Source organism: Xiphophorus maculatus, chromosome 21, assembly GCF_002775205.1.
Source record: "Xiphophorus maculatus strain JP 163 A chromosome 21, X_maculatus-5.0-male, whole genome shotgun sequence".
Taxonomy (NCBI): Eukaryota; Metazoa; Chordata; class Actinopteri; order Cyprinodontiformes; family Poeciliidae; genus Xiphophorus; species Xiphophorus maculatus.
In genome coordinates, this window is record NC_036463.1 from 2617713 (window position 1) to 2901194 (window position 283482).

Consider the following 283482-nt stretch of genomic DNA (forward strand, 5'->3'; position numbering starts at 1 on the left):
TTTAAGTGTTATTTTATCAAACTAATCAAAAGTATTTCATTCTGAATAATGTCAAATTACATCAATATGAAAAGAAGTTTAATATTTAAAAGTGAACTATAATGCAAAGTTCTCACTTTGCACATTTTTGTCCTTCTATTTGGGTTCCTCCTGCTTCTAAAAACAGCACAAGCATTAAAAAAAAACAAAAAAAAACCGTCACAAATCAGCAGACCCTGCCCGTTACCTAGCAACCCAAACCAAGCTCAGCCCATTACCTAGCAACCCAATCTGAGTTCCACTATCAGCCGGTTTTAATGCTGTACAATGGCTGCTGGAAAAGACAAATGTTTTGTTGTTAACTTATCGCCTGAAATCACTTGCTGTATTCTTCTTGGTGGTGCAGGAGGCTCTACTTCTGCTTTTCAAAGATGTACGGCTCTATAATTCCATGTCTGTTAAGTGACATGATGCCCTAAAACAGCTCATTCTGATTAAAATCTCATTATATAAGAATTATTTTGTGCATAAAATGTAATGATAGACCTATCCTAATCTGTTCAAGGAAGCATAAATGGTTACCTTCAATTTCAAGAAGCACTCACCACATGCAGAGAAAGATATGAATGTTATATTAACATTTTAACAGTTTTTAATGGGTAACTTGATCAATACTTTCTGCCTCAACCAGCTGTTTGGAGTACATTTGTTATGTTGATGACGCCAAAAATCTAAATAAGTTCAGCACCTCTGCTCTAAGGTCTCATACAGGGATTTCTAAATGTGATTTTCTTTCAATATTAGTAACTGTGAAGATGATTTTATGTTTTTTTTGGGATATAAATCTGGAAACTGTTTTGACTGCATTGCAAGAGTTTATCCAATTTAAAGATTTCTGTGAAGCTGCAGTGTTTTTGTACTGCACAGATCCCTGAACAGCATAGATGTCGCAACTAGGAAATGGTTGTTGTTATCTTTCCGAAAGAGATCTCTGTGTCATATCAGTAGAAATGTATTTCCAGGCACCATAGAGATGCAAACTGGGAGACTAAGAATATCAGCTCTCCAGTTTTGGAAACTTTAATAGCTGACAGGCTTAAATAAGCTTACTCCTGAGGTGAATTTAAAATTCTGGCATATCTGTAGCAGCGACTTCCGCAGACAAGCAGATTTATCTCCTTTCTGCTGTATTTGCTGTGACCACATCATGGCACTGTAAGCGATAAGGAGCATGGTGAAAGAGTGAGAGGGATTTATCTGCAGCAGTGCTGAGTGGGGAGCTGATAACAGGGCTAACCCAGATGACTTGTTTTGACAGAAAAAGGCAGGAAGAGGAAAAAAAGAAGAAAAACTGTGTTAACAGCATTATGTAAAACAGGGAGGAGACACGTTCTAATCACGACGACGACCCGAAAAAATGTCTTCTGGAGAAGGAGTGATGAGGAAGTTAAGAGTTGTAAAAAATCAGCTGAAATTAAGAAGGCTTGAGGGATTTATCTGCGTTTCCAGTAAAGGGGAAGACAGGTTGGTTCAGATCACAACCACATAATGATAAGAATAAAAAAAGAGAAATAAAGAAAGAAAGTATTAACATTTATGCTTACAGCTTCATTTGGATTGACTTAGAAACATGGGGAAACATCTCAATGAGCAAGATGAATGTCTTAAGTTAGAACTAAAGGTGACTAGAATAGTTTAGGATGTATTTATAGACGATATAAAACATTTTAATTACATTTTTTGCATAAAATCCTTTCAGATAATGAGAGTCAGAATGAGCTGTTTTAAAAACTACTGTCACTTAAATCCAAATAAGCCTCTGCTGGCCACGCCCCCAAACTCAACGTTTACACTCACATGTGAAAATGGCTGCAAACCAATGTGCAATTGTACAACCGTACATCTTTGAAAAGTAAAAGTGGAACCTCCTACACAATCAACAAGAATCCAAAAAGTGGTTTATGGATCGTACAACAAAACACTTATGTTTTCTAGCAGCCATTGTACAGTGCATACAGTGATAAAAGCTGCTGGTTGCTAAGTGATGTGCTAAGCTGGGGTGGCTAGGCAACAGGCCAGTGCCTGCTAATTTGTAACTTATTCTGGAGATTTTTGAAACGGCTCATTTTACAGCCATCAAAAAACAAAGTTATTGTCATAAAACAGCTGGTTTAAGCTAGTAGTAGCTACCAATAAACTCTTAACTTGTTAGCTAGCTTTGGTGCTAGCTGGTGAGTTAGCTTTGACACTAGTAAACTAGCTAAAAAATACTAATTCCACCGGCAGATTATTTCACTTATTACAAGACATTTTTCTCATAAGTGAAATAATCTGCCAATAGAATTAGAATTGTTTAACCAATATTTAGTAATTGTTGATCTAAAACAAGCAGCTATATGTTGATGAAAAGTTATTTGTAAGTTAGCTAAGATCGGTAAGATTTTGTGTTTTTGTAGGGCAGGTCTTGCATTTTATTCATAATGGTTTCAGAAAGTCTTAAATTTGATTTGGTGAAACCTGAAGAAATCCTGGTGAAGATCAATTTACACAATTTTGGAAACGTTCAACGTCGGAGATTGAGATATTTTTACATTTAAATTTATTAAGGTGAGGCTTTCAAACCTGTTTAGCCACTAAGCATGGCGGTGGCCGCGTCAACTTTAGTCAGAGGCTTCCTTTGAGGTGATGTATTACAGACTGCTGCAGGAGATCCTTCCTGCCATTGTAGGAAATTTCACATTTAATTTCCCTCTGGATTATTAAAGAATTTTTAACATTTTAATTAAACATTTGAGTGTGTATTGATTAGGAGAAATCTGTTTGATTAAGTGTTGATTTCCCCTTTTACGAATACAAAACAAGACCAGTTAGTTTCAAATTATCACACATTTACTTTCAGATTGAAAAGCCATCAGTGTCTTTATTTAACAACACAAAATAGCAGCTTTTCACAAAACAAGCCTTGCATTTTAAGCATAAAAAGAAGTACTGCTAAGATAATTATTATTCATTCGCCTTATAGAGCTGCCCAGCTGGAGTTTTAAAAACAGAAAGTTCTCACATCCCACTGTGAATATGTAAAGCGAAGCTGCTCACTTTGAGACAACTTTAAGAGAAAGAGATTGTCTCTTTGAGAAATTTCTGCTGAAAACTAAATGAAATTGCTGTTTATCCTTCACTTTATTTTCTGCTGTTTTGCAACTAATCTAATGAAGACGCTGTTACTCTGCGCGCGAGAAGAAATCTGTGTTCTCCTGTGCAGCAGGAGGCTCGTATCTCGCAGGCTTACCCTTTCATAATGAAAGGTGTGGAGACATCTGTTTCTGGAGGCAGTAATTACGTTATTGTATAAGATAAACAAAACAACTTATAATGAGAAACCACATAAATTCACAGAGAAGCAGACAAAAAAACTCACACACCTTTGATCACTGGAAATGGATGCAAATTTACCTTCACTGCGTCTGCAAAACGCCCCGAATCTGGAATGATGCTAATTATCTCTGCACAGAAAACGCCTGCTGAACGCAGGACTGAAACCAAGACGGAGCGGAGAGAGTGTGTGTCCAGACTGTGGAGAGCGGCATGAACATCTGGCCGAAACTTGACCTCAGCGGATAAAAGGTTTGGCTCGATACTCGCTTCTTTTCTGCGCCAAGAAACAGAGGAAATAAAATTATTAGGACGAATCATAAGATTTATCTGTAAATGCTGCTGAAACAAGCTGTAGTATTTAATTAGAGGAAAACTGTTGATGCATATTTAACAGTCCTGTAGAGGTTTAAGTGTAATATTATTAATAATATATTTGTTTATAAACAAAAATACACAATTAATTAATTAAAAGGCACTTAAATTCAAGATAAAGTCGTAGAAAGGATTTTTTGTAATTGTCGCAGCCTAATTACTGATTCTGTTGTGAATTTTTTAAGCTTTATTTTTTGGACATTTCTACACATAATCTTTTCTTTCCTTCACTGCAAAAATACAAAATCTTACCAGGATTTTGTATTTGGTGCTATTTTTATTTGTGCTAGAAACTAAACCAACTAATTTTGGTTTAGTTTCTAGCACAAATAAAAACTGGTTTTCAGTAAATAAATTTTTTATATTGCTGAAAAAGTACTAGTTTTATTGGCAGATAAATTAACTTATAACATTGGGAAAATGTCTTGTTATAAGTAAAACAAGCTGCCTGTGCAACTATAACTTTTTCGCCACAATTAAATATTTACATAAAACAACTATTATATCTTGCCAAAAAGGTTATTTTAAGTTAGTTTTGTCTTATCTAAAGTTTACTAAGATATTTGCACTAGAAACTAGACCATAAATACTTGGTAAAAGTTTGTGTTTTTGCAGTGTTTTATTTTTCTCGTTAAGTTATAACCTGTCCTTACCTGCATGTCTCCTTCCTTCCTGACTCTTTTCATTCTGTGAATAATTTTTTTCACAGAAATCGTGTGGAGAGCAACACTGAGCACAACTTCTGCAGCAAAATTAAAGAGGATGTGGTTTATTCCTGGCATTAACTAACCTGCAAGGGATGTAAAATACGGAAAACAACATTAGAATAGAATAGAATTCAACTTTATTGTCATTGCACTGTCACAAGTACAAGCAACGAGATGTAGTTTGCATCTATCCAGAAGTGCTCTACGAGATATAAATATAAATATTTATTTACAGATGCACAAGACTATGTATGTATGGACTATAAGGGGTTATAGCAAGAAATATAGATATTGTGTATAAATATAAATATGGGAGCTATATGCACAGATTATACAGAATATACAAGAATGTTAGGGAATGGATTATAGATAAATAATGGTAGATAAAATTTACAGGTTGTATGTGTGTGTGAAGAAAACAGTCCGTGATGTGTGTGTGTGTGTGTGAGGATAGTCCATGTGTTATTGTTGTATGAGAGGACAGGGGAGTACAGTCCTTATAGTTTATGTTTTATGTCAGGAGGCGTTCAAAAGCGTGACAGCTGTGGGAAAGAAGCTGTTCCGGTGCCTGGTGGTTCAGGTCCGTAGGCTTCTGTAACGCCTCCCAGAGGGCAGGAGGGAAAAGAGTGTGTGTGCTGGGTGAGTGGAGTCCTTTGTGATTTTCCCGGCCCTTTTCAAACACCGCTTCCTGTAGATGTCCTTGATGGCAGGGAGCGGTGCCCCGGCGATATACTGGGCAGTTTTCACCACCCTCTGCAGCGCCTGCCGGTCAGAGACAGAGCAGTTCCCGTACCAAACTGTCTGTGCATCCCCTGACCTGAAGGCGATGTTGCAGGCCTTCAGCAGGAGGCGAACGTCTCGGTTCATCCAGGGTTTCTGGTTGGGGTACATGGTAATGCGTTTGCAGGTGGTGACACGTTCTATGGTGGTGGAAATATGGTTCAGTACAGATGAGGCGTACTGATCCAAGTGTGTATGGTGGAAAATAGTCCAATCTGTATTCCTGAACCGGTCCTGGAGCACAGCCTCTGAGCCCTCTGGCCACACCTTTACTGTCCTCACGGTAGGTTTCACAAGTTGGATGAGTGGTAAGTACCGAGGTGTGAGGAACAGGGAGAGATGGCCTGATTGTCCGATGTTGGGGAGGGGTCTCACATTGTAGGCTCCAGCCAGATTGGAGTAGACATGGTCCAGGGTCTTGTCTCCTCTGGTGTGGCAGGAGACATGTTGGTGGAATCTGGGAAGAACTGTCTTCAAGTTGGAGTGATTGAAATCACCTGCAACAATAAATGCAGCCTCGGGGTATTTGGTTTGGTGTTTGCTAATAGCCGCATAGAGTTCTTTCATGGCTAGCTAGGCATTAGCATCCGGGGGGGTGTACACGGCAGTGAGGATGATCGAGGTGAATTCCCTTGGGAGGTAATAAGGTCTGCATTTGACCATTAAAAACTCCACATTCTGTGAGCAGTGGCTCTCGGTAGTAGCAGAGTCTGTGCACCAAGCTTTGTTAATATAAATGCACAAACCTCCGCCTCTGGTCTTGCCGGAGTCATCTGCTGTCCTGTCGGCTCGGTGTGTGTGGCGTCCACTTAGCTGGATAGCATTGTCCGGGCAGCTGTTGTTTAGCCATGTTTCGGTGAAAAACATGACATTTGAGTCCATAATCCGTCTGTCACTCGTGATGGATAGTCGTAACTCGTCCATTTTATTTGCCAGAGAACGGACATTGGCGAGGAAAATGCTGGGTAAAGGGAGATGATGTGGTGTTAGCTTTAGCCTAGCTCGCACCCCTCCACGCTTACCCCGCCTTTGTTTACGTTCTCGTCGCGGCCTGCGTACCCTTCCACCCGGCCGGGAGAAGTGAGCAGCCTCCGGTGTTCTGGAGATCTCTGGGATGAGTCGGAGATCGGCGATCATAGAGTCAAAATTGTAGCTCCAAAGGTCCAGAAGTTCGTGTCTGCTGTAGTGCAGCAACGCTGTGCAATTCCGAAAAAAAGTCCTGTCATGAATAGATAAAAAACCACTAAAGAGCAGATTCTGGAGAGACGCTGAGCCTCGCGTTGTTCACGCGCCGCCATCTTGGTCATCAATCATGTTAGCATTCTTGCTAACAAGCTTAATGTAATAACATGGATTAGCTAGTCATCTGTTAGCTAACATTATCTGCATGGAGCAGCGTTACTCGGTTTACTCGGTTTGATTGGAAGAAAACTGGGAAGTATTTTGCCTTTTGGTTCTGGCTGAATATGAGCCTCCACTTTCAGATCCACAGGTCTAATCGGCACCGCCATGTTTACACTCCTGGTGCATTTAAAGACGACTCGGTAAATCACGTTACCACATCTTAATAAATAATCGAGCAAAGTAAAAGATATTTTTATGGATAATGAAGAAACACATCAAAACCTCTCCATACTGCTCACTACAGCGGCATATTAGGACAATTTTAGATATAAAAAAGGAGCAAATTTCCTCCAAAAATCTGATAAATGTGGAGATTAATCTCAGAAATTTTCTATAGAAAACGCAAAAACGCTTCCCTTTACCATATATGGAAAATATGTCACGGAACTACAAGGCCTCTGTTGTTAGCTCGGTGAGTGATGACGACGTATACTAAAAAAAACAAGCAGTAAATTTCAGCCACCAAAAAAAAAACATCTCTAAAATTTTCTAGAACAAAATGTGAAATTTCTGAGTTTGAAAAGTCAAACATTTGCTAAAAATGAGAAAATTTCAGAAATTATTAGATGAATCTTAAAAGATTTAGAGAAAAAAAACTTACATTTCTGAAATTTTCTTACATTTTGAGATGAATTTCAGCAATCTTTTTGACAAAAACTTTGAAATTTCTAAGTTTGAAAAGACAAAAACTTCATAGGAAAAATTTTAATTTTGAGATAAATCAGAAATGTTGGAAAAAACTTGGAACTTTCTGAGTTTGAAAAGTAAAAAAAAAATGCCTTAAAAAAAAAAACTCAGAAATTTAGAGATTAATCTTAGAAATTTTCAAAGAAAAAAAATTGGTGGAAATTTTTAAGTTTCAAAAGTAAAACATTTTCAATTTTTGGACATTTTATGTGTTTCAAAGGTCGAAAATTTTTGATACTTTTGACTCAGGAATTTCCCCATATTTTTCCTCGACAACTTCTGAGATTAATCTAAAAAAATTTGACTGTTCAAACTAACTTAGAAATGTCCCAGTTTTGTGTCAAATTCGTCAAAAAAATGTATGAAAATGTAATACATTTTTTATTTTCTTGCAAATTTATGAGATTCGTCTCAAAATTTGAGTTTTATTCTAGCAAATGTTCTATTTTCCAAACTAAAAGAAAATCAAAAATTATTCTAAAAACTTCTGAAGTTTTTTTTCTAGAAAATTGCAAATACTGAGGCATGTCTTTCTCCATTAATAACAAACACATGGGCAGATGTTAACTCCATTTCCAAATATCATTATTTCTTCTTCTGAGGTAGAGCTGCATAGAAGGACAGATTGCCTTCTGCCGCCATTGAACCTTTGACCTTTTTGTTTTTATATGGGCCCAAAAAGCACCAGGCCAACCTGACAGCCTTGAATGTTCCTTGGCTGGTAAGGCTTGTGTGGTGACATTCAACCGTCTCCCAGGAGGGGGTTTTCTTGGCGCCGACTCTGCGTTTTACAAGGTCCCCCAGTCTCAGGCAGTCCACAAGCAGGTGGGGATAATAATTAAGTATGATTACAAGACATTAATCCATCCAAAGAGTGACAGCCACAGCTGCAGCAGCATTATACAGGCCCGGCAGGTGACTCCCAGCAGGCTCTGCAGCAAAAGCAGGCATCCTTTCAGCAGCATTTATATTTCAGTGTTTTGATACGGCACAGACTTCAAAAATGATGCAGCACCATGAAGGTAAAGCTAAAGCAGCCTAATGGTTAAGATGCCAAATGTATTGCATTTATTCAATCTTTTTTTTCTACCACAAACATTTTCTTTCTTTTATAAAAAGATGTACTTTTACGCTTTCATTTTATCTTAAATGGAAGTTGTAAACAGCCCAAATAAATCACACATCTTTTAGAAATGAGATCTGTTTTCTGGCCCTGGTTAAAAATTGCTTAGTTTTCTGCAGAAATATGTTTTGTTTTTTTCTGTGAAAAGACTAACAACTAAAAAAAGCACTACATGAAGTCCAGCTAGTTCAGACTTCCACTTTTTAAAACATTAACTTGATGTACAACACATCTGCTATTCTTAGTGAAACAAAGTTTGGATTATAAATCATCTCTGTCCTTTTTTCCTTTCAAGATGTTTTAATACATTTTGTTGACACAAAAAGCACAAAAGCCACAACAGCAACAACAACAGGTTAGCAACTAAACAGGTTCAGACTAATTAGCCAACAACTACCTAGCTTACTCGCTAATGAAGCTAACTTCTCAGTTCAGGCTATTTGCTGCTCAAGCTAACAGCTACACAGTCTATTACATACAAAAGTTATTTCCAATTAGGCTACTCATAGAAACAGCTGGTCAGTTTAAAGGCTTGTCAAACTGTAAGCTACATGGCATAATAGCAACCTAGGCTAAAGCATTCTTAAGCAAGCATTCTGTGCTACTTTAATGTTTTTTAATGCTTTTTGTTGACTACACAGGGGTCAACAAAGTGCAAAAGCCACAACACAAGAACAATAGGTTAGCAGCCAAACAGGTTCACACTAATTAGCAGCTAAGCAAGCCAACAACTAGCTTAAGAGCTAATTCAGCTGACTTCTTAGTTCAGGCTAACAGTTGCTCAAGCTAACAGTTACCCAACTAACTGCTTACTCAAGCTATCCCCAGTTAGGCTACTCATACTAACAGTAAGTCAGTTTAAATGTTATTTAAATTGTGAACTACATAGCATCTTTGCACTTTGTTGACTTTAGAATGGTCAAAACAGTGCAAACGTAACAACAACAGATTAACAACTAAACAGGGCAACACTAAATAGCCAACAACTACCGTAGTTAGCTTACTGATTAATGTAGCAGACTTCTCAGTTCAGGCTAATGGTTGCTCAAGCTCACACTAATTAGCAACTATACAAGCCAAGAACTAGCTAGCTTACTGGCTAATGAAGCTAACCGCTTAGTTTAAGCTAATGGTTGCTCAAGCTAAAGCTACCCATGCTAATACATACTCTAGCTATGCCAAGTTAGGCTACTCATGCTATCAGCTAGTCAGTTTGGCTGTTACTTGAGCTAACAGCTACGCAGCAAAATAACGCTGAGCCTTGTCAAGTCAATAAATAAGAACACAGCTCTTTAAGGAATAGAGAAATTTCTTCCTACAGCAGTCCTAAAATGCAAAAAATATAAAATTTTTCAGAGTTGCCCTTATTCAGCAAATATAAAACTTGCTTTTGAAAAATTAATACGCTTATTGTTTGGCAAATCATCCAATTTGGGCCTTTTTAAAGTCATATGTAAACGTCACCATAAGAAGAATTAGCTGAACTCTGGTTTAAAACACTACTTTTGCTATGAAGGATAAAAAAGGCAAGTTTGCTATTGGGTAATTAGTAGGATAAGGTCCATCTATATCCATTGGCAGCGGCTGACAGCTGGAAGCTGTTAGGCATGTGAAAATGGATTTCTTCTCACTGTGAAGCTAATTATGGACATACTAGCTTAGTGGGAGATCTCGGGTTTGGGTCTGCAGCACACCCCACGGCGTGTGCATAGCTAACAGACACATCAGCAACAGGTCAGCCCAGATCATGGCTCGGAAATTTAAACCGACCAGGAACTTTACACATTAAACAAAGCTAATGAAAGAAGTTTGAGAGTGCCTTGCATAGGTATTCCTAAACTTTGTTCTTTTTCAAATGTAAATAGATCAACACAAATTGAAGTTAGTGTTTCACCAACTCAAATTTAAGACTTTTTAAAATCATAATAAATTAAATTTAAGACCTCTATCTCCACAGAACAAATGTCGTCCAGCCAACTGAAAATAAATTTGCACTTCTCCATGACACGGGAGTAGCTAGCTACTTAGCTAGTTAACTAGCTAGCGAGCTAGGTAGTCGTTCCCTTGCATAGCTAATTAGTGTGGGCTCGTTTAGTTTCTTACCTATTGCTGTTGTATTGTGGCTTTTGCACTTTGGGTCAACAAAAGCTAAAGCCACACAGAAGGCTTGCTTGAGAATGCTAGTTGTTGACTTGCATAGTCGCTAATTAGTGTGAGCCTATTGTTGTTGTTGTGGCTTTTACACCACAAAAAGTATTTAAATATTATTAAAGCAAAATAATGAATGCTCGAGAATGTTTTAGCCTGGTTTGCTATGAAGCTGTGTAGATTACAGTTAGAAGAGCCTTTAAACTGACTAGCTGTTAATATGAGTAGCCTAACTAGCCATAATGTTAAATCTCTCTGTTCTCGGGCGTATTGTGGCCTTTAAGGTTTTGCAGTTTTCTTTCTACTTTTAGCAGCTCCTGAACATTTCTCTACGTCATATTACACATGGGAGGATGAATCCATCATTATTTCACCCTTTAAGCTTTTTAAAAGTCTTCCTCTGCTGAATAGCACATCTCTAACTGGCTGTAGCACATAATTCAACCCAGTTGAAGTGAAAAGGGTCTTAGAAATGCTTTTCGCTCTGCTTCTAAACCAAGGCTAAATTGGACGATAAAAAGCTGCCTACGCTTTTAATGTTTCGGTCAGTTTTGATATTGCAACTTCATTATAAATCGCAGACTTTTTAAAATTAACTGAATTGTTCATTTGAACTGCAGATGAATGGAGGTATTCAGGGTTGTCCTTCACAGCCTGAAAAAACTGCCTTTATTTATCCAAGGCTGAGTTTTGCTGCTGAACACACCTGGCCCTGATTTGCCCATTCATCTTCATAAAAACTGCTTTTTTGTCAAATTTGAACCTTCCTCTCGCTCTATTTTTTGTAACACAGTGCAGATTTTCTGTTGGTCTGGCCTTGAGATGCAAAAAGAGAGAAAAAGTTAAATTGCAATCCACTGCTTCTTAATTTTAAAAAAGAACATACCATTATTAATAATAAATCGCATAAAGAAATGCAGCACCAAAAGAAACAATTTCATGGTGGTCTGGGAAATAATGGCACTTAATAAGAGCAAAATGATTGCAATTTTTCTGTCTGATTAATTCAGCTGTGATAATTACTTTTTTTTAATTTTTACACCAGAGAAATGATAATTATTTTTACTTATTGAGTCATTATGAGAACTTGCGAGGAGAAAAACTTGTGAAATCAAAAGCAATGTGACACCCATGAAGAAATGTGAGATGTTTACATTCCAGAACACCTGCAGGAAGTCATTTGTAATCCTCATTATTGAGCAAATGTGAAGAAAAATTTCATTTTATTGAGCAAAAACCACAAGTATAAAGGAAGAATGTCTAATAAAGACAGAAAATATAAAAGCGGCACGAGTTCTTAATATTAAAGGAACAAAAAAAGCAAAAATATTTCCCAAAAGACACCATATTTTGAAATAATTCACTCCTACTTTAAAAAATAAAATTAATCTAACAATCAGGAAGCAGAAATGTTTCTTCCCTCTTTTCTTATTCAACAGATTTTGTGAGTTTGCTTCTCTTGGGTTTTACCGCACAATTGCAAGCTGTCAAGGAGTGTAAAATGTCCTCTTAGGAGCAATCAAAAACAAATATAGGCCTCAAATAAAACTCATTTCACACATGCAGGTTGTGCTTGGTGGAGACTTTCGGTCTGATTGAGTGACAATTTAAACCCAGCTAATTTACCAGCATGAATGTTTTCAACAGCGTTATAAAAAGATTCATGTTGGCCTCTTTCTTTCGACATGGAAAAAGCCGTCTGGTGAAAAACTGAGGTTCACAAAGCAATGTTTGGAAATGAAGTTCAACAAAACCGCTAGCTGGGCAGCTCACCCTTCGGCCATTTTGTAAGTTAGCCTCTTTTTTTTGGTTGGTTTGTCTTCAAATTTTGGGAAGAAGAATGCCAGGACAACGTTTTGGGCTTTCCAATAATTTGATTCAATGCCGTAATACATAGTTCTCATGTGACATCACACTTCTGAGAACTGTAGCTGACGGCCATCTTGGAAGGCAAAATTGATTTTTCATTTATAAGAACTTTTTTTTTTTAAATGAGATAAATCTTTTGAACAATCATAACATAAGGAAACATATCCACCATAAGTATTGCTGCCTTTACCTTTTGTACCTTCACCCACCGTTCTGATCAGTCTGCATTTTGAAAATAGCCCTCACTTGTAGAGCACCTTTCTCTCCTTATCTTTCCTCTACAAACTGCTTTTTCGCAGCATTTTTTTTTTTGTGTGTTCACCCAAAAATCTTGCTTTCTACATATGCAGCATTTTTATTCTTAGTTGACAGGACTGAAGGGTGAACCACCCATTCTCCTACCGGAGGATCAAAGCCTCTACAACAAGCCTCAGCTGCCCACAGTTGCTCAACAACGACAAGTAGAGAAAAATAACATATTTATGTCTATAAATATGCCACTCTGTTTAGGTTTGAGCATCGGAGGAGAGACGTCCCGGATTCCTCTACGCCGAGGCAGGATAACGATCCAAAGTGCACTATTAAAGGATTCTTGCAGCATTGTTATCCCGTAAGAGATTAGATTGTCGACAGATGTGCAAAAAATAAAAATAAAAGTTGAATCTTGTCACTGCTACCGACTCCTTACCAGGTATTTGCTTAGTCCGCTTTAATCAAACTCTAGCTTGATTTTCTAGAAAGTCCGGTGTTTGTTTAGTTTTTAAAGCAAATATCTTAGTACATTTGAAATGAGACAAAACTGACTTTAAAGGAGTTAAACTGATAGTCTTTTTATTTAATTTTTACATTTTAGTGAAAATATTTTAGGTAGCTAACCAAAAATGCAACGTCCAAATAAAGTGCCTGGGTCCCATAAACCTTCCTCTATATTAATCTGTATTATAATACCTGCAATTTATAGCAGCTGCCAATGATTCTTGCAGCTACACTGTAAAAATACAAAATCTTACCAAGTGTTTTGATCTAGTTTCCACTGTAAATGTCTTTGTACATTTCAAATAAGACAAAAATAACCAACTTACAGGTAACTTTTCAGCAAGATGTAGGAGCTTGTTTTAAGTCAATAATTGATCAATATTTATTAAAAAACTACTAGTTTCCCTGGCAGATTTCACTTATAGCAAGACATTTTTCCCATGTTATAGTGAAATAATCTGTATGAAGGTTTTTTAGGGCCATTAGAAATATATATAAAAAGGAAGACTAAATATCCATCAAAAGAACTCAGACATTTAGATTAATCTCTGAAATTGTCTGGAAAAAATGAGAAATTTCTGAGTTTGAAAAGTCAAACATTTGCCAGCAAAAAATTCTGAAATTCTTAGATTGATTACGGAAAGTTTCTAGAAAAAACTGAACATTTTCTGAACTCAAAAAGACAAACATTTTCAACTTTGAAACTGAAAAAATTTCCAAAACATAAAACATTTTCCACTTCACAAGCACACAAAGAGTATTTTCTACAAAAGATGCAAAATTGATCTAAAAAATTCTGAGTTTTTTTCTCACAAATTTTCTGCATTTCAAGCTCAGAAATTACCACAATTTTAAAAATAAAATTTCTGATATTATTCTCAAACTTTCTGAGTTTTTTTTCTTGCAAATTTTATACTTTGAGCTCAGAAAATTTCCCATTTGTTTAGATAAAATATGTAAAATTAATCTCAACATTTCTGAGTTTGTTTCTTGTAAATTTTACACTTTAAATGTAGAAAATTCTGAGTTTTTTCTTAAATAAAATTTGAGGTTAATCTAAAAATTTCTGAGTTTTTGGCAGAAATATATTTTCAACTTTGCAAACTCAGAAATTTCCAAGTTTTTTTTTAAATTTGTGAGATTTATCTCAAAATTTCTGATTTTTTTTGCAAAAAATGTACTCCTTTTTTTGTACAATCGTACTCCAGTTGGAACTAGTACTTTTTCACCAATACCAAGAAATTTAAAAAAATCTAAACCAAGCTATTTTTGCTTAAAAGTTACTTGTGAGTTAGTTTTGCCTTATTTCAAATGAACTAAAATATTTCCACAAGAAACTAAACAAAAATACTTAGACAGATGTGACAATGACAATAAAGATCTATCTATCTATCTATCTATCTATCTATCTATCTATCTATCTATCTATCTATCTATCTATCTATCTATCTATCTATCTATCTATCTATCTATCTATCTATCTATCTATCTATCTATCTATCTATCTATCTATCTATCTATCTATCTATCTATCTATCTATCTATCTATCTATCTATCTATCTATCTATCTATCTACTTAAGACCTTGTGTTTTTGCAGTAAATTACTACATTTCATGAAAATGTTTAACCTGAAGCCAGCGTTACATTCCCCTTCACATCAACTCTGATTCAGCTACGATGAGCCACTGAGGCTAACATAAAATAAAAAAATAATACATAATGAGTGACAAATTACATTTGCTGCACGAGGCACAGAAAGCGAGAGGCCCACTATACGGAGGTAAATGTTGGCCGGCTGTATCCGGTAATAAATTGACTGCCACTCCAATCAAAGGAACAACATCGGGATGCCCCGCTGCATCAGGACGTTCCCTTTAATTAGGTCGAATCCTTCCAACTGTGGCGCAACGTCACGGTACAGAAACGTCTGGAACCAGCATGGACTCCAACTTTTCATTCATTAGCAAAAAATCAGGTCGGGTTGTGAATCTGCAGGAGATCCAAGGTGAAAGATATGAAATAATACCCAAACATAGCTCTGTTGTTTTCTTAAGCTACTTCAAAGACATTCAGTGTTTCCATTAAAGCAACAAAGGAAATAGTGAATCATTAGTTGCAGGAAAAAAACAATATTCGACTAAAAAATCTAATAAAAACATGTTGATAATTTGAAAAGATTGAATTAGTTCCTGGTTGGACAGATGTTGATGAGGTATGCATTAACTTTGCAAACAGAAATGAAACGGATCAAATTTATAATAAACAGCTTTATGCCCTTCAGCTGCAAAACAAGAAAACATCAATAAATAATTCTGAAATATTTAAAATGTTACTCCATCCTTCTGTTCCCCTGTAATTTTAAACCACAACAGTTTTATTAGGAGCCGTTTATTAGAGTTTTGCCATGATAACACCTGTTTAACATGCTCAAATATGTAAAAAAAAAAAAAAAAAAAGAAGTAGATTTCCTTTTGTGTTACACTGCACTATTATCACCAAGTAAAACAATGAGTTTAATGAATAATTAATGGCTTAATTTAGTTTATTTAATTTAGTTTAATACCCAGTGTGATAGTATAATTGGTCTTGTGCTTCAGTATTAAGGAATTGCTAACTTAAAACAAGTTAAGTCCTATATTTTTCTGAAAAGTTAATTTTTAGTTATTTTTAATCTATTTTCATGTGAAGGTATTTGCACTAAAAACTAGACAAACATACTTGGTAAGACTCTGTGTGTTTGCAGTGTAAAATCAATCCAACTCACTTTATGATACAGCTAGCATCAGTTAATTTAGTAAGTAGTTCTGAACACTGCAAAAACACAAAATCTTACTGAGTAGGGTTGGTAGGAGGTTGTGTTTTGGCAGTGTATACTTGACTTAAATAAACAAACACATACAGCAGTAAAACTAGCTGACCAAATGAGCTGGAGCTCAGCTTGGATTGCTAAGTAATGGGCGGAACTCTGCTGGGGTTGCCAGGTAACGGATAGAACTCTGCTGGGGTTGCTAGGTAACAGTCAGTGCTTGCTGATTTGTTATGTTACAGTCCGGAAGTTTTTGAAACAGCCCATTTTCCAGACACCAAAAGACATTAATTTATTGAGAAAAATGGCTGGTTGGTTGTTTTTAGAATTAATAAAAACCAGAATGGAAATACAAAAGACATACAAAACCTGAATTTTCCTTAACGTGTCTTGTTTAAAATATTCTTTCAGAGTCTGAGCCGGAGCTCTGGTGAAGAAAAATGGATTCAACTTGTGTTTGACATACAGCAGGAAAAGACTCAGCCTCTTCGGTGAGATTAAACAGCTTGAGCGATGATTTGTTGCAGACTGGTTGGATGGAGCGGATCGTGGAAGAGCGCTCTGCAGGTGGGTTGTCTGATCCTGCCCTGGAGACGGGTTGTAAGTGGCGGGTGGAGACGCTGCGCCTGCAACACAAGATAGGGAGACAATGAAGGAAAACAAAACTATTTAAAAGACAGGTAGATGATATGAGGTGGCGTGAGTGTTTAAATTATCCTGCTGCTTAAAGTACTTTCTGCACAAAATAACCAATTTTAGCAGCAGAGACAGAAAAACGGGGATTTCTATTTTTATTTCAGGATGTCTCCATGTATTAAACTCTTCATGTGAATCTTTTCTGACTGACAGGGTTTGAAAAAAACATGTTTGCGTGCTTCCATTAAAAACTTGGACTCATTATCTTAATTGCAATCTCGGTCTTTAATTAACAACACACACACACATACACACACAGAGTTATTCAGGTGTGATCAATGGCCTCCATAATCTCCCAGCATAAAATGAAAAGAAAATAATATCAGTGTTTTACCATCTTTAATTAGAATGTAATGTCAAAATTAATAACAATCAAGTCAATTAGCATTCAGAGTTGGCTGATGCGCTGATTCTGGTCTTTAATATTACTGCAATTCCTGGTTAATTGTCGTCATTATGGGAGCATTCAGTGGCGCTTCCGAGGAAATTAATGGAGTGAGCGGAGCTGACGGGAAAAGCTGCGGAAAACTGTAGAGCTGAGATAAATAAAGATGCAGCAGAAGAAGAAGGCGTATCACCTCAGCAGGATCGCTGATTTTACTGCGTCTAAATTAGATCGCTCTCCCAGAAACACAAAACCCAACCTGTCAGAGGAACCACTCTCCTATCAGGAGGCGGGAGGGGTTTTATTGTCTTACAGACACCAAACCTGCTACCACGACGACTTAGAGCTATTATAGGGAGAAATTTAAGGAAAGGAGGAATGAATGTCCGCTAAAAAAAATCTGAAAGTTTGAGATTAATCTCAGAAATTAATCCAGAGCTCTAAAAAGTTGTTAGGACAAAAAAATCAGAAATTTTCTGGAAAATACAAGAAAATTTCTGAGTTTGGAAAGTTGAAAATTTAGTAGAAAAATCTCAGATTTGTGAGATTAAACTAGAAGATTTTCTAGAAATTTTGAGCTCCAAAATTTGACGGCTTGAGCTCAAAAGTAAAACTGTGCAAGAAAACTTTTACTTTTGGAGCTCAGAAATTTGCACAAAAAGAAATTGCCAAAAAATTTAGAAATTTGTGAGCTTCAAATGTCAAAAATGTTCAACTTTTGGAAGTTTTCTGTAAAGTACTATTTCCACCAGCCAATGTTGTATTAAGGCCATTGGAGACAGAAAATAAAGTAATTTTCCCCCAAATTTTGAGATTAATTTCAGAATTTTTTTTACCAAAATCAATTTGGACATTTCTGAGTTTGAAAAGTCAAATGTTTTCTAGAAAAAAAACCTCTAGACTAATCTCAGAATTTATTTTAAGTCAAAAATTTGCTGGAAACACTTCAGAAGTTTTGAGTTCAATCAGATCTTTTTGACCTTTGAAATTTCAAAAATATTTCCTAGAAAACTTCTCAGATTGATCTCAAAATTTTAGATTTTTAAAAAAATGTTTTTAACTTTTCAAACTCAGAAAGTTCAAAACTTTTTTCCCTCTGCTTAATCTCCAAATTTGAGTTGTTTGGTGGAAATGTCCTCCTTTCCTATTATAACAATGTTATATGTGCCGTTATAATCATAAGACGAACATGTTGTAGTTATTCAGTCAATCACTGTTGTATTCAGTTGTTCATGAGGTCACGCTGGAATTTATCAATAATTTTCCAGACTCAATTTGGGTTTTGCAAATTGAATAAAAGTTATTTTGATCTGTAAATGCTCTTAAGCGCATGTCCCCCACTGACGACACTTAAAAAAATATTTTAAAAAATATTTTCCACCAAATTTCTTTGTCAGAGATTCAGTTCCTCCAGGTAAGAGGCATTTTGTTTGGGACAAATAATATATTTGTTTAGTGTAGTTCATTCTGTGCGGTGTCTTGTGGGAATAATAACTGTTTTGAAAATACTTTTAATGCTCTGGCACTAAAATAACAGAAAATAGTCAGAACCAGCGCCTGTTTAACCAGCAACAATACTATTTTCAACAACTTCGTTAGCAATGTTTCAACATAAGAGCTGCTAAATATCTGCTAACACAGTCCTACGGCTCTTTAACGAAGCTTAACTGCTAAGTAACAAATTGGAAGATCTCTTAATGCTCAAAATACATGTATTAAGCACAGAAAAAGAAACCTTCATACCTTTTCCAGCGGAATCCAAGAGGCCTTCCGTTAGCATGGGAAAACAATTCGCCCGCCATAATGTTACCTTTTCTGTTTAAACACCGAACTGACTCTCAAATATCAAACTATGAGCTTAATATGCTAAAAATTAAATCTAATTATTCACAATTACAGTCATAACAACACATTTAATGCAAATAAAATCAAAATGTCCAAACCGGAAGTTACCTGGTGTTTTGAAGCGGCTCTGCCGGCTTTTCAAAATAAAAGCTACCGGTGCTCATTTAATTTCCTACCATAATAAACTTCAAGTTTCACATGGCTACATTTGCACTAGAAACTATACTTAAATAATTGGTAAGATTTACTTTTTTGCAATGTAACACACCTGTCAAAACAACTGTTTTTGTAGTTTTCAGGAGATTTTCTCTATTACAAACCATAAAAGCAAGAACGTTATGTTTTCTCCACTTGAGAAATGAGTTTAGGTTGTCATTTGATTATTATTTTTTTTATTTAGTCCAATCTTTCCCCATGATTTGTCTGCTTTGAAAAGTGAATGATCTACAATGAGGTAATTTCCAGAAGAAACGCAGTGAAAAAAGACCTCATGTAGGAGAGGACGTTTGAAACTAAAGCTGTTGGTTTGAGTCCGCTCTTTCTACTTCCAGCTCGGAGAAACACATTAAGCAGGACTGGAAACGTAGGATCATCAATTAATGATTTCCTGGGCTGCGGTTTTCCTGCCCTGAGCCTGGTTCTGTAATCAGTGAGTGAATAACTTTGTACAGGACGGCTGCTAATGAGGGCCAATAAAGATGTTGGCCACAGGCTTCAGAGGATGAACTTGGATCCTATTTAAGAGTTTGCCCTTTGGGATGAGATGACCCACTAGAGACCGCCGGGCCGTTGAGATGTTTACCTTGAGATTCCTCACTAAATATTAGATCTTAATTATCTTTGCAGCCATTTGGGATACGCCGGTATATCCAGGAGCGAGTTTTCTCCTTCCGCTGCAAAAACACAAAGTATTACCAAGTATTTTTGGTCTAGTTTCTAGTACAAAAAGCTTTGGATGCTTGAAGTAAGACAAAACTAACTTTTCAAAATGATATAGGAGCTTGTTTTAAACCTATAATTCCTAAATATTGACACCCAGCCTTTGTCAGTTGCCTTTTTGGTTTGCCACTTAAACTATTCTCAATAAAGTTTAACAATTCAATAAAAATACCATCAGTTTATCTTGTCTTATTTCAAGTGTACTGAAAACTAGACAAAAGTACTTGGTAAGATTTTGTGTTTTTTCAGTGTACAGTTAAAGTAAATTCAAATAAAACACGGGCTTTCCAGAGATAAAGTACTTGCACTGCAAAAACACAAAATCTTAGTGTTTTTGTCTAGTTTCTAGTGCAAATATCTTACTATATCTGAATCTATTTCTATTTGTGATAGACACTAGACCAAAAATACGTTTGTCTGTTTGCAGTGTGGTGCGATTTCTTTCTTTGCCAAACAGTTTGTAAAAGTTTGGGACAACTCAAAGGGTCCAGAGGTGATACATGAGCGCACAGCTACGTCGTTAAACCCCATTACTCCTGACCTGAGGAGGGAAGTTGGGATTATCTCAATGCTATTGTCTTACATTTGGAGAAGAGCCGAGGGTTTAATCAAATCGTGGAGCAATCAATGCAGCGGCTCCAGCGGACACTTCCCGCTGCCCTTGGAACCCAAGGAGTATTCAGAGACGCCACCAGCGGCTAAAAGAGTCGCTTCGGATACATCATCACGGAGAATGAGATTAACCTCCCCTCCCCCGCCCACCGGGATATCTAATGTCACCGAGCTTATCTTCTAAGCGCTCAATCAACCTCCAAGAGTCTGGAGAAAAAAAACCACCACCACCTCGCGGCCATTTTGTTTCTCTTTCAACTCCCACGACATGGTGGCGACTCGTGTTTGTTCGCTTTTCAACTTTTCATGGAGACGATCCAGAGAGCCAACCTGCTGTGCTGGTGGGAGTGTTTCTGTGGGACAAGAGAGGAAGAAAAGTGGGGATAAAGACGCATTTTATGGCTGAAATTTTGGGACACAAACCCCTGCGGCCATGACTGGACTCTGTCCCAGATACCCTTATTTATTATTGAAATGTTTTACTCTTTTTCTCCTTAGTCCATTTGTTCATCTCAACAACATTTAAAGAGACACATCCGAGCTTCTTATAGCATAAAAATATATATTTTTCCACACAACAATAACAAACTTTATTGTATTCATTTTAATAGCACTTATATTATAGGGCAACACAGGGATTCAGACTTGAAGTAAAATTACGCTTTTTAAATATTTTACCCCCCAAAATTTGTGTTTAACCCCCTTTTCTCTTATAACACTAAATGTAATGCAGTCCAACCAACTGCCTTCAGAATAATTACTAAAAAGTCAATAACTACAAATTTATTGTTCACAAATGAAAAGAATATGGTGATGTTTGTAAAATTACAGTGAAAAATTAACACCCTGTCATAAAAAATTTCATAGTTTCACCTTCTCTTAACTGTTACCGTTTCAAACTAAATGTTTAACTAGCAAACTAAATATTTAGCATATATTTAGCTAGTAAACTGAATATTTAGTATGTAATCTAAATATTTAGCTCCATATTTAGTTAGCAGAGGAATAAAAGTATTTCTAAAATCTTTCAGAAAATCGTAAAAGAGCATCGAATTGTATCGTTTGCCAAATATTGTGATACATATCGTATTGTGATCAGAATACCGTATATTGTATCATATTGGGAGATTATTGTATCGCTACAGCCCTACTAAATATTTAGCTCCATGTTAGGCTAGCAAGCTAAATATTATTGTCATTCAATATAATCATAATTACAGCGTTTAACAGCAGGGGTATTTAAACATCTTCTTTATGATTTTTATCTTGTTTTTATGTCTTTTTTGAATACTTTATATGTGTGTTGAAGATTCATTTCTTTCAGAAAAATTAAATGTTCTATTCTAGTTTGAAGCTAAATATTTTTGTTAGCAAGCTAAATTGTTAGTTTAGAAATGAACAATCTAACTTTAAGTTAAACATTTAGCTTAGAACTCGTATGAAAATTCACTTGCCGACAACCAGAAGTAGATTATCAAAATAAAAGCTGGGGTTTCATTTTACAACATTGTCTTCAGACAGTGGTTTAACCAGAGCAGCTGGAATACAGACTGCTACTGGAGATCCTTCCTGGCACAACTCTTCAAAGAAACTTATAAAATGTGCTACGTTTAATGTCTAGTATTTTTTTAATTTGAACTGAACTGTATTATAATCTCAGAATGGTTGTAAAAACATATTAATACAAATGTATTAATTGCATGAAAATGTTCTGCATTGTTCTGCCACTCATTTTCTCTCCATGTGTGTGTGTGTGTGTGTGTGTGTTAAATTGAGCCCCTGAGCAGAAAGTGGACTCTGACTTCTTTTACTGGAAACCAAATTGGACGAAAACCTTAGCTGAATGCAGAAAATACATTTACATTAATGTGACCTCCTTTTTCATTTCGGCCAAGCCTGGTTTTACAGAGAAAATTACAGCCAGCCCATCATCTGAGGTAAATGATATATGTGAATGCATATTTTAAATATATTAATCCAAAAGCAATTTTCAGGTTGGCTCCCTGTCAGGTCGGCAGTCATCTTTTCTTTTCTTTTTTTTCCGCCCCTTCCAGCTCAGGCATTGTTTCGCTAATCTAAAAAGATGAGTATTAAGGTTATTTTGTCAGTGCAGCTTTCCATGTCAGAATATCCTGGAGCTGTAATCGTCCAGTGCAGAAAAGTTTATTCTATTTCCTCTAATTACCCAAAGAAATGTTCATATTTCAATGGACAGGAGGCCTAAACAGCTTTGTTTACAAATACGCAGACAGAATAGAAGAAATTTGGAAAATGCAATGTTTTCTCCTTTACAGATTTATTCTTTAGTCACATTTAAAGGGGACCTATTATGAAAAAAATGCACATATTTGTACGTCCATCTGCTTAAAACGAAACAGCCCAAAAATGTGTAAAGTTTAAATCCTTAAATTTGTTGTGAAATTAATCAAATATGGTTAATTTAGGTTATAACCATAGAGTTTAATCATAAATAAATCAAGTGATGCCCAGTGATTAATTAGATTTTTGTTTTATTTGTATTGATTTCTGCATCCCGAGTAACTTTTTGTTGTGTTGGTTCATAAATTTTCCAGAAGAGTCCATGAATATTTGCACTCTGGCTGCAGAAAAGCTTGTGGTATTTGTCAAATCTACATTCCAAAAAAGAGCTGAATGGAAACTCTCACTTACACACAATTGCCTTATTAATTCATTATGTGCTAACTGCTTACTTTGATAAATAATAGAAAGACTTCCAGCCTTGTAGGTGTCAGTCATCCTTGTTTTTTGTGCTAAATTGTGTTTGAAATGTAAATTCTGACAAATTCACCTTCAGTAATGTTTGAAAGCATAAACTATTGCGCATGTTTGATTATCTTTGCTTTTAATCTCTATGAATGAGCAACTTCTCCTTTTGTTTCATGAGACTCCTATGGGAATTTTGACTTTCTGACCGAACACAGATCTCTGCTTTGAAGATAATGAGAGGAATCTTGAAATCGGCTTTGTTTAATTGATAGTCAGTGTTAAAAACACACCCTAACAATCCGTGGTTCGGTCCGACTAAAAGCAGATCTTCCCTCTGAAATTTGGTACAGAGGTTTTCTGTTTTCACAACTTTGTGTGTGAAAAAATATGTTTTTAATGCAAAACCAGATATAATGTTAGATTTAATAAAACCTATTATGCTTCCTTTAAAAGCTTAAAAATGTTAGAATAGGTCTATATAATAAAAAAACATATTCATTACATTTTTGCACAAAATCATTCTTAGTTAATAAGATTTTAATCTGTTTTTTTATGTCTCTGAAAAGCAGAAGTGGAGCCTCCTGTACAACCAAGAAGAATGCAGTAAGTGGTTTCTGGATGGTAAGTCAGAACAAAACACTTGTCTTTTCCAGTAGCCATTATACAGCAAATACAGTGGCAATACCAGCTGATAAAACGTACTAAAGCTCTGCTTGGATTGCTAGGTAACGGCACAGAACTCTACTGGCGTTTCTAGGTAACGGCTGATTCATGTCGTTATATTCCAAAGGTTTTTAAAACGGCTCTTTTTCCCAACACCAAAAAGCATGAACATATTACCAAAAATCATGGAGTGGATTTTTTTAAGCGCTTGGCTTGTTTTTAAACGCAGTAAAGACTCAAATGGAAGTAAGAAATGTGAAGTTTACATCACAGGTTTCCTTTAAGAAGTTCCAATTTTTTCCTGACACTTCGCCTTCTTCACATCATCACAACAATGCCTCTCATTTTGCTGTTTACAATCGTTCTCAGGACCATTGGAGTGAGAAGTAGTTTGTATAAGAAGCTCAGCAGACTCACAGTTCGACTAGGTGTTTGCTAATTGCTGCTGCCGCTAGTCTAGAGGAGCTGACTAGCACCTTGTGAGGTCAATGCTCAGCTAAAGACTTCAAAGTTCATATTCAGCATAAAATTTGTGCCAAAAATGAGAATGCAGCAGCTGGTTTGTATAGAAACATGTAAAACTGGGTCAGTTTCATTGACTCCATCTTTAAATGAAACGTTTGTTGCAGCAGAAGTTGAAATTTGGACGTAGGAAGTGGCGAGTTGGGGGATGGGACCCACTTTTTTCCCCCTGGAAAGTCTCTTTCTCTGCATTGCTGCTCTGCCGACCCACACAGCAGTACAGATATCCTCCTTTTGAGGTGTGGAAAATCACCTACAGAAGGAGAAGAAGCCGACTGAGAAAAGCCTGACACAAAGGGATGAATTACAACACTATCCTGTGATGCAGTGAACAACCGATTGATTGATGGCTCTCAGCTTTGTGCTAAAGTGACCAAAGGTGTATTTTTTATTCCAAACAGCCCAACATTGCCTCTGCTTTTTGCCGCAACAATAAAATTCAGATTTTATTGCTCCTTCTGAGAAGATTACAACTCTTCTGCTCCTGTTTTAAACTAATATTCAGTGGTTTCAGGCATTATGTGGAAGAACCGTACGGCCATTTTGTTTTATTTGAGCTGATTACATGAAGTGTGTTATCTCTTTTTCTGTATCTGCTAGTTTTGAGCAGAAGCAGCAAAGATTAACAGTGCGTCTTCATGAACAGTTAACCTAAAAAAAATAATAAAAACCTCCACACATATATTGGTGCTTCAGAAAACGTTAAACGTTGTGAATCCTGCTGCTCATCTGTTAAAATTTATCAGAAAGGATCAGAACGATGCATCTTAAAAGCTTGACTGTTTTAAAAAGTAAGATAGAAGCCCTACAGGAAGGAGTGAGGGTGTTCAACGTGGGGTGCATGGGCCATTTGTGGCTCATGGACTGATTTTTTTTGCTGCTATTATCTAGTAAGAAAAAACTATTACTTTTAAATTGAAATTTACTTACAAGACATCCAACACAAAGTGATAAAATGGGTCCCTTCTGTCGTCATGGCAGCTAGGACCACATCTACTCATTGGTGCACCAAGTTGAAGATTTGGGTGCAATTAAAAGCTTTGATGGGCTGAAATGATTAATCGTGTTTTAGGTCTCTGTAGGTCCTAAAATAATAACTTCATTATAACTCCACATATTGATTTGTATTGATTTGTCATAATCATTGTTCAGTGTTTAAAGTGTCCTGGTTACATTGTAATGTAGAGTAATGCATCACCTGCATACTTACAGCTAATCTTGTTGCTTGTTGTAACCTGAATAGGAGAGGCCCAAGGATTGATCCTTGTGGTTCCACACATGTAACATTTGTCCACTCCAGTGAAATGTTACCAATTGACACACACAAACAAAATTGGAGTCCAAAACTCTTAGAAATTACTTTGTAACTGTAGAGGTCAATGGCTTTGGGCCTTTTGTCTGTTGTTTAATCTGTTTAGATCAGGGCATGAAGTTTTACCTTTTGGGATTCAATTAGCAAGCTATAGGGAGTTGCAAACGTATTCATACCCATTGAGCTTTTCCATATTTAGTCACATTACAACCACAAAAATAAAAATACACCATTGGGCTTTTATGTGAAAGACCAACACAAGGTGGTTCCATAAAGTATTGATTCAGGGGGGCTGAATACTTTTTCACAGCGCATTTTCACATTTATTATATGTAAATAATGTTTAGAATCATCTTCACATTGCGTATCACTTTGTGTTGGTGTATGAATGCTTCTGCAAGTCACCGTGTTACGCCAAAGATTCAAAGTCTAAAGAATTTTTGTAAGAATTTGGTAATTGTCTAAGACATCATTTTAATATTAAATTTTTTTTTTTACAGTCTTAGATATTTTTCGCTTTTGTTTTTTACCTAATTTCTAAGTGTTTCACATCAGAACGACGTAAAGAGTTAATCATCCGTGCATGAAACGGTGATTTGGCTTGTTGTGGATTCACTGTAATCCTTCCAGTAGCTGTTAGCGCTCTGATTCTCGGTTTATTCTCTCTTGTTTTGTGCAGAGGGGTCATCAGAGACGGAGCCGTCTCTCTCCTCACATCAGATCTCTGTCATAACACGTCTCTGGCATTCGACACTGCAGCAGAACTCACAGATGAAACACTCCTTTGATCAGAGAGCCCTTTGAGTGCGCTCTTTAAACCTCCACTGCCACATTCAGGAGGCATTAGCAGCAATGCCACAACACCGCCATTGTGCCTGGGCCTCTTGCACAACAAAACTCACAGAGACGATCCAGGAAAAAAGAAAAAAAAAACAAAAAACACCCGAGCCGGGCCATCAAACCGCATCAGCGGCGCATCAAGATTAAATCGTTTTATATTACATCGGACGTGCGAGTAATGCTGCCGTGTCAAACGTCAGGCTTGCAGTTCAGTAACGCTTCTTCAGCTTGATCCTGCCATTTGCATTTTTAAAGACAGTTCCTCTAATGAACATGAAGTTGCTTTTAATCACAGTTACCATCTTCTTAAGGAGAAATTGTTGATGTGACAACCCAGCTTTCTGCAGGAGAAACCTCAGCTGAAAACGCCTCAAAAGCAAATATAAGCTCTATTTATTTTAACACAAAAAATAAAGTTTTCGCCAATTTGATACCACATACAAATCATGGGAAAATGGGCTTGACACACAGGATAACCAGCTATATGGAGTTAATTTCCTGCCAAAACATTTGACACAAATAAAAATGGTTTATCTGCTTATTTTAAGTGGATATATGCAAATTCAGGAGATTTTAAAGTGAAGTCTATGCGTATCACATAGACTAATCCTCTGCAGACTCTACCTACCATTAGTGATTTGCTTTATGGTGGAAGCTGGGAGATAATTGTTTTTTGGAAAGAAAGTCATGCCCAAATAAGTAACTTCAGGTTCAAGAACAAGCCCCTGAAAACTGTAACTTATGAAATTTCAAGCCACTTTAGAAAAAAGAAACCAAGCCCAAAGCTGTTTATAATAAGTGGACTTGGCAATATTACCTCTTGTCACTTTAAATCTAAATAAGCTGTTGATGCCATGCCCACCAACTCAATGTTTACACTAGCATCTGAATATGGCTGCAAACAGATGCGCAATTATACAACCATACATCTTTGAAAAGCAGAAGTGGAGCCTCCTGCACAACCAACAAGAATTCAGCAAGTGGTTTCTGGATGGTAAGTCAACAACAAAACTCTCGTCTTTTCCAGCAGCCATCATACAGCGCACACAGCAGTAAAACCAGCTGAACAAACATGCTGGTTGTAGGTGACAACACACCTGGTTTTGTTGAACCAGGTGTGTTTTATAGAGATTAAGAATCTCTTTTCAAGAGATATATGGCCAAGACTGGCAGCAATTACAAATCAAAGCAATAGTAATGCTGTGTCGTTGCTGTTGCTAGGTAACGGAACAACTCATTCTCAAGACACCAAAAAAAACAGTAACTTATTTCTAAATAATGGCTGGATTTTTTTTAAGCACTTGGGCAGATTTTAGAAGCAGTAAAAAAATATGAATTTCAGGAAACAGAGAAAAATTCATTAAAAACAAAAATATAATTGGTCTCCTTTTGGATCAGAAAATATTTCAATAATTCTTATAGTTGGAGGCAGTCTGAGCCATAAAATACTACCTTTTAATACAGAATACGTTTTGGGACTTAACTGCGGACTTTGTTCTGAAATGTTTGTTCTGAAAATCACAAAAGCTCCAGTTGTCTCAAGCTGGACTCTGATCAAGACAACGAGTTCACTGAACTGCAGTGACACCCGGAGTCACCAGATCTCAATCCAACAGAGGACCTTTCACATGTGGAGCAGCCAAAAGATGCTTTCATGTCAAAATGGACCAAAATGTCCACGGCACCAAGAATTTAGTCGGTTCTGAGGGCCAACGAGGAACCGTTCAAGTGTACCTAGTTACACACAGAGCCTATAAAAAGTATTTTTCCCTGTGGATATGGTACCATTTAATGTTTTTACAAGCAGAATTTGGCTTTTTTGAGACAACAAATTGCAAAGAAAATGGTTAATATCTCATATTTTTATCTTAGTGCATTTAAAATAAGACAAAACTAACTTACAGTAACTTTTCAGCAAGATATAGGAGTTTTAAGTCAATAATTCCTTAATATTGATGAAAAAAATGCTAGTTTCACTGGAGGTTTATTTAAGATATAATAAGGCATTTTCCCCTCTTATAAGGCCAATAATCTTCCCGTGGAACTGGTATTTTTAATTTAGTTTTGTCTTATTTAAAGTGTACTAAGATAAACTAAATACTTGGTAATATTTTGTGTTTTGCAGTGTAACTGATTCCCACCAACCTGACAGAACTGGAAAATTTTCACAGCAAATCTTTGAATATCTGTGTCTTTGTATACTAATGTACATAAAATTGTTTGCTCTTTGCAGCTTTGTTGCTTTTATTGTTTCTGTTTCAGTCATAAGATGAGCTTCAGAGTATTTGCTGCCTTCACTTGTTAGAATAAATATTATAGAAGTTTATATTGAATGGATTTGAAGAGAACTATGAACTTCCTGATGTCCTTTTCATTTCTTCCTTTTTCTTCAAGCGTAATTACAGATAAGGGACCAAATACAAGGCGTTCAGCCCTTTAGATGCCTTAGATTCAGTCTAAGTGCATCTTTCTAACAAGTATCTTCTAAAGAAAGAATGACGTTTTTACATTTATTGTTAACTTCGCCAATGAAAAGGAAGAGCTCGACATTTTTCTGCTGCATTTAAACGATCCAGGTTTTTTTTTTCTATATGCGAAGCATAGAAGAAGAAAAAAAGTGTCTTCTAAATGTAATTTTTTTTTTTACCTGGAAAACGTCCAGAGGAAAAAATCCAAGGGGAGAATCAGTGGTCAACAACTCCACAGATTCTTAGACCAGGAATTTTACAGTGTGAGAATTCAAAATGTTTACATTTTTGCAAACAATGGATGAAGTTAATTTCTATTACGGTGGATTAGGGGCATTGTAGAAAGAAAAGAAGGAGCAAATTTTAGCCAGAAATCTCAGAAATTTTCAAGAAACAACCAGGATGTTCTCTGAGCTTGAAAAGTTGTAAATGTGTGAGAAAAAAACTAAAATATTTTGACATTATTTTCACATATCTTTAAGAAAAAAATGTCGGAACTTGAGCTTTTGTCTCACAAATTTATAACTTTTCGAGCTCAGAGAATTTCCCAATTTTTTTACAAAATGTTTTGGTTTTTGGCAGAAATGTACTCCTTGATTTTGTTTTTCAACCTACAATGGCACCAAATGGAGTGGCATCAGATTATAGTAGTTACGTTTTTTTTTTTGTCTTTAGAAAAAAACCACGAGCCATTTCTCCAGCTAGCGTTAGCCTAGCGCAACTGTTTTGGTTGTATTTACCCAGAATTCCCTGTAAAAAATATAGCAGGTTTTCTGAAAAAAAGGAAGAATAAAAACAGACCCTAATCAAACTCTGGTCTGCCTACAAACCTCAGTCTTGGTTTGGTAGAAGTAAAGTCTGGCCCTATGTTAATGCGTATGTGAATGTGAAGTGGACTACAGCGCAGTGCATTCTGGGTAAATACAACCAAAACAACTGCAACATGTTAATGCTAGCAGAAGTGGTTCGTGGTCGCTACTCCATTTGTGTTTTTATTTTTCCTGAAGAAGAAAGTTGCGCTCAGTGACTTCTTCAGTGGTTTCTGTGTCGTTTCCTTCAGAGGTTTTTGGTACAGCGCCCCCACAGGCGAGGAGAGGTAATAATTAAAAAACAAGTTTTTTAATTATTACACATCGTTTGAGTCAGTACAGTGTGAAAGAGAACCGCAGCAGCTGAAAATGTAACAGATGGTGCAACTTTGGTCCCCAATCAAACCGAATCTACCAGACTGTCAGGTGTGAAAGGTCAGAGTTCATGACTGAACAGCCTTCATTAGGCTGTTTCAAGTTCTGAGCTACAGTGGAACAGAAAGAAGAAATAATTTAGATCATCTTATATCACCATATATTCTAAATAGTGGTTAGTTAAAACTTAATGTTACTTTCCATAGATAAATGTTTCCTCTTTGTCCCTCAGTTTGATTACATTCACATATTGTTATAGCTGGTCAACATGAAAGACTTTAACGAAAAAGTTTGAACCCCGACTCGTTATTAGAAAGATCATAATGGCCTGTTGGAGCCACACAAATCCGTCTGTACTCATGGCAAACATCACCTGCACAGCAAAGATTATTAAAAGTCTAATTATGCATATCAAACACCACAGACGGGACAATTAGAGTGGAGGGCTTCAGGCTGCCTGGCACAGATGGTTTGTCCATATAAAGAAACTACAGACTAGTGCAGCTCAGTCATGTTGGATTTTATTCTAGTTGCAGGTCCCCACAGAGAGAAACAAATCAGTTTGAATGGCAAAAGACTTTTTTTTTGTTCCTTCAGAGGAAAAGAAAGTTTTAGTTCGGCATGCAGGCACACAGATGGCTTCAATCATGTTTTTATATTTTCAGAAATGTTACAGGTTGGCTGTAGGCATGTTTGCACAATAAAACACCCAGAAGAAGAAAAAAGCAACATGATGCACTTTAGAACAATAAAAGGAAAAGATTAGAAAGCCTAATAGATAAGTAACAATGAACATTTTTGATTATTTTAGTAACTGATTATTCTTGATGGCAAATCGGATAAAAAATTTGCTACATTCTGCAGATTTTTCATTTATCTACTTAAGTTTATTCTATACCATATCAATAATACTTAAAAAGACAACTTAACAAACAATTAAATCCATTTCTAAATAAGTAAATAAAAATGTCATAACCTAAAGTGCAACAGCTCAGCAGGGTTTCCTAAAGTGTGGCCCGGGGGCCATTTGTGGCCCTTAGAATAAGATTTGTGGCCGCTGACTGCGTTTGAAAAATGGTGCAAATTTGTCCCTCTGACTTTCAGAGTTGGATACTTTTTGTAATTGTTCTAGGAGACAGAAAATGCCATTAAACAAATAATTATGTCTTTCTTTGTTGCTTTTGTTTTTATTTAATAGAAATTCATACCACAAATACAGCGACGTTTTACTACAAATCACTCGTTGGTTTAACACACAGAAGGTTTTTAAAAGCAAATCCTCTGTTTTTGTTGCTGGAAATGAAGAAACATTTCATTGACCAATAAAATGGAAAATAATTGGCACCAAAAAAGTTAAATAACTGTAAACATTAAGGCAAAATTCACACTGATGTTGGTTTTATTAAAATATGTTTTATTGTTATGCAGGTCAAGGAGAGAAAAAGCAGAATTATATTAGTTTTGCATTTTTAGTTGGAGAGAAAAAGCAACTTTTAACCTTTGGTGAAAAACTTTTGGACGCCTCTGTTTTATTTTAATTAATAATTGGAAAGCAAAATGTGCTTAATATGAGTTGTTTTAATGTTGACATAATTTGAACCAGGTAAAGCTAGAATTGCTATTTGAGAAGTGAAAAGTTTTTTTTTTGTTTGTTTATCTTAAATGCAAAATTAACATATTTTGGGTACAGTTTTTGATTAATTACTTCTCTGAATATGTTTTCTTTTTCAACAAATGGCCTTTTTTGAGTCCATGTACGCGATTAATCGATTATTGAATTAGTTGACGATAACTTCAACAAGCGATTAATCACGATTAATCTGTTTAATCGTTTATTAATTGATAAACAAGTAATACATTCTTTAAGAAATTAATAAAGTATTCACTACTTTATGATTTGTTTTTGTTTTTTTATAAATAGACAAATTTATTCTTTCAAATCAACAAATTTAAAGGTAAATTTGGATTTAAGCGACCTCAGATTCTGCAGCAGATCCAGATCTCTGCAGTAATACAATTACTGTGAGGTGACATGACTGAATCAGTTGACATTTAGGTAATATTAAACTGGGGTTTAGTCACTCCTGCTGTAAACTTTAAATGTCAAACAGAGCAGGAGATACATGTTCACCAGTGGCTTGCGTCACTTCAGCTTTAGTTAGCGTTTTCATTGGCAGAAATTAAAGTAATGCAAAGATTATTACAAGCAGACGTTGCAGCGTTAGGGAGTAATTTAGCTAACGTTGCTAACACGTTTAGATGGTGAGCAGAAGAGAAACCTCGGTGGGCAAAAACATTTTAAAATATATACAAAAACATCACAGACTTTCTGACTTGTTTTACAAGCTATGTGTCAAACTCGAGGCCCGTGGGCAAAATCCGGCCCGCCATAGCTTTTTATGTGGCCCTCTAAACACTAAATGTGCTTAAATATTATGTTTTCAATCAAATCAATGCAGTTTTGATCTGTTTACTGCCAAATTATATCAGTCAGTCCCTCCAGTTTCTTGAGAATTATCATGGGAATTCACACAAAATCAACAAATCCCCACACTTTTTTGTGCTAATACATCATTGGGAGTTTATTGCAGATTTTTCTCAAAAATTGTCAAAAACTTTCTTACATGTACTAAATAGCTGCCTCAGCTGTAATGGATGTCCGATTATAATCCATGATTTATTCAGCAGTAATAAAACGTCACATTTACTGTCATAAATAAGCACAAATATTTCTAAATTTGTACCACAAACACTTTGATTTTTATTGCAAAAAATCACAAAAAGTATCAGAAGATCCTGCAGGGACTGAAAAGATGTTCAATAATATTTAATTTTAAGACTTCATTGATATTTTAACAGTTTCAACAGGTTATATCAATACATTCTGGCACAACCGGCCCTTTAAGAGCATTTATAATCTTAATTTGGCCCAAAACAAAAATGAGTTTGATATCGCTGCTATAGCATAAAACAATATGGCTATCGGTGCTACAACTAATCCAAATAGGAGAAAATATTGTCCTATAATTTCAAATAAGTTAGAAGGTAATTAATTAGAAGGTAAAAAAAAATCTTTCTTAAGTTTAACTTTTATTTTTTTATTTTGAAAAATAAATAAATTTACTTATTGCGTTACATATTTAGTCATTCTTTTCAAAGTACTAATAGACATTTTTTCATAGTAATAATAAATATTTTTATTTAGCATTTAATTTAAGTGTATTCGTATATTTTGTCCACTAAACATGTTTTATTTCTTTATTTTCTTGTCTAAAAGAAAATCAGGTAAATCATCACATTTTTATCTTTTCATCCTTATTGTTGTTGTGAATTACATGGATTTTTTTTTGTCTTCAACCTAAAACGGGAAACAATCTGCTGCCTCCGTCGCCTTTTCACTCCGAAAAGAATTTAAAATGTGTTTAGTTTGCAAAAACATCCAAAATGTTTTAATTTGAAAAAAAGAAGAGAGGAGTTCAGATCTTTTTTATTATTATTTTAATTCACTTTGAATTTCAGGGCTGCTTTATGTCTAGCATGTCATCAAAGTCTAACTTTCTTTGGTATAGACCTGTGGCAGGTAGACAGGACAAGCAGGACAGACGGATCAATGGGCGAACAGAGCCAGAGTCCACAGTGAGCAGCATGTTTTGACACTTTGTGTCCTGTTCTGGGCTGCAGGCTGTCAGGTGCTGCAGGAAACGACGCAGACCCTAACTCTGGTTCCTGCTGTCATTTCCTCCAGGCCACAGCTTCTCTTCACCTTCATCAGTTTGCTCTTCCAGCTGCTGGTGCAAAGGTTTCCTGTATCAAGTTTAAAGCTAATCTGGTTTCATTTGATGCGTTCGTTCTTCCAGTTTGGAAAGTAAAACTGAGCCTCAGTGGCGCCACCAAGGGGAGGTAATGAACATTTAAAATGACCAAACCCTTAACTTTTATTATTTCCTCCTCTTTCCATCCATAGGTCAGTACAACTGATGGCAACACAGCACACAGCCAACTAAACAGTTTTTAATGATAATTTTGTAAATGTACAAACAGGAGCGAAACATTTTATTGGGGAAGCTCTGCTTCCATGATAAATGTGCTCAAAACTTTGTAGATGTTTTGCTAATATTTAAAAAACATAATTTAAAAAAATAAATCCAACTAAAATCACGCAGTAAGTCATTAAAAACCATCATCGTCCTACCACTTCCTGCCGTCTTCTTTTTTGTCATTTCCACCAGCAGTAACATCCATTTGTTGATCACATGACTTGAAAAAATCGGCATGTTTCCATTAAATGAATTTATTTAGTAGATACAATTTGTGCAATTATATTCATGAATCCAAGATTTCCCCTTTGGAGACTCTGAGATTTTGTTTGGAATAGAGAGAAAAAGTCATTTTACTTGGGATTGTTTCGCCCACAGGACCAAATGTAGGAGGTCAGCGACTTTCTTTAAACAGACACTTTTTCTAAAACTAAATTGAATAATCAATAATCACCAAAAGACTTTCCCAGCTTGTGTAAGTTTGTAAATCTCCTTCCCAGATATTCAATGAGCTCCTTGAATTTTAACAGTGTTCCAGGTTTCGGTCCATCCAATGAGTGCTATCAAAACAAATCCTGTTTATGCTGACAAAGAGAAAGCACCAGCTGCAATCAACTAAGAAATGTTGGCCTAATCAAACTTTCAAATCCATTAAATATCTGGTTTTATATATTTCAGACTCTGTAAAATTGTGTAAATATCTTAGTCCACTTGAAATAAGACAAAATAACTTAAAAGTAACTTTTCACCAAGACATTAGAGGTTGTTATAAGTCAATAATTCCTTAATATTGATGAAAAAATACTATTTCCACTCGCAGATTTACAGCCCTGTATTTGGGCTGCTGTAGGTTAAAAAAAAAAAGGAGTAGCACATTTCTGTCAAAAAGCTGAGAAATTTTGACATTAATCGCAGAAATGTTCTAGAAAAAACTTGGAAATTTCAGATCTCAAAAAACTGAAAATTTGCAAGAAAAACATTTCATTTATAGCTTGGGAAAATGTCTCGTAATAAGTGAAATATTTAATCAATATTAAGTAATTATCAATTTAAAACAAACTCCATTGTTTTGCTGAAAAGTTACTTGTAAGACAGTTTTGTCTTATTTCACTAATTTGTTAAAACTAGAAACTAAACGAAACATACTTGATTTTGTGTTTTTGCAGTGTATTTTCAAACACAACAGTCACTTACTCAGTAGTCAAATTACAATACAATCTGTGTCTCTGATTGCAAAAAGTGAGCAGAGCATCATATTCTCATCATGTGGAGTAATAAGTGAAAAGACACACATCACTATTATTCATGCATTTAAAAAAACACATGAAGAAGTTCTGCAAACACCAACAGGCAGCGTGACTCCAGAGATGCACAGGAAGGACAGGCAGGAGGATTTACAGCAGAGACTCAGTGATCTGCTCAGGATGGGGGTTAGCTGAGATCAAGCTGCCTGCACAACACTGCCCCCTGGTGGCGGATCAACAAAGCCAAGCTGCCTCAGATGTCCTTTAATATCTAGAAAATTAACAGTTCTCATGGTTCTTCTCCAAACATTGACAGATTTTTCACGATGAAGCTGTAAGTCTTCAATCATTCTGATCCAATATTGATGTCTGCATTAAAATAAATCATTTTTACCTTGTTCTCACTGTGGATTTCAACTCTCATCTCCCCTTTGTTATGTAGAGATTTAAAAACCGCATGATTTGGGACTATAAATACATGAGACTGTATCAATGAATAACACAAAGCGCGACACGCTCTGTAATGTGTGAGTCTAACTGCTGACTGAGACTTCCTGGTGATGCTTTTCTTACTGGAGCTCACCTGAGGCTGGGAGCGACGGCTCATTGAAAAATTGTCAAAGAAAAGCAGAGCAGGTCACGTTTATTGGCACCGCATGGAAAACCTCTTTGCAGCAGTTTAATTTCACACTGAAAAACCTGGAAAAGTCCTACCTATAATCGAGTACATTTATTCAAAAAAGGGGAAAAATTCTGTGTTTAAAAAATGGGGGACCAAAATTGACTATGAAATGGAAAGAAAAGTCCAAAAACTGACATTTTATTTAAAAAAAATGAAAACTGGGATACTTAAAGTCAAAATTAAAGATGAAAAAAATCATTACAAAAGTAAGCGAGCACCATTCTCAACAAGGCAGTTCAAAGTGCTATACATCATAATAATACAAAATTAAAAGTCACCAATTGTGAAACCAGTAACAAGCATTACATTTTGTCAAGTGCCATCATCAAAATCACCAGTAAACATCAAATATATTGGACAATTTCCCATTTATTATGGTTTAAAAGCAACTCTAAACAGCTGGGTTTACTGACATGATTTAAAGAAACTTAGTGTTTCGGCTGTTTTGCAGTTTTCTGGAAGTTTGTCCCAGATTTATGATGCATAAAAGCTGAATGCTGCTACACCAAAACTCCCAGGCCTTTTCCAGTTGGTGAACTTTTCACTTTCATGGCTGAAAATCCAACTCTGACTAAACTCTAATCCTAATCACAAACTACCTTAAATTGTTAAATGACAGGTTGTTTACTGCTCTGTGTCCGGCTGTATCTGGGACCTCGGACAGGATGTCCTCTGCCCATTTATGCTCTGGCAAACCGGACGTTGAGTCATTCACAAACAGAAAATGTTTCAGACTGCGGGGCCTCAGGTGCTGTTGGGAATCTGCAGCGGCTGGGAGAAATAGGCCACTGTGTCACATCGTCTCAAACTGTTTTCTGGAATATGACGAATTCTCGTCAACAGGTCTGAATGTGATAGAGATAATGGGGGACCTATTATACAAAAATCACATTTTGCATATTTTTGTACTTTCATTTGCGTCTCAAATGCTTCTAAAAGCATTAAAAAACCACCTAGCCATAATGTTTTTGGTTTCAACAAGAAGTACACTGTTACCTCGCAACCCAAGCTAATTTTCCCCTTGTATGCGCTGTACAATGGCTGCTGGAAAAGACAAGCATTTTGATGTTGACTTACCATCCGCAAACCACTTAATGCATTCTTGTTGGTTGTGAAAGAGGCTCCACTTCTGCTTTTCAAACATGTTCATTTGCATAATTGTGCCTCGTTTTGCAGCCATTTTCATTTGTAAACGTTGAGTTTGGGTTGGCATGGGCAGCAGCAGATTAGTTGGATTTAAAGGGACAAGACGTCCTAAAACAGCTCATTCTGACTAAAATCTCACTTTCTAAGAATAATTTTGTGCAAAAATATCCTAGTCTGTTTAAGGAAGCATAACAGGATGCCCAACCCAGAACTAGCTAGATCTAAAAATGTTTGAGGTAAGAGGTTGCTTTAACCAGACCTTGCATTGACAAGGACATTTAAAGAAAGTCTTGTCTAAGGTGTTTGTGTGCTCTACTCTGTTATAAATTTCTCTTTTTGGCGTTTGGAGGCGTTAATAAAATGTCCGCTGCTCCCACCATTTCCTGTTACCATTCTGTCTCTCCCATTTCAGCCTCCCTGTCTCCATTGCACGATAACAAGGCTCGGTCTGCTGCGATTCCTCCTGAGAGTCCACCACTGCCATCATATTCAAATGGACAAAGGTGTGTTGATGAGAAGAAGAAGAATAAGAAGAAGGAAAAGAAGAAGAAGAAGAAGAGAGCTGCCTTTGTCTCCAGGGGAAACTGGGATGCCAACAGTTAGGCGCCCTGCAGACAGAGGAATTAGATCAGTAAGAAACCCAACCCAGCCCCCTGCACGCCGATTGTTCCCCTCCTCCTCTTCGCTTTGTGCCCTTATCGTCGGAGAGAGGCTCTGAGACAGGCTGACACCACCTCCGAACGTTTTAAAAGGTAATTGAGCCTCGCAGCCCACGCCGCTAATTTGTGTGAGACTGCCCGGTATAGCCGGCAGAGTGACAAAAACAGAGAGAAGGACTGTTGGGGAGAATGAGTTCCTCAGACACAATATGTTAATTGGCTCTCTACAAGTGACAGCCGTAGTATTAAAAAAAACGAGAAAAGGGGGAAAAGCAGAGGGTGTTCGAAGGATCTCGCCGGAAAGGGCACGGTCAGAAAATATGAAAAGGGTTCGTCTCTGCAAGACAGAAAATAGCGCCGATTTCAAAGATCAGCACAAGTTGCTTCACAAAGAAGTGAAAAAAAAAAAATAAGGGATTTAACAGTGGAATGAAAGGCTAAGGGATAAGAGATAGTGTTTATGGTTTTGGAGGGAAACTTTAACCTGGAAGATGGCCGCCAGACTCAAGGAAAGACCTTTAAGAGGAAGGGATCTTGCTCTGACCCTGCTTTAAAGTCAAGAACTTTATTCCTTCAAATGCCAGCGCTGCTGGGACTGAACTGTTTGTCTAGAGCCTGAGTTATGAGGAAGACGCCCCCATGAATCAACCCCGGTACCTTTGTGGCCTTCGGCCCGGTAATATCCATATCTCCTCACTTCCCTGTGATCAATAATGAGATAACGCTCTTGGAATATTTGTTGAGGTCACGCCAAAGAGAAGCTGAACACATAACTACACGTAGATTTATTTTTTTTTGAAAACAGTAAAGAAACATCTGATTAAAAGGTTTTGATGATAGTAAATAGATGGTCAATTTTGTCACGTTTATCAATCAACTGGTTGATTTTTCTGTCTGTGGAACCATTTCTGATCTTATTGAAATATGTTTTGGGTCATAAAGGGGAAAAATAATGTAAAATCAAATTTTTTTAGCTTTACATCATGTTATAACATTACTCTGTGTTGCTTTGACTCTTTCATGCATGTTTTAGAAAGCCTTTAATCTCCATGGCAACCATTCAGTTGTGCAAAACGCCAGGGTGGGCCTAGCCCCGCCTTCGAGGATAAAGCTCCTCCTCACAGCTGCATTTTCCAACCTTCTACCTCGAAGAGCATCCCTGCCCCACGCAGCTCCTTCAGACTAGCCGTCAGCAATTAGCAAACTCCTGTTGAGCTCATAATAGGAGCTACTTTGAAATGCTGACAAAAATGTTGTGAAAGGTTGTGATGACTTCCTGAAGGCGGAGCTTCAGAAAGGGCAGCAGAGACCCAATTTTACAGCGTTAAATGAGGTCAATTTTCTTTTAAATCATATTTGATATTTATAGCATTTTTATAACAAATGAAGTCAATTTAATAATTTCAGCCCTACATAACATGAGTTAGAACGCTCTTCTCTGGATATTCATTCTTAGCTTTTCCTTTCTGGACTTTGTGTTGATAAAAAGCTCAATCTTAGCTTCATCTGACCAAAACATTTAAGTGTCAGTAGAGATTTGCAAACGCCACATGTTTCAGACAGAAAATGTTTTCCAGGTAACGAACTGGTACATGGATAGTATCTTAGTGTGTTTTCACACCTGGTAGTCTGGTAGACTTGCACCATGTTGCAACATTTGTTACATTTTCAGCTGCTGTAGTTTGCTTTCACACTGGAGTCAACGATACAAAAACCACCAAAGACAATGAGTGCAACTTCCTCCTTCACAAAATGTAAACAAAAATGGAGTAGCGTCAAGCTTTAGCGGTTGGAGGATTCCTCTTTTCTTTTTTGTACAAAGCACAAGTCATTTCTCCAGCTAGCGCTAGCCTGGCGCTTTTATTTTGGTTGTATTTACCCAGAATGCCCTGTGCTGTAGTCCACTTCCTGCCTTTGGAGCAGTTTCCGGTCCACATGGCGTTCACATATGCATTCAAACCGCACCAGAGTTCACTTCAACCTAACAGAAACCAAGATTTGTAGGTAGACCAGAGTTTGATTTGGCTCTCTTCCTTTCACAACTTTGCTATATTGAGTCAAATTTAATAAATTATATAAAAGTTGATTTGGATGCAGCAAAATAAAAGTCTGTGACAGACATAGTTCTACTTATTATAAAAGCTTGGATATAAAAAGATTAATATTTTGTGTCGGAAGTAGCATTTTCCATTGTAAGTAAATTATGTAGAAAAATAAGAAGCTTGAGAAATGAATTTGTGTCCATAGCATGACGTTGCCACCACCATGCTTCTCTATGAGTAAATATAATAAGATGCTTTCACCCTATTTCAAGTCTTTCCCATAATCATGGCTTTTGTTTTGTGAAAAGAAATTATGTCACTACAGTTAATGGCAGCAGAAACATTTTTAAAAAAAAATGCATATTTATGCTCCTTTGTGTCGTTTATCATCAGCTTCTGTCACGCAGCGAGACAAAAGACACAACACGCATCCGGGGCTGAGCTTCCTGCGTCTCTGCCTTGCTGCCATCGATGATTCACGCCCCACCAGGGGGAAAACAGAGGGTTACTAACTAGGTCCTCCAAAGGCACCAGATGTCAGTGATTAATCTTGATGAAGTTGGGACTTCGCGTCTCCCAAGCTGTCTCCAAACCTGCTGCTTAATGACCCCTTGCCTCTGTTTTATCAGCCCATTTTTTAAGCCTTTATATCATCCTCAGCACGGATGGTTTCGTATGCAGATGTGTGGCGGCTGGAGAGGAGGCAATTGGAAAGCAACTCATTGTCTGCAGCATCACACACACTCACACACACACACGCACGCACGCCGTGCAGAAAAGTTTGCCACTGGAAGAGAGATCTGAGGAACAAAAGAAAAGCTTTTTTTCTCTTTCTGGGATGCATTTATATTTAGTTAGGGTTTTTTTTGCCCCTTGCAGGAGGTGCAGATTTTCATTTTTGTGAAAGCTTTATGTGGCGAAAGAAAGAGAGAATAGCAGTCATTTGTTATAAAAAAAAACCCAGAAAAAAACCTACCAACAGTAAATACAAGTCATCATTCATTCCTGAAAGCCTGACTGATATAATAGAAGACAATGTAATTTAGAAATATGAAAGAAACATCAGCCTAATCATGAAATACTAACTCGGGAGTTGGGATGATTGATGTTTAGGTGAGTGGCGGAGTTCACTCAGAACAAAGGGTTGGAAGAACCCAAGATAAAACTGTTTCAAGTATTTTTTGGTGTCGGACGTAAAATAAATCTAATATCAACCAGTAAAACAATTGTGTTTCTGTAAGAAAGTCATTTAGAACCATAGAAAAACTAAATAAAATAGTGTAGTTGTTATAGAAAATGTTCATATTTTCAGTACACGTTAATGGATGTGATCAATCTAAAAAGTTTATTGAGTTAATATTACATAATGAAGACACAAACTGGAAACTATGTCAGGAGTATTGCCTTACTATGCAAAATAAGATGTTTATTCAATTTTTATGCATTATATGCTTTAAACAATGCACTTATTCAACATTACTTGTCATCCTGGGTAAACAACTGTAGAATCAACATTTAAGTAGAAAAACCAACTACATCGATACTTTAATTAGACAAATGGGAGGATTAAAATTAGCTGAATTAGTTAATTTTGAGCAAAATGCAGAGCAAAAAAATAATATTCTCCAATAATATCCGGGAATTCTCTTAAAAAATGGGAAGTTAAGAAAAACTTTAGCTTAAAACAACCAAGTATAGAAACTACATTAAACTGCTGTGGAATAAAACATAGCGCACTTTGAAAGGGGATTAAAACAAAGTGTGATTAAAATCTATAAAACGATTTGAATATTTTAAATCTGAAACCTTCATGACTGTTAAATTTACTCCTCCCGTTCCAGTAGGGGGCTTCACAGGTAACTTCATACGGAGTTAAAGTGACTTGCCGGCGGAACAGGAAGTGACTACACGACGAACCGGAAGTGGTTTTATATCGACTGTCTGCTCTTTAGCAAGCTAAATTACCTTTAAAGATTCTTCTTTACGATTTTTGGAAACGGACCAACGCGGTGAGTTGATGTTTGAATGTTTAAACTTTTGAGAAATATATTTTTTGTTCTGCATGTGGATTTTGGCAAATTAGCTTTAAGCTAATGGTTATAGAAGCTAATTAGCTCAATGCTAGCTCTTGTTTATTGTGGTGTTTAATGCTGTAGTGTTTTCATGGAGTAAACTATATGCTAAATGACTCGGTTAAATCAGGCATAATTGGTGATGATATGCTAATATGGTTTACTTTAAAGGTTTAAATCTGTTTTAAATGTTGTGTTTATTTGAATATTATACAAAAGTAAACATTGAAATTTTGTTTTTACTTTGTTTACGATAAGAACGACTAACTTATGTTCTTTGTCACAATTATGGAGATTTACTTGATTTTAGAAAACCTTTTATGCCATTTTGTTTAGATTTATTTGTTGATTCTCAGCATTTTGTTAATATTTCTTGTATTAAAGAGTATAAATAGTTTAATTGTAATGAAGTTGTAAGAGTAGACACTTACACTTGATCTAAGTAACATTTATGAGTTTTATTTGACTTTATTTGAGTCTACTTGAATGCAAACAGATTGTTGTTTGTAACGTTTTAGATCGAGTGGACTATGGCACTCTGACAACAACTCTTATAGCTACACTGCTGGACAGGATACAGAAAAAGAAAGAAAAGAATACAATAGAAAAGAGCAGGAGTATTTGACAAGTAGTTTTGCTGAAAGTGCACTTTTTTCATCTGCAGTCAGAGGACAGGAAACATCTGGCTCTAGAGAAGTCAAATAACATAAAACCTTTCACTAAAATGGAAAAATAAAGTTACCTGTGCTAGAAATCTAAAATAGTTTGTTATTTTTTTGGTGTTATATCCTTACTTTTTTCAAAGTCTGATCTTAAAATATTTAAAAAGAGAATATTTTCACCTTCATCTTTTGCACATTCCGGTTTGATTCCTCGCACCCAAAACGTGACAGATCGAGTTCTGCAAAGATTACTGCAACAGGGCTATCAGAGAGCCCATTTTCTGCCGGGTTTCATGCACTGATGGATAAGTTGTTATGTGATCTCTGAATTACTCACTCAGAAGATCATGTAACAACCTCCTTGACAATATGAGATATTTTCCTGGCTGCAGTGGAGGGTGAAAAACATCTTGTAGTTACACAGCCAACTAACCTGTAATGCTGTTAAGAAAACAGAGCTGCAGAACAAATCTTTGCATATGTAAACCTACCACCACTCCTGGCTGAATAAACTGACATTTATAATTCATGACGACAATGTGCTGAGAATCATGTTTCAGATTTTAAGGGTTTTTTTCATGCGTTCACTCATGACAACACCTTTTCTCTGTTGTTGTATTATGTATTGCTTATATTTGGGTTTATTTTCTAGCTTTACCATGTTTGCCCCAGTCTTTGTCTCCATAACAATCCCATGATTACATTTTAAAAAAAGAAAGAAAGCAAAAGTCAAAGCCTGGATCTTAATAACATCCTTCAAAAATCAATTTCAATTTCTCATTTTCGTCAGCATGACGGCCGAACATGAATCGATCATGTTGAACTGACATTTTTCCCTAAAATACCAGCCGATACCAAATGAGAACGACACAGAACCTTCTTAAATGAATTGCATCTTGATACTACTGGCAGTAAGGGAGGAAAATAATAAAACTGGAGGTTTTCTCTTCTTTGTTCCCCAGCTTTCCCAAATTAACTTTGACTTAAAGGTGACCTTGAACAGGTTAGGATAGGTCTATGAATTGTACAAAACATGTTTATTATAAGTTTTGCTCAATTTTATTCTTAGATAATGAGATTTTAGTCTAATCAGTACAAATGGCTAACAAAAGATGCAAAATTATTCAACCGTACGTCTTTGAAAAGCGGAAGTAGAGCCTCCTGCACAACCAACAAGAATTCAGCATGTGGTATCTGGAGGGTAAGTCAACAACAAAACACCCACCTTTTCCAGCAACCATCGTAAAACCCAAACATACTGGAACTTTACTTGGGTTGCTAGGTAACGGGCGGAACTGTGCTTGGGTTGCTGGGTAACGGGCAGAACTGTGCTTGGGTTGCTAGGTAAATGTGCAGTGCGCTCTGAATGTGACTCAGCAACTGTGATCTTTTGAAATGGCTGGCTCATTATCAAGCCACCAAAAAAATATCAATTTATTTCCAAAAAAACCAGCTGGCTGTTTTTAGAAGCAGTTGGGACCCAAATGGCAGTACACAAATGTGCAAAATGTGAATTTTACATAATAGTTCTCCTTTAAATTACATAAACTATCATGTTGGACAAAAAATAAACATACTTTAAGAGATTTGCCCCCTAAAATAAGTCTTGCAAGCAAGATGTGGTTGCCCTGCAGATCTTGTTACACCCCTGCTGACTATTCTGTACCTATATCAGTAAATTAGCTTCTAAATGCTAATTTGCTTGAGAATTGGATAATTGTTCTAAAACAGAGAGAAATTGGATGAATTTTTAACCTTACAACAGAAGCAACACCGTCTCTTTTCACATAGCTTTTTAGAAACCTTGTTAATGAATACAACCACCAGCCTGCTGACTGCATTTCATGTTTTTCCTCTGTGATAAAAATCAAGCCTGGGATAATCACAGCATGAAATTCAACATGTTTAAACACTAACATTGCATGGTCTTGATGAGGTTGTGAATACTGGTTCCTGTTGTCAAAGCTTTGCTCTCTGTGGGATTAATTTAAAACTAAAAAGGGAGGAAAACTTATTTATAGACAAGAGAATTTTTCATGTTCAGATGAAGCAATATAACCTAAAAAACACTTCTTAGTTTGCTGAAGCTTTGCTAAATAACCTTTCTTTTATAGTTTAAATTCTTTTTATTATTATCTTTAAAAACATGGTTAAAAAAATTAAGACAACAGATACAAACCAGCATCATTTCGATCAAAATATAACACATGGCTGCTGCAGATGTGACCTGCATACAATACAGAACATCTTACAAAAATAATTATAGTTTAAAATGCTACAGGGTAGAAAAAAGCAAACCAAAGATGCTGCAGAAATTATAAGAAAGAATTTAGACAAACAAGATTTGGACAGGGCTGCACAGATTGTAGATACCTTACAGTGAGAAAGCTTGATTCCAGACATTTGGTGTTATAAATTGCCTAGGATTATTTATTGTTTTTGTCCAATGCTGAACTTTTACATCAGGCACCTTGTTGGGCAACTGAGGGGTCCTTAGGAATATATGTATTGAGCTGTTGATAAGTGTCTGTGTTAGTGACAAAAGTGAGTTATAACGATGCGTTAACGCTAATTATCACTTCAATATGCAAATGAGAGGCCGTATTTTGGCGCTAACGTTAGCTAATGCTATGTTGTGTCTTGTTTAATGTTTCTAATTTGAGATCTAATGTGACCAAGTATTTGATGTTAATGGGCTAGCCTTCCAACTGTCGTTTTTAATTTGAAGCCAAGTTTAAATTAGCATTAGCTTATAAATGTAGTGCTATATTATTGGTTTATTTCTGCTACTAGTATGTTTACCTGAGAGCTACAAGTGAGCTAACATGTTTCTCGTTTTAACAAATGGCAAAAGTGTAATTTATTATCTTTTTCACTGTGAAAGGTAGAAAATGGAGATTAGTCCGTTTTAATCAAATTCTAGTTAGCTTGTCTAGAAAGTCCAGTTCATTTGGGGAGGTGTGAACGCGCAATCAAACTCTGATAAGAACCAAACAAAAACAAAAAAAACTGCACTTTTTTGTGACAGTGAAGACTGAATTGAAAGTTCTCCAAGTCTGCTATTTTGGGCCAGACTAATTTGAAATCTTCAAAAATTACATAATATATGTATATCTTTATGTTTTGTATTATTTTTTTAATATTAATTAAACATGTTTCTTTATTTCAATGGAGACAAAACTATGAGGACTTATCAGGGATTGACTAAGAGAATCTTGTTCTTTGAAATTACGAGAGTAACGTTGAAAAATGACCAGAATAAAGTAGAAATTTTATGACAAGTCCTGCAGGGAAAAGCCTTAGTCTTACTACTGCATTAAAATGAGGAATGTTGAGCATCTTGTGAAGTTATGCTTTGGTATCTGTTTTAAAAATAAGAAAATACTTAACCTTTTAATAGCATCAGATTATTATCAGTAGCAGGACTTTGTGCTATTTCAAAGACTCTATCAAAGCTTTTTTCTCTTTAAAATGACTTTTTTCTCATAATATTCCATGTTTTTTCTGCTAATATGATTATATTCTTATAATGTTAAGACTTTATTTTCACTATTAAAATATAATTCTCTTAATCCGGTTCTAGTACTCAGTTGCACAAACCAATGGTTTGAAAAGCTGCTTCATATATATATATATATATATATATATATATAATATATATATATATATATATATATATAATATATATATATATAAAGAAACCTTACACTTATAAGATCTGTTCTCAATACTTCGGACACCCATTGATTTTATTCTTCACTTTTCTGCTTGAACACGTCAACTTCACACACAGCTGAGTGGTTTCTTTCAAATTCAGCTGTATGAAATTCAGGAATATAGTTATCTTGCAGTCTTGGACCGATTCTGAAACGCTTTCTCAAAGATCTTTTTACCTCCGTCTATAATCAACTATTGATTACCGGGTCTAAAAAAAACCCCACACCCCTCTGCCATACCACCCTTTCCATCACTGCTCTCCACTTCACCCTTGTTTCTCAGTGAAAACCATCACATTTTCACAATGGGAGACGTGTAATCTGCAGCATGAGACATGGTGGCACAGAAGTTTGTAGAGCCAAGACAGCTGCTCGCTTCTCACAGCTGTAATTGGTAGACCAATGCTGCACCATTTGACAGATTGTGGAAGATAGTTTCCCCAGACATTCTGTAGAGATGTACAACTAGGGCCTGGCTGGATGTGACGTGAACACATTTTACATCACCAAATATAACATCTCAAGAAAGTCTACAGGTGGCAGCTCCTTCCAACTGAGAGCTTCAATTCTTTATAACGAATCAGTGCTGTGGGCCACTCGCAGCAAAGACGAAGCAAATTTTTAGACTTTATAGCTATCTTCCGGAGCCACTTGGGGGGCCACAAGCTAAGGTAAAGTATAGCTGACATGAAACACAAGTCTTGTCTATGTATTAGCAGAACAACTTTGTACGGTTTTGAGAACATTTCTTTTGCACATTTTTGTTCTTAAATCCGGGTCTCAACTGCTTCTAAAAAAGCCCAAGCTCTTAAAAAAGAAACTCCTACAGGTTTTTTGGCAATAAGTTGGTGTTTTTTGATTAAATTGCATTCCACAGGCACTGTACCGTTCCCTAACAACCCCAGCGAAGCCCAGCCCGGTTACCTAGTAACCCAAGCAGAGCTCCAACACTTTTGGTCAACTGGTTTTACCACTGTATGCACCGTACAAGTGTTTTGTTGTTGACTTACCATGCAGAAACCACTTTCAACATCCTATTTGGTTGTGCGGGAGGCTCCACTTCTGCTTTTCACAGATGTACAATTGTATAATTGCGCATCTTTTTGCAGCCATTTTCAAGTACGAATGTAAACGTTGAGTTGGGGTTACGTGGCAAGTGACAAAAAGCCCTAAAACAGTTCAAAACTAATATCGTAATGAGCCTGTCTTGTATAGACCATAAATGTAACCTATTTAAGGAAGCATAATAGATCAACCTTTAAAGAAAGTATATTACAGAATGTACCCACAAGCTGACTTTATTTAACTAAACTTACACAGAAAAAAACAGCATTTTATAAAACTAAAATTTGGAACTTTAGCACTATGTCACAATTTAAGTTGTTTACAGTGTTAGACTTTCCACCATTTTGAAAAGACTGCAAATCAATAAATCGATAGTCAAACCTTGAGGTCCAAAACGTTTGATTGATTCTGGCGGAAGAGCACAAGCAGCATCAACCTGCAAAGAACAAAAATACAGAGATATTTGGGAGAAATTAGTAATTGATTAGTAATTTCCATTTTGATTTTAAACCTAACCATGTTTTTTTGTTTCTAATTGATTATTATGTACAGCTTTCAGTTGGCCTGAAGCTTGTGGCTTTAATGTGAGCAAATGCGGAGTATATCAGGGTGCATGATTAATTTTGAAAGTAAAACAAGCAGGATCCACTTAGTTTTCTCTAAGGATTACATTACTTTTAATGTGGCTGAGTAAAAGCCAAGTTGAAGGCTGACAAATGATATTAGCTCAGTGTATGAATACTTTATAGTACTCAGATTAGATCTCAACCAGACAGTTGCATGACTAAAAGAGCAGAAATGTCACATTTTTCATTTTAAAAAGAATAAAGGTAGTTGATCTTTCAGAATGTGGACATAATATTTCATTTTCTTCATTTTTAAGGCTGATTCCAGGTTTAAAATTTAAGGCAGCAGGGTAAAGTCAAAAGGTTTTTAGGGAGAAATTTGACAGGGGGATAGACAGGCACTGAAGTATACACAAAAAGGAAACTAGCCTGCATCTGTTATCTTATACATTACACTAATTATATTTGTCTAACTGTAGCGCTAACATGTAGCACTAATCTGACGCCACTCCATTTTTGTTTCCATTTCAGAGATTTTTGTGTCATTTTCTCCAGTGGATCTTGGTACAGCGCCACCACAGGTGAGGAGGGGAACAGGTTTTAGTTTGAAACCGCACCAGCTGAACATTTGTTTGAAAATGTAACTAGTTTTTAGCTTGAAAAATTTAGCTTGAGTTATTGTTAGCATAACTAACTCTATTTTAGTAGTTAAGTTATTTATCCACTAATTTGAGTAACTGTTAACAGTATCCAGCAGCTACTTGTGCTAATAATTATTCAAGCTAACAGATTAAATGTTAGCTTTTTAAAAGCTCCTGGACTGATTAGGAGCTATTCAAAAGCTGACATTTCATCTGTTAGCCTGAACAGTTGTTAGCACAAGTAGCCGTTGACTTCAGTACCTTTAAGTAAGCATAGATGCTCAATTGAGTGGCTGTTAGTAAACTTTAGTTTGATTAGCTGTTAGCACGAATATCTGTTTTTAGTGGTTAATTAATTTATCTTAGTTTGTTTAAAGTAGAATAACATTTAGTCCTATTAGATGAAACCTTTCATACTTGTTAGCTTGAGTAGTTGTTATCACAATTAGCTACTTGCTAGCATTAAGCAATTATAGCATTAATGTAGCATTAAGCATATATAAATGCTCAATTGAGTGGCTGTTAGCTTGAAAAAGTTTAGCTTGAGTAGCTAAAATGTTTCTAAATCGCTTCAGTGGGTAATTAAGTTGTCTGCTAGTTTGAGTAACTGCTAATAATAGTAGCTTTTAAATAGCTCTTAGTCGGATTTTTTTTTTCTTTTTGTATTTTATTGTAATCTTAAAAATAGTGGGAGATTTAAACAGTATAACAAAAAAAATACAGATTAAAAATACAGTTAAACCGCATTCTGCTAGACTGCTATTTCCAGAAAAATGCTTTTGAATAGTTTTTGGCTTGTGTAGCTTTGAGTATGAGTAACTTAACCTAACCTTGGTGTACTGGTTTCAGTTTGGAGACGACAGTAAAGTGGACAGCATTGAGTGCTAAGCAAGTAAAAACCCGAAACACTACGTTAGCAAGCCTACAATCACATAAGGTTCCTGACATGTTTATATTTTAAAACTTTTACCGTTGTACCTCAGAGGTTTTTCAGAAATCTCCAAAACGGAGTTTCTTTAAGTGCTTTTTAAAACTCTCAGAACTTCGACGGTAAAAACTGTAATTTAGCTTTGCAGAACCTATGCTACTCACTCAACGTTGACACCTTGGAAGAAAGACGTACTAAAGTCTGGAATATACATCATAACAGAAGAATTGCAGGCATACGGAGAGATGCATCTGCAGTGTTTTGGGAGGCAAAATAACTGGGTTTGTCAGTGCAGTCTGGTGGATTGGAAGTGTGTCTACATGGATGTAAAAGCCTGAGCTAAAAGCAGGGAAAAAACCACTATGTAGTCAAAGTTTTAGATTTGGTCAGAAGTTTACATATGTGTTAGTTTTAGGCTATAAATGTGTCATTTGAATATTGATTAATGATGCTTTGAATCAAGAATTTGGTCAAGTATTTTCCATTTATTTAGGATTTTCATACGTTTTCTTAGGAAACTGCATGATTGTGACTTTGTGTCACAGCAATTACAGCCCCCCAAACACAAATAATGCTGCTGGAAAACACTGCCATTTGTAATTTGCTTCTTTTAGACACCAGTTGAATAAATAAATATGATTTGTATCACTAAACTGTAGATGGTAACTGTATTTTCAAATTTATTGGTATTCATTGATGCTTTGATTGAACAAACAGTGCAGAAAATAGTAAAACTTTATTAATTGGAATTTATCGTGAACACTATAAATCAAAAGCACAAATATAAACATACAGAACTTAAGTGAAATTAGGTGAAAGGTCACTGAGCTTTAAACTTCACCACCAGTTACTTCCTGACAGATTATTTCACTTATTACAAGACATTTTTTTCCCATAAGTTAAATAATCTGCCAGTGGAAATAGAACTTTTTATCAATATTTAGGAATTAATGGCTTAAAACAAGCTCTTATTTCTTGCTGAAAAGTTACTTGTAAGTTAGTTTTGTCTTATTTCAAGTCTACTAAGATATTTGTAGTAGAAACCAAACAAATCTCCTTCAGACTAGCAACAGCAGCAATTAGCAAACTGTGAGTCCATTGTGTTTATATTAATTACTTCTTATTCCAATGCTATAAAGAACGTTGTTGTGATGAATTCATGAAGGCAGAGTTTCGGAAGGAACAGGAGCTTCTTAAAGGGACAGACTCCCAATTTCAAGGTGTTAAGTTGCGAAGTCAAATTTCCTTTGATATACTTTCAAAGTGTTAATATTGATGAAGAGTCAGAAATTACAATATTACAAAAATAAGATTTACACATTGACATTAAGTGATTAGCAAAAGGTACAAACTCAAATGATTATGCAGTGAATTTATGGAAGTTTCAACATCTCAGTTAAAAATCAGCTCAAACTTACATTTCTAAATTGCTTTTGATTCATCAGATTTAAATGGATTCAGCCATGCTATTTCCTACTATACAACTCAAAAAATATCCCGTTTTATCACTGTTTCCTGTTTCAGCAGGCTTCAAAATAAAAGATTCTTGCCTAAACATGTTTCTTGCAACTCCTAATTGTAAAAACTTCCTGTAAAGGTAACAACACTGGGTTTTTTAACGTATTAAACATACTCAGGGCAGAACGTACCTAATTTTTATAACAACTGAAAGGCACATAGTTATTTTATTGTGCTATAAAATGTCTGTATGTTCCTGGAAAATATATAATACTGCCCATTAAAGTTTGTTTCAAGAGTCTGTTGAACTCCAGCAAACTTCGTCTGCAGAGAATAAGGAGAGTGAAGAGACTTACCTGTACAGACAATGAGATTATCCAAACACAATTAAACTCCGGGGCCTCGTCTTGCAAGGTGTGAACCCATTTCCTTTTCATCCTTAACTTCCATCCTTTACCTCCGCGCCTCATTGTTGTGTGATTAACTCCTGAGCACCAACCGGGGAGTCTATAGTCTCATTACCCGGATCTCTGGTCGGGACAAAACATTTGCTAATCGCCAATCACAAGCAGGAGCATGCCTCTCGAATCTCTGCCAGCTCTATAATGTGAGAGTTGGCGCCGCCACCTCCTTGAGAGAGAGCCGCTGTCTTTCTGCAACACTTCATTCGCTCAAATGCATTTAGCTTCTGCCGCCACGGTGTTTCACCACGCAAAGCCTCCAACATGGAAAGTTCACTTCATCCCCAGAATGGGATTTACTTTGGGAGCTAGACGGATGTCAGCGACACAAGCAGCATGCTGTAATTTAATTTCAGCAGCTGCATACTGGCAGCGGCGACAAAGGAGTTTTAGGGACCTTGTAGGTAGAAAAAAGAAGAAAATTTGAGACATTTGCCTCCAGAAAGTTTTTTCTAGAAAATTTTGGAGTTTTGGAGCTCAGAGATTTTCAGGTATGTTTTTTTTAGATAATTTTAGGGTAAATTTTAGACTTTTGAAGCTCCAGAAAAAAAAAAATTGTATTTTTTTCTAGAAATATTACTTTCTGACTTTCAAGGTTTCCAAGTCTGACAATATCATCTGAGTTCTTTTTCTACCAAATGTTCGACTTTTCAAACCTGAAAATTTCTAAGTTTTTTCTCAAAGATTTCTGAGATTAATCTCAAAATTTCTGAGATTTTTCTAACAAATTTTGGACTCTTGGAGTTTTGTAATTTCCAAGTGTTTTTTTCTAGATAATTTTAGGGTTTTTTTGTCTTGCAAATTTTTGACTTTTGAAGCTCCATAAAAAACAGATTTCAAAAGTTTAAAAAAATTTTTTTCTAGATTAATTATATTAATCTTAAAAGTTCAAAGTTTTTCCTAGCAAATCTTTAAGTTTTCAAACTCAGAAATTTCCAAATTCTTTTGTAGAAAATATCTAAGATAAATTTAAACATTTTTGAATTTTGGAGCTCAAGAATTTCCATGTTTTCTTTTCTAGATAATTTGAGTTTTTTCATGCCCTGTTTTTGACTTTTGGAGCTCCATGTTTTTCCTAGAAATATCAGTTTCTGAGTTTCAAAAGTCCACATTTTTGGAAATTCCTCAGTTTTTTTTAGTGAATGTTCAAATTTCAAACTTGGAAATTTCCAAGTTTTTCTCAAAGATTTCTAGAAAGATTTCTAGAGTTTTTTGTAGAACATTTTTGACTTGTGGAGCTCATTTCCAAATTTTCAAATTTTTTCTACATAATTTTTATCTTGCAAACTTTTGACTTTTGTAACTCCTTAAAAAAATTCTAGAAATATCAATATCTGAGTTTCAAAATTCCTTTTTTTTTAAAAAATTTCCAACTTTTTCCAGACAGTTCTTTTTAGATTAGTCTAAAAATGTTTTTGTTTTTTGGCAGAAATGTACTCCTTTATTCTTCAGTGGCCCTAATACAGCGTCGTATGTGGCTGTATTTGAACAGATAGCTGTACTGTGTCGTTTTGGTTTTAGGACAGCTATCTTCCCTCACTATTTGGATATTAAAATTGTACATGTGCAGAGACTGCAGTTGGCATGAAGGCATCAAAGCAAGAGAAAGTGCTTTAGGCTTTCAGGTGGGTTTTGAATGGTTTCTCCTAACTGTGAGTATGATCTTAGCTGCAAAGTTCCTCTGGATTCCAACTGAAACCTGAGACCCAGGGATGTTCTTTTTTTTGTTTTGTGTCTAAACTGAACTAAACTCCAGCCACAGCAGTGTCGGTGTCTGCTCGGCTAGCTCCTGCTGATAATGAACTACTGTTACTGCAGGCGCAGAGCGGGAAGACAGCTGAACTGCACCAGGCTCGGTGAGAGCTGAAAGGCCTGCTGAGAACAATGGCTGACATCAGGAGAAACATGCAGGATCACCACCTGAACTTCTTAAGGAAGGTAAACAAGTTCAGGTTTATTCACAGCTTTCTTTACCTGCTAGCTAAGGTTTGTTAGAGGATAATCTTACCAAGTAATCTTGGTCTCAAGGGTGTAAATCCCATCTCATTATTGGGGGGGACCATAAGCAGGAAAATTTCCGAAGACCAATTTTTGGGGGTCGGCAAAGTTACAGTGAAATGTAACGTAAAATGTGGTTTAAAAAGTTTTTAAACTTAAATGTTACTTAGATATGAGTTTTGTTCAGTCTCTGCTCTAATCTCTGCTGCACCTTTACAAAAATGTAAGGTTCTAAATAAAAAAGCTTTAATGAGTAACTGCTCTTAATAAAATTCCTCTTAAACAATGATTTATTGAAATGGCTCCCAATGCAACTTATGGGATGTATAAATTATTATTTAAGTTGCTTTATTTTTAAGCCTTTTTTAGTTTTGTCATGTCCTGGATGACTGAGAACCAACAAGTAAATGGAAATAAATATCTGGGAAGTATCATAACTTAAATGTAACACTTAAAGCACCAGGGTTTAGATAGAAAAATATTCAGATTTTATTTTGTGGTTTTAGAGGCTCTATGTTGAAGACAGTGAGAAATAAAGGCATAACTTTTAGTTTTATCTATCTGTTCTCGGCTCCCACACACAGTGCTGGTCCACTTGCTCAGCCTCTCTCTCCCGTTTCAAACTCTTCTAATTTCACTAAAAGTTAAAGAGTTAAATATGTATGAGATGTTTGCTACCTTTGACAAAAAAGCTTAAGTCTATGAAAGCAGTGTAGCAGTTTTGCTAATGAGTCAGCTTATCGGGATTCAGCCAAAGTAATGAAAAAACGAACTGCAGTCAGATTTTTATTGTTAATGTGTTTCTTCTTATTGAGCAATGAAAGTAAATAAAAGGTGTTACATGTCTTTTGTTTTAAGTATTTACTTACTGGAGGGTTTTTATGTTTGTGCTTCAGAGCCACAGCTAACAGCTAGCTCTTCACTTCAGCGCTGCTGAATGGTAATTAAGTGGCAATTCTAGACTTTTCCAAGATTTGGGGAGGCTCAGACCCCCTGAGCCCCCCGGGATTTACGCCTATGCTTGGTCTAGTTACTGGTACAAATATCTTGGTATGCTTGAAATAAGACAAAACTAACTCAAAAGTAACTTTTCAGCAAGAAATAGAAGCTTGTTTTAAGTCAACAATTCCCTAATATTGATGGAAAAAGTAGCAGATTATTTCCTTTATAAGAAGACGGTTCCAAAGTGCTAGTGGAACTAGAACTTTTTCACCAATATTAAGGAATTACTGACTCTAAATAAGCCCCTATATTTTGCTGAGAAGTTAGTTTTTTCTTATTTTCATTATACTCAGATATTTTTCTCGAGAAACTAGAAAAATATTTAGTAAGACTTTGTAATAAAGCACTATTTAAAGGGAAATAAACAAACTTTCCAACAATAAAAAAATTGTTCAGGACAAGAAAGAATTAATTGATGATACACAAATAACCTTTAAGTTATTACTTAAAAATTTTAGGCCAAAATAAAGTAAATTCAGTTCATTTTAGATGTACTTTTTAACTTTTTCATTACCAATATTCAGAATAACTTCATATCGTAGAAGATTGGACTGAAGTCATGAATGTCTTTGTACCTAAACAAGTGAATTAGTTATTTTGGTAACTTTCTCTACCATCACTGCATATTAAAGAAATGGATCGTCCCATTGAGTGATTAATAATTTTCAGTGTCTTAGATGATCCCGGTCTGCTCAGCGTGTGTTGCAACACATTCCTGAATGTATTTGTTAATCCAAAATAGCAGCATAACGAGTCTTTTAAACGACATCAATTCAGCCTGAGCATTTTTAATTATGATACGTAATAAAAATCATAATTGATGAATTGACTCGTGGCTGGGTAATGAATTGCTTTCCATGCACGTTTTATGCCAATTCTGCCCTGACTTTGAATAAACCCTAATTATCAACATTAGTGAATGTCAATGCCTTAATATTTAATAAATCCTGGATAATCCCATAGCAATCAATTTAGATCAAAATCGCTCTCCACCAAAAGGTAGAAAGGCTCTGCAACTCATCCACTGTTCGCCATAATGATGCCTATTTATATGCAGGAGCTTTTTCAAACTGCACGATGGATAATTACTTTATTTACTTCTAATCATGTCAATGAACCATTGTGCAAGGGTTAGATTGCCAGAGCTCGTTATAATTAATATTTTTTTCTTTTCAGTATTATATTAGGGGATTTGGAGGAGCAAAAGGCCTGGTTTGAATGGGATTTGGTCAGTATATGCCACAGCATGAGATGGAAATAATAATAGTTTCATATAGCTCAGTGTGACATAATCATGAAAACTGCTATTCATCTGTTTGTCCCCCATTTATGGCTGTAGGTGGCTTTAAATAGATTTGTTGAGCCCCTCTGCATTCTGCTGAAACGGAAAAACCGAACAAATCTTGTTGTGTTCAACAGCCTGAATACTAATCTGGAACTAATGTATGAGAACAATGCAATATTTACATTCATTTCATGCAAAGTCAATATTTATGCAGCTAATGTTTAGTTCAGTAATTACGGACCTTAATTTAATTTATTCCCAGTAATTCGGTCTGCTATTATCATTTGTTTGTGCCGAGATTACACCCCGGACCATTCGACTTTTCACTGCTTCAAAGGGGAACAGAAGTAGGTTCATGGTTTTGAGCAAAACTAAAAGAAACTATAATACTAATAGTTTTTTTCAGTGAAACTATTAGGATTCCCTTTAATCTAATAGGTTTAAAGGGTACCTATTATTCAAAATTCACATTTTGCACATTTTTGTACTTCCATTAAGGTTTCTACTGCTTCTAAAAACAGCCCAAGCACTTAGAAAAAATCATCGGGCTGTTGTTTATCAATAAGTTAATGTTTTATGGTGTCTGTAAAATGTAACCTCACAAGCCAGCAGGCACTGTGCCATTACCTAGCAACCACAGCAGAGTTCCACCCGTTACCTAGCAACCCAATATGAGTTCCAGCACGCCCGGTCAACTGGTTTTAATCTAAATGTAGAAAAAGTAACAGATCAATTGAGAAGATGCAAAGCTGGAAGAAAACCAAATCTAGAAAGTCTCTGTGAGGTTTTCAGGGTTCCTTATTCTTCCAGACTCACTTATATGACATTTGTTTTAGGTTTTATTACATTCTGGTCATTTTTGTTTAAATCAAAATTCATTTTTTACACATTTTCATACTTCTATTTGGGTCTCAACTGCTTCTATAAACAGCCAAAGTCCTTAAAGAAACACCTGCCCTTTTTTGGCAATAAGTTAATTTATTTTGGTGTCTTGGAAAACCTCTGGATTAAGTCTTAATTAACAGACACTGTGATGTAACCTAGCAACCCAAGCTGAGCTCCCGCAAGTTTGGTCAGCTGGTTTTACCGCTGTATGCGGTGCACTGCTGGAAAACACAAGTGTTTTTTGTTGGATGACTTTAGACCAATCAGAAACCCCTGCTGCATTCTTGTTGGTTGTGCAGGAGGCTCCCCTTCTGCTTCTCAAACATGTACAGGTGTATCATTGTGCGTCTGTTTGCAGCCATTTTTATGTGCGAGTGTAAATGTTGAGTTGGGGGGGATACGGACAAAAGCAACTTATTTGAATTTAAAGAGACAACAGCTAATTCGGGAAGGGGCTTATAATACTCAAAATCTCATTATCTGAGACTGAATTTGTGCAGAAAACGTAAAGAACATTCATAATATGTACGGTCTCATTGAAATCAAATCATTCAATACATTTTTTTGGTATGTTCAGGGTGTTTTGCATGTTTGCTACATGGCTTGTAGAGCTTTTTATGTCTTTATCACATAAAATACATATAATTTTGAGGCTATAATGAGAAAAAAGTTAAAAAGCTCCATGGCACTGTACTTCTGTGGGCGGCCCACTGTCTTATTAGTGAAAAGAAAGCTCGTCTGCTTTTGAGGAAACTGTCTTCCACTCCCTGAGCTCCACAAAGCAACCAAAGGAGCAACGGAAAGAGGTGAAATATAAGCAATATATGCACGGTTCAGGAAAATATATGCATCCTCTAAAACCATAAGGCAGCAGATTTATTCCGGATTTTGCAAAAACAGAAACGCAAGCAGATTCACGTCTAACTTTTGCACTGGTACTCTAATAAATGGAATACTAACCCAAAACCAATTAAGCTTTTCACCATGACCGTCTCCTCTCTCTGGGGGATTTTGTGCAGCAATAAGTTTTTAATTGCTGTGGCCCCAGTCTTTTTTATCTCTCTTTTCATCTCTGTATTGCAACGTTAACGTTAATTTGCTAGACTCGCAGTCGAAGAATCAGCGACTTTAATGAGGGGTTAAAATAATCAGATGCTCACCTTGGTCACCACTGAGAATACGAAACATTTGAAAAGTATCCCATTAAATACAAGTTGTTTTTTTTTTTTTAGAAATAAAGACAAAGTTGTGTTTCTTTTGATGGGGGCTTAATGAAAATGTTTCCTTCTAAACGGACTGTGAAATCAGAGTTTAAAGGGCTCAGAATGATGTAAAGCAGCTGATATTAAAACCCAGCGGAGCCATTATTTGAGGGTACCTAGATAAAAAATGTCTCTGATTCCAGAGCAAGTGGGATCCTCGGCTATCAGATACAATAAAAGAAGACAGTAGGAAGAGCCGGTTAAGCTCCGTGTCACAATCCTTCCCATCTCCAAACCCAAAGTGAGGTTTCTCCGCACTCTCCCTGAATTTTTCCCTTCAGAAATTACCATTTACCAATTACACTGTGTCAGGAGTGATTCATATCTCTTTAATGAGAAATGACAGTAGATAGAGGAGAGCCACCTCTGGTTTGATTTCACTCCCAGTGGGACGGGATGAGCTGTTGACAGAAGCGGACGGTAGACAGAAAGGGTGGGAGAAGAAGCCGTCAGTTGGGTCGTCGATCCGATGGGGAAACCGCAGGAAGGAGGAGAAAACCTCTCAATCACAGACCTGCTGTCCCAAAATGAACCTGGGCTCAGTGGTTATTATATACTTGAAGGGATTCATTTTGAGATGTTGCTGGTTTCTTTTGCACATCTTAGATTCTCTGATTTCAGTTTTATAGGCTTTAGAAATGTCTGTTGTTCACTTAAGTGTTAAAGGTGACCAATTATGCTTCACTGAATAGGTTAGGATATATCTGTATATTACTTTTTTTTTTGCGCAAAATTATTCTGAGCTGAGATTTTAGTTAGAATGAGCTGTTTTGAAAAGCAAAAGAGGAGGCTCCTGCACAATCTACAAGAATGCAGCAAATGGTTTCTGGACAGTAAGTCAACAACAAAAGCAGTTGTAGGATTTCTCTTTTGTCTTTGGTGAAAGATTACGAGCCATTTCTCCTAGCGCTGGACTCTTGTATTAGTTTTGGTTGTATTTACCCAGGATGCCCTGCGCTGTAGTCCACTTCCTGCTTTTGGAGCGGTCCGCAGTCCGTTTGGTGTTCACATATACATTCAAACCGCACCAGAGTTCACTTCAACCAAACCAGAGTTAACTTTTTTGATTCACGCCTCCCCAAACGAACTGGATTAAAGTGGACTATACAGGGCCGGTGAGATTAAACCCTTATGATGCTTTAAGCTTTGTTTCTTTACCACTAGACTGGCAGTTTCTACAGAGAGATGTCAAACAGTTAAGAAACATCTCTAAAGCCTGTCATTTACCTTCTTCTTGATGTTTCAGCGGCTCAGGATTGCCACATTCACCTTTAGAAACAGACCTGTGAGTAATGTTGCGATCAAATTAGGTAATAAGTAGTTGACCACCTGCCGTGACTGCTGGAGGAAAAAAGTCCTGTGGATGGAGAAAATAATTTTACACCTAATCAGCACGTTAGCAATCACACCTAAAGCCCCAGATCTTTAGGTCTGGTGCAAAGCACCGTTGAGTGTTGTGATGTGCTGGGTAGCAGAAAAGGTTTCTCTCTGATTTTTTACGTGGTTGATTTGTTCATAAACTGACCATCAACCTGTTCTGGTTTTCTGGCACAGTCAGAGGTGAGGGCACGAGGGAGGGGAGAGGTTTATAAACAGAGGCATTCACATCATAAAAGGACTTTCTGCGGCAGCGTTGGCCTCTGCACACCTCTGCATGAACTCCTCAGCTACCCTATACTTGCATGCTTGTGTGAGTCCGTGTGTAAATTTAAACCAATTGTCCAAAGGCCGACTCCTGCCGCGTGGTCTTGCCTTGACTCTTGATTGCTACAATCAGTTTTTTTCTTCTTCTGAGGTTAGACGGACACACAGCTTGTGCTCTTACATGAAATACACTCTCCTTCAGTGCCGTTATGTGAAGAATACGTTAGGAAACCAAGAGATATTTGAAGACCACAGTTGATTATCATCTTGGAACATAATCACAAACGTCTGAGCCAGAGGCAAAGATAAATAGCATCGACGTGTGAGTACTATCAGAGCTGTTTAGTTCTAGATTCTTTCAACAAATTTTTTTCCTTGAACAAGAAAAAGCAAAGCAGAAGCTGTGAAAGAAACAAGCTAAGCCCAGACCCATCATCCTTTCACCCTGTTTCACAATATTTTCTGTGATGTTAGACAAACCAAAGCTGTGATTTCAAATACACAAATATCAAGATTTTCTAATGGAAAAATACTTTAGCTTTACATAAAATCATTCTTACGTTCTGCGTTGGTGTTGTTGACTGCATTCAGGGTGAATTCACACCAGTCCGGTTTGTTCGGCAAGGTGAGAGTGTGGGGGACATACTAAAAAAAACTCTACAGTCATAAAATTATGAAAATAGTCAAAATATTATGAGAATAAAGTTGTAAGATTATGACTTTATTCTAGTCTTACACAATTTCACAATTGGTGTGTTTCCATTAAATCATAGACGCAATTAAAGTTACACATGGATTTCTTTGTTCACGCCATAAAGTCATTAAACAACATGTTATCCCATCATCCTCTGACCACTTCCTGTCATCTTCTTTATAGTTTCCATCAGTAGTAGCATCCAGTTGTTGATCACGTGACTTGTGATGCGAGAAAGTGTCTCCGTCGCAGCTTATGAAATACACCAGTTTCAACTCGGTCCAAAAGCCACTAGCACTAAAACTCAAATTTATTCAAAATGTACTTGTTTCCATTAATCAAATTTATTTTTCTAATTTCAATTTGCTCAATTTTCTGGTCAATGGAAACACAACTAATGAATTCCCCATAAACGAGTCCAGTGACCAAAACAGTTCAGTTTTGGGAGTTAAATACAATATGAATATAGTTTGGAAAAGGTCATACTGGTAATTGTTAGGGTTTCTGTTGGGTCTAGGCATAAATGCAGCTGCTAAGATGAATTTAAATAAATACAAAATTCAAACTTTTGGGTTTTTGTATAAAACACATGACAAATCTGAATTTAAACCATCGTTGCTCCAAAATGTAGCTGCTTCTGGTCACCCTTAAAAGCAAACAGGAATTTAAAACTGATACTGTTATTGTTAATTCCTGATTTCCTTATTATTAACTGTGTCTAAAAGGCTTGAAATACCTTAAACTTTCCAACCCAGATTCATCGAGCAGAATCCGCTTTTAATTTTGGATGAAAAGGAGAGTTAAAACTTTGTGTTTGACAGAAATTTTCATGAGTTGTAAAACTATTCTTGTTATCTGCTGAGAGAAAAGGGGCTAAAACACTTTCACAGCATCCAGGATGTCATTTTCAGCTAATTATCAGAATAAATCAGTTTCTACTGGAAGACAAACTGATTTCTGCCTTTATACTGGCTGATTACTTACATTACGTTGCTCACCATGACAGCAGTGACACGTTTCTTTTTTCCCTCCTTTTATTTCCGTGCAGCAAAATGAACACTGCGCATTAGGCAGAGGCTATCCTCCATGCATCACAATTTCACAAACCTCTCTAAAGTGACGCTGCTTTGCATTCTGCACTGTTTCTAGGAAATTATTCTCACTGGGAAATACATCAACACCATCTCCGCTTCTGGAAAAGCTGACAAAAAGCACTTAAAATTGCTTAATTGTGTCGCCGCAATTAGTTTCCACAACAATAAGAGGTTTTTAAATATAAATACAAGTATTATGCAGATCAGAATGAAGGAAGGTATAGAGTTGAACTTTGTGTGCGAGGCTGCAGACGTCCAATTTAACTGAAAGGTGTTGAATAAGAAATCAGCGGCTCTGCAGATCCCTGGAGTTTTGGGTGGAACATTGAAGCATATTCAGTGCGTTCTCAAAAATACTTTATTGAGCCCAAAGGGAAAGTAATTTAAATTCATTTTATAGATTCAAAATTATCTTGGAAATTTACAAGTTTTAATTATTTGCCAGGCTTAGGATCATGAATGGACACTTAAACTTATTTTTGCATAATGGACCTTCAGAGTAACATAAAGGCAGCTACAAAGTCAGCTTTCTGTCAATTGGAGAACATTTCTAGGATTAAAAGACCAATATCCCAGCGAGATCTAAAGAAACTCATCCCGGTTTTTATCTTTAGTTGCTGCTGCTGGCGTCCTGACTAAAACCAAGAAGAGGAAATACTTTTGTTAGTTTATTAACAAAACAGAGGTCACTGAACAGAATCAAATACACTAAAGATCTGCTGTTGTTGTATCAACCTTCCAGATTCTTGTCTCCTCTGCATCAGAACCAGAACCAAACATTCAGCTTCTATGCACCACAAATCTGGAACAAATGTCCAGAAAACTGCAAAACAACCAAAACATTGAGTTCCTTTAAATCACAACTAAAACCCACCTGTTTAGAGTTGTTTTAACGCATAATAACTGGAACGTTGATTAACATATTTGATGCATATTGATTATTTTGATTACCACATTCATCAAAAGCCAAACCAATTGGTTTCACAATTGGTAACTATACAATGTTTTTATGTTTTCACAAGACAAAGCACTTTGATCTGTCTTGTTGCTAAACTTTTTTACACAAATAAACTTAGATTGATTGATAATGTTCATTGAATTTTATGTAGAGGTCCAAAACCAAATCAACGCCACATTTATAAGATTTTCATTTGTGCTTCAATTGTGTTGGTCGATCAGGTAAATTTAATAAAACACGTCGAGTTTTGTGGCTCTAGCTTGACAACATGGACAACCACATAGGGTGCGAATACTTTTGCCCAACCCAATCAAACATTGTTATGTGAAACGACTCATATCTGCAGTTAAGCATGGAGGTGGAGGGGTGATGTTGTGGGATGCTGGCTCATTTCAGCTGATAATTTCTCTGCGTTTTGTCATTATGTTTGGTTTTCCCTCCCATCCAGTCGGTAGCTTTACCGTCAAGTCGGCTAACATGATTAGGTAATGAAGCTAACAGCAGCTGGTCCCAGTGGTCTCATAAATAATACATGTGAAAATGCAGAACACCCTGTATCTCTGAGAAGGAGAGATCAGACAGCTATTCAATATTTTCTATTATTAAATCCACTTATATCACAGCAGACTGCAAACACAATTCAAATTCTGACCATTCATGAGTTTGCTCCAGGCAAAAAAGAAGAGAGAGATGAAGAGAAATTGAGAGCAGCCTTATGAGAGTTTTTGTTGTTTTTCTAATAGATCATTTTTAGCATTTAAATGAAACTGTGGGGAAGAAGCTGAAGTCTGGGAAGAAAATGTTGCAAACTGGGGAAAAGGTGGTCGTCACTTTGGATTTTACTTCATGTTGACGGCGATTTTCTGTGAAATGTAGAGAAAATGAACCAAGATGAGTGGAAAAAAAACCAAAAAACAAAAACAAAGGAGGAATAGATAAAGTCTCTGATGGTATCACGGCTCCAACACATTCCTCATGTTGAGCTTCAACAGTTTTCACACTCAGTGTCTTCTGTCTAAATTAGCAAACTTCGCAACAGGAAGAAGCTTTAAAGCAGAATCAGGTTTTAAACATCAGAGAATCTTTCCAAGGAGCAAATTATTAACCTTCAATTCCAAAAATTTTAATGGCAAAATAGTTCGGGGGGAAAAAAAACGTCAAATCATCTATTTTAATTTTTCTACAAGCTATGAAAGGGACACAGACGATGCTCGGATTAGATGAGAAAATAAATTAGTTTGAGATTCACTTTCCAGCTGGACAAAATCCCAAAACATACAGGACAAAATCAAATTAAATGGTTTAGATCAGTGGTATTCAAACGTTTTGGGACAAAATTGCCTGTAAAAAATACTCACAGGTCAAGAAATGAAGCTTAAATGTTTGCTTTTTACCTGCTTGACTATAAACTAAGCATGTAATATTTTAATTAAACAATAATTTGTCAGATTGTTATGTAGGAAAGATAAATAAATAAAGATAAAATAAATAATTTCAGGACAGGTTTGCCTTTGAAAAAGAAAGGCATTGGTTTTGGGCTTGATTTAAGCAATATAAACAATATTTGGGTCACTCTGTCCTTGAAAATACTTGCTGTATTTAGCCAAATATTCTTCGTAGTAGAAATAACCAAACAGATGTAGTCCTATTCTCTCCATTCAGGCATATTTTTGATTAATCCCAATTCAGTATTTGTGAATTTTTCTGTGAAACGTAGATCCAAATTATTAATAGTGGAAAATATGCCTGGTCACGGATTTCTTTCATAAAGCATTTAAAAAATACTGGAAAGAAAATAAGGCTGAAATACCAAAGCTACTTGACAAAAGCGGCCAATTTATATTCTTTGGCGTTGATTGGTTGATCCCCCATGAGTGAAAATGAGGAAGACTGCAAAAGTTAGCTTCTGCTTGTAAATATTAAAAGGGACATATTATTCAAAATTCACATTTAGCATTTTTTTCACTTATATTTGGGCATGAAGTGCTTCAAAAAGAGGCCCAAGCACTTAACAAACCCCTACTGTTTGGGGAATAAGTTGATGCCATCACCCAGCAACCCCAGCCTAGCCCAGCCCCGTTACCTAGCAACCCAATCTCAGCTCCAAGCACATTTGGTCAGCTGGTTTCACCTCTTGAGACGATAAGTGTTTTTGTTGTTGGTTTACCATCCAGAAACCATTTGCGTCATTCTCGTTGGTTGCGCAGGAGGCTCCACTTCTGCTTTTCAAAGGTGTACGTTTGTATATTTGTACATCTGTTTGCTGCCATTTTCACGAACGAGTGTAAACATTGAGTTTGGAGGGCGTGGCCAGCAAAACTGAGCAGACTAAAATCTCATTATGTAAGGATGATTTGTGCAAAAACTGTGATGGACATGTTTTGTCTAGGACATACATTTATCCTAATCTGTTGAAGGAAGCATAATAAGTCACCTTTCAGGTAAATTTGGTGTTTGAACTGTTAAAATAGTCAATTTTAAACATTTTTAGTTGAATTTTGGGTAACAGATGGCAGCTGTCGAATAGAAGAGGTTCACTACATGAAATTTTAAAATTTTTTGATTAAAAAACAAAGCACCATTTAGTACGTTTAAGTTTCTAACGAAAGAAGAAAGGGAAGAAAAGACTATTAGTTTTAATGTTTCGATACATGAAGTTTTAGATGTTTTTTTTTACTCTGACTGTTTCTGCAGGTTTACAGTCGTCATTCATCGGCTGTCACAGAAATCCTGTTTTTCTGTTATTTTCAGAGCCATTGTTCCAGTGTTGGCTTTTGTCAGGGCCACTCCGGATAAAAGAGAGAAACAACATGGTGTTCCAGTTCATAGCAATGACAGCGCACACGTTTTGTTCCCTTCAAAATATTATTCATCCACAGCGTTTTGTATTTCCACGGCCCCCTGTCACACAGACGCAGCTTTTGCTCCAAATACATTCTTATTTACTTTTTGTGCAGCTGGAGTCTGAATTATTTTTCATTAAAGTAAAAAATAAAGGGAATACCAGTGTTTTTCTCCTGATAAAACTGGTTTAAATTTGAAAGATTTATTTATTTTTCAATAAAAAAAGGAATAAATTCCCACCTTTTATCCCGCAGTGGGTTATTTCTCTCTGCTCTAAGCCCTTTGCCTCGACCCGCCTCGTCTTGTTAGACTTCAATTAGCGGTTTTCTTCATTTCCCAGGAGGACTTTTGACAGATCCCAGAGAAAGGCGCTGAACTTGTTGCTTTCAATGAAACAAGACTGAATGGGACCATGAATGGCCGGGAAAACTAATCACTCCAGCATTTAGGTGTTTACTCTATGCAGGGATGGAAATACAAGCAGCAATGAGTCAAAGTAAGGGCGAGGCTGCAGAGGACTAGAGCGAATGGTAAAAGGAATATAATTTACCTATAACCTTTGTTAATGAAACTTTGCAACACAGATCCATCCATTCAGCTGATCCTTTCAATTGAAAAATAAATATAAATCAATGTACAGACGCTTAGAAAATGTGAATATGAACAGAGCTAGCACACAATATCCTAAACTCATGAAAAATGCATCTAATTGTTTCTGTACATCAGATAAAAAGGTACAATGTGCTTAAAATGCCATTAAAGCACCAGTATGTATGTAAGTTTTTAAAATATTTGTTGAGACAGATAGTCTGTGGTAACTAGAAGCAGCCAATCAGAGGCAGGAGGCGAGGCTTAGTGCTGTCACTCACCCTACCGGTTAGCGTAGCCACCAATGATGGCAAATAAACCATTTTCCTGTAACGGTGAATGGTTCACAAGTTTGATTGACAGCGTTAAGCCCTGCCTCCTTACCCTGATTAGTTGTTTTTGGGCAGGAACACTGGGTTCCTTTAAATTGAGGCTAAAAACCGACCTGTTTAGAGTTGTTTGTAAGTCCTATTGACCATTGAGCTCCTTTGACATCTCCAAGTACTAATTAGAAACAACCAATCAGAGCCAGGAGGCGGGTCTTAGTGCTGTCACTCACCCTCGCCTTGCTCCCTGCTGTGCTGTAACAAGCATAGCTTGTTGTTAACGCTCAGGCTAGTTGGTCTAATGGCAGATAAACAGTTTTCCTGTTATTTTTCCGCTATTAGCACATTTAGTAGCACGTTCATAAGGTTGATTGACAGCGCTAAGACACTCCTCCTTTCTCTGATTGGTTGTTTTTGGTGCATTTCTTTAGAGGGCAATAGTAGCTCAGGGAGGAGGTGGAGTAGATACCTTTTTACAGAGATTATCCGTCTCATAATATTCTTTATAAAACTTACAACAGTAAGAAAATGACCAATTTTTCCAAAATGTTTCCAATTTGTTTCAGAATTACTTTAATAATCATAGAGGGAAATTACATGTTGTTAAAACTCATATGTAAAGATCTTTAAAGCGTTGTGAAGGAAGAATTAAAAACATCCAAAATATTACTTTTTGTAATTTGATGTCCCAAAAAGTTTGGAAACTACTTTCTGAAATAAACCTTATGCTGTAAATATTCAGCTACTGCACTGAAAAGATAATTAGTAAGTACTGAGTAATATCATGTTTAAGGATTATTTGAACGTTTAAAACAGTAACTTACCTTTTCTACTAAACACGGTGGCTTTTAAATGGTGTACACTACAGATCACACCATTTAAAATACTAAAATACTGCATATTTTGGTATTGATCCGATACAAAATAAATTAAAGGCTTGTATCGCCGAGGCCAATACCGATACCGATACGTTTTACTTCAGTTAGGTATATCATTAAAAATTGCGTTGTTTTTATTTGAATTATTTTTTTAAAATGAATGAGAAAATTTGAACAGAGTTTAAAGTTGCTTTAAACTACAAAATACTTTAATAACATCTTAACATGATTGAGAGAAAAAAAACTAATTAGGATTTTTTGCTAAATAAATAAAGTTTTAAAAATAAATATTTGAGGACAAATAGGTTAGTTTTGTTTGTGTTCAGTTAGAATTTTAGTTGACCTCAGTTAAATTGGGCCCAAATTTGTTATTTGTCCTTTTTGACTTATTCTTGCATTAAATCTTTATGTTTTGTTCACTATTTTTGGAAGTATTAAATTGAACTTTTTCTATTTTGAACACTTTTTTGTTCTCGTTTGAGTCTGGTCCTCCACACAAGTCAAGTTGAAATTTCAAGAAGGAATCAGATTTTATTTATTTATTTAATTCATTTACAGTTTAAAATAAACAAAAGTTTTGAATAAAAAGAAGAAGCTTGAAGAAATAAAATCTTAGTCTACCCCTTCTGTCAAAGTCAATACCAACTTGGTATTGATAATTATTCATATTTTGGATTGATTCTAGTTGATTAATAAACGTTTTCTCACTCCACATCCATGTCTTTCTTCCAAATATTCAGATTTCAGCTTCAGGATGCCAATTATAAACAATAATTCCAGTTTTTTCATTTCTTTCCTTTGCAAAATCAATATTGGTTTGACTGTAAAGTCGGAGATGAGCGATCCTGTTGGGATCTGAAGTTTCTCATGCTGTTCATTTTGCATCTGTTCCCCCAAACCCTTGGAAGGAAAACCCTGACATTTGTCTTTTCTTTATTACAACCAGTCTGTTGTTGTTGTTTTCATAAGAAGAGGAAAGCCAGGGATTGTTGGATCTACCATGGTTTCATGTACTTTCTCTTTAATTAATCAATCTGCGTCTAAATGAATCTCAAACACAAAGTACTGACCTGCGAACCAAACAGACCGTTCGTTTCCCAGCCGGTTTGATAATCGACACGTTGGAGAAAACGCCAGAAATGTGACTTTGAAAAGACAGAAAGCAAAGCCAAAAGGGAGATGTTAAAAAAACAAAAAACCAACCTCAACAGTACAACACATAACAAGCAAAACGCCCTGGAAGTCCTTTGCTGTCAGGCAGCGCCAACAACTAGCATCCAAAACACAGAATGAACATTTCAGGTACTGTAATACAAAAAAAAAATAACAAAAAAACAAGCAGGATATATTGAAACTGACAAGCTGTCTGGCAGCTACTTTCAAATTTGTTTCCATGACAGGCATTTATTTCAAATACATCATACGCTGTTGCCTCCGTCAGCTTCACATCTCCCACCGAGGAAAGGAAAGAAAAGGAAAGGAAACATTAATGTTACGTCTAAAAGAAAAGTTAAATTACAGAAAATTACCTGATTTAACACAGACTCAATACGACTCGTTTCCTCTTGCGAATTTCCTTTAATAAAAAAAAAGATACTAAGAATATCTTCCACTGTTATGCAGCTGCAAAGATCAAAGCAATAAAGTATTGTTTGAAGCATCCTAACAGAAAATCATTTGCATTTTAAAGCTGTCTTACACAATAAAGTGTGATGTAAAATATTGGGATAAATCACTTTCATATTTCAGTGAAGGTCATTTCAATTCCTTTGAAAGTGGAACAATACAGAAAAAACCTTTTTATAATTCAGAACCTGAAGGAGTTTTTTTGGGGGGGATAAGATGTTTTTTAAAGAAAGTTTTAGGAATGTAAAACCAGAAGTCAATAGAGTTGACATTGTCAAGAAAATCCGAGCTCATCCCACTTCCCCATGCTGGAGATTTTAGTTTAACAGTAATAATAAATAAAGTTATCTTTAAAATGAATCACTCAAGTGACATCTAGGCCCAACAGTAGACTTAAGTGTCAATAAAATAAATCTGGTTGTGTGTGTTGTTTTTGTCTCATGCAAACTTTGCTTTAATTCTACTTTTTTCTATCTAATCATAAGAAATCATAGTCAGTCAGAAAGAGTCATTAAACAGGAAAAGCAGGTTTCCTGGAAAAAGAGGAAGTAAGTTCCAGCCTGCAGATTTATAAAAAATAGCTGAGACTATTTCTTATTTTAAATCATGAAAGTTTTAAAGAATGAAATCTAAAACATTTTGGGTAATTTGATAAGATTCAAAGTAAAATACTTATATTAATATTGGTTTACTTGTAATAATATTTAGACGAACATTTGTGGGAACAGTTACAAGAAAAACAAGTAACTGTAACTTTGGCATCAAATAATTAGAATCATGTATTATTCTTGGTTTCTTTTCAGAAAAACATCTGTAATAACTCACATTAGGATTATAATAAGTATAATTAATAAGTTATGGTTATAAAATCATAAATGAATGATAAATCAGAGAAGCTGAAGAAAATAAATGTGATATAAGTTATGGTTATAAAATTATAAATGAATGCTAAATCAGAGAAGCTAAAGAAAATAAATGTGATATAAATGTGATTTTGACATTGAACTTGAAATGGTGTAAAAGGTGTAACTGCAATTAAACATCACTGATATGTTGGAGGTAGAGAGTAGGTGAAAGGTGAAAGGCAAGGAACTAACAGGAGAGCAGAGATGATCAACGCCTTATTTAGAGAGTAGGTGAAAGGTTGTGCAGGCAATGGACAGGAGGTTGAGCAACCCTGAGACATTAGCACAGACATCAGGACATAATGTCTGTAAGACAGTGATGGATATGAGATCATCTGTCTAAGCAGTCAGAAACCCTATAAAAGGTGAGTACAAAAGAGGAACCGTTCGTTGGATCCTCCGGGCAGCTTCGAGCCAAGATCGAGATGGACAAAGAACTCTGCAGCTGAAGAAGAGCCGGGGCCACGGAGCCGAAGACTGTCCGGCCATGGGGACCAACCCGTCAGCCCTACAACCTGTGGCTTCAAATCGCACTTCTCTCATCGGCTGGGTTCAGACCCCAAAGACAAAGATGAAGACAAAGGCAAAGACAAAGAAGAAGAACTGGTGCCTTCCTTCCTGCCAGCACCAAGTCCTGTGTGACCTCACCATCCATGCGGAGAAGAAGCTCATCAGACCTACAGAGATTCCTGCCTTCGCCGATCAACATCTTCCTCCTGCTGCAACACCTTCTTCATCATCAGACCTGCGGAGATCCTGGCCTTCATCGATCGGCGTCTTCCTCCTGCTGCAGCACCTTCTTCGTCGTCGTGCCAGGTCTGGGGTTTGAGGCGCCAGGCTCCGTCCGTCTCTCTCAAAGGTTCCCTTTTTTAGTTCTCAGTGTCAGCAGTAGGGAAAGATAGACTAGATGACTGGTTTTACTTATTTGATTATTTCTGCTACTGAATTAAGCTGTACTGACCCTTGCAAAAATGCCTTACTAATAAAATATTTAGCATAAAGAAAATCTAAAAGATGTTGTGGACATTCAGTTAATGAGTCACCTTAAAGTTCTTTGATGGTTGTAAAATAGCTGTGATGTTTGATTCTGGAGAGGAAGAGGTGGAAAATGTTTTATAGGTTGCTGGTAGCCCAAATGTAAAACAACATCCTTGGGACTCGCCCGAGTCACTAAAACCTACCTGGTTCAATAACAAATGCAAGTTGTAAAATAGAGAACGAGCGACCGTTAACAGGTGTGCTCTGTGAAACTAGTTGGCTGTAGGCTGCTCAGTCTGGCTAATTCACAGGGGGAAGAAGGGTGGGACACCTGGATGTTGGCCGTCAGAAACCAGGCGAATCGTTTCTCGAAACCAGCTTAAACAGAGTTTACTTCAGTTCTGGACAGGGTAAATCCCAGCAGATTTAGGAAACTCAATTAACCCGTTAGAAGGAGAGCTGGTAGCACATCTCCCCTCTCAGAAGAGGAAGCAGAGAGTGAGAGAGTAGAGACAGAAAGGAGGGGGGGGGGGTGTTGCGCAACAACAACATATAATTGTACTGAAGAAAGAATTGAAATACGTCAATGTATTTTTACTCTGGTAAACGTAAAAAAGTATTTGATTAAAAAGCTGAGTAAGCAAAACACCTGAAAATATTAAATAATGTTAAAGTTATGGTATTTTAAACACTGAATATTAGAAATGTCCAGAGAAGCACTTTTTCTAAACAATGTTTTTCAATAAAAAAACCTATAAAACTCGTTGCGCCTGGCTGAAAAACGCATCATATCGGTAAATATTGATAATTATTGATCAGTTTTGAATACCTGAAATATTGGCAATCTGGTGGTGACATTTGGTGTTTTATTCAGTTTTCACTCGACAACGTTGTTTAATTCTAAGTAGTTATGAGGTAAAGTGGCAAAACTCCAAACTGTGGAAGTCACTCTATAGGTTGTTGCTAGGTAACCACAGAGTGAGTGAGTTGCTAGGTAACCATAGAGTGAGTGAGTTAGTTGATTCTACCAACTTAGCTTAGCTGAACATGAAAAGTGGAGCAGCTAAAGTCTTTCCTCAGCCTGTATTAAATCAGATATATTTTCTTTTGATATATCTTCACTGTTTTTTTTATAGCATCAATAAATATCAATAAATAATGAAATCTTGTTACTGTGAGCAGATTAGTGACACTAATCACACTTCTTGTGACCTAAATAAGTAAATTATAATTTGCCATTTGGATACAGTTATATAGTTACTTAAAAAAGAAGTAATAAATAGTACTTATTGTCATTTTTATCAAATAATGGCATGATGAATCAAAATGAACTCAATAAGGATTTCTCGTTTTTCTCTTTTTACAAAAACTGGATGATGAAAGTCTTCAGTTTGGTGTTTTGGTCTCGACTAGCCCTTTTTTGAAGCACAATTTTACTTACAGAGACTTAATAATTAATTTTATTTGATGTTTTTGTTGTTGTGTTTATTTATTTTGGACATTTGAAATGTCCTCCGGCTCCTGTGTTGAATGTTCACCAGAATTTAAAGTTTATAGATCTTTGAGAATGTTTTCTTGCATTATTATGGCAATGTTACCATTATATTAACTTAAAAATACTCTCAAAACAACAATATTATCATTTATTGTGATCAATTCTACTACAAAATATTGTAATAAAACTTTATGTCCATACTGTGTTAATATTAGTAGTTATTCTTGAAATCTCCCATCGTATTCATCCTTTTTTTCTAATTGCAGAACATTGTTTACATAAAAGACAGATGCATGAACCCAAATTTAACACTTAATTAGTTCACGCCGCTGAGGCAAAAAGTCAGCTGCTGTGCTCCCAGGAGAACCGACCGGCTGACATTATGGGCACAACAAATTACTATCACATCTTGCACCTGGCAAGACATCTTCACACCTGGACATAGGTGGCCTTCTTGACACTAATAGGAGACCTGGAGGGAAGGAGAAGGTAAAATCCAGCTGAAAACTGGCCAGTGACAGACAGCTGAGCCCTGTTTGGCAGCGATCCCCTCTCTGAGATGCTGAAAAAACTCCACAGATGGTTCTACAAGGCCCGTGGTGCGAGGTAAACAAAGTGCGGTGAATGTTGCTAACCTGACCCCGGCGGTGCGCGAAGGCAGCCTGTCAACAAAATGACATCATATCAGGTCGAGACGTTCGACTTGGTTTTTTTTCCCCTTTAATCATCTCTTCTGATTGGTCGTTAGCTCTGAAAACAAAATTTTATCTTATTAAAATGCAACATTTCCAATTTAGCATCCAAAGTGGTTCTTTCTAATTTGTATTTTTGAGTTGTTTTGCACTAAATAGCCACAGCTTGATGGACCGATACATAAAACGATGTCAATCAAAGATTCAGGACACTAACAGGTACCGACTGCGTCAGCCATGTTTTATTCATGCCGTTTTGAATTTTTCATTTTCTCTCGTCCAAATAAGTATCACCACAGAGTATGGCACCAAAAACCAGTTGGTATGTCGTTAGATTGTACCAGTTTGTATAATTGAATTCATAAGAATAATTAAAGCATCTGTTTACAAAAGCTTACATAATAATAAACCTTGTTTTATGCTCAAAGGATCACCTGGAAGTGCATTTAAAAAGGCTCAGAAACAGCAGCTGCTGGTCTTCAAGCACAACAAGTAAAATAAACAGATCACTCTCAATAATGAATATCATAATTTAGATAGAAATTATTTCAATTCTCATTTAATATTGGATGTGAATCCAAAATACTGCTCTTGGTTTACATAAAATCATAACACCCACTGTTGCCGCTCTGGTTTGGAATAATTTTCCATTTTTTTAAACAACAACAAAACATCTGGGGTCAGACTTCTTGGTAGATGATGAGATCCCAGGAGGGACAGTTCCAGTGGCTGGAGCCCCGATGTCGAAGAGGCCGGTTGAACATGCAGCCTGTATGGAAACCTTAGGCAAAAAATGTAAAAGAAAATCCCCAATAACATCCAACTGTTTCACCACACCAAAATAAAAATGTAAAAAACGTATAACATGAATGTAGGATTTTATGTTGTCCCATTGTTTTTAATAATAATAACCATAATTTTAGTCATTTAAATGATTTTTCCAATATGTATATTCATTTTGACACAAAGTTGAGTGTTAAAATCATGGTAATCAGCCCTTAATCTTAATTTATGATGAATTATTTTAAAGTAAATTTCATCACAGGACTTGGCAACACTGGCAGGAAAAAAAACAATAACATACTCTTACCATGTGAGACCTTTGAAAGTTCAACTAACCTTTAAAATCAAAGGTTGATTGTGCAATTATTAATATCGGGTAATATTTCCCTTCTACCATCAAATCTGAAATCCTCTGCAAGACTTTGAGATTGAGAAAGCATCATTCTGCCCAATTTAAGTCACGACCAGTTTCATTTAATTTAGTCTCAACAGTGGAAAAGTTAATGCTTTTTGCTATTCTTTAGTCATTAAACTTTCTTTTGAGCTCAAATGCAATGCAAAAACAGACAACTCCAACAAATCAAGAGCTAGAAACACTTTGAAATACAGAATATAGTAGATGCTTAAAGACAATAACTTTAAAGGAGAACCACTGACACATTGGCTGGATCTGCCAAAGTTAACAGAGCCATAAAGCAAGTAAACAATTTATTATTCATGATTTGGGAGAAAAAATGTAAGCATTTCATTCTTATTTAATTTGCCCGAAGTAAATATTTCATAGCGACAGCAGCACCTTATCGGTAAACATAGTACTGAGGTGATAATTTGTGAGTCAAAGAATATATTTTTTTATTTTTGAAAAATTCACATCTGGAAACAAAGGTGATTTTTAATTTTTATAAGTTCTTTGAAAACCTGTAATGATAGAATCGCTCGCAATGCAGGTTGCTTTGTGTTTTGCAAAGATGTATGAGCTTGGTGCTATGAGCTGTGAAGTCATGCATTTACAACAACAACATGAAAACTGTCAGTTACACAGCTTTTACATCAGATACGCAGCCGTGATCTCTGAGGAACATTTCTTAGAGCTGCAGCATCTTCAGAGAGAAAACCAAAAGGTCAGAATTTAACCTTGCAGTTAAAATGCAGTACATCCTACATGTCTGTGTGTTGATTTTATCATCTCACTGTGAACCGTTTTCCGTCATAAACTCAGCGTAATTATGTGAGCCAATGAAACGTGATTAAAGGAGTCATTTATCAAATTGGTTGCTATCATGGATAATTGTGTGCTTTGAGTAAATGTGATTAAATGCTAATGTGACATTCGTAAAAAACATTTTATTTTTAACCAATTTCTCATGATGAGAAAATTTTCAAATTTTAAACAAAGATAATACTTCAGTGTTTGCAATTCATAAGCTACAAAAAGTTGACACAGACCTTGTAGATAATTGTGTTAAATTCTGGTCCAATTCCTTGAATCTGAGTTTAATATTGGGAAGCAATAATCAATATGTCCAACAGTTCCTGGATGGTAAATGAAACCACCCAGTTTTTTTTTTTTTTTTTCCCGCAATAAGTTAATGATTTTTGCTGTCTGGAAAAAGATCCCTCTCAAAAACCTACTGAATATTGCGTCACACTACGCCGTTACCTAGCAACCCCGGTTGAGTCCAGCCCATTAGCTAGCAACCCAAGATTAGCTCCGGCACGTTTGGTCAGCTGGTTTTATGCGTTGTACAATGGATGCTGGAAGAGACAAATGTTTTGTTGTTGACTTACCATTCAGAAATCATTTGCTGCATTCTTGCTGGTTGTGCAGGAGACTCCACTTCTGCTTCGAAGATGTACAGCTGTACAATCGCGCATGTGTTTGCTGCCATTTTGGTGTGCAAATGTAAACATTGAGTTGAGGGGTACGGCCAGCAGCGGCTTATTTGGATTTAAAGTGACAGGGCGCCCTAAAACAGCTCAGTGTTATTATCTAAGAGTGAGTTTGTGCAAAAACATTTAATGAATATGTTTTGCATAGCCCATAGATTTTGGGATGGGTCCTACCTTGATATGGAGTAAATTCATTTCAACAAGTTGTATCCGGGACCAAATCTTGGAAGACTTGGGATTAATCAGTTTATCAAACCAACTAGGTGAAAGCATCAAACTCTCACGAGGGCAACAATTTGCAGTATAGACAAAGATGTGGCCTGATGGCCATAAGGCAGAAAATATGATTTGCCAGCTACCAATTAGACGACGTGCAAAGTGTGGAAGAAGAAGAGAGCAAGCACTGGCTTTTACCTTCTCTTTTTCTTTGGCTGTTGGAAACATGTTTGAGGATTTACCTAAAAAAATCACAGAGTATCCCTATGATCTTTGATTTAGTGATGAATAGACTTGATAGAGCGGTCACCACTGCAAATTTGTTGGTTGAGTCTTGGCGATAAGGTCGGACTCAACCCAAAAGGGATCAGGAAACCCTTTCCAACGGGAACCAGTAGCTACATGGAGGTTCACGATGGTGTTGATTGCTTTTCAACCTTGTTGCCAAGCAAATTCCCTCCAGCTTGTCCTCCAGATTTTCTTCATCTTAGACCTTTTAAAATGATTCATTGAACGTTCTCCAAAATTCACGAGGCACTTTTTTACTAAACTTGATTGAACAGCCAAAACCAACGAGATTTTCTAGTTTGGTGGTTTACCCAGGTCACTGATAATCAGCTAAAGAATTCCAGAAACTTGACTTGTGCGAATTACTCAACAGGTTGTTGCTAGGTAACCAAAGAGTGAGTGAGTTGCTAGGTAACCAAAGAATTCCAGAAACTTGACAATAAGGAACTTTTTAACGGCTGTATTATTTTAGATGTTTCTTTGGCAATGTCTAAAAGTAAAAAAGTCAAATTCCAGCAAAAAATAGACGTAAAGAGTAAAACATCCTAACAGAAGAAAGTTTCATTTTAAGATGTCTCACACAATAAAGTGTGATGTAAAATATTGGGCTAAATCACTTTCATATTCCAGTGAAGGTCATTTCAATTTCTTTGAAAGTGGAACAATGCAGAAAACACATTGGATATTTCAGAACCTGAAAGCTTTTTGTGGGGGAATAAGATGTTTTTAAAAGAAAGTTTTAGAAAATTAAAACCAGAAGTGGGTAGAGTTGACAAATAATTGTAATCAACTACTTCAACATATTTTTACTCTTGTAAACATAAAAAAGTACTTGATTAAAAGGCTACTTAAGCAGTTAAGGAGTTTTGAGGCACGCTGGTGGCGAAACTTGAAACTGCGCAAATTACTCAGCAGGTTGTTGCTAGGTTACCAAAGAGTAAGTGAGTTGCTAGGTAACCAAAGAATTCCAGAAACTTGGCATTCAGGAACTTTCTAAAGCCAGTGTTATTTCAGATGTTTCCTCCTCAATGTCTAAAGATAAAAAAGTCAAATGGCAGCGAAGAATAGGCATAAAAATGAGTAGAAAATACTGAAATGTTAATGCTAGCGGACCTAAAACACATGTGTGATGGTATTCAGTGAAATGACCAGAAAGGTATTTTCCAGGTTTACTGTCTTGAATTCAAGTGGAACAGAACATCTTGAATTTGCTTTCTGTTCTACCACTGTGGTTGGGGTCAGGACCTCGTAGTTGCCCTCCAGCAGCCAACATACTGCATTCAGGGCCTTATTTAACTGCTTCTGCGGTGAATTTTTCCTGCACAGCTAAAGCCAAGCCCTCACAAATCCTGTCCATTGTGGTACATTGTACCATGTTCACTGTGCTTCAAGCTACTGCAAACCCATTCTCAGTATGAAATACATGTCCCACTTATGGAAGTCTCTGTGCCAGATCCACTGCCTTCTGCCTCATGCATTTTGTCTCTTGTAAGAAGCGCTCTATCTCTGAGATTCAGTTAATCCCGTGATCCATCCGCATCACGACTGCCTCCATGTGTTGACTCGTCCACATGTCCTGTGAGGTCCGGAGCCAAGTGTAAATGGACCCTCTTCATCAGTGCAGTTAAGAGATAGTAAAGCACATATTTCCATCCTCTTGTGTAAAGCGAAGGTTTGAGTTTCCAATATTTCCTAGAGGCAATCCTCTGAAAACTTTCTGTCTGCTCTTTTTACTTTGCTGCAACCGTATAGACCACTCAAAATATTACTCACCTTTTCTGAGAAGTTGATTGATGTGGAAATCCACATAAAAATTTAACTGAGTTGAGAAAACATTTTATTGAAGTTGTGCTTGGCATTTTTAGTAATTCCTCAGTCCAATGGTGACTTATGTACGTAGGTTGAAATAATCTATAACGTACTCTTCCATTTTTGTTTGAAACATTTATCTTAGACACATCTAATATGGAACCTTAAAAACTTTCCATGACTCTCTTATTTTTTTCTATTCAGACTTTCTTATCTTTAAAGTACCCTTGAACAATAATACTTCAAGTTTTCTAATGGTCTTTCAAGGTTATTTGGTCTTTGGTTATTTGGTGGTATAAGTGTTTTACCATTTTCATAGTTTTTATAATTTGTTTATGAAGACGATTATACCATCTCTTAAATAGGACCAGGATTAAGTTGAACCAGAAGCCAGTCATAGAAAATTTGTTTAATATTTTGGATTTAATCTATAAAAACAACATCTAGCTAAAGAGAGTGTCAAACATTAAACAGTTTTGTATTCAAAAACATAATTTCTAAAGAGCTAAGTAAGAATTTGGGGTCTATAGTAATAAATTAAAGGATAACAATCTCTTAGGTCTTGTGTTGGGTCTTTGCTGGATTTTTTTAAAAAAAGGATAACTGCCAGGCTAACAGCATACACACACCATGATTAGCTAAAAATAGCTAATCTAAAAGCTACCTAGGCTGTTTACAATGCTAATAGCCACTCATGCTAAAAGCTACTTTGTCTAGCTACTACATAAGCTGAAGTGCATTTAGGATAATTGCTTTCTCAAGCTAAAAAGTCATTCAGCTAACTGAAACTCCAGCTATTTACTACTTTAGGTAACAGCTACTTTTAGCCCCAAAGCTTATTGAAGCTAACGGGTAACTGAGCTTCAGTTTAATTCAAAAACTTTATTAATCCAAAAAAAAAAAAAAGGAAATCAAAGCTACCTAGGCAAACTTCTACTCAGACTAACGGACCCTGAAATGTAAGCCTGCTTATGCTAAAAGTTACTTAGGCTAATTTCTACTCAAGATAACGACAATGTAAAGTAGTAGCAACTTAAGCTAACATGTGTATAGGTTAACTAACTGCTACCCACTGCAACAACTATTTAACCTAAAAACAACTTAAACTAACAGATAATCAAGCTTAAAGCTAGTTAGGCTAATTGCTACTGCAAGCTAACAGTCCCTCAAACTAAAAGCTTTGCAGGATTTGTTTGCACAGAAGACAAATGCAACCAAAATCCAAATTCTTTGCTCATATGAGACCCACATCTGACTTTTTTATAGCAGTATGAACAGCCCATTGTGTTCTTTTCAACCAAGGATCTATGTGTGGTACTAGAGTGGATACTTATTCGATCATTTTCAAAGCGTCTACAATAAAAACAATCATGTTACATTTTAGCTGACTTTTACGTCATTGATGTGAGACAATAGTTCTGCACTAGAACATAAACAGATGCTGTAAATCTGTACATAAACAGTAGCTGAAGCAATCAGCGCTTTCTTTTTTCTTAGCTTTGCCTTGTTATGAACTTGTGACAATGTTATCGACTCCTATTGCTCAACAATTGTAAATTGTTTTGCTGCTGAGTGACGTCTATGGATTGGGTCATAAACCATTAACATAGAAGTCTGATTGTGTCACATTTAGTAAGTAGCATGAATGACCATGCCAAAAAGTTTTCAGCAAAAAATCGGACCTAAGTGTGAATGTAGCCTTAGGCTAACTACTACACAAGCTAACACAAACTCAAAAGTTTACACACTGGTTTTAATTTCCCTTTTACAAGGTAAGAAGACTAATGTTTATATACTTTATAGGTAAGTATGATTAGAAAGGTATGAAATATTGCATTATGGAGAAGATACGAGTCTAACCGATAGTAACCATGGAGACAATGCTGCGCCGTCATGTAGCCTAGCATGTATGGAAAAAACTGGTTAGCGTCTTGTCTTTTGTATGTTTATAAGGCTTCTCTGTTTATGACATGGAGACATAAATCATGTGGTGTGAATTCAGGTAAAGTGGGTAATCTGATCAACACGTCAGGAGGAAGGAGATATGGGTCGGTTTCTAAGCTAGCTGTTTCCAACTTTTGTAAATACCGCCGTCAATGAGCCCTGACCAGGTGTTTTACATTCACAGACAAATTAGCTCGACTCGAACAGGAAGAAGCCACGAATAAACTGGAAATAACAAATTTGGAAAACAATTTCCGTCGCTGAGTTCAACACTCCCACCCCTCACTTCCAACGTCCAACATGGCAACTCGAATGATTTAGTGACGTAGTTGCAAACGGTCAATATTAGTTAGTTTCTGTAGCAGTTTTATTGAATTTCACATAATCTCTGTTAGTATTCAGGTAATCGCCCAAATAGCAATTTGTACGCTTTTTGGAATTGGATGGGCAGAAGGTCGCTTTTTCAAAAGTGACCTGTCTTAACTAAATATATTTTGTAAAACTCACTGTTTGTCCTTCCTTTTTCGACAGCAAACATTCACTCAGTAATGGGCAGTTCACTGGACTGAAGGCATGTTACTGTGAATGACAAGTAGAGAAAATTCCCCTGATACCTTTTCTTAAAATCGAGTGTCTCACATACTTAAAAGACTATTAAAGCCTTAATGAAGTGTTCAGTGTTGGGTGATTGAGCGTGGATAGTCAAATGGAGTGATTATCATTCAGTTTGCATGGCTACATTTACACAATAACCTTAATAAACACCTGATGCTGCTGTTATTTATTTATTTGTTTAAATTAAATGTCTCCCGAAAGGAATTAAACGGGGATAGATGCAGACCTCTCATTTCCATAATCTAATGCTATGTTTATGAGCTGGCGGGGCGCAATTTGAATAAGAATGAATCCTGATATAGATTCGGCGTCTGACAGTGAGGGAGAGCGCTTCCTCAAGGTTCCTCAGTGGCAGTTTCAGCACACAAGCAAGGCTTCACCTGAATCTAAGCAACCAAACCTAAAACCGTCACATCGACGAAACAAAAAACCAAAAAACTCACAATGATTAAAATATTGAGTGACATAAAATAGGATCAATCCAATGCAAGACTGAATATTATTACTGCTGCATCTTTTGGTTCCATCGTCACCGACATGGATTTACACTTGTATTTCTATTTCTATTCACCTTATTAAGTTTAATGTTGGACAGAGTAACTAGTTACATTTACTTGCGTAACATTTTCAAAAAATAAATGTACTTTTAGGAGTATTTTTACTGCGCTGTACTTTTTACTTTTACTTGAGTAATTTTATCATGAAGTATTTCTACTCTTACTTGAGTAAAATTTCTGGATTTTCTACCCACTGATTGAAAAACAAACATGTTTTAACCAAAAATCCACCAGACTCAGACAAACACCTGCAGTTTTTGATAAAGTTTCTTAAGTTTTAATTGAAAGAAACTGATCTCAATTTCAGCAACTTTCAAGTGGTCAAAACTCTGTAAAAATATGAAAACATAGATCCATCCTGCCTTGAGCTGACTATCTGTACTAGCTAGTGCTAACACTGTAGAACAGCTAGCAATGAAAGAAAACTAGGATAACAGCTTGCAAAAAAAGAGAAAAAAGACTAATGGGAATGTTTGTGACCCACATATTGCTTATTAGACCAGCCACTAAAAAGAGAAGATAAGATTTAACAAGAATATTAGCTAAAACTGATTCTCTATATGTTGTTTTTGTGCGCACTAGCGTTAGCACAACAGAACATTTAGCTGCTACATGAAGTTAAAAAAGTATCAGGTACAGTTGGTGATTCATAAGTTGTTTTAATTGGTTTTTAATATTGGTGGTGTTGAGGATGTTGCTTTTATTTTGATGATAAATGGCCATCATAGTAAAGGTTCAGCAAACAAATAATAAAAACATGTTTTCAGTGTGTTTTTGTTTGTTTGTTTGCTTTTTTGCTGATGTTTTGTATAATTCTGCTAACGTATTTCACAGAGTTGGTAAACCTACACTGCATATCATATTCCAAAATAAAATCAAAACAGAAATTGACAAAATAACTCTACATCACATGTGTCAAACTCGAGGCCCGTGGGCCAACTCCGGCCCGCTGTGGGTTTTTATGTGGCCCTCTCGATTCTAGATTAAACACTAAGTGTCCTTAAATATTATGTTATAAATCAAATTAATGCAGTTTTATCTGTTTACTGCCAAATTATATCAATCAGTCCCTCCAGTTTCTTTAGAATTATTGTGGAAATTCACTCAAAATCAACAAATCCCCACACTTTTTTCCGCTAATAATTGGGAGTTTATTGCAGATTTTTCTCAAAAATTGTCAAACTTTCTTACTTGTACTAAACAGCTGCCTCAACCCTAATTGATGTCAGATTATAGTCCATGATCTGTACAGTGAGTAATAAAAAGTCAAATTTACCGTCATAAATAAGTGCAAATTTTCCAAATTACTACAACAAACACTTTTTATTACAAACAAAATGCAAACAAAAATCATAAAGTCCTTGAGGGACTGAAAAGATGTTCAATAATATTATTAAATTTTTTAGAATTGATTGATTTTTTAACAGTTTGTGAATGGGTTTTATCAATACATTCTGCCACAACCGGCACTTTAAGAGCTTTTATGTTCTTGATTTGGCCCAAAACGAAAATGAGTTTGACATCCCTGCTCTACAGAAGGTGAGGAAGAATGGAATGCAAGGATTTTAAAGAAATGTATTTTCATTTACAAACTGAAACATTTTCTATAAGAAAGGAAAAATGCTTGAAGATTGAACTTTCCTGTGATTCACTGAAAGAGTATTTATTTGTATGATCACCGTTCCTGAGAACTGCGTCACGGCTGTTGCATGGAGTTGGTATTTTTTGGTTTTAAAACAGATTTCTTTATTTTTTCAAGAATTGATTTTGTGTGCGCCGCTTCTTGGACTGGAAAAAGAAAGCATAAAAACAGCTAGGAATCAACATAAAAACGATCAACAATATCTTTTGATAGCTTGCCTTTTCATAGATGTCTTCTAATTGTTACAGTTCTGACCAGTAGATCTGCAGACCTTCATCTTCATCTGACCATTGGCTCAGCTTTTGTTTTCTATTTTTTACACCTTTGTAGCTTTAATTTGAACCACTTCAGTCAATTTCTCTTGAGCTGACTACCATTTTCTGCACTTTTGTGTACATCCCTATTCTCTTTAGAATTTACTTTTTACTGCTGTTCATCTGAACAATGTCTGAATAATCCATTTTATTCAGACAGTAAGAGGAAATCAGCAGCATGAGAGTCGTGACTGTTTCTTCTGTTGGATTTCTCTTACTCTATTATGCCTTACAGTAAATTATCTGCCATTTACAAATATAATTTTTACCAACACTATTGATTGATCTGGCTGTTGGTGTAATTTTTTTCACAGGATCTGTTTATATATCCAAAATTAAGATAAATGAAATGTGTGAGGTTACAATAGAACATGCATTCTAATGAAAAACTTCTAAAAATTGTATTAATATGAGATAGTGATTACTAAGTTGGTACATAGGTAAACATTTATTCTGTTACCAGTGTTGATCATTGGTATCAATACAAGAAAATTAAAGTTGTAGCAATTTTCCTAAATCTTTAACTAGCCATATGCTTTTCTTTTAAAACCAAATTAGCTTCTCCAAGTCAAACAACTTCATGTGAAAATAGCTGCAAACAGATGCACAATAACACAAATCTACATCTTTGAAAACCAGCAGTGGAGCCTCCTGCACAACCAACAAGAGTGCAGGAAGTGATTTCTGGTTGATAAGTCAACAACAAAACTTTTTTTTCCAGCAGCCATTGTACAGTGCATAAAACCAGCTGACCAAATGGGGCGGAACTCCAGTGGGGTTGCTAGGTAACGACACAGTGCCTGTCGAATGTGACTTAACATTCCAGAGGTTTTTGAAACGGCTCATTTTCCAGACACCAAAAGTCATGAACTTATTACCAAAATATGGCTGGGGTGGGTATTTTTTAGCGCTTGGACTGCTTTTAGAAGCAGTAAAGTCTCAAATTTAAATACGAAAACATTGTAAATGTGAATTTAATTGTTAAAATTGTTAAATAGTCTTATGTAAGTTGTAAACCAAGTTACATTGTAGACCACATAGTTGCATTTTTAGTTCTAATGGAACTAAGAAGTAGCCACAAATAGATCTTTGCTAATAATAATCTTTGGACAGTTCAGTGAAAACACGTCTCAGCTTTCAAAGCGTTTTTCCTCGTCTCTTTTTATTGGGACTCCAAGTCTCTGTGTCCCACTTATGGCCCTTTATACGGTGCCATGCGTGTCTCTGGGGCCGCACCAAACAGGAAACCGAGATCTTTACGAGACGGTGGAGACATGCTCAGCATAAGAGATAAAACGGCAGAAGAATAGACGCCAGGGCCCAACAGGACTCCCACACCAAGCCTTCCTGTAAACTATTTTTGTCCTGTCTTCCCTCTCTGCGGTTTATGTATGCGTATACTTGTCTCGGTGTGGACCCCTGAAATGCTCAGCCTCATAATTGCTGCTGTTATCTGTGACTGAACTCAATTTGCGACAAATAATTTTGAGGAACTTTGTGAAAATGACGGAACATCAAAGTGCGGCACGTCAGGAAATACCAAAGAATTTAATTCAGGGTTCATTAATGAACAAGCAAATTATTTCTTACTGTGCACCATGTTGGAAGTCGATTTCATGTAATCACTTCACTCCCTCCATTTAAAATGTGTTTGTTCAACCTTTCTATGATGGTAGAAGAAGACATTTTATTTCAGGAGGTCAGATCAGAGCATGAACTAATGAGAAACTTAAAAAGTTGTTTTCATTTTATTAATTATTTTGCCATTATTGCTGATTCTGGACTTAGAAATTTGAAAAGATTGCAAAATGGCACATTTTTTATGGGCAACTTTACATGAGAATTGGCTGTCAGAAGTCTTTAAACATTTGTTTTTCAAATAATTAGTGAATATTCTTTATTTTCATGCTAATATTTATTTAATAATCCACATGGGTTTGGAAGAAATACATTTTATAGACTTTTCCCCACATTTTCCTCATAATTTAGACCTTTTTCTCATTAAGTTTTTTATTTTTACCATTTTAAATGTCTAACATTAAGGTTAACCATAGTATCGAACTATTCAATGAATATTTTCCCCTCATTATTTAAATGTTTTCCCCCACTATTTTAAGTTTTTAATATTAAAGTAGCATTTTTCAATGAATATTTTTGAGACAAAAATATTTATCTTTATTGTTTAAATAACTGTAGGCAATATTCTTTAGATTCAGGCTAATACTGATTAATATTAGAATTTTTGTTAATTTATTCAGTAATCTAGATGTGGAAAATGAGTAAACCCAAAAAGCAGTGTTTAAATGATGATTGCATTCATTAAGAGGGATAAAAAAGCTTTTCGAACCAACCTGGCCCGATGTGGAAACTAATTACTCTCCAAACCTAATAATTGACTGTCACCTTTGGCGTCACCAGCTTCCATTAAGCATTTGGCTGGAAAGAGTGTTTAACATCACTGAGGAGGAGGAAATTTGGTGAATGGTTTCAACTTATTTTATGCATTTGTGGCCACACGAAGAGCTTTTACGAAGCTTTTTCACACAGCTACTCAGTATTTGGTGAAGTACTTTCTCTAATGTTCTCTACTGGAAGACCGGAATACTTTGACAAGGCCACTCCAAAAATGTTTTTGTTTTTTACAGTTTTAAGAGGAATACTGGCTGATGTGCAATGGATTATTGCATAAGGTTGAGCTGATGGCCAGATATTAACCTTCAGTTAGGCAAACTCTGGTAACTATATATATAAATATATATATTTATATATAAGTCATGAAATTACGAGAAGGTCATAATATTACAAGTATAAAGCTGTACGAGAATGAAGACAAAATAATATGAGAAGAATAAAGTCATAATATTCAGATTTTTATTTCTATATTATTTCAACTTTATTCTCATAATTTTAGGACCTTATATTTATTTTAATTTCTTAGCGTAACTCTAATACTCCATCGTAGCCTACAAACTTTGATCTAGGTTCAGTTGAAGTGAACTCTGGTGCGGTACGGATGCATATGTGAACGCCAAGCGGACCGGAGACCGCTCCAAAACCAGGAAGTGGACTACAGTGCAGGGCATTCTGGGTAAATACAACGAAAACAAAGGTGCTAGCCTGCCCCTAGCAGGAAAAATGGCTGTTCGTCTTTTACCAAAGACAAAAGGGAAATACTACAAATGGTATCCTACTAACTTTCCCATTTTATCCATTTTTGCCCAGCCTTTTTCTTGTATTTAATCCACCAAGTTTATTTGTATCACATATTTCTGCAAAAAGGCAGTGGAAGGTACTTTACGTCATAAAAACACAAAAATAGAAACATTATTAAGCCATGAATTGAGAAAGCAGTAACAAATATTACATTTTGTCAAGTGCCATGATCAAAATCATCAATACACATCAAATAAGTTGATCAATGTTTTATTCATAATGATTCAAAATCCAATCTAACCAAGTCGGTTTTTAGCCTTGACTTGAAGGACCTCATTGTTTCAGCTTTTTTGCAGTTTTCGGGACGTTTATTCCAGATTGTTGCATAATTCGCCACCTGATTATTTCATTATCTTGCTAATAAAGCAACAAACAGCTTCTGATGCTCAACAAGTTTAAAATCATTCCATAAACGGCAGCATCCATTACATCTTCCACAACTAAAAATGATCATTGGTTTCTAATTCAATTTGCAGTTGTTATATTGTATTTTTTTCTCATATTCAGAAGTAATTATTATGTTTTGACTTGGAATTTGCATTAAAAAAGTGAACACATGTCTAAATAAGTAAATTTTGTTTAAAACCCCCGAGAAATCTGTGATCGTTTGAATGCAGGAAAACATTTTGGACCGTGTTGCGTTTCTATTTTGCCGTACAACTTCTGCTGATTTAGAAAACGACCACATACAGTATTATATTAGTTACAGATGAGCGAGGAAGCTCCCCTAATGCTGTTATGATCACTCCGAAGCGAGTACCACAACATTCAAGCGGGCCAAAAAACTGACGCTCTGCCAATTGGCAAACGGTTAGAGGTCAAGTGAGAAATTACAAGCGTTTGCATTGCAGGTGCTGGAAAAGCAGACAGCAGCAGGTGGTCTCATCACGTTGTTGTGCTCTACTGTTGCTTGTAGCAAGTCATGTGGAAAAGTGGAGAGGAGCACTTAGGGTTGTCTCTGCCTGATTAATAAGGACACAGAGAGGCAAATATGTGCACACAGTCACCGGGTAATGAGCCGCAAATGTGATTAGGTCTTTACGCCACACCTGCTTCCAATTGAGCTTAGAGCTCAGCAACCCTATGGAAAAACCACAGCACACACACACACACACACACACACACACTCCCAGTGATAAACAACAAAATATACTCATAAGGAAATACTCAAAAATACTGAAAAATACTCATAAGGATGGCAATACATTGAGATTTTCTGCTTCTGTTTTTGTTTCTGCCAGGGAGGAAGGAGGATGTCAATAATATGCTTGTTATTGAAAGGCAGGAAGTGAGGAAAGGGGAAAAGGATGAAAAGGTAAGAATGTATCAATGGGAAAAGAAAGGTACACCTTTCTAAATTCAATGCTGCACCTGGTTTCATGAAACAAACCCACTGAGCTCCTGGCAGGGCCCTGCCTGCCTGCTGGTGATGAATATTACAAAAAAGCATAAAAAAAGATTTCTGATAACCTCTTCTGATGAAGGCTTGCAATTCCAATGCAACAGCCCATCGCTATTAATTTAGTTATTCTAGGAATATGATATCTAGACTTTTAAATGTGGAAAAGAGAATAGATTAATTGAAAAGACACAAGGCTATTAGAAAGCCAAAGCTCTGTGAAAGTTTCAGGGTTCCATATTTTTTCAAACTCACTTTTATTTTATTTTTTCTAAGCTTTTGTTACATTCTGAGGATCAGTGATGTCAGTAACGCGTTACTGACGTCAGACCACTTTTTTCAGTAACGAGTAATCTAACGCGTTGCTATTTCATATCCAGTAGTCAGACTACAGTTACTTATCAAAATCATTTTGCGTTACTATTTTCTTTTGGAATTTAATTTTATTTCCTCTACGCGTCTTGTCGAGTGATTGCCGTTTTTATGCAACAGAAATGTAAACAATGGAGGGAAGAAGGAGATGCGCATTTTGTTGGTAGAAAAACAGGAATTACTTTGAGTTTCTGTCGCCTATTATTATAAGCGGCTGTGGGCTTTTATTTTTTTTTTTTAAAGTCGCTAGCAAATGTAATGAGTCGCGTGTTGCGCTTTTTGGGCTCGTTTTTGAACGTGAAGTTGCTCATTTGGGCTTGGAAATAAACAGCAATAAACCCCAGAATGTGTCTGACCTCCAGTTAGTTTTAGTCAGGCTCTCCCTGTCCATCATTTCCCAGATGATCCGTCCCGCTGTGTCTTTGTTAATGTCAAGTTAATATATTACCTGTCAATTACGTCGAGCTATCCAGAACATTGGAAACATCGAGACTAATATAATAACGAACAGCGCAATAAACGTGAAAACAACCACGAATGAACGAGTCCGTAAAGTTGTGCAACTAAACGCCATTATAATTATTAATATTAAGATAAGTGTCACAAATCTTTGCAGGAGCCATCTGAATTGTGGAGCCGCAGGAGGAGCTCTGTGGTCTGACACCAAACGCAGGGCCGTAACGCACAACCTGGAGGCTGAGGGGGTCCGGGGGGTTAAAATCCTTCTTAGAGTTTTCCAGACAATAGTGGAGCACACAAAAACATGCACAAATTACTAACGTTTTTTTTTTTTGTACTGTAACCATTAAAAAAATCTCCCCTTCAGTTCAACCTTATAAGTGGAGACACATTGTTGATGTTACCATTATAAAATAGCTTACAATTAAGTTTTGGCAAAGATCAATGTAATTTTCACAGCGTTGTTGTTAGCAGCTGCTGAAAGTAACTAAAAAAGTTACTTTTACTGTAACTTAGTAACTTTCCAAAACAAGTAGTCAGTAATCTAACGGAGTTACTTTTTCAAGGAGTAATCAGTAATCTGATTAAAGTTACTTTTCCAAAGTAACTATGCCATCACTGCTGAAGATTTTAAAAGGGGAGCTATTATACTAAACTTTTTATATTTTCATTTGGGTCTCAACTGCTTCTAACAACAGCCCAAGCTTTTAGGCAATACGTTTATGTTTTTAGGTGTCACGAAAACCTACCGATTGTTAAGTCATAATCTGCAGTCACTGTGCTGTTACCTAACAACCCCAGCTGAGCTCCAGCATTTTGGTCAGCTGGTTTTTGTTTTGTTGTTGATTTACCATCCAGAAACCACTTGCTGCATTCTTGTTGATTGTGCAGGAGGCTCCACTTCTGCTTTTCAAAGATGTACATCTGTATAATTGCGGATCCGTTTGCAGCCATTTTCACGTGCGAGTGTAAATGTTGAGTTGGGCAGCTTAGATTTGTACCTCTTGATTTTTATAGTTTGTCATGTGTACAGCTGTTTGTAAACCATATTTTTATTTTAATAAGCTTTATAGATTGTTACGTTGTTACCTAACAACGGCAGCGAAACCCAGCCCCGTTACCCAGCAACCCAAGTGGAGCTCCAGCAGGTTTGGTCAGCTGGTTGTACAATGGCTGCTGGAAAAGAAAGGTGTTTTGTTGCTGATTTACCATCCAGAAACCACTTGCTGCATTCCTGCTGGTTGTGCAGGAGGCTCCACTATTGCTTTTCAATGGTGTAAATTATATAATTACGCATGATGATGATCTGTTTGCAATCATTTTTACGTGTGCCTGAGCTCTAATTAGGCAGAACGACAACTGCTAGCAGAAACATTGAGTGCCAACAATAGTTGACTTCCTTAAAAACTTGCTAGCAGTAGCATTAGTTAAAATGCTAACAATCATTAGCAACAGAACTTGTTATTAGTGGCAATAGCTGCTGGCAACAAAAACTCAAACAACTACTAAATGCTACCAAAACAAACATCCGCAAATAGAATGCTAGTATTTTAAGCTAGCAACCATAAGATTTAAAACATATTCATCTAAAAACATTAACAATATTTTGTCCAACAAAACAACTTGGAAGTGGTTTGTAATAGCAAACCCATGGAAACCTGTATATGACATAAACTATATCAATCAAAAATAATGGGGCAGAAATTGGAACTCAGCATGTAAAGGATGCGAAGTAACTTATTGGTTATATCCATAACCACAAAAGCCTAATGCATCAATTATGAAGAAAAGGTGAGGTTTAGAAAGCTTATTTAAAGGATTTTAACATGAGGTTGGCTGGATTCATTCATAATACTTAATATAAGTAATGCAAAATACTGGTTTATAATTTCAGGATGGTACAAAACAGAAAATGTTATATTTTTGGGGTCTGAATCTACATTAAAATGCTGTATAGACAATAAAAACATGACAAAAAGTTTGGTAGTAACCATTTACCGTTATTTAAGTGTTAAGATGGACCATCAGGATAGTGGAAAAAACATGTAATGTGTCATGAAGCTAATAACTGCTTTGCTTTCTTATCATTTTTCTAAATGTTACATTATAACCTTTCTCTCTGACGTCGGAACGTTTTCTTTGACTTCACCTGTCTCTAGCGTCTATTCAGACGGGACGAGGACTCACTTCGAGGACAACATATTCAGTCGCTCTCCAGCAGAGACTCACATTTTGAGGAGGCGAATTGCAAATAAAAAGAGACTGGACATGAATATAAATGCTCTCTCCATTTTTCTAGCACAGTTTTTTTTGTGATTGGACAATTTTGCACCTTTTTCCCCCCCTTTTTGTTAGTTTGTTTTGGTTGATATTAAGTATTCACCTAAGGTTCTACGCTTGTTCCAAGTTTCAATAATAAGTTTTGGAGGGTTTTGTTTTTAGAACAACACGCGCTTCGACTTCTCCCTTCGCGCAATCAAATCTGAATTCCACTTGGCCACAAAAAACAGGTCATTACAGACAATTATATCAGCAGGATCGCAAAGTTTACAGCATTTCTTCAGCCAGCTATAATGGCCGTCTCAGCTGCGGCCGGCCAACAATCCCGTCTACTTTCTCTCCTGTTGCTTAGCTTTAACCTCGTTGCAGCGCTGCAAATGCAAATTAAAAGGTAATGTCCTCTCTGCTGGGCAATCAAGGCTTTTCATGACTAAACAACTTCTGCTCCATGCAACCAAAAGGAACTTATTTTTCAGTCCCAGTTGGACACAAAGACAGCGATTCAGTACAACTGCTATGTGCGGAGCTGAATCTTTAAGTATCTGGAGTTCAACCTCATATATATTTCATGTCATCTACCACTTGCCAATGTCAGGACTCAATAATAGATGAGAGGTTTCAGAGTTATTATACACTTCATATCTGCTAACATGTCTCTTTCTACTTTACCTAAACAGCTACCCTTCAGTGTTCGCTTTGTTTTTTAATTCTGCTGGTTTAAGTTTTGGGGGGAAACACAGAAACAGTGTGTTAATGAAGCAGCTTTAATGTTTTTGATGTTGAGCCAACAAACACGCCTGTATTGAGTTGTAGTTGTGCTCACACCTAGGGCGGGTTCATCGAACCAGCTGAACCTGGAGCTCCAGGAGTCTAGCAAAGATTTTTCAGTTGTTGTTTGAGAGAAAAAAGGAGAAAATTACAGATGTTCTCTGCTCTGGTTTAATTATATGATAATTTGATGATAGTTTTGCTGCTTTATATAACACGACTGAACAGGAAATTAACAGCCAGATGGAGAACAGGCAGAACTTATGTTCAAATCATAAAAGAAACCAAGGACTAAACATAACCATGTCGATCCATATGGAGGTATATGTGTTGTGTAGTTATGTTATTTGTCAGGATTTCCATATGGACAGCGACTCTGTGCTGATGAAATTAGGCATCTTGACAGTTTATTGGTGATACGTTTGTGTAAGTGTAGTCAAGCGACAGCAAAATATAAAACGTTAGCTGTGTGGTGGAGAAAATAAAGAAGAAAAGGAAAGGAGGGTTGGTAGCCAGTTACTATAAAGACAGAACAAAACCCAGAAGTACACTGGCAGCAAAGAGACACTGTAAGACATAGAAGTGCAGAACTAGAGGTAATTTCTGTTGAAGGAAAAGTAGACAATCAAATCACAAGAACTGGGCCAAAGGTAGTTATTTTTAGAAATAAAAACAAAGCGTGAAGCTTTATCAAAAACTACATTCATTAAGAGCCACAGCTAATGACATACCACATAACATACCAGCTTTATCTGCAAAACTTGTCAAAATAAAACTAAAGTTCACGAACAGCTGTACATAAACACATGACATAAAGTATTAAAATCAAGTGTGTTAAAAATTGAAACTGCTGCTGGCCACGCCCACAAATCAGCGTTTATAGTCAAAAATTAATGGTGCAAACAGATGCACAATTACACATCCGTGCATATTTGAAAAGCAGAAGTGGAGCCTTCTGCACAACCAGCAATAATGCATTAAGTGGCTTTTGGATGGCAAGTCAACAACAAAACACTATTCTTTGCCAGCAGCCATTGTACAGCGCATAAAACCAGCTGACCCAACGTGCTGGATTTCTGTTGGGTTGCTGGGTAACGGGCTGCTCTCACCTGGGGTTGCTAGGTAACGGCGAAGTGCCCAAATGTGACTTAAAAATTGGGAGGTCTTCGAAACGGCTAATTTTCCAGACACCAAATTTATTGTGTACTGGGTGTTTTTAGAAGCGGTAGAAACCCAAATGTAAGTACAAAAGCATTCAAAATATGAGTTTTGAATGCTTTAACGGCAGAAATGTTCAGATAAAAGTTCCATCTAATTCAACAAGAGCAGTATACTTTCTATAAAAGTTAACAACAATGTACAATTATAATAAGATATTCCTGATATTCCTCTGGGCAGAACCATTATGGTCAGACAGGAAAAACAACCGAATGATGTGAATGTACAGTTAAACACACAAGTTCTTAGTCAGTGGTCCTTTCTATTTAAAGGTGTAAAGTTGTCAGGTTCACATCACTGAACAAATGAAGATGCCAAATGATGAGACAGTGTGGATAAAAAGTTGTTAGTGATTAATTTTGACCTTACAAAAATGGAAAATTAAGCTAAAATGTAGCTTATTATTTGCTAAACAAAATTTTTGTCCATTTTTAACACTAACTTTATCTGATTAATGCTACAGTAGTAGCATAAAATATGATCTCTTCTTGCTCTAAAAACAACAGAAAACTGCCTCAGTACAGTGATCCTTTGAAGAAAAGCAAATGAAATAGCTTGATTAATTATGCTTGAAGGATTTAAACGGGCTTGTAGAAACCGTGAAGCTGCTGGGACAAAGAAAGAAACGACTTACAGTGACATCACCTCCGTCGCGCCTGCAGCCTTCTAGAGAGACAGCGGTTTGTGTCCATGCGCGACTGGCAGCTGCTGTGCAGAAATTGGCCACCACTGGAGCCAAAAGCAACCCAAATAAAGGAAACCTGGGCGCTCCAGCAACATCTGATACTTCCTGCTTTTAATTCCAGCAATGATTTCTGGAAGAGATGCAGCTAATCCGTGAAATAGCAATAAGGAGAGTATTTGTTGGACGTTTCTGTTTAATGCAGCTTTGTTTCACACAAACCAAACTGCAAGCTAATCAGCGGTTAGCCCAGCAGGACGGTTGAAGTCAGCGGGTTTTCTCACATGGCATGCAGAATAATAGAGACTGCAGAGTTTCCAGCTTACCTGCAAACCACCGGTGTCTGCCAGGGTGACAGATGGTTTACTCAAGGTTATTCAAAACTCCACTCCTGACTTCTCCACTTCACAAAACATGATTTGCTGTAACTATTCAAGGTTGACAGGTGTAAATATAATATGATGAGAAGCTGTATATTAAAAAAATCTGTTTAAATTAGAAGATGAACACACTGAAATGATATAAGAAGTATCTTTTATGCTTATAGTCCTAAATAAAGGCTGCCATTAGACGTCTCTTAGGAGGCAAATGTGACCCAAATCCGCTTATTTTGGCCAAATGCAAGACACAACTTTCTGTTTTTTCTACCAGCCTGTAAACCAACCCCTCATTTTAGGAAATAAAATGGTTTTTAAAAAAAAAAAGAATTGAATTTTATGTTTCTTTCTTGCAAGGTATTGAGTGGTTAAACTGAAAATCAGCAAAATGAGACATTTTTAATCCAGTTAATTGATTAGTCATCAGAATAAATGTTAGAATATTTGATTACTAAAATAATTGTTATTTCATGCCTTCGTTTAAATTAGTTTCTACTGATTCTGTAATGCTCAACCTATATTTGGGGTCTCTAATTTCTTCTATTTTAATCAGTAATATATATTCCTCTAAGCAGATTTGGACAATAGATTCACCATTTATGTTATCTTATAAAATACCATTAAAATCCCTTAGAAGTTTTGTTTCTAATCTGATTTAACTTAAAAATACACAGACAGAAAACATGAATGTTTCAAAATTACTAACGCAGATCGATTCATCCGTCTGAAATCTGAAGCTGTGACATTTTAAACAACTCAATTAAAAAGTTGCTCACACTGTAGCTGCGGTCAGAAGTGACTCATCTACAGATGCTCTGCACGAAAACCTCATTCCATCGTAATCACCAGCTATGATTGATGCTGACTGACTTCTCCTTAAAAATCCAGGCAAATCAGCAATAAGAAACCAGATGCTTATTCACAGAATCTCAATAAATGATTAAGCCAGATATGCCGCTCATCGACGCCTCACCCTGTAATGTCGGTTTTTATGGGCGTCAGTGAAAGAGGCTCTAATATCCCACACATGAGTAGTGTAACCATTACATGAACATAAAGGCCAACAAATCAGGATGTAAATCAGAACGTATAGCAGAGTGTTGGCAGTGCAACGTGGATTAAATCAGATCTTCCTCTGGCTTAAAGAGGGAGCTGGGACTCCATATTTAAACAGAACGTGTTAGGAATATGCTTAAAGATGAAAAATTATTACTTTACAAGCTCAGATTGTACATTTGGACAATCTGGGACACATTGAAAATCATTTTTTAAAAAGCACAAAAAGGCCATCTTGTAGAGCAGCAGCCAACTGAAGTCTTCATTTTAATTCTGACATTATGTTTAGCCATCTTTGAGTAATTATTGTCCTTAAATGTAACAGATTGTCAAACAAGTTTTTATATTAATTAACACTGACGAGTACAAAAGGCAGTTTTTCAAACAATGTTTTCATTCATGTTGGAAAACAGCTATCCAAACCATGAATGAACTGTTTAAAGGTGACCTATTATGCTTCCTTGAACAGGTTAGGATAGGTCTGTGGTCTATACAAAACATGTTCATTAAATTTTTTGCACAAAATCATTCTTAAATATTAAGATTTCAGGCAGAATGAGATGTTTTAGGGCATCTTGCCACTTTAAATCTAAGTAAGCTGCTGCTGGCCATGCCCCGTAAACTCAATGTTTACACTCACACTTGAAAATGGCTGCAAACAGATTTAAACAACCGAACGTGTGAAAAGCAGAAGTGGAGCTTTCTGCACAATGAGCAAGAAAACAGCAAGTGGTTTCTGAATTGTAAGTGAAAATCAAACTAGTTGTCTTTTTCAAGCAGCCACTGTACAGCACATACAGTGGTAAAACATTTATTTATTTACTTATTTATTTTAGCGTTATTGTTAGCCTTGGAATTAAATTTAGCTCAATGCACATTTTAAATGTTCAGTTCAATCACAGTAAATGTCTAAATGTTTAAAACCAGCTGACAGAATGTAATGGAACTCGGCTTTGGGTTGCTAGGTAACTGGGCCGGGCTTGGCTGGGGTTGCTAGGTAACGGGGCTGGGCTTGGCTGGGGTTGCTAGGTAACGGCGCAGTGCCTGTGGAATGTAACTATTGAATTGTATCATTTCCCAGACACTTAAACATTAACTTATTGGGTGTTTTTTAAGCGCTTCGATTATTTCTAGAAGCATTTAAGACCCAAATGGAAGTATAAAAACATCGCCTATAAGTTGAACTTCTAGTTCACCAAATAAAAAGTGTCTCTAAAATGTCCTAAAAACACATCATACTAATGTGCATTTCTAACAGTTTAAGTTAAAAAAAGAAAAATTATGTCTAGATAAATGTGTTTTATGTGACAGTTTTATCTCCTCAGCTACATTTCTGTGTCATGTAGATGATAATTTAATTAGGATGGGATGTTACTTTAGGTATTTTAGGGAAACTCAACAATATATGACATTCTTACAGAACAATTCCAGTTTAGACGAAAGACAGATCCATGGGCGGAGGGAACAGACAGTGACCTCTTTCTGCATCGGTTTACCCTTCGTCTTCAGCCTGCAGTTACTCCCTGGAGGTAAAGCAGTTTCTCAGGGAAAGAGCCAAAGTCCTGAGTTATCGTGCCTTTGGATCATGGATGAAGGCGCCGATTGATTCGTTATCCTTGTGCATGAGTCCCCTGAGGTTGAGATGGATACTTGTCTGAGCATCGGCAGTTTAATAGGCAAACATTCAAGGTCACAAGCAGCAATAAGAGAGCGAAAAGTGCTGCAGTTTAGCTTGATTAGCAGCTGAAATTAAGCAGAATATACATTTATTGTATATACAGTATATATACAATATATATAAGTGCAATATATATACGTATATATACAGTATATATAAGTGCAAATGTTTTTAGTTGATTTTACTGACCAAGTTTCTGCACAAAAACAAAGAATTTGATTTTCACTCACTGTAAAAACACAAAATCTTACAAAGTATTATTATTAGCTTTTAGTGCATATATCTCAGTACACTTGATAAAAGACTAAATTAATTTATAAGTAACTTCCCAGTGAGATGTAGGAGCTTGTTTTAAGTCAGTAATTCCTTAATTTTGATTTTAAAAAGTACGAGTCCCACTAGTATTTTGGTCTAGTTTCTAGTGTAAATATTTTAGTACATTTAAATACGACAAACCTAATTCACAAGTAACTTTTCAGTGAGTTTTAGGAACCATTATGTATATATAAAGTGGAGGAGCAAATGTTTGCAACAAAACTTGGAAATTTCCAACAGTCCAAAATTTGTGAGGAAAACTTGGAAATATTCTAGAATTTTCTAGAGTTTGAAAAGTCAAAATTTTCCAGTAAAAAACTCAGAAATTTTAAATTTAATCTCAGGAATTAAAAAAAAAAGGCCATGTTCTCCACATTTGTTATGAAAGAAATCATCTGCCAGTTGAAGTAGAACTTTTTCATCAATATTGAGGAATTATCTACTTAAAACAAGATCCTACATGTTGCTGAAAAGTCACTTTAAAGTTAGTTTTGTCTTATTTTAAATGTACAAAGATATTTCACTAGAAACTAGACCAGATAATTAGTAAGATTTAGTGTTTCTGCAGTGCACAAACACAAATATTTGGAAAGATTTAGAAGAAATTTGACGTCAGTGGTTCCAATCTTTCAAAATGTGAAACAAATCGAAGCGGTATGATCACTTCTGAGGAGCGTCTGTCCCCCACAGCTTAACCCGGTAATTTTCACGTCGAGCCGAATGTCCTTTCATGCTCTTGATCAAAATTCGTTTCCAAAAGCTCTCCGCGGTTTGAGTTTCAGCCCCCGTGCCAAACGAACGGCGGGCTGGATGGATGGGGGTAGATCCATTTTCTAGTTCAAGGGGGTTCAAATACGGAGAGGAAACGAGAGGCTTATCTGATCAGAAGTGAGGCCTTTGAAGAGAACTGCTGACATGATCATTAAATTGTAGCACACTGAGGCAGTAATGTAGTACAGTTCTGCTGCTTTTGTTCACCTATTGGTAGCATAACAGATGAGGAGAGCCCTGCCGGTTAACATGCTCCGCTTGCAGTTTTTGGTTATTTAAAGCCTTGTGATCAGTGTGTTCTCTGGATGGATTTGATGGAAAATTCATGCCATGAATACTTAACATCCTCCAAAGCCCTGCTGCGGCAAAATATCTTAGTCCGAGTTAACGCGGCTTCCTGTCAAAATGACCGCTTTCTGTTCCCCCGTCTGGAGACCGCTGCTGCTGCTTACTGGAGGATCAGGACGTTTAAGGGGAAAAGAGACCCTACAGGAATCAATGCGTTATCGACTGCCATCTCACGCCGATTTACAGAAATTTGTTTAGATGCTTGCATTTAATCAGGGTGTTTGGTTATTTCTCTCACTAACAACTTCCTGGGAAACTTGGCAACATTAAGCCGTACACAGCGTCGTCTCTCCTGTGATTTCCAGTTTAAGGAGCAACACTCTGAAAACTGCTGATTCAGTTGAATCTAACGTTAGAGGGATGTGAGAATGAGATGTTGTACTTCCATTACACCTTTTTTTCACAAAATCATTCTTAGATATTGAAATTTTACTTAGAATGGGCTGTTTTAGGGCTTTAAATCAAAATAATCTGCTGCTCGCCACGCCCCCCAACTCAACATGTGAAAATAGCAGCAAACATGCACAATTATACAACCGTATAAAAGCATTAGTAGAGCCTCCTGCACAACTAACTAACAAGAATGCAACAGGTGGTTTCTGGATGGTAAGTCAACAACAAAACACTTGTCTTTTTCAGCAGCCATTGTAAATCAATCAACCAATCAAGCTTATTTGTATACTAAATTTTAGCAACAAGGCAGTTCAAAGTGCTTTATATCATAAAAACATAAAAATAAAAAGTCGGTAATTGAGAAATCAGTAACAAACATTACATTATGTTGAGTGTATCATCAAAATCATCGACACACATCAAATTTGTTGGACAATGTTCCATTTATTATGGTTCAGAGGCAGCTATATACAGGTGTGTTTGTTGTCTTCATTTAAAGGAACTCAGTGTTTCGGCTGTTTTGCAGTTTTCTGGATGTTTATTCCAGATTTGTGACGCATAGAAGCTGAATTCTGCTGTAAAAACCAACTTGAGCTCAGCTGGGGTTGCTAGGTAACGGAATGTGACTGAACATCCGGGAAGTTTTTGTAAACCACGAATGGAACTTTGGTAATTTTTCTTCTACTGAACAATAAACCAAACAAAACCAGAGAATCTGGACTGAATAATTATTGGACAGTTCAATCAAAACACATCTCAGCTTTCAAAAAGTGCTGGAACTCTGCTACAGTTGCTAGGTAACGGGCAGAGCTCGGCTGGGGTTGCTAGGTAACAGGATGTGACTTAACATTTGGGAAGTTTTCGAAATGGCTCATTTTCCATTGAACCCCAACTTTAACTTACTTAAAAAAACAACAGGGTGTTTTTTTAGACTGTTTCAGAAGCAGTTGAGACCCAAACAGAAGTAGAAAATGTGCAAAAAGTGAATTTTAATTTAAGTTTTTAGGTTTCTATTGCTCAGACTTTAGTTTAATTACATAAAATTTCAATAAAATGAAACAGGTCATGAATATTTTCCACTGCAGAGACGCCAAATAATACGTTTTTTGTTCAAACATTAAAAAAGATTTATTTTAAGGTTTTTCCTGGTGTGGAGCTGAAATTCTGTTTGACATTAATTTCATATCAAAGCCAGGCTTTAACAGCTCAGATATATCTTACAGATACAAAGTAAAACAAGCCCTCAAACAGCTCTAGAAACCATCAGTTTCATTCACATTTTAGTGTTGCAGGAGAGCCGAATTGGTTTTCATTAAATCTCCCTGTCAGCAGAAAATGTGTTTGATGTCTACAAGTGCAGCCTGAATAATTCACCGAGCTAGAACAGAAAAATAAATCATGGTCACTGGAATGCTACCAGAGGTAGTCGGTGCTGTTTTTATGAGATCTTATTCCTGGTGGCAGGAGAACACGCTTTCTTTTTTTTCTGTTTGTTATTCAGGAGTCGGTCCAGATGAAAGTCGGAGCTTAAAAAGCCAAAACCAACTTCTTCTCAAACATGCAGCTGAATACGTGTGTGAGCGCTCACACGATATAAATAAATAAATTCAAAAAACTCTCCCTCAATACTTCAAAAGACCCATCTGATACAATAAAGAAGAAGACGGAGGAGAAAAATGTAATCGGCAGCACCAGATTGGGTCCAAAAGAATTCCTGATCTGTTTTTTGTCCTGGACTGCATTACATTTTGTCATCTGGACAAAGTTGTCAATCAAGCCGGCAAACCTATTTTACGTCGTCAATAGGACAGAGGAGAGAGTGTTCATTGCTTCAATAGAGGGCCACAGATTAAAGTAGGCCAAGCAGAGAGGAGGTAATTTTCTGGGCTGATGTATTGACACTAAGACTCGATCATCTCCTGCATTGTGTCTCAGATCTGCTCCGAGACGGACAGACCGTGGAGAGAATTACTGCCGCCGCGCGCCATATGGCCTCAGCGCCTCGTTTTGGAAAAGAAAATTTGATTTTACTTCCACGTGTTTTTGCAGAATGCTGCAAAAACATTGAACATTACCAAGTATTTTTGGTTTGGTTTCTATCACAAATATCTTAGGACACTTAAAATACTAACTTACGAGTAACTTTTCAGCAAAATGTTAGAGTTTGTTTTCATTCTAATTCCTTAATATTGATAAAAAAATGCAGTTTATTTCACTTTTCACTTTTACTTCTAACAAGATATTCTTCCCATATTATAAGTAAAATAATTATCAGAGGAATTAGTACTTATTTGTAAATATTAAGGAATAATCCATTTTTAAAAAGTTCCTTTATCTTGTTGAAGTTACTTTTAAGTTAATTTTGTCATATTTCAAGTGAAGATATTTGCACTAGAAACTAAACCACAAATGCTTGCTACGATTTTGTGTTTTTGCAGTTTGTCACGACTGATATTAAAGATTTATATATGTTGCAAAAATGCTGCCTTGTGTAAAAATGTTTGAAATTATTCAGGACTTTTCATCTGACTGAAGTGTTGAAGCCAATCATCCCCACGTCAAACATGACGCCAAAAGCTCGGCCATAAATAGTCAAAAAATGATGCGGCTTTTAGCCGGTGGCAACGCAAATGTCAAAACATTAGCACCAGCCTGAAATCTGCAGAAACACTTAGCCGATTGCAGAGAAAAGAGTCGCGATTAACCAGCTGCGATCAAAGAAACGTTCTGCCTAAACCCGGGTTTCATTCTTCCAGCCTGAACAAGTCTGCGCCGAGTGTCGGTGGTCTCGAACAAAGATCTATCACTCGGCGAGCGCGAGTGCACTGACAGCATCGTGTTTCTGTGAGATGAGAGCAAATGAGTTTACAGTACACTCTGACAGACTTCAGCCTGCACACTGTCTGCAGGAGATGCCTTTATTCCTTTGTTTCGGAGCAGCAAGTCGAGAAACATGTCAACTTGTCTGCTAAAAATAAAACAACCCATGATTAGCGCTGAGGGGATTTAAATGGTATATGCATCTTCTAAATAGTCTGCACATTAAAAGAGAGATTTATCCTCACGAGTGAATAAATATCAAATATCTCATCTCTTTTCTGCGTGACCTTTTATTATATAACGAGTCGCAGCAATTACAGCATCAATCTGGCATTCAGTCTCATCCAATAGCGCCATCCAAATGTGTCGATAATAATTTATTTGCAGAGGTTAATGGAAGACGGGCTTTGACAGTGCCAATAAGACGTAAAGCTAAGGCAGTCCAGCTCGCAAAATGATGTTCTGCGTGGAGGTTCAGTCAGGAGTGTGAGGATAATATCAGTATAATGAGTTTTCTGCCGGTTTATTCAAATGGTTGTACTGCAAAAACACAAAACCTTACCAAGTATTTTCTACTGAAAATATCTTAGCACACATAAAATAAGACAAAACAAACCTGCAAGTAAGTTTTCAGCAAGATATAAGCTTGTTCTAAGTCAATAATTCTGTTTGAAAAGTCAAAAGTTTTCAGTTTTTGAAATTCAAGTTTCCTAGTTTTCTAGATTAATGTCCTGGGATTTTTACTAGAAATGTTTTCACACTGGAAAATTCTTGAAAATTTCATATTTTTCTCCCACAATTTTCTGACTTTTGGAGTTCAGAAATTTTCTACTTTTTTCTAGAAAATTTCTCAGATTAGTCTTTTTTTGGCAAAAATTTTCTCCGCCTTTATTTTATATCTGGAATGGCCTTAAAACAAATTCCTATAATGCATTGAAAAGTTACTTTAAGTTAGTTTGATTTTGTTGAAGTGTACCAAAATATTTACACTAGATACTAGACCAAAAATACTTAGGGGCTTCAGTTATATTTGAACTTTGACTTAAATGATTAATCAAATTAATTGTGATTAATCGATTATTGAAATAACATCCAACTAATATAGTAAATGATTAATCGTTAACAGGAGTCCATTTGCTTGAAAAACACCATATTCAGAGAAGTAATTAAGACAAAACTGTACCAAAAAATATTATTTTTTTCATTATGAGAAGCATTTTCTAAAAAATTATGTATTATTACATTTTACAATATAAAATGTCATTTTCTTTAAAAAAGTAAAATTATTTACTTATTTGCATCTTTTAATGAATTTCTAATATTGTGTATAAAAGACTTAAGTGAAAAAAAGAAAAATATGCAGAATGAGACAATTTGTTATTCGATTAATCATCAGAATAATCAATCAAATAATCGATTGTTAACAAAATTGTTAGTCGCAACCCAACTTTCTTTATGATTTTCATCTCTCCAACTGATGCTACTAAAAGTATAAGTAACTAAAATGGATGAATATTGTCATGGTGACAGGTTGTTTTTTAGTCATTAGTTTAAATATTCTTCACATGTTCGTTTTCAGGAAAAGTTGCGAGCATTTGAGGGATAACTGTGTTTCCTGAAGGAGAATCTGATTTAGTTTCTCCTCTCCGTTCAGAAATTTGGCGATCCAATCCTCAGAGATCCGGCTCAGAGAACAGAAGCTGTTTGCTATTCCAGCAGGGGATTAAGGTGAGGGGATACTCATCTTAAAGGATTGAATTAGGTCAGGGTAGTGAGTTCTCCGAAGAAAAACCTACTCTGGGCTTTAGTCAGCGACTGTCCTCTAAAATAACAAAAAGTTGAAGAAGGAAAGATCTGCAGTGACCATGTGACGTGTTGCACCACATAAGTAAACTCAGTTTTTCTCATGAATATCTCTTGACTCTCACAGATTGTCCCTTCATGCCTGTAAAACCCTGGATCTGTGCTTTTAAACAAGCAGTTTTATGGAGCTTTAAATGCTGCTGGTGCGTTCCCCCCCCCCTCCTGTACCCATTTCCAGCAGAACATATTGGCTGGGAACAGAAACACCGTGATTCAGCTGCTGACATTTTAACCATAATTGGAAAGAAACTGCAGTAACATATGGAAAGAGACGACAACTTGTTCCTGCAACATGTTGCACAAACTTTACATGGATTCCTTCGTTTCACACCTGCAATAAATCACACAGAAAGCAGGACTGGAGACACTTTAGGGGAGAAAACTAAGGATGTGCGATATTATCAAGGAGTTATATTTTAACATATTGATGCAATTTTAACAGACGTTTATTTCCATTTCTGTTTGCGTAGCAGGAAAGTGTGCTGGTATAGTTATCAATGTAATGTTTGAAATAGAAGAAGTTTGTGGTAAGTGGTTCTCATGTGCTCTCTTGTGGTTAAAGTTGTCTGTGCAAGAGGAAGAAATTAAAGTCAAAATTTTGAGAAAAAAAAAGTTAAAATCCTGAGATTAAAGTCAGACGTCTGACAATAGTCACAATTTTCAGAAGAAGGTAAAAAATTCAGAGATTAAATTAAAAATTCTAAGAAAAGTAAAAATTCTGAGAAAAAATAGTCAAAATCTTGTGGTTAAAGTCATAAATCTGAGAAATAATGGTCACAATTTTCAGATTGAAGTCAATTCTAAGAATATTCACAATTTTGAGAAAAAAGTAAAAAATTCTGAGATAAAAGTAAAAATTCTGAGAAAAAAGTCAAAATCTTGAGAAAAATTTGTCAAAATATTTAGAAAAAAAGTTAGACTGAGGAAAAAGTTATTTTTTTCTTTCAGTGACCATAATCCTCTTCAGTAAGTCAAATGTTGCTACTGGTGGAAAAGATGAAGAAGACGACAGGAAGTGTTAGGAGTAGGATGACGCTGCATGTTTTTAAAACTTATTCACCTGTGAATTTTGTTGTGTTTCTTATTTAATGGAAACAAATTGTTGTTTCTTTTATTTAACTGAATTTTGAAAACATTTTCTGTACATTTGTATTGAAAACGCAGCTAGTGTCAACCGTGTGAGTGTAGGAAAATGACATCTTTAAGCTAAACAAACAAATTAAGCCTAATTTAAATTGACACTAAATGTCATTTATTTCCATTGTTCTTATAGAAGTCAACATTATTAAGTGATAATCAAGACATTCCTTTTTAACTGAGCACTTTTTATCTATGTGGAGCGTTTCCTCACATGCCGGCACATTAATCCACGCGCCCTGAATCCTTCACCGCGCACGCCTGACGCTTCACCACTCCAGCGCCGATCCATTACAACTCCAGTCCAACACCACCGAAAACCACTTTCTCCTGGTTTTATCGAGGTTATACGTGTCCAGATACGGCAGCCATTAAATTAATTAAAAATAAAAAACAAAAAGAGTGCCGACATAACGTAGATGGATGAGGCTGCGGCTGAGATATTTACAGGTAACTTAATTACATTCACAAAATAACACATCTAGGTCACAAAGAGGGGAATTCTAAATAGGCAATTAAGGCGGTGGTAAGAGCCTTAATAAGGCAAGCAAAGTACATAAAATGAGGGGAAGTAAGTGAGTGTCAGAGCAAACGACTTTGCCTAACATTATTCATCATGGGACTAAGTGGTAAGATGGCTTCTAAATTCAAGCAGCATTAATCCCTGATAGCGGGGCTCAAACCAGCCAGTATCAATAACGGCAATAATAACTCATCCATCTGGACGCCATCCAGACCCCGACTGCTTAATTAGGCCTCCCTCATGAATATGCCTTCTGGACTTTAGCAGGCAGAGAAGAAGAACATGGCGGAGAACAATGGAGGCGACACGCTGTCCAACTGTACGGCAAGCCAGTTTAGCATTTAATCTGTTTCACTGCGCTTATATTCCAGAAGTCTGAAATTGGTTTATAACTAGATGCATTAGTAAGCTAAGATATCTCTAATTAGTATAAATGATGTCACACTTATTGGGGCCATTCAATATTAAGGACGTATTGACTTTAAACAAGTTCCTATGTCTTGCTGAAGAGATACTTGAGATTTTGTCTTATTTTAAGTGCACTAAGATATTTACACTAGAAACTAGACCAAACTACTTAGTAAGATTTTATGGTTTTGCAGTGTAGGCCTCTGGAAGACCTTGATCTGCAACAAACTTCTAGAAAACAACAAAACACCCGAAAAGCTTTAGTTCCTCTACACTTAGGCTAAAATCCAACCTGTTTAGATTTGCTTTAGAAAGACAATAAATTAAACATTGACCAACATATTTGATGTGTATTGATGATTTTGATGATGACAGTCATCAAAATGTGATGTTTGTTGCTGGTTTTCTCAATCATTGACATTACGGTGTATTTTATAACTTTGTATTTTTCTCTTTTAAAGTTTAAAGCACTTTAAACTGCCCTGTTTCTGAAAAAAAATTGACTTCACTTGACTTTACTGATGTTCTATAAATGAGATGCTTTTTTAGGGCGTCTTGTCGTTTTAAATCTAAATAATCTGCTGCTGGCCACGCCCTCCAACTCAATGTTTACACTCACACGTAAAAATGGCTGCACACAGATGCGCGATTATACAACTGTACATCTTTGAAAAGCATCAGTGGAGCCTCCTGCACAACAAACAAGAATGCAGCAAGTGGTTTCTGGATTGTAAGTCAACAACAAAACACTTGTCTCTTCCAGCAGCCATTGTACATCACATACAGTAACAATGATCCATTTCTAAACAGTAAAAGTTGCATATAAAGAAAGGAAAAAATTGAGTGTGGAGAATGTAGGTGCTTTAAAACAGGAGATAAAATAACCAGAGGCTGACTCCAACTGCAACCAAGGTGCCATTTTTCTCACAACAAGTTTAACGCTGAAAGGAAATTTCCCATGGTTTCATGTTCCACACCAAAACGGCACCTGACTTGGGCAAATCGTGAGTGAAATGGATTACGCCTCGTAAATGAGCCCGGCTTTGGGGGGTTGCTCTGCGAAATGTAAATGAGAGGAGGATGTGTGGTGACCTTTCTGATGGAAGGATGTGGAGGGTAAAGCGACTTAATCAAACGTGGAACCCTTCGTGCCACGCCGCGATTCGCCCGGCGCTCGGAGTGAGCGCTGAACCAGACTGGAAAACTTGATCAATTATTAGAATGGGCTGTAATTTTATGTGTGATGAGACGAAGAGGGACGCCTCTTAGCGGTTTCGCTCTCTCTCTCTTACACACACTCGGAGGTAACGACCTTTGGCTTTTTCCAGCGTTTGGAGATCGGTTCAAGATGCCGGCGGCCGAGTCAAACTGAACCCAACCTTGACGACGCCGCCAAGCAGAGCGCATCAGCTCCACCTGTTCCTCAGCATCATGTGCAATTAGGGATCAGAGATCTCGGATAGCAGAAAATACAGAGCCTTGCAGGAATCTTCTCACTTTTTCACATTTTATCAACCAGAAGTTGTGTCTGACTGCGGGGAGGAAGTAATGTGGTTCACGGCTTTCAAAAGATATTTCAGAAATACAGTATAGATATGAGAAGTGTCGCATCCAAACAGAAACTCCTTTTAGTTTTAAATACAAATGTGTAACAATTTATTCTGAGTAGGAATCCAGGTGTTGCAGTTAGTGAACAACCTGCAAAAACACAAAATCTTACCAAATGTTTTTGGTTTAGTTTCTAGAGTAAATATATTAGTTTCACTGAAATAAGACATAAATAATTAATTTGTCAGCAAACCTCAGGAACTTGTTTTAAGTAAATAATTCCTTAAAACTGAGAAAGAAGTCCTAGATTAAATGGCAGATTATTTCACTTATAACAAGGCAAAAATGTCTTGTTATAGATGGATTAAGGACATCTTTTCCCAATGTTAAGAAATTATTTACTTAAAACAAGCTGCTATATCTTGCTGAAAAGTTGCTTGTAATTTAGTTTTGTCTTATTTCAAGTGTGCTAAGATATTTGCACTTGAAATTGTAATATTTTGTATTTTTGCTGTGTTGTTCTTGGTGCAGCGCCCCCACAGGCGAGGAGAGGAACAGATTTTTCAAATGGTTTCTAACATTTGACACAAAATGTAACAAATGTTGTGGTTTTGGTCTCCAATCGAACTGAATCTACCGCGCTACCAGGTGTGAAAACTCCTTTAATGTGATGAAATGTAAAGTGGTGTGAACACTTTTGCGAGGCTCTATGTGCATGAGTGAATATGGATCGGCAGCGGCGCCGTGTCCCATGCTTTCTCAGCCAGGCAATGAAACATGAGCGCCACAGTAGGGAAAACAATCAATCGTCTTGTCATGCCCGAACACATCCCTGCATCCGTCATGTTTTATGAAGCACACAAGGTCGTACAGTTGTGAAGAAATCTTTTAACTGGCAAAACCTTTTGCAGACTGCGAGCTCATAAAAAGCTCCTGTGCATGCATGTATGTGTGAGCGATTCTTTGAGGATAAATGGGCCTTTGCGTGGCGGGTCGTACCTTTTATGGCGCCGTAGAAGGAGCCTTTTCATTTTGCTCTGAGAGCAAAAAGCCTGGGGGAAATCAAAGTAAGCATTTCCCCCTTATTCTAAAGCGCCACCTTTAATAGGTACAAAGCCAGCCAAGCGTTCAGCCCTGTCCTCTGGACTGTGAACACATCATGGCTGGAACTGCCAATCGATTCCACGCCGTGACACAAGAATTAACCAAGAATTTTTACTTAAAAAGTGAAGACTTTATTTGCAACCAGACGTTTGAGCTGTAGCTTCTGTCGGAGACGGATGGCTCATGAGTCATTACATGCATCAGCCGGAGAGTGAGTAAAACCTAGCGGAGCAGCTAAGCAGCATCTTGATTTACTGCGCTACCTTTAAGGCCAGGTTTAAAAAATGAACAGACCCGTTCGCCACACTCATTGCACCGCCTTGTCCTGGGGGAACAGAGCATGGTGTGTTGCTTTGTAAAGCAGCACATTAATAAGGGAAGAGCTTGTTCTGCCACGTCGTTTAAGTGTTTCCAGAGGTCACGCACCGTGTCCCGCGTGCTCTTTGGGGTTGGAGGTACGGAGACGTCCCATTTCTTAATGGATACTCCACACATCAGGATTCCCTGGAGGAGGCTGCACACGTTTCTCCTCCCAGTAAAAGAGAACTTGTCTTAAGATGTTTTACATTTGTTCATAACTGGTTCCTCTAGATTCCAAGTACATAATAATAACTCAAAGCAACTTCTTGCAGCAGATTTTATATTAACTGGTTATTATAAACCCCTGAGAAAGAGTTCAGGACTATTTTGTTCTCTGTCTTGTCCTCATTTTGTTAAAAATTCACCTTTTGCACATTTCCTTTACTTCCATTTGAGTTTCTACTGCTTCTAAAATAGCCAACACATTTTTTTGGTAATAAGTTAATGCTTTTTTGTGTTTCGAAAACAGGCCGTTTCAAAAACCTGAGCTCCAGCACATTTGGTCAGCTGGTTTTACCACTGTATGTGCTGTACAATGGCTGCTGGAACAGACAAGAGTTTTGTTGGTTGTGCAGAAGGCTCCATTGCTGCTTTTCAAAGACGTACGTGAGTTTGCAAGTTTGGGGACTGTGGCCAGCAACAGCTTATTTGGATTTAAAGTGGCAGAGGCCTTAAAACATCTTATTCTGACTAAAATCTCATGATCTAAGATTGATTTTGTGCAAAAAATTTATTGAAAATGTTTTGTATAGACCAAAGATCAATCCTACTCTATTAAAGGAAGCATAACAGGTCACTTTTAAAGTATTTTGTAGATACAACTATGCTTCCTAATTCTGTCCCAGGTTTTAAAGGAGATAACAAAGTCAGAGGTGTGATGTTATATCAAACCTAATTGATAAAAAATTTCAGTATTGGTATTGGATCGATATCAAAATATGTAGACTCAACCTCCTCTACCGTGCTGGAGTGCAGGGTGGATCAATACTGAAGAAAAAATCGTTGTCACTCAGTGGACGTCCACCAGAAAGTCCGCTCAAAGGTAAATGTTTACAACCGCGTGGCATTCTGGGTAAATACAACCTAAACAAACGCACTAGTTTAGCGCTAGCAGAAGAAATCTGACACTACTCCATTTTTGCTTCTGTTTCTTGAAGAAGGAAGTTGCACCTCAAGAGGTTTTCATGTCATTTCCTTCAGTGGTTCTTACTGCAGCGCCCCCACAGGCGAGGAGGGGAACAGGTGCAGTGCAAAAGAAAACCACAGCAGCTGAAAATGTAACAAATGTTGCAACTTTGGTCTACTGGACTATCAGGTGTTTTATCACCCTAAAACTCTTCATGCTGCTTGGACATGAACTCAACTGAAAACTGACTTCCTTCAATCTAAAAATCATCTGTATTGATGGAAAACAGCTGTATGTCTGATGATGCACCTGTGTTTTAGCAGTGACTTGGATCCCCATGCAGCAAAAAAAAAGGGGGACAAAGCCTTTGTATTCCCTCTGAAGTGGGATCAGAGAAACTACTACATAAATTAATGAATAAACACCACATGCAGAGAGATCTAGAGCAACCCCTTCATCATACTGATGCAACAGCGAGGCAACCCCCAGAGTTGTGTGGCTTCTAGTTGTTGTGACGTTTGAAACATTTATTGAGCTAATTCAGGTGTAGAGAAGTGACGGCCGAGGCAATTTGAGCCCTGACTTCCCCCTCCCCTCACCCAGGTGGTGATTGATTGTTTATTTTTGGGACGGGAGGTGGGGTTGAGCTCACACTGACAAATTGGACTTGAGGTGTTTATTTTAGCAATGCAAGTTTATGATGACATACATGTCTAATTAGGAGCAACATTAACAAGAGAATATAGGAAGGGGCAAAGTTGCTGAGATTACACTAACGAATAAACTGTATTACAGGCAACATCCAGACCACTTCTAATGTAGTGAATATAGAATTTTCAGCTTTTTGACATTTAAAAACGGTGAAGTTTAATGTATTTTACTGAAATTTTAATGGGTACACCTAGGGCTGTCACAATTTATAATCTTTCTCTTTTTCTACTAAAAACTGAATGACAAAAGTCTTCAGTTTGGTGTTTTGGTCTCAACTAGCCCTTTTTTTAAAGGACAATTTTGTTTACAGATACATCATAAGTAATTATGTTGTTTCGTTTATTTAGAATGTCCAGTGCTTGCATTATTATGCCATTACTTTGATATTAGAATAAAATGGTCTCAAAATAACAATATGGTCGTTTGTTGCAAAAACTTCTGGGACAATTTATCGTTCAGCAAAATTTATAATCATGACAAGACCAGAAGCTCCAACGCAAAGCGTCCACTTGAGTCAACATGTTGTGTGTTTTGTGTTTCCAGGGGCAAGAAACTGGCATTTTTAGCAGCTTTTCTTTGCAAAACAGCTAAAGATGCATTTGCAAGGTCAGACATTGATGCTGGACACCAATTCTCTGCTCTGATTGCTTCCATATACTGTATGTCCAGTTGGGTTGAGGTCAGGACTTCATGTAAGGCAATCAAGTTCGTTGCTCATGTGTTTATGGATTTTGTTATACTGGAGCAGGAAGTGGCTGTCAATCACCTGATTGCTGTTTGCTTCTGGGGATGCAGAGTATTTTACAGCAGTATTTTAAAGTCTATTCTCAGAGGTACAGGGAGCCAGTGTAGGAGCTTCAGATCTGATGTGATGTGCTCTAACTTCCTGGTTTTAGTCGGAACGCCAGCAGCAGCAGCAGTGTTCTGTTGCAGTAATCAATGCAACTAAAGATAAACACATGGATGAGTTTCTCCAGATCTTGCTGAGTCATTAGTCCTGTAATGCTGGAAATGTTCTTCAGGTCGAAGGCCGACTTTGTAATTGTCTTTATGTGTCTGAAGGTTCAGGTCAGGTCAGATTTCAGCCTGATCTCTAGTTTCCAGTTCCCAGTAACTGAAGCTGTGTGTTGACTCTCGATTGTTGGGTTCAAAGATAATAACTTCAGTTTTGGTTCCGTTCAGCTGGAGAAAAGTCTCTAAACTGTTCCCACAAAGTTGGAAGTTAGAGTTCTCAAACATAGTCATAATGTTCTTATATTATCCATAAGTTAGATAGGAACGAGGCGAGAGCTAGTACCAAGATTGAGGCTTGTTTATTGTTGTCATAGCAACTGCCTACCAAGATGGCTGTCGGCTACAAAGTTCCCAGAAGTGTGAAGTCACATGGGAACAATGTACTTGTGGTAACAAAAGGTTTGTCACAGAACCATAAAGCTCTGCAAGCCATTTGCCAATTTTCTTCCCGCTAGCGCTAGACTCTGTTTGTTTTGGTTGTATTTACCCAGAATGCTTTGCGCTAAAGTTCGCTTCCAGCTTTTATGCATTTCAGTTCAGTTCAACCAAACCGAGACCTAGGGTTTTAGATTAACCAGAGTTTGCATTTTTTAGTCTGCTTCAGAGTCTGATTCTGCATTCAGCCTCCCAAAACAAACCGGATTATTTTGACAAACGGACTGGAGTTGGATTAAATCAGATTAAACAGGACTGTGTTTCATGATCTGTGTGTTTATAAAGCACCAAAAATGACTCTTCCTAATAATAATTCCTAATGAATTATTAATTTGCAGCCAATTAATCCATGCATTCACCAACCAAAATCATAAAATAAACACTAAACAAGAATAGCTAAGTATATTTTCGTTTCATCTGACCGGGTAATGTGATCCATTTAATACTGAAAATACAACAAAATACCAGCCGTCTTGTTCTACTTTCCAACATTATCGAGCCGTTTCAGTTGGTCCCAAATGAAATGACCCTCATCAGAGCTCCACATGCTGCAGATTTGTTCACGTTTTATCTTCATAAATCCGAAAACAGGATGTGACTGGGAGAGAAAAGTGTTTCAATGCAAACACAAAGACAAACGCTCCTGACTCAGGTTTGAAGTTTGTAAATCAGATGAGGAAATATACTAGAGAGTGATGAATATTTCATTGTCAGGCGCGAATAGAGAGAGAGAGAGAGAGAAAGAAAGAGCGCTCGAGTAATAATAACAATAATAATAACACTAAAAAACAGCTAATGTTGAGGTTGTTATTTATTTAATTGGAGTTGCGCTCTGTGGGAATCCTGCCTGGTCTACCTGGAGGGAATTTCCGGCTTCTGGCACATTTTTTATCGGATAGCTGTCAATACGAAACCTTTCTGCCATCCAGCAGTTTACCTCCAGTGATCTCTGAAGGATTCATCAACAGTCAATCAAAGGGAGTTTATGCACAGCCCTGATTTTGTTTCCTCTTCCCAGCAAACACAATTTGAATACCCGAGGCATCAACACAGCGAAACGCTATTATGCATTCATGTTGCCCTTTCTTTCTCTAACATGAAGGAGTTGTGCTTCCTCTGTCAGTCAGTCAGGGACATTCGCAGATGCTTGTATATCCCAGGATCTTTGACTGCATGGCAGGAAATGTTTAAAAACGGAAATAAACTCAGGATTAAAAGAGTTTCTGCGTCTTTCACCATCACAGAATGATTTTAAATTACAGCTAAAACAGATATTTACATACACTGTGTAAAAAGATACAAATATTCATTTTCTGACTGCCTGAAGTTAAATAAAACCAAACATTTCTTGTTTTAGCTTAGTTAGAATTAACTAAATTATTTCTCTTTACAAAATGACAAAAAACTTGGCAAGAACATTTTCTAGAAAATTAAGACAGTTATCCTTAAAACTGACTGAATGTATGTAAACTTTTGAATTTGAGAAAAAAGACATTACTAGAATAAAGCCATGTGAGAATAAAGTTGTAGTATTATGATTTTATTCTCAAAATATTATGACAAATACTTTTGTTATTATTTGAACTTTATTCACATAATTGTATTTTTTTCATCATTGTTGTTTAAACTAAATTATTAGCTAGCTGAACATGAAATTACAGGGTTTCCCCCAGTGCATTATAAGCCTGGCGGGCCAACAGGCTTTATTGTGTTCCCACCAGGCTAAGCATTGCTTATTCGTCTTAAAATGTTTGAATTTTTTAAGACTTAATAGTTGCTGTTCAGGTATTAATTTTTCAATCTTTCCTGTCAACTTTTAAAAAAAATTAAACTCAAAAACACGACTGGATGAATGACTTCTGAGCGCCCCATCCACCGGGTTTAGCAGGCTTCCTGGGGGAAACCTTGACTTATTTCTTATATCTTTGTTGCTTTTATGTTTATACATTTTCATGTTTTTCATTTGTTCAAAGCAGTATACTGTTGCATGTTGTTAATATGCTAACTTTATGCAAAATTATGTTTTTTTTGTTCACAACAGTAAAATAATTTTGATAATTCATCCTGATGTTTAACTTTTTGAGATCTACTTCATATCGTCCACTCAAGTAATTTCTTTGAACTCATGATTTAGTTTATATTTAATTATATTTTTAATTTGTATTGCTTTTATCCTGTGAATTGATTTAAGTCAGTAGTTGCGTAATTTGACATTTTGTAAATAAATTTGCTTAATAAAATCACACATTTTTCATTTGTTGATTAGTTTGATGATGAAGTAGATTTTTTTTTAAATTTAAATTGGTTTATTTTGCGAAACGGCAATCGAAACACTTTTCGTTACTACTGACAGAAACAACAAAGAAGACGACAGGAAGTACTAGGAGATTAAAGGTGCAGCACTTCTATTGATGACTTATAACGTGAACAAATTTATTCAGGTGTGATTTTATTTATGTTTTTATTCAATGGAAACACTGCAAGTGAGAAAATGTTTTTTACATTAGCTGAATATTGACAAAGTTTTGGACACATTTGGAATGAAAAATCCTGAAAAAGGTTTTTTTTGTTTGGTAGCTGTGACAAAAACTACAAAAAACTTTATCCAACATGGATTTATTTCCATAAGACGTGAGAAATTTTTTTTTGACAGATTGGTTTGTGAAGATTACAAAATTTCTACTTAAGCCTAAAACTTGCCTTTAGATTTATTACCTTTTCCCGTTTTGGACGTTTCACTTCAGGTGCACTTTTCTGTGACCTTACAAGACATTTCCAGATGATAGATTTTGGCGGTAAGAGTCATTTCAGTATTACTGTTTGTTACTAAGAGCATCTGAGTCAGCAGGGCATAGCTTCAAAGGCTTAATGGGGCAAAATAAATTGCCACACCGAGGGAAAGATACGGCACTAATCACGCCATTAACATTGAGCGTCGGCCCAAAGTGGCCGTGTTTGTTTGAAGTGTCCAGAAATGAACTCAGGTCAAATCAAATTAGGGACGCTGGGACCACATAAGAAGAGACAAACATGGCTTCCTTACATTTTTTATACTTTTTTTGTGTCCTCAACTTTTCGTATTGTATTAAAAAGTGGATTTATTTTGCATCCTTAAGCAAATCTTACTGTGTCTTGTTGATGCATTTGAATATCAAAGGCACTCAGCTGCAAGGGGTAAAATGAGATGTTTTTGCAGATATAGATAGATTATTCTGACGATTAATCAATTAAATCATATAAAAAATTTGACACATTCTATAGACTTTTCATTTAACAACTTAAGCCATTTTTATGCTTTATTGAAAATACAATAAAATATTGAAAGAAGCAATTAGTTAATCTTTTAACATTTAAATTTTATAGCCTAAAATGCAATAATGTAGCATTTCTTCAGTGTACAATTGATTATTTGTTGCAAATTTGTAACCAAAAAAGTACTGTTTACTAATCTGGTGATTATTTTCTTGGATTAATAAAGGTAAAGTGAAAGGTGATAAATATGAGTTTTCTTTGTTTTGTTTTATATAATTGGAACCAGGTGAAGCTTAAAGTCCTCAGTCACTTGAGGACTTTAAGGTCGAACATATTTACGTCTTAAGTGCAAAATGTTATATTATTTGTACAGTTTTTGCTTAATTACTGCTCTGAATATATTGTTCTTTCAGTAAATTGCCCTTTTCTTTGGTCTCCGGTTAACAATTAATCAATTAGCTAATGATTATTTCAACAATCGATTATTCACGATTAATCACTTGCTTTGTCTTAATCTTGTGACAGTATTATCATATGCTTTGTGATGTCTGCCTTCTTCTGTGGTTGCGAGCTGTTTACACACAAATAGAGCTGAAACAATCAGATTAATCAAATTAATTAATTATTGAAATAATCATCAACTAATGTAGTAATCGATTAACTGGGATATACAGAATCAAAAAAGGCCATTTCGCTTTTTAGATAAAAACAGCTTTGCCACCTTTACAGGTTAGTTTTTAAAACAAATCTAATCAATTAATCATCAGTATAATTGATTAATCGATTGCTAAAATAATCCTTCACCTTAATAATTAGTAAGTAAAATGAACAATCATACAAAAACAAAATTGAATTTTATCAAAAAATCAAATGTCAAATCAATGATTTTAAGTTCTTTTGTGATTTATTTTATTAAATATTTGCATGTTTAATTTGTTGCTGAGGAGGAAAAATGTAAAATGTTCCTACTGGGTACAACCAATCATCTTATTGTTTGTCTTCCCGGGGAAAACGATGAAAAAAAAACTCATCCATCCTGTGATGACGATATGGATTGTTACCTTTTACTCTTTGAACCATTTTTCTGTTGTTGGGCTTCAATAACTTCGGCGTTTATGTTTCAGAAGATGATTGAATGCAGTTATTTTGTCTTTTCCCACTGACTTTTATCTTCCGTGTTTTTACGGCTGGTTTTATTGCAAAGTTTAGTCAAGTTTTTGACCTGTGGATGTTCTTATAGGAGTAACATTTACAAACTGTGGCTTGGTGGCCCGACTTTGGACATCCTTGCCTTTGCAAACACTTTCTTGGCTCTCCTGGACAATCATGGATGCCTCTATCAAGGTCTACTGAAACTTTACAGCAACATGCCTTTAAAATCCAGAAGAGAAGATTTTTTTTTGTAATTATTGCTTCTCAGTATGAAGAAATTGGGTTAGCTTCATGTTCCTTTATATCTAAAAGGAAAATAACATTGCTTGCATTCTCGTGGGTTTGTACTATATTAAAACACCATTCAGAATCGAAGGATTTTTAGAGAAAAGATCTTTGGCGTAGTACAGAAAATAAAAAGACCTTGGATCAGGTGTAGAAGCTTGACAGCTTGCTTCTCAGGGAGAAACCTTGACAATGTCTTTACAGCCTTCAAGCCTCGAATCTCTTTAAATATAATGGCTACAAGAGCCTCTTACAACTCTTTTGAATCCAAGGGGGAGTGTTGGGCGTCCTTAGAGCTGAAATGTGTCATCTACACATGAGAACTACCTTGGAAATTCACCTTGACTTGAACAAGTTCAAGAAGCAAGGTAAAGAGAAGCTGAACACACCCAGTTGAAGGTTTGTTACTGTAAAACACAGTACTGAAAAAAATTTAACAAAAAAATGCATACGACGGACATACTGCTCTTGATTGTGGCTGAAGCAAACCTACAAACACAGATAATACAAACAGTTGGAATGTTTTCTATGATGTGTGCTGAAGAGAATATTGATTAATTTATAGATTATTCTGACACATTCTGCAGATTTTTTTTATTTTTAAATCCAAGGATTTGCAAAGGGCTGCAACTAACAATAATTTTAGTATTCGATTAATCAGTTATTCTGACGATCAATCAATGCAATTTTGCAGGTTTTCCATTTAACCATTTCAGCCTTTCTTATACAATATATAAAAAACATTAAAAGATGCAAATAAACAACTAATTCAATTCCTTTTTATATGAGGAAATAATAACATTGTATTCCGTTTGTGTACACTTGATCATTTGTAGCAAAAGATATTAAAATAATTGTCAACTATTCACGATTAATCATTAACTGTTATCACAAACGCTTGATGCCAGTTGTTGCTGTAAATCAGGGGTCCCCAAACTGTCTCCTGTGAGGGCCACATAACTTGTCCCTTCTCTGATGGGGGGCCGGGGTCAGTTTGTAACAGAAAAAGTGTGACGATTGTAAGAGTGCTAAACATAAAAATGTATTGTTTTTCAGAAAGCACAATCAAATAACCTTTTCTGGATTCTTCAGAGAACAAAAGTCAGGAAATAACACTATTTATGAAATAAATAATAACCAAATAACACTGGGTTCTCCACATAAAAAAAAGGGTTAGGGTCAATTATATGCATGTATAAAATAGTTACTAACTAGTAGTTAATAATAAATAAAGTTCATTACTAAGGAACATTTATTTTATTGCAAAAGTCCAACTTATCAAATAAAAATGCACATATATGAAAATACTCTGGTATTGTTCAGGGGGCCGGACCAAATGTGGAGGCGGGCCGCATCTGGCCCGCGGGCCGTAGTTTGGGGACCACTGGAGTAAAGGATTAAAAAACCAGTTATCAGGTTTTACCTATACACTGTAAAAAAAAACAACTTACCAAGTATTTTTGGTCTAGTTTCTAGTTCAGATATCTTAATACACTGGAAATAAGACAAAAGTCACTTAAAAGTAACTTTTCTGCAATATATAGGAGATTGTTCAATTCATTATTATTGATGAAAAAGTACCGGTTCCTCTGGCAGATTATTTATAACAAGACAAAAGGTATTTTTATAAGCAAAACTATCACCTTTTTCATCAATTAAAGCAAACTTTAACTTAAAGCAAACTCCTACATTTTGCTGAAAAGATTCTTTAAGTTAATTTTGTCTTATTTTCAGTGTTTGTAATAGAAATCAGACAAAAATTACTTGGTGATATTTTGTATTTTTCCAGGTTTGTTTGCTTCCCCCCTTTAATAAATCAAGTTATTAGTGAAAAACTGGATCCCATGCATACTCAGGTTACCTTTGTCTGTTTGTTTAATGTATTTAAGGGTTAAGATGCATTTCCCTCTTAAGTCACTAAAAACAATATTTGCTCCTGCACTGTAAACTGGAACCAGTTTCCCTTCCCATTTCCAAAAGTGTATTGTAACTAGCGGACTTTATGCTCAGTGATCTTTCCGATCAGATGGTAATTTTAGAAGCTGCAATCATATTTAATTTCACACGGGCATGGCTTCCTGTCATTGCGTTTTGATTCTGGCGAAACATAAGCATAACCAGACTCCATAACTCTGGTTTTTACAGTCCCTCTCCCGAAACCGATAAAAGTTTATTCTGGTTCTGTAACTTGATTGCTGGGTGTACAAACCATTAAAGCATGCAGGCAGGCTGAGGATGTGTTCTGTGTGACGAAGATGAATTGCCTCCAGCTTATCAACATGAGCTGGCATATGGTGCGAAGACATGGCTTGATGGGGTGTCCATCAATCTGCCTGTGATTTAAATGCGCTCATATGATTTTTCTTTCACCCTGTGGTGAAGAGTATTCCCATGATGTCTCTTAAATAAGCATCATTTCAGAGGCAGGATGTTTTGAGGTATATAAGCGCCTGTAAGGTATACCGGTACATTTTGAGACATATTCATTGTGGTATTATTAGGACCTTTAAAGCTTTCTTGTTCTGTGCTCATTAAATCTGTGACCTTTCCCTTGTACCAGAAAGAAGTTTTGTGAATGGATAAAGCTGTAATATAATCACTTTAGATATAAGGAGATGGTGAAAAGAGGGAAAGAGGAAACATGATTTATCGGCTGGAATTTAAGTTTTGATCAGGGATATAATGCCAAGAATTTCCTAGGGATATTGTCTCAGTAGTCTAATATACAACCTTTCCTATACAATGTCATTATAACTACCTTAGAGGTTTGAGAACATCAGCTGGTTTTCTAGAATATCCAAGTATATGAATAAAAAAACAGAAATAGGGAAGGAGTGACAGGACATGCAGTAGCTAAAAGATCCACTGTATGCCGGCTTGCTTCTTGGACGTAACTTTACCAAGACTGAAATCCAACTTTCCACTAAACAATTTTAACCTCTCATTAATTGTAGCTAAGCCAAGGCTAGCTGGAGTAGCATTTAGCTTAAATATCAATGAAGTTGGATTGATTAGCTGCTAACGTGGGCAGCAGTTAGACTAAGTAGTTGTTAGCATGAAATGTAGTCAGCATAAGTAGCCTTTAGCATTGGTAAAACTTAGCAAATAGCCTTAGTAGTTTTTAGCTTAAGAAGGAGTAAATCAGAACAGCACTTATTCTAAGAAATGTTTTGCTCAAATGGCTAAAAATTCAGCTACCATTGTGTTGAATAGCTGCTAGAGTGGGCAGCAGTTAGACTAAGTAGCTTTTAGCAGTTGCCATACCTAGCCTTTTAGCATTGGTAGAACTTAGCAGTTAGACTTAAATTAGAACAGCATATTAGCCTAAAATATGTTTAGTTTAAATAGCGTTGGCTTGAGTAGAGGCAACAGTTGAACTAAGTAACTTTTAGCATGAATTGATGTTAGCATAAGGTCACCTTCCTAAAATGACGACCTGTTATTTTGTGTAAAACAAAAAATAAAACTCCCTTTTGGCAAATAAAAAGACGGTGATGATAAATAGCCATTAAACTAAGTTCTACCAACGTTGCCTAGGTTGGTAGAAATTAGCGAGTACTACTTCTAGCTTAGGTAGTACTAGCTTAAGTAGTAAGATAGTAGTAGTATCAGCTAAAGTATTACTTAAACTAGTACATTAGAACCACATTAGCCTAAAGAATGTTTAGCTTAAATAGCAATGAAGTATAATTGACATGATGCCGGCTCTGCCCCCATCTGATGTAGAGCAATCCTCCCCCAATCATTCCAGGGCACCTGTCAGCAACTGACCAATCAGCGTTTCAAGTACAGTACTCTGACAATATTGACAGTATCTATCATAGAAAACATGCTGCAGTCAGAGATTTTGAGGAAAATAATAGATAATCACTGTCCAAGTTGTAAGTGGTTAATATGCAATCCCGACAGCCGTTACCCAGAACATGCAGAGGGTGAAATACAATTTATTACATTTCCAAAATCAAAAAGGAGTCTGGAATAACACAAGAAATGAATCATTCACTGCAGCCCACCTCATGTCCAGTTGAATGAAACTGATGGACGGGAACTACCACGTTACTCAGCACTACGAAGGTAACTGGTAGTAAACATCCCAGTTTTTGTAAGTACTATACTTACTGATAGCTTTGTGCTATCGACTCGGGGCTCAACTTTTACATTCAGATGTGAAAATGGCCTCACGCAGATGTGCAATTATACAACCGTACATCTCTGAAAAGCAGAAATTGAGCCTCCTGCACAACCAACAAGAATTCAAAGTGGTTTCTGGATGGTAAAGTCAAGAATAAAACCCTTTTTGTTTCCAGCAGCCATTGTAAAACTAGGTAACGATGCAGTGCCACTCGTTTTTGAATTACCAATCAGAAAGTTTTTGAAAACATTAACTTATTGTTTTTAAGCACTTGGGTTGTTTTTAGAAGCAGTAGGAACCCAAATGGACTTTGCATGATATCATGAACTTTGCATGATAGGTCCACTATGTCAGAGTTTTGATGCCTTGAAATTAACCTCCGTCTCTTTAAGAAGCTCCTGCTCTTCCTGATATTCCGTCATCACAGCAGTGGAGTGCTGTTATGCCGTTTACAAACTTTCTTAGAATTAGTCTGCATGATAAACTCCAGAGATACGCAGTTCCAACAGCTAATTGCTGCTGCCGCTAGTCTGAAGGAACTGAGCGGAAATAATTGGTGAAACCAAACGTTTACTCATCCCTGAATGGTTGCCAAAGGAGACTAAATGATTTCTCAAGACATACCAAACTCCAGGTGTGTTTTTGATAAAAGAGTAACATTATAACATGATATAAATCTCAAAAATGTTTTACTTACACAAACATAAAACCTGCAGATTTCAGAAATAACACCGTAACATTGACCGGAGAGCTTTCCAGTGAGAGGAAAAAGAAATCAAATCAAAATCAACACAATGTTGTGACCGTGATAGGCTAACACTGCAGATTTTTTATTTTACCTCTTTTGTTCATTGATGTCAAATTAAATGGAAAAAAAATTCACAAAAAAAGGGGCAGGTTTAGCTGCTAGCACCCCAAGGTCAGGGTTGGATGTTTGCTGCCCTTGGTAACCTTTGACCTCTTTTTGTTTGTCAAAAGATATCTGCGATCAATGCTTTGGCTCAAGTATAGTCTTCGCGCATTGTGATCTTAATCGGTGCCAGTTTGACACAGAAATGTATTAAATAAATGCTTTTTCATAAGAAATAAAAGCTGAACTTCATGTAGGGTTTAAATTGATGTGTGTAATTTCTGCCAGCCTCGTCGCAAGAAATAAAAATAAAGAGATTTAAAGCTCTGAAGCTGTCCGACGGAAAATCATTTGGCTTCTGTTCTTTTGCCGTCATCTTAAAATATCGTCTCGGAGGTTCAGTTGTGATTAATTCACGTTGGCCTTAATGTCTCTGCCCCCTTCACACAGCCACCCTCGACTCATTTAATGCGGCGTTTAGCAAGAACAACACTAAAAGGCATCATGAACATGTCAGTAAAATCGATGTGGCTGATTAAGTTGATCGCTTGAATTAGAGATCCGGGCATCGACGCAAAAGGAGTTATAAACATGCAAAAACAGGTGATAAAACAAATTTAATGAGCTGGATCTGCAGCTAAACGATGGGCTATTTCAGGTTCATACTTTTTAATTTTGACGCCGCAGTGTTTTAGTAGTGGCGTTGAAAGCTGTGCTGTAAATTTGGGTTCAATTGAATTTAGGTGTGCGATGTGAGATAATGAAACGTGTGTTTGGTAATGGATGTTATCTAAGACGCTGTTGTGCAATTAGATGTGATAGCTGCTATGCTTCTGTCGTTAATTTTGATTAATAAAATCTCCCTGCTGTGAATTATCTCCTAAAGATTTAGACTCAGTTTCACAGACTTTTAAAAAACAAGAGATGACATTAAAGAAAGGGAAATTTTACATGATGTCACAGCTAATTAGAATTATTTATCCAGATAATCAGCTTGTGAGACTCTGTTAAATCAACAAAATCAAATGTTTCAAGCTGCTTTTATACATTAGGATTCTGGTCACTTATTGACTGTCGAGTTTAATCTGAATATTTTTGAAAACAGAAATGATGAAAAATTGCCAGTCATTATTTTACTTTAAATTCATTAAAGAGGAATGATAAAAGAAATCAGAGGAAAATGTGAGTAATGAAGCAGATTAGCACAGCTTTAGGTACGTTTACACCACGTGTGTCAAACTCAAGGCCCGTGGGCCAAATCCGGCCCGCCGTTGCTTTTTATGTGGCCCTCTAGATTCTAGACTAAACACTAAATGTGCTTAAATATTATGTTATCAATCAAATCAATGCAGTTTTTATCTGTTTACTGCCAAGTTATATCAATCAGTCCCTCCAGTTTCTTGAGAATTATCGTAAAAATTCACACAAAATCAACAATTGTGCACTTTGTTGCACAAATACATAATTGGGAATTCATTGCAGATTTTTCTCAAAATTAGTCAAAACTTTCTTACTTATTTTACGTTTTTGTATAAATTTTTTATATTTCAACAAATGTCCTATAATCTATTGTCTTTTTGCAAAGGCTTTGTTTTCTTATTTTATAACTTTAACATAAATTTTTTTTATAAAAAGGTATTTATTAGGGTTGTCATGGTAACAAATTTTGCTGGACACTAAGTAGTTCCAGAAGTTATTGCGATAAATAATTATTCACAGAATTATTCTGAGACCTTTTTTAAGTAAAATAAACTTATGTCTAACAGAACTCAAAAAAGTGTTATGTTGTTTACTTTAGGTAAGATGATGACGACAGCTGCTCTACAGACCCCAGTCTGACAGAATCCAAAGTCTCCTGTTGGAGTTTGTTGGTTTTCTGATGAAGACGAAGGCTGGCGTTGTGTACAACAGTCTAAAAAATCAATCTACTGGGACTCACTTTAGGGAGCACCAATCTAAGCAGCAATTACGTTTCCACAAAACATACAAGGCAAAACGAATTAGTAGTGACATGTTGGGCGAGTAAAAGACGTAAATCAGTCGCTTTATCCCACTGCGTGGATACGAGAGGTTTTATTTGTTCAAACACAAGACGCATCAAATTAAATGTCCAGCATTTGATTAAGACGGAAATGATACATTTCTCTTTTTCGCCGCCATGTTGATGATCGTAGCTGAAAGGAAAGTTTTATTTCAACAGTCAAACAAAAGAACCAATGGAGGCCAAACTGTGTTTCTGAAAAAAAGCTGGTAAGATACACAAGATTGGGGTTTATGACTCAGAGGCCGGTAATAAACCAAGGCCTGGGGTTGTACACTTATTGAACCGTGGCAGTTTATCGATCGTTTGCCTGTTTGTGCTCTACAGTTTGACACAAATTCAGAGTTAGTAATGTTGATGGAGAGGGGAGACGCTTATTGGGTTAAAAGCCTCATGCCGATTTCTTCACTTTAGGCTGTTTGGTCAACAAACAGAGGCTGTGATTCCAAGGCTCTGCAAATGGATGTATAGATCAATTTTTAAAATAATCGATTAATCAGTTATTTTGGCGATTAATCGGTTAGTTAGATAAAAATCCTACAGATCTACAGATTATTCATTTTAACCTCTTGAGCCTTTTTATACAATATTAGAAATACATTAAAAGATGGAAATAAAAAATGAAATTCCTTTTTTTAAAAGTCAAAATTGGCAATTTCTTCACTTTAGGCTGTGCAGTCAAGGCATTGTAAATGATGTAAAGATTAATAAGTCATTTTAGTAATCAATTAATCTATTATTCTGAGCTATTCTATCTGATCTGATTCTATTTCTCTGATCAACTAATCAGAGAAAGAGTTTGCAGATTTCTTCACTTTAGGTAGTGTGGTTAACAGAGAGTTGCATTGCAAATGGTTGTAAAGATTAATAAATTATTTTAGTAATCGATTAGTCTATTATTCTGACGATTAATCAATCAATTGGTTAAAAAACTTACAGATTTCTTCAGTTTAGGCTTTGTGGTGAACAAGCAGTGGCTGTTATTTCAAGGCATTGCAAATGGATGTAAAGATTAATTGATTAATCAATTATTCTGACAATTAATCAGATAAAAAAAATTGGCAAATTTCTTCACTTTAGGCTCTTTTGTCAACAATGTCTATGATTGCCAGGCATTGCAAATGGATGTAAAGATTAATTGATTGTTTTGTTTTAGTAATCAATTAATCCATTAATCTGATGATTATTCAGATGAAAAAAATTTCCACATTCTGCAATAATTACCTGATTAATCGTCAGAATAATAGATAAATCGATCCTTCAAAATCTAGACTAAAAACCCGTTTAGAGTTAAATTGATCAACATATTTGATGTGTATGATCGGATTTGGTAAAAATGTAATGCTTATTTCTTGTGGAATAATAATTGGTCACTGTATTGTGTTTTACAGTGTAAAGCACTTCGAACCGCCTTGCTGTTTGTTCGACTTTGCATGGCAGAGATTTTCTTAGATAAATCTGAAGGACTCTCATTCCTTCAAAGGAGGTTTTCAGAAATTCCCTCTGTCGTTGCCGCAGACGTTTGTGGTCAAATATGAGAAAGCGTGAAGAAGTTAAAAGGGTTGTGGAAGGCACTGTGCAATGAAGTCTAATCACACCACATGATGTGCATCAAATGAAAGTCTGTCCTCCTTTCAGTGGCTGCAGTGTCCTGCTCTTTGAGTGTAGCTGGGTTGTATGCACCGGCAGTCTGTCTCCTCCGATCAGCCTGCTGGATTCACACGGATACAGCAGGAATACAGGATGTTATCGAGTCCATGCAGAGCAGAACAAACACCATCAGCACTGCGCCCTGAGAATGTTTTCCTAAACGCTTTCCTTTGGAAACTTTTCTTGTTTTTGTATCTGTCAACAAGACGAGAGATATCACTGCAGATAAATCTGTTGTCAATGTGTAGCTCAGGCTCTGTGGTTATAGTTACACATACATTTCATTCTTCTCTTTTTGGTTTATGATTAATCCTATCCATTTTTTTCATGCATGGTTGTTATGTCAATTTAAAGGGAATATGTTGTGAAAAATTCACATTTTACAAGCCCAAAACTTAAAAAGAAAAAAAAAACGAATGTATTTTGGTGTCTGGAAAATGAGTCGTTTTAAAAACCTCATGATTATTGAGTCATAAATGAGCAGGAAGTGCCTGTTACCTAGCAACCCGAGACCTGGCAAGATAGCAGAACTGTTTACAAGTATCAACATATGCATTTGACCAGTTACCTAGCAACCACAGCAGAGCTCTGCCGGTTACCTAGCAACCCAAGCTGCGCTCCAACACGTTAGGTCAGTTGGTTTTACCACTGTAAGCGCAGTACAATGGCTGCTGGGAAAGACAAGTGTTTTTTGTTTCTGACTCATAAAACCAGAAACCAGCTGCTGCATTCTTGTTGGTTGTGCAGAAGGCTCCACTCATGCTTTTCAAAGACATACGGTTGATTAAATGTGCATCTGCTTGCAACTCTGCTAAGAAAGGATGTATGGTGGCAGGATTTCTCTTTTGTCTTTGGAAAAAGATCATGAGGCATTTATCCTGCCTGATGTTAGTCTTGTTTGTTTTGGTTGTATTTACCCACAATGCCTTGCGCTGTAGTCCACTTCCTGTAGTTCACTTGGCGTTCTCTTATGCACCAGAGTTCACTACAATCAAACCGAGACAGAGGTTTGTAGGTGAACCAGCGTTCGATTCATTCTCACCTCCCCAAACAAACCGGACTTTCGAGAGTTTGATTAAATCGGACCAAACACGGCTGCTGTGAATGTAACCCAGTATTTAAAGCTAACGCTATGTTAGCTGGTGGTGTATTTTAAGTTTCCAAAACTGCAGTTATTCCTGCAAACATTCAGTGTTTTTAACGATTCCTCCAAACTTTTTTTCTTTTTCTTTTGACGAACCCCGAGGAATTTGTAATTTCTGCAGTATATGGGAGGTTGAGCAGGCTGGATGGATGATGAGCCCATGTTGTGTTAGCAGTCCGGCAGGGAGGATTAAAAGTGTGTATAGGCTTCACAGGGATTAGTGAGAGGCGAGGAGCAGAGATTGCGAGTGGCCCATTAAAACAGCCCGGAAAGGAGGACAAGGTTATCCATCTTATTCGTGTAATAAAGGCACAATTGATCTGCTCCAATTACAATGAGAGCCACAGAACATGAGGTATCCAGGTTTGTCTTGGTTAGCACATCTCTGACTGAAAGGGATGGGATTTATCTGGGAGTATGCTCAAACTCAGTGCATCTCTTTAATCCTGTCCTGTTCTTTAAAAGATGCTTTTATGTCTCTAAAATTTTTATGTTTATTACCGTATGTTGTTCCATTGCCCTGCAAACCTATTTTCCTCTCTACATAACATGAAAGCAAAGGGATATTTTTACCCCATTTTCATTCAGATGACCATATTCATTGATTAGTTTTCTTGACCTTTGAACTAAATATGTCTAAAAACTATAAAGATTTTAATACAGCAGCACAATCTCACACAGTTTTGATTGCTTAATTTTTTTTATTGTTCTATTAATGCATATTAGTGTTTGAACTGCTAAAATAAGCAGTTATAAGAGTTTTTACAGCGGTGTCAAATATTTGCAAGACGAAAGGTGAATTGGGCTTAAGAAATAAGAGCAGTCTCGTTAATATGCACTTTAAAATGCAGAGTCATAGCGTCTCCATAGCAACCATCGGACCATAACTCATGGTAGATTGAGACTTTTTTCTGTCCTTCCAGTTTGAACTCCACCTGGACAGTGGTTTGGTCAGGTGAAACTGGGATTAAGGTGTTATAGGTAACATATTATAGACATATAAGTTAGGATAGATCTACGGCCTTTATAAAACATTTTCATCACATTTTATTTTGCACAAAGTCGTTCTTAGATATTGAGATTTTAGTCAAAGTGAGCTATTTTACGTATATCCTGTCACTTTAAATCCAAATAAGCTGCTGGCCACGTGCCCCCCAACTCAACTTTTACACTCACACGTCAAAATGGCTGCAAACAGATGTGCAATTATACAACCGCGCATCTTTGAAAAGCAGAAGTGGAGCCTCCTGCACAACCAACAAGAACGCTTCAAGTGGTTGCTGGATGGTAAGTCAACAACAAAGCTCTTGTTCTTTCCAGTACCCTTTGGTGCTCAGATGTGGTTGTTAGGCAACAACCAAATCTGGTTGTTGCCTAACAACAGATTTAGGTTGCTAGGTGACGGCGGCGTGCCTGTCGAATGTGCCTTTTCATTTGGAAGATTTTTGAAGATTTTCCTCACAACAAAAACTATTACCTTATCACAAAAAGAAAAGTCCAGGTGTTTTTTTTCAAGCGTTCTTAGGGTTTTTAGAAGCAATTGAGACCAAAGTGGAAGTACAAAATTGTTCAAAATATGAATTTTGCTTAATAAGAAAGTTGGATTTCTCTCAATTCTTTAGTGAATAATTATACAAAACCAGTCAGAAATGTTATAAATGTGAATAGTGTTATAAGTTCAGTAGAAAATGACTTTAATCCGTATAGATGTGGCTATTTAATAATCTGGTAAAGATCTTATCTTTTTTAATATTTCCTAATAAAACCAATAACTACAACGCGGTCAGCCATGTTGGGTCGTCCTTCTCAGAAACCCGAATCAAACTGAAAAGAAGGCAGAAGGAGGAAGCCAGCGCTGAATATTTACTCAGTCTGAACACAGTTTGTTTTTTCATGCTGTTCGAGAGAGAACAACAAAATATCTTTCATAAAATGTTCACAAGGCTGCAGAAAATCCCTGCTGACAGCAGTGCAGTACAGTCCATAGTTCATTGTCTTCAAAGCGCTCCCAGGCCGGGACTGTGTGGTAGAAGCTGCCCTGCACCTCCACCTCTGCAGGACCAGCAGCAAGCAGCATTAAAGCCCACTCAACAGTCCAATGTTTGAATAAATTACATTTTTTAACCACTTTAATTGAGCTAGAGATATTTATAAAAACAGAAGTCATGGCAGATACCAGGTCCAGGTTATATTTCACTCCCATTTTGTTTTAAAACAGTTTGATCTAAATCTAGAAACAGAATTCATTCAAATAATTGCATTATTTATGCTTTTTGCTACATTAAGTAAGTTTGTATTAAAGAAAGCCAGATTGTATATATAAATAATGAAACTATAAAGTAAATAAGTATATGTGAACACTTAAATTAATAGTCGGATAAATAATAAAAAGGTACGGAAATAAATGGCATATCAAATCCCTGAACATTCAGAGTCATATAAAGACAGTTACAAAGTCGGTCTTCTACCACCTGAAGAATATTTCTGCTCTTTCTGCTTTGCATCTCCAGAACCAGAACCAGAACATTCAACTTCTACACACCACAGATCTGGAGCAAGCTTCCCGAAAACTGCAAAACAGCCGAAACACTGAGCTCCTTTGCAGTTGCTTCTGATTAATTCTAACTGGAAAATTCACAAACATATTGTTGCTTTTGATGATGGTATTAGATAAAATGTAATGTTTATTGCTTGCTTCATAATTTACTTTTATTATCAAGCACTTTGAACTTTCCTTAGCTCCACTCAGCCAATCAGAGCCAAGGAAAATCAACGCCACTCTGCTATTCGACAGCAGATAATTTTGAGTTACGATCCACAGCAAAATCTGTAAATAGATAAATTGGAAAATAAGTGGGTGTTCACTATATTTATTTGTTTTACACAACTTAAATATTTCTTGCATCTCATCATAAATGGTATAAAAAATAAATATGTTACAAAATATATATATAGAAACATAAACAGAGGATAAATAAAGATTAAAAAATTGATGGATATGTAATATTTTAATAAATATATCTCAATTGGAAATACCTCACAATAGATAGAAAAAAATATATAAATATATGAAAATAATAGCAAAATAAGGGATAGTGCATATTAATCAACACAATTTGGTGCAAGATTTATTCAAAATTGCCATTTTTTTTCCTCTGGCAAGTTGATAGTAAAATATAAATAAAAACAATTTACACACACATAACACATAATTTACAGCAAATTACATGAAATGTTTAACAGTAGCACAAATGAGCATTTATAAAAAGCAAGTCACACCCATTAAAACATGTAAAACATTTCATTTAAATATGTTAATTTAAAACATAAACGCAGTTTGATTATGTGAAAGCCACAGTTTAAATTATGAATAATCCCAACAAATGTAATTTATATTAGAACTTGCATTAAATACATTTTCTAACGGTTTAATTAAAGTAAAACAAAGCTGCCTGTAGCTTGTATAGAAACAGAGTGATCCCTGTTAACAGCTTTAATTATTATCTTGAAATGTGAAAACTAAAATATAAAGATGGAGACTCAAAGGTACAGAAAATACTGATTCTCTATTCATGGAAAAGCATATAGGAAGATAATTAAATACAACAAAATATGAGAAAACTATCCCATCATTGGAGAGTCTGCAGCTCGTAATATCTGAGGTGATAATCACTTAACCTGAGATCGCAGCTACTAAAAGTGTTTTTGTGTGTGAACAGAATTTTACAGGTCCAACATAATGTTCTGCTGAATATCAGCTCTTTATATTTCCAGGCGCAACATTAATGAGTTTCAGATTTAAGAAAAAGACGATTTAACCTCATAATTACGGCACAAATCACATTTGCTCTGGATTTCACAACCATTTTCTCTATGATATGATGTTTATTTTTATAGATTTCAGCTAAAAAATAAACATAAATGTTTCATTTAAAAAAAAATGCAATAATTCATTTTGATTTCCACTGACCAAAAAATAAAAACCCCAACAGATTAAATATATTCTCTTGATTTTTCCATAAGATGTGGTTCATTTTCATCAATTTGCTTTTGAAACATTTTTCGTAGCCCTACCCTGACTGAAACATTTAAACAGGACAGCTGAGTTTTACATAAATCAGATTTACTTCATAATACTTTGTAATCGTATAATTGGATGTGGATTCATTTATTTTCTATTAAATTTGTAGGGATTTCATTTGTTTTTACCTCTTGAACTCCATAAATTTTACCAGAGTTGTGTATATTTTTCTAGGGCTGAAACAATTAATCGAATCAATTGTGATTAATCAATTATTTGAGTATACGGACTTAAAAAAAGTCTGTTTTGGGGAAAATTACCATGTTCAGAGCAGTAATTAACCCAAAACTGTACAAAAAATTTAAACATTTTCTATTTAAGATGCAAAAACTTTCTTTTCCTGTAAATATCCTCTACTTAAAACTCCTACAATTATATTTTTAGCTTCACCTGGTTCCAATTCTGTAAAAAACATATTTGCTATTGAGATATTAATTCAAAAACTTATCAACATATTAGTAGACTGTGTTTTTTTAGCTGCAGATGATCAAGTGTTCACTAAATTGCTTTTTTAGGCAATAGCATTTTTAATTTCTTATTCAAAAAAGTAATTGAATTATTTGCTTATTTGCATCTTTTACTGAAAAATCAGCAGACTGAGCCACATTTTTATCCGATTTATCTATTAATAGTCAGAACAATGAATAACTACTCGTATCTCCTGCACTTGGCTCTTATTAATATTCCAAACTCAACTGTTTTTAGATATACACTTCTTTCAAGCATGTATTTTCAGTAACATTTAAGACTTTAAGCTGCAAATAAGCTTTGACTGTATTTTTACACCAAAAAATATCAAAAAGTGAGGAGTTTTTCTTTGTTGATAATTGAGTTGGAGCTTCTCCTTAATCACACCGAACAGCAGTGCTTTGCAACAACCCCATTTTAATATCGCTCCGTCTTGCCTCTGCACTCATTGGCTTCATTAGTTGGTGTCAAAAACTAGTTGGCGTGTTTAAATTGCTTATCGACTAGGCTTTTAACTAAATGTAACAAATATCCGCGGTGTGGCTGTCCTCCAAGGATCCTTAACAACTGTCTCTGCTAATGGTGCTTAGATCTCAGTGAATTTTTCATAGTGACTGCATGTAATAGTATTGCCTTTTCAAGTGTATTTTTGTTCAATATTCCCAAATATGCTTTAGAGGTGACAATATTCTGTTAAAATACAATGAGTTCTTGGTTGAAAAGTGGAAATTTGCATTTATTTCTAAAGAAAATTAAGCCATAATTTCAACTCTTTCAGTGAAGTATAAACTAAAACCATTTTTTGGAAAGTTTAGTGAAAAGAAAACCTCTCTTGAGACAATAATGAAGCAAAGTTCACGCAACAGTTTTAAAAACAAAACAGAGAACGCATTACAAGTCTCAAAAATTGATAGATTAAATAAAGTAAAGCTGATAAAGTTAACTTTTTCTATTCATGGGAAAGTGTAAGATAATTCAAAGCAACCAGAATAATACAAGAAATGAGAAAATTATCCAAGCACAAGAGAGTCTGCAACACATCTGCACACAGACAGAATAGGTGATAATCAGTTAACCTGAGATCGCAGCTACAATAAGTGTTTTTCTGTGTGTGAACAGAATATTAGAGGTCCAACATAATGTTCTGCTGTCTGGGAAGGCATGTTTTACAGGAAACTTCCATTAATAATTCCAGACATGAGATTAATGAGTTTTAGATTGAATTAAAAGACCCATCAGTTGAAAAATTATCAAAGTTAAGCAGTGGTTTTTCTTAAATTTAAAACATGTTTCACCAAATTGGTGAAACATGTGGCAGATAGTTCAATTTAATTGGTGGCAGATAGTTCAATTCTGACATCAAAGATTGATTTTTAATTGCTGTTCATTATTTTGATTTTCCTGAAGTAGATGTATTCAAAGAGGCTGGCCGATTAATTTGTAAGGAGTGAAGGCCACCAAGTGACTGGTGTCCCAGGAAACCAAACCAACAATAACTAGGATGGAAACCAGATTTACTGTTTTTTTCACACCTGATATTTGGTTCAACTAGGGAGCAAAGTTGCAACATTTGTTACATTTTCAGCCGCTGTGATTCTCTTTCACTCTGCACTCAGTCCAAACTAATTGAAAAACCTGTTCCCCTCCTCGCCTGTGGGGGCGCTGCACCAAGAACCACTGCCGGAAACGATAGGAAAACCTCTGAAGAAGACACAAAATGGAAACAAAAATGGAAAAGCGTCAGATGTTTGTAGTTGTAGGATTTTTCTTTTGTCTCTGGCTAAAGACCACAGGCCATTTCTCCCGCTAGCACTAGGCTAGCACGTTTGTTTTGGTTGTATTTACCCAGAATGCCCTGCACTATCGTCTGTTTCCTGCTTTTGGAGCGGTATCTGGTCCACTTGGCATTCAGAAATGCATTCAAACCACAACAATTCACTTCAACCAAACCGAGGTTTTTAGGCGGACCAGAGTCGGCACCAAGCTTCGATTGCTAAGAAGTTTTTGTTTGTGCTGTTACAGTTTTAAAGATATTAATAAATGTTTTATGATAAAAGGTCATGAAAATTCAACCTCAACCTTCTGCAAATTAATCAAAATTGGAATCAATCAACTGTGCTACGTTGAAGGTGCTAAAATGTACATTTTTGAAGCACAGGTGGCGTTGATCATCTTTTAAAATTGCATTCTGTCCCATTACGTTTTCCCACCTCCCAAAACAAACTGGACTTTCTAGGAAAACAAACTAGAACTCAAGTAAAGTGGACCAAACAGGGTTTGTTGATATTTTTGTAAGAGTAGGACTAGAATATGGGGGTAGATTGACTGACATGACCAATCTGTTCTTTGATCAAGAAAAGACGGCCAGGCTCAGCGTTAAAGGTGAGTTCAGTCATCTGGCCGGGGCTTGGGGTTGGACCCTGCCGCTCTGCATTCAGATAAAACATTTAAGGTTGTTTGGGTGTCTGGTTAAATGCCTTTAGATCATCTCCTAGGGGAAACGCTTTCAAGCAGACACTTGACTCGCTGGAGGGATTATATCTCAAGGCTGGCTTGGGAATACGGTGAAGTCCCAGCGGAGCAGCTGGGGACGAGGTTGGGGAGAGAGCTGAGGATTTCAAGCCTTCTGTCTTGATGTTGTCATTCGTATAATGTGGTCGGACTTCAATTCTCTCTGGTTGCCAGTCTGGAGATATTATCCATTTGCTAATGTTTAAAGAAGTGACTCTGTGTATCTCACACCCACATGTAGATATGCAAAACATAGATTTTCCTGATTTCTCATGACCACAGCTGCCTGTTTGTGTCAATATATGCAACAGGAAGAATCAGGGGAATGTCTGTCTTATACAAATTGTATGCAGCCTTTGGCATTTTCAAAGATTAAGTAAACAATATTTTTCTTTAGCAAATAAAACATTTATTTGCTCTGAGGCTCAATTCTATATAATTTAAAAGGTCATCTTAGCTGCCTTAAACGTCTGTACTTCACCCACAAATCTGTTTTTGTTAGAAATGTTACATTATTTTACGTTAAAATAAGTACATTATCACATTTTATTATTCGTTTTCTCCACTGTAGATCCACATCTGCTTTCCAGATAATCTTTTTTTGTCTGTTTGACTCAGCTATAATTAATCACTATGTTTTTGTGCTGTTCAGTGAATATTTTTCAAGTAATTTTAGTAACCGAGGGGCTTTGTTAAACTGAAGGGTATCGACACACTCCAATAGAGGAATTACAGTTATTTGCGTTTCCCTTAAGTGGAATATCTTCTTTTAATCAGCTGCTTTTATCATCAAACTTATTAGAGCTTTCTTTGATTGAAACACTAATCCTGTTAGTGCATGATCAAACAAAGTCACACGCTCAATTATTGATCTTGGAAAATACGTTTTTATAAAGAGACTGAAAGAAATGGCTGCATGCAAGTCCAAATGTGTGGAAAAAGAAATTACTAAATCCATCTTAGCAAGTATTTACTGTAATAGGAGAAACAAACTTTCATTAACATCGATACAAACAATGGAACTAAATACACGTTGCCTGTATGTGGTTTAAGAGGAAAAGCAGAAGAGTTTTTGGCATCTTGCTGTTCTGTAGCACAATGCAAATAGGAGAAACCAACGATAACATTGGAGAAAAAGACAAAGAACCACTGAAGGAAATGACACAAACACGCTAGCTGTGTTTCCATTGACCATTTAACCGCGCCAAGTGGAATTTGAGTAATGAAAATACGGCAATTTCAAAACGTTTTTGCGCTAAGATTAAGTGTTTTTTTCGGCAGAATCAAAACAAATGTATTTCACAAAACTGCAACGGAAACACACGAGTCATGTGATCAATGACTGGATGTTACTACTGGTAGAAACTACAAAGAGAGGACAACAGGAAGTGTTAAGAGGATGGGAGGAAGCGTGCTGAGGAACTTTGTTGCCGTCAACAACAATAGCGTCTCGCTATGAATGCTGGGAAATGCAGTTCACATAGTCTGCTATGAAAGTCCAACATTTTAGTAACTTTTAATGAGTACTTAGTCCGCTTTCTGGTCCGGTTAACTTGGGGAAGTGTGAAAGTGTAATCAAACTCTGATGTGAAGCAAAGAAACCAACTCTGGTCCACCTACAAACCTCAGTCTCAGTTCAGGTGAACTGAACTCTGGTGCAGTTTGAATGCATATGTGAACGCCAAGTGGACCGGAAATCAGGAAGTGGACTATAAAGCAGGGCATTTTGGGTAAATACAACCAAAACAAACCTGCTAGAAGGAGAAATGGCTCGTGGTCTTTAGCCAAAGACACAAGAGAAATCCTTCAACCGCTAAAATCTGACGCCATGCCACTTTTGTTTACGTTTCCTGAAGAAGGAAGTTGCACTCAGTGTCTTCTTCAGTGGATTTTGGTGCAGCGCCACCACAGGCGTGGAGGGGAACAGCTTTTTGAAAGGGTTTGGTTGGTTTGACACAGCGCAGTGAGAAGGAGAATAGCAGTAGCTGAAAAACAAATGTTGCAGTTTTGGTGAAAGCACTCTCAGTGTAATGTGTGACTATTTTTGAGCCTCTGTTTATAATATAAACCCACATATTCACTGGAAAAACAAACAGTCCATTGCTTTAGTAAAGACTATAGCTGGTATTTCATACCATTTCTTCCTTTTTATGGAGTCGTAACATCAGATGCTATACAGTCTGATCATTTTTCCTTTAATATATTTTTAGTTTGACTGATTATATTGTTTTTCACTGAGGTATTTTATTCTGGGTTAGCACCAAAGCAACATTTTATATTTGATTTAACCTGGAGGTTGTGTGTACAGCTTGAAAATACTATTTGAAGGAACAATTTGTGGTCTATCAGCAGAGAGTGGCAGAGGCAGATTAATTTAAGGAATTGCATCAATTCTTTTCTCTCTTTATTTTCAAGCCTCTGGGTCAAAAAAGAGAAGATTCAGCTTGGCACTACAGTATATCACTTCTGAGCATACATTTCACAGCACAGACTAAATTAAATTGTCACTCCAGCATGAGACATCAAAATTATTGTTTTTCATTCGTGAAGAAAAGTGTTTTCCTACCCTGTGTGGGGATAGGTGGCTGTCTGTGTAATCAGCTCAGACATTGTTTCTGAATGAATAAAAAGAGGATGAGCGAAGCCCCTGGCAGCAGATTTTCAATGGTGAAAATAATTGATTTATGTAAAGGAGAATGTAATGTAAGAGAGAGTAGAAAGGGACGACGGCTGGGCAACTACTGCTGAGAGCATCCAGGAACAGCAAAGGTACATACTTTACAAAGAAGAAGAAGAAAAAAACCTGAAAAAATCTTACAAAAAGAAATGAGGTAACAGAAAATAATATCATTTATATTTTATTTTTTTAAATAAATACATGTCCTCAAGAAGGAAGTTGCGCTCATTGTCTTATTCTGTGGATTGTGGTGCAGCGCCACCACAGGCGGGGAGGGGAACAGCTTTTTCAAAGGGTTTTATTTTTAACTCCTAAAACATTTCATTCTTAAACATACAAGATGAGTTATTTGAATAAAAAAAAATAAAATAAAGTAGAAATTAATGTACAAATTGTCTCTTAGTTTTTCTTGTAATTTCTTTTAATATTTAAAATAATTTCCAGAAAAATATGTGATTCTCTGAAACTGTTTAGTATTTTGTTAAAGCAAAAACTTTTGTCATTAAAGCGAGATTTAAAACCCAAAAGTTTTTATTTGTCCCATTTTAACAAGATATATGAGACTGCCTGGAGGAATAACACATAAAGCTGAAGAAAGCATTTGTAATTTTCCGAAGGTGTTCCTCAGGGATCAGGTGTCGGGTCATTCATCTTTTATTATGATGTTCTCCATTGCGTTACAACTTACTGGTCACTTTATGAACTCCAGCAATCTTTCAGTACTTATACAACTTTGTGCAGTTTGAAATTAAGCATGAATGATAAGAAAAATGTAAATTGATGTTGTTACCAAAGTCTAATTAAATCGTCCATCTGTTAAGACTCTTTATGGTTTGCAGGCTGAGTTCAGTGTCTGAATACAAATACCTTGAAGTCACTGTTGTTTCTCTGCTTCTGGTCTCAAATCACACAGGTGGTTAAAAAAAACTGAAGTTAAAACGGGTTTTTTTGTCTCCTGGTTTTATTTATTCCTGAAAGAAAGAGAATAAATTATTTTTTTATTGTTACATCTCTGCATTTGATTAAACAGATGTAATATATAAACGTTAAAACCATCATCATACGTCATATTTTTGGCGTTTGGTTAATTTCTAATTCTGATTTTTGAATTTTCTGTCCAGATTTATAATCTAATCCGCCCCTAAAAATTACAGGACCTAATTATGATTGATTATTACTGAATTTGCGGGAACAAATTCATTATTTTTTCTCTCTCTAAGTCATGCAGTCCATAAAATATGCTGTTCTTGAAGTATTTTCTAAATTCACACATATTCTGCTAGTAATGATTAAATTTTTTTGAGAAGATCTGCTTTGTGTTTTTCTGTTTTTAACTGACAAAAGAAAATATGCAACATGCTCATCATAATTCATTATTCAGCCTGTGAAGCATTTCCTTAATTGTATGCAATGCTTGACCTTTTTTCTACGCCGTCCTGCTGGGGGAAGGCGGTACTGCAAGCTTTCATGTTTTGTTTTTAAATGCACACCATGAAGTAAACTAATTAAAGCAAATGAGATCAACCTGAGCCCACCCAATTCATTCAATATTTCAGATTAATTGAAGATGAAACAGATTTATCTGGAATTACATTAGAAAGTACTGCCCTCAGGTGGAAGGATCAATTACTACAAAGGGCTACATAGTCTCATAGTCTCTTTGTTCTGCGCATAATTAGATGGATGCAGAGCGGAGAGCGCTGCAGAGAAACACAAGCACATCAGACGGTAGACGTGCAGCACACTGATGCACAAAACATCAACAGCATGCAAAGAAATCCCAGCCTGTGTACATGCATGAATTTAAATGCTTTTACTTGAATAACTTTTGGTAGCAGGAACTTCAAAATTGCTAAAACATATAATTTCACCAAGCATTTTTGTCCAGTTTCTAGTGCAGATGTGTTAGTATGTTTGAAATGAGGTGTTTTAAAGTGACAGCTCTCATTTTGGTGCAAAGCAACGAGTGGAAACATGAATACTAGAGTTTGACATTTCTGCAAAGAACTTCAGCGTTTAGCTTGTACAATCGGTCACAAAAGTGTGAAACCTTTTCTTATTATAACCACAGACTAACGTGGTTTTATTTGTGAAATGGATGGAAAATGACGCATGTTTTGTTTACGAATGCAATTCTGAAAAGTGCACTGCAAAAACACAGAATCTTACCAGTAATTTTCCTTCAACTTTCAAGTACAAATATCTTAGTACGCTTGAAATAAGGCAAAACTGACTTACAAGTATTTTTTGGCAATAGATAAATGAGCTTGTTTTCAGCCAATAATTGCTTAATATTGAGAAAAATTATTAATTTTATTGGCAGATTATTTCACTTATTACAATACATTTTTTCCAATTAAATAATCTGCCAATTGAACTAGCACTTTTTCAACAAAATTACAGACTTATTGTTTTAAAACAAGCTTATTTATCTAGCTGAAAATGTACTTGTAAGTTAGTTTTGTCTTATTTCATGTGTACTGTTTTTTTTTTGCAGTGCAACACAATCATAGGGAATACTACTAATTTCATTCCAGAACCTTCTACAAGCTACAAATGCTCAGCATATTTATGGAAAGTTGAGTGGAAGGAAAAAGTGTAGTTAACCCTACATGTTGCTGAAAAGTTACCAGTAAGTTTTGCCTTATTCCAAGTGTACTAGAAAGTAAAGCAAAAATACTTGATTTTGTGTCTTTGCAGTGAAAGTAAACAGGAATAAAAAGCCTGGATGGATGTTTTTGTTTAATGCAAACAATACAGAATATGAATGTAAATGTTTTTCATCTGTAAGTCTGCATCACCTGGCTCAGCTCGGTGTTTCTCAGAGGTTCAGAAGACTTGTCAAGTCAGACAGATTAAATAAAGCCAGGGTAATGCACTCGGTAACCTATTGTTTAGCCACCAATATGTTTTTCTTTTCCTCTTCTGATATTTATAATGAATTCATAGCAGCATTGACTCCAGTGTGGATCAAAGGGAAGCCTGCGGTTCGCCCTGACTAATGCCTCTTTTCAGTCCGCAGTGTGCAACTGTCAGATACGCGGCCACACAGCCACTGCTTAATGACGGGAGCTGAAAGGTGGTCAAAACAGATGGCTCGGGAACAATATTACCACCTTTACAATGTGCTAATGAGGAGCCAGACGTGACGCCGGCGGGCTTTGCAAAGGTCGCTATAGTGATTCTGTTGCACTGTCGAAGTCATGACCACGCAAACCCGAAGGCGAACCCCACTTCTTTGCTCGGCGTCGCGTGTCGTGACCGGCGTCGTCGAGCGGGTCTGACAGGCTACGAGCAGCAGGGAGTTGGTTCAAAACGGTGATGTAATCGCAGGAAGTAAAAGTAATGGTATGCGGTATCAGCAGAACAGCAATCGTGAGTTATATTTTTGTTTTATGAACCCTGGTGGTGATTCATAAAAGAGTTATACGGCCTAAAAGTCCTCAGCACTGATGCAGAAGATTAAAATTTGCATTTACAGCTGCTGAAAAGGGTTGGGCAGAGACATACCATGTATCTAAAAGCAGCCTACTGCAGCATTGGCTGGATGCTTAGGGTTGACTCCACATATAACTATTTTTTTAAGTTATTGCAATAAATGATAATATTGTTGTTTTGAGACTATTTTTATGGCAAGACTGTTTGTTTAATTACAAGAACATAGTTGTTGGATTCACTTTCCTTCCCACTAGGGGGCTCCACAGCTCATTTCTAACGGAGTTAAAGTGACTTCACGGCCGACCGGAAGTGTCCCGGCGCGAACCGGAAGTTGTTTTATGTCACCATCTGCTGACGCTAGCAAGCTAACTTAGCCCTAAATCTACTTCTTACCTACATTTTTGAGTGTTGCCCAACATGGTGAGTTATTGCTGACGGTTGTAAGCTAATGAGAGAGATGTGTTTTTTGTTCTAAATTATCATTAAGCTAATGAAAATGTTATGTTATTTTGTACATTGGCAGCTAACTAATTAATTAACAACAATGCTAACTGTTGTTTATTGCACAGAGTTGTGTGATACTGATGTTTGTTACTCTTCAAAGGGGTAAAACTTTGTGTTTTATAATTTGTTGGTTAAGCATAATTGGTGATAATATGCTTTACTTTAAAAAGTTTAAAGCTAGTTGAATTGCAATTCTTGTTTTTATTTCCACAGTTTTTAGCATGTAATGTAACACACCAGGCAACAGCCTATTTATATTTTTTGTAACAGTAATCATGATATTAACAGAATAAGGATGCAATTTACCAGAATAACTTCTTATGAGTAAAATGTGTTGTTTTAATTAGAAAAATTTGGATAATATTTTTTTTTATTTTCATGTTGAAGTACTCAAAACAATGATTTAATTCTCCTATGTTATAACTTTATTCTCACATTATTTCAACTTTATAGTCACATGACTTTATTCTTACTAAAATAATAATATTTATAAAAAACTCCCAGCCCGACCCGTATATTTTACCCTAATAAAGTCCAAATAAATCGCAGCTGTAAAACAAGGTGGCGGCTCTGAATTATAGAAAGACAGCATTGGTAAAAAAAATTAATAAATAAAAAAAATACTGACTTTTCAAAATTTAAATGTTCAAAAATGCAACTAATTGATGAGATCGATTTAATAGCCAGCCCTATTGTGTACATAAATGCATATATTTATTATTCTCTGATGGTTAGGCAGCGTCTGATGGTAGCAGTCAAGCAAAGCTTTATACTCAAATCAAACAGCAGCGAATATCAAGAGATTCTCTATTATGAAAACCTTGAGATGCAAGACTTTTTTTTTTCCAGGACAGAATATTATTTTCTCGCTGATTGTACAGCAGCATTGTGTACCTGAGATGTGAAAACAAAACCAGCATAAAAACAAAAGGTAATTTACACCCAGTAGTTGTCATACCCTGCTGGCGATGCAACAGATGTTGGCATGACGGGAGGATGAAAGTGGAGGAGGGAGGAAGTTGATGTAGCCGCATCCAGCAGAGACAGAGCTTTATGAAAGTTTTTAGACTTGGTGGGAAATGAATAGTGTGAATAAAAGATCATGCACACACATGTCCACACACATTCACAACTCTATTCCAGATTTATTTGAGGCTAATGTACACATAGCTAAGGTACACTTAGGTAAATGAGTCAATAATCTCCAGATAGTTTTTGTTTTTGTTGTGTATCTTTATATTAAGATATGCAAAGATAAGTTATCCCAGACAAGCTAAGCTAATAAAATGCCAACACACTAGCTAAGCTAACCAATTGGTAGATGGAGTTTCATTTTCATACTTCCTGTCTATGACATTTGTCTCTAAGATAACATACAGCTAAACTTTACTCTAAGCTGACACATTCTAAGCTTACAGCTGACAGATGGAGTCTTCTCCTTGACCTAACTTTTCACCCAGTGACATGTTAAATTAGCCAAGCTAACAGTTCCTTCATAGAAAGTTTTCCTTTACTTACATGTTATTGTAAGATAAGGTGTGCTAAAAAATCTTAAAAGTCCTAAATAGTCTCTTTTTTACTTACTTTTTTTTGTTTTGTTAGTTAAGATAGGCTAGGCTAAGAAATGCTCAATAATGCCATGCTAACTAGCTAGCAAATGAACTTCAACCAGCTATTCCACTAAAGTGTGCTTGTCTAGTTTACCTGCTACTATCTCTCATGTTATCCCTATCTCAGTGTTTACTATAAGCTAATACATGCTAAACCAAGCTAATACCTGCTTCTGAGAAATGCTCCTGATGTCGCTTGTATTTTTATTATTTTGATTAGTTAATTATTTCAAAGTTTATTTAGAAAGATGAGACAGTTAAAGGTTGTTTCTTAATTACAACATCAATCTGGGTGACTTACTCATGGTAGATGTAAAAGAGAGAAGCTAGTTAGCAAGGGTATATTAGACCTGTCACTAGCATATTTAAAACCAAATTACATTTTTTACATGGATTTAAGACTTTTTAAGGGTTTAATTTTAGATGTATGGATTTTCTAAGGTGCTATTGTAGGAGAGACTACCAATGACAGCTTTACTAACTTGAGATAACTCAGCAAGTAATACATTTCAGGATTTTCAGAAAGCTTTTTCAGTTGCCTGTAGAGCTACATTGTTCACTAATGCTTAAAAAACTTTAGTTGGACCAGAAGGACCATTTTTTTCCCACTGTCCTCTGCCTCACAACACATTTTTTCATTAAGTTTAGCAGCAGGAGGGAGCAGCAAGGTAGAGACAGAGGCTCTGCTGAACCCCAGAGAACATGCAGAAGTGGATCCCCCCTAACGCAGTTAATCCGAGTGTATATGTGTAAAACGGCAATCAGAAATGTGTGTTTTATAAAATTGAAGTGAGCAAAACAAGTTTCTGTCAAACATTAAAAAAAACATGTTAGAATTTAGAGTTTCTTGTCAGGAAATGAGGCGGTTTGCTTTTGATTTCCTCTGTGTTTCGTCGCTCTGAAGGGATTTTACGAATCTGGAAAGCAGGTAGCAGCGTTGCACCTCTTGGGATAGAAACATGTGGCATATTACATGTGAGAACCACTATGCAAACACACTCCTGGAGGACCCTGGTGCTCTATTAGATTCATATTGGAGGCCTGCTGAGAATATTTTGAAAGAGAAATGAAATAGTGCCAATGTCTGAGTTAGCTCCCCGCAGAGAGAGTAATTTTTCGTCGGTAGGGAAAGGAAAGGGTCAGACTCAGATGGCCCATTGTTTGCACACATTGGTGTGTCATTTTATTCATCCTGGTGGGAAGGAATCGCATTAAAACCTACTTATAGAACAACGCAGAAGAACTGTACCAGAGATGATTGATTATTCACTTCCTTCTAATGATGCTAAAGAACATTCTGGTTGTCAAGGACGTCCAAGTCATTAGAAGCAGGAAGACTTTCCTTCCCAAGCAGCCGCTGCATGCACAGAACCAATGTGTTGGCCAATGAATATTTCATTCGGATGCAAAGACCAGACAATATGATTCTCTAGATGCACTAACAGCCACCATCAATTCTGCCGTGATTTTTCTCTGTCACCAGGAAAACCTGGTAAGAGCTCAATTTCATGGTTGGTTGGATGCAAAGGTTGTTTGAGTCCGACGTTGTGGCTGGAAAAGCTGAAAAGTTTGCATTTTTTTCCTTTACCCCCCATTTTGCAGACTGGGAATGTTAATGAGGCCGAAAAGTGAAAAGGTTAATAAAAACCACGCAGAAGGAAGAATCATACAGAAGAGGATCAGGGCCACTGAACAAAAAAAATGACTTTAAACTGGGAATTTTGACCTTTATTTGGTCAAAATTTTGAGTTTAATCTCAGAATTAAAAATTTTTTCTCAGAAATGTTTTACTTTAATGTCAGAACTCTGACTTTTTTTCTCATAATTTAGACTATTTAAACTGAGAATTCTGACTTAAACTATTTTCCTCAAAATTTTATCTTCAATCTCTGATTTTTGACTTTTTTTCATTTCAAAATTCTGACTATAAACTCAGAATTTTGACTTTCTCATAATTCTAACTTTAATTTTAGAAACCTGACCTTAATCTCAGAACTCTGACTCTAATCCCAAAAATTCGGACTTTAGTTAAACTGACAATTCTTTCTCTGACTGATTTTTTTTACCGCTATCCAGCATTTTTGTTTAAATTTTGCCCTTACCATATGGGATTATTCTTTTTTCTCTTTTATACATATTTTTATATTTATTCCCCATTTTGGGGCAGTAAAGGATATTTTATGGTGTTTTCCACACCGTGTGATGGGCTGCAGTGCCAGAAGAGGAGGTTCTGTCGAACAGAAACTCCTGCTGCTCAGTGATATATAAGTCTCGGTTTTCCATTAGTGCCAGCTGCCACTTAAACAGATGACTCATTTAAGTCCAGCTGTCTACTTTATGAGACATATAATGATTTCATACTTTAGTATTTACAATTATCGAGCTGCAGTTCCCCGTGCGTGAAGCTGCAGACTGTCAGGCCCAGTTTAGAACAATGCATGAAGCTTCCTGCTCCACGTCGCTCCGGACTCAGGTTAACGTTTGCAGAAAATAAAAAAGATGAACACCAGCTGGACAGACAGAGGATATTAGTGGTATTGGTTTGCTGATTGAAATCAATAATGATCAATAGCGATGTCATGCACCAAACTTACTAACTACTTCTTAAAGTTGAGGAGCAGGCAGCTGATTTCCTCTGTTCTGTTATTTTGGATGTAAAATCTGTTCTGAAAACTTTTAATTAGATCATGATCCACTTTTATTTATTGATTGATTATGAATTTTATTTAATTGTTTTTATCTGTTCTTTATCACATTTTTATTCATTTATTTATCCATCATGTTTTATATGTTTTAAACATGTGATAAAAACAAAATATTTCAAGGTAACTAAAATTTTATTCCTTATTTCATTTATTGAATATCCATTTTTCCTTCTCTTGTATTTATCTAATTATTTAATATTGTACTTTATATTCATTTGAGTTCTTTTCTATTTTCTATGCATATTCATTTATTTTTGATCTATTTCTTTATATGTTTTTTACTTTTGTTTTATTTGTCTATTTATTATCCAGATTTTTTAGATAAATGTAAATATTTTTCTATTTATGCATTTGATTTATTTATATCAATTTATTAGTTTGATTTTTTATTTACAATCCATGTTTATTTTTTAACGTTTTTTCCTTATTTTATTCATCTATTAGTTTTCTTTCTTTTTATTATTTTATCTATTTACTATCCACATTTAAAATCATTTTTATCTATTTATTCTTAATTTTCTTTATTTTATGAAGCACGTTTCAATAAAAAATTGTAAAAGCACTATAGATCTAAAACAGATCAAACAACAAAAATACTAAAATAAAATACATAGACTGTATTTTCAAGAGAAACTAAAAACAATTCCTGTCTAATATTTAAAATGGCAGCAATGAGTTTCAGGTTAGCTGGTACAACCAGCACAATATGAATGAATGAATGAATGAATGGACGGACGTTCGTTCAGATGGTAAATCCTGTTTCTCCGATAAAAGCCGAGTTAACGTCAACCTGTCCTCCTCTGTTGTGATGGAAATTGTGTTGATTCTCCAAATTCAAATCACTCTCAATACTTCTCATCCTGAGCTTTTAATAAAAACATTACCCTGTACAACAGAATTATATTTCCACATTCTCCATAAAACCAATTACGAGGACAGTGGTGAATGTCTCTCCTCCCAGAGGACGTCCAACGTCTCCGCTCCCTCTGGTGCTGCTTTGCTTCTGGGGTTGCAAAAAGCAATTAAAGGCGCCACCTGTTTCTCCGTTCCTCTGCCTCCGCTGCTGGATAATTGGAAACCTCTGTCTATTGGTGTTGGCACTCGACCTCATCTGCAGCTGATATTTCACACAACTGGCCCTTAAAGCTGCCAAATGGAACCAAAACTGAGCTGTGAAACCGTTTTTTGGGCTTCTAAATGGTCTAATCTTTTGTTGTAGCAGAATCAGGTGTTCGCTGACGTTTGGGAAACTTTACGTTGAACCTCTGAGGAAATCTACGGCACAACAACAGGAGTTTTTAACTTATTAGGATTCAGCTGTTTGGAGCTAATTAATGATGTTTAGGGATTGCCGTACATGCAGGCAGAGCTATGAGCAGAGACCGGCCAATCAGCATCCCTTAACAGAATGATGTCACTTCCTCTTTCATTTACTGATCTGTGATGATTTCTGTAAAGTTTTTTAACCTATTCATGTGTTCATCCATCCATCTGAACATCCTACTGTTCACTCATCCATCTGAACATCCAACCGTTCATCCATCCATCTGAACATCCTACTGTTCACTCATCCATCTGAACATCCAACCGTTCATCCATCCATCCATCTGAACATCCTACCGTTCATCCATCCATCTGAACATCCTACTGTTCACTCATCCATCTGAACATCCAACCGTTCATCCATCCATCTGAACATCCTACCGTTCACTCATCCATCTGAACATCCAACCGTTCATCCATCCATCTGAACATCCTACTGTTCACTCATTCATCTGAACATCCAACCGTTCATCCATCCATCTGAACATCCTACTGTTCACTCATCCATCTGAACATCCAACCGTTCATCCATCCATCTGAACATCCTACTGTTCACTCATCCATCTGAACATCCAACCGTTCATCCATCCATCCATCTGAACATCCAACCGTTCATCCATCCATCTGAACATCCTACTGTTCACTCATCCATCTGAACATCCAACCGTTCGTCCATCCATCTGAACATCCGTCCATCTGAACATCCAACCGTTCGTCCATCCATCTGAACATCCTACTGTTCACTCATCCATCTGAACATCCATCGATCTGAACATCCAACATTCATCCATCCATCTTTTTGTAGATTCTTCCACCGATTTCTCTGAATATAAAGTTTTCTTTTAAGCCATCCATCCACCCATTCATCCGCTCATCCTAGAGCCTGCAGTGCAGTAACTGAGTTACTTTTATTTCCTTAAAATCTCTTTGATCCTCTTTTCACACCATAAGCCGTACTGCTAACCTTTACGGTTTTTAAGGCGCCGTCAAAAAAATGATGCAACGCTCTCATCACTCTTCAGGTCCAACTCTTTCTGCTTTAGCTCCAGCTAACAGCTGGACGTTCCTCTGCAGCATGAAGCCAAATAAAGCCAGTTTGATCCTGGCCTTTGCTTATCTCTTACAGAAGGAGGATAAGATCAACCAAATGCCAGCGTGCTACACGACTACAAGCCCTAAATACGAATAATACACTTACACTGCAGCAGAAGAGCTTGTACTTTCAAACCATGTCTCTTCAGTGTTTTATCTTCAAGGCCAGATGGGACATATGGGACTGCTACAACCATTTTCAATAACAAGGAGCTCTGATTTGTTTAGATATGCTGATTTCCAAGGTTGGGGAAAAAAGAGGATGCATATTCATACACCGAGTTCAGAAAAACAAGGAAAAATAGAAAATTATATCACAAACTTTATGGCAGAATAGACATATTTCAAAATTTATTAGCTTGTTTTTAGCGTAACGTTCAATGTTCATAAATGTTTTTACACTTTATTCTTAATTGTACAACTGAGGGAAAAAGAGGCATGGTTTTCATAGCCTTTTATACATCTAAATAAAAAATCTAATCAAAATATATTTATGTAGCACCTTTCAATGTCTACAAACTGATTTACAAAGTAACAAATGCAATAAAACACTGCAAAAACATAAAATCTTACAAGTATTTTGGTCTAGTTTCTAATGCAAATATCTTAGTTCACTTGAAATAAGACAAAACTAACTCGTAAGTAACTTCAGAAAGATAAAGGAGCTTGTTTTAAGTAAATAATTCTTTAATATTGATTTAAGTACTAGATCAAGTAGCAGATTATTTTATTTTATTTGCCATGAGAAAAATGTCTTGTTATAAGTGAGATAATCTGCTACTTCTTTATTCCTAGACTGAATGAAATGTAACATGACTTGCTTAATTTGCCCATGAGTGACACAAAAAAGCCAGCTAGCTAGCTAACAAGGGTATGTTAGCAGCTAGCTAGCGGTAGCTGCAACCGCCTTGAGTCACAAAACGCAATAAAGATGTCAAACTGTTACCTGACACAAAAGTCTCCAGGAGGAGTAAACTACATGAAATAAATTAGATTAAATAGTCCTGCCACAAAACAATTCAGGCCAACTTAATTTTGCTTAAAAATTAATTTAATATATTTTAAGGTCTTAATTTTAGATGCATGAATTTAAGGCTTTTAAATATTTTTTAATGATGTGCGGATACCTTGATACGGCAGAGTAAATTAAGAGAATAAAATAAAATAAAAATATTTCGAGATTAACGTTGCAATACTACGAGAATAAAGCCATAATATTACCAGAATAAAGTCGTAACATTTTGACTTTTTTCTCATACAAGTTTATTCTTGTAATCTTCTAAATTTATTCTCATAATTTTATTATTTTTATTTCTTAGCATGACCCTAATACTCCCGTCATCCCCTGAAATATATGCCTCAATTTTTAGAAAACCATTAATCTTTTAAATATGTTAAATAAATTTGAGTTTAAATTCAACTATTAAATAAATATTCCTTCCACTCCAAATTTTGAACTGCTTTGATTTGACCTTTTAAACAAACTCCTAATAAGAGACATTAACGTCTTAAAGCGGTGTGTGATAATGCGTTTATAAGGTGTGTGAATGTTCTGATGTTTTCCTGCTATGGTAGCATTGGGGTGTGTGTGTGTGTGTGTGTTTGTGTGTATTTGCTGGATGTGGGACTGCTGGCAGCGATTGCCCCTGTTTTCCCATTTCCCCTCTGGCTAATCACTAGAGTCCCTGTAAATCCTCAGTATCACCAAGGGATCAAGAGAAGGCCTCAAAGCCTCAGGGAGCCTATTTCCTCTGAGAGCAGAACACAAACTGGAAAGCTGCTTGATATATTTGCTGGCCCGGGGAAGGTCCAGACTTCAGGGGCAGAGAAAAAGATTCTCCTCAACACGCTGCTGGTAGGTCTCCATTACGGATATAGCACATCCGACTTCACACACAAAGAGAAAGAAAAAACTTTTAAAACGGTGGCTGCTGTTTCAAGAAACAGATTATTGTGACAAAAACAGAAAAAGAGACATTTCTATCTGCTGGAAAAGGAGAGAAAATGTAAGAGATAGCATCGTGAGACGCCTCGCTCTGGACCTTCATTTTGAAACTGCAGTGGCTGTTTTCCAGCCGCCGCAGTTAAACAAAATAATTAGTTTGGTTTGGATCAGCCACCTCGGGGGTTGCTGGATTAGCTCTTGGAGGACAGCGTTCTGATGAGAGCCGAGATATACTGCCACACGCCCAGCACTGAGGAGCTTTTGATGGTTTTAAAAGCCTTGAGCGAGTGACAATTACAGCCTGCATGGCAAACAGGGTCAAAGGCAATGAGAGGCGGCGGACGCCGAAGCGGGAGGTCACCGGGGAAACAGCCGGTTGTATAGCTGGGCTGTACATCGGCGGATAATGGAGACTAGGGAGAAGTGGGAAAAGGGCAAAACGGACTCCTGACGTAGTCCCTGCTGTAAAACCGAAAGAAAAACACCTTCAGATGGGAGGTTTTTAGAGGCTAATGGACACAAAATAACAGCATTTAACTGTGTAGCTTGAATAGTGAGGAGCGGCACAACGGCAAAGAAGATCCACTGAACACAATCTGAAGAGTTTATAGAGTCTGCCCCGAAAATCAATAAACAATAACCGGAATAAATAAATACGGTTTCAAACGAGGACTTTAGCATTGTTAGCAGCTAACAGTTAGCTAGTTGTGGCATTCTTACAGTAATTAATTAACAGTTTTTGAAGTGAGTTTCTGTAAAATAAGTAGTTGTAATACATCACATATCTGTAGTAGAAAGGTGTCACATCACTAATGCTGTATTCAGACCGAACATGATTTGAGTGTCAGTTGTTTACGTGGAGTTTCTTGCAGACTGACTCGGTCTACTCTCGCGCTGCACATTTGAAGTGTTTCGGTCGTTTGACGTGGCCGATGCTGGAGTTGAAAAATCTAAGCTTTTGCAGTTGTACCAATCAGAGAGACTCCATTATTTGACGTAGTGGTGGATAGTTGGGGTTAGCAGGTCATCAAACTGGTTGTGGTTGAGACTAAAATAGCGCTGATGGTGACTGTCATCAACTCCCGGCTAGGTTGTGAAGCTCACCAAACTCACAACACCTTTGAATTATCTGGTGAATTCAAACACTCTCCCGACGACGACATTCTCTTACTTTCAGTAAATAATGCCAAGCCACTCTCTCATCAGCCATTCCATCAGCCATTGTACAATGAGACCGGCAACGGAAAACAATGGCTCCTCTCATCTCAAAGCAACTCTAGACAAACGTCTAGAGCAAAATGTCAAGCATCTTACTTTAAAGTGTGTCCAACTTGAGACGTCAGACATGTTTTTGACATGCGAAACTTGTTCACTCTGGGCGCAGCATAAAAGATTTTTGAAGAAAATTCTGGAAGCTAAAAACCAAGCTAAGTGTCTGTTCGATTGACTTTAGGTTTCTGAAAGCTGTAAAAATGTTTTAAAAAATTCAATGTGGTTTATTTTCATAGCAAAAGTCATCTTTGGGGACTTGATTGACACATCAACAAGTTGAAAAATGATGAGATTTTGGTGAGAACATCAGTTAAACTATTCCAGTATCTTGAGAAATTTAGTTTAGCTTTCTGGATTTCACATCAAGGCAGATAAAGAAATATTTACACACTTAAAAATTCCAGCATCAAGCATCAAAGTTTAAGATAACCAGAGCAAATAAATCTGGTTTCAAACAATGACTTTAGCATTGTTAGTAGCTAACGATGAGCTATTACTACTGTAACTAAAAGTTTGGCTCATACTTTTTGAAGTGAGTATTGCCTATTCCTAAAAAAAACAATTTCTGTGTATTTTTTAAATGAATTTTTAACCAAAATTTGATCACTCTGTTAGAACAACCTCACCTTCCTTGCACATGAATAAGACTGTAAAAAAAAATAGATGATTGATGATATTTGTATCTATAGAGAGGAGGTTCAGGGAGCCATTTTGTTTTTGCTAGAGGGTGACCTGTTGGTGCATTGGGATTAAAGTTAGCAAAAAAAACCTAAATACTTATAAAAGGAAATCCAATCAAACTTGGCCCTTGCACCTCAGCCTCTAGTTGGATGTTACAAAAGATGTTCAACAGTAGGGACAGCACAGCATAACCTGAGCACAAACCAAAGCACCAGGTTCCTTTGGTTGAGAGACTTGCTGCAGTGAGGTCGACTTCAGGTCATTCCTGCCTAAAGCAATAACTTTATACATGGACTCAGTGTACCAGGAGAAGGATCTTATTCAACATGAAATGAACAACGTAACCTCCTTGTGATTTGTATAGAAGTACAGATATTCTTTTTTATTAAACCTCATCCTGGTAATAATACCTTTAATTTTTTTTAAATGTAGCTTGTTGGATAATAGGGGATGAATAGTGGCCAAGTATTGTACTGTACAAATTTGTTTCCTTCTACTTAAGCATGACATCGACACACAGACAAAAAGGGTGCATTCACATCAGTTAAGATGGTCCGGTTTGTTTCAGGAGGTGTGAACGTGCATTCAAAGCAAAAAAGTGAACTCTGGTCCGCCCAAAGTCTTGGTCTCGGTTCAGCTGAAGTGAACTGGTGCGGTTCAGATGAATATGTGAACAAAAAGCGGTTTGGGGGCGTGCCGTGGTGGCGTAGTGGTTAGCGCGACCCGTATTTGGAGGCCTTGAGTCCTCGACGCGGCCGTCGCGGGTTCGACTCCCGGACCCAGCGACATTTGCCGCATGTCTTCCCCCTCTCCTTCCCCATTCCTGTCAGCCTACTTTCGTAAAAGGGACACTAGAGCCCACAAAAGACCCCCTGGAGGGGTAAAAAAAAAAAAAAAAGGCGATTTGGAGATCGGTCCAAAAGCAGGAAGTGGACTCCATTTCGTCTCATTTGAAGAAGGTCGGGAAGCTGGTTGACCTCTGATGACCCCTAGAACTTTTTTCTTAATATTTTTAAAATGATAGCTGCACAAATGAAAATCTTTGCTGCACAAACCAGCACAAACGTAGCCGAGTTGATTGACACCCATTTCGTCTGATTTGAAGAAGGTGGGGGGGCTGGTTGACCTTTGATGACCTCTAAAAACATTTATTTATATCTTTAAAATGATAGCAGCACAAACGAAAATTTTTGCTGCACAAACCAGCACAAATGTAGCACAAACGTTTGACACCAGTTTTGTCTGATTTGAAGAAGGTGGGGGGGCCAACTTCACTCAGGTAGCGTGAAAACACTTAGAATTACTGTAGAGTCATTCCATGAGAAGAGCTCAAATTGAACTGATATTTCCAAATTTTCAGCATTAAGGACAAAGTTAACTATCAAAAATACATTTTCACAGAATTATTTTTTTATAACTTCTTCTTACATCCAAGCGACACACAGAACATTATGTCCACCAGTCAGTATATTGTGTTTTTTATGCTTGCACCATTGTAAGGAGGTCCTACTGAAGAAAAAAGCAATTTATTGTCGTAATGAGTAGAAATAATGGTTTCAAAAAACCTATTCATTGTAAAATGATCCATATTTGATTGACATATTATTACTACAGTATTAATTATTATTATTATTATTACCACTATATATATTTAACATTTAAAATTCTGTGAAATACACTTTTCATTTAGCATTCATAATACATTTCTAAGTGGATGCTGACTTTAGCACTGTTAGCAGCTAACAGATTTGCTGTGTTAGCTAGCTGTGGCCTTTTTATAGTAATCAAATGTTTGGTTAATACTTTTTGAAGTAATTTTCTGTAAAAAAAAAAATATAGTAGTTCATATATCTGTATTAGAAATGTATCATATCATGAAGAGATTTGTGAGGGGAAAAATCTCAGAGAGCTAGAAGCTGCCAAGCTAGCTTTAGGTAACATTAGCTTGTTAGACTGTCCATTTTGAAAGTAAAATCTTTAAAAATTACTACATGAACTAGTTTTATCTTGAAATAAATAGATTATTTTTTAAAATTATTTCAAGGTTTAGACCCTGTTTAGTTTTCAGTAGTGATTTCCTCTAAATTATGCAAAAGACTCCTTATCCTGCCGTACTTTTACTGTTTTATTTTTGAGCATTTCTTTCTTCCTGCTGAAAACACTTACTTTAGCTAAACTGGTACTTCTGCTGAAGTACCAGTTTAGATTATAGTTTCACAGATTATAGTTTCATTTTAATTTTTCCTACAAGAGTTCGCAAGAGTATTTTCTGCAACGTCTGATGCATCAGATTAGCCTCTTCGAATAATCAGCGTGTTTCAAAACCATGAAAGGACTGAAAATGTGAAATCCAAGCACCAAAAACACTCCCCAACTCATTCTCCTATGAGCTAAAGCTGCATTTGGTATAAGATTAGAGACAAAAAGAAAAAATAAAGCTACAATTAAGTGTGAAAACAACAAGTTTAAGTTTTTAATCGGAATCATCAACACAGAACCATGTTTGATTCCCTAATTTGTGTTGGAAAGTAGGATTTTTATGGAGAAAAAGAGACGCTTCAACCATTTAAAAAACATTTTAACTCAATTAGAATCAAACTAAAATAAGAGCAGAAAAATTACTAATGCTTTGGGGAAAAAGTTGAACTCGTCTTAGTAATATTCTCAGCCTCACTTCTTCCAGGATGTTTGACAAATGTTCTTCAAGAAATAGTTTTGCCATTGACAAATATTTCTGACAAATATGGTGCAATGAATACTAGATCACTCCTTCAGCATACATGCTGTATGGAAATTAGACTTAAATTTGTTTTTTTCCTCCCCTCTTCATCCCAGAGATGCCGTACATGATTTTGGTGGCAGACAGACAAGAGTAAAAGAAAAAAAAAAACTATATATATGCAGTATATATATATATATATATATATATATATATATATATATATATATATAAAAACATACTGAACCCAAGGGGATAAACACGATGGAGGTGGAAAAGTCTCAGCAGGAAACCGAAAAAAAGAGAAAAGAAACAAGACTTGCAGGAGTGTTTTGTAAACAAAACATGTTAAATTACTCGAGGACACGTTAGGGAATATTTTAACTTTCATCGTTTTGCTCATGTTGGCAGTAAGGAGGGAAAATGGCACCTGGAGTTTTAAAGGTGGTAAAGAAAACCGTCAGAAGGAGATTGGATGAAAATTAGGATTCTTTTTATGATTGTTAAACTCCACTGTCCTTCATCAGGCTTTAAAGATCCTCATTTTAATGGTTTACATCTTATTTTATATGCGATTAATTGTGTTGAACTGAAAGTTCAACATTATTAATTTGTAGAGCTTTTTGTTTTTTTTATTTTTGCTGTGCAAAATTCACACTTTTTACGTTTTCGTACTTCCATTTGTGTTTCTACTGATTCTAAAAACAGGTTTTGGTTCCTGGAAAACGAGCCGTTTCAAAAACCTTCCTGAGAGTCACGTTAGAAGGGCTCTACACCGTTACCTAGCAACCCCGACCCGTTACCTAGCAACCCAAACTGAGCTTCACCTCCTTAGCAGCACCTTATCTGGATTTAAAGTGACAGAACGCAATAAAACATTTCATTCTGAAACAAATCTCATTATCTAATAATGATTTTGAGCAAAAATATAATGAACATGTTCTGTAAAGACCTTACCTGTTCAACTTTAAAGCTCAGAACCAGAGTCAACCGGTAGTTAACACCCTCAATTGCAACATTTGTTACATTTTCAGCTGCTGTGGTTCTTCTTCACATTGCACTATGTCAAAAAATTTAAAAAAAAATTAAAACCTGTTCCCCTCCTTGCCTGTGGGGGCACTGCACTGAAAACTATAAAAGGAAATGACACAAAAACCTCTGAAGAAGACATTGAGCACAACTTCCTTTTTCACAAAATGTAAACAAAAATGGAGTAGCATCAGACTTTAGCGGTTGTTTTCTCTTTCAATTACCAATCATTTCTTCAGCTAGTGCTAGACTCTCGCATTTATTTTTAGTTGTGTTTACCCAGAATGCCCTGCTCTGTAGCACACCTTCTACTTTTGGAGCGATCTCTAGTCCGCTTGGCGTCCACATATGCATTTGAACTGGACCAGAGTTCTCTTCAACCAAACTGAACCGAGGTTTGTAAGTTTACAGGGGTTCACGTTCTTGGTTTGATTCACACCTCCCCAAAGAAACCAAACTCTAGACAAACAAACTACAATTGGATTAAATGTGATTAAACAGGACTGGAGGAAATGCTCAAATAATACCTGAACTTTGACCCCAAATACCAGAGGAGTTGATAATTCATTGATGCAGAGTAGAACCAAAAAGCAGTTCAAACCATCTTTTCTATCTAACGTAACAAGCAAAGTTTAAATCCCCTACTCCAACATCTCTGTGCCCAGCTTTTTAACCATATAGCTAGATATTTAAAGAGAAGAAGCAAAAGCAAATGAGCTGGATTAGCAGTGCTGAATTGAATTAAACATAATGAATTAACTACCTTTATTCAGTTTCGCCCCAAACCAACACAACCGCTTAAGCTGTAAGTTCAGGGACTATCTTTATGGAGCCGAGCATTCTGGGTAATATTATGCAATATTGAGCATCAACAGGGATAGTAGTATGAGGCCAACAGAAATTATTAATATGTAGTTTCTGCCTAAGAACTTGGTAATATTCTGGATTTCCAGCAGCTCTTTGCCGGATTACAGTTCCTGTTTTTCAATTACTGGGAAACAGAAGTCGGTCCGTTTCTTTTAAACTGACAGCCTGGTGTGTTTGCCTAAATTAAAACCTTGAGAAGCTGGTGTGTAAAAACAATTTGTGCTCTAAAAATGAAAGACAACTTCCAACTGATTGCTCTGGTCCAACCGGTTCACCCCAACATGCAATCCAGCTGGTGGAACGACCTCAGAATCAGTAGTGATTGTTTTCTACCGTCAACTTGTTATTTGTTATCAACACATCAAAAACAGCAATTTGGAGGCTCCCAATCCTAAAAAACAACATCTAGCTGCTGTTTTACTGCTATATTAGATGACACACATCAATATTAACCACAGCTATGGAGCAGGAACAAAAACCAGTTATCATGTGTGCATAAAGCTTTGTCAGAAAAATAAAAGCACATTTCTAGGCGCCTGTGAATTTGTTCATCGTCAATTAAATCAGGTAGAAAAAAAGATGGCAACATCATTGCTGAAAAATAAGTTTAAGCGTTTTAAAACAACAACAAGGAAAACCTCACAAAGCAAAACAGCCTGTAATAATTTTAAGAAGTTAAAGAGAAATGAGAGCAGAAGTAACTTACGTCTGTGTGTCTGGAAGGAGTTGCAGCTTCATAGACAACGTTATGAAATATGTAAAGAAACATTAAATTTTTAATAATTATTGCATTTGTTTAGCATAAATGCTGCCTCAAACCTTCTGGCTTTAGTTGAGTTCTTAGCATTTTTTGCTATGTTAGCTTGAGAAGCAAAGCAGGTTGATTAATTTGACAGAAAGATGAGCATAAAAAATTACATTTTAATAAATTTCACTTATGTTTTATAAGAATGAATAAAAAAACTATGATGGTCTATTCAGGCCATTGTAGAGAGAAAAATATTAAGAGTAAATGTCTGCCAAAAAACTTGAAGATGTTCGACTATTGAAACTCAGAAATTTCCAAGTATTTCTAGAATATTTCTGAGATTAGTCTCAAATTTTTGACATTACAAACTCAGAAGTTTCTTTGTTTTTTTTAAAGAAAATTTCTGATTGTCTTCTAGCAAATTTTCAACTCTTCAAACTCAGGAACTTGCACGTTTTTGAAAAACACATTTTATTATTGAAAATCATAGAGTTTAATCTCAAAAATTCTGATTTTTTGTCACAAATTTTCAACTTTTAAAACAGAAAATTTCCTTGTCTTTTCTAGAAAATGTCTGAGACTAATCTAAAAATTTCACATTTCCACTTTGCCAGATGTATATTAATTTTTCTTCCATTTACAACGACCCTAATACGCCATCATAAAACAACTGATTACATATTATAATAAAATAATTTTTTGTATTTTTGTTTTCTCATATCCCTTCTATCTTTCTGAGCGCCACCTAGTGGCCCCCACATTGAAAAACAGTGCTGTATCTGATGCTCTTCAACTAAATATCCTGAGGAAAAAACTTTAATTTTAGAGCCTGAACTAAAAAGTGGAGTTGAATTATACAACAGAACAGAAGAAAATTAAAGTTTTGTAGTGGCGTAGTCAAAGTCCAGCTCAGAATAAAAGTGATGCAGTGACCTGTAATGATAACTTCCCATTTAAATAAAGCTAAAAAAGGGTGTAGCACTATGTTTGAAACTGCTAAACGTCTTGGCTAGGTGCAGATAAAGTATTCCTAAAAAGGAAAAAAAAAGTATCAGATTTGTGACAAAAATCCTGAAGCTGAAAAATGGCTTTTCAAGTTAAAGCGGCACAGTATACATCTTTACTTCATGGATTATTCATGCTTCCTATACTTGTCACAGTCTTATCAACATTGCAAACACATAGAGGATGAAAATCAGCCTCCCTTCCAGCCTAATCAAAATGATCATCCTGCCGCCCACGCATTGAATCTTAAACAAAAAGAAAGAAATCAATACCGCTGGCGGAGTACACCCAGTCAGTATCACAAAAACAAATTCACGGCCCATGATTGCAATGACCAGGGATTATAAATTCAAACTCTACAGAAAAATAATCTGCTTTTTTTTTGCTCTTCCTCAATGAAACCAAAGGCGGAAAGAGGGCTCGCTCTCAAACCTCCACCTACACCTTGAGTCCTGGGATTTGTGCAGAGAAGGAGTGCTGATCGTATTCAAAAATGTGTGCAGGTAAGCAAAGCCTCGCGAGGAAGCCATACATTAAGTCATGGTGTGTGGATTTTTCCTGCTTAGTCAATGCATTTGTTATTGTTGTCATCTGCAAACTCCTCTCCCAAAAGCCAGGTTGCAGTTTGGACCTCTGTTAACTACAAAAAAGTTGATGATTGCTCAAAAACGCTACAAAAAAACAAAAAAGTACACCCCTCACACACCATATAAATATATATATAAAGTATATATAGAAGCAGTTTATCAGCTAAACTGACTGCAGCACAAACTTCCAGTTCTCACCTCTAATTGGCGTAAAGATTTGGATGTATTTGTGTAATCCTTGTGGACAGACTCATTACCTAACAGCAGGTGTGTTAGTCTTTGCTGTCCTGAGATTGTCCTGCAACCAGATGGTCACGAGTTTTCTCTTTTAAAAAAAAATATAAAAAATACGAGCCTGCAAAGTCATGATGTCCTTCAGGAAGTAGTTGACCCCTGCCTGCACTGCTGGGCGGCTTCACCTGGGTAGATGTTGCATGCATGTACAGATACAGCTCAACAAACCAGACTCTATTCTGGAAGTTACATATTATGTACAAAATCAAATAGTATGGATAAACAATGATGAGATTAGCATATATTACAGTCCTAAAACAAATAAATCTCCAATTTTATACTTGTAATATACCAGTACATGAATAAATAACTTAAAATCAAAAGGCAAATAATCATAAAACTTCTTCTAACGGTTGTTAGCCTTTACTAATGGCAGTTAAATCTTACGGTATAATGTCTTCTACTAAGATGCTAACGGATAATAACATTTAGACTTATGGCAGTAAAAAGTAACAGTGACTGTAATTAGCATTTAGGCTAGCGGCAGTTACAGTAGCTGTTACAGCCTAACTTCTTTTACAAAGATGCTAACTGTTAACGTTTAAACTAAAGGCAGCTAACGGTCACACTAACAGCAGTCAGCATTTAGACTAACTTCAGTCAAAAGTTAAAGCCTAATTTCTTCGAAGAAGGTGCTAACAGTTTACTAGCATCAGTTAACAGCCCAACTAATGGTAATTTGCATATAGGCTAACAGCACTTAACGGCTACAGCTTAGCTTCTTCTACAAAGATGCTAATAGTTGATAATGTTTAGACTAATGGTAAATAACGGTCACATAGTTAGCATTTAGGCTACTCCGACTAACGTTATTTAGCATTTAAGCTAGTGTCAAGTAATAGTCACACTAAGGGTAATTAGCCTTTTTACTCGTACACAGGATCTATCCAGATAAAACTACCTGCAGAAATTAAACTTTAGCATTAATGTAACTGCACCTTTTGCGACTTTTGCCCAGAGTCTGTCTTTCATTTGTACTGGATCTATCTTTGTTCTAAAGTATTTCAGCAACATCTTTGTAACAAGCTTTCAGTTTTTCTCTGTTTGGATTCCAACAAAGTGAAAAGCTTGTGGCAGGAAACACAAAACATTTGACCCAAGCTGTACAGGTAAACAGACAGGTATCCTTGGTATATGAAATAAACAGAAAATAGAATATATATAGTTTTATTCAGCTAAAGTGGAGTACAAACAGCTTTAATAATACGTAGTTAATTAGTGTAACTCATCTTTTCTTTCCACTGTTATGGTAAAACTGGAGCCTCTTCACCAGATCTGTTCCATATTAATGTATTCATAATGAGGGCATCAGCGTTTGTAAGGTCATGGTCTGATTTACATTTACAAACTGTGAATGTTATTCCGATTTTCCTCAATCATGGGTCATCATTTCATTTTTTTATTACTTAGTTCCTCCATTCCTATCAACTTGGACCCGAAAATGAACAGTTTGGTCATCAATGGGATTATTATGCTACATGATAGAGTTCCCACTGGATTTTTCTGTAGCTTTATTAGCCTTTCATGTGATGTTTGTTACCTTATTTTGGCCTGTGGTATTTCTCTGTTGGTCTTGTTTTCTGGTCCTTGAGCTCTTTTAGTCCCAGCTGTATTCATTCTGGTCAATACTTTGCTCTGTGTATCGATATCTGCCGGTTGGCCCAGTTAAAGGTCAACCGAACAGATGCATCAACCAGACTTTTAAAGGACTTTCTAGTATGTTGCTGACAGCTGGGGGTATTAATGAGGGGAAAGGAAATTTAGGAACAGTTGGTAGCTTTTCCAACTTTATGTATAATATAAATGTATTTATTTATTTATTTTTTTAATAAAAATGTTATTTTATGGGTTGTTCCATTTTTTTCTGTAGCCTTTTGGAAAACAAAGTGCCATTAATAACAACAAATAATTTTTAAAATGTACTTTAAGCCTTTTTCACAAAGTCTGACTATTCAGTTGCTTAATATCTTTAATTATTATGTCAGAGAAATGAAAAACAAACAAAGAAAGAAAAAAGACAGACATAGCATCTGCTGTTAATTTAAACTGTAGCTAGAACGCAGTAAGAAAAACCGTAAAAACAGCCACTGAAAACCGACCTGCTGGTGGAGTCAGAGGTTCTCAGAGCTGATAAATGGGCTGCCGTGCGCTGTAATGAAGAATGAAAGTTGTTCTCATTGACAGTGGAATTAAAGAGATGGACAGGCCAATAGAGTGGATGCTGCTCAACTCAATCAAAGGCCAAACCCTTCACCCACCCGCAAACCTTTCCCTTCATTGATAAACTAATTCTGACCACAGTTATCGGCAGAAACTCTGAAATTAATTCATCTTTTATTGCAGCAACGTAATCTCACAGCAAACATTTAGAAAGGTCTAATAATCGTTTATCTTTTTATTGCAGTGTCACTTTATTTTGTTGTGACTTTTGGTTTGTGTAATTCAGTTAGTTTTTATTTAGAGTTGGTTTTGTGTTAAATATAGTTTACTTTTTATTAGCTACAGTACTAGTTTTTTAGATGCAGAATTCAATACTTTTTCTAATCAAAACTGAGGAATTATTGACTTAAAAGGAGCTCGCTTTTCTTGCTAACTTGTGAGTTAGTTTTGTCTTATTTCAAGTGAACTAGGATAGAAACTTAACCAACAATTTATTTTTGCAGTTTATGTTCATTCTTTAGATTTTACAAAATTAAAAAATCCAAAACAATTCTGGTGATAAAAAAGTGTCTTCAGTCAGAGGTTTCTTCAGAGTCACTGTAATACTGACTGCTAACGGAGGTGCTTTCCTTTCACAAGCACTCTTTGAAGAACCTTAAATAATATGACCCACAACATTTAATTTAATAAAGTATGTAAGAATTTAACTGAACTGAAAAACTACTGGTTTCATTGGCAGATTAATTTACTTATAACATGGTTAAAATGTTTTGTTATAAGTGAAATAATCAGCAACTTTTTCATCAATATTAAGGAATTATTGACGTAAAACTAGCTACTATATGTTGCTGAGAAGTTACTTGTAAGTTAGTATTGTCTTTTTTCAAGTGGATCAAGAAACACAATCAAAAATACTTGATAAGATCTTTTTTTTGCAGTGCAAAACCTTTTGTGTACTTCTGACACCCCTACACTGCAAAAACACAAAATCTCACCCAGTAATTTTGGCCTAGTTTCTAGAGCAAATATCTTAGTAAATTTGGGAAAAATGTGTTGTAATAACTGAAATAATCTGCCATTTTTAATCGATATTAGGGAATTATTGACAAAATAAGCTCCTATAGTTTGTTGAAAAGTTAGTTTTAAGTTAGTTTTGTCTTATTTCAAGTGTGCTAACAAATTTATATTAGTAACTGGACCAAAAATACTTGTGTTTTTGCAGTGGATTTTAAAAATCCACACTGAACGAAGTTTGAATTTGGTTTGCAGACGGATGAAAGCAGCAGCTCTTTCTCCCACGTTGCACCTCTAATGAGTTTAGGTGACCCGCTCCTCCCGCTGCTGTTTATTGTGACTCACAGACTTTATTACAATAATTATTCCCTCCTTACTGGATGCAGCAAGCTGAAGGACACACACTAATAGCACTAATAAAGTACTTCAAAGTTAGCGATGCAGCGTTCCCCTTTCATCATCATCATAAAACTAAGCTCTCACATCAAAACAAGATATTAGAGGATAGTTTCAATATGCCGTTTTTCATTTGTGGTGCAAAGGAAGCTGCTTGCTTTGTGTTGGGATTTGGACAGGATTGGAAGGTAATGGGTGGGCAGTGTTGGGGAGCTTTCTCCAATCCCCAGGGATTCTCCTGATGAGCAGGGATTGGACTCATCCGCTCTGTCTATTGATTTGTTTTTGCTCCACGGTCGCCTCACCCCAGTTCTGAACTGGATTTTTATTTGTAACTAGTTCCCTCTGATCCGCCAGTTCGCTTTTGTTCTTGTTTTGATCGTAGCTGTAAGGAGGATTCATGCCAGGTAATTATTTTACCTCAAAACAGTTGAGATAAAGTTCTTGCTTTAAGATGCTTTAATAAAAACAGAACACTGAATAAGAGAAAAAGAACAACAGTCTCACTTTTCCAAAACATCTGTTTTTGTGTAAAAAGAACTTTTTAATGTTTTCACATTTCAGCTCTGTTAAAATCTATTTCTACTTCATTCATTCACTGTAAAAACACAAAATCTTACCAAGTATTTATCTAGATGTTAGTGCAAATATCTTGAAAAAAGACAAAACTAACTTACAAATAACTTTTCAGCCAGAACTGACATAATAAAGTACCAGTTCAACTTATAACATGGGAAAATGTGTTGTAATAAATGAAATAATCTGGCAATGGAATTAATAGGTCTTTATCAATATTTAGGAATTATTTACTTAAAATAATTTCCTGTATCCTGCTGAAAAGTTACTTCTAATTTAATTTTTAACAGTTCTGTTAAGAAAATAAAACATGTAGATGTATGTATTACTAGTTTAGTGCAGTGAGCCACAGAAAAGAAAAATAATGCAGAAAAAACATTGAATAATAACTAAAAACCGCTCATATTCGTTTTTCTCACTCTCTGTATTGGCTATGCTACACACAGACCCGTTGCCATAGCAACTGACCGACGACAGCTCCACTAATGTATCAAGATTCAAGACCCAAATAAAAAAATACTCAAACATTTTCCACACAAACAACAAAACATTCAGTACGTTACAGTTTTATGTTTTCACTGTGGTAGATTAGCTACCGCTGCTAATACCTAGGCTAACACAGCGGTGGTTGATTAGCTAAATTAAACACCTGCTCTGCTGATTATTTGTCAGAGTAGGTTTGTGGGTCGCCTTTTTAAAAAAAATTTTTTAACTCAACCAAAACCAAAATTCCACAGCACATCTACATGTTACGGTTGTCATAGTCAAGCTAGCGTAACTGAACTGCTTCCCTCTGCGTCGCTATTTTTTTCTTAATTAAAACTTTGTCCTGACCTTGTTATCTAGTTGTTGTAGTGTTGGGAATTAGTAGCAAAGCACTGCATCCCAATTTCTTTTATATATCATTTAGGATTTAACGTGTTATGTTGACAACTTGACAGCTAAAACCAATGCTAGTCATCGTTAGCGAACAGCTGCTCACCCTACGAGTAGCTTATATCATGTTGAAAAGGTGTAAGTTAAGCTAGTTTTCTCTTATATCAAGTATGATAAGGTATTTGCACTAAAAGCTAGACTAAAAATACTTGGTAAGATTTTGTGCTTTTCAAAATTGTATTTGTAAACAAACCGCATCATTTTAGACCCAATCCACAGGTAAAAAATGTTTCTTTGTGTTTATAATGTGAAAAGGTTTCAAATCTTTGCAACCTGCTGTCCACCCCAAACACTAAAAGTCTGGGGGAAAATGTCAAATGCTGCTATTCATGTTTTCCTCACGCTGCTTTGCACCAAAATGAGAGCTGTCGGTTTAAAACGTGATTATAAGTAAAATGGCATCCAGCAATGTTGAATCCCATCTGTTTAAGTTCATAATGCGGACGGATTCTGATATCTGCTCATCGGCGTATTTGACATCCGCGCCGCTCGCCGTTGCTCCGGGAACGGCTCGGGTCTATCAGCTCGCTGGACTGTGCTCGGCAAAGACACATCTCCTTTATTTTAGCCAGCGCTCCACTTCTGAGGGGCAGAATAATTACGTCGAGCTTGTTCTCAGCGCATAGAAGAGAACAATTTAGACAGGCGCCGTGTTGACTTCAAGACCTGCAGGTTTGCAAGTTTCATGCGCGCTTGTGTGGAGCGGAACAAGGCAGAGCGGATCGCAGACTAACAGAATGCATCAGCAAGTCTGAAGGAGTCCAGGAGGAGGCTGCTGCATCGCAACTCACAGAAAACAGTGGAATAAAACAACGCAGCTGTCGCATCTAAGATGATGCTGCTGCACTGACATGAACTGGGGTGATGGAAAGTTGGACTCAGGGTTGCCAGATCTGATGATTTCCAGCCAAATGAAACGTAAAATGCAACCAACTCTAAACAAAACAAGTGCAAATTTCAATCTCCAGTAGTTTCTGGTCCCAGAATACCAGAGCAATACTAAGAAAAAACAAGAACTTTAAAAATGAAAGTCATACTACGAGAATAAACTTGTTCGGGAATAAAGTTGTAATACGAAAATAAAGTCGCAAAATTACAAAAATAAACTTACAACTTTATGAGAATAAACTTGTTTGGGAATAACGTCATAATAATACAAAAAAAGTAAACAGAATAAAGTCCAAATAATACGTCAATAAAGTAATAGTACAAAAAATAAAGTTGAAATATTACGAGAATAGAGTCATAATAATATGAACATAAAGTCATAATATTAGGACAATAAAGACAATATTGCGAGAATAAAGTTGTAATATATAGAAATATATACAAATACAAGTGTTATATACCCATGTATATAATGCTTGATTAATCAATCACTACTAATCATTGACGATGCCATGTTTGACAGATTTTTGACATTTCAAATTAAAGCAATGACAGCCCTTTATTAAACGTTTTGTTCTTTTAGAAATAATTTTCTTCTGAATACTGTCTAAAAACCGGCCACAAGTTGTAAAAATCATCCCAAATTCCAACAACACGCCCAAACCGAGTCCAAAACCCGCCCAACCTGGCAACCCTGGCTATATTCAGCCTGAGGTACATCAAGTTCGCCGGTGCTGACAATTTGTTTTCACATTCACACACCAGTTTTCCTTCTCATTAAAACTGTCCGCCGAGTCCGTAACCGCTTAGAGAGACGAACAAGTGCTGGATTTTACCGACGAAATCAGCAAAAGATGCTCTGCTGAGCCTCCGTCCTCGTTGGGGAATACCAAAGATCAATTAATGAACTGGTCTGGTCCTCCGCCGGCGTCGGTATGCGAGGCGCGCTTGCAGGAGTGAAGTAATTGACAGCTCAGAGGTCCGCCGGGTGATCTGAGTGATGAGTGTGTCGCTTTAGTGGCTTTGCTTATTGGTCGTCTGATTTTATTTAACATACCTAACTGCATTTTAGAGAAGGAGGCAAGTGAATAAAAAAATCCGCACTGATGCACAAGGAGTGGGATCTTTATTTATTACAGCCTTCGCAGGGATCATTAGATCACAACAGAACCAAACAGTGAAATAGAATGTCATCAAATATTCATTTCTTTCACTAATTTAACTTAAAACATCAGAATATAACATAAGAATCAATAATAAAAGCAGATTTTTAATAGTTAATACAGAAACAAATCCATGTAAAGCTGCAAAACCAACATAATGGAGTTCTAGGCAGAACATATTTATAAACAAATTTTTTTATTTTAAATGCAAAATGTTTATATTTTTGTACAGTTTTGATTTAGTATCTGCTCTTTATCTGTTGTTCTTTCAACAAATGGCCTTTTTTTGCATCAGTATGGTCCAGCTACCGATTAATTGATTACTAAATTAGTTGACAATTATTTCAATAACCGATTCATCTGGATTAATTTGATTAATCTTTTCGTAATAGAGGTAGAGAAATAAAATATATTTTTCAATGCAATGAATTGAAAAAGAGAACAAATGTTAACTTGATTATCTTAAAGTTGAATTATGATGTAGTTTTAAAAAAAATCTGCCTATTTGCAGATTTTTCTTTAGAATGTAACTGACTAAAATTGTTAAATCTGTATTAAAATTACATTAGTTGGCTTATGTTTGCCATAAAAGCAACTCTGCCCAGACTTGAAACTGCATTTTGTAACTTTGTGTTAAAAAGTAAAAGAAATGAAAGAAAACAAAACAAAAAAAAACCCTGAACAAATATAAACATGAAGATCACAGTGTGGTCAGTTCTCATTTGTTGGATGTGTGTGTTTATGCATTCATTTCAAAGATTTTACCATCCAACATTACGTTCAACAATTTTGAGTCATGACTCCTATTTTTTCTGTCTTGATTTGTGTGTTTTCTGTCTCTGTTAAATCAATAAAAACATGACACAGAGACACCGGGCATGACTTTATTGGCAAATGCATTATTGATGCTCTCCATGGTCAGTAAACACAGTTCAGGTCAGAGGTTTACAATCAGTCAGCGTGGGTTGAATTGGCAGAGTTCATTTAAGTTGACTGTTTTTCTGGTCAAATTTTAGGTTTGAATTATCCCGCTTTATTTATTCCAGAACCAGTTTTGTATGTTCACCAGTGGAAAAACCCAGTTGTGTCCATTTTTAAGCATTGATGACATATTCAACAAATGCAAACTGTCACCCTCAGACAAAAAGAAAAATGGTTTTAATGTTTTTATTGCTGATTTTTCTTTTTGCTTCTAATGAGATTTGAAATCAACCAGAGCAGGAGTGTCCAAAAGAAATTTGTGGCCCTTGGACTGACTTTGTGTGGCCCCCAACTGCAATTCAAAAATGATACAAATTTGACCCGTAGATCTAAATGGAAACTTTTAATTTGAAGTCAGGGTAAAAATTGTTACTGTTACTGGCACCAGACCTAGGAGAATCTGAGCCAGTATCAAGCGGTGCAAAGGCACATGAATCCTTTGCAACCAATTTCTGTGGATCACAGAGGAAGCGAGTTGAAACAATGTTACTCTGGCAGAGCTCGTTTATTCTGAGCCGCGCATTTTCAATTAAACAAACACAACCACAATACAATTCAAATGCAGTCAACAACATCCGGAGTTTCCACAAAGAAATTAAATAAAATCCTCAAATAAAATAACATAATAGCAAAAGAAATTAAGAAAATCTAATCCTAAATTAACATAACCCAACTGAACAAAACATTCCATCTACGACACACAGTAAACACCAACGTTTGTCAGTTACAACTGTTTTTTTAACGTTTGTCAGTTGTAACTGTTACAGCGGCCACAAAAGAGATCAAGCCCACCACAAATAAATACACTGTTATAAGAAACAAAAATATTATAATGCTACCCAAACAATACTGACCGATCAAGTGATATAAATAAATTTAAAAATCCCCAAGGCTCCAACAACAAAAAGCAAGCTACACGCCGACACAGATCAACGGCAATACAAAACTTTGCAAATTATACATGTAAGTTATACAATAGACTCCGAAATTAATCTTTATATATGTACAGATCATTTTACATGGCTTATGAGAGTGGTATCTATCTTACCTGTGGATCACAGAGGAAGCGAGTTGAAACAATGTTACTCTGGCAGAGCTCGGTTATTCTGAGCCGCGCATGCGCAGAGCCAGGAAACTCGTTCTCCTCGCTAGACCCACGGCGGCGCGAGAGCGCCCCCACTGGCAAGAAGACACACGCACACAACAAACACGTCTACACACACAGGAAAAAAACAAAGACAAAAGACAAGACCAACTCCGATAGAAAAATAGGGGGTGTATTTTCTATTTATTTATTGATTTTTTTTAACCTTTTTTCCTCAACCCACTACATTACCAACATAATTTTCTTACACAGGAAAATATAAAATACAACACAAAGATTTTTCTTTTTATCACTAAGTTTTAGCAAAAGGTGAAACTAAAATTATCCAGAGACTTTTACTGAAAAGCCAAATTTGCTGCATCCAAATTAGCTTTTATTCTTTTTGAAACAAAGTGAACCAAATCCTGCTCTTATTACTGAAAATAAATTCATTCAATCGAGTCCAAAAGAAACAGAACAGTGGATGCTTTTCTTTTAATCCAGCAAAAACAATTTAAAAAAGTAAATAACATTTTTTGTGAGTAATCTCAGAAATTTGCCAGAACCCTCCCCCCAAACATTTTTTTTAGATTATTATCAGAAATTTTGAACAAAAAATATTGGAAACTTCTGTATTTCAAATGTCAAAACTTTATTTTAAAGATTTTTCTAGAAAAGTTCAGAGATTAATCACAAAAATTCAGAGTGTTTGGAGGAAATTTACTCCTTATTTTTTAAACAGTTGTAAAAATCGCTTTCAAGTTTTTAATCTACAACAAATACTTTTAGGTTGGTGTTTTTTGACCCAAAACTATTTTTGCGTTTACAATTTTGGTCCACATGACAAGAAATTTGAATTAGAGGCTAGTGATCTGAACATTGCACTTACTGCTAGTGTAAATTTAGGTATGTCACCAATTAGCATCACTAGGCACTTAAGGAATAAAACAAACTTTTTAGTTTATTTAATTGATGCTACTGTTGCTTCAAAAATACTTTGAAATGGAGTTATTTTATTAACTCCATTTGCTTTTTTATACTTTTGCTGCTAAAGTCATGTGATCTTATCTTGTTGGGGAAAGAGCCAATCAGCGACAAGAAAAATGACTGGTGCCCCTTGATTGGTTGCTTTGCAAATGCGAGCCAACAGTGTCAACTCTCATTGCATCAAATTATTTCAGCTTACCAAACTGCATCTCTTTAAAAAATATTTTAGATATGCTCTATCTAGACAAATTTTCCATGAGTAATTAGGAGAAAATCTGTGAATACTGAACTATTACGATTGTAATCAGTTTAAACTGGGAGAAATTACAAGCCCATGTATAACATTTAGACCAGCGAGTGTATGTAAAGGTCTGACTGGAAATGTACGACATAAAGCATGAGCCGCAGGAAACAATTTCAGCTGGAGTTGTTTGGAGAAAATATGCCTGTGAATCAAAGTCTGACTGCCAACGGAGAAAGAAACAGACTCAAGCAGCCAGTGATTCAGCAGTTGGCCGCTAACTAGGGACAGTGGTAATCAAGGGGTTTGGGAATATGCGTCACGCCTCCTGATTGTGCATGTTGAGGAGAAGGCGAGCCGGTAATTAGGCTCTGAAAAACATTAGCTAATTAATTATTTTCCAAGAGAGTTCAAGAAGGAGAAGGGGGAAAAAAACTGTGAGAGAACGAAAGCTACAAATGCGAACTTGAAAAATTTTCAGAATCTGAATATATAAAATAAAATCTGCTTTCAGATGACTTTGGCACACATTTGCACGGGTATCTGATTTGATTTGCATTCCTGTGATCCATAGAATGTATTATCTCAGTGCGATTCAGCATCCCCTCTTATCTGGAACACACTCAATCAATAGAAAGCGGCTCTGAATATGGATTACGGATGGGTATCTGTGCACCGAGGCCTGCATCAACTCCAACACAGTTATACATTAAGAAATGTATCCATTGGCTTCATTGAATATGCCCTCGACATCGCCCTCTTCATCAACAAACGGCCAAATCAGCCATTTTATTGCAAATAAAATCATTCTGCACCGCACCTTTTGTCTCTGGGTGTCTTATTAATATGTTTGGGCTTTTTAAATATTCTCACTACGGCTGCAACTAACATTTTAGTTATTGATTAATCGATTATTATGACAATTAATTGATTAATTGGATACAAACATTGGCACATTCTGCAGATTTTTAAATTTTTTTTAATGCACATTTAAAAAAAAGGTGCCAAAAGACAAATGATTCAATTCCTTTGTAAAAAAAAAAAAATTGACTAAAACACAAAAACATATCATTCATTTAGTGAACATTTTATCATTGCCCATCTGGGTATCTTATTAGTACTTTACTGCATTTTAAATGTTCTGAAATATCCTGAGTATGTCTGGAAAAACACTCAGTTGTCTATTAGTCTATTATTCTGACAATTAATTGCAAAGGAGCATCTCATTTCTTCTGGATTTAACATCAATACAGTACAGCACTGGTCAGATGATTATTAACAATTGGATAGCAAAAGGTGTTTAATAGGAGACTTTTACAGTAATTTTAATCAGATTATGTGAAAACTGTATTTAAGGAGTTTTTGGTAGAATGGATTCAAGACAAACGTTTTTTCTTATTTTAAATTACATTTTTTTAATATTTTCTGTACAGTTTTGGTTTAATTACTGCTCTGAATAAGCTGTTCTATCTGCAAATTTCCCATTTTGAGTCGGTTAACAATTATTTAAATAATCGATTAATCGCGATTAATCTCGTCAGCCATAACTAACAATACGTCACGTTGAAACAGGAATAAATGCATTTGTCATGAAGATATATAAACTGGCACCCAAACAGAGGAGCTTCAGAAGAAAAAGCACACTGTGTGCAGTGGCAGGGAGCAGCTGAATATCTCCCTTTGCCCACAGACTGGAAGCAGAACTCGCAGCTTGATAAATGAGCCAGAGGAGTCAGAAGAATCTAAAGCCAGATAGCTTCCATTCTGCACCCGAAGACGGGGAGAAGTGTCAGCTTTTTCATCCTCTGAGTGATTTAGACTGCCATTGGAGAAAACTGATGAGCGCTTTAGAGATTTATGATGGTTTGCCTTGCACATTAAATATAGACTTTGTAACATGTGCTCAGAGCTGCTTTGAAAACCTAATCAGACGCCGAAGCCGGGCATAAATAGGAGCAGAGAAAGGCGCAGATAGCCCTAATAATTCTGAAATGAGACATTATTTGGCATTATACGAGCGTCTGATGGTTACTCTGTAGGAAACCTGATTTAGACATAATGATGGACTTTTAGTGGTAATGTTATCAGCAGTAGATAATGATTCAAAACACTCGAGTTTGGAAAGTTTACGTCTCATGCTAACTTCTTGATATGTCAGCAGGTTTTAGAAAGGTCTGGACAGTAACCACTTAGTTAAATCATGTGCTGGAGCAGAGATGCGTTGAAATGTTGCAGGTTTGCAGCCAGTAGATCCCAGAGTTTATCTTGATTCTTCTGCTTTCCTTTACTTTGTCTGCAAATTAGCAAATCACAAGACAAGGCACAGATTTTAACAGATTTTAGCCTACTATGGTCATAAGGACTGATTTGAGAACTATAAATAGTATTTGAGTTGAGTTGAGTTGGACATTTGGGAAAGGAGAGTCAAGCATCTGAGCACTAGAGTTTAGATCTAATTAACTCTAATTAGAGGCTCGAGTAGGACGTAAGCTAGACTTTGCACTCTGCTGCTTGGCTTAGTGGTGTTTAACATCTTCCAGCTCCATTTTGTTGCTTGTTGTGACCGCAGGATGAGTCGGATGTGTGACTGATCGGAGCGTAACAGGGCGGAGCCGCGTACGCATGCAGCACATTAGAAACGCCTAGAAACCCGTGATCAGGCCTGAAATCTGGGTACAGAGTGATGGACTCAGACTTGAACATTCAGAATCACATAAAGATGGTTACAAAGTCGGTCTTCCATCACCTAAAATAAAACATTTTCAAGATTAGAGGACAAATCTCCCAGAAAGATCTGGAGACACTGATACTGATTACTTCAGTGTCTTTACGGGTTATGTCACCAAAACCTTGGAAGACAGAGCGCATCACTTTTGAAGGAAGACTATTCATGCTATGAATTAATGAATGGAAAAGGGGTATGATTATATACGTTAGACTTCATCATACTCCTTTTCAGACTTACAGTCACCAAATAAGTGGTGTATTTACATGTATTCAGTATGTAAATTTGATAGTAAGGTATTGTATTTACACTTAGAAACATGAAAGTCTTTATTATTGTTATGTTTTGTTGGTGAAATGTCTGTCTGAAATAAATTATTATCATCACCAAAGTCTTTACCTGTAGCTTAGAGATTAGACTTTTAAATACTTTAGTTCAGGGAAATCAAACACAGTTTCATTTTGGGCCAAATAAAAAATCTGAATGTTCTTAAAGGGCCGGTTGTGCCAGAATGTATAGATAAAAGTAATTAGACTGTTATAATATTAACAAACAGCTGTTTGTTTCAGCATTCAGTAAGTGTTTCTTAAAATTAAAAAATATTGATCAGTCCATGCAGGATTTTATGATTGTTTTTGTAGTTTTTTGCAATCAAAATAACAGATTTTGTGGTGCTAATTTAGAAATATTTATAAGGAATATTTATGTATGTGACCTAATGTATGTGCGATGTTAAACGTGACTATTTATTATTCGCCGTATCAATCAGACTACAACTCGACATCAAGTAAAGCTGAGACTGAAGTCACTTAAATGTTTTTGGCTAATTTTTAGACACATTTGCAGTAAAAATCAGAAAAAAATGTGGGGATCCTTTACAATGATATTTTGTGTGAATTTTGCGGATTTGTGAAAAATTAGTGGACTTAATGATCTAATTTAGAGTCTATAAAAAGCTAAAGGCGGGCCAGGTTTGGCCCCCGGACCTGGAGTTTGACATATTCTTTAGTTTATCAATCACAATTTTTTTTAATAGAAATACGGACGTTCTGCTACTTTTATGAATCTTACTTAATTTATTCCTAGCAATTTTCCAGCAAATTGTCCAATATAACATATATTTATTTTTACCAAATCTTGAGAAATAATTCCCTCTAGTTGAGCTTAAAGATGCACAATCCCTTTTCTGGTGGGAACCAAACCAGGTTTACTGTGAAAGGTTGTGGTTTTTCTTAGATGATATTTATATTTATGCTAGCAGAAAAACAAACCCAACAACAATCTGACCAGGTTGTTTAGTTTCAGGTAGGAGAGTTGAGGCAATTTTGCAGGCGACTCTGACGGCGGTGTAGACTTTTTCCTCTTCGTTTCTGGCAAAAGGCAGAGAAAATGGAGAGAGGGTGGTCTAGAATATTACCCCTTTCAGTCAGTGAGATTAGCTCATATGAGCCGCCTGCCAAATGTATTCGCATCATACATTAAAAATGGCATTCAATATAGCTGGATAATTTAAACACATTCAGCGACTGGAAATGAGTTGGAGCTGCACTGAATTTACATAAAATCTCTGTAGTGACCTTAAATAACGTCTGTATAATAATACAGACATGTTTAATTGCTCTAATGGGTTATTCTGCTCCCACATGGGGTTATGAACCAAATACAGTGGACTGTGACATTACTTGCACTTTTTTTTATTATCACTCTCTGAAATCCACTTTTTAATCTCCTCACCTTACTGCCTGCAGAAATATTGTCATCGCCATCCGCGACTTCTTGGCCAGGGCCTAAAATGTAAATCAATATTTTCATTATTATGTGCAGAATACAAAACAACTCCACAAGGGTAAACGTGGTAGTGCTGACCATGACTTTTCCCGCATGGAAAGAGAAAAAGTGAGGCGAGGTTAAGGTTACCTAATGGAATTAAGGACTTGGGACATTGCAAAGCAAGAAAGGCGCGATTTTAAAGCTCATATTTCAGGAGCAATGCCGTTCTTCATGTCTGTAAGGAAGCTTTTACAAGCTCGCTTTTCAACCCAAGTTTTTATATCAGCACCAACACACACCCATCAGACTCCCTTATAATCAGCTACCTTTTATCACAAAGGAACTAATCCACTAAAGTGCCACACTCGTGGTTTCCTTCCAAACTCCGATGGCAGCAATAGCAGCTAGGAAAATCTCACTGTTTCTCTACAACCAAAGTGCCAATCATTCCTCAGCTGTGAACGCCACAAATTGCCAGAGTTAAGCTGAGATTTGTTATGTGTTGAGGGGTCGGAGCAGCTATTCTGTTGCCATGGTTCTGCACGTCCAAGCACACCGGAATAATGTCTCCACTCACAAAGGAGACATTTGAATTAGCTTTTCTTGCTAAATGTTAGACATTAAACCCTGTAGTTAAGTAAAAGTACAAAAAACAGACAAAAAATGTACTATGGTTAAAGTAAAATGACCAAATTAACATTTTAACTTGGGTAAAAGTAAGTTCTTGCTTTTAAAAAGTTTTGAAAGTGCTGAATATATTGGTACCTAAAACTGCCTCAAACTATTTTTTGTTTTGGACCAAATCAAGATTATGAATGTTCTCAAGGGCCAGTTGTGCCAGAATGATTAAAATTATTGTACTGGGCGTCTTAGATAAGTCCCTGCAAGATTAACTGTTGCTATGCAAAAATATATTGGGCAAAGAATGAACAACAAGTCATATCACAACAAAAAGCAGGCATGCTAATATTTATGGTAACTTCTTGCTCCTGCCAGTAGAAGTGGGGTTTTGAAATTTACATGAAAACTGTTGTTTTCATGTAGATCAGTCCCTGCAGAATTTCACAATTGTTTCTGTCATTTTTTTTTGCAATAAAAATCAGTTTTTGTGACGCTAAATTGGAAATATTTAGAGACATTTTGCAATATTTGCACCCATATGACATGAAATTAGACTTTTTGTTACTCGCCATAATGATCATATGTTTTATGACTTAAATAAGGCTGAGGAAGCAATGTAGTTGAAGTAAAAAATACTGCTCATTGATAGCAAATACCTATTTTAAAATTACTTGTATTGAAGCCAGGGACAAAAAGAATAAATAAAAAATCCCGCTATCTGTATTTTCAAAATTTTAAGGAGAATTTAACCTCAGTTCAAAATAGTTACAACTGAAATTGATTCAAAAACTTGTCTGCAAGTTTTCAAAGATCAATATACAGTGTATACACACTCTCAGCACAGCTGGAAGTAGGTTAACCCACAAAGTCTAGCAATATTTCTCCCAGTGATACTTTTTTATACCAAACCTCCTGGGCCTGATATGCTGTCAGCCCCGGGGCTTCAGCCTCAGTAAGCTGCTGCATTAAAGAGGAAGTTTGGTTTATAAGTGGAGTGGTGCGATGCTGTTACAAGCAGGATGCATTTCTCCTGCACCAGACATTGGTCTCAGCAATACCTCTCCACTTTTTACTGCGCCGCTCAGTTGTTCAATTATCAACTTTATTTGTATTCCATCAGTAGCCGCATCGTTGCCTCCTCAGCGGCTGCTTCAGGTTGCAGGAGATCAAAACTGCAGGATGCATGTTGATTTCTATATTCTGCAAAGGTTCTAACAGACTATCAGAACATTTTTTATCCACAGTTCTCTGCAGGTTATTGCACAGATCTCGTGCCAGATTTAGTTCTGGAGCCTCATGTGTAAGCCGGCACACAAGTCTGAATGTAGAAAACGAACATTGTGTGAAATTTTTATGTGCAGCAGCCACACAAATCTTTGTAGTCGACAATAACAAAGTATAAAGCTCTAAAACTCGACTAAATACACCAAAACCTGACTCCGTTCACATTTACAGGACTTCACCAACTCAAATTTAAGACTTTTTAAAAACACTATGAAGGAAATATAACCTAACTCCACAGTAAGTGCAATAAATTAGCATTTATCCATGACAGATGCACAAAAGCTTGCAAATTAGCTATCAAGGGTAGTTAGCACTTTGATTCACAGAATGCACTGAAAATATCTGCAGGCGACTCAAACTTCAGAGTGAAAGAAAAGTCCCAGTATGAGGGCTTAAACTGCAAAAGCAAAATTTAAGACCTGTGATTTTAAGACCAATTTAGTGAGGTTTCTTTAAATTACAACGTTTTAAGGCCTTAATTTTAGATACTTACACTTCTCAGAACATACCGGCATGGCATGTTGATAGTTTTAGCAACAAAAAAAGTTACAAACTGTCACAGGAAGTCAGCCATTTAGGATCAAAGGTGCATTTTTTCAGCTTTTAACTTGGAAAGGTCAAAAATAAAAAGTTCAATTTTAAGGCATTGGCGATCAAAAATTATCAAAACCTTTTTGCTGCACCAAAAGATCTGGGCGTGGCCATTCGACATAAAACTTTGAAGTGGAATAACTTCTTCACAAAATGTCAGAGATGGACAAAACTTTCTGTGTCATCATAGACTAATAGTCAACACATTTACATGGTCATTTTGTCACTTAAGCTCCGCCCACTCAAAACAGGAAGTGGAGGATGTCATCTTTTTACTCTCACTCTTACAACTTTCAATGTGAGATGAAAGTACTGGAATTAAAAATCACTTTTCATTCTTTTTACACATCTTTACCTGAAGAACTATGAAGGTTACTGTTTCCTGCTGTTGTTTTTCTTTAGAAAACTTTACAAAAAACCCTGGTTGTCTCCAGTGAGTTAGATGTTTAATATACAGCCAAGAATCAAGATATTTAATTTGAGTTAAATCCAATGACAAAGGTAAAGACAATTTTTTGTATTTACATTTAATTTTAATTGTTTTTATGGCTATATTTAATGGTGAGTAACTGTTGCGTAATCTTAAAAAAAAAAAACGTTCTGGAGGTTTTTCACAGTAACCCTCTTTTTGTCCTTCACTACTTTGTCTTCATGGTTTTGGAAATGAGCTGAACATTTACTAAATAACAAGCCAAAGAAGGAGACGGGGAAGAAATTTTTTTTCTTACAAGTCCCCAAAGAACTACCGATTAAGAGCGACAGCAGTTTTTTTTTCTGTTCTAGAAATAATGAAAAACCTCATTAGCTCCCATTATATCAGCACTTGAGAAGGAGCCAAAGATTAGCTACTCAAAGGTTTCTGAAAGAGAGCTTTTACCAGGTTGTTTATTGAAATTCATATTGACTGGTTTGATGGACAAGACAAGACAAATTTACCTGTTTTTCTCCCTTTCTGGTCATTAAGAGACCAGACAGCAGCAGCCAGCATAATGATAATTAATACACAGTGAAAGTACAAGATGGAGTGATTACAGCACCAGATTTTATATAGAATTGTGTTTAATAAGAAGACACATTAAACTTTTAACACTCTTATGATAAAATGTTAACATTTTTCGGTGTCTTTGTCTCATTATGTACACACGAAACTATTTAAGCAATCAAATAATCGATTATTCTGGTGATTAATCTTTTAACTGGTTGGTCTTAAGCCTGTTTTTATGCAATAATAGAAAAACATTAGAAGATACAAATAAACAAGACAATAAACATTTCATTGCCTAAAATGCAATAATACTTTATTAGATCTGTATGGAGTTTAGCTAAATGATGCTAGTCGAGGAGTTTTGGCTAAAACATATTTACAGACAGAGGTGTTGTACAGTTTTGGCTTATTTATTGCTCTGAATATGTGGTTTCTTTCAGCTAATTGACTTTTTTTGAGTCTGTAACCTCCAGTTAACGATTAATCAATTACTAAATTAGTTGGTGATTATTTAAATAATAAATTAATCACATTTATTCTGATTAATTTTTAATTAATCAGATTAATTTCTGACAATTAATCATAATACCCACTTATGTGTATATTTCTGTATAATTATATATAAACAACATTATTTTAGTAATTGATTAATCGATTATTCAGGCGATTAATCAATTAATTTGATTGTTAAAGAAATCAAACATTTTTCCAATTTTTCATTTAACCATTTCGGTCTTTTTTTTTTACAATATTGGAAATGCTTTTTAAAAAATTAAACAATTTTAATTAATTTTTTAAAGAGGAAAATCAATATTTTATTGTATAAAATATCTCAAGCGTTATGTTTTAGTAAATCTGAACTCCCCACATAAGGAGTTTTGGCTGAAAACTATTTTCAGACCAAGATTTTTTCATCTTGAATGCAAAATGTAGATATTTTTGTACAGTTTTGGCTCTGAATATGTTATTTCTTCAGCAAATTTCCTTTCTTTAAAGTCTGTATACTCTTAACAATTGCTAAATTAGTTGACGATTCAATTAGTCACGATTAATCCGATTAATCGTTTCAGCCTTTATGTTTCTATTTATTTTTCTATAAATATAAAAAGAATAATCCAGTATCCTGTAGGTAAAAAATCATTTACATCTTGGTGAGATTTTCCTTTTAAAATTAGATTTCCCCTCTTGCTCCCTTCGGTGCCTTCACTTTTCAGGGAGGAACAAAAATGCCTGAAATTGCTTGTGGTGATGAACAGAAAGTTTCCATTAAGTTTTATTAAACTATGATATTCAGCTGTGTAAGACTTTAATTAATTTTATTCTCTGGTTATAAAGTAATTTGATTGTATGGGCAAAGGGGGAGATCAGGGATTCGTATCGGCCTTTCCATCCAAGGTTGAAATGATTTTACCAAAAGCACTGGGAGATTAAAGATAATTTTGTTAATAATAGTTCAGTAAAACAGCCACATGTGAATCTGATATAATTGAAAAAAAATCTGCTGCAGCATCAGCATAGCTCCCTTGTCAGAGTGAATTAACTTCTGGCTGAATAGCAGAAGGAAATCTTTTAGCTGTTCAATAGATGTTGGGAGTCAGTTTGTCTCTTCAACAGTTAAAGTTCAACAAAAAAAAAAATCAGCGTAGAATAATTTATTAACAGAGTTTAAATTAACCTCCAGCTTTGTTTAAGAAGTGTTCAAAATTGATATTATTTTCACTTTATTGTGTAGCCGAATAGAAATGTTTATATGAGATTGCTAGCTTAGTATGCTAACAACAATATTAATGTCAAAGTTATTATGTTGAAAAATGGCTTCCTTACTATTAATTCAGTTCAATTCAATCCAAAAATACTTTATTAATCACAGAGGGAAACTAAATGCATCTCAAGATTGCAATCCATGACTCTAGACCAGGGGTCACCAACATGGGGCCCGCGGGCCCCCAGTGGCCCGAGGGGACCGTGTCAGTCGCCCACGGAGCAGGTTCTAAAAATAGCCATTGTCATTACTGCCAAAGAAATTATTTTATTTAATGTTTTTACATTTAATTAATAGCATTTGTTTATATTTAGAGTTTTAAAAAGGAAATGATAAAAACGTTTAAAATAAATTGCTTTATGTATAAAACTCTTTCCTACGGTTAAAGTTCAGAACTATGCGCAGACGCCTGCAGGATTTTATCGGAGGGCAGCGGCGCCTGCAGCTGGACGGCTGCACCGACTCTGTGAACCTTGAGATCTTCCTTTAAGTAAAAACACAAAAGAATAATTTCTGGATTTTTTATTATTTAACCCTCTTTACTATTAACAAAATTGTAGAGAAAAAAAAGATATTTTGTGCCAGAACATCTTGTACGTAGAGCTCATCTGTGTGAGTCTCTGGGGGTCAAAGGGCACCCAAAGCCTAAATCTTATTGGCCAGTTTACTTTTGTTTATTTGGCGGCTTGGCGCTTTTTCTGTAAAATAAAAATGAATGACGGAAGTTTGAACCTCCCGTAGTTCTAAGAGGGTCGTTTGGATCCCAGCAGAGATTTTTACAGTGTCGGTTCTGGCAGGTTGTCGGTTTATGAGGCTCTGCTGACATCTGCCGCTCTTCCTGAGCGTCGCGCTAAGACTGCGGGTTAAACAATTTAATCTAGTCGAATTGAATCTAGCTAAAGTAGAATAGAAATTAAGAAAATATTGTTCCTTTACCTTCTCGTCCTCTGGACGTCTGACACCACCTGAACCTGCCATCAACACTTTCCTCTTACAAGGGTAGGCTTCGCCTCCATGTCTTTATTATTTAGCATCAGCTGAGTTTGTGCTGAGTTTTGCGCGTCGGAGAGGTGGTTGTGCTCTTGCAGGTCAGGTGCAGTGATAGTTTTGTGCTACCCTCCGATCTGTCGGACCTTTTTATTTCGACATCTGGTGGTGTCAGCCAGCTGGTGACCCGTCAGCTGTTCAGTTCGTGAAACCACAAAAAAAGCTAATAAACCGGCAACCCACCAGAACCGCACTGTAAAAAGCTCACGCGGGCTCTTAGAACTACGGGAGGTTCAAACTCCACTAATTCATTTTTAACTTACAGAAAATCGCCAACCCGTGAAATAAACAAAAGTAAACTGACCAATCAGATTTAGGCTTTGTGCCCCACCTCACCCCTCACAGACCAAATTGAAGATATGTCCTCAAAGTATTAAATAAGCCCTTGGATTTTTCTAAATTTGTCCTTTAAGGATACTTTTAGTTACTTTTCATTTATTTTGTCGACAGCCTATAGAATTCTGGAATTGCTTCTTATTTTGGAGTTGCACAATAAAACAAAAAACCAATTCATTGTTTATTGAAACAGTACTTGAGTCAATTAAGTTTAATTGATTTTAATGTTAATTAAACTTAGATACAACTTGAAAGTGCACTTTACTTTGATCTGTAACATTAATGTGATCTTTAACTTAAAATTCATTTGAATTATTCCTGACAAATACTTTATGGAATATAGCTATTTTTTCTGAATGTTTAGTTGTTTTGGATAGTAGTTTAATCCTGTTTAAATGCTATGTTTTGTTTCTATTTATGACCTTGTTTAGGTCAGGGCTTTTTTTCACCTCCTGTTTCACGGCGAGCTACCAGGTCACCGCAGCTTTGCAGTAGGACTTAATTGAACCAAACTACTTCATTTTTCCAGACTTATTGCCTTGGATCACAGACTAAAAACAGTTGGATTATTGATTGATGGACCATCAATCATCCTGCAAACAAAAGAACAGACATGAATAAGAGAAAAAAACCTCTTGAGTGTTATCAGGGTTTATTTATTTATTGTTATTGTTGTTTTCTTGTTGTGTTCATTGATTATACTTATAGGAACATATTATTATTATTATTATTGAATACCTCCCAAAATATATGCAAAAATATAAGTTTGAATACAATAACTTAAACTTACTACCTGCCTGTTGGTGTTTTATTCACACACACCTCAGCTGAACCTTTCTGACTGCCTATTACCATATTTGGCCATATTCAGGCGCCTAGCCTTAATTAGCGTTACATGTGACTTTATCCACAACAATGCAGAAGCACAATTTATGCTGTTATGGGAAGATGTCTTACTTGGCCTCACTAAAAGCTCAACAATTCTGAGTTTCTCATAAATCCTTTATTGCCACTAGCTAAATATCATATTCATTGTTCCAGGTAGGGGAAACCATGCCTTGCTGCATTTTACAATGAAGTTAAGTTTTATATCCAGACTATCAAAGACAAAAAATAGCTATTAAAACAATTGAAATCTGTATTGTTTTAAATGAACCCTTAGTTTTTTCTTTTTCTTGAATATATTTATCTGTATTTGCTTTTTCTTGAGGCAGAACAAATGAGGCATAACTCTGTCGTTATACAGTGTGTCTGCGAATAAAGTTAAAAAAAAAAACATCCCCCCCCTCTCCCCCCCCCTCACCCAACAGACTTCTTGTGGCTTTGATGTCAAACAGTGATGTCACTCATCCTGTCTGTGACATCACAGGCGACTGTCTTTGTATTCTCAGATTCCACAGAGAAATTCATTTGCAGTTTAAGATTTGAAAGAAAAGTTACAATGGAAGGAAAGAGTTTATTGTCGACTCCAAATCTGAGTTTGGAGAAGAAATTCATCAAGCTGCAGGAAGAACAGGCGCAGCTTCAAAGGAAAGTTGAAAAACTCAGGAAAAAACTAGAACAGCTAAATTCCAACAATGCAGACAATTACCAAGCTGAGCAGAATGTCCTTAATAACATCAATGAATTCTACAAGGACAAGATTAGATCATTGAACTTGGACCTGGACAAAGAAAGAGAGAAAATCTACAAGCTTAGATGGAAACATGACGCAATTGTAAAGCGAAATGCACAACTGAAACAGACAGAGATTGAATTAAACAAGGATTTTGATAATTTATTAAATGAAAAATCTAAACAACTAAAGTGGCGTCAAACAGAAAACAGAGAGCTTAAGAAAGAAATTGAGGCATTAAAATTACAGACGGAAAATATACAATCCAGGGTGGCAGAAGAATCCAAGGAGGTCCCCCATATAGAAAACAAAATCCCCGAAGAGACGCCAACATTCCTGCAACGAGTTGGACGTACCTTCGTCCACATGTACCAATCAGGAACGTTAAGATACTGGGTGCCACCCTGGATTTTTTAAACATCAGGATGTTTGGGACGTTGTGGGCCGGTGGAAGACCTCCTCAATCCCACCAACATGCCTTCCATTGGGGAAGCTGAGCCTGGGGACTCTGGGTTGGGCTCTCCAATCTCTGGGGACGAGGTCGCCGAGGTGGTTAAAAAGTTCCTCGGTGGCAAGGCCCCAGGGGTGGATGAGATCTAGCCGGAGTTCCTTAAGGCTCTGGATGTTGTAGGGTTGTGTTGGCTGACGCGACTCTGCAATATCGCATGGACATCGGGGGCAGTTCCCCTGGATTGGCAGACTGGAGTGGTGGTCCCCCTGTTCAAAAAGGGGGACCGGAGGGTGTGCTCCAATTATAGAGGGGTCACACTCTTAAGCCTCCCTGGCAAGGTCTATTCAGGGGTCCAGGTGGGGAAGATCCGTCGGATAGTCGAACCTCGGATTCAGGAAGAGCAGTGTGGTTTTCGTCCTGGTCGTGGAACACTGGACCAGCTCTACACCCTGCAGGGTCCTGGAGGGTGCATGGGAGTTCGCCCAACCAGTCTACATGTGCTTTGTGGACTTGGAGAAGGCGTTTGACCGTGTCCCTCGGGGAGCCCTGTGGGGGGTTCTCCGGGAGTATGGGGTACCGGGCCCTTTGATACGGGCTGTCAGGTCCCTGTATGACCGATGTCAGAGTCTGGTCCGCATTGCCGGCAGTAAGTCGGGCTCGTTTCTGGTGAGAGTTGGACTCCGCCAGGGCTGCCCTTTGTCACCGATTCTGTTCATCACTTTCATGGACAGAATTTCTAGGAGCAGCCAAGGTGTTGAGGGGATCCGATTTGGTGGCCTTAGGATCTCATCTCTGCTTTTTGCAGACTATGTGGTCCTTCTGGCTTCATCGGGTCGTGATCTGCAGCTCTCGCTGGAGCGGTTCGCAGCCGAGTGCGAAGCGGCCGGGATGAGGATCAGTGCCTCCAAATCCGAGGCCATGGTCTTGAGCCGGAAAAGGGTAGAGTACCTTCTCCGGGTCAGGGGGGGTGTCCTGCCCCAAGTGGAGGAGTTCAAGTAAGCGGTGGGAGCTAACTGTAAGCTAATCTGGAAGCCGGTAGGCAGTGGAAATCTGGAAGGTAACTCGTAAGCAGTGGCGAGGAATTTTCATTGGAGAATAAATAGTAAAAATAAATAAATAAATAAAAAAAGAAACAAAGTGAAATTGAAAGAAAATGGGACCCAGAAAGACTCCAGCTTCGGAGGATCTGGATGATATCAAGAAATCCTTGGATTTTCTCTCGGAGGAAGTGACAGCTATACGGCTGCACCAAAACAACATTTTGGACTTAGTGAAAGAAGTGAAGTCGTTGAGACTTTCTAATGAGGAAAAGGATAAACGAATCGCCGCATTGGAGAACCGAGTGGCCGAATTGGAACAGTACAGTAAGATAAATGATGTGATTATCACGGGACTTAGAGTTAAGCCCAGTTCGTATGCCAGCGCTGTGGCTGCAACCAGTACTGTTGGTGAACCATCGGTAGAAGGGCTTGACTCCACAGAGAAACAGGTGACTTCTTTCCTCCGGACCAAGGGGATAGAGGTGGACTGTGACACTGTGGAAGCATGCCACCCGCTTCCGAGAAGAGGAAAAGATGATAAACCTGCCATTATCATGAGATTCACAAAGAGGAAATACAAGCTTGCCCTGTTAAAACAAGGCAGATTGCTGAAAGGATCTGACGTATTTATTAATGAGCACCTGACCAAGAAGAATGCTGATATCGCCAGAAAGGCTCGGTTTCTGAGAAAACAAGGAAAGATTCAAGCAACATGGACAACAAATTGTAAGGTTTTCGTTAAACTTAATGGAACTCCAGAGGAGGCAAAGGTTCTGGTTGTTCGAGACATCGCTGACCTGGATAAGTACAATTGAATGTTTTATGTTATATCAGGGATCTTAGATGATTGCATATGACACTCAATCACCATGTCTCAGTTAAACAACATGTTGTCCTCATCGGCTATGGATACAACATTAGCACCTCGAACTAAAGCAGACTACCCTGAACTGAAAACTTTTGACTATACTGAATATAAAAGCCAGGATAAGGAAAAGGACTTGGACCCAGAAAACAACTTTTTCTATAATAATGGGAATAACTGCTGCTACTACTCGACTCAACAATATAATATTACAGTTAAAACAGACAATAAATTTTCCATAATACATTTCAACAGTAGAAGTTTATATGCGAACTTTAACCACATCAAGGATTGTTTAAATCAATTTAAACAGCCTTTTAGTGTCATTACTATCTCAGAAACCTGGCTTACTTCGAATAAGGGAGCCGATTTTGAATTAGAGGGTTATGAATTTAGTTATATTAATAGAGAAGGAAAGATTGGTGGAGGAGTAGCTGTATATGTGGACAACAATTTCAGATATAAGTTAATTGAAAACATGACTAATGTGGTTAAAGATCATTTTGAATATCTAACAGTTGAAATATATATGGAAAAAAATAAAAATATAATTGTTAGCTGTATATATAGGGCTCCTGGTTCTAACATGAACCTCTTCATAGAATGGTTTGAGAAAACATACATAGCTATAAATTCAAAGAACTATTTTATTTGTGGGGACTTTAATATTGATCTGCTAAATGTCAACAATCACAAATTGACGGAAGAGTTTATTAATACCACATGTAGTCTGAGTCTTTTCCCTCAAATTACGAGACCTAGTAGAATCACAGCTAATAGAGCTACATTAATAGATAACATATTTACAAATTTAATAGACAACACCATAAGTGGATTGTTAGTTCATGACATCAGTGATCATTTACCTGTTTTTGTTGTTTGTGATATCTGCCACAAGAAAGTAATGACTAAAAATAATCCAATCAATAAAAGATTAAGGACGGAAAAAACTATAAATGCATTTAAAGAAGATTTATCTAAACAAACTTGGGAGTCAGTACTAAAAGAAAATGACGTGGATGAAGCATATGATAATTTTCTGAATATTTTCAAATTATTATATGACAAAAATTGTCCGATTGTAGAGTTTCCTTCTGAAAATAAATATTTTGATCATCCATGGATCACAAAGGGATTGCAAAATGCCTGTAAAAAAAGAATAAGCTATACAGAGATTTTATAAGGCATAGATCAACTGTGGCCGAAAATAAATATAAGAAATACAAGAATAAACTGACTGTTGTTTTAAGAAAAGCAAAACAAGATTACTATAGTAAACAGTTGGACAGAAATAAACATAATATTAAAGGTATTTGGAATATTTTAAACAAGGTTATTAGAAAAAATATTAAACATGTCAGTTATCCACAAAACTTCACAAACAATGAAGATAAACATTTAAATAATATGGAAGAGATAGTTCACAATTTTAACAAATACTTTGTGAGTGTGGGCCCAAAGTTGGCTGAGGAAATACTGCAGCCCACAGGACATGAAATATCAAATGATGCATTAGTGAGAAATCCAGATTCCATGTTTATTACAGCAGTGGAGGAAAACGAAATTATAGATATAGTAAATAAATGTGAAAATAAAAGGTCAACTGATTATGACGGCATCGACATGATAATAATTAAGAAGGTGATTGTGGAAATTATTAAACCGCTAACATATATCTGTAATCTGTCATTTCAAACAGGAATATTTCCAAAAAAAATGAAAATTGCAAAAGTAATCCCACAATATAAATCGGGGAATAGACATGATTTCACAAATTGTAGGCCTGTTTCATTACTTCCACAATTTTCTAAAATTGTGGAAAAAACATTTGTTGTCAGACTAGAAAGTTTTCTTAGTAAACATCATCTACTGACTGAAAGTCAGTATGGATTTAGGTCACAAAGATCCACAGCAATGGCAGTTCTGCATTTAATGGAAGAGGTGACCAGTGCTTTAGATAAAAAGAAACATGTTGTTGGGGTATTTATTGATTTGAAAAAAGCATTTGACACAATTGATCATGATATACTACTCAGAAAACTTGAATGTTATGGTCTAAGAGGAGTAGTGTTGCACTGGATGAAAAATTATCTCAGCAATAGGCAACAATTTGTGCAGTTGGGTAATTTCCAATCCTCATGCTTGAATATTGTTTGTGGTGTCCCTCAGGGCTCGGTATTGGGGCCAAAATTGTTTATTCTGTATATAAATGACATATGTAAGGTATCTAAGAGATTTAACTTTGTACTATTTGCTGATGACTCAACCATCTTTGGCACGGGTGAAGATTTAAGAAAGATGTTGTTTGAAATGAATCAAGACTTATGTAAACTGAAGGAGTGGTTTAATATTAACAAATTGTCACTAAATTTAGATAAAACAAAGTTTATGTTGTTCGGTAAGTGTAAAGAGAAGAGTGATTCAATAATACAAATTGATAATATGATTGTGGAGAGAGTGACTGAAATTAGGTTTTTGGGAGTACTGATTCAAAACAAGATCTGTTGGAAACCTCATATAAGATATGTCCAATCTAAATTGGTAAGAAGTATTGCAGTCCTTGCTAATGCTAGAAAATATTTAAACTCCTCTGCCCTATACATTCTGTACTGCTCACTTATTTTACCTTACCTAAGTTACTGTGTGGAAATTTGGGGCAACACTTATAGAACGTTACTACAACCATTATGCACATTACAAAAAAGAGCCATTCGCTTAGTTCATAAGGTTGATTTTTACTGTCATACCCACAATCTATTTATAGATTCTTATTTATTGAAGTTCACTGATTTAGTAGAGTCTCAAACTGCACAGATTATGTTTAAAGTCAGAAATAAAATACTGCCAGAAAAGATTCAACAATTATTTTCCGATAGAGTGGGGGGATATGACTATAGAGAAAACCTTAACTTCAGAACTTTGAAGGCTCGTACAACAATGAAAACATTGTGCATTTCGGGGGTTGGTGTGAGGATCTGGAACAAACTCTCTAAAGAGCTGAAGCAAAGTCCAAGTATGAGACATTTTAAGAAAGGTCTCAAGGCAGCTATTATTCAAAGTTATAAGGAAGAACAAGGGGGATAATCCTGGTTGGGAACCAAAACTTTAGGTAGGATGTCATCAAGTAGGTGGCATGTCGGCGCAGGTGTGGGTAAATATATAAAGGTATGAAAATAACAGTGTATTTTGTCTATAAGCAGATGGGTGTGTATATGGGTGTATGTACGTATATATGTTTGTATATGCAAATATATATATATGCATGTGTACAGATGCGTATGTGTGTGTATGCACTATTTTCATCTAGCTGAGGAAATCTTATTATACTTATTATTTCCTTTGTCAGAAAGGATATCGGACATTGAAAATACTGTGATAAATTACAGCTCGAAAAGGGGTATGACTACATAAGTTATACTTCAGCATACTCCTTTTCAGACTCATAATCACCGATGTGATGTGTTTTTTTTATTGTTTTTGTTTTTTTCTTTTTTAAAAGAAATATATTATGTACTTTGTGTCGTTTACACTGTCGGTGAAAGGTTTGTCTGAAATAAACTAAACTAAACTAAAAAAAGTATCTCGGGATCTTGTTCACAAATGGGGGAAGAAAGGAGCGGGAGATCGACAGGCGGATTGGCGCAGCGTCTGCCGTCGAGCGGGCGCTGTACCGGTCCGTCGTGGTGAAGAGAGCTGAGCCAAAAAGCGAAGCTCTCGATTTACCGGTCGATCTACGTTCCCACCCTCATCTATGGTCATGAGCTTTGGGTCGTGACCGAAAGAACGAGATCGCGGATACAAGCGGCCGAAATGGGTTTTCTCCGTAGGGTGTCTTGGCTCTCCATTAGAGACAGGGTGAGAAGCTCAGTCATCCGGGAGGGACTCAGAGTAGAGCCGCTGCTCCTTCACATCGAGAGGAGCCAGTTGAGGCTCGGGCATCTGGTCAGGATGCCTCCTGGACGCCTTCCTGGTGAGGTATTCCGGGCACGTCCCACCGGGAGGAGGCCCCGGGGAAGACCCAGGACATGCTGGAGGGACGATGTCTCTCAGCTGGCCTGGGAACGCCTCGGGATTCCCCCGGAAGAGCTGGAAGAAGTGGCCGGGGAGAGGGAAGTCTGGGCCTCCCTTCTGAAGCTGCTACCCCCGCGACCCGACCCTGGATAAGCGGAAGATGGATGGATGGATGGATGGATGGATGGATGGATGGATGGATGGATGGATGATATTCATCTTCGCCACTGGCCCACATCTGTTGCCAACCCGTCCGATGCTACATTCACCGTGCGCTAAAAAGTTTCATCCTACTAATATTTAAAAACATTTTTGATTTACTTTTGTACATTTATGCCGTTACATTTGTGAGGTTTTTGAAACGGCTCATTTTCCAGACACCAAAAAACTCTGTGCTAGGGTCGCTTTTAGAAGCTGTAGAAACCAAAATGGAAGCACAAAATTCAAATTTTTTTCCTTCACTTCAATGAAAATAAGAATTTTCATCTAAAACTTTGGCTGTGTTTAGATATATATTATGGATGGATGATCCCAAGTGTGTTTCTGGGTAAAAAAAAAAAAAAAGAAAAAGAAAAGTTTTTTTTAGATTGAGAAGATATAAGCTTATCATGAAAATCTCATTCTAATTACAAAATGATAGCATCCACATTGGCTCCAGAATCAGATTTGTGCCATCCTTGAACTGTAGTCGGGGGCTACACAAAATTATTCCAAGGGCCACAAATGGCCCCTGAGCCCCACTTTGAACACCCCTGCTTTGAAGAACGGTTGGACACCCTGTTATAGCATGATAAAAAACTAAAGAAAGTTGATTTTACATAATGTGACCTCTTTAAAATAAAAAAACGTAAAATTCTTGCATTAAAATTTCAGATTTCTATCCTCAGCTATGTCTATGTAACCGTAGCAGTTCTGCATTTTGCTCCTTTTATTAAAATTATTAGAGCGTGACACGGTTTTTCTTTAAAACTGGTGGATTTTCGGTTTATTCTGGCAAGAACAACAAAGAAAACAACCGTATATGCACAAAACAAAAGTATAAATCAAAACTAAAACCAACTTAATAAATGGGCTGCACAGTGGCACAGTTGGTAGAACTGTTGCCTTGCAGGAAGAAGGTCCTGGGTTCGATTCCCGCCCGGGGTCTTTCTCCATGGAGTTTCCATGTTCTCCCTGTGCATGCGTGGGTTCTCTCCGGGTTCTCCGGCTTCCTCCCACAGTCCAAAAACATGACTGTCAGGTTAATTGGTCTCTCTAAATTCTCCCTAGGTGTGAGTGTGTGTGCATGGTTGTTTATCCTGTATATGTTGCCCTGCGACAGACTGGCGACCTGTCCAGGGTGACCCCGCCTCTCGCCTGGAACGTAGCTGGAGATAGGCACCGGCAATCCTCCCGACCCCATTAGGGACAAAGGGTGAACAGAAAATGGATGGATGGACGACTTAATAAATCTATAAATAAACTGGATTTATTTAGATTAATAAAAAAAATAACTCCCACAGCACAACATGACAAAAGTGGCGCAAACAATTTAACTACACCACAGAAGAAGAATTCCCGATCTTAAAATCTCACGGTTGAAACAATGATGGAGTTTCCAAAGTAAAACAATCCGAATAACCAAAACCAAAATACATTTTGTGTAATTATAACAAAATAGAAATATATGTTTGTATTAATTTGTGTTTTTGCCATTAGTATACTTTATGAAAACATTAAGAAGTGTATTTTTGGTTTGCAAATCCCACGCCTGCACAGTCACACATTTAAATAAAAATGAAACCATTGAAGAGAGAAAGAAGTGGCAGTACTTTTCTATTTTTTGAGCATTAGGTGCATCCAAAAAGCCTACTTTGACTAGACTAATGTTCACCTTCTGAATCCAGAGCTCCTATTGTGACTTCAGGAGCAGCTTGTCATCTACTAGAAATAATATTTGCTTTTGGGCATTTCAGAGAGTCCCCGCAGGGGAAGAGGGGCAGCGCTCGTGTGATAGGCAGCGCTGCGCTTTGGACGGCAAGAGGCACAGTGGAAAAATTGCTTCTGTTCCCTTCATCTTTATTATGGTTATTGAATTTGGTTCAAAAGGAGCTGACATCAAAGCGTTGCTCAGAGATTCATAATTCAAGAGGTTCAGTGTATTTTATTGTGAGCCCTGCAAAAGGAATGTCAGAAAAAAGTCAGTTTGGATGATATATATGTGCTGAACTCAAACTACCTTCCAAAAAAACCCCGGTGGAAAACATTTTCTCCGCTGATTACTAAAGCACCTAGCTTGAAGTTAAGCAACAAAGCAGGTGCTAATCTATTCCCACGTCTGGTTAACCTGCAGATTATGAGGCCAAATGGACACTTGAAGGTGGAATATAGCAGGTAATTTGATCCGTTGAAAACCTATTAGGTCTTTACTGTACCGCATTAGATGTGCAATAGTTGGGTGCTTGACTTTGATCTTCAAAGCTGACCTCCGTTCTGCGCCTGATTGATGGATGGAGTCCACCATCGATGGCTGCATATCCATCAAGCAAAGGAACCCCGTGATGAATGAATATGTCCTTTATCAACCGTGCATCACCTCATGAAGTATTGTCCTTTCTCACCCAACGTATTTATCCTTCAGCCAGAGATTGATTAACTATGGAGGTGATTCAGGCAGCAATTATGACCTCATCGCTAATCAATCTGCCCCTCATGGGAGAGTCCTGCCTACAGTTCGCTACACAGACCAGCAGGTTTAACGCCAAATTGGGATTTTTTATACTTACCGCATTTTTCTGTATGCAAAAATTTCAGGGAATAGGAATAGCAATTATTCCTAAACAGATTGAGGTTGGATGGAGCGACGGAGTATTACGGCCAGGCTAAGAAAGGTTCAATTATGAAAGTAAAGTCTTAGAATTACAAGAATAAAGTCAAAATAATACAAGAACAAAGTCTTAACAGAGAAAAGTTTAAATAATACGGTAATAAAGTTGTAATAACATGAAAATGAAGTCATAATATTTTGAGAATGAAGACTAAATAATGCAAGAATGAAGTCATATTTTAAGAATAAAGTCATAATGGGCGTGCCGTGGTGGCGGAGCGGTTAGCGCGACTCACATTCAGAGGCAACGTGGCCTCGACGCGGCTGTCGCGGGTTCGACTCCCGGACCCGACGACGTTTACCGCATGTCTTCCCCCCTCTCCTTCCCCCTTCCTGTCAGCCTACTTTGAAAAAGGGACACTAGAGCCCACAAAAAGACCCCTTGCTGGGCGATAAAAAAAAAAAAGTCATAATATTCCCAGAATAAAGTTGCACAAGAAAATAGTTTAAATAAAATGGGAATAAAGTTGTAATAACATGAGAACAAGGTTATAATATTATAATATTTGGGGAATAAAGACTACATAATGAAGAATAAATGCATAATGTTAGAAGAATAAAATTGAAATATTACCAGAATAAAGTCGTATGAGAAAAATAAACTCATAATATTTTGAGAAAAAAGTCGTAATTTTACAAGAAAAAAGTGATTTTATCAGAATAAAGTCGTAATATTACGAGAATAAAGTTGTATATGAAAAAAGTTTAAATAATACAGAATTAAAGTCATAATATTTGGGAAATAAAGGCTAAATAATATCAGAATAAAACGACATTCTGAGAAAAAAGTCGTTATAATTCGCAAATAGTCATAGAATTATCAGAACAAAGTTGCAATATTACCAAATAAAGTCATATGAGAAAAAAAAATCTAAATAATACTTAAATAAAGTTTGAATATTTTCAGGATAAAGCCATAATGTTACAAGAACAAAGTGATTTTTTCAGAAAAAAGTCATTGTATTTTGTAAATAAAGTCACAAGAGACTTAAGTACAATATTCCCACAATAAAGCTGTACAAGAAAAAAGTTGAAATAATACAGGAATAGTCATAAAAGTATGAGAACAAAGCCAGAATATTAAGAAAATAGAGTCGCACGAGAAGAAAGTCGTAGGATTTCACTAATAAAGTTATAATATTCACAGAATGAAATCGTACAAGAAAAAAGCTGAAATAGTACGGCAATAAAGTCATAAAAACATGAGAATAAAATCATAATATTTGGAGAATAAAGACTAAATAATAGGATAATAAAGTCAAAATAATATGAAAGAGGTCATAGTATTATGAGAATCAAATATTAAAATAACCAGAATAAAGTAATTTCAGAATAAAGTCTGATAAAGTCGTATTCTGATGATGTTTACTACTTCTTGTTTTAAGTAGTAAACCAATTTAAGTTTGTTTTAAGTTAATAATCCTAAATATTGATTAAAAATATTACTTGTACCTGAAATAAATTTTCACGTATAATTCAGGAAAAACATCTCGTAAAAGATTAAATAATCTCAAAATGGAACTAGTATTTTTTCATCAATATTATTTAATATTTACTTGCTATTATTGCCTTGCTGAAAAGTTCAAGTGTACTAAGATATTCACAGTAGAAACTAGACAAAAAATACTTGGTAGGATTTAGTTTTTTGCAGTGTGTTGCAGTTTTGAACCGACTATCAGACCATCAGGTGTGAAAACACTGAAAAAACCAAAACTGCGTCTCAGAAACTATATTTTAGATGGAAACCTTGTTTTTCTTATGCACCAGGTTAAGAGTCCCACTCTGCTTGCTAAATAAAAATATGAAAGAAAAGCCTCCAACTGAAACAAATTATACTGAACATCACCGCAGGTGTCAGGAGAAGCATCTGCAGAAATGATTGTTAGTTTTTTTACATTTTGAGCCCGTTTCTCTTTACCATGTGGCGTCATGAATTGGTAAACATGGCGATAATTTCTGGAAGTTGTTCTGAAATCTCCACCGATCTTCAGTGAAGTTCAAGCTGCATCCGCCTCTTTTTGCTCCGCACTGATGCAACAAATCCTCCAGTCAACTGCCGACAATTTCACAGACATTTTCTCAACACAAACACAGCAACAATAACACAGTTTGGCCACGGGAATTGAAAGATAATTGTCTGAGCCTGTGGCGTTGCTGTTTCCTAAACTTCACGCTCTATTTCTGGTGCAGCCTCTCTGCTTTGCACGTGTTTATTTACGGCTCATAAATGAAGTTTCTATTTATGTATACCTTAAAAAAATCACACGTTCTCCCCCGTCCTTGCAAAAATGGAAATGTGCGCTGTTGTTATCTGCGAGAAAAGAAAAGAAAACAACGTGCGCTTTAGCTATAAAGAGCACGCCGGCTTCTTCAAAAGGGCAGTTTGAAAAGAGAGGGCACGCCGATGCTTGAACATGATGTTGAATAAATACATTAATTACGGGGGAATTATGTGCGCGGCGCATGGGCTGGCTTGCCTTCAAGTGCCAGGGGTTCCTCATAAATATACATTTAAAAGACATGTGGCAACATCAAGAAGCAACCTCTTAACAATGAACTTCTGTATCACCGTCTACATGATGAACACCTACCACACATTGCGAAGAAGTCAACAGTTTTTTTTTTGTTTAATATTAATAAATGTAAATGAATGCTTTGTTTATTTGAGTTGAGAACTCTCAGAAGTCAGAAAATAGACTCTGTTTGGCTTTAAGTCTCCAGATGAAGACAGAAATATCAGATATCAGGGACAGCGAAACTTTTGGGATAAAAAAAAAATCCTTTTTTCTGTTGTGTGCGTCATGTTGTTGGAGCAATGATGCTGTAAAATAAATGTGTTTATTGGGGATTACGACCCATTTACAGGTGCAACTCGATAAATGTAGGTTTTTTAGTAATTCAAGTTGAAAAGCAAATACAGATCCATTACACTGCAAAAACACAGAATCTTCTCAAGTAGATGTTAGTGCAAATATTTTAACATAATTAAATTTGCATAAATATAACTTTTGAGCAAAAAAAATGAGCTTATTTTAAGTAACTAATTCCCTAGTATTTATGAAAAATATATTAATAGTGAAATAATCTCAGTGGAATTAGTTTTTTAGCATGATTAAGGAATTATTCACTAACACCTAAAAAGTTACTTGTAAGTTAGTTTGTTGTTAAAACCAAAAATACTTTTAATAACTTTGAGTTTTTGTAGTGAATATATATATTTCAAGCATTTATTTCTGTTAATTTTTATTGTCAGGCTCTGGAGGAGACACTGAGCGCAGCTTCCTGTTTCGCAAAATGTAAATAAAAGTGGAGTAGGGTTAGACTTTGTTGGTGTAGTATTTCTCTTTTGTCTTTGGTAAGAAACCACAAGACACTTTTCTTTTGTTTTGGTTATAATTACCCAGAATGCCCTGTGCTGTAGTCCACTTCCTGCTTTTGGAGCAGTCTCCGGTCCGCTTGGCGTTCACTTATGCATTTGAACTGAACCAAAGTTCACTTCAACCGAACCGAAGAACATTATTGCTTTGTGCTTTTTTGTTTATTTTTATCTACATTTATGTGTATCTTATAATAAATAACTCGGTTTTCTATGCATTTAATCTCAGCCATGATAACATCAATAAGATTTTAAAATACTCCAAATGAAATGATCCTGCTGGGTAGAAAGAAGACAATAATTAGCTGTGCCTTTAGGCTCAGACTCTGAATCATAACCATGTGAAGGTTCACTCTGTTGACAGTCTGCGTTTTCTCATGGTGGCTTTGAAATGTGTGACCCTTTGTCCAGGTGTTTCCTCGAGCCCCATCTGTTCCTCCTGTTCCCGACAGTCTCATCGTGTCGTCGTTTCTCAGTGTGGTTGTCCGTAGAAAGAAAGAGCACAAATACGAAAAGCTTGCCCAGATGAAACCTAAGCAGTTATCTTTAACTCCCTACTGCTGTAAGAATTAATTCACACCAGCCCAGTTTAGTCCAGTTTAATCAAACTCAGACCAAAAAAAATCTGGTCCGCCTATAAACGTCTGTACTGGTTCGGGTTGAAGTGAACTCTGGTGTAAATGAATATGTAAAGGCCAGAGTCCGCTCCAAACGCAAGAAGTGGACTACAGTGCAGGGCATTCTGGGTAAATACAACCAAAACAAACGACTTAGCTTAGTGCTAGCAGGAGAAATTTCTTTTTTTTTTCTTACCAAAACAAAAAGAGAAATTCTACAACCGCTAAACTTTGATGCCACTCAATTTTTATTAACATTTTGCGAAACAGGAAGTTGTTCTCATTGTCTACTTCAGAGGTTTTTGTGTCATTTCCTTTAATGGTTCTTGGTGCAGCACCCCCACAGGTGAGGAGGGGAACAGGTCTTTCAAAAGTTTGGTTTGTTTGACTCAGTGCAGTGTGAAAACAAACCACAGACTGGACAGCTGAAAATCTAACAAATGTTGAAAGTTTTGGTCCCAAATCAAACCGAGTCTACCAGACTATTAGGTGGGAAACCAGCCTTAAAACATAATAAACAGCTAAATTGATTAAATTGAACTTCACAATTAGGATTCAAGTCCTAAACATGTTAAAGGGGAATGTATTATGCAAAATTCACAATTAAAATTTGTATCTATTTCCTGTTATGGTCACTCTTGCTTCATGATTTGGGTCTCAACTGCTTCTAAAAACAGCCCAAAACGAGTTGCTGTCTGAAAAGTGCGCCGTTTCCAAAACCTCCTGATTGTTGAGTCACACGTCGCCGTTACCTAACAACCAGGTACATTTGTACCAAATCCAGCACATTTGGTAAGCTGGTTTTACCGCTGGATTTACTGTACAATGGCTGCTGGAAAAGATATCATCACTAAACTACTTGCTGCGTTCTCGTTGGTTGTGCAAGAGGCTCCATTTCTGCTTTTCAAAGATGTACGGTTGTACAAATGCGCGTCAGTTTGCAGCCATTTTGAGTCTGGGGAGCGTGGCCAGCAGCAGCTTATTTGGATTTAAAGTGACAAGACGCTCCAAAACAGGTCAGGTCATTCTGACTACAATCTCATTGTTTAATTAGGACTTTTAACGAAAACATTTAATATCCTAATCTGTTCAAGGAATAATAACAGGTAATCTTTAAATATGTGTTCTTGTTAAATAAAAGAAAATGAGAAGATGTGTGTGTCGTATTGGTTACCAGCCTCACTGTCAAGGTCAGAATTGAACAGTTGTGACATTGCTAATTGAGAATGGACGCGGCAGTTCAGTTTGCTCTAATTTACAAACCGATCTGCCAATACGAGCCGCGGCACACGAGGCGGCTCGTGTCATTGGCTCACTGCAGCACATTATTTTTGCCTTCCCCCCTCAAAGATCCAGGGTACAGATGACTTTTGTCAGCCATCAGATGCTGCGTGGCAGATGTCACAGCGTTTATTGTCACGGTGATTTATTGGTTGAGAATGACCACAGCCACGGGGAGGAACACATCAAAACGGGGCCAGGCGCTGGTGAAGGGGAGCGACTGAATGCCAAGTCCTCCCAACAACTTTCATCCCATTCCTCTCAGGACTGCACATTTTGCTTCTGGTTATTGTTTGGCCATCTGTTGTCTTCTGAGCCTCTCAACTACACCGCTAAGCAAACACACACTCTGTGCCAAATGATATCACCTTCCTTTTGCCCCGATAATTCAACTCCACCGTCTCTTTAGTAGGTTTTTGTTGTTTATCTTGTTAGCTGCATAGACAACTTTTCTTTTTCTTTTTTGGTTTACAGATGGAATGAGCAGGATCTGGATTGATTAGCTGCACAGATTGAAGCGATCAGAAAACTCCACGAATATCCGCAAATGACTGCTTGGACGTGGCTTTGAAACTTCGTCTGAAATGAATTAAATGACTTCCTCTATGAAAATATGAGAAACTTTTATTTTACTCTAAGGAAAACCTTCAACATGGTAGTTATGTAGTGGATTGTTTTGAGTGATACACAGTTAAAAAGAAGCACAAAAATACAAATAAAAAAAAATTGTGTGCATTTATTGTATTTTTTATAATTTATTGTCATACATTTCTTATCATGATGCATCGTTGTCGCAATAAATTCCAATTAATGATTTCTTTAAATTACTTTTTTTTGAATTATTTTCTCCACTTTTTGTTCATTGAGAGTAACAATAAATACAAAACCAGTGTCTTAAAGAAGCAAATTACCAATAGATATGTTTCTCTAGGACACACAGCTTTAATGTTACCAAAAACAAACAAGTAATAAATAGTTTTTATCGTCACTTTTATCGTTATCACAATAGCACCAGAAAATATTGTAATAAATCTTTAAGTCTATATCGCCGTCATCAATTTGAGCAGAATTTACAACAATTTTAAAGCAAATTAAGAAGAGAAAAGCTAAGATAAAAGGCAAAAAATGTCTTATATTGGGTATATAAGTCTAAAAAAATGACTGCCATTTTCATTTAACAGACATACAAATCTGAATGATTTTATGATAAGTTTTCAATGTTTTTTAAAGCAAGTATTGCCCTATTTCATATCAGTATTGGGGGAAAAAAGACTCAACAAAATATTTTTATTCATATATCTTGATTGGTCTGACTGATATCTAAGCATTTGGTATTAAATTAACATCCTTACTAACACTAATAACAAAAGATAACTGCCAAAGATTACACTGCCCATACATTTTGTTGGCACTTTCTAACTTCCTGTTATTGCTAGCTGTGCTAACGTGCTAAAGCTAGCATGTACAGGAAATCGTTTAATCTTGTTTTTGTTTTATTATTTGGATTTTCCAAAGGAGAATAGTTTATTAGATCGGATTCTTTACAATATTTAAAAACTTAGTAACTACATTTGTTCTGATACTAAAGTAACATCAGCACAGAAATCAACATAACCCTACGACATACCTGCATCTTCTATTAATTTTAAGATTCTTTAATGAGTTTTTTGTCTCGCCCCGCCCTACTTCGCTGAGCTTTTCTAATTTCGCTGCTCGTTTGCTCAGGTCAGATCCTTCTAGATGTGTTGAGGACGTGGCGGAAGCTCAGAGTGTTTTCTGTGGCAGCTCCAAGGCTTTGAAACTCACTGCCAGTGCACATCAGACAGGCCTCCGCTCTCTGTGTATTTTTAAATCTGCTCTGGAAACTCATCTTTTTTCATGTGCTTTTGACCCAGCATGAAAAGCCTTGTTTTATACATAAAACATTTCGGTTTTATTTATCTCACATATAATATCTTTTTATCACTTAGCGGCTCCTGGAAGCCATCTTGTATAAAACAATGCCACTTTAATCAGTTTCTATCTCTATATTTATTATTACGGCGCCAACAAGCAGGAAGGAAGTGATGTGTTTTGCTTTTCCTAATATGGACAAAACCAATACCATGATTCTTTGTGATTGACTTAGTAGCTAAACATGCTAGCGCTAGCTGATTGAACATTCTGAGTCACATAAAGACAGTTACAAAGTCAGTCTTCTATCAATTAAAGAACATTTCTATGACAAAAGTAATATACTTGCACTTTGATTACCGCAATAAAAAGAAATAAAATTGGTATTCCTGTGACGTGTTTATGATGTTTTCATGTTTTCAGCATTTGAACTGTTTTGTTGCTGAAATTTTCTATGCAAATAAACCTGATTGTTTAATTGGAAATTCAGTTTCAAATGTATATTTCCATTGTTTTTATATCAGTATAAACTATAATTCATATTGTCTGCTGTTTCTGTCGAGTTGCTTTATATTTTATTTCTTTTTACTTCCATTTAAACTACTGGAAAATTCACCTGCTTGGGCACAGAAGGAGACGAGAACTGAGACGGTTTGAGGCAAAATTAAACAAATTTACACAAAAATGTCAAAACAAAAGAAAGAGTCACAAATAATTAATTTAGACAGATAATAAGCAAAAAAGAAAGTCAATGTAGGATTTAGTTACACTTTAATTCATCACAGTTTCCCCGTTGTGGTCCAAGTTTATAGGCGTTAGCATGTTAGCAAAGACATAGCATAAGGCAATTTAAAAGAATTTTATATTTGTACAACTTTGAATATATTAATATTAAAGATCCAAATGTGATTTTATTCCTAACAAATTACATAAAATTAAAGCTTATCCTTTTAAATATATTTATTTTATTACATAATTCTGTTACATATTATTGTTGCTAGTTGTGTCATGATAAATTGATATCACGATAAACAATAATATTGTTGTTTTGAGGTCATTTTTGTGTGATATAATGGTATAACAATGCAAGAAAATATTCTCAAAAATCAATAAACTTTAAATTATAATTAACATTTAATACTGGAACTGTAAGACATTTAAAATATCCAAAATAAATAAACAAAACAACAAATAAAATGAATTACGAAGTCTCTGTAAACAAAATTGTCCTTCAAAAATATGGTTATTTCAGAAAAAAACACCAAACCGGAGACTTTTCTCACCCCGTTTTTGGTAGAAAAAGAAAACGATAAATCATGCAAGCAGAAATTGTTGATCATGTGACTCGTTGAACATTTACAAGGGAAAAATAGGCAAGAAAACGTTTTTGACATCAAATAATTGCCTTTAGTTTCACCCAAAGACATTACCTTGGGTTGTACAAAAAACCCAATCATCTTTTGTCTTCTCTATCTGAGACTTGAAATCCCTTTTCCAAAACCAAAAACAATTAAATGAATCTGAACAAACCTCGTTTGCCTCATTGTTGTCAAACCAAGGTAACCTTCACCTTCCCTCAAACCGCACAACAGATTCCAGCTTCTCATTCAGCAAATTTTATTAACGCTGAAATTTTGTTTCACAAATCGCACAAATGCCTTTGCTCTTTCTATTTAGAGCATGTCGTCTGAGCGAATTATGATAGCAAAACATTCCACTGAAGCTTCACCTTCAATGTTGACCTTACGAAGGCTATTCTCCGCTGATGCTCGGCGGAGATAAAAGCCACGCGTCCTTCTCACCCCGCCCTCCTCGCAGGCCCGCGCCAAGGACACGCGCATCATCACTCCGCTGGTCTATCTGCCCAGGTGATGCATTGCTCCCATAGCAGTCAGTCTCAGGCAGTATTTATAACAAACTATGAGCGGCAGCAGCCAACTCATCACCGTCAGGCCTGCAGAATCCTTGGTCTGCGCCCATGCTTCCCCCTTTAATGAGTTTTGTTTTATGCCATGAGCACACCATAAATTCCTATTTCTTAATCTGTTATTCAGATTCAATGTCGACAGAGGAGGAGGAGGAGTCCGGAAGAGGAAGAGGCAGTTGTTTTATATTTCAGGGGAGAAAAAAAGATGTTTTCTGTCAGGAGTTTTTAAATGGGAATGCACTGCAAAAACACAAAGTCTTACCATCTATTTTTCACCTATTTCACATGTGCCAAACACAAGGCCCGGGGGCCACATCCGGCCCGCCGTAGCTTTTTCTCTAGACTCCAGACTTATGCATAAATAAAACCTTCAAGATTTGAGTGCTTAAATATTATTTTATTATTCCAAATAAAGTGTTTTTTATCCATTTACTGCCAAATTATATCACTCAATACTTCCAGTGGAAATTCAGGCAAAAATCAACAAATTTTTTGTGTTAATGCATCATTGTGAGTTTATGGAAAAATAGTCAGAAATATTGTTTTTAAGTGATGTCAACTCCCAACCCATAGGTGGCGGTATGTTTTACTTTTCCACTCCTGCCTCTGCCCTTAGTTGATGTCGAGTTCTAGTCTGTAATCGATTTTTTGCAAAAGATAAAACGTCACATTTACCATCATACACAAGTGCAAATATTGCGAAATTCCTTCAAAATATTTTTAAATTAGCAATTTAAGGTGAAATCCTGGAGGGATTGATTGATGTGAAAAACTAAATATTCACAATACTAAATATGATTTAATTGTAAGATGAATTTATCAAATGCAGAGAAAGTTCAAACCATTTGTTTGTTGGTACATTCTGGCCCAACCGGCCCTTTAAGAACATTTGTGATCTTAAAAACAAAACGAGTTTGACGGCACTTTGTTGTGAAACTATCTTAATACATTTGTGTTAAGACAAAACTAACTTAACTTTTCAGCAAGATGTAGAAGTTTTAAGTCTATAATTCCTTAATATTGATTAAAAAAATGTCTTGTTATAAATGAAATAAACTTCCAGTCGTACTAGTAGTTTTTATAATCAATATTAAGGAATTATTGACTGAAAACAAGCTCCTATATCTTGTTGAAAAGTTAGTTTTGTCTTATTTGAAGTGTAAAAACATATTTAGACAAGAAACTAGACCAAGAAAAATACTTAGCAATATTTTGTCTTTGCAGTGTGAAAGGCACAGGATGATAAATTTCAACTTTTGTGGAGAGTACAATTGAAATATCTCAATTCATATTTCAAACCCAATTGCTCTGCGGTGAAAATCCAGCGGAGAGATGACTGACGGATACAATTTCAGAAAGACGGCGAGACGTAGAAAAATCTGCATTTCAGGATTAGCAGAGGGCATCTTTGGACTGCGGGGGGAGACGAACCTCAAAGAACAAGCAATGCTTGAAATTCATTAGGTGTCAGTGGGAGACAAAGCACTGACAGGTGTTTATGTAAATCATCAGCGGATGAATTCATCTCCCTAACGGGAAAAACAGCAGTCCCGGAATAATGTGAGCCACGCGAAAGTAAATCATATCCACCTGTGAAGGTATGAGCATATTGTAATCCCTCTAATGTGCTGCGGTGGAGAGGCGCAGTTTGAGCTAATATTTACTGAGCTCTTCCTTATTTTTCCTGATAACAGGGAAAACCTTTTCCACTTTCATTCAACACACTAAAACGGCAACATCTGCAGTATGTGCAGTTTGTACATGCAGCTAACGATTATTTTAGTAACCGTATAAAAGAATTGCCACATTCTGCTGATTTTCATTTAACTATTTTAGCTTTTTTACACAATTTTAGACATACATTAAATATTCAATAATTCAGTTACTTTGAACAGAAAACAATTTTATTGCCTAAAATGCAATAACATAGCGTATGTATGCTTAGCAGAGGGCAAGCTAAACATACATATATTTATTATTTATTGCATTTCAGCTAAAATAACACTGTGTAATAATCTGTAGATTGTTTTTTGCATTAATAAATGGATTTAATAAAGGTCCATAGAATGGTAACATAATGTTGTCATGATGTCCCAGAATTGTAGGACATAATGGTAACATTTTTATCCGAATTTGAAGTAGGTGAAGCTAAAAATGGAATTTAGAAAAGGAAATCTTTCAACTGTAATGGAAAATGTATTCACCTATTTATTTTTTTTTACAGTTTTGGCTTATTTACTGCTCTTAGTAGGCTGCTTTTTCAGAAAAAGACGTTTTTTGAGTGTCTACACTCCAGTTAACGATTAATCGACTGCTAAATTACTTGACATTTATTTCAATTAATCACAATTAATTTGATTAATCATTTCAGTCCTAAATCACTACAATGTTACTCTTGCATATTTTTAACAAAATAATCTGTTTTTAACACTAAACAGCTAGGACAGATTGCAAATTATGCTTGTAGCATGTTTATGTGTATTGCACCTGTAAACTAAAAACGAAGTAAAGATTGGAAACGGTGTAGTACTCCGCATACAGATACAAAAAAAATAATAATCAAACGTCTAACATACATCTCACTATGCTAGCAAAGTAGCTTTTGTCCATCCATAGGTATTAGCCACGTAGCTATATATAGTGACTTCTTATTTGTATTCTTTAAATTACTAGCAACTTTTCGTTTGTATTATTGGAGACTTTGGCAACAACATTGCAGCACCAATCGTACTGCAGCTATTGCTAGCTTAGCAGCTTCGTTGCTATATTTAGCAACTTTTATGACAATTAGTCAATTTTATGTTTTTCAATAAAGTGATTAGTGACAAATGTAGCAACTTTTTATTGACCTAAATCAGTTCTGCAACATGAGACTCCAGACCTTAATAACTTTAGCTAATGATTCTGAATATAAATCCTGTAACAAATACACATTTTTAAAAGTTTTAATGGAATAATTTTTATTAAAGTTCCATGACAAAATGGTAAAAGTACCAGTTGCATTTTAGATCTTTTAATTAGGAAAATATGTACTTTTTAAAGTTCCCATAGAGAAGACAGTATCTTTGTTTCATTTTTATACTAAAAAACAGAAATAAAATGGTTTGCCGCTGGTTTGGGATGTTTGTTGCTGTCTGTTTAATTATGTAAAGCACTTTTAATTTTTATTTATGTGTAGAGGGAAACTTTGACCACAGGAAGCCAAGGATGCCCTGTGTAGCATTGTCCAAATATTGGGGGCTCGTCCAGAATTGTAGGACATCAAAGTAAAGCATCATTTATATCTATATAAAGCCTGTCTGATGCTCGTTTTTGTGTTTTATGGTTGTGTGTGCTGCAAAAAAAAACAGCATTAGAATGACAGTGTTTGGTGATTTGAAGCTGGAGGAAGATATTAAAGGCTAAATGAGAGTTACAACCACGCTGAAAGCTAAAATAGTAAGTTTTGCTAAATGCTACAACACAGATAAGCTACCTGTGCTCCATCAGGCTCCGTCTGATTCTCATTAGCATAAATTACGGACATGAACCATAAAAATATCTGAAACTAATGTGACTCAATCAAGTGTAATGCCATTGCACAAAGTGAATGTTCTTCCTTCATAGAAGATCTCTGGCTGAGCACAGCCAGACGGCAGCTTGCAGAAAGCACACAGACCCGACAACAGCCAAATGTTTTGGCCTGCCATCAAATTACTCGAGGAATTAACAATAATTAGTGGCAAACGATGTGACCTGCTGCCGGCAACATTTGTCATTCTAACTGACAAATGTGACAATCAGCAGCAGAGTTCGAAGTGAGAAGAAAACTGCCTTAAAACTGATTGCTTTACGTCAGAAAATCTATATCCATTAAAATACTCTTTCCCAATTCCCACCAGAGAGAGAAAAAACAGCATCAGATGTCCATACCAACATATGGTCATGTTCCAGTGTTACAGGCTGATGAACTCCATGGGAATTATGAGTTAATCTAATGGCATTGCAAAAGGAAGTGGTTAGAAACATCCCGATTTAAAGAAATTTAAAGACATTTAACTGTATCTTAGCTAATAATCATTATATTTTGGTTTTATTTCACATTGCTCAAATAAATATTTGATTTTCACATAGATGAATTGATAGGTTTATTTTGTCATAACCTGCAAAGAATCAGCCAGAGACAGAGATTAGGTTTCTTTTAATTTCTTTTCTGCAGAATAGGAGAATTGAGAACAGACGCGACGAATCGCTGTCAAACACTGTCTGGACTCAATTCTGCCAGTTCTTTCTTTGCATTTCTCTTTATTGTATAGAAAAAGGAGGTTGGGCTTCTTCACACAGTCACACAGAGAATTGACCAACCGTCTTTACATTCTGGAGCCTCCTATGGACATGCCCTTACAAGGGCATGTGGCTGACCACAACTAATCAGTTACATATGGAACTAATAACACATGAATGTTTAACGTTTTTAGCTTCCAAGCAAACATCCTAAACAAAGTTAATAATATACTACTCTACAAAAGAAAGAGAAGTTAAGTAAATATAAAAAGAAGAATAATAGAGTAATAATATGAAAAGAATAATATGAAAGAATAATATGAAAACATAACTTGTAAAATAAACTCATGAGTAAATGAACAGGAGGATAATTTTCCTAACATGAATATGCCCAAACATTCCTGTATGTCTGGAATGTGCCCATGACCAAAATCATGATCTATGTAAAGGGAGCATGAAACTAAAATGTGAGCGAATGAATTGACAAAGCATAACAAAATGGGCGCCCAAAAAGAAAAGTATTGATAGCAAAGTCTGCAGTTTGAATTTGAGTTATTAATGTGAAAGTTTATAATGTGATTTTTGCAAAAGTAGTTTACTATACACCTTTTTTTGGGGACGTATTTTAAACATCTATTGATTTTTTGGCAACGTTATGCTTGTTAGTGATGTAGAACATAAATGTTAGCTTGAAACTTTCCCTTTTTTCAAATTCTGAGCCATTTCTTACAGTGACATCATTTGACACTTTCTTTGATAATTATTCTCATCATAAAGCAGCTTCATAGGCTTGATAATGTCCTTGGAGAAGGAAAAATGAAACAGTGGGCAAGTTTTAAATCTTTGCAATGACTCTTACTTTGATCAAAAGTTGTAATTATATCATCTTTGCTGCTTTATTGTTCCATTTATCGGCTACAGAAAGACAGCAACCAATCTGGGAAATCAGAGAAAACCTTCAAACTGAGTTTCATTTTTTAATTTATCAAAAAAGAAGGTAAAGTGTAACATGTATATTCATAATTCTCACTTATGTAATGTAATTTAATCTTTATCTAGTTTAGTGTTTGTATTCTTGATTGTTTATTTTGCTGTTCAGCTGCCATGGAAACTCATCTAATTACATTTAAAAACAACTGATAGCAGCTTCTCTGTTGTATTTGTTGGTTGTCAGTTTCTCCCCAAACATCTCAAGGCAAAAAAAAAAAAAAAAATCTCATGAATGTGTGGTTTTCTATTGATTTTCTTTGAAAAATTGATGCGTCCGCTCCCATTTTTCTTTGGAATAATGATCCAGGTCCTCTTTCGTTTCACAGTGTAGATTCTGACACATCAAAGCAGCAAAATGGCAGCTGTATTTCATTTAGCTGAGCCTGGTCCAAGAGTCAGAATGCTATAGATGCTTCCTGGAAAGAAAATAACTATTTGCAACGCATTGAGTGAACAAAAAAATAAGACAGGACGTTGATTCTGTGAGGAAAGATGTTCCAGCCGCAGCTCAACAGACTAAAATAATGACGGGATTAAAAAAAACTAACTTCTTTGTAGATATAATTTATCTTATTTAAAGTAAATAAGATAAATTTGCTATTTTAGTTATTTATGGGTTGATATGAATTAAATAGAGTCTACATCTAGCTGCTAACTAAACGGATATTTTGATATTTTATTGGTGTCTAACATTAAGCTACATAGCTGGTTTAACTTAGCATGCTAACTGTTTTTGTTTAATAAAGCTTATTATCTTGATTCTTCAGCTTTATTTTTTTTTTTAAAACTTATAATGTTTACATGATTTTTTTATTCATTTAGGAATTTTAGAAATACTTAAGCTGGTTAGCGTAGTCTTTAATGCTAATTAGCAAGTATAATCTAAAAGGCAGTACTTTGAGAATACATTTAATCTAATGTATTCTGCTATGGAGAAAAATTTAAACTCAAGAAAACGAAAAATATTTTGTTGTAATCAATTACTTGATGTTTGTTAGTTTAGTTTAGCCACATTACCCGAGTTGATCATTCTAACTAGCTTACTTGTTTCTTGCAGATGTCATTGCATATATAAATTATTTGATTTGATCATTCATCCACTACAAATATAGTGTGTATATTGAGCTAAATGGTGACAGACATGATGATGTAATAAATTATTCGCTGATTGTGACTTAATGTGAAGCTATGAGCTACCAGTCTTGATGTAGCATTCCAGTTAGCCTTAAGTAGCATGCAAAATAAATAACATGCTAGTTAGCTGTATTGTAAGCTCAAATCTGCAGGATGTAAGTTTTATAAAAATGCATGTTCACACCTTTCCCCTTTTTCTCTGCTTTGCTAAAGCAAGTTCCCTACATTAATAAGAGAATAAAGTCAGTCTTACAAATGCAGTCAAAATAATACGAATAAAGTTGCATAAAATGATAAAAAGTCATAATATTGAGAATAATGTAATAATGAAAAATAAAGTCATTACATTAATAAAGTAATAGAAATGTGAAAATACAGTCATAATATTACTAGAATAAAGCCAAAATAATGATAAATATATGAGAAATTGTCATAAGTCCCAACAATCTTGAGATTAACAGTGAAGTAATTAGATCAGTTACTCCAAACATCCATGCAGAACTCTTGTAAGTCTTTGTGATCAAACTAAATCAGAAAACAACAGGCTGATATCAATCCTTTCATGAGAAATCTCAGTGAAATGTGTTTTTGTGACAGAGTCACTTTAATAATCCAATCAGCATCAGTGACTTCAGAGCGGGGGCAGTCACCGCTTTCCAAACCATTACGGTCAATAACCTGCGGATATATTTAGCCTGCGTGTATATAATCACTCCCTTTCTTCCCCCTTTGCTCTCGCTCGCCCCGTGATCTTGTTTGTGCCTCAGTACTGGGATAATTTTTGCACTTGGATATAACTTTGGCTCTCAGGCGAACGCGCCTCGTTTGCATAATCTGGTTTCCAGGGCTACAGTTGTGGAGCGCCGGCTATAAGAGACGGTACACAGAATAAACACCCATAGATATGTGTCGCAAATGAAGTGTCCTGTGATTTCACAGCCATTTAAAGGGAATGAACTCTCCTTTACCAGATCGCTTTAGATTAGATACCGTGTATGATCAGCCCCAGAGGCGAGTTCAGGAATATTACGCCGTAGCTTTGAGAAGCAATCTGAGGATCTCTGAACAGAAACTTTGGACCCAAAGAGGAACGATTGAGAGTCAACGCAAAGCTTCAGTTATTACAACTGGAAACTAGAGGATGACATCCTGACCTGAACCTTCAGAGACACATAAAGATGGTTCCAAAGTCAGGCTTCTATCACCTGAAGAACATTTCCAGGATCAGCAAGATGTAGAGAAACTTATTCATGCGTTTATTTTTAAAAACACAAAATCCTACCAAGTACTTTTGGTTTAGTTTCTTGTGGAAATATATTAGTACACCTTAAATAAGACAAAACTAACTTACAAATAACTTTTCAGCATTAAATAAAGGTTGTTTTCAGACAACTAATTCTTAATATTGATATTTTTCCAATTTATTTAGTGAAATAAATTCCTATATCTTGCTGAAAAGTTACTTGTAAGTTATTTTTCTCTTATTTCAAGTGTGCTAAGATATTTGCACTAGAAGTTAGACCTAAAGTACTTGGTAAGATTTTTTTTTTTTGCAGTGGTGCAACAGTGTCTTTACAGGTCTTCCTAAAAAAACTCAATCAAATCCAGAATGCTGCTACTGCCGTTCTGACTAAAACCAGGAAGATTCAGCACATCATCCCAGTTCTAAAGTCCCTACACTGAGAGAATAGACTTTAAAATACAGCTGTTAGTATTTTAAAGTCATGGAAGCATCCAGCTTCTACGCACCACAAATCTGGAACGAACTTTCTGAAAACTGCAAAACAGCTGAAACACTCAGTTCCTTTAAATCTAGACTAAAAACCCACCTGTTTAGATTTGTAGCGACGGCTGTTGGAAAAATTTAGATTTTCGTGTTTCTATGATGTAAAGCACTTCGAACTGCCTTGTTCCTGAAATGTGCTACACAAATAAAGTTTGATTTGATCTTGTTTGGTTTTATCTTTAAATCAGACAAAAACTGACTGCAGCATTGACTGTAGGAACCACCAGACTACAGTGAAACTGGTGGAAGACTTTGAGTCAAAGTGTTAAAGCAGAAATCAGTAAGTTAAGAAGGAGCACATAGCTGCCGGTTGACATCTGTACCCTGCTGGCTGGTGACCTTTGACCCAGGATTGATCCACTGCGGGTCGGTTAACTCTCAGCCTCTCAACCTTTCTCTGCTGCTCCCGCAGAGCCGAGACGATCCAGCAGGACAACACAGGACTTTATCCAATCTTTGGAAAGACATTTTAACCCGGCGCTGATAGCGGGGTTTGGGTTTTCTCTGTTCAGATTCTTCTACTGATCTTAGTTTTTTATTGGAAGAAGAAAGAAAGAAAGAAACTAGCAGAACATAACAGCATATTGGGGACGTAATGATAATAAGAAAAGAAAAATGTGAGAATAAATTCATAATGTACAAGAATAAAGTCAGATTATAATGAGAACAAACAGGAATATTATGAGAATAAAGTCATAATATTACCAGAATAAAGTTGCTCAAGAATAAAGTCAATATAAAGTTTTAATAATATAAAAATGAACTCATTAGGAGAATAAAGTCATAATACAAAATAAAGTCATAATATTATGAGACTAAAGTCGAAATAATGCAGTATGAGAAACAAATCATAATATTACAAGAATAAATTTGAAATATTAAAAGATTAAAGTCGAAATATAAAGTTGAAAATTAGGTCGTACAAGAATAAAGTAAAAATATTAGTAGAATTAAGTCAAAATATTATGGGATTAAAGTCAAAATAATGCTAAAATAAAGTTGAAAAATTACTAGAATAAAGTTGTACAACAAAAAAGTCCAAATAATCTGAAAATAGGTCACAATAAAATGAGAATAAGGCCATATTATGACCATAGAGACACATCTGATTAAAGTCATAAAATTGTCCTTCGACTTGATTCTTGTCATTCTTAAATTTCTCCGTTGTAGAATAAGAGGAAACCTTCATATCTGCTGATAAATCACTGTTTCTATAATTCTACCATATTCTGATTAATTAGTCTTATAAAGTCGTTTTTTTCTCTTTAAAACACAAACTGCAATGTATTTTTTATTTATTTGATAGCTCAGCTCTAATGACCAGATAACTGTAAAAGGGGAAAGAAAATTATTAATGTCTGGACTTTGACTACGCCATTAAAACACGACTGTGCTCCACAATAGTCGATTAAATAAAATTATAACATGCTAATAAGAAGCTTAATGGCTCTTTAATGTACAGATAAATTAGATTTATTTTTACTTATCGATGCCAAATCCTGCAGATAAAATTCATCTTCATCTTTTGTTTGGATTTGCGCGGAAGATTGTTAAATAATAATAATAAAAAATAAAAAAAACGGGTGAATAATCCCTTCTGAAGTGGCCTTTCATTCAGAGAATCCAATTATTCCAATCTGACAATCAATTGTTGCTTCACACTCCAGAAATAAATAACAATAACTGGAAAGTTGAAAAGCAGAATGACACACGGAGGAACAAACACCGTTTTGTGTCGTTATTTATTCATATTCCACTTCTGCGGCTCCAAGCACCCTACAAGCTATTCGCCATCCCACAACAGCTGTGTAAGATAACAGGAACACAAATATTTCTTGTGTTATATCACACATCCTTTCTCACCTTCACAGCAAACAAAAAGAAAAAAAAACACACATCTCTCCCACTATAGTGCTTTATACATTATAGAACATCCCACCTTGTGGGTGAGACGCATTTTTTTCTCCGCTGTGCCAAGACTTATAGGACATCGATACAATCAATTTCATAACAGTCCATTTAATGCCTTGTGGCGGCCAAAAGATGGCTTGACGGCTCGGAGGAGGCTGGAAAATATATCTGTGACATAATATCCTCCTTTTAAGTACCTCTAAAGCGTATTAATTAATACACAATGTGTCAGTTGTTTAATGCATAGCAAAATGGAGGCATTGAAAGAGTAAGTGTTGGTTTTATTATGGGCTGTCTGCTGCAGGGAACATTGTCTCCCAACTCAGCAGCTCAAGTTGATCCCTTTCAGAAATACGAACGTTTAAATCCGACAGATGCAAAACTGTGCAGAACTTCGAACTTTTCGACTTTCTCCCCATGTTTTTGCTGCAAACTTTACGTGTGGAGTGGAAGGAAAATGTGGTTTCCAGAACTAAATTTGTGGATTTTACTCTGACATGCCATTAATCTGTAAAATTATTGAAAAAGCTAATTTCTTAACTGTGATGTATTATTGAGTACTTAATTAGTTCTCATCTAAAGAAGATTCCATTTTTTGTGTCAGCTGGTAACTTTTCACCAGAGTGGACAGAAATCACATGTGGGGTACCCCTGGGTTCAGTCCTGGGACCCCTTATATTTAATATCTACAAGTTCAAAGTCACCTGGTGACATTGTAATGTAGAGCTGTGTGTCATCTGCATAGTTATGATAAATAATCTCATGCATGGATACCATGTGACGTCATACTTATGGGAACTGTGTAGCTGACAGCCATCTTGGTAGGCAGTTGCTATGGAGTTGCTATGACAACAATAAACAAGACACAAACTTAGAACTGGCCTTTGCCTCATTCCTATCTAAGTTATAAACAACTAATGGGGTTTAGCTTAGATTATAAACTCCCATTAGCTTATAAGGTAAGCTAATGGGAGCATGTACTGTATCTTAAAAGTCTGAACCGGAAGTGATTTGCGCCATCTTGGTAGGCAAAAGCAAAGCAAAGCAGACCAATATAAAGAAAGTATATTGACACTCTTGACCAATGTGCAAGAACAAAATGGCTGCTGCTTGGATCAACCCGTATGAGACGGATTATGGAAACTTGTCATGCGACGTGGACAAGCTGCCACCGATCTCACTACGTAGTGAACACAAAGAGTTCGAAGGAGCTTCGCAGCCTGAAATCCATGGACAGATATAATCAATGATTAAACAGATTTGTAAGGGATCGTGTAAATAACAAGGTTCTGGTGACTGGCAGAGTAAGTACACGTATTAACAAACACTTAGGCTACATGCCCGTCTTAGCTAGCAGATAAAAACTACATTAGTAAAACTAATTTTGCTGGTTCGGCAGTAAGTACTACAGTAAATATCATATTTATCTTAGTATTACACAGAAGTAATGTAATGTAGTGTAGTAATAATAGTAATGTACTCATACTGCTTATAAGTTAGATACGAATGAGGCGAGCCGAGCGTTGGAAATCAGAAATCAGGCTGGAGTATGGGTGTAGTGGTGTACTCTGACCTGACCCTCAGAGTCACATAAAGATGGTTACAAAGTCAGTCTTTTGTCATGGGATACTGCTAGTGGCATCTTTTTTTAAGTTGGGGAAATTTTGTATTTGTATCAACCATTAACAAGAAATTGGGTTGTTGAATAGCTAAATTAGGGGCCAGAAATAGTAGATTGTTATTTCTAGTAAACCTAATATAGAAAAGATTTTTCCTCCAGGTCATAAAGTTCTGTCTTTGCACTTCATAATCTAAAGAAAGACAATCTGGCTGGATCTGATACCAACATATATCAAAGCAGATTCTTACTCAAACACAAGACTATCCAAAGAGAACTCCAACTCGCCAAACAGACACTTTTGTTTGCAAAGATCGAGGCAACAAAGAAGCTCAGACCAAATGGAATCAAAGTTGTTTGGACACCAGAATGACTGAAAATACTTCAAACAAATGAAATGATTTGGGGTAGCCATTTTTAAGTCAGTAGAGCAGACAACCAAGACAGAGCAAATAGCATGAGGGGAAAAAACAGTGGATGACATTAAGATTTGGGCGGCAAACAGCAGTGTGCAGAATGCTAAAACGGGACGGGGAGACACAAAAACAGAGAAGGCAAGCAACAGTTTAGACCAAAGAAAACCAACTGTGTTGGAGGAAGTTATATTAACTTTAAGAGGTAACAAATGTAAAGACCCTTCTGTGTAAAGAAGTACATCCTTGTTCTTAAAGGTCTAAATATGTTATTTTCCAATGAACCTAAAAATTGTTATTTGTAATATGTAACAAACTCAATACTTCAAAAACTGTATATGTTTATTATATCATTCATCTATGGAAGTTGTCATATTTCCCCTGTGCAATGCATGCCAGGTCGATGATGCCTTTTTCTTAAGATGGAGTCGAGTCTAAAAACAAAACACAAGAAGTCAAAATCATGTAGGCTAACATTAAACCCATACATTTCTGTATTGAAGCAAATTGCTTCAGGTGTAGCTAACCAGAAGATATCTGATGAAACAAGCGAAATATGATTGGCTTGTAAGCTACTGTTCACTATATTAGCTAACGCTAACACAGGTAGCAGGAGTTAGCACTGTAAGCAAGAGCTAACTTGAAATCAAAACAAATGAAAAAAATATTGTGTGGATGTTTAAAATGACAATGGAGCATCTTTAAGTCATTGTAACAAACCATCATAATATATTTGAGATATTTTCTTTTACCTTGATGCTAACCAATGCTAAGTGGAGCTATTTGGTTCTCCTCATCTTCATTTCCTCTTGTCATTTCTCCATTGCAGTTCAAATGGAGATATAACTCATGTATAAAACAGTTGAAAAATAAGTGTGATCTGCTTATAATCTATTGATTACAATATTAGCTAGCGCTAACACAGTTAGCAGGCGCTAACTTGAAATCCATACAAATAGGAAGATATTGAACGGATGTCTAAAGTGACATTGAAGCATTTTTAAGTCTTTGTAACAAACCATTGTAATATATTTGAGAAAATGTTTTGATTTAGCTAACTAATGCTAAGTGGAGCTATTTGTAGCGTACTGTCAGATTGATATTTCCAAGCAGCAGCTGCACAAACATCAACATTTTTCAGCTGAATCTCTCTTCTTCATCCATTTGGTTTATTTCTCCATTACGGTTAAAATTTAAAGGCCTGATCATTACTTTTTGGGCAAAAAATACTGTTCTGCCTCGATGGAGCTAGCCTGCAGGACCTAGCATGCATCGTCTACCCAGAGTCCATTGCAGCGTAAACAATATGGCAACGGACAATATTTTATTAAAATTCCTAAAAACTAAACAGCCTCCTTTGTTTTAGTGTATTGTCTTTACATCTGAAATAAATGTTTCTCATATATTGATACAACCAATTGTGGATGCAGAGAAACAAATACATAGTTTTAAAATTTAATATTTACAAACATTTGTAAATTCTTTTTACATGTCGACAGATAAATCCTGATAATTAAGCAGCTGTAATGGAGGTTAAAAGGATTTCTGTTAACCTTAAATTCCTGTTATTACTCTTTGTGTTTTGCTACCTTTGGAAATGTAAATGATATTTGTGACATCAAAGATTTATTTACGTACCAACAGATTGGGAACAAAAAAACAATGAGTTGAACCATCTGCATCGTCCTGACAAAAAAAGTTGTCACTTCCTGCGTGATGAAAGAAAAAAACGAGATCGTGTTCTGACAAGAGACGCTGACGAATGAAAGAGGCAAAAATAAATAAGTGAATGAATAAATATAGATACGGAAGCAAACGTGGAGACGACGGGGTTATCGCACCGACGAGTCGACGCTAAAACGCTAAACAGAGGTGATCAATGATTCATTTCTTCTGAAAAATAAAAATAAAATAATTCAGAGATGATTTATCAGGTTAACTGATCCCTTCACTGGATGTCTGAGGCATCAGCGTGACAGACATCCACAACAGGAACCTGGCCACAGTCAGTCCCTGCCTGGTTTATGTGTTATATTACATTAATAACACCTCGGTCCTGTGGGTGGTTGGGAACGTGACAACATTCCTGTCACAGGTTTGGACACCTGGAGCTGCTCCTGTCTGGATCTGAGCAGCTCAGCGGGAGGAAGTTGAGCAGCAGGTGTTCGGATCAGCACCGTGAGACACACAGACAGCCTGGTGGCTCACTTAAAGCGTCACCAACTTTCTAAAAAAACATCAAAGTCAGGGTTAGTTTGAGAAGTCAGGGTTGTAATACTTTTGGGTTTTTCATAATAGCTTAATTTTATATCGTTACGGCTTTTTGTTTGTCTAATTCTGTTAGGTTTAATTAGTTTTTAGAGTGTGTTTGCTAGTTTTTTATTCATTATTATATATACTGTATATGTACAGTATATATATATATATATATATATATATATATATATATATATATATATATATATATATACATACTACATATACTGTATATTAATCGTCTTGTTTCAAGTCTATGAGAGTTTTGAAAATCAACAGACAAATTTTAAATCTTTCAGACTTTACACTGCAAAAACACAAAATCTTACCAAGTATCACTGGTGTAGTTTCTAGAGCAAATATCTCAGAGCAATTGAAATAAGACAAAGCTAACTTACAACCAACTTTTCTGCAGCATACAGAAGCTTTTTTAAGTAAATAATTCATTAATACTGATGAAAAAGTACCAGCAACACGTTTTAAACATTTTTCCTCTTATTTAAGTGAAATAATATCCCACTGGAACCAGTACGTTTTCATCAATATTCAGGAATTATTTACTTAAAACAAGCTTTTATGTCATTCTTTTTGTTATTTAAAGTGTACGAATATATAACTTAGTAATACTTGATATGATTTTGAGGCATGTGAAAGGTGCCAAATGTTGTATCTGTTGCATATTGTTTGTTTATGTCGCCCTGCATGGTGAGATGTGTCAGAGGATAAACACATTGATCCAAAAAAGAGATGCTAACGGATGCTAAAGCACAAGTAATTCCTCCTCGAGGCGTGTTTTTAATCACCCTCAGCTCAGCGTTTGAGCCGAGCGTGAGTGTGTTGTTATCGGCTCTGAACTGTTATAGGTAAATCAAGTGTGTGGTATTGACATACTGCAGCTTACCTCTGCTGGGAATTAGAAAGCGCCCCAGCGGGGCTTTCCATCAACAACTTAATGGAGACAGAAGCAGAGTTTCTTTTACCTCCCTGCAGCTTCGCAGCCTGTTGACTCAAAGGAAGGTAAATTGCCTGCATCCAAAGAGTTTTATGAAGCTAATATTTCAGGCACATCATTTTTTCACAACTCATCTGTTTTTTTAGGATATTTTCTTTTCTTTTGTTTGAAGCCCGAGGCGTTTCAGAGCCATCCAAACTGCGCAAAAAACTGCTGTAGATACAGTGTAAGTCACAAAACAACTCCTCTCCAGAGATAAGCCCTGTCGATAGTAATTATACACATTAATCTTGTTTTATCCATCTGCTCACTAATCAGTTTGTCAGAGTCAGCCGGTGTTTTTATTCCAGAGCCTCCAGTACACCATCACAGTGTTTATTCTCATTCTTGGCTCGAAGAATCTTACCAGAGGCGACACAAAGGAAGAGAACGCTGAGTTGAAAAGGGATTTGCAGAGTGTGTTGTTGTTGGGGGGGAATCGATGGTGACGAGACGGTGAGGCCGTGCCAAAAAGGAAGGGTGATGAGATACAGCCAGAAATTAAATTGATTAATCTGGAATCGGGTTCAGAAAACAAAGTTTTTCCCTTTTTTTGCTCTGCAAAAGCACCAAATATTAAGTATTTTGGTCGGGCTCCTGTGCAAACATCTCAGTACTCAAATCTAACTTAAAGTAACTTTTCAGCAAAAGTTTCTAGCTCCATTTCTGCCACTGGAACTGGTACCTTTTCACCTTATGGACAAATCATTGACCTGAAACAAGCTCATAAAGTTGCTTATGAGTTAGTTTGATCTTATTGTAAGTGGAAGACAGGGGTCAAGCTCAACTTCATTTTGGGCCAAATCAAAAGTCTGAATGTTCTTAAAGTGCCGGTTGTGCCAGAATGTATTGATAAAACCCATTATATTGTTAAAATATCAATAAATAGCTTTTTGCTTCTGGGTTAATTAATATTGAACATCTTTTTACCCTGATCAGTCCATCCAGGTTTTTGTGAATGTTTTTTTTTTTTTTTGCAATTAAAATCACAGACTTTGTGGTAAAAATTCTGAAATATTTGTTCTGCTTTATGACGTTAAAGGTGACTTTTCTGTGTATCAATCACAGACAACTTGACATCAAGTAAGGCTGAGGCAGCAGTCACTTAAACTTAATGTTTTTGGCCAATTTTGAGAAAAGGGAAAATCTGAAAAAATATAGGGATCTGTTAATCTTGTGTGAATTTTGCAGCTACGGACAAATTATTGTAAAACTTCCTTACAAATATTTCAAAATCACAGAAAACAATCACAAAAATCTGGATAGACTGATCATTGTGAAAAGATGTTCAACATTTATTGGTTTTTTTTAGCAGATTAATGGATTTCATCAAGAAATTCTGGCACAACCGGCCCTTTAAGATGATTCAGATTTTTGATTTGGCCCAAAAAAAAGAGAGCTGGACCCCACCGATCTAAAACGCCAAATTTGATTTTAGTTATTTTATTTGCTGCCATAATAAATTCAGAATAATTTTACTTAACATTTCATTTGAATTAATCTTATTTTTCTGGAATTTTTAATTTTAGAGACAACAGAAAAAATTGACAAGCTCATAAGTATTTTTATTTTTTAAGGAAAACTGTAGATCCTAGCTTGTTTTCTGACATTACTGTAATTTTTTAGGAAACATGCATTCATACACTGTGTGTGTAAATACATATTAGAATAAATTTAGCATTTGAATTAATTAATAATTCAAATTTATTTATTAGCCATAATTCTTTTTTAAATTGTACTAAAACGCTGTTAAATCCCTGTCAACAAAAAGCATATGGACAGATATTAACACCGTTAACCTTTCAGCGCTTGGGAGGAAACTGTTTATAAATCACACAGACATGCAGCAACATTGTCATTGTGTAATAAATTACTACGATATTTTATGTGCAGAAAGTAAACACAACACTGCATCTGCAACACACTGAAGTCTTATTACAGCTGCTACAAACACGTTTTGTTTAGTTTTTTTTTTTTATCTAGATGTGCACAGGAACTTCTGCTGTTCAACGGTTCGACACAACGTCTTTATTCCCTCCTGGCTGCATCTCTAATATTCACATTTCAGGAGTTTAATCAAACATTTGTTATCGTGCGTCTATTTGAAGGACACATGCAAATGATGGATTGAGCTTTTAGCCTCTTAGTCGTGCGACAAATTCAAAACATTCAACGTCTCTTAAAAACTGTATTCTAAAGGATTTTAAACTGTGCTTCAATGTCTTCTACAGTGTTTTTGTGCTGCAAGCATCTTTCAAAGCTCTTTTAGCCTTATAATTCAGTTTCTATTTACAGTGAGTTTTGGAATAATTACACAATATACAATTAATGCAATTAATTTTCTTAATGTTAAGAAACTGACAGGTCCAATCCAGATTAAAGCCAGAAGCTTGTTGATAGCATGAGGTTCAACTTTTTCACTTTTGTTTGCCCATTTCTGAACTCTGAGACAATCAGTGAAGCAATTGTTGATGAAACAATGAACTCTTGAAGTAAACCCACTTGTCTTTAAGCAATCGTTGGCGATTCCCTGGGCTAACTCTTCACATTTACTTTAAATACTCCAACCGTATAAAAAAGGTTTGGGTTAACTCCATCTAAACCTCAGAAACTTTTCACCTTTAGCCTGGAATGCTCTGCGGTACCTTCTGGATCAATATGTCCTATTTCATGCATGGGCTACCACTTCAGGTTGGATGCTTCATCTTAAGTAAAACATCATGGTTTTATGTGCATGGCTGCTCCGAGGAAGCCCCAAATTTCAATCGTAGTGGGTCACAGAAAAACCTGCAGTTTGAGACATTTCTGCTCGACTATCAGCAGAATAGAAAGTATTCCTGTGTTTGATTACTCTCTATGAGGTAGATAGAGAGTATCCTGCTTTTTTATGCATTGTTTAACACTGTTTGAACACCACAATATGTATTCTTATGTAAAATTGCTGGGTTTTTCTTTTGGCTATTTGTTTAATTTTTTATCCATTCACCCAAACATATTTCTTAAATAAACAAAAGCTCATCATATCTAGGAATGTTTTACCCTCAATAACTCTGAAAATCACAATAATTAGCATGCTAACGCTAGCACTGGCATGTACACCAGAACTAATTTTAGCATGCTAACACAAAAGAAGCAGGTTTTTTCAAGTTAAAATGAGACAAACACATGTCGCATCTTTTACCAGGCGCAAAGTTGACCCATCTGGGAAAATTTATACCCTCTGAGCATTTTCAAAAAGTCACATTGTTTAGAATGCTAACATTAGCACTAGCATGTACAATGCAACACATTTTTGACACATTTTATCGGGTGTAAACTTGACCCGTCTTGGAAATGTTTACCCTACGATCATTTCCAAAAAGTATGAAAACTCTTATTATTATGCTAACATTAGCACTAGCATGTACTTGAGAACTAATGTTAGCATGCTAACCCAGAAAGCACGTCTTTTCAACTAATTTTACAATAGAATGTGACAAATATTTCTGACATCAAGAAAAAATTTACTTTGATCATTTTCATTTTCAATAAGTCTAAAAATCATAATAATTAGCATGCTAATGTTAGCACTAGCATGCACACCAGAACTAATGTTAGCATGCTAACCCAGAAAGCAGGTATTTTCTACTTATTTTACGGTACAATGTGACAGCTATTCGTTGCACTTTTTACTGGGTGTAAAGTTGCTGTTGAAACTTTAACACCACCACATACTGGCTGACTCAGGGTGGATATTTTGAACAAATCTCTGCGTACTTGCCCCTGAAACATCTTGTTCCTTTCTCTTATCTTTCCCAAGACAACTTGGCGACATCCCTTCAGGAAGCCTTTTATTTGTTGTTATTTTGGGGTGGGGGAGTTGGAGCTTGTGACAGCCAGAGGCAGGAAAAGTGAAACTCTAAAGCCTCCAAATGGCTACAGAAAATTAGATATTGTCAGTTTTTATATTCTATATAATTATGCATTTGATCAAATGTCTGTAAGAGGAAATGGTTGAGTTGTTTTTAAATTAAAAAATGAGTGATTTCTGCGGTTTATTTGCTTTCTAACCTTGTAGTTAGCCTCCAAGCAATATGTTATTTCTGCTATTGTTTATCAAACTGTGGGCACATTTCTTAGCTTAAACTGCATCTAGTCATTATAAGTATTATTTTACAGTATTTACATGATTAATTAAACAGATTTAGTGAGCAGGTAACCTTTAACCATCCTTCCAACCAATAAACTCCAGGAAATCTGAGTAGACGCAATCAAGCAAAAATAACAAACAATGTCTTATAAAATTGATATTGTCAGAACAACATGTTTCCTCACAAGTTGTTTTTATTCCTTTTCCCAGAAAATCCTCCGTTTCAGTTTTGCCCTTTCTTTTTTAATGCTGCATGTTTTCACTGAACCTGTGTGGGTTTTCTCCAGGTGCTGCAGTTTCTCCCACAGTCCGGTATTGACCGTAGGAGGGAGTAGTGTAGGCACGCACAGTTGTTTGTTTCAGTTGTTTTTCCTTCACTAATGTGGCCAGCTGTTGATTATAGTTACTGCTAACCTGACCTGAGAAATGTTTGTAGTGAACAGTAATGACCTTCCAGTCTGCAGCTGGGATAACGGGAGAAAATCAGTGATAAAAGTTGATAAATTTAATAATAATCCTTTGAATTTTCTCAAATTTTTTCAATTTTACAACTATAAATCTAAATGTATTAGTTTTTTTGTGAAGTAGAAGTCACATGAGATGTTTTTTTGCAAATAAATATCTGAAAAGTGTGGCATGCATTTCATCTCAGCCTCCCAAAACTACAGGTCTGTTAGAGTATTATTTCACACAACTAGAAACTAACATTTTTGAAATCCTTTTTCTTTTTGCAAAAATTGATTAAAAAAATAAAAAGCATCCGTGAACTTTAATTGAAAAACCTGATTATGATTGAATTAAATTCAAAAATACGTCACTGCAAAAACAAGAAATGTTAAGTATTATTAATCTCTTGTCTAGTGCAAACATGTTAGCACACTAGATTAAAAAAATAAATGTCTTAGTGAAATAATCTGCCAGAGCTACCAGTACTTTTTAAAATTAATATTAAGACATTTTTGATTGAAAACAAGCTCCTATAACTTGCTTAAAAATTATTGTAAGTTAGTTTTGTCTTATTTTAAGAATACTGAAACATCTGCACTAAAAACAAGACAAAAATACTTGGTGAGACTTAGTTTATTTTCACCTTGTTTGCTTTTGCCGCTCTTTTTAAATCTGTCTGGCCGCATCATTAGAAAGATGTTGGAGTAGGGGATACAATCCTGCCTCATTATGATCAATTAAAGAGACGTTTTGAACTTCCTCCTCTGCATCCATGAAGCCTGCTGTTTAAGTCTCATTAGATTTATGTCTGGGCTTTGACTGAGCCATTCTTATCAGCTTTCCCACAGCATGATCCTGCCACGACCATGTTTCAAAGTGGGAATGGTAGGTTTAGAAAAATGTGCAGTGTTGATTTTCTTTGGCACATATTTGGTAGAAATTTAGGTTTATAACAAGTATGTGACAAAAAAATGTTCAAGGTTAAATTTAAATACTATAAATACCTACTAATAAGATCATAAAACATGTTCTACAGTGACATATTTATTGTTTTTTTTCCTCTGCAACTTCTATTGATTTTAATTTGTGCTTTTTTTGTTTTTCTCATCTGTTTATCTAGCTGGTTATTTTTCAGATTAATTACTCTGTTTACTAGTCAGTAATGATTGTTTTGTAACTGGTGAAAAAGTAAAGTAAGTTAAATTTGAATACTGTTGTAAAGCTGGTTGATGATTCTTCTCAATGGGATCCAGGTGTTCATAAACGACGAGTGACACCGTTTTAATTTTCGTTAATGCTTTCCAGTATTTCTAGAAAACCGTCCGCAGGGAGAGCAGAGCTGCATTTCAGTCCTTATCAGAAGCAGCATCCAGTAATATTCGCAGAGATGAGCAGAAACAGCAACAAGGTGGAAAGAAATAAAAGATGCGACTGAGGTAAGTGGGATACTGCGGAGCGCGTCGGCCAGATATTTCTTCTTGATTTGGGAGCCAGTGTTCAGGACCCGGTGGGAGATTAGACCATAATAATCTGTTATTAGACGGGCAGACTTATGCTGCGTCTTTCTTTCTTGTTGTGAATCCAGCAGTGTTTGCGATGAAAGAAAGAAGGCTCCCAAGACACGGTGCAGAAATGTCGGCTGGTTTAAAGACGCAGCGTGAATTCATAGTTTCTCCATAGATAATAAATCATGTCTTAATTTAGCTTGATTTCTATCATTTTTGAGTAGTCAGTCATTATGGGGATCGCTGTGGGTAATCCTGAGATTTTAATCATTTATTCGAATTGTTAATGAGTTTTGTACAGTGGTGTGAAAAAAAAAGTTTGTCCCTTTCCTGAATATATTTTTTGTGCATGTTTATCACAAAAAATGGAAATCAGGAAGGTGTAAACACTTTTTCACACCACTGTATACAATCCCCCCTGATATTTAAGTTGATGTTTCTTTAAAGTGTTGGAGAGAAACTGCAGGGCTTTTTGGAGCCAACAGAGTTTTGGCTTAATTCTGGATAAAATCAATCCATCAATCCAACCAACCAACCAACCAGCCATCCACCGTTCAACCCATCATCAATCCATCCATCGGTCAGTCCATAAACCATTCATTCGTCCACTGGTTGGTCCATTAACTAATCATTCATCCCACCATTACTCCATTCATCCCTCTGTTCATCCATTCCTTAAAATAATCCATAAACCCAACCACAAACCAAATATCCATCCTTAGATGGTCGATTAGTCAGTTTTTCTTACTTCAGTTGAATATATTACACATTTAGATGTCTCAAAATAAACAATCTATTTGTGGTTTTGACATATTCTCATTAAGAACTGTTAAGTGATTTAGCTCAGTTTAAAACCCTAAATAATTCTAATTTAGCCCACTCTATGTACAAATGAACATTAAAAGTCTCACTGTGTTTGTGATGTCAAAGTTTTGGATGGAAAGGGTGAAATAATTGGACCTTCTCTCTGAGAAACTGTGACAAACTTCTGAAACAGAGAGTCTGAAGACGCTGGGAGATTTATTTCTTAACTGTCGACAGTGTGTACCATTTGTCTGAAAGCTGTCTGCTTTCTCTCTTTCTGAGACGGCAGCCCTATACTCAGACTGACATTAATCCTAGCCTGGGTTACCAAAGCACTAAAGTGACATTTACTAACCATTTTCCCCCCTCTGTTGTTCACCCAATTTTGGCTGTCCCCAGAGGCAGTGAAATATCATGTTGTGAAATGCTTTTTCATACCGGTTGGGAAACGTGGTGCGTTTAGGGACACAGCTGACCCACCGTGCTACGGAGATTAGTTTTTCCTCTCTTGTTTTATGCCCTAAATAACTTTAAAAGCCTGTGACGGGTTGAAGCGTGTCGGAGTGTTTTAACGCAACGTTCTGTAAACATCGGCGTGAACAAATGTTATTGGTTAGACTTTTCGTTGTCCAGAGTTGAGGTGTTGAATGTGTGGACAATTATCTGGACACTTGTTGTGGTATGTAACCATGGCAACAAGGCATCCGGAAAGCCTACATCACAACCGAATTATGATCTTAATCGGTAAGAATCATATCCCGGCTCTCTGCAAAAACCAAAACTCTTACCAAGTATTTTTGTTTAGTTTCTAATGAAAATATGTAAGACTTGAAAAAAGAAAACTAACTTACAAGTTTTATCAAAATCTATTTTTTTTAAACTATATTTTAAGTTAATAATTCTTGAATATTAAAACGTGCTAATTCCACTCCCAGATTTTACTAACTTATCAAAAGACATTTTTCCCATGTTCTAGGTGAAATAATCTGCCAGAGGAAGTAGAATTACTCCCATATCGCACTAAAAATTTACTCACAACTTATTATTTGTCTTATTTCAAGTGCACTAAAATATTAGGCCAAGAGTATTAGATAATATTTTATGTTTTTGAAGTGTTTTCTAAAGAGATTTAAAGAAAAACAGCAAAAGTAAATGAGGTGGATTAGCAGAGGTTGTCAACAAGTGATGGTGTCATCCAGGACGTGATACCTTCATGATCTTTAACACTAGATGATTATGCACAACATTGAGCAATCACAACATTCCCAAAAACAGAAAGGGAAATGAAATAAAACATATAAGGTGAATTTGACAAATCAGTGCGGTCAAATCAAAGACGACAGAGGGTTTTTTATCTGCGTAGAATTGAGCCAGCTCTGCTTTCATAGAAAGCTGTACTTTGACTACACTTTAAGCACTTCATAGTCCGGTAGACCTGGTTCTATTGGGGATCAAGACTGCAACATTAGTTACATTTCCAGCTCCTGTCGTTTGCTTTAAAACTGCACTGAGCCAAACAAACCAAACTAATTGAGTAATCTGTTCCCCTCCTCGCCTGTGGGGGCGCTGCACCAATTTCTACTGAAGGAAACAACATGAAAATCTCTGAAGAAGACACTGATGCAACTTTATCTTCACAAAATGTAAACAAAAATAGAGTGGGGTCAGATTTTAGTGGTTGTTGTTTATTCTCCTAATGACTTTATTCTAGTAATATATTCACTATATTCTAATATGATTTTATTCTTGTATTTTAATGACATGACTTTATTTTCATTCTCCTAATTTAAAGACTATTATTGTAATTTAATAACTATAGTCGCCTAATTTTATAACTTTATTCTTGTAATTTAATGACTTCTCAGAATATTACTGTATTCCGGTAATATGACTATTATTGTAATTTAATAGCTATATCCTCATAATATTGTTGCCTCCATTCTTGTAGTTTTGTTTCTTCTATGTTCTTAGCGTGGCCCCAGCGCTGCATCGTACCTTCCAGCTTCTCGAACCAAACGTCAGAGAATTTCTTTAGGAAAGCAAAGCCCAACAATCAAAGCAAAGTATTTCTGACCTTGACATGGCCGCCACCCCCGTGCACATATCACTCTGCAGACATGTGAGGTCACGGCTGCCTCTGACAGCTCTGAAAGCTATCTGGCAGCTGTCAGTCTTGATGTAACCACTTGCTGAGGCCCCAGCTGTTCGCCTCGCACTTATTTGCGGGATGAAATTGAGCCTCTTCCCACTCACCTGTTCCCCTGCTCCTCTTGTTATCCTTTAATGTGATTGGATTCATTCAATGATGGAATATGATCTATTATTTATCAGATGGAGTTAAGCGTGACTTATCGAGCGGTATATGTCCAAACTCCTGCTAGGCCAAATTAGCAGAGATTCTTCATTGTTTATTCCTGTTTAAAGCTTAATTTACAGGCTGCAGAAAGTCAAAACAAAGGAAATATTTTATTTCTAAAATGGAAAACACAAATGATGGTGGATGTGAAAAGATATTGCAGCTAAGTAATCCTGCTGATGTAGGCAGGAATCTGTGGAAGTTTTTCCTTTTTAACTCCATCAGGTATCATATAAACACAAATATAGATGCAGAAACATTACTACTTTAGTATTTTTGCCTGTTTATAGTCATAACTGTAAGTAATCAATATTAGCAGAGTTGGGTAGAAACTAATTACATTAACTTGAGTAACTGTTTTGAAAGAATTTACTTTTAGAAGTATTTTTACTATGCTGTACTTTAATTTTTTTTACTTGAGTAAATTTAATATAAAGTATTTGTACTCTTGAGTAAAGTTTCTGGATTTTCTATCCATCGAATGAGAAACAAACATGTTTGAACCAAAAATCCAGACAAAGATGCAAACATGCAGTTTCTGTTAAAGTTTCATAATTTTTTTATTGAAAGAAACTGATTTAGAAAAATTTTCTTTTGCCTGATTTTGTTATTTTTTTACTTATATGAATTATTGTTGTTCTGGTCCTTTAAAAAAACTTTTCCACATAATTTTATATTTTGGTCCTGATGATTATGTCATTTTTAAATGTTAAATGTTTGACAATGTGATCAGTTAATTAGTACTTCAATAATTTGTTTACCAAATACTTTTGAACTCGAGTAATTTCTTGGACTTTTCACTTTGACTTGAGTAAAAATCTGTTGAAGTAGTGATACTTTTACTTTTACTCCCCCCAAAAAATAAATTTTATTTTAAATACTTTATTTATGTTTAAACCTTGTTTTCTGTGGTTTGTTTTGTTTTTCTCCTGTATGTTTCTTGTTTGTTGTAACGTTACTGAGGCAAAGGAAACAGAACAGCTTCTTTAACAATATATACCCACTTCAAAATAAGAGCATTAATATAAACATCTACTTGAAGAATTAAGTAAATTATTGGTTCAGAGTTTTATTAGCAAAGTGGGCAAAACTTTTTCAAAGTTAGCAAAGATGCTAAACATACAATTAGCTGCCATTACGTGTAATAAAAACATACATAGTGGGAAAAACTATATATTTTTTTAGTTTATATTCTTAATTTTTTGTTGACTTGTTTCAAGTTTTAGCATTAGTGAAGGAGTCCAGACAGGCTTTAGTAAGCTGTGGATATATTCTTCCCCATCCATGTACTGAAATTATTAAAATATGTTCTTTTTTAAAAGAATATATGTAAATATCTTGTTTGAACAAGATAAGCAAAAAATTCCTTTCTTCCATGTCCAAACCACTGATGTAACTGCAGCAAAAGGCTGCAAAAAGCATTTATTAATGATTTTCATGCAAAACGTTTATTAGCTCCACTACTAGTCATAATTAAGAGTTTTTCCAAAGAGATCAAATCAAATCCCAAAGAAGTATGCAATAGTTTGTGATTTTTGTGAGACACAGAGTAAAAAAGTTAATTAAAACTTCAGGAGGGCAGTGCATTAGAAGTGAAAAGCACATTTCCTTCTTCCCCCAAAATATAATGAGACTGCGTCGTTCTCCTTGTAGAAAATGCCAGAATTTGGCAGAAAGTCAGAAAAACACAGCATAAAGGTCTTATCTCAATGACCTGCTTGAAGTGATATAGTAAAATATTGACATTTTAATAAAACTGCCTCCTGACATTTCTGTCGTTTTTCTAATTCTCTTCTGTCAAAGTGACCTTTTCTTAGCCTCTGCTGTGAGCATTTCCACACGCTCACATTATCAAGATCCTTTGGTCTCTCACGTACACTTCAGTGGGAGTGCAACAACCTTCATAATGCTCAAGAACTCATGGCTTTAGATGCACCGCATAAACAAACGCAAACGAATGTCATCAACTTTTGGTATTCGACGTTCCTTATCCTGAGGGACAGGAAGTAGTTGAGTTTATTTGGTGGGTAAAGAGCCGCTATCTCATTGATTTATGTAAAAATCAACTTTTTCAGCTTTATATTGTGTTATTATTTTATCAAAACTATACCTGGAGTGTTGTTTTGATTCTTTCACATGTTTAAGAAATGCTTGATTCTCAGTTACTCTCAAAGTAAAGCCTCTTTTCACTTAGCTCCTCTAGACTAGTGGCAGCAGCAATTAGCAAACACCCGGTGGAAAGTCTCAGGACTCAAGGAACGTTCCTAAGAAGTCCAACTTTCTTTGGAACGATTGTAATCGACTTGATGGAGAAAAGTTGTTGTGATGACGTTCAGAAGGTGGAGTGTCAGAAAGAGCAGAAGCTTTTTAAAGAGACAGAGACCCAATTTCAGTAGGTCAAAATAGGAAGTCAAATTTCCTTCAGTCCATCCATCGTTTAATCAGGACATTCATGCATTCATTGGTTGTTCCTCCATCCAGCTAGGCATCCATCCATCCATCTTTACAAGCTTTAAATCTGGAAGTCTAGATTTCAGGTATCTGTATCCATCATGTCTAAAATATTGAAGCGTTTTAAATTCAAAGATTCGTGATGAATTCTGTTTTTGTCAAACTGCATCTGAATCTTATGAGTAAAGTATCTTCCAACTCCCCCTGTCTTTAAAACGAACCTGCATCATGACCTTTACTCTCATCATTTTTCATCTGACTGACTTTCTGAAAGTGTGTCCCATTAATGTTCACTGCATCACAGTGAATCTAAACACCCATCCATACGTTTCATACAACCTTCTCTCATTACCGAGACGCTGAAGCATTGAGTTTTTGTCAGCTGGTACACAAACATATCAGCGCAGAATGCAGAGCAGTCACATGCTGACTGCGAAGCAAATTTAATTAGCCGTGCTTCTCACAAAAGTCTTCAAAAAAAGACACCCAAAGGCTTAAAGAAACGTCGACCAATTCTGGCGTTTTTGTCCTGAGGAAATCAGCCACATTGTGTCTGAAAATCTGGCCTCCATTGTTGATCGTGGCCTCTTCTATGTGGCTTCATCTGGGGAAGTCAATTGGCAATCAGGACAGAAAAGTCTGCTTATATTATATAGTTCAATGGAAGCAATGGGACAGCAGATGTGAATTAGCTTATGCTATAATCTGGTGACATTTATGTTTGAGCTCTACATTGTCCCTTTCAAAATAAAGTTTGTTATTCACTGATTTGGAGGGGGGGAATCCCTGCAGCTGAAATGCAATGCTGAAAGCTGAAATATTTTTATTTTTGGACTTTTCTTCTTCTTATTATTATTTTTTTAACCAAATTTTATTTTATTTTCTGATTTATAATGTGTCTGCCTGTGATGTGATAGTTGTGAAGCACTTTGGTCAGCTGAGGTTGTTGCAAATGTGAAATATAAATAAACTTTGACTTATTTTTATTATTGGATTTCCAACCACATCAGCCTTGCTAAAGTATTTAAAATGTTGATTTATTTTGACCAAGTATTAGGACCATACTAAGAAAAATTTAAAGAATAAGATTCAGTGAATAATGTCATAATATTACGAGAACTCCTACAAGAAGAAAGTCAGAAAATTACGAGATTAAAGTTGAAATAATATGAGAACAAAGTTGCAATATTTCGAGAATAAAACTATAATATTTCGAGAATAAAATCAAAATACTACATGAATAAAGTCACGCAAGAATAAAGTCATAATATTGCAGGAATCATAAACCTATAGGGAAAAAGTATTTTTCTAACAATGTGCCTTTATTCTTTGGAGTGCAGGATCATTTGAGCAAAAGATGGTGCATCTTCAAGCAAAACAGAACATTGTTGAAAATACAAAAACGCTTAATAAAATGCAGAACTAACAGGTTTGTGTGTAAACTTCAGATTTTGAAGACATTAAAAAGTAAACCTCTGATTTCTTCTCTCTCTCATTATTGTGGCATTTAATAAAAATTATTTTGATAATTTTAACTAAAGTGAGAGAAAATTGGTCTGGTTTAGTGTAAGAAAAAAGAAAACAAGGGTTTCATTCGGCCAACAAATTTGACCCAGTTCCACCAGTTCTGTTTTGTCGTTTTTTATAAACTAGATGTTACTATACACTGAAGCTAGCTAAAAATGAATAAGTGGAGTTTGAACCCTCTGTAGGTTTTACCAGCTTTTTTTCTGTTTTCACAAACTGAAGAGCTGACATGGTTGGCCGACCGTGACATCCGCCGCGCTCTTCTTGCGCTAATACTGCGGGTTAAACAGTTAAATCTAGTCAAAACGTTTGCCAAAAGAGTTGAAATTAAGCAAACATTGTTGCTTCACCTCCTCTGGAAGTCTCAGATATGTCCACCTGAACCTGGGAATCTCCGTTCTCGTCCTCCCGTGGATCACACAGGTAGGCTATACTTTCCGGTCTTGACTATTTAGTATAATTTGTAAATACATTTTAAACAAGGTAGGCTATGCATGTGTGTGTGAGTGTGTTGTGTCATGCGCGTTGGGCTACGTGTGGATCAAATACATTGTTTTTGTGGTACATAATGAACTGTTTTTGTGTACATTATTGCACATGTATCTTTGTGAGGGTTAGATTTGTGTGTGCTAAGGCTGCTTGGGAGCCAAGACTCTAGCAAACTATTGTGAGAAGCTTGAGGGAGGCAATGCCACCAAATACTGAGGAAATGAATGTAAACTTCTGATTTTGAAGGCATTAAAACAAAAATCACTCTCATTATTGTGGCATTTAATAGAAATAATTTTGATGATTTTAACTAACCTAAAACGAGAGACGTTTGGTCTGATTTAACTTAAAACAGTGAGAAAACAAAAAAGGTTTTGAACTGTATCATTCTACAATTACGCACTACTTAGCTTTGATCTGTGTTATAAAATACCAACGAAGTAAGCTAAATGTAAATATTTCCGGATATTTATATAAAATGTCCATTTCATGGCTCCTCCGAAGGCAAATTGACAGTTGCATCTCAACCTTTCTTTCCAGGAGCAAATTGACAAACAAGTAAAATTGGATGAAATTGAACAAAATTGGATATGCATTACTCCCTAATTCAGACTGTCCAAATACCATCATATTGAAAATTACCCACATGCATATACAGTCAGACACGCACGTATAACCAGCGAGCCATTCCCATCCCGGTGTGATAGAATTTCTAGGTGCCACACAAGGTGTTCTGTTTACCAAATGAGTTATTCAGACATTTTATTTCCTTGCAGGTACACGGCCAAATTGATGGAATATGTGTCAGATCACTTTCTGACATCTGCTCATATTCATCAGGCTCTAAGTTTTCCAGCGTTGGTTCCTTCATTAGAGAGCCGACACAAAACTCCATCCAGACTCCATATCCCCGCAGCACCGGAGCTAAATTGGATTTTAAATAAATGTCAGAGTGAGTTTTACATTAACTCCGCGGAGCACGGATGTACGTCTGGTACCGGGGTCCGAGTTTCAGTAAGATAATGTCACGTTCGCGTTTCCTGCCGTCAACTGGCCTCGGCTGAGAGTGGCATACATTACAGCGGAGACAGTTTGTGATTTTAGTGGCTTCCACAGCAGATTTCAGCGTTCAGGTTTTCTGATCCTGCTGAGCGCCAACAAGGCGACAAGTTTTCATTACAAATGTGGGTAAAACTTTACCAATATTCAGCTAACGTCGTACGAAACAACACAATAACAAAAAATATAAAATTAGTCAATTGGAGTAAAAAACTGTACAGGAAAATACGACTGAGTATTAATGCCGTGCTAAGAAAAAACATTTTGATAAAATTGCAAGTAAAGTCATATTGCAAGAATTACATCAAAATAATATGAGAATAAAAGTTGTTTTACAAGAATGATGAATATTTTTTCTTTATTTTTGTATCATTACCACTTTATTTGTGTATAATGTCCTTTTGTAGAATATTTTTCATTATAGTATAATTAATTAATTTTTACGTATGGCCTGTATTTTGTGTTGGTTTTTTGTAGTTACTTTTATTTTGAATTTGTTATGCTACCTGTGTATGTTATGCATTTCTAGTTGTTTATGTTGAATGTGTGGAGTAGATGCAAAGAACGGAGACTAATGCGGATCCAAATAAAAGAAAGAAAAAAAGCAAGTCTTCAGTCAGTGGCCTCTCCAGAGTCGTTGCGAGACTGACTGCTACAGGAGTTTCTTCCTGTCCACAACAACTCTATGAAGGCGCTTGTTACATTTCTTTTTTTTCTTGGTATAAATTAAGCATTTTTAAACTTGAATTGAATACATTTATAGTTAAATTTATGTTAAAAACAAATGATGGATGCTTTTTTTATAGGGAAACTCATAATTCATGTTCAGAAAACCGTATTAACAGAGGAATTTTTGTAGTGCACGCTGAGAGCACATCAACATCTCCTTTATGGTTTAGTCGGTATTTTAATGTTTGCACCAGAACTATTATTATCCACCCCATGGGTCTGGGATTTCACATCTCTCCAGCAGTTTTGGTTTGATAGCGCTGGTCTGAGACCTGCCAATCAGGGCCTTCCCTCCAGCATCTTACCGCTGCTCATCATTTTACAGTTTTGAAAACTAATTTCCAGTACATGGCCTCAAATGGCATTTCATTTTTGTGCGTCTGGATAATAGTGAAACGTTGGGGAAGTGACTAACATTCATTCCAGCCTCTCAGGGATTTTAAATGAGGAGCAAAACTCAAATTATTTAGGGATTTATTTTAAGTCTGCTGCCTTTCTCTTCTCAGATAATGTATCTGATTTATATACATTATGCATAAAACCCCAACTGTTGCTGACATTTCACCAAATATATCCGTATAAGAAAACAACACCTATGTCCGATGTATATGTGGAAAATTGGCCGTAAAGGTCAAGGTTTGAGTCAAAACAGGAACTGAATGCCAGTAATGCATACTATTACAATAATGGCTGCTGTGGATGCTGCAGGAGCTAAAACCCACTCATGAGTGACTGAGTGGAGCTTCCACAGACGTGCTCTAACTCAGAAGGTCAATCCAATCACATCATTTTCTACGGTTTCATTTCTTGTTATTCGCTGTGGTCGATGCATACTCCTCATTGTGGGGTGTGGAGAATGTCTGAATTACCTTTTGATGTTTCAGCTCCTCTGATCCAAAAGCAATTACTCTGTAAAACCCTCTAATAATTAGAACAAATTGAAGCGGTACAGTAGCCGGAGAAAGGAGAGAAATCGCCATTTGGGATGAAGTAATTGTTCTTGTTGAGCGTGTGTTTCGGAATATGACTGCGGACTGAGCGGTTCTCCATTTTTTTTATTATGTTTTTCTATTTGAACCTCAAGACGACTCATGACCGTGTCGGGTTTTTTTTTTCTTTTGGCCCTCTGCTTTATTGCTTTACTGTTATTTTCAAGGATGAAACTCTTGACCTGATAGATTGGATAGAAAGACCTTTCCCACATTTTCCATTTGTTCTCCTAAAACATTGATTTTGTTTATTTGTTGGGTTTTCTTGTAACCCAAACAGGAAGAACAAAGGACTTGGATTATGTAGCTTATGCTATTTAGTTCATCCAACTGGTGGTGACAGATCTCAAGGTCTTTCCACCGCAAAACGGATATTTACAGTCGACCCTCATCTTTTCAGGGTTCAGTTTTACTGCGTTATTCTGTGGAACGTAACTCAAAATTATTCCAAATTCTTGAAACTGAATAAATACTTAAGGATTATTCTTAAAATGTATATCAAGATGGTGTAATATTTGTATGAACTAAAATACTATTAGTTTGACAGAAGCACAAACAGTTTATAGTTAACATTTCTGAATTAACATTTCTAAATGACCAAACCTGGAAAACTCAGAATCTTCAGACATGTTTGGTTTGAGAGACGATAAAACGTTTTCTATTTTTTAAAGGTGACCTATTACGCTTCCTTGAACAGGTTAGGATAGGTCTATGGGCTATATAAAACATTTTTATTAAATTCTTTGCACAAAATCCTTCTTAGATAATGAGACATTAGTCAGAATGAGCTGTTTTAGGGACTCCTGTCACTTTAAATCCAAATACGCTGCTGCCGGCCATGCCCCCCAACTCAACGTTTACACCCGCACGTGAAAATAGCTACAAACTGACACACAATTACACAACCTTACATCTTTGAAAAGCAGAAGTGGTGCCTCCTTCACAACTAACAAGAATGCAGCAAATGGCTTCTGGATGGTTAGTCAACAACAAAACATTTGTCTATTTCAACAGCCATTGTACAGTGCATACAGAAGTAAAACCAGCTGACCAAACGTGCTGAAGCACAGGTTGGGTTGCCAGGTAATGGACGGAGCTCCACTGGGGTTGCTAGGTAACAGCCAGTGGCTGCTGATTTGTGATGTTAAATTCCAGAGGTTTATGAAACAAAGACACCAAAAAAACATTAGATTTTTGCCAAAAGATAGCAATGGATGTTTCTTTTTAAGTGGTTGGTCTGTTTTTAGACACAGATGTGCGAAATGTGAATTTTGCATAATAGATCCCCTTTGAAGATTGTTTTGAAAATGTTCATATTCATATTTCAGGATAACAAAGATAAACATATGGATTAATCTGATAAAATTCAGTCCTAAAAACATGAGGTGCTGTTTTAAAATCACTTGCTGCCTGTGGATTCAGTCTCACCTCCCAGTTTTTATCCAATAGTGTGAGAGAAAAACACTACAAGCAGCTTCCTCTTCCTAAATGTTATTAGCAGCATTACTGTAAACACACAGTCTAAACCATTCCTGCATGCAGCATACAAACAAGTCGTATTAAGTCTTTACGTGGGACTTGTTTCCTCAAGCTCCCTCTATAATGAAGACCAATTAAAGAGCACAGGTTGGAAAGTGGCTTGGCAGAGGCAGAGCGAGTGCATTCTAACATGCCTCATAGCACCAGGATAATTAGGTGAGCTGGATGCAAGAACAGAAAAGGAGCTGTGCTTATTTTGGACCGCAAACTAGAAATTGGCACGGACATTTTGGAGTCAGGTAGGAGGTTGGCAAGAGTCGCCCGAGAGAACGTTCCCCACGGGGCAACATAGCTGCAGGCGTAGAGAGCCAGTGGCAAGACGCTGTTCTGAAAATAAAAAATAAAAAAAAATGAGAAAAAATAAAATAAAATGTCCTGTTTGGTTCCTGGTAGACTTATAGCAAACAGGATCTTTGCCTCGGGTTAGACTCACTCGTCTGTGTTTATCAGCACTTAGCAATTGTTCCAAGAACAATACTGATGTCTGGAAGAATCTGTGAATTCTCACTGCTTGACAAAGTTTAAAAACTCTAAGAATAAATCCAAGTATCTCTGATTAGGACAACTTTAGAAATGAACTCTTTCTTTTAAAACGTGTGTTAAATGATTTCTGAAGACAATGAAACTGATGTGTTGTAGACATATTGGCTTGTTTACTACTTCTACTATTTTCAAAACCATGAATTGGATGCAAAACATAATTTTTTACTCTTTTAAAATAGAAACATATACCACTAACATGCTTCAATAAGTTGTACCTCAACTACAAATCCTTTTTCTGTGGTCATCAGGAAGGTTCTGGTTCTAATGTATTTCTGATATTGTATGGAAAAGGCTTTAGTTTAGGAAAAATCTGCAAAATGTGCCGATATTTTAATCCGATTAAATTTCAGAATAATCAATAGATTATTCAATTACCAAACTCATTATTAGTTTCAGTCTTCACAGGATTGATCAACTTTTTAGTCAAAATTGTCTCATAAAGTTGCTGTATGTAAACATTTGACCCTGTGTGGACTAGAGAAAATGGACAGGAAATTCAACTTGTGCGCCCAATTGTAGTTTCTAAAATTAAATAAAAAGATAAATAAATCTTTCCATCTCCCTAATAATGTTGGAATTCATGATTAAAAGCCCAGATTTAAAGCATCGCTCACATCCCTGATTAGTATATTTCAGTTTCTGGCTGCATGCATCCCTCTAAATTCATCTTCCAGGACAATTGCCCCTGACAGCAGCCTTCGGATCCGCGCTGTAATTCGTGCACTTGAGCAGAAATTGTGTACAAAGGACTCGATGGGGAAATACGGTCATCACTAAATCAATTCCTTCCCATCACCGAAGCCAAAACACGCCAGAGCTCCTGCAGGAATCAATGATAGGCTCTGCATTAAGGAAACTTTCTTTGATTTTATATGGTTTACAGGCTCTGTAGGGAGTGGTTAGGAGACTGAGCGGCACAGTTCCACGATCGCTACGCCACAGAGCTAAAGAAAAACACAGGGATGGGGTCGCAGCAATTATATGTTAGGAAAATAATCAGGCAACAAAAGAAACATTTTTCCTAATTATGACAAAACGAAAGCAGATAGTTAAGGGTTTGTACGTTTCTTCCCACTGTAAAATTAAATTAATTTCTAGGTAAGTTTTCAAACTTTTCCAGCACAATTTTGGAGATAAAAACAATACAGATAAAATAAAATAAAAAATAAAAACCAGTTTAAATTCACTATTATATAGTATTTATTTTACATTCTGCAACAGGGACAAAGTAAACTAACATATAACAAAATCTTATTCTTTGAAATGTCTCACACACAACCTATACACCCGACTGGTCCCAGAACAAAACAGACTTGACAACAAATTCCCCAATTTTAACAATATTGTTCAATAAATAAGAAATAAAATCATTAAGTCACTGCAACTTTTGTAATAATGAATTTAATGTAATATAATGACTAATAAATATTCATTACATTAAAACATTTCCACCAAATCATTGGTTATTGACCTTCCTGCTCAAATTAAATGTTTAAACACAAAATACAAAGACAGTTACAAAAAAAATTTCTTGCTATTTTTTCTGGCATTTTGCTAATAAAAATAATTATTTTGATTCTAACTGACCTAAAACAAGAAACGTTTTGTCTGATTTAACTTCAGACAGTGAGAAAAAAAATGTATCCAATATCTGGTTTCAACTGTAAAAAACGTTTTCGAAATGTAGGCTTTTGATAAAACGTTAGATTTCACTTTATTAAAAAACGGCACAGTTTGAATTTCAAGCACTTTCCAAATCTTAAAAATTAACTATTAAAATTCAAATACCAGTACAAAGCTTGTTTATTCTAATGGAAATTCAACATTTTAGCTCTTTAAACACAAATCTGATTAAAGAACCCAGCTGCTATTTTCTCTTTTGAGCAACAAGGGGTGTACTTAGTTGTTTTTACGTATAGAAACCTCAGTTTTACTGCAGCAAATGATCAAATAATTGTCAATCATTGCTGGTTGCTAACTACATTCATGCTGTTTGTTTTCAAACTCGTTGCGTTGTTTTCTGTGCCATGCACACTTATGGTTGATTGCATTAGTGAAAACAAACAAGTGAAGAGCAGAAAACCGTGGTGAGCCGCTTGGAGAATCACACTTAATTGGTAGAAGTAAAAATCTAAGAGGCTTAAACGAACTTCTTTCCTTTTGTGCTCTGATTTTTTTCACGTACAGTGTAACATTTGTATTGTTTATCAGGCAGCAGTGTCTGGTCAGGATGGTAATTATTTTGATGAGTGCAAAACATCTCGCTGATTAAGGACGGCAGAGATTGTTCGCTGATTGTTTAATGGAAACGTTCAGTGTTGGCCTCTGCTGCTGGGCACAAAGACCAACAGGAGGAAAACCTGACTGATACACTGCACAAGAGACCTGCAGCGAATATTTCTACCCAATTATATGACATACTATGAAAGAGCATTCAGAAAGAAAATACAAAAAATAAAGTTGAACTATAATACCGCTTTATTCAGGTAACATTTTGACTTTATTCTCGTAATTAGGGAGGTGTGAATGCGGAATCGATCGCAAAAGTAAACTGGTTCAACTAAAAACCTCGGTCTTGGTTTGGTTCAAGTGAACTGTCGTGTGGTTTGAATGAATATGTGAATGCCAAGCGAACTAGAGACCACTTCAAAAAAGTGGAAGTGGACTACAGCGCAAGGAATTCTGGGTAAATACAACCAAAACAAACACGTGAGGCTAGCACTTAGATACCAAAGACACAACAGAAATCCTACAACCGCTAAAATCTGATGCTACTCCATTTAAGTTTACATTTAACCAAGAAGGGAGTTGCGCTCAGTGTCTTATTTTATGTTGTTTCCTTCAGTGGTTCTTGGTCCAGCTCCCCCATAGGTGAGGAGGGGAACAGGTTTTTCAAATAGTTTGGTTCATTTGACACATTGCAGTGTGAAAGAGAACCAAAGCAGCTGAAAATGTAACAAATGTTGCAACTTCTGTCCACAATCAAACCGAGTTTACCAGACTATTAGATGTGAAAACACTCTTAGCCACATTGACTAGACATCGACCCCTTTATGTGTCAGGCTCTTGTGGTCCACATTTGTTAAATTAGTAAACTGCTAAACTAGAAAACTATCTGCTTTCTTCAATCCTCCAATCCAAGAAATAAAATTAAACAGCAGAAAAAGCTATTTGAAACTGACAGAGAGGATCTGCCAATGCAGAGGGAAAGTTTTTTTTATAATCCATAGCTCTGCCACTTACCCCAGAAATGCATTTTTCATTAAATATCATCAGATTTGTTGGTGTTCAGTTAATGACTTTTCAAAGTTCAGAAAAAGCTAAAAGAAACCACAATATTCCAGAAGATTTCACAATATGACCACATGTTCACTTACCTGCATTTGGACCAAACCAAAATATTTCAGTAAATGATTACAGTGCAAAAACACCAAATACTACCAAGTATTTCAGTCTGGTTTGCAGCACAAATATCATAATACACCTGAAGTAAGATAAACAACCTACAAGTAACTTTTAAGTTTCTAGAACTATTTTATCAATATTAAGGAATTACTGACTTGAAACCAGCTCCTGAAAAGTTACTTGCTGTTTAGTTTTGTCTCATTTCAAATGTACTAAGATACGATTAGGCAAAAATCACTTGGTAAAATTGGTGTTTTTCAAATGTACAGCTAATTTAGAAATGTATATGGAAGATATTTGCTTGTTTCTTAAATCAAACAAACATTCTATATTTTTTCAGTTTAGCTTTGTGTCTTTAGTGAGTTTCAGCCTCTATAAGAAAATGTCTGAAGAACAGATAGTTTATTCTTTCTCCATTTATTCCAGGAGCCAAAATAAAAATGTACCAAACATTCGCCCCATCTTTCCTGTTCCTCTGCTCGTTTTACTTTGTCCTCTTCCTCTGTGGTTGCTAGATGTACTCATCTATTTAACATTTAAGTTCACAGTCCACTTGACCATCCGTGATTAGACCACACGGACGAGTCTGTAAGATGGATTATACGGTATTTCATCAAACACCAAATATGACCCTGAATCACAGCCCCTTTTTTCCATATTAAATTTCAAATTACGTCCTGTTAATTTGTGGGTGAAGCATAATAAATGAAACCTTGGAACCATGAAGCATTGAGGTTGAGACCAAGAGACATCACTGCATTTAATTTAGGAGGCCAGTGGCCTGTCTACAAAATGAATTAGGGGTTGAAGTCCTCAGTATGTGTAAAACTTTATTCATTATCAATCAGTAAACTATGTAAAAGAGCTGATTTGATCAGATTTATTTAGTATGGTAATTAATTTCTGCTCTTTGTGTTGATTAAGAAGGTTTCTGGTGCAGTTTGACCAAATGTGGAAAACTGAAAACAAAAGAAACACAATGGAAACTGGAAAACTGAACTTGTTTTTCATATTTTAAATTAAAATTACTATTTCATTTATTAGTGTTTTTCATCAATATTAAGGAATTATTGACTTAAAACAAGCTCCCATCTCTTGCTAAAAAGTTGCTTATTAGATCGTTTTGCCTTATTTTAAGCATACTAATACTTTGCACTACAAACTAGACAAAAAAAATACTTGCTAAGATTTTGTGTATTTGCATTTAATCTCCTAAATGACAAATCAATTACTCTGTTTTTAACTAATAAAAATGTTGGCAACAAATACAATAAATCAAGACATGACTTTTCTAAGTTTAAACACTTGGTAAGATTTTGTGTTTTTGAAATTAATCTCCTAAATGACAAATCAATTCCTTATCAGTTTAAAAATAAGCTTTGGCAATGAATACAAGAAATTAATATATGACTAACTTTAAATAAAAAAACAGGATGTTTTTCATCTGTTTTGTCTAAATAAAAATTATTTCAAAGTGTGGCACATCGTGAATGTAGGTAGAACTCTAAAACATTTAATAAATCTGTGAGTGGAACAAGTACTTCTTTAATTAATCAATATTAAGTGATTATTTACTTAAAATGAGCTCACATCTTACTGTTACCTTTGTCTTGTTTCAACTATATTATGACGTTTGCACTAGAAACTACACCAAAACTTCTTGGTAAGATTTAGTGATTTAGCTTAGGAGTTGTTGAGTTTGAAATGTCTTTTTAGTTTTTAGCGTGTCTGACATGGAATTTGTTAGCATAATTAAAAGGTTGGTGAATTAGGCCTGGCCGGTTGACCACGAGGCTTTTAATTAATGGGGACTTGTCCTACATTAAACAACACTGTGGGTTATCGCATTATGTTGGCGATTATTCCAGCCATGGAATTATTCACCCGAGAAACACCATTGGAGAGTGACAGCCTCTTTGTCAAGCGTTGCCCTCCCTCTTTCAGTTCACGGTTGTCTCTTTGGGTTGCAGACTTCTTGGCACGTATAGTAAATGGCAGAGCTGCTTGAAGGCAGCGAGGAGAAAGACGGATGGTACAGTAAATGTTAGATTCAGGACGGGGACCGGCACTGTTACTGTCAGATAAGCAGAGAACGGAAAATGTGGGATGCCAGGCAATCCAATGGGAATCTTCTATAAGGTGGGGGGGGGGGGGGGGGGAAAAAAAAAACCCCCAGCAGGAATAGGGGGAAAATTTGTATGAATAGAGGTATTTATTGCATACAAATATTTAAAAACGATGTGATTTGATTTTATGTATTTGTTCGGGCTTTCCGAATCCCCTCAGGAGGAATGAAATGGCAAAGAATTGGCAACGTCCAAACATCTGATCACTCTGCTTGTGCAGCGATTGTGGAGCGCCTGTGTCAGTACAAGTCTGAATGAGCCTGAAGTCTCCGAAGCGCTTCGAGGATGCCCGGTTCTTGAGTGGTGGCAGTAAACATCGGCAGCACTATCAAAGGCTTCAGCTTGCCCTGCTCTCCATCAAGCCTCCTCTCAGCTAATGCCTGCATCTGTAATGTCCCAGCGGCTGCCTTATCTCCCCCGGCCACTTGGATTCGTTGCCAACCTCCGGTTCACGGCAAAGCTCTGATCTGAAGACAAGCAGGCGGCGGTGCCAAGGTGGGCAGCAGAAAAAAGTGACCTCCCAAAACCCCCGCTCTCATCTCTCCCACTCGCATTGTGGACTCCCAAGCACACGCCGACTGTGGGAACGAAAACACTGTAGTGGATTACCCCTTTGTGTCTGATCACAATGCAGAATCAGGAAGCGGCGCGGTCAATCCAGCAACAGGAACAGACGAGGGAGGAAACGATTATTCAGATTAAATGCAATTAATTGATAATTAATATATTAATTGCGGACTGGAAAATAAAGATTCAACATGACATTCTGCTTAAATTACAACATATTTGTATTTTATTTATTTTCTACAGTTTCTGTTAGTTTATGTTTTTAGTTATTAACTTTTTATCCCCGTACTTATAGAAATAATTGCTGCTTTGTTTTATTTTCGGTTTTTGTTTTGTCATCTTTTGGTTCGTGTTTATTCTGCAAATTACTGTTTGGTGTTCATTGTTGTGTTAAAAATCAGAAATAAATCATAATTTTTTTTAAAAAGCACAACATATTCAGAACAGTAATTAAGCCAAACTGTACAAAACATTACTGAGTATTAGGGCCACGCTAAGAAAATTTAAAAAATAAAATTACAGGAATAAAGTCGTAAAAGAATATTATGACTTTTGTATTATTTCAACTTCGTTCTCGTACAAATTTATTCTTGTAAAACTGACTTTATTCTTGTGTGCATTCATTCTGGCAACATTGCAACTTTGTCCTTGTAATTTTATCACTTTATTCACATAACTTTTTCTTAGCATGACTGTAATATACATGGAAGATATATGGAAAAATAACTCTTAAGCGCATTATTATTATTATTTTTTTCTTCACTATACATGTTTTTTTTCTTCAATTAAGATAAAAAACAAACTATTGTCTTTTCATGTTTTTCCAAAAAAATCCTTAAACTCCATAGTTTTAGCACTTTTAAAATTACTGTAAAAAAATCTTCTATTATGCAACTTTTTTTTTTAGTTATTAATTATTATTAACCCAGAACAGAATTATTCTTTTTCACTTTAACAACTCCTCAGGTTAAAATTTTACTTGTACTAATGGTGTTATTTGAAAAGATACTTAAAAATTGTACTTTTTAACATTTTGTACATTTTTGGGAAAGTTATGTGCAGAAATTCTAACATTTTTGTAAGACGATGTTAGGAAAAAAATCAGCAACTCTGACTGTGACGCAAAATCAGTAATTTGAGTTTTCAGTGATCACAAAAAACCATTGCAGCATCCTGTAGGGGCTGATTAATTACAAATGTAGCCATTAATAAAACCTTGTTGGGATCCAGAACTTCAGATTGCTCTTGTTGGTTGTGATATCATCTCAAAATCCCCTGAAAATGTTACATAACAAACAAAAAGTAAGAGATGAGTCTTCCCACCTGATTCACAACCTCAGCTCCAAAGTGAACTAAACTATGGATCTTTATTTAGTTCCTTCAGCTTTAGTTCTGGTTTTTCAGATTAAATATTTTCTATTCGTCTTTGACTCCAACCAGAGAGACATGATCCAGTCATTTTTCAAAGTGCATTACCCATCTCATATCGCTTTCCCCATCCTCTGTATTTGCTCCCACGTCCACAGAGGCATCATGTAACATTAAGACCTCAATAATCAGGCTACAGTACATAACTTATTCATGTTGAAAAAGCCACTGATCCTATTGTGGTGCAGCCGCAGGGTTCCTGTGGGACCGGACCAAAGGTTAAATAAGCTGCTCCTGACATGCAGCCTCTGTGTGAGTAAAAACCCAACAGTACACACCAGATTGTGTGTTTGGGTGGGTTCTGCTTGGTGAAATTATACAAACAATTATTATCTAAACAGATAAAAGGCCACAAAGACAGACTAGAAGTGAATGTTAAAAATGTTTGACTTTGAAGTGCCCTTTTCAAGTACGACATCGATGTGAAGTTATTGATTTGCATATGAAATTAATGCCACTAAACAACCAGTCTGGTGGTCTTTTGATAGCTATAGGGTGCCATTATTTATTCATATTCTCAGATGAATACAGTCATCTCTGCTGCTACAGGGGTGTGCAGAAGAATAGGATTATACTTTCTGAAATGAGATCAAGGTTCCACATATAAATAAAGAATCATGATTGACATTTCCGAGACAGATTAAGCTTTTGTATTTCATAAAGGAGTTGATGTAGTCATTAAAAGTGGAAACAAAAAAACATTTTATTCCTCAGCATTCATTACAGTTTGTCTTGCTTTTAATTTTTACGGGTTATTCCTTTAATACTGGATTAACAGTTTTTGTAAAACGCCCTAAAACTCCCTGTGGTGGTTTTTTGAGACATTGTTTTGGCTAGAGAAAGACGACAAATCCAAGATGGCCGAACGTAATGCCGAAGTATGGACTATGACAAAAATAATTTTCTTTTTTATTTTTACAATGGTCAAATAATTTGCACATAATATTATTTTAGCTTGTAGTAAGCTTGTAACAAGCTAGTTTGCGATGTTAGATAATGGTTATTATATTATTTTGATTATGTTTTATCACATTTTGAGATGAGATTTTACTACATTATTGCATAAAGCAACGTCACATAAAATAAAAATAAAATGCAATACAATGATGTCAACCTTCATTTATGCTTTAAAACATTAATTATGTTTTATTTCCATCTCTTGTGATTTAAAAGTACATAAGCAAAAGAGCTGAAGTGATAACGTTATCACTAACAAAATTTAGAACAAGTTATTGTCTCCAGTTTTGATCATCCTTAAACATGCCAAAGTTTAATACAGCAATAACAATTCATTCTGAGCTGCTTTATGTTGCAGAAATTAATCAAAAAGGACACAAACCGTTTCTAAAACTGGCAAGGATGGTGTGTGTACGGTTCAAGGAGCCAAACACACACCGAGGGATTTATTTGCTAATTTTTCAAGCAGCTGCTTGAATTTTTTTTTAACAGCTTCAGCATATTCAAACAAATAGTCACCGACGTAGCCGGGCAAACCAAAAGAAGACCATAAACCAACAGCATTTGATTTGCGGTTAAGGTGCGTCAGTGTGACAGAAGAACACTTTTTAACTGTAAATCACAGAATGCACAGCAGACAGAATAGAAACACTCACGCCAGGCAAAAGGAAATGAAAAGAGGCATTGACACAATAAACAACTTTAGTTTTGTGAATAACTGGCCAGTAAGAACGCACACTAGGCCTTGAATGTGAAGCTAAGTAGGTCCCCTGACACTCGTCCTTATAATGGCTTGTACTTTGTGTATTCAGCTAGCTTAGAACAAGGATGTCAGCAGCACATAACAGGAAACTCTGCTGTTCTCTGGCTGCTCATATATCTCCCTCCACCTGCGTGTGGCTGTTTCAGAGCACTGCTTTTAATCAGCGTTATGGATAGTTTTAATTTGCCAGTGTTTAATATTCCTGTCCCCATTACACTCAGGCAGTGTTTAAGCAGCAGTATTGAATTTTTAGAATGAGTCATTGTAACTGCACCACGCATCGGTAGCAAAGATAATTCACGTTGGGAAAACAACCACCCTATCGCTTCTGGCCGACGAGGATAAATAAACTGCTGCAGAAAAACATTTAAGCGTCACGCGTATTACTACAATGATTACTGTTAACGGGTGGGGAAAAAAAACAAACGACAAAAAACATACAGGCTAAAAATAAAATGCAACATATGCAGGTTTAATATTGCGTTTTAGAGGTGCAATGATATTGCATTTCTGCAAAGGGGGATACATTAACATAACACAATAATGTACCTGTACAACAAACCAATAAAACAACCAGAAAATAGAAGAATACTCTATTTATATACTGGAACAAGAGAAAAAAGCCATCCTATGTTTTTCAGGAGATGAGATACTGATATTAATTTCCATTTAAGATCTGATATTTATCTGCATGTTTTTCCCTTTAATGAGTGAGTTCTCTCTGGGTACTCCAGCTTCCTCCCACGGTCCCAAAACGTGACTCTTAGGGTGTTTTTATGCCTGGTAGTCCTGTTTTCTCGGTTTGATTTGGAACTACAGTGGCAGCATTTTTTAAATTTTCAGCTGCTGCGGTTTTCTTTCACAACGCACAAATAAATTGTGAAATCTGTTCCCCTCCTTGCCTGTGGGGGCGCTGCACTAAGAACCACTGAAAAAAAATGACAAAACACTGAAGAAGGCACTGTGCAAAATGTAAACAAAAATGGAGTAGTGCTAGATTTTTGCGGTTGTAGGATTTCTCTCTTGTCTGATAAAAAACCATGAGTCATTTCTCCCGCTTGTGCTAGATTCTCACATTTGTTTTGGTTGTGTTAACCCAGAATGCAATGCACTGTAGTCCGCCCCGTGCTTTTGGAGCGGTCTCCGCTGGACATTTGTGCACCAGAGTTCATTTCAACTGAACCAAGACCAGAGTTAGTGTTTTTGGTTCGAATCAGAATTCAATTGCCCAAACAAACTGGACTTTTTAAGCAAGCAAACCAAAGTTTTATTAAAGTGGACTAAACAGGGTTCATAAGAATGCAGCCAAAGGGTTTTTCCCACCTCAGAGTCTGGTGGACTCCATTCAATTTATGACCAAAATTGCAACATTTGTTACATTTTCAACTGCTTTGATTCTCTTTCACACTGCACTGTGTCAAATGGCCCATACCCTATGGAGAATCTGTTCCCCTCCTCGCCTGTGGGGGCGCTGTACCAAGAGCCACTGAAGGAAACGACAAAAACCTCTGAAGAAGACACTGAGCACAACTTCCTTTTTCAGAAAAACTGAGTAGCATCATATTTTAGCGGTTGGAAGATTTATCTTTTGTTTTTGGTATCAGACCATGAGACATTTCTGCCGCTAGCGTGAGGCACTCACGTTTGTTTTGGTCGTACTTACCCAGAATGCCCTATGTTATAGTCCACTTCCTGGTTTTGGAGCAGTCTCTGGTAAGCTTCCATCCACACTGGAAAAACACAAAATCTTTTTATATATTTTATTTTTGTCCAGTTTCTAGTGCAAATATCTTTGGTAATTTGTAAAAGACAAAACTAACTTACAGTAACTTTTCAGCAAGAAATAGCAGCTTGTTTAAGTCAATAATTCTTTAATAATGATTTTAAAAATTATAGTTTCACTGGGAGGAGATTATTTCACATATTACAAAGCATTAGTGAAATAATCTGCCTGTGGAAATAGTACTTTTCATTCCTCATTTAAAGGTTTACAATAAAATAACATGTTGGTTTTGCAGCCTTTTCTGCAGCCAAATTTGCAGCAACTTATGACCATTTTTACAGTGAAATCAATGAATTAAAAGCAATATTGGACAATCAACTGTCATTTTGAGGTGCTATACATAAGATAACGTGTGCATAAAATGTTTTGACATGACGTGAAACTGGTCAATATTTTTTTTTTATTCATTTCATTCAATACAAATAAAAAAAATTTTTAATACAAAGAAAAAAATAAAATAATTTAAAAAAAATGAAATGAAAGGTAGCAGAAAGAAGAAAATAATCTTATAATATCTGCCCCTTTTTCTCAACTATGGATCAAAACAACAAAAAACAAACATTACAATATTACAGTAAACAACCTGTTGTTATTATTTCTGTTGGGCAGATTTTTGCATGAAACGCAACAAAACATTTTGTTTCAATTGACCTCGACTCACCATTTCTCAACCGGGACAGTTTGACTCTATCTGAGCTGAAATACTTAAAGTGTTACTGTAAAGAAGAATATTTCTTCTCCAGAGATTGATGTTAGTCATCTTCACTCTCTGTTGTTTCATTAGGACAGTGCAGTGATGTAGTTATCAAGCATCTATGCATTTTTAATAAGTGTAAATCAAAAATTTATCATGGGACTGTATTTACCCTGATGACTGGAATGTCTTCAGATACTTAATAGTCAGTCCTCTCCAAGTCTGATTAGACACACAAAACAATCTATAAAGCACAGATTCAACATACGGATGTTGTAATGAGACATGTATGCAAAGTAATGTAAATGAAGCGGTCTAATTGCATATATTTTACATGGATTTGGAGCACTAACTTTATCTTTCTTATTACTTCTCTGACTCGCATCTTTAATGCAGCTCTGCAATGTCCTCTTACTTGATATAAAAAGCAGATATACAAGCTTTAATCTGAAATAAAACAACACCAGCTGGGATTATTTTTATGCTCGGATGCTTTTGAGGTTAATTCTTTTTTATTTTTTTTTAATTTTACATGTTTGGTTGGTTTTTGTGTTAAAGCCAATTATTTTTCTGAATACACTACAGCTTTTGTGTTGTTGTTGAACTCAAACTTCAAATAATAATCTCGACTGTGTCAGTGCATTTATATTAAACTAGTATGACAGAAACGCTATGTAATCAGAATTAATGAAACATTAAATTCAGTAATTAAGGGACTCTTAAAACAGATGTATTAATATCAACACAAACTGAGTCAAAACCCAACACAATGAGATGTCTATATAAGGAATACACATTTCAACACATTTACTGTGCAAATAATTCAATAATAGTTATTTAACACAATAATTGTGCTCCTTTATAGTGTAAAATAACTTTAAAATTTTAAGTCTCACAGTACATTTATACCCAAAGAATCTCGGTGTATGCTAAGCTAAGTCACTAATGTCAAGCCATGACTTGAGTCCGACTAAAAGCTAAACAACATAAATAAATATCCGCATTAAAGAAATTCAATTTTATGCTTTATTAACAGTTTATCAAATAAACCTCTGGCTGCACGGATGTCCTGAAATGGCGGTAGCTTCCTTTAACATTTTTTTTTACCATGTGGAAAGCTCCAGAACTCCAGGTCCAGGTGGTGACGTGATTGGTCGACGGTTTAACATATATTCTGCATGGGTATGGCAGGCCCTTTTAACATAAAATCATGAAAACTTCAAGAATGTCTTATCGTCTTGGGTCAATTTTTCAAAACTCTGCTTGAAAACTTGTGATATACTTCAAATCAAATATAGCAAGAAAGAATCAACTATCTTTGTTTTAAGTCAGTTAATACGTTACATAATTTTACTTTCAAATGTTTATGCCATAAAAACAGAAAAATAAATAAAGAAATAAAACTACGAGAATAAGCTAGTATAAAAATAAAATCATAATATTATGAGAATAAAAACAGCAGTACAAGAAAAAAGGCATATTATGAGAATAAAGTCGTACATAATATTTTGAGACTAAACTCGAAATAATAGAAGAATCAAGACAAAATCATATGAGGTCATAAAATTATGAAAATAAATTTCAAATAATACAAGAAGATGGTTGTAATATCAGAATAAAGTAATAATATTTTGAGAATAAAGTCAAAGCATTATAAGCATGAAGTTGTATGACAATGAAATCAAAATTACACAAGATTAAAGTGTAATTTGAGCATAAAATCAAAAATATTTCAAGAATAAAGTCATAATATTATGAGAATAAAGTAGTAATATGACTTTGTTGTTGTAATACTACCACTTTATTCCCATAATTGTATTTATTTTCTTTTCTTAGCATGACCCCAATACGCCGTCCTAATTATGAGTGTGAACTTAACGTATTTTCTTGGTACCTGAATCTGTAATTTGACAGCCTATACAGCCGAGTTCTGACACAGACGAAGCCAAACATCAGGATAAGGAAAAAGAGCCACAGGGTGAATGCAGTGACATCTGACAACAGATGGAGACAACATTACAGTGCTGCAGTCCTTCATTAGAAAGCCTGCCAGCTGATGCCTCTCTACCTGTTATTCATATTGATAGCTGGCACATAATGTTCCTGGTTGCATGTCACCTTTGAAAAATTAAACCGGTTCTCTCATCTGCCTGCTCGCTGTCATTTAATTAGCAGAGATACAGCTTCCACCCCCTCCCAACCCATTACTCTCTCTCTCTACAATACCAACATCCAAAGTAGCCATTACTGGTAAAAAAAAAAAAAAAAAAAAGAGGCAAAGATGTTGTTGTTTTGCAAAAAACAATTACCATACACGGTGTCATTCAAATACAAAGATGGAAGCTATTTATATACCGGGATGGATTATGTTTGTTTGTTAAACTTTTTCCACTAGTGTATCTTTTTCTACACAAAATATTTGTCAATCATCTAGCATAAAATAATGTGATTTTATTTTTAATGATAAATATCTGTTGCCAGTCAGCTAGCATTGTCATCTTATGGAAGTGTTTCTCTGTTTTATTAAGAAACCTAATAATAGTAAGCGTAATAAAACTATCAGAACATTTCTATATAAATCATCCCCTGCATAGGGAATTAGACAAAAAAAGCACAAAGAGCAAGTTAAGCTATCCAAAACATAATCATTAATTTCAACTTTAAAGAAAGAAAATAAATGGCAATATGCTAAAGCTAGCCAATTATAAAAACCGAGCACTAGTAAAATTTAAAAAGTTGTTTATGTGCATCTTCAAATAATTTTTTTTTTTACATTGATTAAAATTGAATCCCCCTTATAAGTTTAAAAATTCTGTATTTTAAGATACAGTTGGTAACTATAATTGGAAATTAACACTGAAATGTTAACCAACAAGCATTAGCAGCAAGCTAGCTAACCGGTGAAGTACTAGCTATTTAGTGTTCAATGCTAGCTATCAGGTTAACACACCTAAAAAAAACAAAAACATTGTGTCTGAATAGCTATTCATTCTCTCTAAGGAATAAAAAATATTCAATACAGATTATGCATTTTCTTTTCTTCTTCAACCATTAATCATCATAACAGGAAATTATATTTCTCAATAATCAGTCCACTAATAAAGAGATATAAAGTGTGGTGAAAGCGTTAGTCGTGTTTTTATGACAGTTTAATGCATGTGGGTTGGGGGAGGAAATGGGGTTTTGTGGCCAGGAAAGAGGAATCAGATACAGACATTTCTCTGTTTTCTCCCATAATCTAAACTGATTCTGTAAAAGGCTAATAGATGGCATCCAATTTGCATATAAATGATTGGGGCGTCTCAAGTGATCTATGACTCTCAGTCGGATTCAGTTGTGAGGGAACGGCAGGGGAGGGCCAGAAAATATAGCTTGGAAGACAGAAAGACAGAAAAATGAGGAAATCATGCTCTAGATTTTTGGGCTTGCCTTTTCTCCAAACAAACAGAATTTTTTTTATTACATTAAACATCTAAACATTATATTTACATACTGTATTTTCATAAACTGTTCAGCTGAGTTTAGTTTAAATGTCAGCTAAGATAGTTTAAAATTAATTTAATTCATCCAAGTTTTGTTTTCTGCTTTTAAAAACGATTTGCCAAAGCATGAACAATTTAATATGAATCTGTTTATTCTGCTTCTGAATAAACATTTAACAAAGTGTGTGTTATTCTCCAGTTGTTTCCATCCACCCTATTTGTTGGGTCCTTTATTGTTGGAGTCATAAAGGTAAAATTGAGGCAGTCCTGTGTAGATGATGAGTAAGATTGCAGGAATTGTTGTCCAAATGTCTGCTGGGTGAATTGTTATCAACTGAGAGATACAAAATTGTTCACAGGAGAACAAACATCAGTTTATGTTAAAGGAACGCATACAAATGGTACTTTATCATATTACAGTCCACTCAGTAACTGGATATTGTTTATCTTTCTGATAGCAGTTCCTTTAGGAAAAAAAATACTCACATTAATTTATGCTATTTTCATCAATTTAACTTCGTCTACTTTGTTTTTAGAGGTTGTGAAATACATAAAACAGCTTAAATTTAGAAATTCTAACTGTTATACATAATTACTGCAATTTACTTCAATACATATTGTTGCAAAGTTTTAAATAAGTTTTTGACATTATTGTGACTGCACAAATTTAAATTGGAATGATTTTTTTTTTTCATTCAATTTTACAAATTGAATATCATATAATTCAATTTTACAAATTGAAAATGAAGGAAGTGGCGCTCAAGTCTACGCTTAGAGGTTTTTGTGTTGTTTTCTTCAATCGTTCTTGGTGCAGCGCCCCCACAGGCGAGGAGGGGAGCAGGTTTTTCAAATAGTTTGGTTCATTTAACATAGTGCAGTCTGAAAGAGAACCACAGCGGCTGAAGATGTAACAAAGGTTGCGATTTTGTTCCCCAATCATACTGAATCTACTGGACTGTTAGGGGAGAAAACTCACTTAGAGATAAGTATTTTACAGTGAAAACTTGCCCATTTTAAACTATTTTGTCTTCAATCCAACTGCTTTTATAATCATTTGCTCCTTAAATGTCAAACGACTGCTTTAACTTAGTCCTGTTTCTGAAGTTTGTGCCTCTGACCTCTGGCAGGTCTTCCTTGTAAAAGAGACTTTGGTCTTAATGGGTTTTCTTACCTGGTTAAAAAAAGGTTAATAATAATAATAAATCTATTTATGCTTCAAAATATTGTCTTCCAGGTGCAAATTCAGCTGTCAGCACTTTCATTTACCGCAACAATAAAACCACAAAGTGTTTAATATGTCAAGAAAGTGAATAGGAATGAAAATTAAGCATAATTAATTGTAATGTTGTTATATAACAATGAAAGGTTGTCAAAGGGGTAGAAGCAAAACAAAGGAGCCTACTTTTCATCTGCATAGAGAGAATGCTATATTACATTATTTGTATCTCCACTGTAATATATATTTGTATATTATGCTATCTAAGCTGTCAAAACAAAACCTTCCAGACATATTTTGGCTTCATTGTGCTTTAATGTGCAATTGATTTGCGTAACTGGAGACATACTGATGATAATGAACACAGAAGGCCATCAATCCTCTTTACAAATGCCAGTTCCATCGTAAAGTGCTGATCAGCTTATTTCTGCATGATGCACTGTTAATGGCGGCCACGTAATGGCTTCTCTCCGTGCGACCAATCATTTCAGCAAGTAGTGTATTATCTGAATGTATTTTAAAGTGTTCGGCCTTCGATTTCCTCCTGGCAGTGCCGCGGTTGTGTTTATTTAAATATTGAGCATCTTTACCGCTCAGGATACATGAGGGGAAGATGCAGCGGCACTAAAAGTTCAGGGTCAATTATTCTGCTGGGTTTCATTAAGAGGCTGTCTGTAAGAAAATCAATCTCTCCTCTTTTAATCATACATGCTCAATACCGGTTCAAAACAAATGACAGGGTGAAATATGTGCTGCTCTAATGAGGGAAATGAAGCTCAAATTGGGAAAGAAACATTGACATCTTTGGAAGCTGTAATGTGGTTTGGAATGATTGATATTTTGATAGAAGCAAAGACAGGTCAACAGCCCTGTCTGGCTAATGAGATAAGTTTGTATTGTAGTAGACTTGAAAAAAGACAAAACTAACTTACACGCAACTTTTCAACAAAACACAGAAGCTTGATTTAAGTAATTAATTCCTTAATTTTGATTTTAAAAAAATACAAGTTCTACTGGCAGATTATTTCACACACTAAATTTTTAGCTTCAAGATAAATATTTAGCTACCATTGAACCTGCTAACAAATTTGTTAGTTTTAAGCTAATAATTTAGCAAAGGTGTTAAATATTGAGTTTGATAAGAACATTTTTAGCTTTAAGTGAAATATTTAGCTTGCTAACAAAATTTTTAGCTTTAAAAATTAGCTTCCTGACTAAATAATTAATAAGCTAAATGTTCAGCTTACTAACTAAATGTTCAGCTCGCAGATTAAATGTTTAGTTTGGAGCTAAATATTTAGTTGGTGAACAAAATATTTAGCTTCAAAACAAATATTTAGCTAGCAAGTTAAATATTTAGTTTGCTAACAATTTTTTTTGCTTTAAATATTTAGCTTGCTAACTAAATAATGAGTAAGCTAAATGTTTAGTTTACTAACTAAATGTTTAGCACTTTCGGTTTGCTAATCAAATATTCAGTTTGATTAACAAACTGTTAGCTATTTGTTAGCTATTAACACATATGTAGCTAACATGTTAAATAATGAGCTTAAGAAATGTTTTGGCTTTAAACTAAATATTCAGGTTCTTGCTAAATGGTTTGTACTTCTATAGCACTTAAGTCCAGAAGTGCTTTACACATGCTAGAGCTGCTGTTGGGTTGCTAGGTGATGGGCGGAACTCTGCTGGAGTTGCTTGGTAACGGCACAGTGCCTTCTAATTTGTGACATTATATTCCTAAGGTTTTTGAAATGGCTGATTTTCCACACACCAAAGATCAACTTATTGCCAAGAAAACTTGTATTTTATGTTCCGTAGAAGCTGTAGAAATTCAAAAGTAGGTACGAAAATGTGCACAAAGTGAATTTTTTCCATAATAGGTCCCCTTTAAAGCACTTGGAGGTGTCAAAAACTGAAGTTGTTTGTCAAAAACACCATTGTCTGTGTGCATGAAACCAGGAGGAAATAATGATAAATGAACAAGAGCTGAATTGTAATCAGCAAGCAAAGGCCAAGTGTGTCAAGGGCTGGGGGGAAACTAATTGGATAAAAACCAAGGAGGACAAGCGCTAAAACAAATCAGGAAGTACATCAGAGGGGGGAAAAAAAGAAACAAAAAAAGCAGATTTCCTGGAAAAATACAGGTTGACATAAAAAAAATGTAAACCAGAGCACAAAAACATGATTCTAGCTCAAAGTTTATTCTTTATTACAGGCTGTGAACTCTTCAGATCATTAATTTATGCAATTTACTTTCTAATGAGTCGATTAAATTTAGATTTTAAAAGGGCTGACATGTTTAATTAATTTGTGGCGGATAATTTGCCTTACAACATTCAAAGCGTTCCCTATTGTATTATATGCATCCTAAGTTTAATTATTGCTTAAAAAAATTAAAATAAAATTAAAAATAGAGCTTTTTTTAGTTTTTGAAGTCATTATTGGTTGCAATTTTGAAAAACTTTCTGTATTATATTATATTATCCAAAAAGATTAAACACTTGATCAACACCTTTCGACAAATATCGAAGATTAAACATTAAGACCCTTAAATTGATGAGTATGAGCTAATGCATATGAATGAAAACCTTCTTTTCTGACACTGGATGATTGACTAGGGCAATGAGAGGGAAAAATCTGCCTCCTTATGTAAAATGACCAATCATTAATTATGTATACACCTTGATGAGAAGCTTTATTTTTAGGCACTGCTGAAATCCCCAAAGCGTGACCTTTTCATGGCGCCAAGCAAACAACGGGGTATTTATTACATGCATACTTCACATGGATATGACAGCAAGGCTCACAAACAATACATTTACCGACCAGAGTCACTGTGATGTTATATATCTACAGTTTCATTGTTTTCATATTCTGTTTAATTAAAATCAAAGAATACCTTCTTTTGCCGTATTGCTTTGCAGTTGGTAGAATAAATACAACAATTTTACATCCCCAGCTTTAAAAACGACTTACTTTTCTTACCTTAATTGCTGAATTATTGAGATGCGCGGCATCCGTCTCTGCTGACCTCTTGGTGTCCACAGTTGGAAATCTGTGGTGATGATAATTAAGGCTCATCAGAAAGCAAAGACCCACAGGTCAGGCACTGACGATTAAGAATTTATTTTATATTAGTTTGCAGGATGGAGTCGGGGACAAGTGAGCAGATAGAGTACCTTCAAACCAAAAATATATTAAAGAATCTTTTCAGTATAATGTATCCTCTTAATTTCAGAAGTCAGTATCTTCTCTGCAGTAGGAAGTCATGATGCTATTCCTAAAAATATGTACCAAAGCTGCCTTATCTACCCTACAGATTGACACAAATGTAATTTGGTTAAGACAATTAATGCAAATTCATGCCTAGTGGAAAGTGATGAGGTGTAAAAATGTTCCAAAGCTCTCTTGTGGTCAATAGATGTTAGCTTTTGTATATGTTAGCAAGAGTAGCTATTAGCTCAAATCATCGATAGCTTAACTATGACAATTTACGTCACTCCAGATTAACACAAATGTAATTTGGTTCAGACAAAAGCAACAAAGCAAATGTATATCTAATGTAAAATTGGCAAGGTGTAAAAACATTTTAAAAAGCTCAAATTCACTGTTAAACAAGCTCTGTTGTCATTAGCTGTTAGCTTGAATCATTGGTTGGTTAACTACCAATGGTGATTGTGTCACTACACATTGACATGAAGCAAATTCATGTTTATTACTAAAGTGATAATGAGAAAAAACATTTTAATAAGCGGATATTTTCTGTTAAACACACATTGTTGTCAATAACTGTTAGCTTGGGTGTTAGCATGAGTAACTGTTAGCTTGAATTATTAGTTGTTTAACTACCAATGGCAATTTGTGTCACAAATGTGTCACAGATTGACACTAATGTCATTTGGTTCAGACAATTAAAACAAAGAAAATGTATCCCTAGGACAAAGTAATGAAGTGTAAAAAATATTTTAAAAAACTGAAATTCACTGTTGAACAAGATCTGTTACCTTGGTAGCTGTTAGTATGATTAGCCATTAGCAGAGATAGATGTTAGCATGCACAGTTTTTAGTAAAAGTAGATCTTATTGTGACAATTGCCTTATATTGATAATGAAAAAACAGATTATTTTACTTAGATCAAGACATATTCTGTATAAATTAAATAATCTGTCAGTAGAACTAGCCTATTTTTTATCAACATTAAGAAATTCTAGACTTATAACAACCTACAATGTTTTGCTAAAAAGTTGCTTGTAAGTTAGTTTTCTTATTTCAAATGTACTAAGTACTAAAATCTAGACCAAAAATACTTGGTTAGATTTTGAGTTTTTGCAGTGAAGCTGCTAAAAATGTAGTGCAGATAATAAATAACAAATCTGCACTATAAATGTAAAGTAATTTATATTCTTGTGTGCTTTACTTTAGTGTATTGCTCTAGTGCACAGAATATAGTTGACGGGTAAAGTTTAAGATCTAGTTGCCAATTTCTTTAGCAACTGGGAATACTTGCTTCAACACCACTATTAAAATTGTTAGCAGTTCTGGAGTTCCTTACATTTATTCGTAATTCTCAGCGGCAACACTGACAGGCGAGTTTATGGATCCTTTACAAGCGATCTCAGACGGGAATAAAGAACTGACATGGAAAAAATAAATCGAAAAATAACCAATAATTGATATATTACTTTCACGATGTCAACTAAAAATGGTAAAGATAAAAAGTTTAGCACTTAAGAAGATTTAAGGCGGAGAAAAATCCCCTAATAATCCTTGATAAACACATTAGGTCCTGGGTGTAATTTGGCTCCCTGATTGGTACAGACAGCTCGAATGAGGATAGATATGCCAGTCTCTCCAGCCTGACTGAAAGTGATTGATGACTGCTGGGTTTCTTTTCCTGCATGGAAATCTACCTGAGAGCCATACCAAGTCCAAACTGCCCACACTCTGTCACCTCACATTACATCATGGAAATCATTTCAATATAAAACACTTTTTTTCCCCTCCAAACAGATAGCAGATACATATAAAAACACACAGAGGATGAAATTGATTATTTAAAAAGATGTAAAAGTGCATATGAAACAGGTCAAACAATTTATTTTTTAATCTGCAACACTGGGGCCTGCAGGGATTCATCGTTATAAGATATGAACGGGTTTTTTTTAAAAGTAAAGCAATGTTTCTCCCTCTACTAATGTACAACAGGTCAAATAATGCTCAGTATTTCACCCTAAAAACAACATACAGGTTTCACAAAACCATCACAGAATCTCTTAAGTGGTATGTGCAATGCCTGCCCCCTAGTGGTCAAATTAATAACAGGCATATTAATCTGGTGTCAATCTACGATGGCAGATAGAGCCACACCACTAAAAAATAAAAAAATAATAACTAAAATTACAAGAAAAAAGGCATAAAATTACGCAAATTATGTCATATGAGAATACATTTTTTAAAAAGTCGGAATAGTAAGAGAATATTACGAGAGTAAACTTGTACGTGAATAAAGTCATACAAGTCGAAATGATACAAGAAAAGGGTTGTACGAGAATAAATTATTATGAGAATAAAGTTATAATATGAGTTTAAATTATTATGAGAATAAAGTTGTAATAATATGAAGTAATGAAAGAATAAAGTCAAAATAATACGAAAATAGCCGGAAAATGAGGGTAAAGTCGCACTAGAATAAAGTCGTAATATTTTGAGAGTAAAGTGAAAGTAATATGAGAATAAAATTATGAGAATAAAGTTGAAATTATATGTAAATAAAGTCATAATATTTTGATAATAAGGTCATAATAATATACAAATAAAATCAAAATAATACAAAAATAAAATTGAAAAATTACAAGAATAAAGTCCTGAAATCACAACTTTATCCTTGTAATATTACAACTACTCTAAAACAACAGAAGAAATTTGTAACTAGGCAATGCTGGAACTTTATTCTCCAACATTGGTAAATATTAACAGAAGTTATATTTAACAACTCTGGTTTTCTTCTGTTTCTGCTACCTTTGGATCCAGTCTTCAATTAATCAAGTGTATTAATAGACCCGTTTCCTTGACGCTACCACAGGTCTGCAATAAAAGTTCACTGGTATCCAAAACATTACATTTCTCATTCTTAGAAAGGAACCAACGTTAAAAATCTAGATTCAGCAGCGAGTCGGCTCATGTTCCCGTGACGAGTCCCGTCTTCTTTTCTTTTCCAACTGGTTTCCCTGTGATCTAATCAAAACAATGTCTAAAACTCAAACATTTATGCAAAAGAGCGGCACAATAAAGATTTCATTCATGTCATACGCTTCAGATGCGACTTCCTGTGACCCCTGACGAGAGCCGAGCTGACAAGGAAACAAACTGTCACGCCGTACGAAACAACGGGCCCCGTCAACTTCATGCTTCAAAACCGCGCCGGTGATTTGTTAAGTGTGAAACGAATTCAAAGGGGGGAAAAAATGGATTATTATTATGTGCAGAGGCAGCTTGTGACAGGATCGTAATTGTAGCTTTGCAGGCTACTAGAAGAAAAGAAACAACAAATTGTGGATGTTTGCACCAATAAATGTAAATCAACTGGATTTTTCAAGGTTTTGCTTTCAAAGTGAATATATTTGACAAGATACAAAAAAGAGAAAGAATGACCAAATTTCTTAACACAAATGTATATTTCTCATAATATTTCATTGTTATGGAAAGCATGTTTTTGTCATTTTGTCATCTATGGGGTTTCTTGTGCAAGCCAAACATGAATTAAATGAAACTTTATAAGCTATTTTATGCTTTACTTGACAGTAGAATTTTCTTGTGCTGGCTTGACGGACATTTTTGACAGACGTTTCCAAAAGTTGTCTAAATTGTGGCTTTTTGGCTTCTTCTAGAACCGGATAACTCTTTAACTGAGAATTATTAGCCAAAATTCACTTTGTGTTTATTTTTATACTTCATTTGGAAGTAACTAACTAGACGTTCATGTTTTTTGGTGTCTCAAAAACGAACCGTTTCGAAAACCTCCCGATTGTTAAGTCACATTTGAAGGGCATTGTGCCGTTGCCTAGCAACCCAAGTGGAGTTCCAGCACGTTTGATCGGCTGGTTTTAACGCCGTAGATGGCTGCTGGAAAAAGACAACTGGTTTGTTGTTGACTTGCCATCCAGAAACCACTTGCTACATTCTCGTTTTGGTTGTGCAGGAGGCTCCACTTCTGCTTTTCAAAGATGTACGGTTGTATAATTGTGAATCTGTTTGCAGCCATTTTCACATGTGAGTGTAAAAGTTGAGTTTTAACCAAGATCTTGCCAAATTACTGGGCAAAGAGTCAGTAGTTCCTCTATATGTATTGTTTGATCTCCTAAATAACAAATCAATTGACTAGCAAAACCTTTGGCAATGAGTACAATAAATTAATATGCAGTTTTTCTAACTTGCATTTTCTCAGTATATTTGTTTCAGCTTTTCATTTAAATCAAAAACCAGTCCCTGTCAGTTTTTTAATCTCTTTGTCTGAATCAAATTAATTCAAAGTATTTCAGCCCATGAATGTTGGTAGGTGGTTGTTGCTAAACACTGAAGCATTTAAAAACACTCAAGACATTATCAGTGAGTCACTGACAAGAATAAAACCAACACAAAATATCCAAGATAAATGGTAAAACTAACAGAAACATTATTATTTTGCTTAAGAAAAGGTTTAATGGTGATGTGATTAAATATCACAAGCCTGTACTTCAAATAATCAAACATATTTGACTGAAATAATGGACTAATCTTCTTTATCTATTCAAAAGCTTAATAAAACCCTGTTAAATCTGTATTGACTCTTCTGACTTTATATCTGATTAAAATACAAGCTCTGATTCTGTTTTTACACATACACATTTTTATTTTCTGCCCCTTTTTATAAATCTGTGGCCTTACAAAATAGAAAAAATAAAAATAAAAAATAGGAAAATTGCAGTCGACAGGCACATAATTGTCTTTGCAAGATCCCAAAGGTTCACATTGAATTATTCAAAAGAGCCCTCTTGTTCTCTCAGTCTGGATCGACCTCATTACAATATAATCTAAGCTTAAACACTGATTTACCGCACCCTGGAGAGCGCTCACAATGAGCAAATTCAACAGCAAAATCTGGTTGTCCCCTGACTGTACTACCCTGAAAATGTTCAATGTTTTATATGTATTTATCTTCCGTAATTTGTTTAGTAATTTGCAAGTTGATTTTCATTTAGTTTTTATGATGATTTCAATGGCTAGTTTGATTTGAATATATTTTAAGCAGCAAACATTAAATTATTATGTTGCTGCCTTTGTTTATTTAATGTTTTTATTTCCAACCAGGAAGAGAAAAACACTGTGCTAAATTTCCAATGCACGACTTACAAAGTTCACACATTTGGAAATAATAAAGCGAGGGTGTGATATACAGTAGGCATGAATGTAAATACAACGGCAGAGTAACGGGAGAAATAATAAAAAAGGTTCATGCAGGAGTGCAAAGTGCCTCTCTTCTATGCTTCAGAGCTTTCTATGTTCATTCTTTCCACTCTGGTCTTCAATTTCACAGCACAAACTGAAGTGCATTTCACTCAAACTTGAGAAAAAGCTGAACTCTGACTTGAGCTTAAAGAAAACATGACAAAAAAACAACCTTCAATTCAACATTTCACATAATGCGACTCAAGGAAAAACATTATAAAAACATAAAAGCGAAAAGAGAGACGGTGCAAAAAGAAACATGGAAAATGTACAGTTACACTAACTGGTTAATGTAGCTTTGAGTTTTGAGAGACTTAAAATATCACCCAAAATGCTTATTTTCGTTAGCTACTAATTGTGTATAATAACAAACAAACATTGAATTGATGCCGTTTTTGACTGCTAACTTTGCTAACGTCATGTAGCAGCTTGACACTAACATCTACCTGGACGTAAATGTTAGTGTGACTCTGTTATGTTCTTTTATGTTCATTCAGATTTGTTGTATTTATTCTAAGAAAAGAGGAAAACAACTTGGTGGTTTACAAAGTGGAAAATTATTTCCATTTAGTAAACATCAATATCAAAAATAAAAGTTTTTTAAATTGTTAGAATCCTGGATTTCCTTTGCAGCTAGCTGGCTGTGCTGAAGTGCTATCACTAGTAAAGTGCATAGACAGAATAATAATAACAAATAAAGGAATAAAATGCTAAACAAAACTTAAAACATGCCATATCTTTTGTAGGAATAATTTAAACATCTACTTTTCTAACTTCCTGTAGCAGGTATTTCTGCTAGGGTGCTTATGCTAGCTTGTGCACTGTCAGGAGCAACTACGTTTCTAAACACAAAAAGGTTTTTCGTATAAAAAAATATCATTAAGATGATTGTGAACAACAAACAACTTATAAAGGAACTGTTGAAGGAATTTAAGGAATGCTAAATTTCACGAGCAAAAAACTTAGCAAAACATATGAACAGTAAGTGGTTGTGTTGCACATGATCTACAAAGATTGCCAGTGCAATTGATTGCACATGCAAAAATGGTGCAAACTGCCCGCTTCTTAAAGAGACAGAGGCCAATTTGAAGATATCAAACTGCTATGTCAAGTTTCTTTAATGTTTTATTTTTGATATATGCAGTTTTCAGATGACAGAGGACTGGGGCTATACTAAGAAAAAAAGTACAATTAAAATTACAAGAATAAAGTCATAATATTATGAGAAGTTGTACGAGAATAAAGTAAAAATACGAGAATAATGAGATGCGATGATGAGTGAGAAATCATTTCACATGTTTAAAGACTCCGGCATTTTGTTCAGATTCATTTGTTGATTTTGTTCATGTCACCAAGACAGGACAAAAAGATTCAACTAGCTTATGGAAATATTTTCAACATGAAACATTTCACAATCCAAAGCTGCATTAACTAGGAGTTTTTCAATGGAACATTGACATGAATCAGGTCAGGTTGATCCTTTGTTGACATGACTAGACTTTCATATTGTGGACAAATGTAGCTTTTAGGCTTAGAAAAAGAGTGGACTGTGCTATTTGGAAAATTACAAAATCCATTTTATTTTTTATCCAGTGTAAGTTAATTGATTAAAATCATTCTGAACGCCTACAACCTATTAGCTTAGCCCTTTGTGGATGCTTTCATCCATCTAGTGGTTCAATGCAACATCAAATAAACTGTCTTTTATCTTAAAGAATGGCTTTTAGGTTTTAACATCTACAGCTGGTAGATCATCCTTATTTAGAGTAATGCAGTGCTCATAATAATTGATAATACATTAAGGAACTACCACTTTTGATTTTTTTGAAATTAATTTTACTTCCTAAAACATGTTGGATTTTAAATACTCTAAAGATTTAAATCATTCAATTTTATTGTCCAGTAGCACATAAAAATTAAAGGTCACCTATTATGCTTCCTTGAACAGATTAGAATAGGTCGGTGGTCTATACCAAACATTTTTTTGCACAAAATTATTCTTAGATCATGAGATTTTAGTCTGATCAGGTCAGAATGAGCTGCTTTAGGGCCTCTGTCACTTTAAATCCTAATCAGCTGCTGCTGGCCACGCCCCCCAACTCTGTTTACACTCACACATAAAAATGGCTGCAAACTGATGTACAATTATACAAAAGTACATCTTCAAAAAGCAGAAGTGAAGCCTCCTGCACAACCAACAACAATGCAGCAAGTGGTTTCTAGATGGCAAGTTGTAGTAGTGGGGATTTATTACATCGTTTATCATTAATAATGATTAATTTCTTATTATAAGAATTTTAATGACCATTTTCACCACTAATATTTAAAAAAAAAGAAACAATAAATTTGAAAATACAGTCACAGTATGCAGCTTAGTGATAAAAATCACACTTCCTTACACAACTGAAGTCCTAAAGAAGCAAATTACAAATTGGATGTTTTCAAAGGGCATTATTTGCATTTGTGGGATTGTAATTGCTGTGTCACACAGTCACGGTTATACACTTATCCTAAAAGACAAGTGAATAGTTTTTATCACAATAGTGCCATGAAATATTATGATAAAACCTTAAGTCCATATCACCCACCCTTAGTAAGTCAACCACTAAACACTTGTCTTTTCAAGCAGCCATTGTACATACAGAGGTAAAACCAACTAACCAAATGTGTTAGAGCTCCACTGAGGTTGCTAGGTAACAGGTGGAACTCTGCTGAAGTTGCTAGGTAACGGTCTGCGCTTGGCTGGGGTTGCTAGTTTTGAAACAGCTCACTTTTCAGAAACCCAAAATAATTAAATTATTTCCAAACAGTGGCTAGGCACTTTTTTAAGTGCTTATGATGCTTTTATGAGTAGTAGAAACCCAAACAGAAGAACTAAAATGTGCAAAATGTGATTTTTTTTGTAATACGTCCCCTTTAATATTTAACATTTAGAGACCTTAATCATTTTTGATTATCTGGAAAAGCTCTTTCTACATGTCTGGTCTCATCATTATATTATGAGAGTTTGACATACTATAATCTGATAGAGTGACTGAACAACCTATATCACCTTCAAGTGTCACCTTCAAGTGTCACTTGCTATGGCTAAAAGCTGTAGCTTTTAGCCATAGCAAAGGTCATGGCTAAAAGCTAATTCCTAAGTAATGATAACCTGCATCCTTTGTGCAGTTTGGCTCATTTGCATCAGTTGTCCTTCAGTTCATTTCCGTTTGTGCGGTGTTGTGTTCACTGAGGAAGAGGGAGAATGGCCACTGCCTCATCTCCGATGGTATAGTGAAAAGCTCATTCTGAACCTTTTAACTTGACAAAGCAAGAAATGTTCTGGCTAAGAATGGGCCCACAGAGGCCAACGCGTCACAGAAAGGAGAACCGGTGTGTGCACAGGGAATGCAATAAGGCTGCACTGCAGTGTATGCATTTTTGTTATTTCTGACCATTTGATAAATGTGCCTACCCTTTCCCTTGGCACAGTAATCAAGAATCAGTTAAAATATTCCGACTCTGCAAGGGGATACTTCTTTAACAAGCTGAAAGTTGTGGATGATTCCCAGAGATGTTCACAAATATTTTTTACAATTCCCTGAAAGTTACTGCGAAGTAAAGTCTCCAATCTTTAAACGACTAGTTCAAGTCTCTAATAAGAATCTAATAAAGATAAAGATTTGTGAGACTTGAGTCCCAAACTAGAACTGTGAGTTAAATCCTAAGTCTTTACAGCACGAGTCCAGGTCAAGTTTCAACTAATTTAGGGAATAGTCCAAGTCAAATCTCAAGTTTGAAATGGACAAATCCTTTTCAAGTATCAAGACCTTGAGGATAAGTTCAAGTGAAGCCTCCTGTATTTTAGCACTAATTCCAAGTTAAGCATTAAAGCTAACCTATAATGCCTCCTTGAACAGGTTAAGATAGTTCTATGGCGATACAAAACATGCTCATTACAATTTGTGCTTGTGTTGCTAGGTAACGCCAGTCTTTTCCAGCTTCCATTGTAAACCACCTGCCCAAACGTCGAGGATCTCTGCTTGAGTTGCTAGATAAAGGCTGGGCTTTGCTGATTTATGACGTTACATTCTTGTGGTTTTTGAAATGGATAATTTTCCAGACACCACAAATGTTACCTTAATGCCAAAAATGGCAAAGTATTTGTGTTTTAAGTGCTTGGGCTGTTTATAGAAGAAGTAGAAACCCAAATGGATGTACAAAAATGTGCAAAAAGTGATTTTTAAAAACAAAAAATGTATACATTAGCACTTATTCCTGCTTTCCTCACTGCACTGACTTGTGCAGCCCATCGTAGTAAGTGATGGTGTTTTCAGCTACTTTTCTAAATCTCAGCTACTCTAGGGTTTAGAAAGAAAACATTTGTTGCCATTTTATTTCCTCTCCTCTGCGGCCATTTTCTCTGTTTTTCAATAGAAACCTACGCAGCTTAAGTCGTTATTTTCATAGCATTTCCCATTTGGGCAGCAAAGACAGTGACAGGTCAGCATGCACTTGACTTACTCCCAACTTTCTTTAATCGCCACTGGATCTGGTAAAATGGGGGAAAAGTCTTCACCCTGCAGACATAATTTTTGGAAAATAGCGCGAGTAAAAATGTGGGACATTACTGCAATTTGTAGGAAGAGTAGAAAAGAATAAAAAGCTGTACTGTCCCACATAAACGCACCTGGATTCTTTACAAAAAGAAGACAAATGTTTATCCAGCTTTATATCTGTGTTAAGCAGGTAAGAATAAAGAAGGATGGTTCATGCTCCCTTATGACAAGATGTCTCCTGAAGAAAGTGTATGTAAGGCAACCAGACATGCTGTCAACATTAGGACTGCTGGCCATCTTTGGTGCTTTTTATTCTGCGCACACAAAGGAGTGATTGGCTGGTGATTTTACAACAATCATCACTCGAGCTGAGTAAGTCAAAGAGCAATTAAATTGCTATTCTGTTGCAGTTGCACATTTCCTTGACACCCGCAGACTCATTCAATATATTCTGCTTGAGGAGAGGGATAAAACCCTTGAAAAAAAGGGATGAAACTGGAAGACGGCTAGCAAAACTCGATTATGATCATTGGAGAAGTCTAGTGTGGAGATTTAAACATTTGGGGCATTACTTTCAATAATATTTGATCAAATAAAACATGTCTGTTTCATTTGAGTATGGACGTAGTGAAGATACTCTCTAGGGCACTCCACACCAAAGCAATGCAAGAAACACAAAGAAATTAAAAGCAACTAAGGGTGTGTTTTTCCCACCTGACAGTCAGTTTGGTTGGGAACCAGAATTGCAACATTTGTTGCATTTTCAGCTACTGCGGTTCAACATTCTGCACTGTGTCAAATAAAGCAAAAACGTTTTAAAACCTATTCCCCTCCTGGCTTGTGGGGGCGCTGCACCAAGAACCACTTAAGGAAACGACATGAAAACCTCTGAAGAAGACATTGACCGCAACTTCCTTCTTCACAAAATGTAAACAAAAACTTTAGTTGTAGGATTTATCTTTTGTCTTTGGTCAAAGACCAAGAGACATTTCTCCTGCTAGCGCTAAACAATTACGTTTATTTTGGTTGTATTTACCCATAATACCCTGTGTTGTAGTCCACTTCCTGCTTTTGAAGCGGTCTCTGGTCCGCTTGGTGTTCACATATACATTCAAACTGCGCCAGAGTTCACTTCAACCGAACACAGACCGAGGTTTTTGGGTGGGCAAAGGTTCACTTTTTTGTCCTAAAATGGCAGCTGTGACCCAAAATGGTCAACTTTCTATTGTGTTTGTGGCATTTTGTTTGTTACATCACTACAAGAACTGTGAAATAAAACAACAAACCAGAACAAGCAGCTGCTCTGTTGATTAAAAACAAGCACTAAGATCTTAAACCTCCTTTTGTTGCCAGAATTGGCAGCTGTTTTTGCATTACTTTGCTGTGAAGTGCTTTAGATCAAGTCCTAATCTATTCAGTTCAGATAGATTAGAACATTGTTTCTTTCTTCTTCTTGGACAAAGATAACATGGGCAATATGGGGAAAAAAAGAGGAATTTGTATTTCTGAATTGTAAAGGTTGAAAAAAGCTAATTATAAAGCTTATAGGAATGATTTTTGCAGCAATCCTATCAGTTAGAATCCCAGTATGAGTGTAATTAATAATACTCAGCTTCATCACAGAACCTTACCTTGAAATGCAGTCCACTTCTACACTTTAGGTTTGCCTTTATTCTTCTCAGAATAATGATATATCTGCCTTCTTTCTGCCATCAGTGGCTCTTTTTAATCCTCTTCAGTCATTTTGTTTGTGTACCCTTTCAGAAATATTCTTTCTTTTTTTTAATAACCACATTCTGGAGGGTATCTTTTTAACTCCACGCTTATAATGAAATGAATACATTTTCGAAAATAACCTTCCCAGGCTGTGCATCATTATGATGAACTGTGCTAACACAGCAGGCGAAATATCACCACCGAATTGCCCTTGAGAATTAGCTTTTCTGTAATATATCCCAAAATGAAAAAAAAAGAGAGAAAACATGTAACACAAGCTTTTCCTCCTGAGTATCTGTACCCTGGAGTCAGAGAAGCATCTGGTGGAGAAGTTAAATCCATCCAGAAGCCATACTGTCAGTTCAGGTCCCGGCGGGTTGTGAGGAAACCAGTGACAGACGTTCAAACCTTTAAAACACCTGGGTTCTTCCTGGCCTTAATCACAAATTCACCACTGCAACATCCTTTCCTTTTCTTTAAGAAGAAAAGATGTGGGAGGGGGTGACCCAGTGAGATAAAAACAGCACGGTCTTCTGCTTTGTGATGTTAGTTAATAAGGCTGCGGAAAGATCTACCATGCAGAAAAGTATTTGAATTGCAAAAAGATTTTAATCTGCAATGCTTATAATGAGACAAGAAAGTTTCGTCTTTATGTTGATAAAGAGATGTTTTACTGATAATCATAGATTCAGACGTTTGATACACTTAAACCAACCCTGTTTAGTCTGCTTTAATCCAAATCCAGTCCGTTTGTCTAGAAAGTCTGCTCCAAAAGCAGGAAGTGGACTAGAGACCAGGGCATTCTGGGTAAATAGAACCAAAACAAACACCAAACTTGCTGGCATTTGTTCTTTTTTATCAAAGACAAAAGAACAAATCTGATTCTACTCCAGTTTTGTTTATATGTCTTGAAACAGGAAGTTGTGCTCCTAGCTGCATTTCCATTACAAATGTGCGCAAAACTTTAATATTCCATTAATACAGAAAAAACACAATTTCGCAATTGGAGTGTTTCCATTAAATAAGAAACCAAATCACACGTGAATACATAAAAAGTAATTAAAAAACATGTGTCATCATCATCCTCCTACCACATCCTGTCATCTTATTGATTGTTTCCGCCAGTAGTAATATCTGGCTGTTGGTCACATGATTCTGGTGATGCAATAAAAGTTTTTCCATTGCAGTTTTGCAAAATGCTCTCAAAAAGCCACCTCATCCTAGCCCACAAACTTATCAAAAAACAAGTTTCTTCTAAATTAGATTGTTGCCATTAAGTGAATTTATTTTCATATTTCTAAAACAAAATCTGACCAAGCATTTTTGTCTAGTTTCTAGTGTAAATGTCTTATAAGGCAACACTGACCTGAGAGTAATTTTTAAGCAAGATGTAGCAGCTTGTTTTAAGTAAATATTTCCTAATACTTCCACTGGCAGATTATGTGACTTATACCTAGTACTTTTTAATCAATATTAAATGAGTTATTGACTTAGAAGAAGTTCCTTTGTCTTCCAGAAAAGTTATGTGTAAGATAGTTTTGTCTTTTTTCAAGTATAATAAGATGTTTGATCTAGAATAAACCAAAAATACTTGGTAAAATTTTATGTTTTTGCAGTGCAGTCGGTGAAAAACACAGATAGGTTCCATTTGTCACTACTTCACCTTCAGCTTTTAAGTAAGATTTTGTTTTTGCAGTGTAGTTCTACTTTTGAGGGGATTTTAATTTATTTAATTTTTGCTATTTTCCTGGAGATGCTTGTGCAAACGCGAAAAAGGATTTTCTAAAAAAAAAATTTCTCTCTCTTCAGTCAGAGGCTTCTTTGAAATCGCTGTATAACAGACTGCTACAGCATCTACAACAAAATACAAGTTACAAAAACTTTAATAAAGTATTTCTGAATTTAAATTCAAATGATTTTTCTAAAAGTAAGCAAGTGATTTCTAATACGTCTCCAGGTGTCAGAATGACCCCTTTTTGATGCTGCACAGCCAGCTACCATAGGGAGCCATGCACCTTGCCAGACATCCACGCTTGTCTGCAGCGTTGTCAAAGCAGCCGCTACTTGAGAGCGGTTCTGCTCGATACGTCATGATTTGATTTGTAGCAGCAGAGCAAGTTTCAAAGGAGAAATGTGGGGAGAGAAAAGACGACTGGCAGCCCTGAAGTGGAGAAATGTGAAACCTCCTTCATAATAGGGGAGGAAAGATCGACAGTTACTATGTCACCACTTGTCAGAAAGAGGAGTGGAGGTGCACTGCAGAGCGTGAGTTGTTCTCAAAGTAGTTTTACATGCTACCTTCTGCTAACTGTCAGAGCAAGACTTGGAGCAGGAAGGAGTTTAATAAAAGATGGAGCCTGTTGGGCACAGAAACTTACACAGAGGGAGAAAACAGCTGCAGCAGGCCACAGTTAACCATCTCATTCTGAGCTGAAAGTGGACCAAGCTTTATTCCACCAGCTTTTGTCACAACAAAAAGGGGGAAAAAAAATCCACCAGCATCTTCTGTACCCAATTAGGAAGCAAAGCTAATTAACTTTGTGGTAATGCTCTAGAAAGTAAGGGGATGGTGGTAAACAGGCGGTTGCCTGCGTAGATTCAAACCCCATCAGCCAAAACAACAGAGATAATAAGGCAGGAATTACTGGACTTAATAAATCCAAGTTAATAACAGTGTGGCTCCATGTTTATGGGCCCTAATGGAACAAAATAAACCTTAAAAGGTGATGGTGACGCAGTGGGAAATCCAACCCTTCACATTTTAGATTTTACTCACAATTTTCAAAGAAATTGAAGGTATGCACTGCAAAACACAAAATATTACCAAGTGATTTTGTCTAATTTCTAAGGAAAACATCTGAATACTCCTGAAAGAAGACAAAAGTAAACATTTCCAGCAAGAAATAGGAGCTTGTTTTAAATCAATAATCCCTTAAAATTGATAGTAAAATAATCTGTCACTGCAACATGTTATGAATTAAAATGATTGAACAATTTTTCTAACAACACAGAACAACTTGATCCTGATCTTTTTGCACCCACAAAAACACGATTTGTCCAACTTCCATACGTGGTTCTAAATCAGAAACGCATCCGACAGTTTTCAAAATTTTGTCATTAAGATAAAAAACGAGTCATAATTCTGTCTTGGAAGAGGCCAGATGCAGTAAATCTGGATGTAAAATATTGGTTATTATGGCTAGAAACTGCTGATCAGGCCTGAAATCTGGGTGTAGTAACCCTCAACCTTCAGAGTCACATAAAGACAGTTACAAAGTCGGCCTTCTATTGCCTGCAGAACATTTCCTGGATTACACAACTAATATCCCAGGAAGATCTAGAAAAAAAGCTCATCTGTGTGTTGATCTGTAGTTGTTAATTATTGCAACAGTGTCCTCACAGGTCTGAATTAAGTTACCGGTAAGGAATAATGGACTTTCTGGTGGATATTGAAATGATAGAAAAGTAAAAACTGAAATGCTTATATTTTTTTATTTTCTGATGGTTTAAGAGTTTATCGTCTTAGGGAATTGTTTTGCATTTTTCAAATTTCATTAAAACTTTTTCACTGGTTTGAGAAAAAATTAAGAGCCCTTTGCACTGAACCCCATAGAAAACCTCATGGTTATTCCACCAAATATTGATTTATGAACTCTTAGTTCAGAAAACATTAGTCTTGTTGTTTCTAAATGAATATGAACTTGTTTTCTTTGCATAATTTGAGGTCTGAAACCTCATATTTGTTCATTATTTTGCCCATTTTTCATTTTCTGCAAATAAATACAACATTTTTGCTTGGAATTTCAGAGACATGTTGTCAGTTGTTCATAGAATAAAATAACAATGTTCATTTTACTCAAATATATAAATATAAAGAGTAAAATCAGAGAAACTGATCCTTTTAAGTGGTCTTAATTCTTTCCACAGCTGTATGTCACAGTCAATCTTAAATTCAAAATGTTTAGGGTAAAAAAGGAATAAAATTTACAAATAACTTCTTAAGTTATAGCTATGTGAAATGTTTTAACTCTGGTTTGCGTTGTATTTCAGTGCAGTGAAGTAGTAGATATTTGATAATATATTCAGACCCATATTTTAGTGTTTGCAAACCTTCCATAAAACCTCTCATTCAGATGAGCAAATGTCATCTTATGCAGAAACAGATGGATTAGAGGTTTTCTTCAGATTTCTTGTATCCGGTGGATTTTTCTCCTCTTTTTTAGGGCTCAAGCTGCTTCCATTTCGGTGTCACGCTGTAGTCATTAATCAGTGATTATGGTGATGAGGGCAAAGTTGCCATGGAAGGAAGGAATCAGGAAAAAAGAAGATATTTTCAGTAGTTGGATTTAAGGTCATCTTCAGTGAAATGCTGTGGGCTATTACAGTTAGCGAAGATGCTATATTGGGTTTTATACTTTAAATGCTAATGCACTTCTGGAAGACGTGGATTCATGAAAACAAGGTCTCTCATCTTGTAAATAACAGCAAATCAGATTCACAGAAAAGAAATGCAACATCACTGAACAGAAGTGCCACATGGTTGATGTCAAATCAGCTGGGTGTCGAACATTTACTGCAGCGAAACGCAACAAAGAGGGGAAACAAAGGGTTGGCGTGGAGAGGGGGTGAAAATGGGCTTTTATTTTATTTATAATAGCCTTCTACATCATATGCTGCATGCAGCTTGACCACGCATTCAGCAGCGTCCTACAAAAAGAAGTTACATAACCAGAAATAAGTGGTTGGATAATTCAAAATAAAATGCTATATGGGTCAGTTAATGTAGAGGAAACAAAGAACAGTTTTCTATTCATGAAGTAACGAGCAAATCCGAGCACATGAAGGGTACATAAAGGAAAAAACACTGGAGCCATTTAAGAGAGATAAAGACAAAGAGGTTTCAAATCAAAGCCTGGGGTTTTTCTGCAAAGAGTTAGCATGTTTTCCCAGTTAATGTCGGAGTTTTTCCTTGGTACTCTGGCTACGGTGGCCCGGAAGGGCTAAACAAAATTCAAAGCCATAATAGAAGCTATGACAAAATTAAATTTATGCTAAAACAGAATTTAAGCTAAAACAAAAGTTACACTAAAATGGATGTTATGCTAAAATCTAACTTATGCTAAAATGCCAGTTTTGTTAAAATGGAAGTTGAGCTAAAATTGGGATTTATGCTAAAGCAAAAATTATGCACAACAGGACTCGTGCTAAAACGGAAATTATGCTAAACTATAACTTACGCTGTAACTTACGTAACTTACAGTGGAAGTTACATTTCAGCATAATTTAAGTCGCCAAGTTACCAACAGGTTTATGCTAAAGCTAAGGTTATCCTAAAACAAGGCTCATGATAAAACAGAAGTTATGCTAAGCTGTAATTTAATGCTAAAATGGCAGCTATGTAAAAATGGCAGTAATGCTAAAACAGGATTTATGCTAAAATAAAAGTTATGCTATGGCAGAATTATATTAAAATGGGGTTTATTCTAAGAATTTATGGTAAAACCAAAGTTATGCTAGAATGAAATGTATTTATTTATATTTAACTTATTTATACTGCTTGTCCCATTGATCCAAATGATCTAAGATTTTACAAGAAAGATTTCCTATTCACGTATTTTATGCTCAAATGGCAGTTATGCTAAAATTAAAGTTATACCAAAACAGCTTTCTATTTGCAATTTCAAGGCCCCAACGTAATAAATTCATGTAATTCATGTCATCAAAAATCTACAAAGTTCCCTGTTTGAACAAAATCTGTAATGTAAACCTCACTTTTGATGGTTTTCTAATTTTTGTAGATGTACTTTTTAGGCTAACATGGAGCCTTTTAGTTAAATTTTGTTTGTGAAATCTGTCAGAGCTCTTAATCCTCACCCCTTCCAGTTCTGACTGAGCAGTAGGCCAATGCCTCTCCCTCCATCCGTACTTGGCAATCCTTCGAGGCTATATGGGATAAAGAACATAATCCATGCAGTGTGTCCCAGCTTCTGTTTCCATTTGGACATTTCTTTCGCATTTGGACACCTCTGCAGAGGACGATCCTGATCAGAGAAACAGCCTTTTCAATCTCACCAAGAAGCTATCTGCGCCTGGATTGACTATAATAAACGGCTGGTTTTAGTTTTCTTCTGTTTATTAAAGTAAATGCCAGCTTGCAAAGTATTAACCTAATAACTCCCCCAACTTTCTAAACAGGTTTTAAGTGAAAACAAAGCAGAAACGGCAGGCTTAGCCGCAGCTTTTTAAAACTCTGCATAGGATTTCATTAACCGCCACATAAAATTAAAGCCACATAAACTGGATAATTCAACATTTAACAATAACTGAAAACTGGACAACGCCACAAATTACATGTTCTCGAGTTTATAACATAAAACATTGTGAGATTAATCTTTGATGAGATTAATTTCTGAGTTTCAAAGTTGAAAATTAGCTAGAAAAATAGAAATTGAGAATCTGAGAAACAAAAGAACAAGGAAATTTCTGAGCTTGAAAAATCTAAAATTTGCTCAAATTTTGAGATTAGTTTCTGAAATTTTCTGGAAAAAACGTTCAAGTTTCTGAGTTTGAAAAGTCCATAATCAGCTAGAAAACTCAGAAATTTTGAGACTAATTTTGGGATAGTTAAGAAATGTTGACTTTCAAATGTGAGCAATTTTCACATTTTGAAACTCAGAAATTTTCAATTTTTTTCTAGACAATTTCTGAGCTTAATCTCAAGATTTTTAGTTTTTTGTCACAAATGTAAAATTTCTGAAACTCAGAAAGTTCCTCGTTTTTCCTAGAAAATTTCTGATAATGTCAGAATTTCTGAATCGTTTGGCTGTAATTTATCTTTTTTCTATCTATAGTGAGCATAACACGTCACCATTTCTAGGTTTTATACAGAGAAAACTTTCAGGTTCCTGAAATAGCAGCTCAAAAACCAGCTGCTGTTTTCAGCATCACTGTAAAGTAGCCTTTCCAGGCGTCTTTTTTTGGCTTCTGTTGTTTACGTTTCCTCCATAAGCAGACGTCTGAGCAACAATGACGTGCATTGCAGGGATGTATAGTCGGGGGGAAAAAAGCTTTATTCTCAGAATAGCATTTCTCCCATCTGAAGTTTGTGAAAGATCACAAGGACAAACTAGAGAGCTGTTGGAAAAATCTGCACGGATGAGAGCAAAACGGGAGATTGTGGTTGAAATTAGCAGCAATATGTTACGAGGTGGAAAGAAGATAAAACCCCGCATGCGAGCTCAAGAACTTTCCCATCTGTGAAACACCACCTCATGTTGTTTATATGAGCATTTGCACGAGAATTATGGCATTATATTTTTATCCTATTGTGAATCACGAAGGCCAGGACAGCGTATACGACCAGCTATCTCTCGAGGCAAATGTCAGAATATCCATCTGGGGAAAAAATGTTCAGGAGGAAGAAAAACAAACACATGAATAAATAATATTTCTGTTTATCAGGCACAAATATTTCATGTTTTAAGCTATTTTTTTAGATGAGTGAATGAGAGACAACCGGCCTGTCAAAACATACAAATTCCCTTCTATAATAAAGCCGAATCTCATTTCTAAAAGATCATAAACATGCAAACACTAATATTGAAAATAATATTTTTATGTAATAAATTGAAATCAATCTCTTCCTGTTAAAACATACACTTAAATCCAAAATACTCATGTACCTGGAAGATTAATTTATTTTTTTCATTTAACCAAAAGGTTTGTCTTTGAGGTGAAACCAGATTTCTTTTGAAAAACAAAGAAATGTATTAAAGGAACATACGTTTGCATGTTTTTGTACTGTATACATTTTGATTTCTACAGCCTCTAAAAACAACCCATGCGCTCAAAAAACAAAAAAAACAACAACTAGCCGTTTACAAATCAGCAGGCACTGCACCGTTACCTAGCAACCCCAGCAGAGTTCCACCATTACCTAGCAACCCCAGCAGAGTTCCACCGCTACCTAGCATCTCCACCGCAGAAGTTCGAGGAAGCGTAACAGGTTATGTTTCAACCAAAACATTTTAATTGTGGAGTATGAACGTTGACAATAGCGTTGGGGATGTCTGTGATGCTGCTACATGTTTAGCATTGAGATGCTAATTTAGGCTTTAACTGCTTTGCTGTTAGGCTAACGCCTTTTAGTGTAACTTGAACACAACAATAGTCTTTTCCAGCATCCAGTCAGACCGATTTTTGAAGCAAAATCAACCCCCAGTGGGACAAGATATGTTGCTTTCTCATTCATCACTGTTTACGTTGCTTGTGCGTTAGATTTACAGGCGTACCAGAAACACACAAATAAAAAGGTTCCAGCCAGATTTGTAAATTAATTGATCGCACCTGGCCCTACTAAAAATCTTTAGGAATATTGAGGTGTTTTCTGGACCTTCATGTGTCAATTACAAACCTACCTACACATCGGCGTTTATCTAACCTGGCAACGACTCCTTACCACTAACACGCTGCTGAGGCCACCATTAGTCATGACCAATCAAATCACCTCTCATGCTTCCATTGAAAGACACTAATTGAATCTGGAGCCATTTGAACCAATTTTCACACAGTCTGGAGTGTAATCATTGTTCAAGCTAAAAGAAAAAGGCTTCCATTGTGAGAGGTAGGAAAAGAAAAAAGCCAAACCTGAAATGCATGCTTTGGGAACACTGTAAAAAAATGCAAAATTTTACCAAGAGTTTTTGTCTAGCTTCTAGTACATTTATCTTAGTACACTTGAAATAAGACAAGTCATTTTTCAGCAACACATAGGAATTTTTTTAGGTCAATTCTTCCTTAATGTTGATGTAAAAGTACAAGTTTCACTGGCAGATTATTTCTCATGTAATAAGACATTTCCTCCATGTTTTAAGTGAAATAATCTGCCTGTGGAACTAGCAGTTTTCCACCAATATTCACAAATAACAGTAATATCTCACTTAGCCTTCTGATCAGATATGTAGATATTTATGTTTAATTTATGGACTAATCTGCTGTTTTAGGGATAAAGCGATTAATTGACTTAAACATGATTAATCAATTATTGAAATAATCACAGACTAATTTAGTAATATATTAATCATTAACTGGAGAATACAGATGCCAAAAGGAGACGATTATGTTGAAAGAACAACATTCTCACTGCAGTAATTAAGCCAAAACTGTGGAAGAAAACATCTATATTTTGTATTTAAGATGAAAAACCCTGTTTGTCTGTAAATATGTTCTACCTAAAGCTCTTCCAATGGCATTTTTTTACTTCATCTGGTTCAAATTGTGTAAGAAAACAAATATTATGCACAATTTCTGTCCATTTGTTAATCCAAAAAAAACAAACAAACCAGTAGACAGTATTTATATATGTGATTATGGAGTGGGAGTAATTAAGTTAGTCTTCTTCCCACACCTTTTTGAGCTGAATGTATTCTTGATGTCTAAATACAGTATTATATAAAACATGAATTAGATGACTCAAGCTATGTCTTGTCCTTTCTGTATATTTTCTCTGTTCTTTTTTTATATATTAAGAGGTAAAATATGCAATATTTTTTTCTTTTATGTGGCTCAAAACAAAGCAACAACTAAAGCAATTGGGTTTCTTAGCTGCAGATGCATTTTTGCAACAAATGATCAATTGTAGCTAAAGGACTGGAGGACTGGAGGTTTTTTTCTTACTGGAAAAAGTTTTTGAATAATTTTACTTGTTTGCATTTTTAATATTGTGTAAAATAGGTTCGAGTGGCTAAATGAGAAATCTGCGGAATTGATTAATTTAGAATTATTCAGATTTCTCAGAATTTAGAACAAACGATTAATCGCTAGAACATTCAATTAATCATTAGAATAAGCGATTAATCGTCAAAATACATTGATATTTTCACTACAAATTTCTCTCCTACAAGCTTCTGAGTCACGTTGTCGTCAGTTACCAAAACGACCTCACAAAGAGGCCAAGAAACTTCCTGTGATTTTGAGCCTTTGAATAAAAAACCCCTCTGGTAAACATGTGCAAAAAGGGTTTTGAGGACCTTTTTTTATTTTTTGCCCATATAAAATGGTTCCTAAGTGCATGAAAAGGTCGAGCTCAACAACGCATAAACATTTCACGAAGCAAAAAAGGAAAAGCAAAATTGTCCTCAGGAGTCACAGGAGTGGCTTTAGTGTTACTGGTGTTACAACCTCGTGGGTGCGCCTTAATTACACACAGTTATGTATTGACAGCAGCTGTTATAGGGAAAAAAGTCAAAGAAATCTTGGCGTGTCACTTTGGTGCAGCAAGGATTCACTTTTACAAGGTTTCTTATCGGTAATTCTCCTCAAACTGAATGTCTTTTTGCCCCCTTTTTTTTTCATTGACGAGCCAATCAGGCAGAATGTTATTCAAAACACTCATTGTGTTTGTTCTGTTTTTTCCTGTCAAGCTCAGACTCTTGTTCCATTGCAACAACAAATGGGTGCAGCTAAAAAAAATAAAATAATAATAATACATTTGAAACCAAAAATTAATTTACATACACCAAATAAAAAGACACATTCGCTCTTTTTCCCCCTATTGTCTAAAGTTAGGTCAAGTAAGATTGCATTTTTTTAATTGCTAAATGTCACAATAATAAGAGACATAATATATAAAAGACATTTATTAATGTCTTCAAAATCAGAATTTTACATGCACAGCAAAAACAAAAAGTCTTCCCAAGTATTTTTGGTCTAGTTTCTAGTGCAGATATTTTTGGACACTAGAATTTAGACAAAACTAACTTACAAAGAACTTTTCAGCAAAATATGAGTCAATAATTCCTTAATGTTGATGAAAAAATACAAAATCCAATTGCAGATTATTTCACATTGAACATCTTCTGCGATGGAACTAGTATTTCTTTTAACAACACAAAGTCCAATCACTAGTACTAACCTTTTCCTGTCTCAAAATCCACTTTTTGTATATCTTTTAATATGTAAAAAAAGGGAATTGTTTGTGTTTACCTGTAAATAATTGGAAGGAAATGTATGTTGGAATTAGGGCTATCAACTTTAATGCATTGATGCATGTAGTTAATCTTGTGCAAATATCTTTGTACACTTGAATTAAGACAAAAGTAATTTACAAACTAACAAGCTCTTAAAGCAAGACAAGAGCTTGTTTTAAGTCAATAATTATTTAATATTTTTGAAAAATTACTATTTCCACTGGCAGATTTTTTGCATGTTGTGCAGTTTTATTAGATTTTCCATCGACTATTACATAATGTCCTTAATGCACTACATAAATTTGATGTACTATTGTTATTATGATGCTGTTTTAATGTTTTATTACATTCTGAAGCCTGATTTTATTACATTACATATTGCAGCGTTTTAAATCTTGTTTTCCTGCCGTGTTGGAAAAACAAGGTGACTTTTAAAGCTTTGATTGTTCCATTTTGTTATCTTCTACTATTAAGTGATAAGTTCTGAGTTATCAAAATTATATGCGATAGGAACTAATAATCCAAAAAAAAAATCTCCAACTTGCTTAATTAATTGTGCGGCAATAAATGAACTTCAGCAGCTGAAGACTGCAAGCGCTGCATCTGATGAAAGCCTGCAGAGTGCAGCAGAGCATGAAATTTCTCTGATATACAGCCAGCTTAGTCAATAAAAGCAGATGTTTCACTTCCATAAGTAAGTATTCACAGACTGACTAAACTGTCATCACTTTGGCTAGGACAGGAGCATCCTCAGGGCTTTTTGCTGGGAATCCACCACACAACACTTCATCATGCACACAACCCATCCCCACACACGTCACCACACATTACGGGGGATTTATGCCAGCCAATGATGGAAGGTCTTCACCAAGTAATGTGCAATATAGACTGTTAACTCTAATTAATCACTGTTGGTAACAAATTACATCACGGAAGGGGTGTCTGGATGTCTAGCGCGGTTAACTACTGTAAAATTGCCACTGGGAAGTGGAATACTGGCCTGAAATTGCCTCAAATTATTGTCACTTTAAGTCTAAACTATGTTAACGTACAAAAATATTATAGATTCTTTCAATTAGGAAAGCTTTAGTATGATAGTTGTTATTGTCACAGAAGGTAACAGCAAATTGCAGTTTGCAGCAAAATTGGGACCTACTGTATTTTTGTACTTTCATTTTTGCCTCAACTGTTTTTAAAAACAGCCCAAGCACTTAAAAAAAACACGCAGCCGTTTTCTGGCAATAATGTAATGTTATTTAGTGTCTGGAAAATGACCCATTTCAAAAACTTACAAATTGTTAAATCAGATTCCAAGGGCACTGCACCGTTACCTAGCAACCCAGCTAAGCCCAGGCCCGTTACTTAGCAACCCAAACGGAACTCGAGCACTACTGGTCAGCTGATGTTACTGCTGAGTGTACAATGGCTGCGGGAAAAGAATTGCTCTGCTGTTCATGTCACTATCCAGAAACCACTTCCTGCATTCTTATAGGTTGGGCAGGAGGCTCCACTTCTGCTTTTCAAAGATGTATGGTTGCATAATTGTGCAACTGTTTGCAGCCATTTTCATGTGCGAATGTAAATGTTGAGTTTGGAGGTGTTGGAAAGATTTAAAATGTCAAGAGGAACTCAAAACAGTGTGACACTCACACCGCCATGTTGTAGAATATTTTTATTTATAGTAACAGTAGAGGGAATGTTCTATAACATGGAGAAAAAAATATATTTTCTTATATACCTCCTAAGACTACACCTCCTCCCAGGCAAACATAATGCGTTTGGTAAAAATGAACCACAAAGTCTGGAGGAAGACAGTGCCTGGAGCCAGGTTATCACTTCACACCATTTTAGACCTGATTTTCAGAGAAACGTTGCAAGTTGCAGGCAAATAGCCCAGATCTGAGGAGGATTGATGGCCGCGTCGGCAGTTAGTAAACCCCTACCAGACATGTATCTATGCTCCCAGATATTTTGGAGAAGGTTGTGGTGAAGCAAGATGCCAGAAGGAGCTGGTGCCAATGAGACAACAACAATTGAGGGAAGAGGGGAATGCAACAAGAAAAACACGCAATGGTCACAACGGAGAGCGTATGGTGGAGATGGTATTGTGCGTGAAGGACTATTTTCAGCATGCAAAATCACAGCAGAGTTGAGAAAGAAAAAGCTTGGAGGGAAATATTGAGTTTTTTCTCCAACAAAATGTTGAGTGAAAGCGACTAAATCACCAGGAGCTATATGAATTGTGGTGTAAAACACAGTAATGATGTGAAAGAGGGATTTGTCTGCATGACAGCTCTAATTCCTTGATAAAGATCCATCAGATAAGTCGGGGGGTTCAGTGTAGTGAAAGATCTGGCAGAGTTCGACCCCCTGTTGCTGATCATTTGTGTAGAATGAACCCTCTGGGACTCCTAAACTCCCGATTAAGAGATAAACACATCGCATAGTGCGAAGCAAACAATGGCACTGAAAACTGTGCCGTCTGAACTTTACTTTAAGGAAAAACTTTAGATTTACAGCTGAATTAAATACGAGTCCGGAGAAGACTAATCGCTGCCTTTTCAGCATGCTCAGTGGGAACTTCAGAGACTGCTGGGAGTACGATCGAGAAAAAATAAAAATACACAAAGAAGGAGGACATATCAGAAAGAAGGAGCTAACAGAAGACAGATATTGGAGCAAAAGAAAATTCTTAATACAAAGATTTTTAATAACAGGACTACAAGTTTGATTTTCATCGGCTCTAACAAAAACGATGGGAACAAAGTTGCTCCTGTTGGTGTTTTTTTTGCTGTGTTGTTCCATAAATCTACACGCAGACCCCTGGTTGATTCTCCAACATGTGAGACAGAGAACAGGCACAAGGGGAGAGCTCAGCAGAGGACAAGATAATTCCAAAGGATTCCATAGAGAATCATGTTCAATTCATAAAAAAGGTATCCAAAGTCATGCTTTTCAATCAACACATAAATATACAACCCAATACATACATTACATTTTGTTTTTAAAACGGTCAGGACTTTCTCGTGTTAATTTTAGTTAATTAAAAGACTTTTACAAGTAAAAAATGTAAAACAATGTCTCTTTTTATACATAAAGGATGGCATTTCTTGTAAGTCTGTAGATCTGATGCACAAGTGTATGTTTATAACCTGTCGATTTTCAAAAGGTTCATTTAATCTGACTAATTAGCTTCATTGGCGAACACATTCTAATTTATTAACTATGACTGTACGTAGAATAGCACTTTGCATCAATCTGACGGTTGAATGACAAATATCAGATCAAAAACATTGAACATTATGTTGTGGGGTTCATGTCTATTTACTTAATTTAGCAGCAAAAAGGATTTCTGAATTGAAAATGTTGCCTGTTCTATCTATATATATTGATTAATTGATAGATTATTAGATAATATACATCTCATGTGGGGCATTTTAAGTGACAATAAATGACTTATTCCTTTCCAGTTTAATATTTCACATGTCCTTTTTTCCGGTTTTCATTCATTACTAGTCTTGCTAAAAATGAATATTAAATATCTATAGTTCAAAGTATAAATGGAGGCCCTCTTTTGAACTGCCTTTTGAAAGGAACGGTTCCACAAGAGCAATAAACCTCGGATAAACTCCGAACCCGGATCCAAGTCTGTGTAATATAAAGGCAGCTCAGGCCCTGTGATAGCTAACGTGTCTAATAAGAGCCATTCAAACAGTGAAAGTGTCCTTGAACTAGGAAATGAAGCTCTGTTATAGATTTTCACCCAGGGTTAGTTGGTCTCAGCAAAGCTTTCAGTGAGGCTGCAGTTAATCTGTGAAATGAATTTAAATGAAACCAGATCAAACTCTCGTCCAATTCAGCCAGTGTACTTTATATAACGCACTTTTACACTATTTGTTTTATCTCCTGTATCTTTCTAACCACTAAAAACTTATTATATAAACCCAGTTTACATTTCAAAATGCATATTAATATGAAGTACAGTTCATCTACCATAAACTGCAATTAAAAAGGAATAGTTGTGACATTGGTGGTAATAAGCTGCTCTAATTAAATAATACTTTTGTGTCAATACTTGATCCTTAAAGCATGTAAACCAGAGAAAGCAGGTGAAAATATGCTAAATTTACAGGAGATCAACTTTGAGTGCATTGTTAACTATAATTAAATAATGTATTTTTTTCTATGCAGTCAGTATTACCAAATAACAGAAATGGGCTTAACAATATCAACTACAAATAGTAGCTGTTCAAGTTTACTTAAAATATTTATGGACATATTTATAACTGAGGTCTGACTATGTATAAGAACAGAATCAAAATCTCCTAAGTTACATAAAATATTGAGAGAAAAAATGTTTGAATTCCCTAACATGAAATAATAGTTTGTAATTTTGTGCACCCCAGAATCAGAGGAAGTCTTCACTAGCTGCATTTCCATTACTAATGGTAATAAAAACCCACAAATTTGCAATTGCTGGGTTTTCAATAAATAAGAAACGCAATTAAAATCACATGTGAATAGGTCATGCCGCATCATTATCCTATTACCACTTCCTGTTGTCTTCTTTGTTTTTGCCAGTAGTAACATGCGGTTGTTGATCACATGACTTGTGCGACGTGGGAAAAAAAAATCCACATGTAGTTTTTTCAAAATGCACAAATCTGTCCTAAGCAAAGTTAGGATTATTAACATTTATAGATGACTAGGATTGAGGAGTCTTTAGTGTGACCCTCCAATATTTTACTCTGTAAACAAACGTTTTTACTGATTGTGGAAGGACGTTAAAACAAAACGATCTCCAGAATCCCTCATGTTTGACCATCCTGAGGGATTTCAGATCTTATATAACATTTACAGAGTTCCTGGACCTTAATTAGCTTCTTGTGAACAAGCCAAAGACCCAAGAAGCTAATTAAGTTCTCAGGACCTAATTACATTCTTGAATTCATCGTTTGCTCATTTGCTCAAAACCGAAATTTAAGAACTACATAGGGTGGGTTGGACGACTGTTTGAGATTCCTTGTTGTGTCTTTGCATGAGATTTGGTAATTACTGCCTTGCTGAACTTTACATTCAATGACTTGAATCAATACAAGCGGAAATAACTTAAGGTATTTTTTAATTAGTTGTTTGTCTCTACACCAAGAGTATGTTAAATCTTAAAATTATTTTTTTAGGTGGACAGTCATCATGAGCAAACTTTTTGATTAGTTCATGTTGTTGTTTATCATGAAAACGTAAACGACAGTAATTTATAAGAATTGTGCGCACAAGTTAGGGCTTAGGCTCAAATTAAAATATTCAGCTTCAACTATTATTTGTGTAAATCTCCCTAAAATGTTCAGTTCGGTTTATTTATACATTGCTAATTTTCAACACATTACATCAAGACGTTTATTTTTCAAATTAGTTAAAAACGTTTTCTGTCTAAGGAAACCATATATTACATTAAGTCATTGACTTGCACCATTCACTCCTCACAATTATTAGCCAGTCTGGCTAATCATTTGTTAGCAATTATAAAATAATTGCATAATTGCTAAAGTTGTTAGCACTTATGAAACAATTGTAACAACTTTATTCTCGTAATATAGTCTTTTAATCCTGGAAATGTTCTTCAGATGGTGGAAGGCCGACTTTGTAATCGTCTTTATGTGTCTCTCAGTTAATGTTTTTTGGTGTGTGGAAAATGAGCAGTTTCAAAAACCTCTGCAATGTAACGTCAGCAATCAGCAGTCTTTGCCTGTCACCTCGCAACCCCAAGGAAGCCCAGCCGTTACCTAGCAACCCAAGCGGCTGGTTGGTCAGCTGGTTTTACTGCTGTATGTGCTGTACAATGGCTGCTGGAAAAGACAATGATTCTGTTGTTGACTTACCATCCAGAAACCACTTACTGCATTCTTGTTGGTTGTGCAGGAGGCTCTATTTCTGCTTTTCAAAGATGTACGGTTGTATAATTGCACATCTGTTTGCAGCCATTTTCAATTTAGTGTAAATGTTAAGTTGGGCGGGTGTGGCCAGAAGCAGCAGGATTTAAAATGACAAGACGCCCTACAACGATTAATTCTGACTAAAATCTCATTATCTAAGAATGAATTTGTGCAGAAACATGTAATTAAGATGTTTTGTATGTCACGAAAATTCATACTAACCAGTTCAAGGAAGCATAATTGGTCAACTTTAAGATGAACAAAAAAAAAAAACAGAGAAAAATGGGAGCTTGGACAATTTGCTGAATGTGAGTCAACCACTGCCAAGCAAAGAGGCAAATCAACAACCTGTCATCAGCTGGCGTTCTGATGGTAGCACAAAGAACAGCCACCAAGCATCCGCAGTGGTTGGCAGCTTTGGGAAGGTGCGGCACATCGGAAAACCGATCAGGGGCGAAGCTCGGTGGTATGCTCTCGTGACGCTGATGGAAGCTGACACTCCGTATTAGGAGAGCATCAAGAGACACCTCTTACTTAAGGAAGCTGTTTCTGCAGGCTGGAAAACTTTGATTTAATGTAATAGAGTCCTCATCTAGAGAGTAAGAGAGGCACAAAAAAAACTGCTTTGTGTGAATCGCTGGCTGCGGATGAGGTTGTGAAGTTAAAATGAGAAGATATTGCTTGTTTGTGTGTTTTCTAAAGAAGTGTAGTCTGAAAATGTTCCTGTATTTCCTCAAGCAGCTTGGAACAATGCTCGCTCTCATTCTCTGATGTTTGCCGAGTTGTTTGGGCCGCGTAACAACAGCGTAATTAACATCCCAGGGGTGTAAATAGCAACTAAATTATTACTAATTCTATGCAGAGAGGTACAAAATTGCTTCCTTTTTTCAGAGGCTTGTTAGCAAGAGAACGCCACACACAGACTCACACCACCATTCGGTAAACACTGCACACAGGGGGAACAAATGCAAACACACACACCTACTTCTTAATCTCCCAGCGCCATGAACCCAACGAGGGGCTGAGTTATGGAGTGCGAGGAGGACTTGGCTTGGCATCAGAGGGAGGCTACCTCGCCACTCGTTTGGATGTTAATTAGTTTGGCCTGTTTGCATTTTTATTTATCTGGTGCAGCGCATTACAGCTGATAATCTATGCACACTGATATCAGCAGAATAAAATTCCAGCCCAGATTGAAGCTGGCCAGCGGAGCTGCTTCTTTTCTTACATTATTCATCAAGCAACGACTGGCGGTCTTTTAAAAGTCACTTTATCTGGTCTGGTGTGTTTTAAGGAAATATGGAGATGTCTAAAGATCTCCAGAGTCTTAACAGACTTGAACTATTGCACATTTCATCACAAGGTCAAAGTTTTTCAGGGGATTTGATGTGTTTGACCAATGTATGGTATTTAGGGTCTATTTTAATAATTGATTATCTGATAATTGGCACATTTTGCAGATTTTTTATTTAATCACTTAATCATTTTTTGCATAATATTGGAAACACATTAAAAGTGAATAATGAATTCCATTTTAAAATAAGAAAATCAACATTTTATTCTTTGCGTAGCTTCTCATCAGTCACATGTGGCGCACCCCAAGGCTCAATCCTGGGACTCCTCCTATACCTACATGCTCCCACTCGCCGGATTTGGCCCACGGGCCTTGAGTTTGACACATATGATCTAGAGTCAGTTATTACAGGTAGAAACTAGATATCAGACCAAAAATCTGGGTGTGAACCTTTGGAGACACATAAAGACTGTTACAAAGCCGGCCTTCCATCACCTGAGGAAAAATTCCAAGAATAAAGGACTTTATTCTTGGAATATAAGGAATTTATTCTCATTTAAAAAATATTTTTCTTAGTGTGGCTCTAATACTCCATCGTTCGACTGCATATTCACACCTCCCCCAGTGACCTGGACTTTATAGTCAAACTAGTTGATTAAAACGCACCAAACAGTGTGAAATCACCCTTAAAGATGCAACGTCCCCCATCTTCATCAGATCCATCACACGTCACTCCTCCCTCTGTTCCTTCCAGCTGAACTGAGATGTTATATGACTCTCAGTGGGCCGCGCTGTATGCAGACGGATTGATATGCATCCAGCATGTAATGAGGAGAGATGACAGAGTGCCTGGGCTCTGTGTGTGTGCACCTGCCTCACGCTGGCGGCCAAGTCTACGACATGAAGAGTATTTGGGCTATACTAAGAAAAAATTATTAAAAAAATTAAAAGTATGAGAGTAAAGTCTTAATGGGGGCGACGGTGGTAGGAGTTCGCCCAGTAATTGGTAGTTCATTGGTTCAATTCCGGATCCGCCCTCCCTTGTTTGTGTCCTTGGGCCAGTGGCAGAAAATGACTGCCTAGCTTCTGTCAGGCTGCCTCTGAGCAGCTGTAGCTACAATCCAGTAGCTTGTCATCACCCCTTTAAGATTTCAATTTGATATATAAAGGGCAATATAAATAAAATTGATTATTAGTTATTGTAGAATAAAGTTGTAGGAGAATAAAGTTGAAATATTACGAGACATTGTACAAGATTAAACTCACATACTAGAATAAAGTTGTCAGAAGAGAATAGTTGTAATTTGACAATGCTCTTAAGAGTACGACTTCATTTTTTAATTATTTCAACTTTATTCTTGTAATATTATGACTTATTCCTGTAATTTTGACTTTATTCTTGTTACATAATTAATCTCGTAATTTTATGAATTTCTTCTCACAATTTTGACTTTTTTCTTGTAGTTTTCTGACTTT

General features: G+C 36.0%; 1 long non-coding RNA gene across 2 annotated transcripts; it reads left to right on the forward strand.

Annotated features, from left to right (window-relative positions):
- The first annotated feature begins 41915 nt into the window (after positions 1–41915).
- Positions 41916–195714, forward strand: LOC102224166. 2 transcript variants are annotated; one of them, XR_002751945.1, is made up of 5 exons: positions 41916–42020; positions 48624–48673; positions 53399–53518; positions 156759–156854; positions 195376–195714. It is a non-coding gene; the product is annotated as an uncharacterized LOC102224166 (long non-coding RNA). The 2 variants fall into 2 exon arrangements; XR_312751.2 differs by lacking the exons at positions 156759–156854; positions 195376–195714 and adding an exon at positions 65154–65358.
- Positions 195715–283482: the final 87768 nt, after the last annotated feature.